Below are 288,358 nucleotides of genomic sequence, written 5' to 3'. Positions count from 1 at the left end.
TAGTACCATTTATTTGTTCTTTTGTTTCCCTCGCCCAAGGAGATATATCAGAAAAAAATGTTACTAAGAGCTATGTCAAGAGTTGACTGCCTATGTTTTTTTCTAGGAGTATTACAGTTTCAGGTCTTACATTTAAGTCTTTAATCCATTTTGAGTTAATTCTTGTATATGGCGTAAGAAGAAGAAGGTAGTCCAGCTTTTTTTTTTGCTCATTACTGTCCAGTTTTCCAAACACCTATTGAAGAGACTGTCTTTACCCCATTGTATATTCTTGCCTCCTTTGTCATAGATTAATTGACCACATCGCCATGGGTTTATTTCTGGGCTCTCTATTCTGTTCCATTGATCTCCATTTCTGTCTTTATGCCAGCACCATGCCGTTTCGGTTACTGTAGCCTTGTAGTACAGTGTGACATCAGGTAGTGTGATCCCTCCAACTTTGTTCTTCTTTCTCAAGATTGCCGTGGCTATTCAGGGACTTTTATGATTCCATATAAACTTTAGGATTATTTGTTCTAGTTCTGTAAAAAATATCATTGGCATTTTGACAGAGACTGCATATAATCTATAGATTGCTTTGGGTAGTATGAACATTTTAACGATGTTAATCCTACCTTTCCACGAGCATGGTATGTGCTTCCACTTATTTGTATCTCCTTCAATTTCTTTCTTTAGTGTCTTATAATTTTCTGAATACAGGTCTTTTGCTTCCTTGGTTAAATTTATTCCTAGATATTTTTTTGATGTAATTGTAAATGAGATTATTTTCTTAATTTCTTGCTTTGATAATTTGTTATTGGTGTATAAAAATGCACTTGATTTCTAAATATTAATTTGTATCCTACTACTTTATTAAATTCACTTATTGGTTCTAATAGTTTTTTGGTGGAATCTTCAGGGTTCTCTATATGTGGTATCATGTCACTTGCAAATAATGACAGTGTTCCTTTTTTCCTTTCCAATTTGGATGCCTTTAATTTTTTTTTCTTCTCTGATTGCTGTGGCTAGGACTTCCTTTACTACGTCAAATAAAAGTGATGAAAGTGGACATCCTTGTCTTGTTCCTGATGTTAAGAAAAACACTTTTAGCTGGGTGGGGGTAGGGCTCAACAAAGGAACAATGGCTTCTTCCAGCGCTTCTGTCTGGGAGGAAGCTGTCCCTCCAGCCCTCACCCTGAAGCCAGACAACTCAGTCCCTCCCTGTGTGCCCCTGGCGCCTTTGGAGCTGCTGCCCCAGTGCTGGAGCTCAGAGCAAGCGAGTCCATCTGTGAGTAAGTCCCTGCGTGGGCCCTTAAAGAGGAATGTCTGGGACTCCAGCTGTCCTCTATCCTACTTAGCTACAGTCTCCACTGATTTTCACAGCCAGAATTTATGGGGACTTCTCTTCCTGGCAGTGGAACCTTAAATGGGGAGTCGAATATGGGGCTGGGGCCTCTCGCTCCTCTAGGGGGAGCTCCACAGCCAAAATATCCCTCCTGATTCTCAACTGCCGCACGTGGATGTGAGGCCAGCCCTTTCCACGTTTCTGTCCCTCCTACCAGATCAGTGTGGAGTCTTCTGTGTGTCTTTAGTTATAGGACTTCTGTTCAGGACTACAGGCGGTTCTCAATGATGGTTGCTCTGTAGTTTGATGTGGTCATGAGGGGAGGCAAGCGCAGCATTTACCGACTTTGCCATCTTGACTAGATTCTCAAAGGCTTCACAGTCTTTGAATTCTTCAAAGTCAGTATTTGAATTTGACCCTAAGCCTAGCGATCTTAACCATGGTAATGTCTTACTACCCATTATAGTCCTGCTATGGAGAAACTCTAGCTCTTTTAGAATAAAGAATTCAGAAGACCATCAAACCATATCTCTCCTCTGATATTAATTTAATGAGTAGCTACATTGATAGGAAATTGATCTTTGCCTTATGAAAAAAGTAGTTATATGTACCTCCCATGCTGGGTGGAATCTCCTCACAGAGCCTGTGAGTTACTTCCGAACCAAGATAATAGTATTATTCCACCAGCATTCACCTGCACGGGTTTTGGTAGTTATCGCTTTGAGTACTTTAGTTTGGGTATCTCCTGAGAAGGTAATTTTGAACACAGGGCCATCACTCTCTTCTAATAAAAAAAGTAAAATATTAAGTACTTTATCAAGGGACAACACAGTAGATATGATTTGGCAGACAGAAGAGAGTCCTGTAAGAGTAATTAGAGGAGGGAAATACCTCCAGGTTAGCTATTCGGGGTGTGAACTGACTTTATATTAATCTCTCTTGCTGAGCCATTTTTCTATTGCCCATTTAAACATAAAATATAACAATTAACAAACATAAACTTTTTAAAAATAAATGCTCAAAAAGTATAGATTATGAAAGTAAAAAATCAGCCAGGCAAAAACTACTACACAGATACATGGAGTATTTCCTATAAATTTAAAACAAAACAAATAAAAAACAATCAAATTCAGTTTGGATGTATAGGCTAAGATTTTATGAAGGGACTATTTTTAAAGGGAGCTGCAGATAAAAGTTCCCTGGGGTAGCTATTTCCTGGGGTGCTCTTCCCCCACACAAAGTTCAACCAGACCTCTCCTCAACTGAAACCATCTCACTGGCTTACTTTCCCTTATCTTCATCCTTCAAACGTATACACTCTGGAAGATTCCCAATATTTCCTTACATCAAAATGAATAAAAATCTCCTCTAAGAGAAGAAAATATCTGTGTTATCTAAATTTGCCAAGTGTTTCCCAGCCTTAACTTTCTTCTTCCAAACTAGGGTAAGACCAGCTAATAATGTAAGGTCTACTTCAATCAAGATCACCTTGAACTTTATTACTTGAGAGCATTTAGAAATATTTCAAAACAATTCATCATAGCAAAACAATAATCATCCCAATAAAGGAGGAAATTAAGTCCTTCTTATAACTGTTCCCTCCAAAATTGAAAATTTTTCTAAGATTCTTTTCGGAATACAAAATGTTACATGCTGTGCATGCTATGGAACTGTAGAAGATTCATTCTGGCCTAAGGCTGCATATATTTTTTAAAAAAGTTGCGGCCACTTGGAGAATAAAATGTCCCAGCTAACTACAAAAATCTTTAGCTGCCTACTTTTAAAACTGCCTGTCAAATACTGCTTGTTTTTACTGTCTAAACATCTGTTTCACAGGCTGTAATATACCAGCACATTGTACTGCAGCTATAAAAAGAAACAACCACACACAGTCTGCAGTAGCTTTAAAATTAGGTCATGGCTTATAGGTAGTGTATTTTAAAATTCTACCTATGTGTTTTAACTTCCTACATACATCACCATGACATTTTCGACACACATGTCCAAGGAAACATGACACATAAAGTATTTCAGAATAACCCACCTTGAGACAAGAGGATAAACCATATGATCTCGAAGTCACCTCTAGCCAATGATTTATAATTTGGAAACTAAATGGAGTTCAAGTTTTAAAACTGCATACCAATTATGGCTTGAGTACACTCTTTTCACATTACCTTTTTCTAATTGGTACGTTATACACTCTCTTTTATACTGAATTGCACGTAAGCAAGGATACAGTTTAGGCTTTGTAGGCTAAAAGCATATGCATACTAAAGTGTGGTCATCAACAGAAAAAACTGTAAAGTTTCACAAAATCTATTTTCTAAGTTACAGCGAGATAGCTAGACATTTTTATACGTATGAAAAAATTACTAAATGATGTAGAAAGATAAGCCACGCCTTACCACTTTAATCTTTTGTTTCTGTTTATTATTTCTTTTCTAGGGAGAATTGCCCAGTGTTCGCTCTAAGTTCCATGTCCTTTTTCTCCTCTTTGTGGCCTGCATGTTTTTTGTCAGCCTTGTGGTTCTCTTTGGTTACCATTGTTGGCTTGTCAGCAGAAACAAAACCACCTTAGGTAAGACTGGAAAAGAAAACTGGGGGGAAACATATTACTGTATATCACAGTGACCTGCGCATCCTTCCCAAGGAAGAGAAAAGCTTCCAAACTGAGACATACATAAGCACATTTTACCAAACTGGAGAGCCACAGTGAATGAATCATACATAGTGAAGAGAGCATGAGTGAACGAAACAGCACACAAAACCAAAAATGACCATTTCTCTTTATAGTTCACATTGGGTTATAGCTCTTCAGATATACAGCTTGAAAGTTTTCTAAAAGGTGTTCCTGTGAGGAACCAAAAGAAAGAATCAGTACAGAAAGGAACACCAACAGAGGGAGGTAAAATCGATAAAGATAATTTATTGAATACATCCAAAAACACAGTCCTGGGAAAGAGTTCAAACCAACAAATCATCGAATATCTACAATCATAAAGGAGCTATCTAGGGACTGTGGGAATGGGATAAATACATTGAACAGGTGAGTCTCTAGAAAATGAGTACGAAAAACAAATTATTTTTTCTGTCCATTACTCTATATTTCTGATGGATTCCAGTGAAATATTTTTTTTCATCTATGGTGAAAGACATATTTACATTGTATGCAAATCAATGCATGAGGAGTGAGGAGAAAGTGTCAAAATGTTGAATGTTTTGCTAAAATAGACTTGAGGAAAGTTTAGTACAAAAGCCACTATACTTTTATAACAAATTTGCTAATAATAACAGCTAAGAAAGTATTTGCACTCATTTTATAAACCAAATATATATGTAGCACTTAGTTGCTAGGATGGCGGATTCGCACATTTGGTTTAGAGATCAGCTGCAAAGTAGAAAAGTACTAAAAGCTTCATGATAACTGAGTGTTAAAACAGAACGAATGGGAAATGGCTAGATGCAGCCAGACTCCAACAGTGAGTGTTTGCTTAATGGGATAAATGTGCGTCTAAAAATAATGTGTGCTAACATGGTCCAGTTCCTCATAGTCTTTAAGGTGGTTATATTTCACCGACTGACTTTTTTTCTGGCATAAAACTCAGTTCCTTACATTGTAGGCTTCGGTGTGAACATCTTCATTTCTGGAACATTCAAAACCAAGTCAATGTCATTACCATCCCTTGATGTGTTATTGATTTGGTCTCAGCTCTAAATATGGAGACCATTTGACTGTCATTGTCACTTTCAACTAAAGTGCTGTTAATTTTGTTCTTTACTCCTACATGCAGCACTGAAAAATGCATACCATGCTCAGGACTGCTTAATTATTTCTACCATCATGTGTCTCTTCTGCCTTTCTTTTTTTAAAAGAGTACTAATTCTTTGTATTTAATAACAAGCTTACTTTGTATTGAGTGATTAAATTGGTTTCACTAAGTAAATTAGCACTAACCGAGAATGAAGGGCCTATGCTACCACTGCAAAAAGGTATCATAGAACCAAGTCACATTCATGGAGAACTGTAAAATCATGGTGGTTCTGAAATTTGTCCCTTTATTGATCTCTTCCTCTTTTCTTCAACTTCCCTACCCTGCCTTAGAGGCCTTCTGTACTCCAGTGTTTACAAGCGGCCCAGAGAAAAATGGGTTTAACCTTGGCTTCATCAGAAATATCCAGCAAGTGTTTGGAGACAACAAGAAGTTCTGGTTAATACCTATTGGGTCCAGGTAGGTAATTATCACCTGAAGGGAGTTATTGCTGGACCATACCTTGAAGTAGCAGATTCAGTTTTGACTATAGGATGCAGAGGGCATTAATCAGTCCAATGTAAAACTCTATCCCCTAAGTTTTTCATTTCTAAATAAAGAAAAATTAGGAGCTGAATGCATGATAACACAGATATTCTCATGCTTTCTGGCAATGTAAACTAGTACCACTCTTTTATAAATGAATTTGGTAATATGTATCAAAAAAAACCCATAAGAATCCACATGCCTATTGTCCCAATAATTTTATTTCTGAAAACCTATTATAAAGACAGAGACAAACTAGTCACAAAAATGTTTATTACAGCATTATTCCCAACCAATAATTAGGAAAAAACCTAAACATCCTACAATATAGGAATATATATGTACACATACACACACATGCACACACACTATCACTACCACTAAGGGAGGTCTAAAATGAGTCTTCTCTGGAATAAATAACGAAAGAAAAAACTCAAAGCCCATTCCCTTATAATCAGTATACTCACGTCCTATGGAGAGAACTATTAAAATCTGTCAATTTTCAATTAACTACATTTGTGAACAGGAGACAAGGCACAGGTAATATCAAATGAGTAATCTAAAAGTCTCTCAGATAAAAATATAGAATGCATTCAGTTATATACTCAAATGTTCAAATTGTAGCCACTTTAGCCATGGCCAGCTCAGTGTCCTCCAATGCGTCCCATCTGTTAGAGATTAATAAGGGAAGTGGCTCTAGGTCATCGCAGATCTCCATGAAGTGGGCGTGCATGCGACCAGCGGCCTCCAGAACCTGCACTGTCACCAATTCTCAGCAGTTTATCTGTACTGTAGTCAATGATTCTGAATCTGCTAATTTTTCTTGAATATTTAGAACCAAATCAATAATGGGATAGCAATTGGGATCACCATCATTAAATGATATTTACAAAGCTCGTTATGCACACATAGGATGTTTGTGAGCACCTCGTTAACTTGTTTCTCACAATGCCTAGTAACCCCAATGCAGACGAACAAACAGGATATAGAAACTGAGGTTGTAAGATCTTATTCCACTATGGCTTTAGTATACAAGTTAAATGGTTTAAATCATTATAAGAACCCCGTTCCTCTCTGTAGTGGGGTTATTAATTTCATAGAGTCTATGTCAGCTGCAAGAGCTCACTGCTTTTCTGTCCCCACCAGCCCAGGTGATGGACACTCCTTCCCTATGAGGTCTATGAATGAGTCACAGAACCCACTTCTAGCAAATGAAGAGACCTGGGAAGACAATGACGACGACAACCGAGGTAAGAAGGCTCATAAGGAATTCTTTTCTCCACCCAGCAGACCAAGCACTAATAAAGTGCATGTTAACACAACCAGTGCAGTGTCATGGGAAGATAGTGTCTAGAAACATTATACAACATGTCAGCCTCATAAGGCCCTTTGGATGGAGAAGAGCAACTGTGGTCACATTTGCTTAACTAATGCAGATGGCTTAGGTAGGATAAGATGGCAGCTTGGAAGGTTCATTACCAGCTTTGTGATACCAGTCAGATCAATCAGAAAATATAATAAACGGAACTGTGCATTTCTGTAAACAATTCTGTCAGTTGGTCATCCATCATCCTTTTGCTTGAGTTAATTCAATCAACAAGCACCAGCTTACCCTTCTCTACTGTGATTCATGCACACTGGTTAAATTTTCTCTAAAATCTCATTCCCATTCCCATTCTACTTTAGAATGCTTTAGATACATGCAAAAATAAAACATGGTGTATGCAGGCCAGCCTGCCATGCATGTAGTCTCCTTTCCCAAAAGGCAGGAGGGCCAAAGACAAATCAGGAAGCAGAACTTTGCCCTTCCGCCTTTCTCCCACCAGATCACCGGGTCATCTTGAGATTTCTTTGTGAAGTATCTGCATTTTTTCAATTTAGTCCTCACCAGATGATGACTCTACCCTTGCAGCCTTAGCTTAATCTCCCCTAGGAGTGAAACCAAGAAGGAAGTTGATAATTGGGTTCAATGTCTGCAGACCTGATTTTAATTCAGATAATTGCTGGGAGGAAGTGTTCTGTGCAAAACAGGATTACTGTGGTACAAAGTAAAAGAAACCTATTTAGCAGAATACTAGAAGCCAGTTTCTGAAATGGTGCATTGCCATTCTTTATCTACAAAACTCCAAGACAGCCAACCATCAGCAAGGAGCAGCAAGGCGCACAGTGCATTGCACCTCCAGAATTGCCTTTCACGGTTTATCAACCACCTTCTAGGTGAGATGAGACGTGTGCTTCAGCACTTGCTGCTTTCTGTTCAGACCCTGAGTCTAGGATTCCAGACAAGACAGAATCTGTGCGCACCAGGAAACCATGATTCCCAGACGTTCTCAGAGCCACTTTGGCTTTTCCACTTTTCCTGGAAGAAAGCAGCCTTGTCTCTGGAGTCTGCCTGCTTAAGTCAGTGGCATGAGAGTTTGAAAGCCTGATAAGGGAAGGGCAAACTCCCCTGGCTGGCCTCTATCTTCTGAATCCAAACCTCGCACTTATGGGAGCACTCTGAATGGCACGTTGATTTCATAAAGGAGAATGTACTAAGCAGAAAGTGTAAGGGACAACCACTGTCGACTTTTTTAAATCTCAAAATGCCAAGTACATGATTGTGTAGGGAGCATAAAGAAAGTGACTGTCTGTACATTAAACAAGTTGATTCAGAATGTGCTTTGCTCACCGGAAAGGCTGGGAGTCGGAAACAGAAACATTTATACTGTGAATGATGTTGCTTGTTAATTCCAAAGCCTTGTTTTCTGGATGCCTCATTCCTTTTCAGAAATACACCAACACCTAAAGTAGTGTAATAGCTACCTCAGTTATGTCCAGTAGAATAACAGCAAAGCAGGGTAATTTTGTGAGTAGCAAGAGCCAAAACATTCCATTTAAAGCTACATGATACTGAGTTGTCACCACAGCTTTTTAAAGTCTAATACCAGCCAGTATTATAGATCAGATAATGCTAGTGAATAAAATAATCATCGTTCCTAGTACCGCAGGCTGACCGCTCTTGGAATGTGAATGCCTGGACTGGTTACAAATGCTTCAGTATAGCAGCCATGAGGTCTTAGAGATTTGTAGATGTCTGCTGCCTCCATGGATTAGAAAAGGAGATACACCAGTGACACAATACCCACCCATACAATAGAAAGGGACATTTGATCACCTTTACTTTTCAACCTTACAGATTATCCAGAAGGTTCATCCTCTCTTGCGGTGGAAACAGAAACGTAGCAGTATTCGCATTTCCTGCATCTCTGAGACAGGTCAGTATTCTGGGGGAGACATATAGGGTGCCACCTGGACTTCTAAGAGGCAGTCTTGTCGGGAATACTTGAAGGGGAATCCGTTCTCACCCTGGCGAATACGATGTTCAAATTTCACTCTTGCGCTAGTCACACAAGCAGAAGTTCTATACCTAATTTTCTTGTGTAATGTACTTAAAAAGATGCCTTTAGTCCCTGTGAACTCACACGATTCACTTGGGCGAAAAGACCCCCCAGAGCAACCAGACATCCCGGTCAGGTTATGTGCTTTCATACTATGAATTATAAACCTCGTCCTGGTGCCTTTCGGGCCTCTGAAACAATACAGGTTATGAACAGGTTCTTTTTGCCTGACTTTATTATGTCAGTTAATGAGCCACTCTTACCCACTCACAGGCAAAAAGCACCATCCCTGCACTCCAGTCCTCCCATAATGCTACTAATTTGTTCATCATTGGCCGTCAGCCATACTCATGCGATTCTCCTTGACCTAGTGTAAAGCTAAACGGACTTCCCTTGGCAACATTCACAGTGTAATTCCGTATTAAAAGGAGAATTTTAGTAATAGAAATACCATGGTGTTCAAAGTTCTGATCTGATAAGCCTTCTACTTTTATTCCCATGAAAAAGCCAGCAATTATCCAGAAGCCTGTCGATCTGTTTACGTGCTCTCAGGCCTTCACGTTTGCCGTTAGAAAACCGTGCCGTGCACTTGATGTGTTATCTCATTTAATCCTCACGGCAACTCTGTGAGGAGAATGTTATCATTCCCCTGTACTTAGGAGAAAACCGAAGTCCGGAGAGGTTAAGCCACCCATCCAGCCAGTAAGCAAACACCCTAAATTGCAACCCAGGTCTGTCTGACCTCAGAGCATGCTCTTACCCACTATGGCTCTCCATTCAACAACCTGACTTAGACTACTTACCGTGCACTTTCACTTAAAATCAAAGGTTAAAATGAGGGAAGATTTAAACGCGTCTTCTTTTCCAAAGCTCTGATTAAATATTTGATGTTCAGGTGAGACAATTGGTACAATACTAGCATCTGGATTTCCGTTATCCATGGTGTTTGCCATTTTCATTTTCTTATCTCAGCATTTTACTGAGTATTCTGTGAAATACTAGTACTTCGATATGTCAACAGATGTTAAAGGGGAAAAACTTCCCTGGTGAAGTAAACGTAGGAAACTCTGTATAAGCAAAATTAAAGAGTTGTCTTCACCACAGGAGCTCTCAAGTCTTTCACTACACAGACGAGTTTCGTGACTCCGAGCGGAGGATGTGGTGTCCTCTGAACTTATTTGGCTGAGCTTATTTTCTTTTGTGTAGATCACAGAACCCTCCCTGTCTTTAGTATAGTATTTATCGGGACTTATAATATACTGAGGCATTTTGTGAATCTCCAAAAATGGAATAAGTTTTTCCCAAACTTGCAAGACCATACACTCCCTTTTTTCAGAATATCTCAAGTAAATGTTAAATCATAAAATATATTTTGATATGATTTCCTAGATAAGCAAAATTGCTTATAAGCCAGCTTTTCCCAGGGTACTCTGTTAAAATAAAGTAACTGATTAATTTTGTTAGAACTGCAGACTTGTTCTGATAATAATAGAAAACTGTTTGGGAAGAATAATTAATAAGGTTATGTGAAAAATCTGTATGAGTGTACTTTAATTTTAAAAGTACATTTTACCAGCTTTATTGAGATATAACTCACCATATACTTCAACCACTTAAAGTGTACAATTCAGTGGATTTTCAGGATATTCACAAAGTTGTGCCACTATCAGCATAATCAATTTTAGAATATTTTCTTTACCCCCAAAAGAAACCTCATTCTCAGTTCCTCCACTCTCACCTCTACGCAACCACCAATCTAATTTTGTCTCTATAGATTTGCTTATTTTAGGTATTCTGTATAATCCATGATTCCACGGAATGACACAATATGTTGTCTTTTGGGAGAAAATATTTGCAAATCTAGTATCTCATAAGTGACTTGTATGCAGAATATAAAAAGAAGTCTGATTTTATAATAAAAAGAAAATTCAGATTTTTAAATGGGCAAAGGATATGAATAGACATTTCTCCATATACAAATGATCAATAAGCACATGAAAAGATGCTTAACATCATTAGCCATTACAGCAGCATTCCCCAAGCTTTTTGGCACTAGGGACCGGGGCTCCTATGAGAATCTACTGCCTGCTGATCTGAGGCGGAGCTGAGGCGGTGATGCCGGCGCTGGGGAGCGGCTGCAGATACAGATGACACTTCGCTCACACACCCACTGCTCACCGCTCACATCCTGCCGTGCGGCCCGGTTCCTCACAGGCCACGGACTGGTACTGGTCCACGGCCTGCAGCCTGGGGACCCCTGCATTAAGGGAATACGAATCAAAACCAGAAGATGCCACTTAACGTCCACTAGGCTGGCTACAATTCAAAAGGCAGATAATAAGCAGTGGCCAGGATGTAGAGAAATCAGAACCCTCACGCACTGCTGGTGGGAGTGTAAATGAGGCACTCACTGTGGACGACAGTTTGGCAGTCCCTCCAAATGTGAAACAGGGTTACCAGATGACCCGGCAGCTCTACCCCTAGGCATATAAACCAGAAGAAATATAAACATATATCTACAGAAACACTGCTACATGAATGTTCACAGCATCATTGTTCATAACAGGCAAAAGTGAAAACAACTGTAATGTTCACCTACTCATGAACAGATAAATAAAATGTATATCCATACAAAGGAATACTATATGGCAACCAAAAGAATAATGCTACAACATGGACGAGGCATGAAAACATTATAAAATTATATTTTATTTTAATTTAAAACTTTTAAGTATTAAAATATATCTATATATGTAGAAAGAAAATCACGGAAAAGAAATATACCAAAAATGTAAGTCAAAAAGAAATGTTTACATGGGTTCCTTCCTTTGCTATCCAGCCTCGACACTTCGGCCTCTCTCTTGCCGTATTCCTATCCCCTCAACGCCTTTGCCTCTGCCAGGAAAACCGGGACTTCACATTCAACCCAGCTGTCTGCCTTCTCCACCTCTACACTCAGGCCGCTGAGAACTACTACAGAAATAACACAACTGATTATAAATACTGATGCACCTGATCACAAATACTACAACTGAGATTAAACTTTTGTAGTCTCCATCCCAGACCAGCCTGACAAGTCTTCGCTACTTACCTATTTCCCAGTAGTTCTTTCCTCTGTTAAGCACAACTTCGTACGGTCTCATGTCTCTCCTATCCCGCATCATAACGAAAGTCCTAACACATGCGATAGGGCTAGAAAAAGAAATGAAATACGTTCTGATTGTAAAAGAAGAAATAAAACCATCCCTATTTGCAGATGACATAATTGTCTACGTAGATAATCCAAAGAATCTACAGAAACTCCTGGAACTAAGAAGTGAGTTAAGCAAGTTCAGAGCACACGAGACCAACACACAAACATCCACGGTGTTTCTAAATACTAGCAATGCATAATTGGGAAACCAAAATTAAAAACACAATACCACTTACAATAAGTCTAAAAAGTTAAACAGCTATATATAAATCCAGTAAATAATATATAAGATTTGTATGCTAAAACCTACAAAGCACTGGTGAAAAAGACCAACAAAACTAAATAAATGTAGAGACATGCTATGCTTATGAGCCAGAATACTCAATGTAGCTGTTAATGCTCATTCACCTGTCTTGTTCTTAGGTCTCACATATAGATGAAATCATACAGCATTTGTCTTTCTCTGTCTGACCTATCTTACTCAGTCCATCTATGTTGTTGCGAATGTCGATTTTATTTTTCTTTATAACAGATATTTTTCTTTATAATTTGTATGTATGTGTATACACACACACATATATATACGCCTATATATGTGTGTACATATATACATATATAGAAATAAAGTCTTATTTATCCATTCATCTATTGATGGACACATAGGTTGCTCCCATATCTTAGCTATGGTAAATAATGCTGCAGTGAATACAGGGGTGCATATGTTTTTTTGAATTAATATTTTCAGTTTCTTCACATAAATACCCAGAAGTGGTGGGATTGCTGGGTCATATGGTAGTTCTATTTTTGAATTTTTGAGAAATCTCCATAATATTTTCCATAGTGGCTGCACCAATTTATAATTCTGCCTATGGTGTATGAGGGTTTCTTTTTCTTCACTTTCTTGCCTACACTTATTCTTTGTTGTGTTTTTGATAATAAATATTTTGACAGCAGTGAGATGGTATCTCATTGTGGTTTTGATTTGCATTTCTCTGATGATTACTGATGTTGAACATCTTTTCATCTGTTTGTTGGCCATCTGTATGTCTTTTTTGGGAAAATGTCTATTCGGATCCTCTGCCCATTCTTTAATCATATGTTTTGATGTTGAGTTGTATGAGTATCCTATATATTTTGGATATTAATCCTTTATCAGATATATCAGAGATCTTCAGACAGACACAGACTCTTAGGTCCAGAGAGCAAACTGATTGCCAGAGGGGAGGGAGGGATAGGTGAGAAAGGTGAAGGGAAGAAGAGGCGCAAACTTCTGGTTATAAAACAAATAAGCCACAGGGATGTAGTGTACAGTAACTAACACAATAACTTTCTCTAGCATGGCACCCAATCTGTTCCTTTCACGGTACTAACACAGTTTGTCCTTGTTGGCTTTTCTTGTCTGTCTCTCCCCACTTAAGGATCAGTTCCAAGTGAGGACTTTGTCTCTCACCCTGAGTTATTGCTGGTGCCTGACACACAGTATCCGGCACATAGTAGGTTTGAATAACCAAATCAATGGTTTGGCTGTGCAGTGTGACTTGAGGAGCATTGTGCTTGAACGTACAATATTGTCCCCGTGTTAAAGTAGGGATTGACACCCCCAGAGTAGAGATGAAGACACTGGGTTCGCTTTTATAGACTTAAAGATGTGTCACATTAAAGTTCACACACAAAAACAAAACAAACGCCATAATTTTAAAAATGGGCAAAAGGTTTGAGTGCACACTTTCCAAAGAAGTGGAAATAAGCTGAAAAAAGATGCTTGACATCACTAGCTGTTAGGAAAATGCAAATTAAAGCCACAAGGAGATTCCTTTACATCCATACTAAAATGGATAAAACTTTTTTAAAATAGAGATAACCCCAAGTCCTAGCAAAGATGCAGAACAATTGGAATCCTCATACATTTCCGGTGGGAATGCAAAATAGCACAGGAACTGTGGAAAACACTTTGGCAGGGATAAATTTTCTGATAAAATTAAACATACACTTACTATATGACCCAGTAATCCCAGTCCTGAATATTTCCCTTAAAAGTTAAAACTTGTGTTCACACAAAAATTTAAATGTTTGTAGCAGCCTTATTCCTAATAGCCCCAGGAGAACAAATGTCCTTCAATGGTTGAATGGGTAAAGCAACTACATTGCTCCAGAGTCAAAAGGAATGAACAGTCAATACTTGCAGCAACATAGATGAAGCTAAAATGCATTATACTAAGTGGAAAAAACCCAATCTCAAAAGGCTGTGTACTGTCTGCTTCTATTTGTATGACATTCTATGGTATTTGTATGTGTATTCTATTCTGCTGTATGACATTTTGGAGGAGACAAAAAGGTAGGAGAGAAAACCGATCAGTGCCCAGGGTAAAGGCGCAGGGGATGTCCTGCATTCCGAGATAGTGCTCACAAGGATGTATGAGTGTGCAAAAGCTCACAGAACTGTACATCAAGTCAAAGCGAATTTGGCTGTATGTAAATTTAATCATGGTTTTAATAAGCAAAGTTTAAAAGCCTCTCATGTTTCTCACTTCCTACCCTAACACTAGGTCTCCTCTTTTCTGTGCTTTAGACCTGAATAACCAAGTGCCTTTCGACTTTACTCACCCAAAAATCTATTTCCTGTTTTGGTCCCTGTAACCCCCGACTCACATTTAATTCATCACCAAGGGGTGTTGGTTGTACTTCCTAAGTATCTGGAGAAGCTAGCCTGATAATAGGATAGAATCTTAATATTGGACAGCAGCGAATTGATTAAATAAACAATAAAACCTTGATATAATGGGAAGTTACTTCTGGCATTACTGAAAAATGCAGAATTCAAAACAATATAATGTACTCTCAGTGTTTAAAGAATATATTCATAGGAAATATCGGCGAGGATACAACAAAAATGTTAACATGAGTTATCTTTCAGCAGTGCAATTATGGGTGATTTTAATTTTCTTCATAGTTTTTTCTCTATTATGTTTAATATATTTTCAAAATGATTCTAATGTGACTTTTTCATTTATAATCATTTTCTTAGAATTCTAGAATCAAAATTACTGGTATGAACTTGTTAAAGACACTTAATACATATGCCAAATTGTTTTCCAAAAAGTCGATACTAATAATAGCTACCTGAGTGCCTACTAGATACTAAATGTTGTTTTAGGTATATTTTATTATGTTTATTGTATGGATGAAGAAACTAAAGTATATTGATGTTATTTGTGCAGAGCAGCAAACCTTGAATTCAAATTCAGAATTGCCCAGTTTCAAAGCTCATGCTATTTCTATGTGATTTTTTAAAATAATTAAAGTTTTATTATCAAATTATCATATATTTACTGGAGAGAATGTGAAAAATACAAGTAGGAAATGAAAATAAATGACCCATGAACCCACCACTTACAACAGTTTAGTGTATTTCCTCAGGCTTTTGTTCCAGATACAACTTCTGATTTAAAAATAATTGCAACTAATTATATATATATATATAATTTTGCATCCTGCTTTTATTACTTAATATATTTTAATGCTGACTCTTTATAAATGTAATTTTCATACTTGCATATTATTGTCAATGAATGTTAACATGTAGATATTTACAGTTGTTCAGCTCACATGTGAATTTCTTCTTTTTATTTCCAGGACCCTCTATCTCCCATGAAGCTGACAGAGTTCAATGTTGGGAACCATTTTAATCTTCAAAATAAGTCACCATGGCAGATTGAAAGCTTCAAACTTTGAAAGCATTCCATCAAATACTTGCTATGCAGGTTGATGTTTCAGGACTTTACAAGTCATTTAAAGTATTCATCGTATGTATGGGGACTCTGTGGTATTGCGCGGAATCAGACTGCAGACCACATTTGCTGCTGTGGTATGAAAATCTGGTTAAAAAAATCTGAGGTTTTTATTCAGTCATGGTTCTTCCCTAAATAGCAATTTAAATATATGCTGAGCTGTGAACATCATGCCTGTATCAGGTACCTAAAATTCAAGAGAGTCAACACATTGTGATCAAGGTGCTCAGACTGCGACTGAACAACAATGAAATGTAAAACCTGTTCTCTGTCATGGAAGTGTGCTGTTCCTGAAACTGTCGCAGCTAATAGGGAAGATCAGATCAGATCAGATTTCTACTTTATTAAACATAACTGGTGTTTGAAATGGCAGCCTATGGTAAAATCCTCTAATTACTTCCTTCTTTTCTCTGCTACCTAGCTTTCTTTTAGTCCTTATGAATTACTGTTATGATGCAAGAAAACCTGTAAGCCTGAGTTATGGAGTTATGGACCACAGATGTTATTTAAGAATTTAAGGGTGATATTCAGGTTTAATCACAGTGTCATTCGTAAGGGTAAAGTTTCAGTGTTGAAATTAGCCCAGAGATTAGCATGAAAGTCCTGTGTTTTCACAGCAGGGGTTAGTATACAGATAGTGATATGTCGCCCAATAGTAATATGTCAATCCTTTCTCTTTTTTTTGGTTTCAGTGGTAGCTTAGCCATTAAGATAATTTACATCCATTTCTCCATTTGTTTGTAATCAGTCTTTCTTTTAGTCCTAGTGCCTGAATCAATAAGTATGAACACTAATGCTGCTTTTTAATAACAATGATACCTAGGAGTATTGATGGTTTTCATTTCTCAGCCAGTGCTGTAGTGTCCAGCTGTCAACAATTTCCAGAGGTTGGTGAGAGTTCGAGATATCTTACAGCTATCAAGTAGTTGAGCTACCAGAGGGAGGTTCAGGTTACAGATTATTCCCCCTAAAACCTTTTGGAGCAGAAAAGAATTGCCTGCCATAAACAATGCAGCGTTTGGGCCCCCGTGGAGCTGAGAAAGTGAGGAATCCAGCTACTTAAAGGAACGAAACACCTGTTCATTGGGCTCCTCTAGGTAATTTTGGTGAAGGGAAGACTTTTAGTATAAATTAAATGGATTGTGGCCAGCATTTCATTTGAGAGAACACTAGCATGACTAAATCTTTCAGTGCTAGGGACTGTTTCTGAAACTCAGATACTACGAAGCAGCCGAAAAGACTATGCATACCGGGTTTCACAATGAAAATGTATATGTTCCGATGGAAAGTTTTCCCCTTCCTCTCTCCATCCAAAATACTCTCATTTAGGTTTCTCTTGAAAGCTTATTTGGCTATTCATGTGGTTTTATACGGACAAGACTGGCCTTCTATGCACACAGAAATGCACCTTTCCCCAAAGGCAGGGCCATTACTGACTCCACAGTCAGTGGACCTCAAAGCAGTCTTTCCCCTACCCACCTGTCATCTTCTGCCAAGGGTTTCGGCACAGTAGCTACCAAGTATAATTCAAAGTCAGAAAGGAATCGAGAACTTCTTTTTGACGCAGGGAGCGGAACCAGCACTCAGCACTCAGAGACACGGGCTCATAAAAGACAGTGTCATCAGGACAGTACAGGGAAGTTCCAGAAGGGTCAGGGTCAGGAGCACTGTAACGTGACGCTGAGTGTTTAATGTCCTACAGACTCACACTGTCTTCAAAAGGCCAAATAAATCAGTGTTTTAGCCAGGGGCTTGGTTCAAAACACATCCTGTGTCTGTCAGAGGCATAGAAGGCATCCAGCAAGATACTTCGACCCTTCCACAAGTCTCATGTTCTTAGAAGATTCCTGAGCTCCATCGCAGCAACAGACAACTGTGTTTCATTAACCGTAGCCGGAATGTGCCATGTTAAATGGCAGTATTTTGCACGCAGGTGTCATGTAATGTAATAATGAACTGGTGGGTGGCTCCTAATGGCATGCAACCCGGGACTGCTGACTTCCCCAAAAGGGCTAGGGCCTGTCCGGCAGTGTGCAAAACTGTTAAATGTGTTCTTTGTAGTAGCCTTGCATATGGCCATCAGCAAAATGAGTTAAAACAGACAATGAATGCAACATATCAGGAAACAGATTCTTAGTAGGGCATGGCATGAAAGTAAAAAACAGAACAAAACAATAAGATGCATTCGAGAGACACTTGCTGTGACCCTGCTGGCTAAATTGGCGAAGAGACCGTAGAAAAGCTGGTACTGGGTCTTGGTAACATACAATATGTACTGGAGAGCCGGAGAAAGAAAGGCACTCATGACCTCAGCTTAAAATTAAGCTCAAGTTGCCAATTTGCTACGAATCCTTTTTTCCCCACCAACTGTTCAAAGTGATTATACATAGTATTCTTAAAACCATACCTCTTGCTATAGAAATACTCCAGGTACTGACCAACTTTATCTTCCTATGTCCTTTATTAAAAGCATATGCACAAAGTTCTTGTTTCCTTTATATATTATAGTTTTGTTATACAATGTTGGCAAAGCCTAAAGTTTCAGACCACTCTGATGAAAGTTTCTATATATCTCATTTCGTGGGCGTCTGGTGGGCTTTATTCACTCCTTGGTTAATTGGTATTTTAGGTACAAAGACTCCTGTGTAACATCTCCTCTTCCAAACACTTCTCCCCTTCCTGTGCTCAGTATTTCTCTTATATTCCAACATGGATATGAGTTGAGAAATTAGCCACCAATGGCTTTTTGAGAAAAAGCTGACTAGTTTAATGGCACTTAATCCTGTGCAGTCTCTGTTCAGCCTCATACATCTTTTGCCTTTATCTCTGTAAAGTTATGAGTTATCACACTATCACCTTTTGCTTTTATTGACTGTGATAAGTAAAAAAGAAAGAACTTATATATCTAAGGGTGATATGGATTCTAGTTCGTTTTTTTGTACACTTAAGACTATGTTTATTTTTCTCCAAATGTATGTCACCTGGAAAAAACACAATGATTCTGAAAAAAGAGCACAGTGGTCCACTTGCTCCTAAAGTATATATTACCCTCTGAGAAATATTACGTAAGCCCCATACAGGAGTCCCCTCAATAGATGTATCATTTACACGAAAGTCCCTTTCAGATAAAATGGAGCAAATCCCCTTCGATTAACCAACAAAAAGGCAGAAGTTGAGAATGCACAGCACTGAAGGCCAAAGTTTGGAAAAGTCATTGTAGATGGTGACTAAGTAATAATGGAGAACTTGAATCACTATGGAGAGATCTAACCCATACAGGTCAGGCTTAACACAAAACCAGAAAGAAGTCTTTTATTCCAGTTAAGCTTATAAAAAAGTACTTACTTTGTCCTAGGTAAAGATCTCAAACATCTCTTCTGAAAATCCCAATTCATTTATTCCAATGCATCACCTACAAATAGCTTGAATTTGCATCACAAACGCAATGTAAAAATTCAATACAAGAAACAAAAGGCAACTGATTTTTTTCTAGATAAAAAAGGGCATACAAGAAGAGAACTTTATACATTTGACCTTAGGCAAAAGGCCAAGAAGCGAAGAGAAGAGACCTTTATAAAAGAATAGAGTAGAGGTTACTAAGGAAATTCAAGGCATAGATATTTAAAAGGAAACTTTACAGCTATAGCTATACATACACTGGTTTATACAGTAATGTGTAAACATGTTGACATGCCTTTCCTTCATGTTAAAAACAGCAAAATTTTCAAATTTTCTAATCATGTGCCAGGACATTGAAAAAGTTGTCAGTTTCTTCTTGGAATATTAAAATATTTATTCCCACCCCGTAGCATAATATTTCAATATTTAGACTTCCAACTCTACAGGGGTGGAAAATTTATGATAGTAAAAAGCACATTTTAAGCAAACTTCTTAAAAAGTATTTGAATATATTTATGGTTTTAAAAGAAAATTTCCTCATAAACCTTAACTGGAATATTTAAATTTTGCAAATTAGCACAGTATGAAACTCAAAACTTCACAATGTTGGCAAACTCTAAACTGGCTGTAGCGTATAAGAATTTCAATGACATTTGTGACAACACGGATGGACCTGAAGGATATTATGCTAAGTCAGAGAGAGAAAGACAAATATCATATGACCTAATTATGTGTTATCGATAAAACAAAATTAAAAAAAAAACAGAAACAGACTCATAGAAACAAAAAACACTTGACGGTTGCCAGAGGCAGGGGTGGAGGGATGGGTGAAAAAGGTAAAAGGGAATATAGCCAATAATAATGTGATAACTTTTCATGGTGACAGGTGGTCGCTAGACTTAGTGTGGTGACCGCATCATAAAATATAGAAATGTTGAATCGTAATGTCGTACACCTGCAACTAATATAATATTGTAGGTCAACTATACTTAAATTAAAAAAGCAAATGACAACTCTAAAAAATAATATCAATGAAAATAACATACGATTCACTGTACAAGAAAGCAAAACTTTTGTTCTTGGAAAAGTAAAGAATGTACGTTATTAATTAGTCAAAAATTGTCATTAAGTTATACTCACCAATTCATTGTCATACCACACATAAATTACCTTGGACGAGTAGAAAGCACTTATTAAATATGGTTCAGAGGGACTGAATACAAATGAAATCTGAAGTTGCTTCTGAATCACAAGTCTGTGTCGGAACTACTGGGTGCTGAGGGTTGCAAGTTCTGTGAGACGTAAAATATCAAAGGGGGACCCTGAGGGAGATAAGCCAAGATGAGACAGGAAACGTTAACATTTAATCCCCTTTGCACTTGATTATTATTTCCTTTAAACTTTGAGGCTTTCCATTTTCAATCTATTAAATCTGTAATGTTGTTGAGGGTAAAATTAATTTACCTCTTCTAGGTCTGGCCTTTCAGCTGACTGATCCAGAAACAACTTCAGTTTGCATTTCTGTCACTGCCTCTAATTATCTAAACAGAAACACCTGGAGCATCTATTTTTTTTTTATTAAAAATTATTGAGGTGACATTGATCAACAAAATCCAGTAAATCCCGAGTGTACAATGGAGCATCTTTTTCTCAACATTATTTTTAAATATTTTCATGTCATGAACTTATGAAGTTTTCTTTTTATTCACCTAAAGGTTTTGAATAATCTCAGTTCAACCAGTCATCAGATTTATATGACTACTGTCAGAGGGTGTAGACACTATGATCCCAGTTGATGAATAAAACAACGTATTTGGGCAGGCTATGCCTTTATGTCTCTTGGGTGCATACCTAGGAGTGGCATTATTGGATCACATCACTTTATGTTAAACCATTTGAGGAAATGCCAAACTGTTTTCTAAAGCAAATGCTTCATTCTACATTCCCACCAGCAGTATATGAGGGTTCATTTCTTTTCACATTCTTGCAAAAATTTCTTAATTATTTGTCTTTTTTATTATAGCCATCCTAATGGATATGAAGAGGTATCTCTTTGTGTTTATTAAAAGTATAGTTGGCATACAATAGTATATTAGTTACAAGTGTACGACATAGTGATTAGACATTTATATATCTTATGAAGTGATCACCCTGATAACTGTAGTAACCATGTGTCACTATGCAAAACTATCACACTATTACTGACTATACTCCCCTTGAAATCTTTCTGTTGCTACCTAATCCAGCTTTTAAATCTACTTCTTCGTGATCTCACTGCCATGATCTCTCACTTTGTAAACATTATTGACAAAAAAGAAAAGGGGGGATCGATAGGAAGGAAGGGAGAGAGCGAAGTTGTTTGAACTTATTAGAGGTTGGTTTAAACCAGGAACCCTAAACTTTATTTTGGTCATGCACGCATTTGAAAATCTAAAGATAACCATGGACACTCTCCACATAAAAATACATACACACAGAGATAAAGTTTTACAATTTCAGAGGGTTTCCAGAGACTCTGAAATACATTCACATACCCTGGTTCAAACCTTAAATCGTGTCCCATCTTTATAGAATCATCAAGTCAAATAAGTGAACCTATATGTGATAGTGTGTTACATTATCAAACTGGGCTACAGGTTATCAATTATGTGAAGTCCATTACTGAGCTTATTATATTTTCAGAATTTGCTATTTGCACAATCCTCTATCCTATTACCTGAGGCTTTGGAGCAGTTGGGTATGCAGCAGAATGATTGTTGCTAAGGATATCGGAGAGATCGGCAGTGTACACAGCAGGTAGTGTCTAGAATCCTCTCTTCAGACAACAGGAAACCAGATGTTTCTCATCAATTTAAAGAAGTTTTAAGATGACAGCTGTTCAGATATTTAGCTCATGTCAGTGTTATTTTTAGTATCATTGACATTGGTTTTTAAATGTCAGAAATGAGTTTTAAAGAGAATTTTCTATTATAACTATGATGCTCCTTTTTATTCTAAAAACCTCCCGTCATTTATTGGATCTTGTAAGTTGTGTGCCTAAAGTTTTAATAGCTCTTTTAATAAATGAATGCTATATGTCAGTGGCTCTTAAAGTGGAGCCCCTAAACCATCAAAAAGGAACACAAGAAATGATGTTTGGATTTCTGGGCCAGAAACAATTCATTTTGCCTATAGCCAGAGTAGAAAAGATTGGTAATTCATAGATTATGGGCTAGAGTGCTCACAGGGTTTAATATGGTGAGTAGGGGGAAAAATTATGCCCAGACTAAAGGGTGCTCTGGACCTAATCAGCAAAGCTTAAAAATACACCTAATAATGATTGGACTGTTCACAGCAACTTTACTATGTCCCAGGACAAAACTCAAGAATATTAATCACAAAATGAGGAAATTTACTGTACCTGGCATTCAATAAAAAACTACCAAGCATTCAAAGGAGCAGTAAAATAAAACCAATAAAGGAAAGAAAAATTAGTGGTTAAAAAAGGTCTGGAAGTGACAGACATAATCGAATTTGTAAGGAAAAATGTTAAAAGTTATTATATCTAGATTTCGTAGGTTTAAAAAGGTGGAAGAAAATATATGCATGTTAAGGAGAAACATGAAAAATGATAGAGATGACAAATGTGCTGAAATCACAGAAATGAACTTGATCACAGAGCAAGTTTAGTTTAGGAACTATTTAAAATTAAATAGAAGAAAAAAGACTGAAATAGAAAGAATAGATAAGCTGCGAGCTGTGGGACAACTTTAAGCTGCTTAATATAAGTGTAATTATTAGTCCCAGAAGGAAGGGGGCAGAAAAACATTTTGAAGAAATAATGGTCAAAGGAGATAAAATTCCAGAATAGTGGTGTGAGGAGCACCATAGACACTATCCCCAGTAAAATAACCATAACTGGTAAAAATTATTTTTTTAAAAGGCATTTGAAGCGAATGGAAGTTGTCCTAAGCACACAGCAAATGAAGAAACGATGATTCAAGAATATTTATGAACTGTCATGATTAACATTTGAAAAACTTGCTCCCTCCATTTACTCTCCTCTCCAGCTCAGCATGTTGCAAGCTCTACCCAAATCAGGTACAGCTAAGAACACAGGGCTCCCTCTCCCCGCTAACCATTTCTCACCCATCCTCCAGTTCCATGTGCCAGAAACTCTATCCCAGGAAACAGTGGTTCAGAATTTGGGGACTCTATATAACAGTCCACAACTGTGAGACAGAAGTTCTACCCCAGGCAAGGCAGGCTGAGAATACCAGTGCCCTGATCACCCTCACTCAGACTTGCTCATTCAACAAGGAGAGTCCAAGAAGACAGCTTGAGGAGAGGTAAGCTAAGAAGACCATAGGTTACTAGCCCAAACAGTGCCCTGCTCATAAAGCAGGAGGTTTCACTCTGAGAGACATGGACCATTTTCCATGCCAACTGTCCTAGAGCAGTGGCGTAGAGATTTTACCCAAGGACAAGAGGCAGGATAAAGAACAGATACCTCAATGTTCTCCCCAAGGGAACATGATTTATTTGGAACACAATGTAGAGTAATTAAAACCTGAGGGTGCTCTTAAAAGCAATGGAGATATTCATGGCAAGCAATTAAGAGGCTATAGCTTCATTAGAGAAACAAGCTAAGTCACAGGACAGGTAGATGTTTAACAGGGAAAATCATGGAAAGAGAGCAAACAAGAGCCTTCCTCGTGGTAGGAATAAATCTTAAAGACTGGCTTCAAAGACTACTGTTGTAAAAAATCCCAAAATTTAGTTCGATCAGACTCTAGAGCAGTTCATGACTCAGGCCACTGTTTTAAAAAACAGAGCAATCAGTTACCAAAAAGAACAATCCTTTTGGTATTATTTACTTGATTTTTCTTAAATTTATACAATGTAGAATAAATGGACTTTCTAAAAATGTAGTATGTCTTTACATTTGTTCAGATAATCTTTTGTATCCCTTAGAAGAATTTTAAAGTTTTATTCATAAATATATTGCATGAATCTTGCTAAATTTATTCCTAGTTGTTTCAAAAAAGGAGTAATCAACCAGAAATTAGTAGAGACTAATATATGGGAGAGGGGGGAATCTAGTAACAGAAACTTCCTTTGAGAGGGCCCGGATGTCATACTTAGCAAAGATTTCAATGTAGCTACAACAAATATGTTGAAAGAACGAAAAGAAACCATGATTAAAGCCATAAAGGTATAATGACACTTAACAAAGAAAATCAATAGATGAAAATTTACCAGAAAGCAGGAAATTCTGTAACTGAAAACTACAATTGAAATGAAAAATTCACTGAGGTGACCAACAGGAGATTAGAGCTAGAAGATGGAAGAATCAGCAAACATAAAGACAGATGATGGAGATGATTATGCAATCCAAAGAACAGAGAGAAAAAAAATGAAGAAATATAAACAAAGAATCCAATAAATGTGTGACATCATTAAGTATATCAACATACGTGTAATGAAAGTACAAGGAGAGAACACAGGGAAAGTAGCACAAAAATTATCTAAAGAAATAATGGCTAAAAACTTGCCAAATTTAATGAAAAACAGTAAGTTAGGTATCTGACCATTCAATAAACTCTGAGTAAGATAAATGCAGAGATACACACCCAGATAAAGTAAAAATTAGGAAATGAAAAGATGAAGAGAAAATTTAGAAAGTAGCAAGAGAATAATGACTCATCGTGTATAAGACAATCTCAATACCAGTAACAGTTTATGTCCATGTAGGCCGAAGGATAGAAGTATGACATATTTGAAAGGCTGAGAGAAAAAAATTTTCAAACAAGAATTTCGAATCTAGAAAATCTATCTTTTGAAAATGAGAAAAACATCAGCAAAGTGCAGAATAAGCAACTGTAAGCTTTTGTCCTTATAGAAACATTAAAAAAATAAGAAACTATTAGGATTAACTTTCTCCTAAATTTGGATGACAGTCAGTCTTGACAGCAACCAAGTGAACATTGACTCATGAAAGGAAATTCAAAAATGCTAGGAAGCTTCATGGCGTTGTACTTGCCCTTGCCACGCGTCCACCCTCCTGGGTGCAGTGGCAGTCTTGAAGTGCTGGAAGACAACGTTTCCACTGCAGAATCCTGGTCTCTAGTTCCAGAGGGAGCAGAGCAGAATTTCTTCTTCTAACCTGCCTGGGGGCAGCCCAAAAGATTGATTCAAGGCATTAGTCTCAGATTTTCCAAACTTGGAACTCAGTCTGGAAGAGTAGTGGGCATTGCTGGAAAACTGGGGAGAAGAGAAAACCCACAAATGCTTGCAGAAAAGATATGGTTCTGACAATATACCACTTAAAGCCTGAGAGGAAAAGCCGAGATGTTTTGGAAAATTAGGACATAAAAAACACCCATGGATACAGGGGAATTTAGAAACCTATGTACGTGTCCAGGGGAAGGCGCATGCTCAGAAAAGACCTGAGAAGGTCTAAGCTTTCATCCTGGGCTTATCCTTGGGTCAGCGCAAGTGTCATAAGTGTTAAAAGAGTGCCCCAGCCCACAGCCGATATGCAAACACTGGAAGAGATGTTTGTTGGGGGGTGATTTTGTTTTTCATTTATATTTCTTTTGTTTTCCCCGACTTTATCTTTAGCTCCTGGCATTCAAGAAAATCTCTGTTAAAACATTAGATGAACATGAGTAAAAGTGAAAAACTTCACTGAGCACACACAAGAAGGAATACAGTCTATACCAAATAGTTTGTAAAAGTCACTAAACAACATATAGTGAAAATTTATTAAATAATTAAAATATAACAGTGGAAAAGAGAAAGGAAAATACAGGAGGCACATAGAAAGTAAAAAGTAAAATGGCATCATAAATCCAACCGTTATCATTTTTTAATAAAAAGTCACTAAACAAATGGACTACTACAGCCTTCAAAAACAAAACAAACAATGCCAGCAAACCACAATGCTACGAACTGAATTGTGCCCACTCAAGATCATAGGCGGGGGCCTTAGTCCCTAGTTTAATGGTATTTTTTCATACTATATAGACATAATTTTTTTAACAGTTTATTTTATTTTATTTTCCCCCTCTCCCCTTCTCCCTCCCTTCTGGTAAGCAAGGCTGTCATTTAAAATAGAAGGACAGATAATGAGCTTCCCAGATTAAAAAAAAAAACCTAAAGGAGTTCATCATCAGCAAGCCATATTACAGGAAATGTTAGAGGGACTTCTTCAAAAAGAAGAAAAAAGATCGAAAATATGAATAATAAAATGGCAATAACTACATTTCTATGAAGTTACTTCAAATGTAAAAGAATTAAATGCTCCAAACCAAAAACAGGGTGGCTTAATAGATAAGAAAACAAGACCCTTGCACATGCTGCCTAGGAGAGCCGCACTTCATTGAAATATACACACAGACTGAAAGTAAAAGGATGGAAAAGGATATTTCACGAAAATGGAAACAACAATACCAAAAAGCTGGGGTAGCAATACTTTTTCCAGACAAAATAGACTTTAAAACGAAGGCTGTAACAAGAAACAAAGAAGGACCCACTTATCCCACTTCTGGGCATGTATTTTAAGAAACCCGAAACTTTAAAGGGACACGTGCATCCATATTGTTCACTGCAGCGCCATTTACAGTAGCCAAGATATGGAAGCAACCGTGGTGTCCATCAATGGATGACTGGATAAAGAAGAGGTAGTACACACGCACACACACACACGACCATTACTCAGCCATATAAAAGAATAAAATACTGCCATCTGTAGCAACATGGGTGGACACAGGTATTGTGCTTAGCGGAGTGAGTCAGACGGAAAAAGCGAACGTCCTATGTGGAATCTAGAGAACAGGATAAACAAACAACAGAAACAAGCTCATGGATGCAGAGAGCATTTTGATGGTCGTCAGACTGTGGACTAGGGGGACATGTGAAGGGGGAGGGGATTAATAGGCATACATTTGTAGTTACAAAATAGCATGGGGAAGTAGAGTATAGCATGGGGAATAGAGTCAGTAGTATTTTAATAACTGGTGTATGTGTCAGATGGGTAATGGCTTTATCGGGGTGATCACTTCGTAAGTTACATAAATGTCTAATCACTGTGTTGTACACCTGAAACTAATATAATACTGTATGTCAACTATAACTGAAATATCTAAAAAAAAATTTAAAAACATAAAAAATAACAAAAGGACAGATGTAAATCCTATTTTATCTGTAATCAAATGTAAATGGATTAATAGCAGCAGACTTATCAGAAACACACAAGAAAAAGAGTGAAGTAAAGTCCTTATAGTACAGAAAGAAAAAATGCTGCCGACCTAGAATTCTATACTGGTGAATTGTCTTTCGAAAGAGGAGGTGAAAGAGAGACTTCGCTAACGCGAAAGCTGAAAGAATCCATCCCTAGCAGACCCGCACTGTAAGAAATGGTAAACGAAGTGACATGGGCAGAAGGAAAATAATACCCGATGGAAATGTGGATTTACACAAAGAAATAGTGCTAAAAATGGATAAATAAAAGTTACTTTTTTCTTATTTCTTTTGACATCATTTTACGTCTCTTTAATAGCACGTAAAAGGCTGTGGCAGGTTGGGGTGGAAGTATATTGTTTAAGCTCTTACACATGCAACTGACTGTGATTAAGCTAAAGAAACCACTAAAAATCAAATTATTATGCCTAATAAGCAATTAAAAGAGATAAAGTGGAATTGTAAATAATAATTAATCTAAAAGAAGGCAGAAAAAGAGGAAAATATGAATAAAGAAAAAATGGGCCTAATAAAAGGCAAACAGCAAGATGGTAGATTTAAAACCAAACAATAATCACAGTAAATTAAACATCCCAATTAAAAAGCAGACTGTCAAACTGAATACAAAAGCAAGATACAACTCTATAGGGTGCCTACCAGAAACCCAGATTAAATATGAAAAAAAATGAAAGAACAAAATTATTAAAAACAGGAATGAGAGAGCCAGTATCATTAGATATTCTAAAGCTATTAAACAGCTCACTCAGGATAAAACAGAGTACCTGAAGAGTCCTAGGTAGATATATAATTACAGTCATATATTTTTATTGCCTTCACTAGTAATTAAACTTAGAAATCACCCATGTACAGTTTATTTTCAACACATATTTCAGTACATTTGTAAAAAAAATGAAAACACAAATAGGTTAAAAGTAAAAGGGTGAAAAAAGATATCTATCAAAATAAAAGCTGAAATGTTTATGTTAATAACAGCCAAAGTAGATATCAGAACAAAGAATATTACGAGGGATAAACGGAGACATTTCATAATGATAAAGGCTCAATCTATCAAGAAGACCTCCTAACAACAGAGCTTTACAACACTTGAAACAAAGCTAGAACTGAAATGAGAAACAGACAAACCAAAAATTTTAGTCAGAGATTTCAATACTCCTGTTTAATAATAGAATAAAAGGACAGAAAATCTCTAAAGAAATAGAAAACTTGCTGATAGTGAACAAACTATCAACCAACTTAACCCAATTAACATTTATAGAGCAGTCCACCCAACAACAGTAGGATACACATACTTTTCCAAAGTACAGGGAAGATTTTCCAAGAAAGGCTATATTCTGGACCATAATACAACTCTCAATAAAATTAAAAGGATTCAAATCATATGAAGTATATTCTCCTAATTAAATTAGGAATCGATACCAAAAAAGAATCTACAAAGCCTATAAATATTTGGAAATTAAACAACACTTCTAAATAACTCTAGATAAGAGAAATCAAAAGAGAAACAAGAAAGCATTTTGGCACAAGTGGACATGACAGCAACATATTAGAATCTGTTGGATACAGCTAAATCAGTATTTGCCGGGAAATTTGTATCATTGAATCCTTATCGTATAAAAGAAGAAATGTCTGAAGTCAAAGCGTGGCCACCAGACCGGCAACATCAGCATCAACTGGGAACTCAGAAATGCACATCCTCTGACCCTACTGTAGACCTGCCGAATCAGATCCACATTCAACTTTTGAGAAACATTTCCGTATACTGTTTGAGTGTCATTTTTATTATGTTAATGTTTCTTTCTTCAATAAGGAATCTACATAGCTGATACTGCCCTGCCATTCATGTCATTAAAAGGAATCTTGTTAAGAATAGTCTTTTATTTTGTGTGTCATTTACAGAATTTCTTGGGCCCAAAGAGTCCCGCAAGATAGTAACCTTACAAATAATGACTCATGTGCTAAAAAGATCCAAATTTCAGAAGACACAGTTAACATTTTTCTTGAAATCTACAAGGGGATAGTGGACAGACACCAGAGGGAATGTGACCCAACTGAAATTTCCAGTGTTTACTGTAGAAATTCCCTCCACGTGGAAACCAAACGCAGTCAACTCCCCATCAAGTTAAGTGATGAAAAGGAACAGAGACACATTAAATCCAAACGGCAGATAGTATGAAAATAATTCACTCAAAATATGGTTTTATACCTACACTTGAACATGAATCTGTGTGATGTTCTAGAAAGTCACTTCCAACAAGAGGTTGAAGCCCAAACATAAGCACTAAGTCAGAAGCACTGATTCCTACAGTGGTAAACCATCACCTTTCCAACTAATTCAACGTAGCAATGAGAAGCGGACCCTGTCTCCGTCTCATTTGCTGGCTGCCATCTTTCCTGGGACAAGGAGATGAAGATTTGGGCTTTCATGGGCTTCGGTTACAAGCTTCGCTATCAGGAATAAACAAAATCCACATTGTACGAAAGAGACTTAACTGACAAGTAGAGATGGTAATTTCAATAAGGACACGAAAGCAACATTTGCCGTGGGAGAATTATAATATGAGTAATCTGTCAATTAATCTCACTTCATTATGCGAGTCCTCAAACAGAAAGGGAAAGACACAGTGAAGTCCTTCTAGCACTCCCGGGCTGCGGCGGGAGACGCGGCCCCTCCCGTCACACAGCCCCTCTCCTTCCTCGGGCCCTCTGCTGTCCCCAGCTCTGGCTCCTTCTAACACGCCACCTTCTGCTCTCTTTCTTGTTCTGAAACAGACGCCCACGGCGGTGGCCTACGGGGCTCTGAGAGGAGAATGCATCAAGTCGTCAGCCAGCAGCCAGTTCGAGTGTTTTAGTATCAACATAAAATGAGATCAGGGTTTGACGCGCAAGTTGTAGAACAGAAACTGTGATTTCTAAAATGATTTATCTTCCTTTTAGAAGCCGAAATACGAACACATAGATTTTAGGGACTTAAAAAAATATATCATGGTATTTTTCCCATTTAACTATATCTACAGTTGACAAACATGCAAAATAATTTCCGAATCAAAGGCCTCTAGCAGAAACATTCAAATTAAAAACCAAGCATTTTAATCTAATTATTAGCCATAAAACTCTCCTTCCCCCAGAAACACCACCACCAGTTCCTTGCTGGGACACGGATGGCATTAACAGTGCTCAGCCCTCCCTTGTCAGCATCCGGGCATCTCCGGGTCAATCTAAGCAGGTAAATGTTACAGTTTCCCTTGCAGGAAATGACCCGACTTCTACTTGGCAAGGCACCGACCAGAAATACAGAGGGTAGGAAATGAGCCAGGAGAACATAATGGCTTGACTGAAAGGCTAACTAGATATCCAGTTGAGTGAGGATACTAAGGAAATGTAAAATTCCGGGAGAAAATGCTTTTCATCCTCTCCGAGTTACCAGCATGTATAGTAGAGGGAAGTAAAGAGTTGAGGAAGGTCAAACAGAACTGAACCTACATAAATGAGACTCCCTAGAACTAAAAACTAACAGAATAGTGGGCCAAAGAGGTGACTCCCATTTGAGTTTTATTTGTGGCTGCAAGCAACCTCCGAACTGAGAGGCTCATAAACTAGGGAACAGCTTCAATGCACTGAGGGATCAGCAATTTGCATAAAGAATATTATCAAAATATTTGCTAAGAGTTGTGTGTGTGTCATTGCTGAATTTGGTGTCAACAGTCAAGAAATAACCAAATATAATAAATAAGCCTCAAATATTTCCTTTTAACTATACCCACTTCTAAAAATTACAAAACATCTTTAACACAATCTTCTCTGCCATTCCTCAGATAGAAACTCAAAGACAGATAGAAACTCAAAACATCACTGTAATATTATACAAGATAATGAATTTTCCTTCAATGACTTAGTCTGTTCCAAAGTATTTCTGTCCAAAATGTGTTGGTGCAACAGGATGAACTTCAGTAGTTAAAATCGTGATGTCTGGAAACTCTTGAATGATTGATTTGGCACCTTCGAAAAATAAGAGGAAAAAAATTGTCATTGCAGGACTTTTTGGTAACATTGCAGTTCAAGAATGTTATAGTCAGTCTCTAGGTCTCATATTGACTAAAGACAGAGAGCAACGACCTTTGGATACCTGACCAGACTTGGATAATCTCGTATTAGCTTTTTTTTAATGTCTGATATCCGAAAAGCTTTGATAGTAGTCAGACTACATTCCCACCCACTCATCCATCAATCAATTCTTAAATCAAATTGTTTTCTATCCCAGATTTGAAAAATATACTCAGCTATAGCCACCTTTCCCCTGAAGAGTCTCTTTTGTTTTACTTGAAAGGCAACGGGAATAGAGAGGATACAGTTCTTTCTGAAAACAGGATCAAACATAAGATGGCTTTTCAACTGGAACACAGGTGCAAGGACTTCTTTCGTAGGTCAGAGCGAGCTTGCTTTGCAGGAGTTAGGACTCCAGACTTGGCAGGGCAGGGCAGGGACTAACTTAGTATCCCACTCAAACTAAAAAGCCATAGCTAGGCTGCCACAGAACGTGACTTTTTCATCTCTAATGTCAAGCAATAGTATACTCTTGTAATGTATACGATTAGACCCAATACACTTACTTTTCTACTCCCAAAGGCAGAAAACCCAATAATTATTTGATTATCTCAATGTTTGCAGTGGATGACCAAGCAAATCACCCTTTGTCACCAGCGACATTTGATCTACGGGTAATTTTTTAAAAATTATGAAACAGGAAAATAACCAATGGCCCACTGAGCGCAGGCCTCCCCAAGTGGACACACTGTAGCCTCTTCAGGGCTGGCCAAGGCTTGGGGCCTTTGGAAATGAGACCCCGTCCTAACTGGAAGCCACGTGTTTCTTTCTTTTCAATCATAAAACAAATGCAAATTCATTGTAGAACATTTGAAAAACAAAAAAAAAGCTTGAAAATAAAACAAATCACTTAGAACCCTACCATGTTGAGATAACCACTATGGTGTATTTCAGAATGAAAATTGAAACGACACTGTGCGTCTGTCTAGTCTCTCATGCTGGGACAGATTTATTAGGTTCCTTAAGTCCAAGTCTGACTTTAGTGGTTATAATAGTCACGGCTTGTGTTAGTCATCTCTCAACTGGCTGATGACACTCAACACTACTCTAATACTGCTATTTTTTTATTCTGCTCTTATATATTTACCGCATAGTTTTTTGATGTCATTAAATATTTTTAAAAATGATTTAAGTTAAATAATGTTACATCCTTTGAATATATATTTGTTTAACCATTTCATTATGGTAACTCGTTTACATACTTTCGAATTTTTTCTTACATAAATGCAAAGGAAAATCCTAAAAGCTGAATTTCTATGTGCATCTATGATTACTAGGATACTTTTGCAATTGTCCTAGATTGTATGGCAAAAAAGTAGGGTCTTAAATTAGGCTCACCTCCCTCAGGAAGTGAAAGAATATACAGTTCTATCACAGACCCTTTGAGCACTGCAAAGTTGACTTCAGTAAGACCACGGGGCCTGCTAGAACCTCGCCTTTGGGAGCAGCTGTCAGGCTCAGATGGAGAGCCAGGAGGAGGGACCGTTTGGCTATTTGCAGGCTCTACCCAAACAGGGCCACCAGGAAAACGAGCACGATCCCCTTCGTTGGGGTTAGTTCAGACTGTCCTATTTGTATCTAGACAACATCAGAATGGTGTAAAATATTATCAATAAGCTTAGAGATGACAAACGCACATCATAACTACTAAAACTAGACTCGGATTTACTGTGGATGCAAATAAACTTCATCAGGAGAAGAGGCTCGACAGATGCATACTCACCCACCCGGGGACCGTCCCCGGCCCCCATTACCGCCTCGCGCTGAACTTACCATGAGGTGTGGAGAACAGACTGAGCAGGATGATAACACTGGGCTGGACTCCATGTTCTAGAAGAACCTTTACAGCTTCAATTACAGTATTTCCAGTGCCTAAAATCAAACGACAAACAAATGCATCACCGACTTTAACATCTGTCTCAAAATGTCTTTGATGTTTCTTGAAGTAAAGGCAGTGTAGTGATCTGACAAAAGATGCCACTAGGGAAAGCTTCATTTGAAGGCACCTGTTCTTCACCAAGGACGTTATTTTCAACAATGAACACGACACGTACGCTTTTCAGTTTTCTAATGCACAAGCCCTAAATTCATCCAGTATTTGAGATGTCAAATTTAACACATGGCTTCCACCCCCAACCCCAGGAGATCATGCCGTGTGTGGATGTGACTAAGCTTTGGACACAGAACAGAAGAAGAGAAAATGTATCATCTGCAGAGGGGACAAATCCTTGAGAAAATGAGGCTGTAGCTCATTGGGCAGAGAGGGGATATATTTCAATATATTTTCAGTTTTACATGTTTTGCCTCATTAGATCCTTTGCTTCTATGTGTTCATTTTCAGAGAGAGGCGCTTTGGCACTAATAGAGCTTGGCTGATGTACACTCTGTTATCACAAAGTAAAAATCTCCAGTGAAGTGCCCAGGGCGACTCCAAATCTAAGTGACAAAAAACACATTTGGAAACAGTTTTTGCCTTCACTCAAGCCACTCACTGAGAATTGGATACATCAGAAGGACTTTTCTCCTGTAAATGTCTGGAGGGAACTTGGCATAATATACTTTTGCTCTCTGTGTCTCCTCATCACTCTGAATCAGGATCTTCCCAATCCGTATGGATCGACAGCAATCCCGTAGACCCTGCTCCATCGCCTCACCTTGAAGAAAGAAATAAAAAAGGCAAAAAGGGTGAGGGGGTGATCAAGTGAAAGAAAGCCCAAGAACAGGCCAAAGGACATTGTTGAGATGGAAGGAATTCTTACACTAACAGGTTTCCTTTTGAAATGTTCATATTTCATACTTCATGCAGGTCAACGAAGCTAGGTTACAGGCTGGGCAATGAAACTCTAGGATAAGCCAGTTTTATTGCTGGCCGTCACGCTTCCATAATTACAGGAAATTCAGTGTTTTGTTAAGCTGAGCTTTTACTCGTATTATTTTAAGAGAGCCTTCAAACCCAATAAACCTGTTACTTTCATCTGCAAAAATATAAAGGGTTATGGAAGAATGGGGCTACAGGCCGAAGGACCTCCTGTCAGACGCAGGCGGCGTCAGGGGACAGTGCTGAGCCCCAGCGTGGCTTCGGTGGCAGAGGCCTCACGGGCAAACAGTGAGAAACTACCACATTGTTCCCTCTCCCCGCAGAGGACATGGCCAGCAGCACCACCCCGAACCCGGTTTCTGAACACGGAAGTACTTTGGAGTGTGAGTTCTAAGGAAGTGTTGGCCAAAGGTCCTCAGGCCATATCAGAATTCTACTTGTACGATTATTTACTTAATAGTTTTCTTTAAATTGTTTATTTAGGGCAGGAACTGGACTAGAACAGAAGAAACTGTGCCTTAAAGGCTATCTACTTTGTCTTTATCAGCTTTAAAAGGTTGAACAACATCATCCTAAAAATCCCATCGCTGTTGAAGAGCTACAGTCTAATACAAAGGGTGCTTAGAGCTCCTGTTTGTTCACGAACTTCATAGTCAGAGGAAAAGAGGGAATGCTTATGTTTTAAAAAATACTCCATCTGTTTCCAGTGCAAGCAGTGGGGCTTCCACTGTACCGTGGATCCTGTGCAAAAAAAAGAATTAATTCATCAAGTAGCTGAATGGACATAATCGTCCCCATGTAACAGGTATGGCTCCTAATTACAGCCCCGTGGTTTTGCTGCACAGAGGCCGGTTGAGAAGGGTGGTCGGTTGCACTCAAACACAAATCTGGCATTTATAAGACCAGTAGTTGGAAATGACCGGGAGTGCTTTTGATACACGATTACATACTCCCCAAATATATTGAACAAGCCATTCAGTCCAGTTCCTGAGACGGCAGGACTGTTCAGCGCACATGCATGCGCATGAACACGCACGCGCGTGCACACACGGACACACAGACACACACAGAGCAGATATTCCCTCCAGACACGCATTCCCAGTCCTGCAGGTCTGAGTTGTGCCACAGTCCCTCGCCCTTCGAGCTGCTCTGTTCTCCCCGAGACAGCGCCTCCTCATCCTCCTATGCCCTCACTGCCCCCTGAATCTCTTTGAATGCTGGCTTGCCCATGGGGACAGGCACCAGGAAAGATGCTCTGTGGGCAAAATCAGCCAAACTCAGCAGCACACAGCCATGATTTCGAGGCACCACGAGAACAGACAAGACAGACGGTGAGATTCAAGCTAAGGATGGCTGTGAGCACGACAAACGAGACCGCCTCCCTCCGGGACAACAGCGACAGCTTCTACGCAGACAGACAGTCACGCCCTCGCGGACCTACCGCTTCTCATTATGCTGACACCGCAATTCCCCTTCTCAAATTTCACTCCTTCGTACTTGTACCCTGTTGAGGAAGAAAACCAAAGAACTTGTCTTTCATCACTGGCCAACTTGCTTATTTGATAATGTGCCTATGGTTTCACGCGGACGGGCACTGGGCGGCCCATGTCCGGAAACACCGTGTGACGTCTCAGGTTCCCTGTGAAAACACACAGACGCGTCAAGGTTTTCCATAGCTATTTCTTAATTCTTCATAAGAAACCCGTGGAGATAATTGATACATGTGGACTTCATCAAGCAGGAATAGGACACGTGGTAGTATGATCTTCACAAACACATTCATCAAACTGAACTCAGAGGAGAATGCTCTAAACCGCATAGCTTCGAACCGGCACCCTGCTGCGAGCCCCTCCCTCCATTCACGAACCTCCATTCTGCCTTAAAAAGCAGAAAAGAGACAGTGAAGTAGTTACCAAGATATATTCAACCCTTGGTTTCATCCTGAGCTTGTATTGGTTATGACGGTTATGACGCAGCAAGCTCAGCCCCCAATTTCCGTGAAGTGGACCTTTGAAAAGCACAGTTTCCATCGTTACTTAAAAAAACAAATCAGAATTTCGAATCCCTGCAATACGGATCTTTGGCTGCTTTCTATTTGAGCAAAACAAAGCAATTCTCCAGTTCTCATCGTTTGCGGTGGTTTTTCTTTGTTCTCATCCTTGTACCTGGAGTTTCAGGGCGGCCCACCCATTTGTTAATGCCTGTAGCTTCCCCACAGAGGGGGAGAGAAGCTGCCAGCAGTTCTTAACTCCATCCCGATGGGACCAGAAAGGCAACACCTGCATGCTGAAGAATACTGATTGACCTTTAACTTGAATCGACAAGCAAGCCATCAAGAAAAAGTCATTTACGTGAATTTCTTTACTAAACGTCTCTGGGTTTATTAAGTTGCTTAAAAGAACAGCTCCAACTAGACTCCTCAGCGTGCATACTGACTTACTGCTTTCTTTCCAGCCCCCCTCCAATTCTACCTGATTTTTTATGATGAAAATATAAGAGTAACAGCCCTGGTTACCTGTGGGGGTGGTGACCGTGCATTCTTTATATGGTAGCTGATTTAATCCCTCTTCCACAACAAGTCTGATCTAGAAAGTCAAAGAAAGAATAAGTTGAAAATCTGCGAAGAGTCTCCTGTTACCTGTTAGCCTCAGGAGCTGAATACGAGGCAAAACTAAGTAACCACCAGGCAAAGATTTAGCGTGTGGAGTAGGAAGGGGGCTCCGTCACGTGTCAGATTCAGAGACAGATCCAAATGCCGGGCTGCTTGCTGCTAGGTGTGCGGACTTGGTCAGAGACATGACTGCCAACAACAGGCTCAACCACCCCTTCTGATTCTCAGTCAGTCCAGGACAAGCACAGCGAGTGACAAGAGTCATGGTGACACCTCGGAAGTAATGCGCTCCTGATTACCCTGGAAACAGTGCCCAAAGGGCACTACTCTGCCTTGCCTAGTACTTTGGAATTGTTAACTTTGATTCTTTTTAACAAGGCCCATGATAATGCAAAGAAAGCCTGAAGCTCCTTAGGAGGAACTAAATGAAGAGATGAGGTCGAACCCATTTCCTGAGTTTGAATGCACTGGGGCATCTCAGCTGAAAACAGAACAAAAGGTTCCTCATGAGCTCAATGTGCGCTAGATAGAGAGGAAAGAACCCAGCAGACCTTCCAGAAACAGGCTCCAGAAACCAGGTGTGATGTTCCTTCCTCTGAACACCTGGACCCCGTTACGAAAATGGCGGTGCTGAGCTGGCCGTGCGCACGCTCTCCAGTCAATATGACATTATTGACTGAGAATCGGGATCAGCAGGGAGAAACGCCAGGCCCCACACTCCGGTATCACAACTCGATACCCTGTTCCATTAAGATGATCGATGCGCGATGGGCCAGCACTTTGTCAGCCCGCAGCGCTGCAGAGCGTCCAGGCCCCTCACGGATACTGTGCTTGTGAGTGTGCACGCGCACTCGCCTCTAACCACCACCTTCTGTGGACGTGACTGTTTCTGATGAGCAAATGACAAGGGAAGAAGAGGATCCTTTTCTTGAGAGAGCCTAGGTCCCCCCTAGTGACAGTCTTGTAGAGCGTCTTACCTCCTGCCCACCTTCTGCAACCCTGGGAAAGAAATCTGCATGTCTAAGCCTTATAGGACAATGTAAAACCATCAGGAGGGTGGCTAAATAGAGGACAGAGGGGCCCCAAGTATCCCCTCTGGTGACTTATGTCCTCGTCCTTATGATCTCATTTGACTCAGATATAGTGCCTGTCCTTTCAAGGGAGCATTTCACAACAACCACGATCCTAACCCCTACTTTCCATAGAAAAAGGGCATAAGGAAATCAGTGGAAAGAAAAGGGAACCATGTGCCGCCAGTGGACACCAAGGCCTCTGTCCTCACCGCAGCAGCCACTGACGCAAGCTCCTTCCTCCTGGAACTTGTTCCTTTGCTTTGATAGAAGCTTCACGAGAGAATGACCTATCACTCCGGGAATGTCAGTTACATTGATTTTGATGCAATCCAACAATTACTGCCCTTGCAAACTGAAATAATGTAAATAGAAGTGGCCCCTGAATCAGGAATACTTAAAGTTAAAAGTAGAATAGGAGTCGTGTACATTCTTTTGAAATACAGATTTTTCTCAGGGAAAATCTAAATGAACATTAATAAGCCACTTTTCTCTCCTTCCCAAACTAAATACTGACAATAGTATTTAGACAAACTCCACAAGGGAGGGGCCACGTCTGTATTCTGTATTCTGTATTCTATCTCCTCACCCTGCAATGCTGCCTGGTACAGTGCCTGACTTACAAGAATTCGACATGTATTTCGTACATGGATGAATGCTAACGACCACAGCAGAAAATGTGTCGACCTCATTCCAAGCACTGAGCACACTTAGATATGAACACAAGAATGAAACACAGTGCTTACCCTGAAGACAAGCCAATTTGCCCTGAGATCCTTTCAGATCACACTGGCTAAGCAGAATTGAGCTTGGTCAATCCTTAACAGAAAGTCCCTGAGAAAAGCATAGATAGTCCAACTTAATATTTCACGTGAGGAGGGTACAAGACAGTTATCTGTTTTTGTGCATTAGATGAATGTCATTCAGTACCTACTAGGTCTCCTTACATGTTTGGTTTTCTTTTAATGTACTTCACATTTGAGGGTTGCCCATGACCAGGTTAGAGGCAGTGGCACCTGAGAACTACAGAGAATGAGGTCACAGGCAACGCTCTGAGGTGAAAGGGATTGAGACAAACGCTTCAATGCAAGAATGGAAATAACGCGTCAGAAGTCTAGCCACATGATGGTTACTTGGCACAATCTCTCTCTCACCCCTAGAATGCTCTAAATCAAAAAGTCCCTTTGCCTGCAATGTCTCTATCACTAGGAACAGTAACAAAATGAAAATGAAAAGCCTCCACCTACCAAACGATCCGCAGAAAACATGAAGTCACCTCTACTGGCTGTCCTAAAAAAAAAAAAAGGAGTACAAGTTTTAGTGTAGATTCGAGCCTTAAGGTAAAATATCACTTAATGCACATAAATAGACTGATATTAAGACGTATCATATACTAAAAGCTTAAAACTTTACATGTACAGACTCTTACTGAGGCAAGACATTTTTCACTAGGATACAGGAACCTAAATGGAATGACTCAGTAAATATTATTGAAAATACTCATTTGATGTCGATATTCGAGATATCAATCTCAGTCTCCTCTGAGCTGCCGGAGCAAGCCCCTGACTCCATGTAAGAGCAAAACTTTGCAGTAAGAAAGTTGGTTTCTCCCTCCGTTTCACCAAGAGAAGTAACCCATCGACTTGGTCTCTAATCCTTTTTGGAATTGTTGTGGTGCGGTTAAATTTGAGACCCACGGATCCAACTGAGATTAATTATGAGCCTTTATTAGCTGGCTGGCGACTGACTCTCCCCACAAGAGAATCAGCCTCGAGCATCTAGAAGGAATAGCTTAAAAAGCCTGAAAACCCCCTCCAGCAAGCAAGCAGGTTTACAGAAGCAGAGGCTGGCCATTAACATATCTTAACGCAGGATAAGGACACCCTTAACAGTAGCATATCTTTGCACAGAATATCTCCTAGAACTGCACCCTGTTTAACATTAAACAATGGAAGCAGAAGTTGGCCATTTGAAAATTTTCTACCCTTAACAGATTGAGAATGGTACACGCCAATAAGTCCCATGCCACTGCTTTTAAGAGTTGATAACCCAATTTCTAAGACCTCTTTCCCAAAATATTGACTGATAATTTGTTCCTTTTGCCTGTTTTTCAATCAAATCTTTTGTTCCCTAGATCTTTCTGCTACTTTCCCATATATTCCTTTCTGATCAATACTTTCATATCCTGAGGAACCCAAGTGACTACAATCTGGGGTTGCACCTACCCACAAGTTGTTAAGCAGCCAAAAAGGGAGTGTTAATGCTGACTTTTTTCTTTTACATAAAAATCTTTCTCCAGTTAGAGTGAAGTGATTCACCCGAACAGGCTAATGTACCTAACAATCCCCATCTGCCTCTCCGCAGCCGACCAAAGGCAGACCCAAGAGCATCCAGGTGGCACGTGCAAGGATATGGCATCGCAGTACACCCTTCATCATGGCTTTTTTTTTCAAGCTGCATTTACTTTCTTTGACAAGGAAAAACAATGAAATCTTCCGGATATAAATGGCATTAGGGCTCTTAGAGTGACCAGTCCTGTCATATTACGGATATTCATGAAACCCAGGGCAAACCATAACAGACTACATATGTTTGAGCGTAGCTTTTAGTTGAAAGTTTTCCATTAGCCCTCCTTAGGAGTCAGAGCTGCACAGGAGTTACCGGAGGGAGGAGGCAAGAGAATTCAAATGTTAATCAAGCCGCAATCAGAGGCTGCGCCTGCTGACCAGTCCTGCAGCTCGGGGGACCCTGCGGAACAAAGGGCGGTTCTGCAGGGGTTGCCGACAGCCCACCCCCACACCTGTGCAGGGGAACAGGAACCACGAGCCGCTCCCAGTGGCTAAAACCCCGGGGAAGCTGAGGATTGAGGCTGGGGGCTGCAGCAGGCCACAGCCCCGCCTTGTCACAGCATGTGCTCTTCCCCTTCGTCACTGTGTCCAGATCGCGGAGATGGGGAACGAAGGCTTTATACGATCCCCGAACGCTCAGCCCCCTACTCGCCCTCTTTCCACGTCTCTCTCAGTCCCTCTCACTGTCTCTCTGACTGTCCCTGTCACTCCCTGCGTCTGAGCGGAGACCACGCTCTGTGGACTGTTTCCCTTTTTCTAACAAACCTTCCCTTTGACTCTAACTTTGGTGCCTGTGTTTCGCTGCAGGGCTGGGTCTACCCCCAACGCTCGGGGACATTTGCCTGTCCCTGTCCTGTAGAGCAGGTTTTACAATGCAGACTCTGCTGAAGATAATGGAGGAATGTAGCCTGTTAAGCATCAGATACAGAGCTCTGCTCTTTTCTCTCTGCTTTGGGGATGAGTCCCCCTCTCACAGTCCCAAGCTGTCTCAGACCTCTCTTTCTGTTCCTGACCACCTGGCCATCATCACGCAGATCCGGCCACTATGCCACCAGAAGGTGAACAAGTCAGATTCCTGGAGCTCGCCCAAAAGCTGACCCTCAGCATGGCCCACAGCCCCGAACGCCTTACACATGAATATGGTCATTTTTGCCCTTAAAAGCCCTGAATTTGAAGTCACTGGGGAGTCCGGGCCCATCTGCCTGGCTTAGTGCTTGCAAATAAAGCAGTTCCAAGTTCCCCAGAGCTGAGCCGTCGCCCCGGGGCGTGGGGGTGCAGGTGGGGGTGGGGGAGGCCGGGCTCTTCCTGCTCGGCACCAGCGCCCTTTACCTCCGCCAAAGAATCTACAACGTACTTGTCAAGGAAGAAAAAGTCGGCGGACTGCAAAAAATAAAAATGCTGGCGCCTACTGCCGCACCAGTAAAGAAAAGTCTGAATTTATCTTAAAAAATATCCAGTAACGTATCTTGGGAACGACATCTGAAATATTTGTTTTTGATTTCTGGACAGTTATACATAAATTTGTCATGTAGAAAAGTTATGTTAGGTTATGTGATTAGAGTTGACAAGATCTGTTGTTTTATTTTTGGAATCGGACATTTTTAACACCTTTCACACATTCACCCAAAATATTAGCTTCAGGTAACTTTTGCATAATAAGCACCTGCTCTACATTCCAAAAAAGATACACACTCTGAGAACCTAATATGAACTGTCATCTTTTGATAGCTTATTTGATTTCCAATGAAAGCATTCGCTGCTCCAAGTCACCCCACTACAAACAGTAATTACTAACCTATCTCCTGCTGTTTCAGACACACTTCAGATCCATACTGTTTACTTCAAATCGGTTTCGAAATTAAATACAGCTAGATTACAATAATTTGGTCGCGTTTTTGAAAAAGCAACAGCGGTCTTCACTATCCACATCGAAATCCATAACACTGTTCACACTAGCGTTTCCTAAAGCAGGTATTTACTTGATAGATCAATCGAGTTCCACATATTCTCTGAGCCCTTCCTTTAGGCCCACCATTGGACTAAATTTTTTGTTAAGAAAGGTGTTTGAATGTAAACCAGGCCCTGGGTTTTATTCATGCCACACGCTGTTGCAAATCATAACTCTATTCTCTTGTCTCAAAATAACTGTTAAAAAAAAAGTCTCTCATACTAGGAACAAAGTTCTGAAAGGCATTTTAATCATCCCACATAAAATCTCATGCAAAATTATTAAAAAGCAATAAATACACTGGTACATATCCCTGGAATATTCTAAAACATATCCAAGGGTCCAAATATCAAATATTTAAACAGTGAGATCCAGGCACTCATAATTCAGAACACGGACATCTAATTAATGGTAAGCTGGGCATCTTTTGAATTGTACAACCTCCAAACAGGATTAACAATGCAGACCTAACCATATCCGAGAATATACTTTTCTCCACAGTCCCCACAAATATGTCACATTTCTGTAGCAACGAAATGAAAGCCCAAGGTAGCCATTTTTAAAAATGACCTTCACACTTTAACAACAAAAAAATGAGGATCATACAAAAGCTAAGTCATCATTTTAGTGTGGACTTGGTAAACCTAAGTTCGTACAGGTCTAGCAAACAGAGCAATAGGCTCAGGTTTGTTTGTTTGTTTGTTTGTTTTTGTCATTCGCTGACTTTCCCCATACTTAGGACAGTCTGTAAACCATTTTAAAATTCCCAGAGAGCCTTGAGCAATATTTAAAAACATAGCAACCCCAAACCATGATGAAAATTTGACTCTCACTGATCTTTCTTTCAAAAAGCTAACAGGTATTTACTTATCACCCACACGATATAGAAATATGAGGAAAGCTTTATACTGTTAAAAAATTTAGAGTTTGACTAAAGATCCTTCTTACTAGGCCTCAGCGTTGCTGCGGCTGCTACAGGGATTCCCTAGTTCTGAGAAGATACTGTTGGCTTTAAATAGCCAAATATTTCTCCACCAAAATGGGTTTATTGGGAACAACAAACAATTGCAATTTGGAACATGCTGAGTAAGGGTGAACCACGGCAAGTCCAGAGAACAAAGAGGAGGAACTTTTATTTTTAGAAAAAGGGGGAGTTCAGAGGGGCTGTTATAAACAAAAAGTCTATGGGTGGAATTGGGAATTCAAAGTGTAGTGACTTTTCCGTGGCTGAGTTGTGACCAGAGAGAATAGTCCTCCCTAACGGAGTAGTAGACTAGAGAACATCTTCCTGTTTGGGGTAACTGAGGACAAGGGCGGGCGGGAGAGCCCGCTACAGACTGTCCCAACTCCAACATAAATGGGGCTTGTCTATTAATCCTCACAACATCCTCCCCTGGGACAATTACAACTTCAGTTTCCACAGCAGAAACTTCCATTTGATCACTCTGCTTCTTCTCTCTATTAAGAATAAACTTGACAACCCCCCCTTGTTTTTTTTTACAAATATCATTTATTTTAACAACTCTATGTGTATGTGTATGTGTGTGTGTGCACGCACACACACCAAGTGTACAAAGATTTATTTTTTTTCCTAAAGAGATCTGAAAGTTCCAGCAGGTGGCTAATATTGTACATACGTTACCACCTTCTTTCCCAATGGTCACCGTTCATTAAAAGTCCACTCGGTGCCAAGTATTTAGCACTTTTGGTGCATGACTTCATGTAATCCTCACAGAATCCTAAGAGGAAGATTCCATCATTACCACGACTTAACTGATGAAAATGGGGAGGCTCACAGAGGTGAAGTCTTTCAAGTTTCTTCCCAGCCTGCAGCTCTTGTTCCAAGTCCCTGAGTAAAGCCTTTATTTATTTTGCTTCAATAAGGGAATGTTTACGAAAAGGTAATCAGGTTTTCGATATGTTTTTATAATTTTTCTCTCCCTGCGAATCATCATGGCATGTACATACAATGCAAATGATAAAATAAAGAGCCTGGCAGGCACATAAAACATCAGAAAATGATTAAATCTCAACCTCTGCCCCATAACTTAACCCAATTTAATGTAATCACGTCCCAGTAGCACTGAATTAGCTGTCTCTTCGAAGGATGAGGATTATACACAAGGACTGTTTTCAGCATTTGGTGTCGGAGAAGTCAGGGCCGGGCACAGGGTTGCCAGATTTAGCAAATAAAAATACAGGACACCTAGTTAAATTTGTATTTCAGAAATGCGTCCCATGCAATGTTTAGGATATAGTTATATGAGAAAAGTATATTTGAATTCGTGTTTAACTGGGTGTCCTGTATTTTACCTGTTGACCTAAGGAAAGGAGAAAGAACTGGATGGACTCAAATTCAGCTCTAAATTGTTTTTACTTGTTTCTTTTTTTTCAAGCAACAAGATAAAGGAAAATGGATCATAAAAGCTTTTCTAGCAGGTTTAAAGCAAAGAAATGTTTCATTTAAAGTTAATGTTTAGTGAAAACTCTGAACACATAATAAACTTTCCACAGCTACTTTGTTCTTATGTGATCAGAAATAATAAATAGCTCCATGGCTGGTCATGGTATGTAGAAGATTTATAAATGGTTTTCCTTCTTCCTTCCCACTCAGAAAAACAAATGCCCAATGAAGTACCTGGAGCAAACCTAAGCTGAAGTGAAAGTTGAATAAAATAGCTTTTACTACCTGCCAGATGCAAGTCGACAATGCTGCGGCTCTCTAGTTCCGTCTTTAAAAGCTCATAAAATAGTGTCATTAATTATTTACTAGCACCTCAGAGCAGAGCTCAATGCAAACATTCAAAGTCAGGTAGAAAAAGAAGCGAAAGTATCATTTTCCCTTAGAACCCAGGTCTCAGTCATTCTGAAGTTTATCTATTTGCTTTTTATAATGATCGCAACAGTAATGCCACTACGTGTCAGGTACTGTGACAGGCCAGACATTATTTTTGTCTTCCTGGAGTCCAGATGAGTTGGCGACACATCACTCGAATCAAGATTCTAGCAGGAGTGCGACTTCCTCGCCTTGGCTTGAGAGTCAGTTTGAAAATAAATTCACGTGGAAACCGCAGGGAACCAAAAACGTGCTCGCTGTTTTAAGCAACTTGCAGCTGACAGACTGTCCTGTGGGGCACGTTTTGCTTTTGTACATTTGAAGGGAAAGTTCCGAGACCTGTCCGGTCTCGGGCAGTACCAGGCCAGGCTCTCTAGGGGCTGCGATAGGGGCATGTGGTCCCTGGCTCGGCCCACTCACCGGGCCTGAAGGCAGTTGATTCCCACTGCAGGGGGCAGTGGCCCGAGTGCAGCATGACCACCAAGGTGTTTGTCAAGCGACAAAGGTGCTCAGGCTCCATCCAAGGGACGACAGGACCGAAACTGAGAAGAGAAAGACTCCCCAAGCGATTCGGATGCACGGCAAAAACATCGTGTCACCTAGTCAGATGAGCCAAATCCCACTAGCTGCACTCATGGGGGGGGGCCGCGGGGATGTTCATGCATCCTGGGGTTTATTTTCTCCCCTCCAGGGAACTAAGAAAAGGTCACAAGACTAAATGTGCTCTTTCTTCAGTGCTACTTCATGGATGAAAATAGCTAAGATTCCTCAACTCTCACCCAAGTTTCGTCCTGAGACCACATCTTTAAGAAAATATGCCAGACACATGCACATGTTCCGCAGCTCATGAAACAGCTTTCCTTCAATGTTTCTGGAAAAAAACCAAAAACCTGGGAAAGGAAGATGATCTTTTAAATCCACTGCATTGCCTTAAATATGAGGGTCATGAATCATGTTGAAGGGAAAAGTACATTACACTCAGATGTCGCTGGGTTTAGAATGTAGAGGAGGCAGGAAGGGGTGCGTGTGTGGTTTCATCCACTGCGACGACAGAACCTGGAAAGGAACGACGTCATTTCTCTTCTGGAATTCATCAGTGACCCCTGTGTGACTGAGTCAATCACGTGACCAGGGACGTTTTTAGATTACTGCACTCTCAATGAGAAAACTGTCTCCTGAAATTCCAATCATATAACCAACATATCATGTTGCAAATACTGTACATTTCAAAAACTAAAGACATCTGACAGCAGTCCGATGTTCTTGATCTTGCTTTATACGGTCACAGGAACACGCAGCCCTGCCGGCCCAAAGCCCTGAGTAAGATGGGGTGCGATCAAGGGGTGGTTCCTCCACGACCAGACCTACGGAGACGTCATTCCGCTCACCAGAGGTGCCCTATGCGAGACCCCTAAATGAGATGCAGCAGGTCTTGTTTGTGCAAGGGGATGCCAACTTTCAAAGATAAAAGCAAAAGAGGCCTCTGCTGACAGATTCAATGAACAAAAACAAAATTAAAACAGTCTCCAGTCTAAATAACTAAATTGTCAAAATTTGTAGCGAATCCTTCCATACTATTTGGTAGCAGGACAAAAATTACCTAGAATCTCTCAGCGTTGCATTTTAAAATAAGAGAGTTGTATGTACAGTTTAATTCCTTTTACTGTCTCCCGAAAGCTCAAGAAACCAGCACTTATGGGTACCATCAGAACCATCCACACACGAAGGCTTGAAACGCTGTAAGTGTGCATAGCTGTTCACCGTTTATAACAAATGTTCAGACAGTAAAGTATCTTGTTGTAGCCTCGGCCCAGAGCTCTATGAGACGCTACCAACGTCCTCAGTTTACAAATGATAAAGTTGAAGCACAGAGAAGCTAAACATCTTCCTAAAATCACTGTAGATCCCGCTGTCTCCCTCCAAACTTGGGGGGAAAAATATTTCACTTACACCCAGGTGTACTATACAACCTAGGCTTTTCTGATTAACACAGTAGAATCAGGTACTGGTCTTTCCATATATGAATACTGAATGCCATGCCCTCGCCAAGTTCTACAGCGATGGTTCCCACTTACATGGTCATGAAGACCCTTCTGTACATCCTAATGAAATCTAAGGAATCCTCACCCCATAAAAAAAGAACACACACAAATGTTCACAGCAGCATTATTCATAATAGCCAGAGTAGAAACCACCCAAATGTCCACCACCTGAATGTCATTCAGTCAAAAAAGGCATGGTGTACTGATGGAATGTGGAGGACCCGCAAAAACATGTTAAATGAAAAAAGAAACACATCACAAGAAACCACATGTTGTACAAGTCCCTTTATACGAAATGTCCAGAATAGGCAAATCTATAGAGACAGGGAGTAGATTAGTGGTTGTCTGGGGCTTTGGGTGGGTTGGGGGCAAATGGGAATGACTGCTCATGAGTATGGGGTTTCTTGTTGGGGTGATGAAAATGTTCCAAAATGGATTGTAGCGATGCTTGCACACTTAGGAACATACCTAAAACCCACTGAATTGTACCCTTTAAACAGTGTATTGTATGCTTTGTGAATTATATGTCAGTGAAGATGTTATTTTAAAAACAAGCATTAAAAAATGCACATAAAAAAATAACATTTGCCAGCTAATTTCTGAAGGTTCATGAAAGCCCATTACACGTGCGGTGGGGTCCAAGACTCAAGGTCAATAACTCCTGCTCTAGAGAAACAAGAATCATCATCCTGTTTTCTTTGTTTTACAGATAAGTTTTATTTCAGCTCACCCCACCACTGCTACCAGGCCTATACCGCCCACGTTTGAAGATCACATGATTACGGTGGTTTTCAATATAGAGTCCTTAAAAACAGTTAAATAGTATAGTTTCATGACAATAACTTTTGCGAGCTTTAAAAAGGATCTTGAGTAACTATTATTTGTAAGGCATGGCTGGAATTCAAAATGTAAAAGATACAGTTTCTGTTCTCAAGGAGCTTAAAATCTAATGGTTGGCGAAAGATAGAAAGATCGACACAAATACCAACATACAAAATAAAAGGTGAATCTTGCATTGAAAAGGCCAAGAAAAATGGCAGAAACGGAAGAGTGATCAAAGGAAAGCTTCTTGGCAGAGGTGGACATCTAATGCTGGCTTTCACCTTGAGGAATAGGTGCGATTCGAACACGCAGAGGAGTAAAGAGAATTCCAGATGGGATAAGGAGCAGGCGGCCCTTCCAAATCGTTCCTGGGAACCGCGAGGAGGGTCCTGGTTGTGACGCTAAGGGTCCTGGCCTCGGTTTGGGGCCCTGCGAAGCCACGGCAAGCTGCCGGTCAGAGTGGTGTGCTAATAGGGTTGTGGCTGCAAGTGGGAGAGAGGAAACTTGGAGCAGGGACACAAATCGGGGACCTAGTACAACGGTGTGAAGAAAAAGTTACTAGTCTGATTTCGCCAGTGGTGTCGTGACCCAGTAGCTATTTAGAAGGATCGAGGCACCCACTGGAAAGTTAGAAGCCACTCATTTAAAGTCCTGCCAATGGAGAAGGCGGCCGTAGCTCATCGTGGTACACACGTGCCTTGAAAAACGCCATGTACAGCATGAGCTTTGAGATTTTAATTTAGCGTTTAAGGTGAAGGTCTGGCTACGCTGGCTTGTGGGATGGGGAGGGGCGCCGAACGCCGTGTTAAAGCGCAGCGGACGCCGCTGACAGTGACGTTCTCCGGGTGACAGCGAACAGTGCTGAGGAGTTGGACGGTGAACGTGCACGTGACTAAGTCAACCTACGCTCGCAACCTCAGACACTGCAGACGAAATGACACGCCCGCGACAGCGAGCACGGCGGGGTCGGATGCGCTGCTGGGCCCATTTTGTCGCCACCGCTCTATTTGTTTGTGGCCTGAGGTGCCTGGACGTGGCGTGTAACCTTGGGCGGCAACCGCGCCTGGGCCACGGGTCCAGCGTGGCGCGTGCGCCCCCGGGGACAGCGTTCCTCGCCGCTCCGGGGGGCCGAGAGGAAGCGGGACGCTACCGAGAGGGTGCGTCGCGAGCACAAAGCGACCGTCAGCGCGGGGTCGGGGAAGGACGGCTGGCGGGGCGGGCCACGTGCCACTCCCCTTCCCAGACCAGGCCCGACGGGCCACGGCCCTCGCGCCCCGCGGGGACCTCCGGCCCCCCGCCCGCCCGCGGCCCCGCTCACTTGTCGCGGATGATGGTCTGCAGCTCCCGGATCTGCTCGTTCATGGGCAGCAGCTTGAGCTGAGCGCCGATCTGCCAGGACACCTCGCAGTCCCCGAGGCTGCTGTCTGCGCTGCGGCCGGCGGCGCCGCAGGCCTGAGGGGCGCCCTCGGCGGCCGCGTCGCCGTGGGCGTGCCCCGGGAGGAGGCTGGGCTTGGTCCCCGAGGCGCCGCCGCCGCCGGCATGATCCGCGATCTCGTCGCCAGGTCGCGGCGGCTCGGCGCTCGGGGTCGAGGCAGAGTTTACTTTCTGGTTGTGACAGGGCATGGAGTCCGCGCAGCGCAACCCCGTGGCCATGCGCCGGACGCCGGCTGTCCCCGCAGCTACGGACCCCACGGACAAAGGACAGCAGGGACCGCTGCTCGCGTGCCGTCCCGCGGAACCTCCGACCCGCGCTGCCCTCTCACCCCGAGGTCCTGGGCGGCTCCGTGTCACCGCCGCCGCCCGCCCCGCCCCCGGGCCCCGGCCCCGCCCACGCACCCCATTGGCTCCCGCCCCTGCCACTCCGCCGCGCGCGGCTCCTTAACCCGTTCGCGCCCCGCGTGGCGGGACCGTCTTCCGGGACAGCGCGCGTGCGGAGCCGGGAAAGGCTGGGGTGCACGCTGCGACCTGACCGACTGCGCACGGAGCACCCCGCCTTTCCCACTTCTGTCCGCGTCCCTGGGTTCCATCTCACACGTCGCGAACAGGAACCTGAAACGCAGGCCGTGGGAACCGGCCCTTGAGCCAGCTCGACAGCGCTTCCGTACACGCCGATGTCGAAAAGTCCTGCCTGCACGCGCTTCGCTCGAGCTTTTGTACTGAGTCCGTACAGTAACAAACAAAAGTGCCTTTCTAACTCTTTAAAAGAAATCAAGGGGCAGAGGATGTGAAATGCCGTCGGCATCGCCATGGTAACCGCACGGCGTCGGGCCCAGCCCATAGACAGAAGAGAAGGCGTAGCGGTCAAGCACACCTGGGAAGGCGCGGCCGGCGCGGCGTAGTTTAAGTTCCTCATTTGGTCACACGGACAAACTGAAGCTGCTATTACTGCAAATAACGGCAGCAACAAACCCACTGCATGTATCAATAGAAATCCTTCACATTCATCTGCATAGTGTCTTTGCCAAACACTTTTATGCCGGTTATCTCATTCAGCATGGTGAAGTGCTTAAGCCCAGTATGATAATTCCTGTTCCACGGTGAGAAAATCGAGACCTATGAATCCAATTCACAGTTACATCACAAGTAGTAGAGTCGAGGGGAGGCAAAAGACAATATTAATATTCCACTCTTTTTCTTACGGTACGTTTTAGTTATCTCAAGTAAGCCTTTTGACAATCTTAGGTGGTAGTGTGACAGCAGGGATTTGAACCTAAGTGCGGTCGGAACGATTCGACTGTTTTTGTAACCCAGGTCCTCAGATTAGTCCAGCTCATATTCCTCTACTGTATGCCACATATTGTGCTTGTACTAGATCGTAGTACACCTGCAGAACCAGAGTTATGCTATAACCCCCAAATTGTACTATGTGACTGAGCTGGAAAGTCCTGATATGATTTTAGACTAATACTTAGTCCTCCAATGAACTCCTTGACCATCGCTTTATGCCCCAAACTCCAAGAATTTCTTAATTTAAGTTGACTTTGGTGGTGCTTAAGCCATTGCATTGTAATTTTGCATTCCTATGAACAAAAAATCCATTAATTAAAAGATAGCCGTTGTTCTGAACAAATACTGGGATTCACTTTTTCCCAAATGAATAACTGTATCGCCTTTCAGATGTATACCTTACCTAGGTTCTGGGGAGGCTGGAGGAGGAAAGAGACTTTACTAAAACAGTTCAGCCAGTCTCTTAACAAAGAAGCAAATAACAATAACAAGTCGAGGAGGAGGTGGCAGTACCCAGAGTTGATACACTATATTTTCTAAAATATGCAGTTTCCAGCAAAAAATTACAAGTCATGCAAAAAAAAACACACACACACACACACAGGGAACTATGACCTCTTCACTGGGTTAAAAAAAACAGGCAACAAAAATTTCCCATGAGAGAGACCACACATTAGATTCAATAAAAAAGATTTTGAAGTAGTTATTGTAAATATAGTCACAGAACTAGAACTTGATTAAATAAGTAAAGGAGTATATGAGGACAATGTTGCACCAAATAGTTTATCAATAAATAAGTAGAAACATTTTAAGAGAACCCAAGGGAAATTCCAAGGTTGAAAAGTACAATAACTGAAAATTTGAAAAAATATTATGGAGGCTCAACAGTAGGTTTGAACTTTCATAAAAATAATTAAGGAATTTGAAGAGATATTAATGAGATCCTGCATGCCGAACAACAAAGAGAAAAAAATTAAAATGAAAAGAGCCTCAGCAGGGGGTGGGGTATCATTAAGCACACGAACATGTGCCTAATGGGGCAAGAAAGAGAAGAAAAAAGAGGAGAAAAAATCTGAAGAAAGAAAAGCTGAAAATTCAAACTTACTGAAAAAAATCTACATGTACAGGAAACTCAACAAAGGTAAACCAAGCGGACCTATCAGACATCTGTAGAACACTCCAGGTTATACAGGTTTTTCAAGCACTCAAGAAACATTCCTGAGGATAGATCATATGCTAGGCCATAAAACAAATCTCAATAAATTTAAAAGGGTAGAAATATTACAAAACATGGTCTCTAACCATAATGGAATGAAATTAGAAATCAATAAAAGTGAAAATATGGCAAAACCCATAAATATGTGGAAAATAAATAACACTCCTAAACAACAAACAGACCAAAGAAGAGATCAAAAAGTAAATCAGAAAATATTTTCAGATGAATGAAAAAAAAGACACAACATGGCAAAACCTATAGAATGCAGCTAAAAGAATGCTTAAAGGAAAATTTATGGCGGTAAATACCTATAAGGACAGACAAGGAAAAACTCGAGTCAATAACCTAACTATCCACATGGTTGGAGTGATTTTAAGAAAGAATTGTGGGAGAAATTTTAGACAATTTTAGATATGTAGTTTTAGTTTTGCCATGGCAAATAGGTAAGGAAAAAGGTAAACAGTATTTTTTTAATATGAGAAAAACAGTATAAGAGGTGAGGGAAGGGAATCACATACATGAAGAAGGGTGACCTAACTCAATAACAACGAACAAACAATGCAATCAAAAAATAGGCAGAGTAGCTGAACAGACACTTATCCCGAGAGGACATACAAATGGTCAACAGATATATGAAGAGATGCTCAACATTGCTACCTCTTAGGGAAATGCAAATCGAAAACCACAATAAGATACCATCTCACACCTGTTAGAATGGTTATAATCAACAGGACAATTAATAAGAGATGTTGGAGAAGATGCAGAGAAAAAGGAACCCTCATACACTGCTGGTGGGACTGCAAATTGGTACAGCCACTATGGAAAGCAGTATGGAGTTTCCTCAGAAAACTAAGAATTGATCTACCATATGATCCAGCAATCCCTCTACTGGGTATTTACCCCAAAGACTTGAAAACCTATATCCGAAAAGATATTTGCACATCGATGTTCATAGCAGCATTATTCACAGTGGCCAGGACATGGAAGCAACCGAAGTGTCCTACAATAGATGATTGGCTAAAGAAGCTGTGGTACATAGATGCAATGGCATATTACTCAGCCACAAGAAGAGATGAAATACTCCTATTTGCGACAACATGGATGGACCTCGAGATAATCGTGCTAAGCGAAATAGCCCAGACAGAAAATGTTGAAAATCACATGATGTCACTTATATGTGGGATATGAAACAAAATTATATTTTTCAACAAATGGCGAGGGGACAGCTGGCTATCTATGTGGAAGAAATGAACTGTAATCTCTACCTCATATCATGCAGAAAAATCAATTTGAGGTGGATCATAAACCTACACGTAAAAGCTAGAACTATAAACGCCCTAGAAGAGACCATAGAAGAATATCTTTGCAACCTAAGGGTTGGCAAAGTTTTCTTAGGACAAAAAAAATAAGTAAATAAAAAATAAAAAAATAGAAAAATAAAAGACCTGATAAATAAGGCTTTATCACGATTTAAACCTTCTCTTTAAAAAAAGACACCATTAAGAGAGACCAACACTCTCTCCATATGTACAGACACACACACACACACACACACGTAAAACTTGTTTTGAGACTATATAAAGACTTAGAGATCAATAATAGAAAGATAAATAATACAACACAAAATGAGCAAAAGAGAGATGCTTCCAGTTCTGCCCAAAAAGGAGTGAATTTGTTTTTTTGCCCTTCTTCCAACTAAGAACAAGGCAAAAACCATGGATGCTAGATCTAAAACAAACATAAAACTAAAATGTGGGGGAAAGACAGAATGGCTAAAGATACCAAAACCCAAGGAATGACATGGTGGTGAGTGCTCAGGGTTTTGTTTTCACCTCATGTATCCTGGATTAGGTGCTAGAGAGGTTAATAAGCCAGAAATGCCAACAAGTGTGGACCAAATAAAAGCCCTAATAAAAGTCTACTCTCTCTTGCCAAAGAACAAGAAAGAAGGAAGCCGAGCAAGACAGAAAACTTTTACACAATAATCTCAAAAATCATGAAAATAAACTGGGGCTCCACTGCTGTCAGCAAAGGCTGAGTCCAGAGCCAAGACTACTACCCTCACTTGGCCACAATTACCGGTCCCCTAGTCAAGATGTCAGAGGAGGCCACGGGGGCGGGGGGGCCAGGACTCTCCTTCTTAAGATTTCTAAATGGTGTTTAATTATTGAAGTAAAACATATTATTGTCTGATTTCCTTCACAGCATATGTAGAACAAATATTTAAGACAATTATTAACAGGGGAATATAAAACATTACAAGGAGACAAGCCTTCGGCACGCCACTCGAACTGGTGAAATGTTGACACTGGTGGACCGTGATAAGTTATGCATATATAATGTAATTCCTAGGGCAACCACAAAATAACTTCTAAACAATCTACGGGTCAAAGGGGACATCTCGAGGGAAAGTTAAAAAGTACACAGATGGAAACAACTCAAATGTCCATCAACCGATGACTGGATAAACAAAACTTGGTACATCCACTTAGAGGAGTATCATTCAATGATGAAAGGGGATGAAGGAGGGATTGAAAACATCATGCTGCATGGCGGGCCTACACGCCACGCACATCTTCACTGTCTAGTGGGATTTCATGCTAGAGTAAAGCCATGGAGCTATGAAACCAGAAGCTAATTAGATCTTCAGGAAACTTGAAAGCAGGGCACACCTAGCAATGTTTCTAAAGGAGCCACTTATTAAACTTCTGAACATTGGTATGCATGGTGCTCAGAAAGAGATGATTCCTATGGTCTCGTCTGGGGTCCCACCGTCCCGCAGAAATTCCCATGAGATCATTCTTTGCCAAGAAAAAGCTTGGATGCTGCATTATAGTATATGGGGTTGCCTACACTGTTAGGGAGCACAGGCAGGTTTGGTACGCTCCTGAAGCTGACATGCATCAACAAACACGTGAGGAAGCAGCATGGTGTAGGTCGGCAGCAGACTTTGGGGTCAGGCTTAGGTCTGAGTTCTGGCTCTACTGCTTACCAGGTAAGTAAGTAATCTAGGGCAAGTCCTTAACCCCGGCAAGTCTCAATCTCCCTCAGCAGAAAAAAATTATTATGTGATTATAATTTTAATATTACCTACCTCATACATTTGGGAAGATTATGTGAACTCATATGTAAAGCATGTAGCAAGCCTCTATGACAAATTAAATGCTCAATAATTAATAGCTGTTATTATTACACACGAGGATTAAGATATGATGATTTTGTATAACACTTGAATGAAACAACTTATTTATAAGTTGGCAAAATAGTTTTCCACCTGAAAGTAAAGCGATAAAGCTGACATAAATTTGTCAACTTTTATTAGGTTAAAAAATAACTAAAACTTTGCATGAGTTTTGCAAATGTTTTAAGACAAACAACTATGACTAAAATGCTCTGTGGAATAATGATGGGAGCACGGGCTTTGCAGTCATTCTCTCCAGATTTGGAGGTCAGCTCTACCGCTTCCAACCTCTGCATCCTTGGGCAAGCCCTACGCTGTCTTTCCTTTATTAGAAAAGTGGGGGTTATAATGTAACATAATCTACATGGGTTTTTGAGAGGATGAAATTAGATGACTCCAGTTAAATTATTCAGTGCGGTGCTTAGAAGGCGCTAAATGTTTCCCTCAAGAAAGAGGGAAAAGGGATAAACAGAACTTTAAAACATCACCTATGTATTTTGTACTGTGCTCTTTTGAAATCCTAACAGTAATAAAAACAGATATGTATGCATGTGTATACACATACATATACACATGTGTCTATGTGTGTACACACGTGTTCATATATTTGTGTCCTGCTTTACTAAACGTTATTCATATATAATCTTCCATATACCAATACAAGTCCATATAATTTTCATGTAATTGTTGCTGAGGCTTTTCATTAAACTGCTTTTGGAAGATTTAGAATTGTTTTCAAAAGCTGCTGTTATGAACACCACTAGTATGAACATCTATATGCAATTTCTCTTATTTTTGGGCTGTATTTCCTTAAAGTACAAATATCAGGTCAGGAGGAATGCCGTGGAGTCGACGGAATTAACTGATGAGGTGTGAGATGTGCTCCCTTCTACACGCCAAATAAGTAGAGAAGTTGGATAAACATTACAACACCACTCCAGGTTTTAAAAATGCATAGTTGAGTTTGAAAGCAAACAAAGAAACTCTCTGGGGGGAAGACACCAGGGGGAAGCCAAAAGACCCATGTAAGACAAAGTCTGGGGTATTTTTTTCTTTTCTTTTTAAAATTAAGATATAAAGGAAAATTCATCCGTTATTGTACATTTCTGCAAGTTTTTTTTCTCAGACTTTGTTGTCATAAATTTTATAATTTTTTTAAATTTAAGTATAGGTGGTACACAATCGTATATTGGTTATATTAGTTTCAGGTGTATAATATAGTGTGAGTTTTAATACATGCATATAGTAGCCCAACAACTACCACAATCAAGATATGAAACAGTCCTATCATTCCTCAAAACTCTTCTGTGTCCTTTGTAGTCAAACTGTTTCTCCAAACCCATGTGGCTGGAGTTTTAATGCCCTGCTGAATGGTTGAAAAGCCACAGACCCGATGGGTGGGTAGTGAGCTGGAATCGACCTTTCTGCAATAAAAAGTCCTACTAAAACTATGACCCTTGGCCTACAAATGCGGGTTTGTAAGCAGAAAGTCCATTCTCAGCTGTGGGTCCTCCACAAAAACTCTGCACTGTGTGTGGGCGTGGGGTCCATATACATACTACATATGGTGTGAAAAACAAATGCTAAAAAAAAAGAGTAAAAACTGGTCCCAAATTGGTAAATTTTATAAGGACACTGCAAAAGGAAAGACAAAACTGTCCCATTAGTGACACCTCTACAATCTGGTGTACATGTAGAATACTTAGGGAAGACAACTCTCTCTAAAAAAGAGATTCTAACAAAAAATTATAAAGCCTTCAGAGAATCTTACCACTAGAAAAGAAAATCAGAATAGGTAATAGGAAAATTTAGGCCCAAGAAAATCTAATGGAGTAATTATCAACGTAGAATGTGATAATCACTTGCACTATTAAGCAAAAGTAAGGATGAAATAAAAATATTTTCAGGTGCCCCAAGACTCAGTTTACTGCATACAGAACTTCAGTAAAAGAACTACCAAAGGATGCATTCCAGCACGACTAAAATTGAAACTGGAAGTAAGGAGTGTGACATAATTGATGTTAGGCAAAGAAATCAGTAAATCATGTTGAAAAATCCAAGTAAGTACTGACTGTAAAAAATCATGATAAAAATTAATTTAAAGAGGTTTATAGAATTATAATTTAAACACTTTAACATGGACGATAAAAGGGGAAAGTTGAGAGTTCTAAGATTCTTCTCTTTTTTTACGAGAAGGGTAGGAACATTAACTGACTTCATAATCTTTTATCAGCCACTACAAAGATATAACAATCATGAACTTGTATGTACCTCATAACATCATTTAATATACAAACCAATGGTTGACCAAATTACAAGGAAAAAATCAAGAAATTCACATTCATAGTAGGACATTTTAACACCAACAGAACAAAGCACACAAACGAGTAAGAAAGGTATAGAATATTTGGACAAGTTAAAAATTTTTTATATGCCCTATGGGGTACTTTTTATTTTGTGTTGACCTTCTGCTTAGCAACCTTGATTAACTCTCTTGTTTTTTTTTATTCATTTATCTATAGATTATCTTTGTTATCTGGAAAATGATATAATATACAAATTACTACTATTTTCTCTCTTTCAGTCCTTATACCTTGGTTTTTATTCCTTCTCTTATTGCATCGACCACTACTTTTATCCAATGCAACATTGAATAGTAGTTGGGTAAGTGAGCATTGTTGGCATAGTCCCATCTTTAAGCAAACACTACTAAAAGTGTCATCATTCAGTAAAATGCTTGAAAGAGATTTTTTTTTTATGGTAGGAGAGAAGATCTTTTCTATTCTGAGTTAACCAAGAGTTTCAAAATCTTGAATAAGTGTTAAATTTTATTGAAAATCTTTTCTATATTATATGTGTTTGTTTATATTTATTCTCTAAAATTTGTCTATCGTATGGACAATTTTCGACTTCAATGTAACGGACATATAGGTAAATTACTCCCCAAAACTATATGGAGCTTCTTTGCATTTCTGGGATAAAGCATACTTGGTCTTGATGTATTTTTTTATACAATGTTGGATTGAGTTTACTATTTTATTTTTCTAGTTTTTCATTTTTGTTCGTAAGAGTGAAATAACATTTTCTTGTAAAATCCTTGTCCACATTTGGTATTAAGTTTATGCTAGCCTCATAAAATATGTGGGACATCCAGGTAACCATGGTGGCTTTTAATCAAATCTATTCATTTCTTCCCGAAATCCACATAAGGGAATAAAATAGGGATAAACCTATGAGGATGAAAAGGCTCGGGTTAGAGAGGGGCAACACAGGGGTCTTCGCTAAATTATTATTTTTAAGATCTAAAGCAAATATAATAAAACGTTACCATATGACTAAGCAGGGTTGCAGGTATCTGGGTGTCTGTTATCTTTCCTTCATAATTTTCAGTTATAATGAAATACTTCTTAATATTTAAAAATATTTAGTTTTTCTTAAAAATGCACAAAAAAGAAACAAGTTACTTTCAGAAAGTGATATATGCTCTAAAACTGCTTCTCAAATTGTAACGTGCATACAGATGATGCAGGGAATTTTTAACAGAATGCAGATTCTGAACTCGTAGGTCCCGAGTGGGGCCTGAGAATCTACATTTCTTATAAGCTCCCAGGTGACGCCAGTGCTAAGGGTCCAGAGCCCACACTTTAAATAGCGAGATTTTAAGAGAAATCAAACAAGGCAATGTGATAGTGTGCCAGGGGCGGGGAGGAGGTGCTTCTTTAGATAAGGTGTAGTACGAAAGCTTCTCTAAGCAGGTGATGGCTGAGTCATTAAGGAGTCTCCAGAAAGGATGCCCCAGGTAGAGCGGAAAGCAAGTGCAAACGCACGTAGGTAGAAATAAGTTCTGGCATTTTCTAGAAATAGGAAAGACCACTGTGGCCTTCATGAAGTACTCAAGAATTTCTTCCACATTTCAGGTGTAATTAAGTGAAAAGAGCACTGTATTTGGAGTTGTGAAACCTAGGTTTGGTCTTCATCCAATTATTTTTTGACCTCTGTCAAGTTACAACCTATCTCAGCCTGTTTCCTCATAAATATGGGACTATTAATAAATAATACCTAATCTCCAATGTTGCCGGATTAAATAAGGTATGAAGAAGCACTTTGTGAAATGGTATATGCATATATAATCATCGTATTAGTAAAGTACCGTCCTGCGGTCTGTATCTGCAACATCTGTGGACAGTGGCCGTTACTGTGCGCTCCTCTGTCTCTTTATTTCAGACACTTATCTGTAGGCCGGGTTGGTCCGTCTGCTGCTGTAGCTCTCCAGCAATGCATGACTCTCGCTATGCTTCATGTTCTATTTCTGGGTGCCCTGATTTTCTTTGAGTTATTTGGCTCACATTTGCCCACTTAGGCTTGTCACAGAGTAACTACTCGGGTATTCCGATGTTATTCGCATTACTTCATCAAAGGACTTGGCTTACGATGAGAACTGCTTCAGTGAAAATATGTTGACTCTACTGAAAGATCTCACAACTGTTATTCACGCAAATACTGCCTGTAGGAGATTCTAATGAAACTCCTCAAGAATTCTGAGAAATTATCTGTAGGGCTGCATGTTTCGGAATTCTGAGGTCTTGCCTGATTTAAAATGCTATGATTCTACATGGCCTCTAGAGACTTTGCATTAAATCTTGTGTGTGTTTGTAGGCAACACATTTAGTGTAAAGGACAGTGGAAGAACAGCAGGAATAGTGTGGTTCTAGTTCTGACTCATTGCCACGTGGCCCTGGTCTTCTTTATCTAACGGGAATGAGGATGTCCCCCAAAAACTGTTATTAAGATCCAGTAAGATAATCTGTATGAGAGTTTCTGAAAGATATTATTTTGTTATGTTGTATCTGACGATCTCTCACAAAATATGTATTGTGTAGGTTCCTACATTTTAAAAAAGTTAGAGCATTATTGGACAATGCCTTACCTGGGTAAACAGATTCAGTGGCAATATTCAGCCCTCACAGAAATTACTGGAAGTGTCTAGGGTTTCTCTAGTGTAGAGCATTGCTCTGTAACAGAACGGATGCTGGATACATATTTACCGATGATGGTACAGGTGTGAATAAAGGAGGCCATTACTGATCTATAAACAAGACAATAATGAGTCAGAGGCATCTAACTAGTCACTAAGTCCTACCAATTACATGTGCGTAATATCTCAGGAATTGATGTACTGCCGCTGCCAGGTTAAGGCCTTTATTTTATGACAACTATTGTATTAAAGTCATGACTCCAATCCGAACTCTCTCCAGTCCAAGCTTCCCAGTTAAGCCGTGGACACACAAATGCAATCACGTTACTCTCCCTTCACTGGCTACAGGATCAAGTGTTAACTTCTTAGAATGAAATACAAGGCCTTTCGCCATGAGGCCTCTGCTCACCCAGGTTCATCTCCTACTACTCTGCCAAACACACCCTAGATTCTTGAACTTGAAAAAGTTTTCTTATGCCTTCTAGCTTTTAGCAAGCCATTCCATTCATGTGTTCACTTCAAGTGGTACAACTGGAAACTTTATTCTTATTGAAATAAGTCCTGTCAAGCATCCACTTTTCAGGAAAGCTGGAGTGTAATATGAGTTTTGAGAGAAAGCAGAGCTAAGTGCCTGGGCCGTGTGCACATTCTTTGTCTTCATCAGATTTGTCTTTAGTCCAGGGAGCCTCGACATGAATTCGTAATTATTTGCCTGCCTTGTGTGGCGGGTTGGCGAAGGCAGCAACGAACAGAAAATTGCACCGCATTACTGTCTTCAAGGTTTCGGGTGACATTTACACCTGAAATGCAGTTTTTTGAAGCAGCATATCCCAAGATCATTTCGTTTGATAATAGTGGTGACAAAAGAGTATAAACCTGTCTTTAAACATGGCCTTTACCTACATTTTCACTTTAATGTCTCTTGGCAGATCTAGGTGTTTTGAAATAATTAGGGACGCTGCAGAAACCAAAGGGAAGAGTTCAGAGAGGCAAATTAGCAGAGTACAGCTGTGTGTGTGTGTGTGTGTGTGTGAGAGAGAGACTGTCCCCACGAGCCACAGATCAAAGGAAAACTGCCCCAAGGTGTGTGCGAGAGCGAACATCAGCCTAACGACAGCGCTGACAGGTGAGAGAGGCAGTGGATGTGTCGCCGGGGCGAGCGGTCCTTTGCAGTCGGCTTTGGCGTCCGCGTTAGTGCACAGGTGTCGAGACAGGGACAGTGCAGGGGGCGCGTGGCAGCGTGGCGGCGCCGTGAGATGAGGGTGGGGGGCCGAGCGCGTGCAACGTGTAAGACACACTTATGCTCCGAACGATGCACGGTTTACCTGCGGCTCCGACCGCACGCGCCCTGCACGTTCTACGGCCAGTCCAGGAGGACGGAGAGCGACTGCGCGGGCCCGATGTTCCCGGCCGGGCGACAACGGCACTCGGCGGCCCGCGCCGGAGGCGCAGCGCCGCGGCGGCAGAGCCAGAGCGCCCGACGCTGGCGAGCGGCTCGCGGCGGCGCCGGCCCGGCCCGCGGGGGCGGCGGGCGGGGGGGGGGGGAGCGGCGCCGCCGGCGGCCCACAATGCCCCGCGCGGCCTCGTCCTCGCTCAACATGGCGCTGCTCCTCATACGCTCCTGGCGCTGGGCTGCGGCGGCCGCCGCTTTCGAAAGGCGTGTGCGCGTCGCGCTGCTGATCCGGCCGCTGGTGTCCGTGAGCGCGGCGCGCCGGCAGGGGCGGCCCCGGCCGCTCGGCGTCCCGGCGGCCGCTCGAAGACGCCAGGTGAGGTGCAGCGGGGTCCGGCGCGCTGAAGGACAAGGGGACCTGTCGGGGAGACGTTGCGCTCATGACCTCGGGGCGGGGTGGCGCGCAGAACAAAGGTGCGGGGGGCCGCCTGGGCGCGGCCGCGCGTGAGGCGGGGGCGACGGAGACCTTTGGGGGTGCGGCCGGCGGGTGCCTGGCGCCGGGCGCCCCGCTCCCCGCAGGACTGGCAGGATCGCTTAGCGCAAGAGCGGGGCCGGCCTCCATCCCCAGACTGCCACCTGTGCAGATGCCAGGCTCCCTGGGCGCCTTTCCAGCGCCGGCACCGGAACGAGGGGCCGAGTCGCCTGCGCTTCGGGTTTCGCTCGCTCGCGATGCGGGGCGAGCTGTCTGGAAACCCGCGAACCCCGCCGCCCGCAGGGCGCCCGGCCCCACCGATCCGTCACCCCAAAACGGACCCTCCCGAATTCGTATGCGAGCGCGATAGTCCTTCGACCCGAAACCAGCGTTGTGTGTACACGGCTCTCTTTGGAAGCCATCGGGCTACTTAGCTCTATCTCGTGAATGTAGCTATGTTTAAAGTGCCTCTTAATATTTGTGTCCATTATTATCTCTCAGGAACAGTTTCCCTTATCTGGACTGTCTCTACTTCAGTGTATCTTTTCGCGTCCCCTACATGGACAAGACGTTTAACCGCCCGCCCTTTTCATCAGTGTTACTAAAGCGGTGTCAGCTTCGTATAAGAAGCAACCTCTTAGAATTTTGTTTCTTCAACAAATATTTAAGGTCTACTACGTACGTCGCACTGTGCTACATAATGGGGTACCAAGAGAAACACAGACACCAATGCCTTCAAAATTGCTCAGTTTAGTTAAGGGGATTGGGTCTGTGCACTATGGGAGTGACTAGAAAAACAAGGTACGTCGCATATCAGATGAATAGTGCGAACAATAAGGGCCGTAGGCATCCGGATGAAATAGTGATAATTAAGGACTGGATTATAGAGAATCTGGTGGCAGCGGTAGAACTGCGGAGAACGATCCAAGCAGAGAGAATACGGAATGACATTAGGCACATGGAATGCGGTTGTTCACTCCCTAAGTAATGAACACCATTATGGCAGTGAACAGAACAAAATCTAGCCCTGTCCTTAAAGTGTTTAAAACCTAGTAGCAGAAATAGATTTAACAGGCAGTTATAACACAGTGGTGCAGTGACGGGGGAGGTCAGAAGTACTGGAAGAATATACAGGTGGGGCACCAAGTCTAATCTTGAGGTGGGGAAGATTGCCTGGCGTGACTGATATCTTAGCCACCACCTGAAACATGAGGAGAAGTTAGTGAGTTAAAGAGTGACCAGCATGTGCAAAGGCCCAGAGGTAAGACGGAGCAGGGACCTTTCGTAGAACTCCATCTGGCTTAGACTAGTGAGTTCAAGATAGGAAGTGACATTAGACTAGAGAAGCAAATCCAGATCATTTTATTAAGGTTTTTAAAACACCCTATAGTTGAAAGTTTGTAACACGTGATCCCATGCGAACTATTCTTGTTCTGTAGTCCTCTGATGAGCCAAATTAAGATAAAATTTATAAGACTTTGTCAGGCTTGAAGAATGAGGGGGAAGAGAAGTCTTCGGGAGTTTCAGAGAAGATTGTGGCGGTAAAAAGTTATCTTCCTCTTTTCGTGAACTCTGTCCCCACAACTTCCTTCCTCCACTCTCTGCTCTACATCCTACTGTTTCCTTTGGTGACCATTTCCTTACTGTGAAAAACAAGGGAAAGATCTTACCTTTGTTTTCTACTTCTTGAAGGCATGCAACTCTTGCCATCTTTTTAAAAAATATTTGGATTTAACAGGGAGACGAAGGAATGATTATAACACTTTTAAAGTAGAACCTGATATAATGTGAGACACATTCAAATTAATTGGTGACTTGCGATTAAGATTACAAAATAAATATGAATGCATACTTTCAGGACAATCGGTATATAGCATAATATTTTAGAGCATTGGTAGCGCATTGTTAGGAAATCACGCTAGTGGGCTGGAGCAGCACTTTTTCAAACATGAAATTCAGTCCAATAGGAAAGAAAATAGCAGTGCTTTATACACATTAAGGGAAGTATTGTTTTATGCACTTTTATTTTACACATGTACACATGCACTCCCACGTGCATATGATTACCAGGATGCATTGTAAAATGTGTTTTCCACACAGGATGGTGCCCTAGATTTATGCTGTGCAGTATGGTGCTCACTAGTTTCATGTGGCTGACTAAATTTAAATTAAATTAAAAATGTAATTCTTCAGTTTGCATTAGCCACATGTTAAGAGCTGAATAGCCACATAGATATAGAGCATGTCCATCATTGCAGAAAGTTCTGTTGAACTGCGCTGCTCCAGAGAATATCATATCTGGCCCTTCTAATTTTGCAGGTGAGGAAACTAAGTCCTAGTATAGTTAAATGACAGTCTTTAAGGCCATTCATTCACTTATTGCCTTCTTTGTGTCAGATATTTATATAAGGGTGAATAAGACTGGCAGATACTGGGCACACAATAAATGTTGAATTGTAAAGATACTTGTCTCATAATTACTAGAGCACTATTAATAGAGGGAAATACCTTAAACATGAAAATTTTTCTTAAAATTGGAAGATCGTTTGTGATAAGATTTAAATGATCATGATTTATTATTACAGTTCCCTCTCTACAACATTGATTAATATCAAAAGGACTTAGAATTTTGAAAGATAGAATTTTGAGTTTATTTCATTAATATTTAAATAGTAGAAACTGAGGCAGTATATGGTTAATCCATAGCACCTTTCAGCTAAGTTTAAAGAGTCCTTGACTCTTCTTGATCCTGTCATTGATCATAAACTTTCTTCATTTTGTTTTGTTATGCCAAAATGTCTTTCTTGTCTTTTAAAGTATTTTTACTAAAATACTTTATCACAATATGCTATCACAACATTATTGACTGAATGCCCTATACCGTAACCTCATCCCCATGACTTATTTATTTTATTCCTGGAAATTTGAACCTCTTATTCCTCTTTACCATTTTCATCCCCTTAAAAATATTTTTCAATTACAGCTGACATTCGGTATTATCTTATATCGGTTTCAGGTGGACAGCACAGTGGTTAGGTTAGTCCCCATACATGTCCATCACCTGGCACATCCATAGTTATTACAGTATGGATGGCTGTCTTATTCCTGTATCTTTACATGGTGGAATGGCTCAGGGATCTCGCTGTGGTCTCTATTATAAGGGCAATAATCTCATTAATGAGGCCGTATCTTTGTGGCATAATCACTTATCAAAGGCTGTACCTCCAAATACAATTGCACTGTGGAGTAGTTTCAACATATGAATTTTCGGGGAGACACATTTAATTTATTACAGGGATCTTGTTTTTCAGTGTAGGTGTTTATCACTATAAACTTTTATTTTGTTATGTCCCATAAATTTTGACGTGTTGTGTTTACCTATTCATTTATCGTAAGATAATTTTTAAATTCCCTTTTGTTTTCCTCTTTGACCTAGTGGTTCAAGATCGTGTTTAGTTTCCAAGTCTTTGTAACTTTTTTCGTTTTGTGGCTGTTACTGTTTTTCTAGTTTTATTCCATTGTGATTGGAAAATATACATGGAATGATTTCCATCTTAAATTCATTAAGACTTGTTTTGTGACCTAACATGTGATCTGTCCTGGAGAATATTCTGTGAGTGTATTCTTCTGCCGTTGAGTGGAAAAGTTCTGTATATGTCTGTTAAGTATATGTGCTCTATCGTGTTGTTCAAGTCAACTGTATTGATTTTCTGTCTCAGGTTCTGTCCATTATTATAAGGAGAGCATTAAAGTCCTCCATTGCCCTTGCATTTGTTAATATTTGCTTCGTATATTTACATGCTCTGATGTTGGGTGTGTATATATTCATAGTTTTATATCTTCCTGTTGAATTAACCCTTTTATTGTTATACAATGACTTTTTTGTTGTTTCTAGAGACAGGTTTAGACTTAAAGTCTATTTTGTCTGATATAATTATGACCATCCTTACCCTCTTTTGGTTGCCAATTGTGTGAACTATTTTTTCCATTCCTTCATTTTTAGCTCATGTTTGTCTTTTTTATTTTTAGTTTTTGCTGAGTAATCACTCCTTGGAGACTGGGACCACAGGGCCTAGCACCTGCTGGGTCCTAGTAGATGGTCTGGTTACAACAGCTGAGATGAGAGAATGGGTCGAAGCACATGTGTGGGCCCAGGCTCCCTTAGTTCTCTCTCTCTATAAAGGCATCTGTCCAAGCACACGAATTCATGGCAGCCCCAAGATGGCAGTGGGTCCGAGGGTTTGAGGAACAGAAAGAAGCTGACACGGCCACAGGAGCCTAACAGGCAGTGAGACGTGGCCAAAAGATGGGCCAACGCCCGTCAGTCAGGGCCTTGAGGGACATGGAGAAGCATTTGGGTTTGTCTCGACAAATGAGAAGCCATTGCAACTTTGACACAGAGTGTCACATTCATGTGGTTCCCATGTCACCACGTTTTGCTGTCTGTTTTCTGTGCTGCTAGACTGATAGCCCCTTAAAGACAGCCCCTTACTGTTCATGGGTGATTCCAGGCCTTGGCTCTGAGTGACATACAGAGCCATTTAATGAATTCGTTGGCTACTTTTCATCAATCAATGAAAGGTGAAAGGTAAGCCAGGGTGAAATTGGATTAATATTTTACAAATGTCTGTGTCTATCTCAGTAAACACATCATTCATCCCCGTTGGAATTCACGACAAATCTGAGTGAACACAGGGCTGAGCGTTTTACCTTTGTACAGTACAAAGAAACTTTTGCTGAGTAAATTAATAGTGCAAATGAGACTGGAAAAGAAAGCTTAAATTATATATGCAAACTAATATATTTTAGTAAAGCCAGTTTAAATTTAAAAATTCATACTTGAATTCTCTACTGCTTGTTTTACAATATTCCATGATTCCCACCCATACCCACAAAAAATATTGGTTTGAATTAATAATAAATAGATGGTTCTAATTAAATTATCTGAGTGCTCAATTGATGGGTCTATAACATTTGGTGGTTAGTGAGACTGACCCCAGTAACCACTGACTGCACACGTGCGCACTGCCACACAAACATGGCAACACTGGTTCTAGCGTTGAGTTGACCGTTAACCTCATGCAGCCCTATACCTGAGCCTAACTTTATTTTCCGTCTTCTGTTGTGCTGTAATCGACATACAACACTGTGTTATTTTAAAGTGTACAACACAATGATTTGATATATATCTGTATTGTGAAATGACTACCACAATATGTTTACTTAATATGCATCGCCTCAGTTATAACTTTTGGTTTTTCTGTGATGAGAATTTTTAAGATTTACTCTCAGCGACATTCGAATATACAACACAGTATTGTTAACTATCCTGACTGCCATTTATTACGTTCCCAGGGTGCACTTATCTCATAAATGGAAATCTACACCTTTCGATCACCTCCAGCCCTTTCCCCCACCTCCCAGCATCGGCAGCCACCAGTCGGCTCTGTTTCTACGGGTTTGGCTTTTTAGATCCCATGTATAAGTGGGGGGCGGTCATAGAGTATTTGTCTTTTCTCTGTTTGACTTTTTCCTGTAGCATAATGCCCTCAGGTTCTATCTGCTGCTATGATACCCTCTGGTATGGAGATTTGACTTTGTCAGGGATGATAAGGAAGGCTTCTCTTGGATAGTAATGCCTGAGCTGACATCTGAAGGAGGAGCAGTAGCCACCTAGGCCTAGAAGAAGAGAGTGTCCCAGGCCAAGGGAAACACACATTCAGAGGCTCTGTGATGATCGTGAGTGTACGCTGTAGGATAAAGCTGGAGAGGTAGGTGGAAGCCTACGTACACAGCACCTTCTGGGTTAGGTTACAAAACCAATAATTGTAATAATCAGAGCAACTTATTCTTAGGTACTTATGAGGAAGTCTTTGTTTCGAGGAATGTTGTCTTGTGGCAGGATCAGAGGGAGAATGTATTCATTCATTAAAAACTCAAGAGATTCTGATAATATCTGGACAAATGTCTACATATAAGATCTTAACCTGTAAGTGTCTGATTGTAGACCGGTACAACAGCTCTACATATCTTCGAGCATTGTGAAGATGCTCTTAGTTTATATAATGGTGCTGGAGAGGACTCTCACAACAGTACAGGGACACGTTAGGGGTAAATTAATATAGACTATTTAAGACCCTTGTGGCCAAAGCTAGTCATCATTACTGAAGATCATAAAAGAAACTGAATGAATGGAGAAAATACTAGAATGTTCAATCTTATACTGTTATCGATTCTCCCCAAATTAGTTAATAGCTTTAACAGAATTCCAGTCGAAATCCCTAGAGGAAACCTTCGTATAATTATCTTAATATCTTCTCCGGAAGAATAAACTGGTGAGAAAAGCCAAGAAGATTTTGGAGAAAAAGTGCACTACATGTGTTTTTGGAGAGGAAAGCTTATTCTACTAGATAGTAGACTGTGTATAAATTAAAAAGCATGGTACTGGCATACGAATACACAGGGAGATTAATGGGACCAAATAGCAAATGTTGGCACAGACCTAAATAGAAATTTAGTGTTTGACACGTTTTTTTCCCAAGGAGATGTGTCTTGGCAGAATTGATTTTATCGAGTGCTTTTCTAAGGAACAGAACCCAAAGAGACTGGCTTTCATGAATTTTGGTTAAGAGTTTCCTGAGGGCTCGGATAAGGTTTTCACATCTTGGTTTCCTTCACCTTCACTCCCATTCCAAGAGAGTCTAGAACCTAGTTTTGGCTAATTGTGGGTTTTTCCAATAATTGTCAGATCTTGAAAAGTCATATACTCTTTTTTTGATCTTCACGTATTTGCTTATTCACTTGTTCAATGAACAAGTCTTTATTGTTCACTTATTTTTACCAGGTAATCTTCATTTTGTAAAAAGGAAGAAGGTTCAGGTAGAATTAAGTTTTCTTTAAGGCCAACTGTTAAAATTATATGAATTTATTGTGAGATTTAGGGCTTTGGCAGATAGTGTTTTTGAACCTAAGACATTTAGGATTTTATTTTTTAAATTAATTTATTTAAAAATACTTTATTAATTTCTACCAGGCATAGTGCCTTGGAGGTCCATCCATGTTGTTACAAATGACAAGATTTCATTCTTTTTTTTAATGGCTGAATAGTATTTTATTATATATATGTTTATATTCATTTATCCATCCATGAGCACTTAGGTTGTTTCCATATCTTTAAAATTCGTTAAATCTTTAAATTTCAAATCAGTAGAAGAAAAAAGACTTACATATTTACTTAGTACTATATACAAAAATAAACTGAATGAACTAATGATTACGTATATAATTAAACCTTAAATCAATGAAAACAAGTGATATGACCATTTATCTATTCCCAGAGTAAGAATGGATTTTCCAAGTATAAGAGCAAATAAATAAACTGGATAAATTTAATGATGTAAAAGTATATATTTCCTTTTCAAAGATGACATAAAAAGGATCAATTTTTGTAATGTAAAAATTGATAGCCATAATATATAATGAGTCATTCAGATGAGTTTTTTAAGACCCAAATCCCAATTGAAAGATAAAGAGGTTACTAGGACATTAATAGAAAAAGAAATATTGGATGAATAGTCAATAAGTGTTTGAAAAGATGTTAAAATTCCATGAAAAGAACAAAGAAATTGGAGTTCTAAACAGTAGTCAAATCTTTTACATTCTATTCAGTTGACAATAGTAAACACACACACACACACACACACACACTCACTCTCTCTCTCTCTCTCTCTCTCTCTCTCTCTCTCTCTCTCTCTCTCATGACACAGACACCAGTGTTCCTGTAATGAAATGATTCTTATGCAGTGCTATTGGGCATATAACTTGGCAAAGCATTTCTAGAGGGCAATTTACCACATGGAAGAATAACCTTAAAAAATGTTCATGCCCCAGGAGATGTCAAACAAATGATGGAGTAGGTGATACCAGCTTTCTACTCCCCACAAAAATTAACAGTTAGCAGCTACCAGTGGAAAAAAAATAGCCCTGGGGAGGCAGAGTTCAATTAAAAACTACAGCAACACAGTGAGCAAAACAAAATTAAACAAACAAAAAAACCAATAACCACACACAAAGAGTTGCTGGGGAGAAGGACACAGCTGCAGTGATGTCTGGGGGACGAGGAACAAACAGGTGCGGGAGCTGTCAGATCAGCCATCGGAGGGTGACACCGGGGTCTCCAGTGGTCTGCTCTGTGGAGGACCCCAGCAGTCTTTGCTGCTGAGGACCTCAGCAGCCCTTGCGACATCCATGGCCTCGCTGCAGCTTTCACAGCTGAGGACCCTGCAGTGGTTCACCAGGGAGACCCTAGCGGCCTTGTCCCCTGAAGACACCAGCAACTTTTGCCACTGAAGTAACCAACAGCCCTCACCATCATGGACCCCCCCAGCCCAGAGAGAGGGACACTGCTGCCCCCACGAGGAGGAGTTGTTGCACTGCCACCTCCCTGACTGCGCACACATGCCCTGGACCTGAGAATAGTGACCATCTGGCACATGTCTGTGCTCCAGACCCTGGCGCTTTGGCTGCAAATTAATGAAAGTGACGGACCACATTAACAGAATGAAGGCTAAAAATCATATTATGTCCATACATGCAGAAAACGCATTTGACAAAATTCAGTGTTCTTCCATGATAAAAACCCCACATTTTCAAAATATTAAGTATGGAAATAATAGACCTCAAAATAATAAAGGCATGTGTGACAAGCCCACTGCTGATACATTCAACAATGAAAAGCCGCAAGCTTTTCCTACGATCAGGAAGAAGACAAGGGGCGCCCTCTCTCACTGCTGTTCAGTGTGGGGCTAGATGTCCTGGCCACAGCAGACTTGCAAAATAATGAAGTAAGACGTATACAAGTCAGAAAGGAATAAGTAAAATTGTCTCTGTGTGCAAATGACATGATCTTATATGTAGAAAACCCTTTACGCCACCAAAGAAACTTAAAACTAACAAATGAATTAGTACAGCTGGAGGATTCAAAATCAACATAACAAAGTCAGTTTTGTTTTTATACACTAAGAGTGAACTGTTTGAAAAGGAAAACAGTCCCTTTTACAGTAGCATCAAAATGAATAAAATATTAAGAAAGACATTTAACCAAGGAGGTAAGGATCTATACACTGAAAACTGTTAATCATTGATGAAGAAATCAAGGAAGGCACAAATAGATATCTCAGATTCATGGATTGGAAGAATTAATATTGTTAAAATATCCATACGGCCCAAAGTGATTAGCAAATTCAATGCAATACCTTTCAAAATTCCAATGGTATTTTTCACAGAAACAGAAAGAAAAATTCTAAAATTCATACGGAATCACAGAAGACCCCGAATAGCAGAAGCAATTTTGAACAAGAACTACGCTATGCTAGAGGGATCATACTTTCTGCTTTCAAATTGTACTACAAAGTTATAATAATCGAAACAGTGTAATATCGGCATAAAAACAGACATACAGACCAATGTAACAGAAAGGAGAGCCCAGCAATAAACCAGGCAGATATGGTCAACTACTCTTCAGAGCTACCAAAAATGCACAGTAGAGAGAGGACAATCTCTTTAATAAATGGTGTTGGGAAAACTGGATGTCCACACGGAAAAGAAACAAATTGGACCCTTACCTTTTACCATACGTGGAAGTCTACTCAAAATGTCCTGAAGACACGCTCAGGGTGGCATGGCCGTAGAGAGGACCGCATTGTCTTAATTATTGTACTTTTGTAGTAAGTTTTGAAGTCGAGAACTGTACTTATAATTTTCTTCAGGTACATTCATTATTCATATGCTGGGTCTCGTTTTCCTATCTTTTTGTCTCTTTCTCTTGAATCCTTTTTTGTCTCATTTATTTTTGATTATTAGCATTTTTTTCTTCTGCTTTTCAAGACATTATATGTTGAGTTTATTTGCCCTTGTTTATTACCTCTTGTTTTTTCTAATTTGGGCTTTATTTCTAAAGTATTTATTTCTCGATTTCTTCATCTTATTTCTGAGTCTACCCTATTTAAATTTGCTGTTTCATATATTTTTCTGAAAATGTTTAGCTTATTTTGGTGGTTTTACGAGCATGTCTTTCTGTTGTGCTTTCCCTGTCATTCTGTTTGTTATTTCGTATTTTCATACTAAGTTTGCATGGGGTTTGAACATGATCATTTTCTGTTCCTCATTTTTCCATGAAACTGCCTGAGCTTTTAGAAGGAGGCCTGGTTCAGCTACCTTTCCTGACTTCGCAGAGCTCCCTTTTGTTTTCACATTGTTTTCTGCGATTTCCTGTCTCTTCCTCTCACTTTTGTCTGGCCCTTCTTTTCCTTTGTTTCTGTTGTCCTTGTCCTGCCTAATTTTAATTCCACTTCCAGCATTCTCTCCTCGTGGTGTCTCGAGAGGGAGCTTTGTTGGTCAGTGTTAGAGTTCGCGGGGCTCCTTCAGAGCGTGTCATCCCAGACCCCTTGCGTTCGCCCCGACTGGGATGGACGCACAGAACCCTTCCGTTTTCAGCTCCTGTTCCTAATTTGGCCACTGAGTTTGACAGCGAATGCCACGTGCGTGTTCTCTTGGTCTCAGGTCTGTCACCGTGACAGATCGTGTGGCCATTGCTGGTTTCCGTCCTCGCGCTTGTATTTTCAGATTCAAGGGGAGTTCTTGGGTCCTAATTTTGTGGTAAATATTCACAAGTTCTGTTCTTATTCTTCTACAGTTATTCTGTTTGTCATGTGGGAATTCTGGAAGATGAAAATATTATGCTACCACTGCCCTAACATCTCCTCCATCACGTTTTCTGTAGTGTGGTAGAAATCACATAATATGAGATCTGCTCTCTTAACAAATTGAACAGCAACTTGCCATTCCCTCTTCCATTCCACCCCTGTCAACTACCATGCCGCTTTCTGCTTCTGCGATATTCACTACTTTAGATGTTTCATATAAGTGGAATGATACTGTATATGTCCTTCTGGGACTGGCTTATTTCACTTGGCATGACATCCTCTAGGTTCATCCTTGTTGCCACATATGACAGGATTTCATTTTTATAGCCGAAAAATATTCCAATGTATGTATGTACATATTCTTCATCCATTGGTGCACATTTAGGTTGCTTCCACATTTTAGCTCTTGTGAATCATGCTACGATGAGTATGGGAGTGCAAATGTCTCTTCGAGATCCCGATGTTAGTTCTTTTGGATAAATGCCCAGGTCTCGGATTGGTGGATCACATGTTCGTTTTCATTACCATTTTTCATAGCTTTCCTATCAACAGTGCACAGAATTCCACTTTTTTCACATCTTCACCAACAGTTGTCATTTTTTCCCCCATAATGGCCATCCTACCAGGTGTGAAGTGATATCTCACTGGTTTTCATTTGTAGTTCCCTTCTGCTAGTAATTTCTAGTTTGATTCTATCTTGGGAGGAAAAGATACTTTGCACGATTTCAGTCTTCTTAAGTTGGTAAAGATTTGTTTTGTGACCTGATATGTGATTTTTCCTGGAGAATGTTCTGTGCGCACTTGAGAAGAATGTATATTCTGCTGCCGTTACGTGGAATGTTTGCATCGGTCTGTTAGGTCCATTGGTCTATACTGTTGTCCAAGTTCTCTGATTCCTTTTTGATCTTTTGTCTGTACTTATTTCCATTATTGAAAGTGTGGTATTAAAGTTTCCTACTATTATTGTGTTGCTCTGCATTTTCTCCCTTCATTTCTGTCAAAGTGTGCTTTGTATATTTAGGTGCTCTGTAGCTGGGGGCAGATATATTTGTATTTGATATGTCTTCCTGATAAATTGAAACTTTTATCATTATATAATGCCCTTCTTTGTCTCTTGTGACAGTTTTTGAGTTAGTCTATTTGGTCTGATGTGGTTACCATTTCTATGGAATATCTTTTTCTATTCTTTTGCTTTCAGCCTGTTTGTCCTTAAGTCTAAAGTGAGTCTCTTGTAGACAGTGTAATTGGATCTTGTTTTTTTTAATCCATTCAGCCCTTGATGTCTGTCAATTGGATAACTTATCCTTTAAAGTAATTATCGATAGATAAGGACTCAACTATTGGTGTTTTTGTTGTGTTCTGTCTTGTAGCTTTGTCCTGCTTTTCCTTTCATGCTTCCTTCGTGTTTTATTGATTTTTTTTGCAGTGATGTTATTAGACTTTTTTTTTTTCATTTTCTTTAGTATATCTTCTAATTGGTTCTTTTCTTTGTGGTTCTCATAGGGCTTTCATAAAACATCTTCCAAGTTATAACAATATATTTTATGCTATTAACAACTGAACTTAGATAATTTATAAAACTACACTTTTACTCTCCCCCACATGCCTTATATTATTGATGTCACAATTATATCTTTTTATAGTGTATGTCAATTAAATATTTCTGGTTATTGTTAATGCTTTTTATTTTTAACTGCTGTACTAAGAAGTGATTGTGGCACCGCTTTGACATTGTCCCGGTGTTCTTTGTTTGTCTGTCTACTTACCTTCACCAGCTTCGTGTTTTCATGTGCTTCTATGTTGCTGTTTAGCGCCACTTCACTTCAACTCAAAGAACTCCTTTATCATGTCTCGGAAGGGCAGGTCTAGCACTGACAAATGCCCTCAGCTTTTGTTTATCTGAACTTCTTTATCTGTCCATTTTTTGAAGGACATTTTTGCTGGATATAGTATTCTTCGTTGACACTTGTTTCTTTAATTGCTTTGAATATATCATCTCGTTCCCTTCTCTTCTGCAAAGTTTCTGAGAAGTCCATTACTAGTCTTATTAGGGCTTCCTGTATGTGACGAGCCACTTTTCTCTTTCTGCTTTCAAATCTCTCTCTTTGTTCTTGAGTTTTGACAATTTAATTATAATATGTCTCAGTTATGGAATTCTTTAGATTCTTTTTTTTCGTTCATTTTGGCTTCTTGATACTGGTTATCCATTTCTGTCCTCAGATTTGGGAAGTTTTCAGCTATTTAATTTTTATGCACCTTTCTCTCCTCATTTTGAGATTCCCATCATATGGAGACTGATTCATATTATGGTGTCCATTAGGTCTCTTTGGGTTACTTACTCTTTTTCATTCTTTTTCCTTTTTTTACTCTTCTGATTGGATAATTTCACGTGACCTTTGTTCAAGTTGGCCGTTTCTTTGTTCTCTTTGATCGAGTCTGCTATTGAACCCAGCTATTGAACTTTTCAGTTCAGGTTTTTGTATTATTTAGCTCCAAAGTGTGTTTCTTTTTATTTATTTTTCATCTCTCTCTTGATATTGTCATTTCAGTTGTGCACCATTTTCCCAAGCTCGTTGAGCTACTCTATGACAGGTGATGTAAAATTTTGTCAGGTTATTTTTATATACCTTCATTTCTTTAGTATCAGTTTCTGCAACTTCATTCTTTCCCTTTTTTCATGAACCTTTTAGCTTTGTGTTGGTACTGCACATTTGAAGAAATAGTCATATCTCAGTCTTCACGTACTGGCTCTGACTGGAAAAGACCTTCACTGATCATTCCAGCTAGAGATGTTGGGGGCCTGCGAATGTATCTCCCCTGAATTTGTGTGTATAGATTTGTAGATAGAGGGATTTTTGGTCGTTTCTTCAGGGCCTCATATTCTCTTGCTCTCTTGTGTCTCTGAAACAGTAGCACGTCACTAAGGTACTTTTTTGTGTTCTCAGCTGCCACGTGCAACTATAATATGCCAGGTTTAATCAGTGCTCGGAGTTAGGCAAGACAAACCGTTCCCTTGGGCGGTGCCCTGAAAAGCTAGGATGTTGGATGCATGTTTCACTTCCTTTTTCCCTCCTAAGGTGGAAGCCTCAAGTTAACCCACCTTCTCCTGATGCTGAGTGTGCCTCCCACAGACAGCCACTCACTCTGGTACATTGGTGTCAGCTTCCTCCAGGCATCCAAGCTACGCTTGTTCTGTCAGAGCCTCACGCGAGGCCAGACAGAAACCAGCTCCTCAGGTAGCACTCTGAAGGGCTGGAATAGTGGATCCAGGTTCCACTCCACTCCCTCACTATCAGGAGGGAAGCCTCAAGTTGTGCGCCTTCTCCCTGCTGTGCAAAGCTTTGTTAACTGCAGCATCGCACCTGGGGGAGAAGAAAAGTTGCAGGATGGGATGGATGATCTGTTTTGGCACTCAATTCTGCTGCCTTGGGGGAGGGGCTCCTATCAATAAAGTGAAATCGGTCCTTTTACTTTTTTCAGTACAGCTGTTCTAGACTTTGTCCTTGTCTAGGGCACTGCAGCATCTTAACTGGAATGTAGAATTCCCATAAAAGTAGTTTGGTCCACATATTATAGTTAAATTGATGTTTCCATGGTGGGGAAAGTTCTGGGATTTCCTCTTCTGACATCTTGTGATGTCATACCTTTAACTCTTCAAGTATGATACATTGCAGAAAAATGCAAATATCATACGTATACAGCTTGATGACTTCTCAGAAACTGAACAGACCCATGTAAATCTGTGCCCATAGTGCCATCATATTACAAAGACAATTTAGTTGTACATAAAACTCTAGGTTTGACATTCTTTTCCTTCAGTGTTTTGAAAATCCTACTCCATTGTCTTTTTACATCTAGTCTAACTTGTTGAAAAGTCTGGTGTCCATCTGGTTCTTTTTCCTTTGCTACTTATTCTTTCTAGACTCCTGTAGAATATATTCTTTGATATTTCTAAATTTCATTGTGAATATATCTAGATGATAGTTTAGTTATTTTGTTATTTCTCCTCTTTGCAGTCTGTGTGTTCTTCCAATATGGGATTATTCAAGTTTAATTTTAGGATATTTAATCTCTTATTTTTGTAAATATTTTTCTAATTTTTAATATTTCTTGGCATCATATCGAATGGCCGTTAATACATAGTTTTGTATTTTTTATTAGAATTTTGTTACTTTTAAAATTAATATTGCAACTTGCTTTTCAAAGCCCTTATTCTCCATGTATCTCCTTTCCCAGACAATTCCTTTTTATTCTGCCCCCCGCTTGCCTTCTGTTATCCCCTGCCTCACATGCGTTAACGTACTTAAGAGCCAGTATGTGCCTTTACATGCTTCCAACGAATAACACCGAAGGCTGCTCCAACCCAAAGGCAGTTCTCATGGGGGCAAAACAAGGTAGGCCAGGTGTTCAGGGAGGTGGCACACAAGTCAAAACACACAGCCACCATTCTTTGAGAACAAGGCCCATCTTTCCCCCTCTGACACCAGGCGTGAGAGATGCCATTCATCCCCGTGGCTGCCTCTGGGTCTGTGGGATGGCAGATGGTAGGTGAACATGCACAAAAGTCCTAACGCCCTCTGAGGAAATTTGGCAATATCTTTCTTCGTGATATCTCCCTGATTGTTATACACTTAGGTTCCAGAGTTCTAATTCCAGAAACAACAGAAAGTTGTTTCTGTGGGTTGACAGCTTAGTCGTTGCTTTAGCGGAGGCACAGATTTCTGAAGTCCCTTACTCTGCAACTTTCGAGTGATGTCTCTTTATTTTTAATATCACAGTTTCATGGATGCTTTTACCAAAATTCAAACATCGCGTGTGCCTCGTTAACAACAGCAAAGGTAACCTAGGCGTTCAAGGTTGTCAATCAGGAAGATGATGGTAAACTCACTAGGCCCCATAATGTTAGTGATATTGTTAATACCGACAATGGTAGGAATGTGCATCTCCATTCCACTGCTTACTGGATGTGTGAACTTGAGCAAGGCAGCCTCTCTCTCTGAGACTCAGTATCTAGTCTGTAAAATCGGAATAAAGATGATGATGATCGTCTGTAAAAATGAGAATGAGGATGATGATGATGATGATGATGATGATGATGATAAATACCTCATAGCACGTACTGAGAATGAAATGAGATAAGGTAGAATTGGGCAGAAGACCAGCCAAACAGCACTTAGTGAATGGTTCTTACTAAAAATAATTATAGTGTAACTGTTTCTAATCTCAATGGGAAAACACCTTAGCAATCCGAGCTCACAATGAAAATATGAAAATTGGGTGAAATACTAACTAACTTGGCTGTCAGTGAATCTGCTATTTTGTTCTGGGCTAAGCATCTCCAGGGATGAATTAAAGTCGAAGGGCTTTTTTCTAGGTGGATGAGGGTGGGAAGGCAGGCGAGATATATCTCACCCTCATTATATTTATCGTGCTGTGATATTTATGCCTGCATCTGTCAGTTTTAAATCATAAAGCATAAGGATCATATATTTAAATTTTTTGTCATGTACAGTGTGTAAGATAAAAACCTTTTTATATTGCAGCTGTGACTCCAATTTAAGAAGCCTGATATGGCAATTTAGAGCAAGGTTTGTTTACTCTTGAAATGTTGCAAAGCGACTTTAAGGCTCTAGATGCTTCTCTTCACGGCATTTAGAAAAAAAATCCAGCTCTTAAAAACACTTCTAACAGAGCTGTCAGTTTTCTTTCTGATGTTATGTGAAAATAACTATTCGAGCCATCGTATGAGTTATGGTTATCTTATGGAATTTTCAAAGTGCTGTCGAAAAGAAGAGTCCATGTTTAAAAAAAAAGTGAAGTTTTCAGGGCTCAAATGAATAAATGAGGTAAATGAGAAGCAGTAAAATTAGACTTTTTTGTGTGTATGTATGTTTGAAAGGGTGCAATATCTTTTGAAAATGTAATTCAATTGTTTTGGGCAATAATTATATAACCAGAAATCCCCAGCTGCATTCTCTATCATGTCTCTGATCAGTTAGACCATGTGGAGATTATGGAGTAGAGGTTAGTGACCTTCTCAGGTTTGAGTGCTATTAGTGGAATAAATGAACAATTAAAAATAGGCAGGTAGAGGAGGGAGAAATCTACCAACACACAAAAAAAGAGAAACAAAAAGCAAGGATCGTCAGGTTGCTATCGGCCTCAAATGCCATGTTACCTACCTCTGTAATAGAAATTTACTTTCAGCATGCTAGAAAGAGACTAAATATAGATGGATAAGCCAGAAGGAATTTAAAATTCACAAAACCAGATACAGGCACAGCTCATTTAACGGCACTTCACTTTATTGCACTTTGCAGATATTGTGTTTTCATTGACATTGAGGCAGGACCCTCCCTCCATCAGCAAAGAAATTATGACTCGCTGAAGGCTCGGATGATGCTTAGCATTTTTAGCAGTATTTTTAATTAAAGTGCGTGCATCATTTTTGTAGACAGTATTATTGCATACTTAATAGATTACAGTATAGTGTAAACGTAACTTTTATGTGCCCTGTGACTGACTTTATTGTGATATTGGCTTCGTTGCAGTGGTCTGAGCCGAAGCCACACTCTCTCTGAGGTCTGCTCATGCCTTCTTTGGAAGACCTTTTCCCCTAGTGCTTAGCAGGAGCTCGTTAGACATCACTTATGTGCCCCAGAGTTGGCTTTGCGTTGCCATCAGTATTCTCTTAGTCCGCGTCTCTGTTATAAGCAAAGGTTGGGTCACATTTCGTACCAAAGGACTGCCTGTCATCAGACTTTGCTGGAATGTTCATAAAGAAAACCAAGGTATTTTGGCTATGACCTGCAGAATGAGCCTTGCGGAGGCCGTCACTGTTCATGGAGGGCCTCTGTCCTTCTGAAATACTGCCCGCTTGTGACTGGCTGCAGCAAGGGCGTGTGTCCTGACTACGCGGCATCTCTGTCCCTCCTACCCATCTCAAGCTGTCTTATACCTCAGTTGCAGAAAATCTGTCCTGCCGGTCTTCAGATCTTTCTCAGCGACTGTTTTCCTGTATGTGGTTGTAGTTTTGGCGTGTCCACTGGAAGAAGTGAGTTGAGGATCTCACTACTCCACCACCTTGAACCATGCTCACTACCTCCCATATGTTAAGTGAAAGATTAACCCCCAAGGGTGTTCAAAGTAGACACAGTCCTTGACTGAGAAACGCATCATGTTTCCGAAGTGTGTGTAAGTCTCCTTTCGAGGACTCAGAACATTTTTCCCTACGAAAAAAGAATTTTAAATAGTGCCAGAACTAGCTCTCCAAAGGAGTTAACCCATTGTGTGACTGGTGTTTTTCCTTTAGATAATCAATGCGGATTCTCTCTTAAGGAGGAGACGACATTGCAGAGGAACATTTTGGGGGCTTTCTTTTTATGTTATTTATTAGGCCGGATAGCGAGTACATATGTGTTCATTATATTGTTTTTGGAACTTTTCATATGTCTGAAATAGTTTATAATTGTAACAATGCTATTTTAGTTCTGGACGTTTATTTTGAATATGAACATTTAAAAAACATTGACCTTGACTCTTGATAATTATGGGAGATAATGGTTCTATTTGAAAAAGATAGAGAGCTCGAAATTCTGAAGGGGTTTTATGAATATTTCCAATGGCATAGATTTGATGGTAATGATCTTCATTTTGACTAATATCACTTCAGAATGTATGTTTTTGCTGTTAAGTGTATCACCTACATTTACCTATTGACCACATATATAGGCGTGGTTTTGAGAGAGAAGGTGCATAGTCATTCACTTGAGAAAGTTGGCAGATTTCGAAAGGCCAAGAAGATGAAATTGCATGTGCATGCACAGACATGTGCAGGATCGTCTTGACGTACAGTTACTTGAAGTCGGCACTTACGAAAAACAGGAAAATGAGGGAGTAAAGCTTGTGTGTGATCTTAGTATGGAGAAAGGCAGTGAGTAAAATAGTTGAGTTAAGCATCACAAAGGGATCCCCAACAGTGGGTGGCGTGTGGAGGTTTGAGGTACATGGAGTCGTGTAGGAGCTTGGCTTCGGCCAAACAGTGTGCAGACAACCATTAGGATTTTTGAAATCTGTATAATTCATGGAATGCCTTATATGTTTACAAATATATAAAAGAAATCAGCTACTCATTACATTTTAGCTAACAGCTGAGCTAATTTTTAAAATAATTTGGTTAGCTTTTAGTGTATGGAGGTTGTTTCTTGGTGTATTTGATTTTTTGCTGTATTGCACTGTACAACATTAACTTTTATATTCAGACATTAATCCATTTGTAAAACTGATTTCTGGTTCAGTAAAGCCTAAGTATCACCTGCCTTTTGGGAGAGACTAAGAAGCAAATTTTTCTTCACTAAATTCATGGTGCATTTGTTCAGTATGTGTGTCCATTTTACAGATGCCTGTCTGGCGTTGCCATGGAGAGGTTCTTTATACTGCCTTCTTTCAGCTCCACTTTTGGAACATTATCAAGACAGAAAATTGGCCCAAGGAATCTTTCTTTGAAGTCCCTCGTCTGGTTATACAGAAGTATTTGGCAAAACTCATCTTGTGACCAGTATCTAAATTTAGCAGTTAGAGTAAGACTAAAGAGGGAACAGATACAACGGAGAACACAATAAAATATGACAAATGCAGTTAAGTGAATGGAGGAGTTTTTCTTTAAAAGAGTATGCTAGCCATTTAAGAGAGCAGTGGGTGTGAAGACTCAAGAGTCTTTAAGTAACACAGAGAAACTCAGAGAGGAAGAGGGCAAAAATAAAATACAATTCGACACTTTTAATGAGTGATATAATTTACTTTATATTGGACCACACATTTTGTTTTTTATCTTTTTAGGCACATGTGGAAAGCATAACTATCTCTGTGGTTTTATTTTATGTATGTTTATACACAGTAAAGGATACCTTTCCAACTGTTTGCCCTGAAACTTCTTCCTCTCTTTTTCCTCTTCTGCAGATCCCAGAGTCCTTGAGACATCACGCATGGCAGAGACCGGTGTTAGATGCTTTAAGGGTAAGATTAAGCACACACTTCTACATACAGCTAGGGAAAGTGTATGAGCCCTGGGAGCATGTTTCAGTTTATACTACATATTTTGTATTTCCCAAAGAATTTCCCTTTTCATTTTTTCCCCTAAATACTGGCTAGATGGAATAAGAAGGTATGTTTCTGCTACTGGAAATGGAGAAAGAAATCTTGATAACATTTCTGCTCTGGGAGAAATCTGAATCTCTTGAGATCAGTGCCAGCTAGAGTAACATTTTCAGAAAGCTGTTAGAAATGTAATGGCAGCTTGTATGGTCCTGTTAATTTGTATCTGTTATATAGAATGCTGCAAGTTTTCAGGTGAATAAAGTTTCTTTACCCTAGAAGATGTTCAGATAACAGAATTTCAAGGGACTCTAAGCTTAATTAGAATCTGTTTGGTAAGTGATGCTGAGTTCAACGTTGTTGAGGGTTATTTTTCATTGCTAATGTAAATGAAAGACACCTTAAAAAATCTCAGTGCTTTAGAACAAGACAAATCTCTAAAATAGAAAAAGGCTAGGAAGTTAGAAGATGGTGGAAATCCTGGATACTTCCTTTATTTTCTTTTCTGATTAACAGTTTTTCACCATTAAGGTACAGGGCATTGTTCTAATTTATGTAGAGGCTGCAGAAAAAAATTAGATTTTCCATGATTAAATTAAAGTTTTAAGTTAAGGGAGAATGTGCTCAATCTTCTCATTGTTCATGACACCGCTGAGTTTATATTTTAATCTTTTGCTCTGTCGAAGACCTCATCGTCATGTGTGATATTCACTAGACCCCTCGATGTAACATGCTGCTCACTCTTTTAGAGGGAAAAAAAGGTCACAAAGAGACATTATCACACTAAAAATTACCTTTTGGTGTTTTCCCTTTAAAACTGCTTTAAGCCTGTCAATCTAAAAGTCAATAACCCATTTATGACAATTTTGCTTTTTGTTTCTCAGCTGGTGAGAACAAGGAGGCACTTCTTTGCTTTTTGGAATTTCCTTTTTGCAGCTTGACCCAAAGCCGATACTATTATGCTTTGGTATTGATACACGTTTGTGTTAATGAAGAACTTGCCCTTATTAATTAGTTATTATTATGACTGTTGAAGCATTATTGTATCATATTTCCTTAAGTATTTTTACTTGCTGAAGGAGATATTAGCAAGCCTAAAATTTTAAGCCTAATTTTTACTCTCTTGTTAACTATTAGATTTTCTCAAAGTATTTAAAATCGGTTTCTCTAACCTGAGCAGGAATCTTAAGGCCTTTTAAAGAAATTATAATAAGATGTTTGCATGTTTTCAAGGCTAGTTGGAAGATTTGTAGATAGCTCTGTTTTACAAGCTACTCCAACAAGCATTGAAATCCACTACCCTACCTGTGCGCATGACACTGGTATGTGCCATGGGAGATGCAAGGAAAGGGACTGTACCTAATCTTAAGAAATGGACCGTGTAATAGGAAAGACAAACCTGGGCAGATTCCCGTAACGAACGGTAGCCTGTCAAATATTGAAACATTCTTTGTTTCTAAATGTATGTATGTGAGCCAGAATAATAAGAAAAATAATCAGTTGTGTGAAATCAACTATTAAATTGTAAGGCAAAAACGTATACACGGAAAGCAAGTGGGACTTGATTAATTGACTGTATGATATACTTTGCTTGCCTATGATACGGTACCAGATTGCACAGGACTGTAGTAGCAAATGTCAGTAAGAAAGCCAATACACTAAGTTAGATCCTGGATGATCTGAATTTCTGGAATGGCTAATGGACAGCCTGCTATCATTTTTAACTAGGCTCAGCAGACATGGCCACTGATAGAAAAGAGGACGTGTTGGCATGGTCATGCAGGAGGGGGACTGCACACGGACCCGAAGGAAGGGGTAAGAGCCGATCGCAAGTAACTGGGAGTTCGTACAGATGGCTGTGCTTGCGTGGAAGGTATTTCAAAGATGCTCATGCTCCAGAATATTTTAATCGACTCATGTAACTGCAGGTTTTCTAATACAAAACCATGTGAATTGACCATGGTTATATAGATGAGATTTTCTCAGGCTTAAAACAATCAAAATTCATGATCGACTAAACCAGAAGAAAAGTTATCAACCTAAACATTTTCATTCTTTATTTAAAATAGCAGTGGTCGAGGTTTTTTATTGTACAGTTCAGCCTTATAAATAAATAGGTAAATTAGATTTAGCGCTTACAAGTAATTTGGGTGTGTGTATGTTTTAAGGTTAATGTTTTCACTTTTGTACACTTAGTCTGGGAAGATCCTAGAATGTCCCCTAGCTTCATGGTAAATCTTCTATCTACCTGATCCATTTATTTAATTATCCATATTTTTTATCGTTATTATCATCATACAGACAAGCTAATAAGTAGGCCACTGAAATCAAAAGATTTAATTGTATTATACCTTTTCTGAGTGAGCGAAAATGTCACTGGAACACTGTTCCACAGGTCCCCATCTGGCCCTCTTTCTCCGAGCTTGCCTTTATTTCCTCCTCCGATTTGACAAAATAGCTTAGGTGTGGTATCTCTAAGTAGAAAAGGTATTTTTAGTGTTATTCACAAGTGAACAGATTTATGTAAAAGTGCTCTCTAAACTGTAGAGAGCTAAATATTAGTTATTTTATTGGTAGGAGGCCGACGGTAAGCAAACCTTTCCAGTATTTTTCTCCCTGTTTCTTTGATCCTCAAAATAGCTGCTTTCTTTCACAGAAGTCAAAACACATCACTATCACATTTCTGTCCCATTTTTGTATATTACTGCTCTTTGTGGCTGTCTTTACAAACAGCAAAATAAGAAATCGAATTTAAGAAAATGAATACAAATACTGAGAATTATTTATTCATGTATTATTCTTGGCATGTTATTTGCCAGTTTTCAGGACTGTTTGTCACCAAGGCCTCTTAAGGATAGTTGCAAACAATGTTCAAAACACACTAAAAATATGTTGACTAATAAAAGAAGAGCAGTCACTTCTCATTGGCTCCAGCATTACAACCTTCAAGACAGTTTCTTTGAAAGGTTAAAGAAGTACAAGTTCGGAGTCGATAGTGGTCATGGGGGTGGGGAGCTCGGCATAGGGAACGCAGGCAGCAGTAACATAATGGCTGTGTGTAGAGCCAGAGAGGGAAAGAGCATAGGGGGATCGTTTATAAACTGTTTAAACGTCTAACCAGTGTACTGTGTACTTGAAACTAATAAAAAAACTTTTTAAAAAAGGTATTTTCTTTGTTCGCCAGTAAAAGTAGAGCAAAAAATCATCATAATACTTTATATCTGGTGTCCTCTTTACCCCTTTTTTCCCTGCCATCTTTGTGTTACTTTCACCTCATCAGCTAAAAGGGACTGTAGGATAACAGAGCTTGAAGGCCGCCCCAGGGAAGAGGTGGTACAGGGCTCTAGTGCAGAGCCTGAGTGCTGAGCCAGACTGCCTAGATTCGGATCTTGGCTCCACCTCTTCCTAGTAGAATGACCTTGAACACATTACTTAATCTCTGTGTATCAGTTTCTTCATCTGTAAAATGAGGATGCCCATCATACAAAAGGGGGTTTAGAGAAGTTAACTCCTCACACCAGGTAAGGATCTTAAATAGTGCCTGGTGTATAGTTAAATGTTCAGTAAGCATTAGCTGCAGTTACTGTGAGGCGATACTGTAAATCCTATCCTGTCGTGATCCATTCATTTAAAAAGGATGTATTGAACATCTGAATTAGCATAACTCTGTGCTAAGTACTGTAGCTACAGAGCTACAGTGATGAACGTGACAAGTCCTGCTGTCCAGAAACTTAACAGTTTAGATGGTGATCGTTTTTCAGGATCTGAATCGAGGCCTTCAGGCTTATTTTACTCTAGTGCATTAGGAATAAATTGATTTAAAAATTAAACAAATATATGCCTCCACCTCTGAAATGCCTCTTTGATTTGGCATTATTTTTCAAACTTCATAATTTATCTGAACTATAACCAAAGTCATGTACTTTACAGCTTAATGGGCTCATAATGCATGATTACACAACTTCAGAACCCATTTTGTTAAATGAAGTGGTGACATTTTATGCACTGTTGAGCCAACTAGAATGATTTTTTGCCCTTAGCTATAACTTCTCTGTGTCCTTATTGAAAAAAATTGGGGTCGTGTCATGGGTTTTGACGGGAGAGATCTGTGGAACCAGGCTCTTTTTGCCATTCCGTCAAGAGAAATAAAAGACAGAACTTGTGAAATGGGAAAGTGGTTGAAATCCCCCAGTTGGTGTTATCATGTATTAAATTATCTTTATTTACTAATAATTTGATTGGAAAAGTGAATTTTAAAATTACAGCCTTATTCCATTTTGAAAAATACCTTACCAGTTAGGAGAGCACGTGCGAGTACGTGTGTATTAAATCATTAAGAACTGGACTTGGAGCACTTCATGTTTGTGCTGCCTTACATATTTAAAGCAGCTTGGGATGGTGGTCCTGTTTCCAGGACAACACGAACACAATTCTGTTACTCTTTCTTATATGTTGACAGTTCCCATCCCCCCTTCCTTGCTGTGCACATCAACTTGAAATCATGTAACTTTCCCTCCTCAAAATGAATTAACATTTTTTTGTTGTTATATGTGAGCTGCAGAAAATAAAAGCAAGCAAAAAAAGGAAAAAATTATCAGCGATTTCATCTTCTCATAGCTACTGATGTTAACACTTTTGGGGGTATTGCTTTCTAGAAACATTTGCATGCACGTGCAAACTCAAACATCACATTTTTTTACATGAAAAATTACTTTTTTTACTCTGCTTTTTTCACTTAGTATGTGCTCTGTCACTACATATATTTCTGAAAGGCTGGATTTTGTTGTTTGCATTCACTTTAATTTGTTTACATGGTTCTCTAAATATTAACTATTTAGGCTGTTTCCAATTTTTTTTCTATTAAAACAGCATGGGACTAAATAGTCTTATGGCAACATTTTTCATCTCTTTATTCGATAAATATTTGTTGAATACCTAATGTATGTTAGCCACTATATTTGGTATTGGGCTACAACAGTGAGCATGAAACACAAAGTTACTACTCACGTGGAATTTAAATTCTAGCAGGAGAACATATGTTAATCAAATAATCATGTTGCTGTATGTGTTTGTTTATAACGAGAATGGATACTCCAAAAGAAAGGGCTACTGTTCTGGAGAAAATACAGCCAAGGACCCTTCCCGGGGTGCGGGACGAGCAGACTGGAGGTTATTGCACTGGTCTGGGTAAGAGGTGACAGCTCAGATAAGGCCGGTGGCGGACATAGAAGTCAACAGAGCCGGAGATCTTTAGAAGGTCGACTCGATTCCACTTGGAACTTGTTCTTAAGAATTTTTTAAAGCATAGATTTCCAGAAATGGAATTCTCCAGACACAGGGCCGAATTATTTCAAAAGCTTCTGGTAGATATCAAATTGCTTTCCAGAGAGAGTATGTTCGTGTACTCACCCATAAGCAGAGTATTAGGGTGCTCATTTCCATACACCTTCATCAACAGTGAGCATTAACATTTTTGATTTTTTTTAATACTTTTTCCACAAATCGAGTAAATACTTCAGTTTTTCAAATGGGGATGATTTTACCACGTATAATGCCATGGCAGTTTTGGAAAGCAAGAGTCCTCTATCTATAGTTTCGGTCTCTGTGGTTTCCATTCCGTGTGGTCAGCCGTGGTCCGAAAATATTAAATGGAAAATGCCAGAAAGAAACAATTCATAACTTTTGCATTGTGGGACGTTCTGAGTAGTGTGATGAAGTATCACAGCCTTCAGCCCAAGGCGCGAGTCGCCCCTCTGTCCCACGTGTCCGCGCTCCCCGTGCTGCCAGCCGTCAGTCACTTAGCAGCTGTCTTGGTTCTCGGCATCAAGCGCTGTTGTCAAGTGACCCTTGTTTATTACGTTGTTATAACTGCTCCGTTGTATTATTGTTCATCTCTCAGTGTGCCTAAGTAATGAATTAAACTTCATCGTAAGTATGTACGGGGTTCGCGCGTGTCCATGGTTTCGGCGTTCACCGGGGGCCTTGGAGCACGTCCCCCGTGGAGAAGGGCGGATGGCTGCGAGTATGTGTGCATCTACTTTACAAAGACTGGTTTTGATCCTTAATATTACGCCTCTAAAAGCTGACACTAAAACAAAAAGAATTTAATGAGGATGTTGCCTTGGGAACATGGGTAGACACATACAAGACAGATTTACACCAATTAAGCAGGACTGGAAGATGACGTTTTTTGTTGAAATTTGTAGTAAACCAACCTGTGTTCTGTGTAGTCCATGCCGAGACTCCTACTTTCCTAAATACTGTAACTCTTCTACCAGGAGTTTGGACTCAGGGCTTCAAATTATTTTAAATAAATATACCGATAAAGGGCCCAAAAGTATATAAAGATTTTGACCACAAAGATGGAAATTTAGAAATTTTTTGAAGTTTTATGTAACATTTGATTGCTTAATAAATAAATGTATAGTACATTTTTAACAATGTAGGGTTGGCTATAGCTGTAAGTAAGAAATTAAGAGGAATGAGTAGCTTTTAAAAAGCAATTGAAATCCTTTCTTTTTCTCCAAAATAATTAGCGCTTGAAAGGTATTGACCTTAGATTTAGAATAAAAGCTATGTTTGTCATACTGTTATATATTTTTTCAAATAGGCACATAATTCTGCATTATTGAAACGTCATTACATTTGAAATGACACGTTACTCACTGCTTTGTTTTCCCTCAACAGTTAAAAGATGTCGATACTCAGAAAATCATAAAAGCAATGCTCGCTTACGTGTGGCCCAGAGACAGGCCTGATCTGCGAGCCAGGGTTGCCATTTCCCTCGGATTTCTGGGTGGTGCAAAGGTAAGAATGAGAGGAGCTGTGTGTATTCGTTGGTTTAAGGAATGCTGTGACATTTCCTACTAATGACACTTGGGCTGATGTAGGCCACTTTTGGGGAAGCATTGTCAACTTTTAGAACCCGTGTTTATGTGACTCATGCAGTCAGCACAGATTTGACGGTGATTCTCAGTTTGTCTGGGGTTCAGACTTGTAACAGCCTCAGCTTAACGGACCGTGCTCCGGAAACCAGCGTAAGGCGCAGGGTCTTTTGCTGCAACAAAGCCTCATGACTCTACACAAAACTCCTCAGAGCCCTGTTGCCTCCTGAGTCTGGTAGGCTCGGTTCTCAGTTCCCAGTAAATTGAGGAGGATGAACACATTTTAGGCACAGCGATAGTCTCAAGTGGTAAACAGCAGAGTAAGATCAAGGGATAAAAAGAGGGAAAACAGCCCAGCCACCAAGGCTGGGCATGTTGGTGCCATTCAGTACAGGGGCTGTGTACATCTTGGCAGCCTCCTCCATTCGTCACTGTACCCTAGCACCTTTTAATCAGGCAAACTTATCATGAATGACTGAGCTTTCAAGAACAATCCCTTATTTTCAATTTTTTCAAATATTTTTGAAGCCGGCGAAGTATACGTTTAGGTACAATACATAGCTCCGGTACATACGTAAGCTGTGAAGTCAGATTTTCTGGGCTCTGCCGCTTGCCAACTTTATAACCTTGGGCCAACTGCTTTGTCTCTTTGCCTCAGTTTCCCAATTTATAAAATAAAGTAAAATACAGTTGTTACAAGGATTATGTAAATTAACATATAAAAGGCTTAGAACAGTGCCTGGCACATAGTAAAATATCATGTACACATTGAAATAAAAATAAGTTCAGATTTGTATAGGAAATATGGTTAAAAAAAGTCTACTCAAAAGTATAAATGAAGTTTGCCTATAATTTGGTTACTGCTGTTACATCGGTGTTAACATCGTTTTAGAACACAGGTCTTATCATCTGCTTCTTCTCTATGTCATATATATTCCCTTTTATTTACTTTTTTTCCCTATTCTAAAAATATTTATTGAGAATTTATCATACCAAGTATTGTCGTTGGCACTGCAGGGTATTCAAATACAAATAAAGCACCTTCTCAAATCACAGAGGATGAGACGAGCTTTATTTTATTGCCACAATACAAAGCAGGTCTTAAAACGCTTTCGAGGAAGTTCTGGGGCTTTCAGAGGGAAGAAGCACTCTGCGAGGAAGGTTTCGCAGACGGAGGTGATGTCTGACACAGGCCCGGATGGATAAGGAGGGTTCTCAGGGTGGGCTCGGGCGCCGGGAGGCCTGGGGGGGGGACGCCATTCGCTGCGTTGTTCAGCGCATCTTTGCTGGCCAGTTAGGGGGCTGCCGTGACCCACGGGGAGAGAAGCAGTAGTTAGTACTGGAGTGCTGGCGTCGATGGCATCGTGGATGGGAAAATACCAGACACATTGAGCAGAGGACGCAGAGGCAGCAGGACTCAGCAACAGATCGAGAGGAAGAGGAGTCAAAGATGACACCCAGGCCGAGAGGTGGTAACGCCGTTAACTCAGGCAGGTCGGCCGTCAAGAGGTCTTGTTTGGGACGGTGAAAATTTTGCTTTTGCTCATGTTAGGTTTGAGATGCTAGCAAAACATCGAGACAGAGAATTAGTTCACCCAGGAAAAGGAGAAATAGAAGATGGCTACGGACAGAACCTGTAGTGAAGTAAACACTGGTAGGAACACGGACTGAGACGTTAGGTGGGTGAGGTAAGGGCACTGATTGCGTTGATGAGGGCTCCGCCCGCATGACCTAGGCCCCTCCTAAAGGCCCCCATCCTAACACCGGAGGCCCAGGGCTGGACATCAACAAACGAGTGAGGCGGGGGGAGCAGGGGCAGCACACAGACATTTACGCCAAAGCAAAATGCACCGAGCAAACATTTCTTAAGTGAACCTTAGGTACAAGGTGCTGAGCCAGGCAGCTGGGAACACAAACATGAATAAAATGTGGGCCTCGCCCTTCTGGATGGCAGTGGGTCGAAGGAGAAAAATAGACAGAGAATGATTAAAAAATATAGGTACAGTATAATGAAAACAGCCAAAGTGAGTCACAAATTAAGCAATATGGGTGTTTCAACAATCAGGCATTAGGGAAAGCTTCATGGAGGGCCTAGAGTTTTTCAGTAACTGCTGTCTTGATGTTTGTAATTTCAAAAGATTCCTGTACTTCTTGCTTAACTTTGATTCTTTAAAATTTTATGAAAAATACTTTTAAAAATGAAACTGCTACCTGAAGCTTTTAGAGACCTTTTAGGCTTAGAGAAAAATTAAGCAGCAAGTACAGAAAAGTTCTTGTGTACCCATCCCCCTAAAACACTCAATTTCTTCTATTATTAACGTCTTGCCTTAGTATACTAAATTTGTCACAATTGATGAACCAATTATAAAAAAAAAATACATTATTATTAACTGGAACTGTAGTTTACATTAGGATTCACTCCTCGCGTTGTAGTTTATATGGGTTTGGGGAAATCCATAATGTCACATAGCCACCGCTGAAGTATCATACAGAATAATTTTCACTGCCCCAAAAATCCCACGCGTTCCACCCGCTCACCTCTCCCTCCATCCACCCACATCCCTGGCGACCAGTGGTCATTTTACTGTCTCTTTAGTTTTGCCTTTTCCAGAATGTCATAAGGTTGAAATCAGACTGGCTTCTTTCACTTGACAGTGTGCATTTCAGAGTCATTCATGTCTTTTTGTGATTCGATTCTTGTTACCGCTGAAAAACCTGCCATTGTATGGATGCACTGTGGCGTGTTTATCCATGTACCTGTTAAAGGACATCTTGGTTGCTTCTAGATTTTGGCAATTCTTAAAAAACTGCAAAAAAAACCCCAGAATTTTGTGTGACATAAAATTTCGTCTTATGTGGGTAAGTACCGAGGAGTGCAGTTGTTAGGTTATACGGTGGGAGTATGTTTGGCTTTGTTATACAGTCTTCCAGAGTAGCCGTGCCATCCTGCGTCCCACCAGGAACGAAGGAGCACCCTGTGCTTACACGTCTTCGTCCATGTTCTGGATTTTAGCCATTCTGGTGATACACGGATAGTGGCATCTTAGTTTTGTTCTACTTTGACATTGCCTAATGTGGCCTACAACTTTTCATATACTTTTGGCCATCTATCTATATTCTTTAGTGACATCTCTGTCAGGTCATTTGCTCATTTTTCAGTTGGGTCATTCCTATTCTATTTTTGAATTTTGACAGTTCTTTGTGTTACATTTTGGACACCGCTCCTTTATCAGATGTTTTGAAAATATTTTCACTCAGTCTGTGGCTTGTATCTTCCTTCTCTGAACAGTATCTTTCACAGAACAAAAGTTTTAAATTTTAATGAAGTCCAACTTATTAGTGTTTTATGGATTGTGCCTTTAGTGTTGCTCTATGGTCATTGCCAAATCACAGGTTCCCTGGATGTTCGTTTATGTTACCTTCTAGAAGTTTAATAGTGTCCAGATTATTATTTTTTTTAACATTTGTTCCAACACCATTTTTTGACATTTTCCCACTGGGCCGTCTTTGCTTTGTCGAATATCAGTTGACTGTAATTTTGTATATTTCCGTATTTCTGGACTCACCGTTCTGTTCTGTTGGTTCGTCCATTATTTGGCAGTCCCAAACTTTCGATTACTGTAGTTTTATGGTAACTCTTGAAGTCAACTAGTTGTCAGTCCTCTGATGTTGTTCTCATCTTCAATATTGTGTTGGATAGTTTGGGTCTTTTTCTTTTCTATATAAAATTTAAAATCGGTTTTTCCATATGTACCAAATTACTTGCTGGGCTTTTTATTAGGATTGTATTGATTATATAGATCAAGTTTGGGAAGAACTGACATTTTGACAATATTGAGTAATCCTATCCACGAACATAGAATATTGCTCCATTCATTTAGTTTTTCGTTGTTTGTAGTTTTTTAGTTTTCCTCATAGATCTTGTACGTTTTGTTAGATTTATACCTAATTACTTCATTTTCGATACTCATTTAAATGGTGTGATATTTTTAACTTCAAATCGTGTGTTCATTGGAGGTATATAGGAAAGCGATTGACTTTTTATATTAACTATGTTTCTTGCAATCTTGCTGGAGTTGCTTATTAATTTTAGGAGTTCTTTTGTTAATTCTTTTGGAATTTTCTACATAGATAATCATATCATCTGCAAAATGGTTTTTTATTTCTTTCTTCCTAAAATGCATAGTTTTTATTTGCTTTTCTCAACTTCTTGAATTAACTACAGCTTCCCGTGCCATGTTGAACAGGGCGGTAAGACGGGGCATCCTTGCCTTGTTCCCGATCGTAGGCGGTGAACCATCTAGTTTCCCACCGTTCCGTCTGTGGTTAGCTCTAGGGATTTTTTTGTAGATGTTCTCAGACAAGCCGGGGAAATTCCCCTCTGTTCCCAGCTTGCTGAAAGTTTTTATCCTGGGCAGGTGTTGGATTTTGTCTCGTACTTTTTTGGCATCTGTCGATATAAAATATATTTTCTTTGGCCTTTTGATGTGATGAATTACATTATCGTCGCTTAAAGATGAGGGTGTGTTCTGAGAAATGCTTCCTTACGTGATTTTGTCATTGTGCAAATATCACAGAGGGCACCTTCACGAACCTAGGTGGAATTGCTCAGCACACGCCGAGGCGGGAAGGGGCAGCGCGCGGCTGGGTCCGGGGCCGGCGGCCTGGCCGGCGCGTGACCGCGCTGAGCGCCGCGGGCCGTGTCCGCGCCCCCAGCGCGTGCGCACGTGCAGCAGGTGCCAGCAGGTGCCAGCAGGTGCGGTGCGGCGAGGACCCCGCGGCAAAGGCGCAGACGGCGGCCGGGTGCGGGGCCCGGGCCTGCGGGGCGGAAGCTGCTCCGCGGGGGGCGCGCGACGAGGGCCCAGGACAGTGCTGCGCCCCGACGCTCGGGCTCCGCGCGGTTTATTTTAAGAAATGTTTCTTCAAAATTAGGGTGATCATTTTTAAAACTATATAAAAGTCTAACCAATGTACTATATACTTGAAACTAATTTAAAAAATCACACACACAAAAAAACAAAAGATGTTTTCGAGGTCTAGCCCACTTCGGAGTGGGCTTCTGAGCAATGGCATCCTGTTTTGGGCCGACCATGTGGAGAGATGTTTGAGTTATGTAACATTACTAAACTCTGCTTTGGACTTTTAAATAACCTAAGTCTACTCTGTAAAGTAAAATGCCTTGCTTTTAAAGGTATGAAATCAAAAAGAAAAATAAATTGACTTTAGCTTAATAGAACTTTTTTACTTTATAAACTTTTATTTGTTTAAACCTTTGACTCTTGTAATAACACTTAAACACAGACACATTGGGGTGACAAGCATCATGGCAGAGTGAGCAGACCCTTGTTTCTCCTCTTAAAATTACAAGTGGGACAGCATCACTCACAAAAGGGGGCCCCTGCTCGACACAAACACACCTGAACGATCCCCACGTTGGAGCACCCGGAGGTCGTATTGGAATGAGCAGGGGAGGCGGGACAGAGGGAGGACAGGGACGGTAGCCACACACATAGTTCGGTGCTCACCGTGGCTCCAGAGAGTGTGGTAGCAATGGAGAAATTGGCGACAGCACTCACACTGTGTCCTGGAGTGTAAGAGAAACAGAAACAGTTGTCCCCCGAGAATAGACATTCTCCCCTCCACATCGCATCAGACCCGGGCAGGGGTAGCGAGGAACCTTGAAACAACACAGCCAGCAGCCATTACTGAAAGGGGTGGAGGAGCTGCGGACACACACTTGCCTCCCTAGCCCCACCCATCCTGGCAGAGCCCGCTGGAAGCAGCGGAGACACCTCCCCAAGCAGAGCTGGGCCAGTGGCCATCAGTAAAAAGGAAGCAGTGCTGGCAATTCGCAACATCTGCTCTCCACCACTCGCCACATTCCCCCACCACGGCGGTGGTGCCCTGGAACTGACGTGACCCCGTCACAGGGGGCTCCCACAGTCCCAGTGGATATGCACCATTTTCCTTAACCTGGCTGATGCTTCCCCATCACCATCCCAGAGGCGCAAATAGTGCCATTACGAGAAAACCAAAGCTAGCACTGTAGCGCCATCTACTGGAAAACAAAGCATCACACCCATCAACCTGCTGAATTGTTGAGGGCCAAACTTCTAAATAAGAAAAGAGTTGACTACCTTAAATGTGCAGTCAGAGTAACAGTCTATCAAATACTCTGAACAACCAAGGTAACATAGGAACCCGGAAAGAAAGGAAAAGTCTATCAAAACCGATTCAAAGTGACTTAAATATCAGAATTTAAGATTGCAGTAATAACCCTCAACAAAATACAAGAGAACCCAGAAAGATGTGCACTGAGCTCAGAAATAAAATTAATGAACAAAATGAGTACTGAACAGATTAAAACTAAAAAAAAAAATTCTGGAGCTCTAGAGCTCAATAAATGAGATGAGGAATACATAAGAGAGGATTGGAAAGAGAGCACACCAGATGGAAGAGAGAATTAGTGAGCTCTAAGAAACCTAGACATGACCCTGGAGGATGAAGAGCGGGAGCTAAGAGAACAAATGAAAGACCTTTACAAGATCTGTCTGACTCCGTTAGGAAGTGCAACATAAGGACAGAGGTGTGCTAGGAGGGAACAGAGAGCTTACTCAAAGAAATAATAAGAACTCAGATCCAAGGAGCTAACAGAACGCCTAATTATGTCAATTCAAAAAGACCATATTCAAGAACATTATATTAAAACCGTCAAGTATTAACAGCATAAAAATTTCTAAAGACAGCCAAGGAAAAAAGACTGTAAACACACAGGAAACTATTAAGATAACGAGATTTTTTTTTTCATCAGAAACCTTGCAATCCAGGAGAGAGTAGAATGAAATATTCAAAATATTGAAAGAGAAACCACTAGTGAAGTCTACTGTATCCTTCAGATATAAAGGAGAAATAAAGGCTGTCCTAAACAGAGGAGAGCTGAGGGAATTGTCCACCACAATACCTGCATTACAAGCGGCGTCGAAAGGGTCTTCTACCTGAAACAAAAACACAAAAGTATATGAAACTTGAGTAAGATGACAGCTAGACAAGGAGGAGAATGCAACTGTTTTCAGGGTATTGAATACTTAACAAAGGTTAAAGGGGAAAAAGGCATTTAAAAAAAGACCACAACTTCTGCAATTTGGAAATAAATGCACAGTATAAAAAGGGATAATTTGTCACAACAAAAATATAAAAGGGGAAGCAGAAAAAGAACTTGCACAGGTGAATGAAGATAAGGTGAAAGCAGAAGAAAAAGGACTATTCTTTGTATGAAATGTTTTTTTTTCTTTTTTAAGGTGAGCAACCCTTGGTTAACCTCACAGATTGCAAGGACCTTATCAGTTTACCATCCCTTATTTTTTAAGCCTACAGCACCTGATCTTCCCAGGGGGTCCCCCATCCAAGTATTAACCAGGCCCGAACCTGCTTAGCTTCCGAGAGCAGACGGGATCAGGCATATTCAGGGTGGCGTGGCCATAGACTGAAATATTTTTTTTTTAATATAAACTTGACGGGACTCACAAAATCAGAATCTAGAGCTAAGACATGTAACACACATAAAAAAGAGGAAATAGAGGGAAAAAAATCATAGAAAACCTAAATAGACCAATCACTAGCAAGGAAACTGAAACAGTAATGAAAAGCCTCCCCCAAACCAAAAGTTCAGGACCAGATTGCTTTACTGTTCAGTTCTACCAAACATTTAAAGATTTAACACCAGCCCTTCTCAGACCCTTCTAAAACATTGAAAAGGGAGGAGGGAATACTTTTTAACTCAGTTCGTGAGACCAACGCTATCCTTATACTAAACCCAGACAAGGACGACGCGAGAAGTTTACAGGCCAGTACCTCGGATAAACATAGATGCTAGAATCCTAAACAAAATACTGGCAAATCAAGTACAACAGTACATTAAAAGGATCACACCACGATCAAGGGGAGTTCATTCCAGGCGTGCAGTGTTCATCATGTGAAAATCAGTCAATACGATACACCCCATTAATAAATATGTGAAAACCAGGATAGATGCAGTGAAAGCATTTGACAAAATACAACATCCATTTATGATTAAAAGGTCATATATGACACTCAGCCAGTGTCATACCCAATAGTGATAAACTGAAAGCTTTTCTCTGGAGCAAGACAAGGATGTCCACTACGGCCACTATTCAACAGAGTACTGGAAGTCCTAGTCAGATCAGGCAGGCAAGAAAAAAAAATAAAAAAGCATCTGAACTGGGAATGAAGAAGTAAAATGGCCACTCTTTGCAGATGACGTGATTCTGTGTCTGGAAAACCCTAAAGATTATTAGAAACGATAAACAAATGCAGAAAAGTTTCAGGATACCAAATCAACATACAAAAATATGTTGGATTCTTCTACACTAACAAGGAAACATCAGAAAGAGACGTGAAGAAAACATTCCTATGGACAGTTGAAGAGTAACTTAACAATGGAAGTGAAGAACTTGTACACTGAAAAATGTAAGACATTGTTGTAAGAAATTGAAGACACAAGGAAATGGAAAGGTATTCTGTCTTCATGGATTGGAAGAATTAACATAGTTATGATGTCCGTATTACCTAAAGCAACATGAAGATTTAATGCAATCTCCATTAAAATCTCAAAGGAATTTTTCACAGAAATAGAACAAAAAAATTCTCAAATTTGTATGGAACCACGAAAGATCCAAATAGCCAAATCAATCCTGAAAAAAAAGAACAAAGCTGGAGGTATTATACTCCATGACTTTAAAGTATACTACAAAGCCACAAAATCTAAACAGTATGATATTGGCAGAAAAACAACTATTCGTTCTAGGCAATGTTATCTCACACAACTCAGACCAGTAAAACACAATTGAGAGCCCAAACATATTTAGACATACAAGTGGCCGACAGATGAATGAAAAGACGCTCAACATAAGGGGAATGCAAATCGAAACCACAATGAGAGACCACCTTACCCATGTTAGAAATAACAAGTGTTGGCGAGGTTGTGGAAAAAGGAACCCTCATACGTTGCCGGTGGGTGTGGAAATTGGTGCACGTGAAAAGATGTTCAACGTCATTGCCATTAGGGAAACACAGACTGAAACAACAGTGAAATATAACTGTACACCTATTAAAACGGTTTTAAAACTTAAAAATAGTGATGATGCCAAATGCGGGTGAGGATGCGGAGGAACTGGGTCAGTCACACTTAAGCGATGGGAACGTTAAACGGAACAGCCACTGTGAAAGAGCATGGCAGCTTCTTAAAAAGGTCAGTGGAGACTTGCCATATGACTTAGCAATTGCTCTCTTGGGCGTTTATGCCTAAAGAAATGAAAACTTAGGACCACCTGTATGCAAACGTTCATAACACCTTTATTTGTAATGGCCCCAAACTGGAAACAACCAAAATGCCCTTCAGGGGCGGATGGTTGAAAAAGTCTCCTACGTCCATGGGCTAGTCCATGGGCTAGTCCTCAGCGATAGAAGGGGACGAGCTGCTGATGCGTGCGTGACCCTCGAGGGACCCCAAGGGCGTCATTCTGAGGGAAAAAGCCCGTGTTACATGCGTATGACCTCATGCGCATAATATTCTGAAAATGGATTGTGCTGCAGCTGTACGAGATGGCATCGTTAGGAGGCCCCGGGCGAGGGGCTCTGCGTCTCTTTATACTACTTTTGCAACTTTCTGTGAGTCTGTAATTACTTCAAAATCAAAAAAAAATTCACAACTTCACGTTTATCTGGGATGGTTTAAGCCTAGTTCCGCTGAAGGCAGAATATTAGGGAAAAGCGATATTTGCTGAGCCCCACCCCTCAAATCTCACAAGGCCAACGAAACCCACACATGGCACTGATAAAATATCGATGCGTAACATAGCGCTTTCTATTTCTTTCGTGTTTTTTTCCCTTTCCTTTTTAAAATTACTTTTACGGGACGGCTGACAGGCATCGGCAGTGGTTATCGGACGCGGTGCCCTTGCATCCTCAGCGCCGCGCTGACTGCCCTTCTCCTGCCAATATAAACACGGGAGAGATGACAGTCACACTCTTGAAAAACTCGAGGGACGTCCCTGAATGTGACCGAACCCAAATGCCGCTTACCAGACGCGAGCTTCCTCAGTCGTGGGATGCTCCCCGTGTCATAGAGTCATTTTGTTCGCCTCATTCAGCCGTCTGTGAAAGGCGCCTAGCAGCACGTCCGACTCAGATGGCTGCAGTTCACAAAATGTTTGTTTTTCCAGAGTTTCACTGACTGAGACCGCAGCATATTCATGCACGTGCACCTACACAGTGAATGCTAAATATATAAAACAAAATTCTAAATACTGAGGTATAAACTACAAAAAAGAGGAGTTGGAAAATGCAAAGTGCCGAATGGGCTGTGGCCTTCAGGGACGGCATCGTGATGGGCTTGGGATTCAGAGTGGGTTGTGAGGCGAGTCGGGCGGGTGCCATGCTGAGCAGAGGCGAGAGCCCAAGGTGGTCTGCTTACTCGCTCAGTGCGACGACAGTGCGACTTGAAACCTGCTTTTCTATTAGATTGTGTTGTAGAAGTTACACATCTTAAAAGCTTTAAGCAATTTATCCCATAGTGCTACGTTCTTAAACGTATCCCCACATCTGCTGTGTGTTTTAATGATGCTGCTGGCCGGCTAGGGCACATATCCCTTACTTTGAAGTCTTGGTTTATAGACCTCCTGTCAGCCGTGGTAACCTCAGGCTTGTTGCAATCAGTTCTTTATGTCGAACAAAGGTGAAGGACATAATCATGGAACATTAACAAGAGCTGGGATTACAGCGTTTTCGTTAAGCCTCGTGCACTTGTTTTCACATGTTATTAATGTGTATGAATTTAATTTCTTCAAGGAAAACTTTGGCAGTCTAACCAACTTCCTGTTCCTAAATGATGGTTGGTGTTTTTGATGCTATAGCTTTGCAGAGAAATGTGATTAGATATTTGTCTTGCATCTATAAAAGCATTGTATCCATAATTTTCATATTTTCAGGAGTATTCTCCTGGAGAAATAGGTTGGTTTTTGCACTTAATATTAGCTAAAAGGCCTAGCGGTGATTAGGTTGGTTTTTGAAAGTTAGTTTGCTATTCAGTGAGTTTTATTTTGTGTGGTATTAGAAAAAGTAATCTTTTTGTGGGGCAAATAGAGCTATCAGTGTTTGTTTTCCCAAAGGTGAGTCAGCCACAGATACTTTTAATTTATTCACTTTTGAGGTCTTTTTGGGTATATGATTTCAGTTTTACCCTTATTTTGGTGAAGGAATACTTTTCCATACATTTAGTGAATCCCTGTTACATACACAGCATTGAACTCAACATGCGTAGGACAGAAGGAGGAATATGGTGCAGACTATCGAGGACCTAGTAGGAAAGAAAAATACAGACACAGGTAACTGTGATGTAAGGCAGTTCGCCATAAGTGCCGCGAGCTCTGTAGGATGGCAGGTAATGGGGAAAGCTTTTTCTGAGTGGATGATCGGGGATGATTTCATGAAGGCAGGAGCATTTGACTAATGCTTGTGAATGAATATTAACATGGCAGCCGGAGGGAGATAGGAATCCTGAAATGACAGCTCTCCCAATGCTAAAGATTTTATTTTTATGAACTGGGAAAAGCATTCTGATACTAGTACATGGTTAATAGCTAAACATTCCCATAAATACTAATTTAAGGTAAATATTTGTACTTTAATAAAGAAATCTTTTTTGTATGACGGGTAATTGCCTGTTTTGTGTTTTCAGGCCATGAATATTGTGGTTCCCTTCATGTTTAAATATGCTGTAGACAGCCTCAACCAGATGTCTGGAAACATGCTGAACCTGACTGATGCACCAAATACAGTTGCAACCATGGCAACGGCAGTTCTGATTGGCTGTACGTGTGATTCTTTAATCTGCCTACAGGTGTTGACTTTCTTCAGGGTTTCATCATATTTGAACAGATGACCTTTGCACCACAAACACAACTTAGGATTTTGGATATTTACTGTTTGATGAGAGGTTTTTTTTGATATGTGGTTTTAAAATATTCTTTGTATGGTATACTTTCCAAAAATCCTGTTAATAACAGTCTCATTTCCAAGTTCTGGAAAACAACATGAAATAAGACATTCAATTTATAACAACCACTTCTACTAGTTAGGCTCCTTCTAAGATACCTTTTCAGTACAGGTAGTTATTTTCCTGCTGTTGTTGTTAGCTGTTAAATAGGAAATAGCTCAACGATGATATTTGTGCATTAATGCTTTATTAAATTATATTAAATAGCTGTGACATAAATCTGCAGTGTGTAAATTAGAGAATGTGATGCTTTGTGTCCTCATGCATTAGAAAGGACACTTTATGAGACACAGGGGTATACTAAAGTATACAGGGGTATACTTTAGTCAATGCACTTGATTTTCAGGATCTCAGTTTTATCATTTGTTTTTAGGGAGAATTGAATTAGATCAAAAAAACTTTGACAGTGTACACGTATGCACAATAAGGCCATACGGGCCATTATTGAGTAAAAATATCTAGTCGGACAGAATCAGTGATGCAGTCGTTCATCGTACACTTTCTGTCCCCGGACCATTTTTACGCTTGTATGATATAACGTTTTAACGCCCCCTTTTTTCTTTTGCATGTATCGTTAGATGGTGTATCGAGAGCCGGAGCTGCCTTTTTTAATGAAGTCCGAAATGCAGTATTTGGCAAGGTAGCCCAAAATTCAATTAGAAGAATAGCCAAAAATGTCTTTCTCCATCTTCACAACCTGGATCTGGCTTTCCACCTGAGCAGACAGACAGGAGCTTTATCAAAGGCCATTGACAGAGGGACGAGGGGTATCAGTTTTGTCCTGAGTGCTTTAGTGTTTAATCTTCTGCCCATTATGTTTGAGGTGGCTCTTGTCAGCGGCGTTTTGGTGAGTAAAACATTTTTCATAACATGCTTTTATCTTACATTGTCATTAGAAGCTATTCTGGTATTTCATGCTCGTGGTTTCAAAGCAAAATTCTGTGGTGCCAGAAGGATTATGCAGTTTGTTTGATTATTTTGCCATAAGCTCCAAGGGACTGTCCAAAATCTTTATCATGTTGTTATTATAAAGAGGTATTCAGTTCTACACATAGATCAGTTGTTTACCCAGGCCTTCCAATTTTTTTGTCAGCAGAGATTTTTTGTATAGGACTTTGGACTGTCATGCTCTCATTATCTAGTATTCTCTTCACCACTCGTAACATTTGAGGCAGTTTCATATTTTATAATTAAAAGTGTATCTATCTACCTATCCGCATCTGTATATTTACATATCTGTATATATTGTTCATCTTGTGGCTCTTTGCACTGTCGTTATCAGCATTTGACAGTAGCAGCAATGCGACAAGTTCGGTTTGGCTTTGTTCCTTTGATATCTAAAGTAGGTTTTGTAAGATTCGATTTCTCGCCCAATTGATTATTCACTTATTCACCAACATATTTTTATTAAAATCTTTCGACTGAGATGTGCTGTTGTATATTATCAGTTATTTGACAAGAACAATGACTGTTCCTTGTTTCTTCTTTCGCCCCCCTCCAGTATTACAGATGTGGTGCCCAGTTTGCTTTGGTGACCCTTGGGACACTTGGAGCATACACAGCATTCACGGTTGCTGTCACACGGTGGAGGTAAGGTGCTCCCCAGAGGCCAGTCAGGGTTCAAAATTAGTTCCGCTTTTACAGCAAACGTTTCATCCTGTGCAAATCTTTGTGTTGCAGAACTAGGTTTAGAATAGAAATGAACAAGGCGGATAATGATGCAGGTAACGCTGCCATCGACTCGCTGCTGAATTATGAAACCGTGAAGGTAATATGTTTATACTTTCCTCTGCGCTCCACACTGCCGCCTAATAGGTGATGTAAGTTAGAGCCTGCGATTCAGATGGTATCTGTAGGTGCGATAGTCCTACACTATAGTCCTTTATTTTCCTTTCGTTTAGAAATTGCTATTTCCACCATTTTTTGTGGTATCAGAATTGTACGTCCTCAGTTAATTTGTATGCAGCAAGAGTTCAGTGAGCATTCCGGAGCAGGGTGAACGCGAAGCTAATGAAGTTGGCACTAAGCTCTTGGCTCTGCCCCTCCGAGTGCGTAGCATAGTGCGTTCTCCCCGTTTATTCGTTGTTTTCCATTTGCCACACGTTTCCGATGCCTCTTGTGCACCGAGGCGCGGGCTGAGGCCTGCGATGGCGCAGGGCGCTGTCTAACCCCCGCCCTCCCGGTTCGCTGATGTGCTGGGACAGTGAGCGCTGTGGACGCGGCGTCCCGGGGTTCGGGCGGTTTCGTGAAGGAAGCGCCATCGATCGCGTTTCGAAGCTGTGGGTTTAATGAACTCAGCGTTCGGTAACGTTTGCGGGGTGAATTTTCTGGACTTGCCCGCGCTGCGGCGTGCGGGGCGCCCGTGTCCAGGGTGCAGTGCACGCTGCAGAGTGGCGGTCATCACAGGAGACTGGTTTCTAATTATACTTATATGTGGGTGCTCTTTTGTGTGTTTTTGTAGTATTTTAATAATGAAAACTACGAAGCACAGAGATACGACGGGTTTCTGCAGACGTACGAGGCCGCGTCACTGAAAAGCACGTCCACCCTGGCGATGCTGAACTTCGGGCAGAGCGCTATTTTCAGTGTTGGGTTAACGGCCATCATGGTGCTCGCCAGCCAGGGGATCGTGGCCGGTAAGGAGTCCGCGCTTCCCCGTTCGTAGGTGTTTCACTAACCTCGAGAAGCAAAGGTTCATGGGGGCCGCGCACGTTAGCCGTCTTCGGCAAGCACGCTGGACCACGTGCCCTAGGATCCTTGGAGTACTTTGCTTTCTGCATCGGAACGCGTCCTCCTGATTGTGCCATCACATTTGTCACTTCCTTCTGTTGAACACAAGTGCAGCACCGGCTCAAAGTTGTCGGGGTTACTGGTTTCACGTTTTGTGGGGCTGCAGTCCGATTCTTCAGGAGTAACTTTTTTTTTTTTACCATCTAGTATTTACAATTTCTCCTGTACGCCTGAAAAGCAGTGTAATGGATTTAGTGTTTACTCCAGAGGACTAAGACTCAAGCATTCTTTTTTTAGAATTATGAGTCATCTTTTAATGTTTCTATTAGTTTTTCAGTTGCAAAACATTTAAAAAATAAATACTGTCTGTACCCCTTTTTCGTTATCTGCCCCGCTCAGTTAGGAGTAATTTATTCACTGTGACCATAATACATGGTTTACCATTTTCAATCGTAAATGCCCATTTGCTCCAATTTTTTAATATGTACTTTTAAATTTGTATTTCACATTACAAAGAAGCGAGTTAATGCCTAACGAAGAAAGCAAAGATTTTTAGTGTTCTATTTCTAGCCTCCCTTAAAGCATTCTATTTTTGTATATGTTCTAAATAGGGTCTGGGCGGCCATTTCCCATCTACTTAGCGCGTATCAAGTGCCCTACGTCCCTAACTCACGGGTTAAGATGCTTTGAAGTTTAAGTAGACCTAAGACTTGCTGATTTTGTACATTTGGACTGTATTCCAGAGCCATAGACTATAAAACTTCTCTATCTTAAACCGGAAAAGTGCATAACATCTAAATATCCTCTGCTTCTTCTGCCAACTGCATATTAAGGAACCCTCACGGTCGGAGACCTAGTCATGGTGAATGGACTGCTTTTTCAGCTTTCATTACCCCTGAACTTCCTGGGAACTGTATATAGAGAAACTAGACAAGCACTCATAGATATGAACACCTTGTTTACCCTACTCAAGGTAGACACCCGAATAAAAGTAAGTAATTTATTTAGTACCTTTTTAAAACCACGTGAGCTTCATCCATGAATAGGGTTATTCCAGGGGAATATTTTACATCACCATGTTAGCAAGGCAGTTCTTTTTGTAGGAATTGGAACTGTAATGTGTATTAAGAGTTCTTCATAGCTTTCACTTCTTTGTTTAGAAAGCTTATGCCATTAGAAAGAATACTATACCTAGAAGCTAAATTTTGTTACCTTGAATTCTTTGTCCTTGCACTTGATTTACTTTTGCTAATGATGATATAAATTGTGTGATTTTTTTTCTCCACACATCCTCGACCTCCTTACTCCCCTGTCGACCATCCCTCTCTCTACCCGCCCCCTCCCCAACAATGCTCAGAAATCGAAGCATGGAAAGCATGCTTGGGAGCGGTCTAACCACTTAAAACCTCCTCCTTCCTTATATTTCCTTCTTTCTCTCTGTGGCTTAGAAAATTGTCTGCATAGCTGCACTCTAGGCGACGTGTCAACTGACCGTTCTTTCCTCTTCTGTGCTAGGACAAAGAGATGGCGCCTCACCTTCAGATCACACCGCAGACAGCTACGGTGGCCTTTGATAATGTGCATTTTGAATACATCGAGGGGCAGAAAGTTCTTAGCGGAGTGTCTTTTGAAGTCCCTGCGGGAAAGAAAGTGGCCATTGTAGGAGGTAGTGGGTCAGGGTGGGTAATTTAGTCATTTATAAAATTCTGCATAATCGATTCGTGATTTCCCATGTACTGTTTTTTTCTCTATCATAGTAAAGTTACTACTGCAGTTTAACATGGGTTCCCTGACGCCGGTAGGTGCTAAATAACCTTTCTTCATTTCCCATTTCAGGAAAAGCACGATCGTGAGGCTGTTATTTCGCTTCTATGAGCCTCAGAAGGGTAACATTTACCTTGCTGGACAAAATATCCAAGACGTGAGTCTTGAGAGCCTTCGGAAGGCAGTGGGAGTAGTGCCTCAGGTATTTAAGTGAAAGACAAAACCTACTTCCGGGAACATTCATTGGGTTGCTGGATCTTTTATTAGAGTAATTTGAATCCAAAGAGTCAGTATATGCTGCTTCAAAAGCAGTAGGCCCTACAGGTCAAATCCTGTTACCAAAAAGACTGTCAAAAAGTAAATGGAAAGTCTGCATGATGGAAAGATTTTTTAAGTCTTAGAAAGGTCGCATAATATGGAGGAAAGACCCAGACTGGAGTCGGACAGCTCTAACCCTTATAGGTTCTGTGGCCTTGGGCCTCAGTTTCCTCATCTGGAAAATAATGGTACTGTTTCTCTTATGGAATTATTATGGGTTAGAGGTCATATATGTAAGCCACCAAGCACAGTGTTCATCACAAAATCATTCAGTAAATGAAAACTATTGTCATTGTGAACAGTTTTTGACATAGCAAATTTATAAAACTTACAAAGCAGTTTGGCTGGCAAATGCAACTGCGTGTACCTTGTTACAGTTCCTGACCCATAGAAAGCATGTAACAAGTGTTCGCTGAAGGACTTTCTGGGGAAAAGTAAATTCAGAATGAGAGCTGAGAAGCCAAGAAGCAGATGACTTTGTAGGACATGAGCTTTTCTTATGGGACACCTGGAATTAGCCTGGAATCGGAATCAGATGCCCAGAACTGTGAAAAGGGTCAGACAGGGATGTGAAGCTTGTAAAAGTTCGCCAAGTGATCTGAGACTCCCAAATGTTAGTGTGCACGAGTCACCCAGGGAGATTATTGAAATCCCAGCTCTCTTTCACACACCTTAGTCTGGTCAGGAGGGCAGTATGGGTCCCAGAAACCTTCATTTTTGAAAATGCCACCTGAGTGATTCTGATACAGATGATTCGTAGACTATGTGTTGAGAAACACTGATCTCAATGGTCTATCAAGTGAAGTGAATTCTGGGCTTTGTCTGGGCTCAGTGTCCTCATCCACACAATTAGGTGTAACTACATTCCTGCCATTCTCTTGTGAAAAATAAAACATTTTGTTCACTAAGAAAATATATATATGGTCACTAAAGGAAAGAAAATATGCTCATCGTCATCAGAGGTCTTAGCAATATCAACCGAATCAACAATGGGATACCGTTTTCCCTTTATCAGATTGGGAAGGATTTAAAAATTCACAACATCGAGCTTGGGTAGGGCCATGTAAAATGGCCAATTCGTGTTTTTGTTTGTTTGTTTGTTTTTGCTGTTAGAAGTAGACAGCTTTCTTGATGAACAAATTGGTAATATGTTCAAGAGTTTGAAAAATATTTATATTCTTTATTCTAATAATTCTGCCTCTAGGAAGTTTTAGTAAGGAAATAAACAGATGTGAACAGATTTTTATATGCAAAGATGTTCATTACAGCAGTATTTATAATAGCAGAAGTTGGAAACAATATAAATGTCCAACAAATAAGTAGATAGATAGTAAATTATCATTATAGTATCAAATGTCATATAGCCATTTGTAAATACAGTGTTCATAAAGAATATTGAATGTTTTGTAAAAATACTCGAGTACAAAGTTTTTTGAAAAAGAGGATACCAAAATGAAACATAATATCTCAATTTTATAATATTAAATGAATGCATGTCAATAGACAAAAAAGATAAGAGAAACATTTTGGTTAATAGTAGTTATTGCTAGGTAGTAGAATTATGGATTATTCACTGAACTTTTATCTTATTTTGAAAGTTTCCAGTTAGTATTTGTTTACTTTTTTTTCTGATTATAAGAGATTTAAAAATAAGCATTTTCTCTTTATAGAACTTTAAGTTCTTTGGGTTTAAGTACCATCTGAATTAAAGAAATTCTATATTAATAGTAGGTATGTAAATGGTTAAAATATTACTTGAAATAATATCCGAAACTCTGGGACTGATTATGATGCTAAAGAAGTCCTAGGTAATTGAGTATCCTGGTTAAGGTGGACTAATGGAGTCATTTTATTTCATCTCACTATTTCCTTCCGACCATTTGGAGACTGAAAGATGCTCACTTTAAGAAAATTAGCTTCTGCATGCCATGTCAGAATAAGTTGAAATATCAAATGAATGGTTGCAGTGAACTTTCTCTAAAAAAATCCACAGTATATAAGTTTTTGTTATCTCTGTTTTAAATCTAATTTAGAAGCTTCTGAGAAACATATGAAGACATATTCAAACTCATTGGTAGTTAGTTAGGGAAATGCTAATTTAAACAAAAAGTACATCTTAACTGTAAAGTAGCAACAACTAAAACTCACTCATATCCAGGGCTGCCGAGGATACGGAGACCTGGCACCCTCATACTAATGGTTGGATTATTTACTTTGCAGAACATTTTCGTAAGGCAGTTGGGCAGTGCTATCGATGGGTAAATGTGATCACCTTTGCACTCATCAATGTGCTTACAGGAATTCTTACGGAAACACACGGGTGCACAAAGTCATATTCACAATGCTATTTTATTCAAACATTCTTTGTTGTAGCAAAGATTTGGAAACTAATGTCAGTCAGTAGAGAAATGGAGAAATAAATTATGAAATGTCCTTGGTATCATACAACGGTGAAAAAGAACAAGGTAGGTTTCTGTTACTGACATGTACAGTCTCGAGGATATGATAAGTCAAAAAAAGAAAAACAAATTGCAAAATAACATATACAGCATAGCCCCACTTGTGTTGAAAAAAGTATACGTTTAGGCATGGAAATGCCTTGAAACAAGTCAGGAAGGCCACACGACGCGTCGTCCGCGGTGATTGCCTCTGGGCAGGGAACTGGGGTCGCAGGGAGGGGGTTGTCGCGCGTGGCTCCTCAGGCCTCTGTGTCTCGGCTCTTGCTTTCGTTTTTATAACGCACACGTGCGCCCGTGTCACTCTGCTGCAGGATGCCGTCCTCTTCCACAACACTGTCTACTACAACCTGCTGTACGGAAACATCAGCGCGTCCCCTGAGCAGGTGCACGCCGTGGCGAAGTTGGCCGGGCTCCATGACGCGATCCTGCGAATGCCGCGCGGATATGACACCCAGGTCGGGGAAAGAGGCCTCAAGCTCTCAGGTGATTAGAGGCTCTGGGACCCCCGCCCGTGTCCATGTGCTCCCTTCAAGCTCCATTAGAGGCATTTTCTAGAAAATGTGCTTGGTAGTGACTTGCGGATCTGTGCTTCGATCGGCGCTGATTCGTTCTCTGTTCTTGATGTTAAAGGAAAACCAAGAGCATTATGTAGCTGAGGAAGAACTAAGAGAGAAGTAATTTGACAATAAATGGTGTATCTTATCAGATTTTCCAAGTCATTATGGGATGTTTGCAATACTTTAGTAGACCTTGTACTTGACGTACTTAACTGCTCTACTTTCTTTTTTTGTAACTTATTTTTCAATTACAGTCGACATAGGCTATTATATTAGTCCCAGATGTACAACATAGGGGTTGGACATCTGTATGACTTCTGAAGCGATCCCCACATTAGTCTGGTCCCCACCCGGTGCCACGTGTTTAGCTGTCAGTTCAATGGCCAAGTAAATTTGGGGGCTTGTGCATTTCTATTCAAGTGTTTAGTTATGAGTTTGATAGGTGTAATGATGAATTGTCCTCAAATGACTGACTTTTTTGGAGGCTCCATAAATATGTTTCTTTGCCCCAAATTATTTGAATTCCAAAGGATGACGATATCTCATGCCTGAAAGTATGAACGCGACTCAGACAAACGTACTGCATCCTGTACATTTACTCTTCATTCCGTGTTACTTTAGGGGGAAAATGTGTAGATGAGGGATGGGGTAAGGCAGAGAGCTGATGAGGAGTACGATGTGTGAATTTTAATGAATCCGCTTTTCTCTTTGTTGCAAATCGCCTTCAGTTTTTATTTCTCTCAGGGGCTCTCGGAGTGCGCTCGGAGGAGCTGCTCCAGCATTTTCCAAAGTTCAGCAAAGCGAAGCAGGACGCGCATGGCCGAGCCCGCGCTCCCGGCCCTCGTTCCGTGCACGCCCCATGGCCGCGGGCCTGCAGGCCTCCCCCCCCCCCGCCCCCGCCCCGGAGGAAGGCGGCTTTATTTCCCCTGGAGCGTGTTCAGGGCTCGGTGTGGGCTTGCATCCTGTGATGGCGGGAGCGCTGGACTTGGCCACATTCCCTTGGAGCGTGCACTGTGACCTCGACCAAAGCACTCAGTGTTTCCTTTCCGTTTTAAGATTCTGATATGTTCGTGACCCAGTAGCAAATAACTAAGGTGAAATGAGGGGTATTATCTAGTACATACCCTTAACTTTGAAGAATACTGTGAAAATCATAGCTTTTGTCAAAAAGTCCTTGAGAATCCTGGCTGAATGGTACCTTTTGTGTTGAGATCAATTTAGATATTTAGAGTCTCATGCCTTTAGGTTTTCAGGCCTCAGGTGTTGAATTTGTTCTCGGCTTTGTTGATTGTCTAATACTGAAATGTTTCCATCTCAGATCCCTGTTCATTGGGAAGTAACACAAGGTACACATACGGTAACACAGATAATAAGGCGAAGTCAGAATCTTGAATGACATTTATGTTTCAAAGAATGTAGTTGGTCGAAAAATATATGAATTTTGGCTCCTAAGCAGAGTAAAATGAACAGTGATCGGGAGCACAGGAGCCTGTTGGAGGCTTTACTTGCTGGTGATATTCAGTGGAAATGCTAGAAATGTAAAATACGTCTTTATGCTCTGCTTTGCTTCCTTACACTAAAGTTTTTCTCTCACCAGGAGGAGAAAAGCAAAGAGTAGCAATTGCACGAGCCATTTTGAAGGACCCCCCAGTCATTCTCTATGATGAAGCCACTTCGTCTTTAGACTCAATTACTGAAGAGGTAAATGATGGCGAATGTACAAATGTCTTTACTTCTCAATGTTTCATTTTCCTTCTTGGAAATTTGTGGAAAATAGCTTTCTTCTTTTGTATTTTGAATGAACTTCAATAGGAAGTGCGATAGAGTGAAATGCGTAGCCCGTTTTCCCCACATAGCAGGTGTGGACGAGCAGGAATGCCAGGTCGCATTGAATTGTCATATAGTCGTCAGTTTGCAGACACGTCTCCTCTCGGAACCGTGTGGCACCTTGTGTTACCCTCGCATCTCACAGAGCTGTAGGGGTTGCCTGATTTGACAGAAGAGGGAGGTTTTAGTCTTTCTGCTGTTGCCATTTAACAGTTATTAAAACAAGTCATGGAAACGATCGTTTAAGAACAGTTGCATTTCGGAGTGAATCATTTGGTAAGGATTCGTTAGGGTCGAAGGGCCCGTAAGCAGGGCCGGGCCCCGTTCGCGGGCAGCAGACGAATCGGCGTCCAAGAGCTTGACACCTGAAAACGGTCATTGTGTTTACTACAAATTAAGTCCCAACAGTCATCATTCGAGTCACACGACTTTATCTCACAAAGCACAACCCAGTGAGATGTCGCACACCCCCAAGATAACGAGTCACCAGCAGCTTTGGTGAATTTTAATGGCCCTTTTTAATAGGTCCAGAGCACTCGATAGTAAGTCAGAGTTTAATTCTTGAGGATAACGAAAAGAAGTCCCCAGAAACATCACAGATTTTCCTAGATTTGGCCCGACACTCGTGAAATACAGGGTCTTCTTTTCCTGGGTAGGCACCTGCTCTTCATAAAGTTATTTCTTCAATAATCACAACGTTTAGAAGTACCTATGGGCAGCTACTGGGCAGGTACCCATGGCCCTTTCCACCTCTGCCCTTCCACCTGGCCATCTGTGCTCGCACCCAGAGCTCCAGGGGCAGCTCTCTTACACTTTCCGGGCGGTAAACAAAAATGTATTTCCCAGAATGCACTAAGGAGTCAAATGCTTTTGAAAAAGAAGTTTTCTCAAGTTACGCATATGCAATCGTCTTTGTTGTCTTTTCTGTCCTCTGAGTGTGAACTAAGGACAAGCAAATGTTCCTGTGCCCTTCGTCTCGTAGCTTTGTCTTGACCGTTTGCAGTTCCCTTGCAGTCCACCATTTGCAAAATGAGGAGGGGCTCAAATGGTGGGCTGCAAGGGAACTGCAAACTGTCACTCATTCACCATTGTGGTTTATTTCTTTGTTTTGAAGTACAGAAAATATCCACCTTCTCCTATGACTTTGTAATTTAAAGAAATGTTGCCTATCTTAAAAGACAGTTTTCCCGTGATAATATGGTCAGTCATATTTGCCTTTCCATTTTGGTTGATTTCTCCCCTCTTTTTAGTAATTGTTACATTAGTTCATGATATAAAGTTTATATGATACAAAATTAATTGGCATTTTATACATTACTTTAAGGAATGTATGATTATTTCAGTTAACTTTACCTAACAGGTAGATCTTTTTTCCCCTCCTCTTCTTCTTGTGAAACCTGCAGACCATTCTTGGCGCCATGAGGGACGTGGTCAAACACAGAACTTCAATTTTCATTGCACACAGATTGTCAACAGTGGTTGATGCAGATGAAATCATTGTCTTGGACCAGGTAAGAGATTTAAGTTTAAAGTTTAGTGTTTGAAGAGCATTCATGGTTGTTACAGACACAAGCAACTTACGTATCGTTTCTAAACCAATATACAGAATTCGTGTTCTTTGAATGAGATGGAATGTGGGAGCGTTCTGTTTTTATTTTCTTCCGATAGGATATAATGCACGCCATATCCAAGAAGGAGTAAATCGGATGAACTCACTCTTTATTAAAGTACTAAAAACCAAGTTAGACCACAAAATCATTACATCTTCATATCATAGAAGCAGGTTTTACAGGATGTGTATGCGTGTGTGTGTGTGTGTGTTTAATAATTTTTCTGCATTCATTTTTGCTCTGTACAGGATCTTTGCTCAGTGTATTTTATACTTTCATTTTCTTGATATTGGCGCATATTCTTATGTCTGAAAGAAAATGATCATAAAGTGGTCATTTTCAAACATGGCCACTTTTCATTTTATCGTTTTCCTCCCGGGGAAAGGAAGACGGGGGGCAGCCCGCTTTATCTCTCCTGAGCGAATCGCCGTAAGAGTTCTGTGTAAGTGTCCTGAACGAGTCAGTGACATGCCGTGACTGGTAGATTTGGAAATTGCAATAGTTTTCCTTTCCTCCTTTCTGTAAGGAGTTCTCCCCACCCCCACCAAGACACATTATCATGAAAGTTCAGAATTTAGGATAAAGACAAGAACCTAAAAGTGAGAGGAATCGACCCTGGAAGGGGAACGGGCTGAATCGAACTAAGATCACCTAATATAGTCGAGTATGAGAAGAGTGGTATTTAGTCAGGTTTTATAATTCTGGAATAAAGTTTAGAGAGATTTACCAATAGCGACACAGAAAAGTAAGCAAATGAAAAAAAAGTGGCGGTGACTAAGACCAGGAAGAATGAAAAATTATGTGGGAAAATATGTAAAATCCTAGCGCCTACGTGGCTCACGAGGTGCACGCGTAGTTGTGATGAGGTGGCGCCGAATGTGAACTTGCAGAACGTTTGCGCTCGCACGTATGGGTGATTTAAATATTTACCGGTCACCCGAAATAGCACCTTGAATTTTTTTTCCTTTTCTGCCCTTCAAAACGAAAAATTAAACATGAAGGTTTTCTCGCTTTCAGTGACGTGGTTTACAGCACATGGAGCTGTGTAGCGTTTTGTTCACTGGTGCCGAAGAGCCCTGAGTTAGAATGTAGTCTGTATCTCAGTTATTTTGCCAGTCATGTGACCTTTCTCTTTCTCTTGTTTTTGCGTGTTAGGGCAAGGTGGCCGAACGTGGCACCCACCACGCTTTGCTCGCGCAGCCTGGCAGTATCTATTCGGAAATGTGGCACACGCAGAGCAGCCACGTGCAGGGCCTTGGTAACCCCAAGTGGCAGGCAAAGAAAGAGAGCATGTCCAAGGAGGAGGAGAGGAAGAAACTGCAGGAAGAAATCGTCAACAGTGTGAAAGGCTGTGGAAACTGTTCCTGCTAAGTCGCATGAAACCTTTTCTTTTCTTTTTTTTGACTACATGTTTGCACTGAAGCAGAATTGTTTTATTAAAAAAATCATACATTCCCATTATCTATACTCCTTTTATAAAATTTATTTGAAGAGGGGATTTGAGCTTTATATCTTTCACAATCTATTTAATGTATCTATATTTTTCCCCAAATGATTTTCTTGGTACTGCCTTGGTTCTGCTCAAATCATAATTTTTGTTACTATTTGACTGTACCCGTTTCCAGTTTTTGAGGGCTGATAGCCATTTGATATCCATAATGAGATGCATCAGATTGGTTTCCAAATTTTTGCAGTTTTTCAAACCTCCTTTATGCTGATAATCTAGACGAAAACTGTTTCTTTAAATTAAAAAGAAAAGAGGACGATGAGAGATACCTATACTCACATTCGACTAAGTATTTGCCACTATATACCTTTTTGAGGAAAAACCCTTAATTCTCATGTTAGTTATATAGATTGTTCTTCATCATCAGCCAGCATTATAACTATCATCTAGTGGTGGGAATTTTATTTTTACACCAAACGAGGTATTGCTTTTGTTTTGGGCAAAAATTTCTATATTTCTCTTTAAAGACTTCCAGACTCTGATGTCATTTGAGAGTTGCCATGCTGGCTGCGATCTGGAAAGGTTGAGAAGTCTGTGGCATTTTCCGTTTCCATCTTAAATGCAGAGAAAGAACTAAATGAGATGGTCATGCACATGTGTGCGTGCACGTGCTCACGTGTACAAAGCCACATGAACTTACAATTTATTAATGACCTTTCGGTAAATAGGAGAGGATTAGATGATCAGAACTCTAATCTGTATGGACATTTCAGAATTGCTTCATTGCAAGGTCCTCTTTTTCTTTTTCAATAGTTATATGAGTTCCTTTAAGCTCGCTGTGACAAGGAGGAGCCCGAATGAAATAAGCAAGTTTTGCCTGCTGGAAGTAATTAATAAAATGTTAATATATGTTCACTTAGACAGTGCCCCTCTTTTATAATTCGAATTTGCCTTAATTTGTTTGGTATAATCATCCAGTTTGAAAAACTGTATCTCATGACCAACCACATGACTGTCTATAATGAGATTTTATTTCTCAGAAAAGGCCGTTCAATATTTATTTTATCAGTTTATGGTTTTAATGTGTTTTAAATGATAAATTGGTATGGGTGAGACTAATCGTTTTTTCTGTTTTGTATTATCATTGGTAGGTAGATTCTAAACTCATTGGACTTGTGTGTTCAGTTTCGTTGTATAAAGGTGATTTGAGAAGTAGCTTGAAACCAGTATCTCACAGTTAGCGTGTTAATGCTGAGACACATGATCAACTGCAAACTGGGGTGGGCTTTTTTTTGAAAAAGCAAAAACAAAAAACTTTCTTACTCTGAAGTCACAGACACTACTGCTCTTCTGAAGGAAAGAGAAGCATTTCCTTCGCCTAAATCAGCTGTTACTAGAAATGTGGTTACTCTAGACAGAAGTGTTGCTTCTGTTAATTCCTCCTATACATTTCCAGTGATGCTGATGGAAAAGATTGAGCTTCGTTATCTTAACATGCAAGACTGAAGTAACCTTTAGTAATATCCATTTTGAGTGTGAACAGTGGTATTCAGATTAAGTGATTCTACAGTGTGGGAAACATTTAGTCAAAGAAGGGTTGGCATGTCTGTAGGGTGGGTCATTTCCCCACTAAGAGATTTGAAGCTCTTCTCTTTTCATATGATCGGAGGTGTTTTCTAGACTATTGTGAAATTCTGGTCGTTAACCAATAGTTTTTATAAGGGCCATAACTAAGACTTAATTTTTTTCTCTACTTCCATCATATTAAGGTAGTTCCATGCAGTGAAATAATAAGATGAATTAAAATGAAAGAAAAGCTTTCTAGGATGAGTAACTCAGAAGAAATGGTGAGAAAAGGGGCATTTATTCTAATTACAATATTACATACGCAAAAGGATAAGATGTATACATTTCTATACAGTGCTGCAACATAAATTTTTACATGTGAGATGAATAAGCTGCAGTTTTGGAATATAATATGGGCTCTGAAGATGGAGCAAGATGGTAGGGTTTTATTCCTTATATCTTGTTATTGTACAGATCAAGAAATTTACTTTCTTCCTGAGGGAATCCCAATTTACAAAAATTAAATCGAAACCAAGGTAATTTGGGATCATGAAAACTGGGCCAGATGCCTTCCTGAGGTTTTTAACATAGAAATATCTCAGTGAGCAGATGGGCTCATTTGGAAATTGAGGGTCATTTCTGAGAATCGGAAGGAAGCCTTAGCATTTGGATAAACTCAAAATGTGCATTTGCTTTTCCTCTGCATGGATTTTACATACGTTAAGGTAAATATTTTGCCTTTTCCATTGGATATTGACAAAGCTCAGTTTGTGAAGATGGCTGGTTTAAAATTTCGTTTTGGCATTAAAGACAAGATATTCAAAGATGATGTGATTCCTTGTTTCTGGATCACTTTTCCCACACCGCCAGCTCGCTCCCGTTTTTCCTAATTGCTCGACATGTCAGAGAGGAGCAACTTTGCCAGGGAACGTTTGTAATTCTCTTACCCTGCAGTTTTATCATAGGCCATTCTGTTGTGGATCAGTCGTGAAAACACTTAAATATATTTGTCATGACAACTTCCTGAAATTATAGCAAGACCCCTTCTCTCCTCACTTTGAATATATAGATTTTGAATGTAAATGGTATATTGAGTGACAATATTAAGTCAAATAAGCTGGTTAAAACTGATTAGTTAAGACAAAATGACTCAGCAAGATAGGCCCTTTATGACAGTTTTATTGTTATGGCAATCTGTGCAGATAATCAGTACTAAATAAACAATACATCTTTGTGACTAGCAATGAGTGTCCCATTGAAGCAAGTCTTTTCTTGCAGTGCGTACGGAGAACTGACACTTTGTCATTCACACACTCAGACACTCTGAGAGTGTGGCCTTGGAGCTTTAAGCACAAGGTGAACACTTGGAATTGTCTCAGAGAGAAAGTAATCGCTTGCAGAGCTTAAAATATGGATAAAATGGTAGCAGATTATACTGCTTTCACTTAGCATTCAGCCGTCGTATTTTGGATGGCCAGTCAGTGAAAGGCAACTTTCTGTTGCCCCTGGTTTTTCATTTCTAATGATTGGGAAGGAAATCGTTGCAGTGGAGAAATGTCTTGACTGCGAACTGTGCATTAAACTTGCATTTTGACTGGCCGGAGGGAGTTGGAAATGAAGTACCTGTTCTAATTCCAAACAGGTCAGGTCAGTTTTGGGTTTAAAGTGGCAGCGGATTTCCATGTTTCATGATCTCACACAGCTATGGCAGGACATTTCACCGATGGCTTTCTGTTCAACTTAGACTTCATAAAATAGGATTTTAGAATTAAGAGGAATTTAGAAGTCCTGTGATACCATTTTGTCATTCTCCAAATGCGGACGCTGAACGTCAGAGGAAGTCACTGAGGCCAGGTTGGCAGGAAAGCCCTGCTTCCTGGCGCACTGCGCGTTTCTCAGTTTGCTGGACCATATTCCCGCTCGGAAGTTACATTCAGGACACACCGCTGACCCTCGAACAGCACGATCGGGTGTAAGGTGATGCACAGTGTTCGAACCGGTGTTGTTCAGGGGTCAGCTGTGTATCGGAGAGTGAGGCTCCCAGACTGGTGAACTCAGAGCTCCGTGATCCCCTGTGCAACAAAAGAGCAGCTTAAGTCTAAAAGTTAGCTGTTTAAAAACAATCATTTAGTCTCTAGAAATTGTGGCTTACTGAAGGTTGAAGTTTTCAGTTGAGGAGAAAACTGAAAATGCCAGGGGCTGCCAGCACGCCGCGCCCACCCTGCAGCGCCACGTCCCTGGTGCAGACTCTAGGGGTGACGCTGTGCGATGAGGACAGAGTCCCACAGCTCTGCCTAGGGACTGACTTCGTTTGGAACAGACCGTGGCCAACCCCATCTCTAAGGACATCGTCGAAAACAGTGGAGACCTTGGCAGAGAGCAGTTAGGAGTCACAGAGAGGCACCGGGAGGCAGCCTGAAGGAGCCCTCATGGGGGCTCTGTCATCTCCGGAGTCTGAAAAGCCACTTCGCACAGTCAGAGCAGAACGTGCGACAGGCTTAAGAGCGTTTCCCAATTCATGCGCACCCATCAACACAGGGCACAGGTTCGGCTAGCAAGAGAAACTTGGCCGAACACTGGGCAATAAGTGGTTCTGACCCAAAGGCGACTGACTCCTGGAAACACAGGCTTTAAATTAAAGTTGGCCATCTGGACAACGATGCGTCTGTCTAAGGCTATGTCCTCTCAGAACATAGAAGTAACCTCCAAGCAACTGGTCCCTGGCTGAACGTCAGTCAAATGGAAACTCCCCGAACTATGTTAGCAGCATCCAAGCACAGGCATCCAATGGCAAAGAGTAAAATAAAAATCTTACTGACCAATAAGCACCTTATGCTGACCCAGGGTAGGCAGCTAGAATAAGAGACATCATCAGGCTTCACACTTGAGGAGAAATAAACAACCAAGGAAACAATGACCCCCAGAAGATGAGGATCATTATCCAAAGTTGTTACAAGATTCCACGTAGTGTCCAGTTTAGAACAAAAAATTATAAGACATCCCAAGAAACATGAAAGTGTTACGCATACACAGGCCCCCAGTGGTAGATGTAGCAGAGAAAGATTTATCATTAAGAAATAGAAATTATTTTTAAGAGAACCAAATGGAAATTCTGGAGTTGAGAAGTATCATAACTGAAATGAGAAATTTACTAGAGGAGCTTAATAGTATACTTCAGCTAGCTGAAGAATCAGTGAACTCGAAGATAGTTCAATAGAGATTATGTAGTCCGGAGAAGAGAGAAAAATAAAAACAACCTCAGAAGAATGTGGGACATCATTTAGGATACCACCATATATATAATGGGAGTACCAGAGAAGAGGAAACGAGCAGGAAAAAAAAACAGATGGACAGAAACATCTAAATTTGATGAAAAACATTAATCTACATATCAAAAAACCTCAGCAAACACCAAATAGGTTCGACACAGAGCTCACATCCAGACACATCGTAGTCAAATTTTAAAAGTTAAAGATGAGAAAATCACGAAAGCAACAGGAAAAAAATGACTCGTCACATACAGTGAAACCCCAATATGATTTACAGGTAGTTTCGTCAGGAATGATGAGAGCTAGAAAACAGAAGGATGATATCTTCAAATTGCTGAAATTAAAACAAAAAACAAGAAACAAAAAAGCTGTCAACTAAGAATATTAGATTCAAAAGTATTATTTAGAAATGTAGGAGAAATAACGGTGTTACCAGATAACAAAAAGAAAATTAATTGCTAGTAGGCCTGTATTATAAGAAATACAAAGGAAATTCTTCAGGCAGAAAGCAAGTGACACTAGACAGTAATTCAGATTCATATGAAAAAACGGCACCCATAAAGCACTCATGTAGGTACTTATAAAAGACAGTATAATTGCATGTTTCTTCTTTTTCTCTTAGGGGACTTAAGAACCTAAAAACTTCTCAAGTTGACTGAGAAAGCAACCACATGAAACAATATGTGTATTATTCTTTTGTCAGGGGTAGCAACACAGGTGTCTTGTAGTAAGGAAATTATACCAGATATCTAGAATCTACAAGAAGTAAAAAGAGCCAGAAATGGTATATAAGATGGTTAATATAACAAACTACAAATACACACCCGCTCTCTTGGAGGTTTTAAACAATATAAGATCATATAAGCTAATAATTATAGCTATACTGTATATTGTTGAGTTAATAACATGTAATATGTATAATGATAGTACAAAGAGGTGGGATGGGAAGGAGCGATATAGAAGTAAAGTTTCTGTATTTCACTGGAACTAATAAGTGTAAATACGAAGTAAATTCTAATAAGTTTGGATATATATTGTAAGCCCTGGAACAATCATTAAGAAAATAACTAAAAATTATACTTCAAACATTAAAGAGATCAAGTGTTACACTGGAACCTACCTACGTAATAGAAAAGAAGGCAATAAAGGAGAAAGAGAAAAAAAGACGTGAGGTATAGAAAAAAATTGGAAGATCTATACCCAGTGATATCAATAATATCATTAAATGCTAAATTATAAAATGTTAAAAGGCAGAGATTGTCACATTGAATTAAAAAGATCAAGATCCATCAGATAGTGCTATCTGTAGGAGTACTTCATATTCAAAGATACAAGTATGTTGAAAATAAAAGGATGGGGAAAATTACACACACACACACACACACACACACACACACACACACCATGCAAGTACCAATCAGAAAAGAGTTGGAGTACGTATGCTAATATAACAAAATTAAAACAAATGTTACAAAAGAGAAAAAGGGACATTTCATAATGGTTAAAGATTCAATCTGTCAGGAGGATGTAACAATTTTAAACATGCAAATAAGAACCAGTCAAAATAGATGAAACGAAAACCGACAGAACCGAAGGGGAAAATAAGCAATTCAGCAGTAATGGTGGGAGATTTCAAGGACCCACATTCAATAATGGATAGAACAATGAGGCAGGGTAGACCGTATGCTGAGTCATAAAAGAAGTCTCAATAAATTTTAAAAGACTGAAATCATACAAAGAATATCCTCTGACCACAATAACAATATCATAAATCAGTAGAGGAGGAAAAGTTGGGGACATAAGAAGGAAATTAAAAAACACACTTTAAATATGGGCCAAAGAAGAGAAACTAGAAAATACTTTGAGACAAATGTATGAGATGCAGCTAAAGTTGTCAATAGAGGGGAGTTTACAGCTCTAAATGCCTAAATTTCCAAAGAAGGGACATTTCAAATCAAAAACCTCACCTGCCTTGACAAAATAGAAAAAGAAAAGCAAAAGGAAAGAAAGCCTAAATTAGTGAAGTAGAGAATATAAAATCAACAGAGAAAATTGACAAAACCAGAAGTTGGTTCTTTGGAAAGATGAATAAAATCTTAACCAGGGTGACCACTAACAAAACAGTAAAGACTTAAATTAGTAAAGTCAAGAATGAAAGAGAGGATATCACTACCAATCTTACAGAAGTAATAAAGACTGTAAAAGACTATGAAAAACTGTATGCCAACAATTTGGATAACTTAGGTGAAATGGACAAATTCTTAGGAAGATACAAACTACCAAAACTGACTTAAATAGGAAACCTAAATTCCAGTCCTGGCTCTGATATTTGTTGTTGAGGGACCTTGGAGGGATGACTTCGCTGCACACTCGGGGTAATGTCTCTCCCTGTACCTCACAGGAATCATGTAAGAGAGTAAGAATGTATGTGAAAACATACTGAGTTCCTTAACATAAAAAGTCGAGCACCATAGCTAGACGTAAGAAGAAAGTTATCTGTTTTCTGATCCAAAGTGCCCCATTTCCATACCACACATTTTGAGAGCTGTTAAAGTGTAATGTTTAATGCATGTTACAAGCTATGGACCCTGCCAAAAAAATCAGGTGGTCCAACGTAAAAACAAATGTGGGTTATTTCTTACCTCTACTAAGGCACCAGCCACCCTTCCAGTTGGTTACTCAGGCTTCTCTCCTGTTCTTTTTCTAATCTCCTGGACAGCGGAGAGCATTTTGTCCACCTTTGTAACTCCCACAACATCTAATAAGGCCCTTGCTTATGGCTCAGTAAATGTGTATTAAAATACACTCATTGCGACATTGGCATAGAGTTCCTCACCTTTTAATTCTTGTAATAGCCTTGCGAGTGGCCTCTTTACGTCCAATGAACAAATAAGGCTCTGAATTAGTTTTCCATTCCTGTGCTTCTCTTCCCAGCTTGTTCTCCCTATTCCTCTGCACATTTAGGAGGTCATCAGACTTTATTATCATATATTAAACTGAGAAGCTGTTGTAAAACATTTGGCCTTTGTAGCAAAAAAGAAAAGTCTTCTGTGTGCAGATGTGAGATGTAAGTTTCAAGGGAAACTCCCAAAGCAGCATTTTGTATCAGATATATGAATGATTCACAAAACTCCTTACTTTATTTTGTTTAAAGTCAGATGTGTCTCTCCAGTCTCTTACAGATGTCTTCAGAATCCCTCCAAAAACAGTATTTTGTTCAAATTTTATTACTTTACCCTGGCTCATTCATTCAAACAACAGATATTTGCTCCTAGAATATCTCCCGTGGTCTTCATCCTCTTGCTCTTATTACCTTACCTAAAACACCCACCCCCATTCGTTATTTTCAAATGGAGGTTTCGATGTCCTAAGGGGTCTGTACCTTTACCTTTATCTTCCTTCCAGGCCATTAATCTCCCATACCCCAATGCTATCAGCATTATCTTCCTAAAACATGTCTAAACTTGATGTGACCTCTTCATGAAATCCTAATTCCTCAGGCTTACGTTAAAAACCCTCCACATTTTTTACTTTTCCCTGTTGCCCTTGTTGAAGTTATTCTTGGCGTGCTCTAGTCCCTTGTCTCACGAGGGTTTATCCATTCTTCATAGAAGGCCCTTAAAATCATCCTTCAAAAAACTTACTGATCGGCCGGAGGAGACGAGAATGAGGGTGAGATGGAGCCAAAGCGAAGTATGCAACAGGCTTTATTAGGATCCGCGGGCGAGGTTCTCTGGTCCCGCGGGAAGGGGCCAGGGAAGTCACGCGTGCCTGGGGTATAGGCGCGGTTTTTAAAGGTTTTGGCCCAGGATGTCGGAGGGGTCACAGGGCGGGGACTTCTCTGTTTGACTGATCCCGCCCCCCGGGAAGCCTCTGCTGTAACTTTGGTCGAGAGCCGTCGGCCATCTAAGGTATTGAGCCACCTTCCCGCTGGCGTAATGGCGCCGTGAGCAACCGAACATTCCCGACTCCTTAAGATAGGAAAAGGGACGTCGGTGTCATCTGGCTGCTTCCTGCCGAGGAGGGTCGGCGTAGGTGGGGCATCTTAAGGAGCCGGGGTGTCTGCGTCACCCGGTTGGGGAACAGGCTGGCAGGGGCCAAGTGGCTGGAGCAGCATTTGGTGGACAGTGACTCTGATATCGCACGAAACCGCGTCGTTAGGAACTCTATAAAACATGGAGCTAAGAGGAGAAGGATGCAGATCCTTAGCAGAGGGCCCAGGAAGGGGGCGAGGAGGGAGAACATAGAAGAGCGCCACCACGAGGTGGCGTCCTTAGCAGATTTTTGTTGAAGTTCTGCGCTCAGTTTGTGCAGGGCAGCTACCCGGGCTTCAACTACGCCTGATTCGTTGACATAGTAGCAGCACTCTTCCTTGAGGAACAGGCAGGTCCCCCCTTTTTCGGCCGTGAGGAGGTCTAGGGCCCGGCGGTTTTGGAGAGTTACCTGGGCAAGTGAGGTGATCTGTCTCTGGAGAGAGGCAAGGGATTCTGCAGAGGCACCTATAGCGAGCTGGAGGCGGTGGGTGAGGTCTCAGGTTTGGGTTATGGACTTAGCAAGGGCCCTGGCACTGAGGCCCGTGGCAACGAGTGAAGCCATTAGGGACATTCCAGCAATAACGGGTAAGAAGACGGCGCGCTTCCGTCGGGAGGGTGTGATAGAGGTTTCTTCAGGTGGAAAAGACGATCCATGAATGGCAAGGAGCTGTAGCTCGGCTGGGGAGTAAATAGTAAGCTGTGGTATGGGGGTCACCGGGAGGCAGAGTGGGGTTGGTAAGGGAGTGGATTTTTAGAGATGGTCCCATTACAGCAGACATAAGTTCCAGGGGGGCTGTAGAAGGGCTTATCGGGGGTATGGGAGACGTAGAGCCGCACTGGACGGAGGACATGTAGTTGAAAAAGCAAACAGGGGTGGTGTCTAGGTGTTGCGTGTAAAGGTCTCCCCCCTCCGTAGGAAGGGGGAGAGATTCCGGTCTGCAGGAACTGCCGGGAAGCTGGCGGAGCGGCGCAGTGGTGAGCGCGGCGGGGTGTCCGCGGGCCGCGCAGACGGAGCAGGTGGTAAGGTCGGAATGCCAGGAGAAGGCTCGGGAAGGCGGTAGGGCGGAGGAGAGCCGAGGAGTTCGGGGAGGTCGTGTTCCAAGGAGGGATCAATAGGCGGCTTGGGAGATGGGGATGAAGAGGAGGCAGTGGGGGGTGTGGGACTTGGGAAACAGGGGGAGCAGTTGGGGGAGCGGGCCAGGAGGATTTGGAGGGTGGAACAGGGGGAGCAAAGGTCTGGACGGGAGCGCAGATCCCAAAAAGCCTGTACATACGGAACTTGGGAATCTTTCGAGTTCAATTTACAGAAATTTTCTAGGTTGTTAAGGACCTGGTAGTCAAATGTGCCCGTGGGAGGCCAGTGGGAGCTATTGGGCAGGTTCTATTGTGGCCAGGCCACTCGGGACAGAAAGAGCAGTTTTTTCTTTTTTAAGGCGGACAAAGTTGGCCAGGAGGCACCCCAGGGGTGTCTTAGGGTCTGGTTTAGAGTCGGCATTGCTCATGGTCAGTCCCTCCCTTTGTCAGAATTAAAAGGGATCTAGCCTCGCCCTTGGAGTTGGGGGGCTGGGAGGACCGTCCCCGTCCCAACCCAAGACCCGGCGGTGGGGGCGGCGCTAGGCGCGGCCACGGCCAGGGCTAGGCCCCCCGAGGAGGAAGGGGAGGCAGAGGGCAGACAGGGAAGAGAACTTACTCACGGGCAGCCGAGCAACTGGGGTCCAGAGAGAACTAGTCGAGACTGGTCCGGGGCAGGGTAGCCGCCCATCAGACAGGCGGCTAAAAACCCCTCCCAGGTTTCGGCACCAAATGATCGGCCGGAGGAGACGAGAATGAGGGTGAGATGGAGCCAAAGCGAAGTATAAAACAGGCTTTATTAGGATCCGCGGGCGAAGTTCACCAGTCCCAAGGGAAGGAGCCAGGGAAGTCGCATGTGCCGGGGTATAAGTGCGGTTTTTAAAGGCCTTGGCCCAGGATGTCGCTGGGGTCATGGGGCGGGGACTTTTCCGTTTGGCTGATCTCGGGATGTCCGAGGGGTCACAGGGTGGGGACTTCTCTGTTTGGCTGATCCCGCCCCCCCCCCAAGCCTCAGCTGTAACTTTGGGCGAGAGCCGTCGGCCATCTAAGGCATTGAGCCACCTTCCCGCTGGCGTAATGGCGCCGCGAGCAACCGAACACTTACGTTTCTATGTTCAGTTTAATTTCTTCTCTTCTTACCCCATACTCCCTTCACACTTAGGACTTGTTGTGGATGTATTTGTGTTATACCCCTCTTTATTAAGCTTCTTAAGAAATGTCCTCGTTTCTGATTCGTCCACAGCACCACTCAGCACAATACTTTGCACCTAATATAAGTGCTATCATTCAGTAAATGTCGAATAAAATTTGGATGAAGGATAAGTTTGTACTACCAGTCTAGTAGGTCTCGGTCATTAATACTGAGTTTTTCTTGCTGAAAATGATTCTCTGCTAAGCAGATGGATAACACTTGCTGTCCCTCCCCCTTTTGGGAAGGTGAAAGGGCATAAAATATTCTGAGAGAGAATTATTAAAGTCATTAGGTTCCCGGACAAGAAAAAGCTAAAGCAGTTCATTAGCACAAAACCAGTATTACAGGAAATGTTGGAGGGCCTTCTTTAAGAAAGAGAACAAATTAAAAGTACAAATAATAAAATGGCAATAATATACTGGTAGAGCCAGCCAGCTAAAGTCGATCAGCACCTGAAAGAGGGGGGCGAAGCCTAAGAAAAAAGAAGACAGGAAAGAACTTTCGGGAGGGCATACAGTCACTGCTGCAGCCCCGAGTTTACGCTTCCTTGAACCATTGTTAAGCAGTCTCAGCAGCTGCTCCATGGCTATCAGCTACGTGACTTCTTCAGTGTCTCTTAATGGCTCCCATCATGTCTCAAAATGGCTCCCAACAATATACCTATCAATAATTTCTTTAAATGAATTAAATGCTTCAATCAAAAGTCACAGGGCGGCTGAATGGGTAAGAAAACAAGATCGTTACACATGCTGCCTACATGAGACTCTTCAGATCAGAAGATACATAGACTGAAAGGAAAGGGATGAAAAAAGACATTTCGTGAAAATAGAAATGGAAAAAAAGCTGGGGTAGCGATGCTTAGACCAGACAAAATAGAATTTAAAACAAAGGCTATAAGGAGACAAAGACATTTTGTATACAATAAGATATGGGAATAACCTAAGTGTCCGCCAACAGATGATTGCATAAAGAAGCTGTGGTAAATATATACAGTGGAATATTACTCTGCCATAAGAGAGTGAAGTCTTTACCTCTGTAACGACACGTATAGACCCAGAGGGTATTATGCTAAGTGAAATGAGTTAGAGAAGGACAAGTACTGTATAATCTCATTTTATATGTGGAATCTAAACAGCAAAATCAACAAAACTTATAGATACAGAGAGGTCATCAGATGGGAGGGCGAAGGGGGCTGGGTGAAAGGGGGGAGGGATTAAGAAGTGCAAATTGGTCACAGCGCAGGGAGTATAGTCAATAACATTGTAATAACTACGTGTGGCGTCAGCTGTATACTGGACTTATCGGGGTGATCATAAGATACATGAATGTCTAATCACTGTTGTACACCTGAAACTAATATAATATTGTGTGTCATCTGGGATTGAAAAAAAATGTAGAAGTCATTACGCATATATGGGACTCTAAAGAGTCAGTGTTTTGTTTATTACTAAAGTATAGAATTTTAACAATATCTCGTCAGTGTTTCCTGGTCCTAGCAAATGTGTCGTGATATGCTGAGCTGTGCTTTATCCATATCTCCAGTTATTCTCACAGACAGGAATAAGCTTATTTATGGACTTTGCAGGATTAACTTCTTATCACCTTATCACTCAGCATTTCAATTTCCTCAGCAGGAAGGTGCCCAGTTCCTACTTACTTCACCTGAGTTATTATTCTAAAAGTTTACATTCATGGACTTCTTTTCCCTCTCTTCTAGAATCAAGCAGCCCATCGGCAAGCACCCATGACTGGATAACACTGCAAGTTTAGAAACATACATTCAATGGGTATCAATTAAGTACTTATGAAATGTCCATTCCCACTGTAGGTAATGGGAGATTACAGTGCTGGATAAGATAGACATAACTTCTGCCCTCATGAAGTTTACATTCACGATCAAGGTGGCAGTGTAGGTAAAGGCTGTGCTCACCTCCCACAACCATGTCAAAATTACAACTAAACTACAGAACAGCCAACACTGAGAATGGCCTGAAGTCTAGCTGAACAGAAGTCCTTTAAGTCAGGATATAAAGAAGCAGCCATGTTGAGACAGGTAGGAGGGGCAGAGACATGAAACTGGCAGTTCCCACACCTGTGGTGCAGTGATTAAGAAATGGAAGGGATATTGTATATAACATTGCAGTGAACACTTTTCAAATTAGTGCTTTGGATTTCTTCAGATACATACCCAGAAGTGGAATTGCTGGGTCATGAGGTGCTTCTACTTTTAATTTTTGAGGACCCTTCAAACTTTTCCATGGTGGTCATACCAATTTTCAATCCCACCAACAGTGTATGGAGGTTCCCTTTTCTCTGCATCCTTGCCAACACTGCTGTTTGCTGATTCATTGATGATAGCCATTCTGACAGGTGTGAGGTGATATCTCTTTGTGGCCCTAATTTGTGTTTCTCCAAGGATTAGGGATGTTGAGCATCTTTTCTTATATCTATTGATGGTTTCCTTTGCTGTGCAGAAGCTTTTTAGTTTGATGGAGTCCCATTTGTTTTTTTTTCTTCTGCTTCCCTTGCTTGAGAGTTAGCTGCCTATGTTTCCCTCTAGGAGTTTTATTGTTTTAGGCCTTATGTGTAAGTCTTTAATCCATTCTGAGTTAATTTTTGCATATGGTGTAAGAGAAGGGTCCCGTTCCATTTTTTTTTTTTTGCATGTGTGTGTCCAGTTTTCCCAACACGACAGGTTGAAGAGAATGTCGTTACTCCAGTGTATATTTTTACCTCGTTTCTCATAGATTAGTGGGCCATATAAGCGAGGGTTTACTTTTGGACATAGCACTTGGCAAAAACAGGCACTTGGAAAATATTTGTCAATAATCAGTCCATCAATAAGATAGTCTGGCTATTGACGTTTTCAGCAAAGTCACATTGGCAAATGCATAGGAATTTATAATCACCTGGATTCAGATGCTCACAGTGATGGAACTAGGTTTTAATTATCAGAAAGCTTCTTATACAGATAAAGAGGAATTATTTTCTTCTGTTAGACAAATTCATTTTTGAGAAGAATTTTGAAAAATATTAAAAAATTAATCGTTCACGTATATAAACATAGGAAGTTAAAGATGAAAACTGAATTCTTTACATAAAATACTTTGTTTTTTTATGAAAAGAGACTTCATTTTTTAAAAAAATTGTGGTTAACTACACATACACATAACACTAAGTAAAAAATTTGAGAGTTCATATATGTCTTGTTAAAATAATTAAGCATGTTTTGGCAAAGGAAAAAATTCTCGAATAAGTTGGTTGTTTCTGTTTAAAATTAAACACCTCAATGATCTTTTTAAATACAGTCTGGCAAAAAATAAACCCACCAATATTCATGATTAACCTGCTGAATAGTAAGTAACTTGCCTCCCAGTGACCTCACAATGTATCTACTTCAATTAGCTTCGGCAAATGAAAAATCCATTATTTAGTTTCCTTATGTGGATGTAAAATCAATCTGAAAAGAGTAGAAAGATGAGTCATTGCTTTAAAGTATGTTAGTGTGTACTTTCTAAAATGAAGCCTACATCTACTGCTGAGTTAAAACACCTGCATTAAGGCTATAGCAAACAACAGGAAAGCACTTTTCCAAGAAAAATGTCAGGGATATTTAATAACCTGATTCATGAGTCAGTTAGAGGGTTGCTCTCAGTGACCTCTAATTTCCCTTCCTAAGCCAATATTTTGTGGTTGTATGAAATCAAGTCTAACCTGTGATTTAAATATATTTACTTTAAATAAATCTGCCTTATCACAAAGCACATTTGCAAATCAAAATCACACTTTCAGTGCCTTTCATTGCAAAACCAGAGACGGGCTTCCATAATAGGAAGTATTGGGACCAAGTGATAACTTTAAAAGTACACACTCAAGAATGCAAGAACTCTTTTAAAATAACAGGTAAAGGGGGGGGGGTCATTTTTGGATAAAGTATTAATAACAATTCTCAATAGAAATTTAAAAAGTCCGACTAGTACCCTGCATTGGAAAAATGAGAATAAGATCAGAAACTACCTATCTCTATGCTCAACATCACTAATCATCAGAGAAATGCAAATTAAAACCACAAGGAACTATTACCTCACACCTGTCAGAAGGGGCAGCATCAATAAGTCAGCAAACAGCAAGTATTGGCAAGGATGTGGAGAAAAGGGAACCCTTGTGCACTGTTGGTGGGGTCAAAAATTCGTGCAGCCGCAATGGAAAACGGTTTGGAGGTTCCTCAAAAATTAAATCAGAACTACCTTATAACCCAGCAATCCTAGTTCTGGCTATTTATCCAAAGAAATCCAAAACACTAATTGGAAAAGATATATGCAGCCCTATACTCACTGCAGTGCTATTTACAATAGCCAAAATATGGAAGCCACCTAAGTGCCCATCAACAGACAACTGGATGAAGAAGAGGTGGTGTATATGTGCAATGATGCGGATGGCTAGAGGACATTAGGCTGAGTGAAATATACAATGGAATATTACTTGACCATAAAAAAGTTGGAAATTTTTCTATTTGAGACAACATGAATGGGTCTTAAGAGTATTATGGTAAGTGAAATAAGTCAGACAGAAAACAAGTCCATTTCTAATACCATCAAAAATAATAAGATACTTAAAATAAATTTAACAAAGTAAGTACAAACATTCTGAAAACTATAAACCATTGTTATAAGAAATTAAAGAATACCTACAAAAAGGCACCCCATAGAGCAGTTGAAGCTAGGTGGTCCCTGGTGATTACAGGAGAGTGAATATTTTAGAGTCTGCAAAGTAAATTCTAGAAAGTAAATTCCTGGGCCGAGGTTAGAATATTATAACGTAAGTATGTCCAAGCACAGTTGTCACAGCTGAAGCTTATCTTCCGCCACCGGTGCCTTATTTTCTGCATCGTGGATTTTGAGCCAGAAATGCCTCCAGTTTTCAGACTACATTTTTCAAGAAAGCTCCCAAAGCAGGGATGTCTCATATTTCTTATATCTGCTCCGTTTTTGGCAAAAGAGCTGTCACTGTTTTTACTCCTGTCACACTCTTTTTAAAACTCTGGCTTGAGTGCCCCGAGATCTGGGCCAAAGAACAAGCTAAGTGGTAGACATGGTAACCAGCGCTCTATTCAGCTCCACCTTTCTCACGCTATTGATCCAGCCTCGTGGGCCTCCATTCTTTTTTTTTCTTGGTCTGAGTTCTTTCCCAGAAGACTTCTCAATCTGTTGCCTAAACAGAAACCATTCCATCAGTTCTCTACACAAGTCTCAATTCTGTTAAACAGTATGTGCTTAAGCTGAGACCACCTACTCCATCCCATAACTGAGAGAATTTTTATCCAGTCATTAATTAATACCTTATTTACCAAACATCTATGATGTGTCAGGCCCTATTCTAGACACTCAGGAGTTAAAGGTGAACATAGTGCGATTCCTGCGCCCAGGGAGCCTCTGTCTTGAGGGGAACAAATAAGATGTTATAGTAGTTGTTATTTCATTGCAATTGAGCTCCACAAGAAAATTACAGGCTGCTGGGAGATGATTTAATAGGAGGAGCCAACCAACCAACAAACAAAATTTGTGTTCTCATATTGCTTACATTCTAATGGGACAGGAGCCAAAAATAAAACAACCAAAATATGTAAAACATTGGTATGTTAGATGGTAAGTGCTAAGGAAATCCCAAAGCAGCAAAGCACCATAAAGGGGGCCGATGAGAGGTGCTGCGGATGGGGGCGGAGTGCAGCTTGCACCTCCAACTTTTCAGAAGTCAGAAGTAGGTAAGCATAGCTGTGGGGCCAGGAGTGGATGCTTGCACTGTTGTGACTACGAGCACTGTGTCTTCTATTTATGTAGCGCTTTGTTTTAACGTATGTCATTTCGCACGCTGCCAAGTCTTGCCCAGGCTTTGCCAACACAGTGTATTTGACTTTCTGCACCACAGGCTTTAGATTCAGCTCGTAGGGTCAGTTTCCATGGGAATATATCTTCGACTTTATAATGGACGTCAATTGAGAATTAGAGAAATAGAGTTCTCTTTACATCGAAGTGCTTTTAGCCAACTTTGCTGGGTTACAAATGTGTTTGTGGAAATTAATATTTTAGAGCTTTAAATTCGAGCTGACTAGGCCAGATGAAAGTGGAAGCGTATTGGCAGGATGACCAAATGTGCAAAGGGAGAGAATTATGACTTCCAGGGAAGGCGATGCTCAATGAATTCTGCGAAGCAGACGAGGTGAGATGTAGCTGAACGTCCAGAAGTCATGTTCAATCCCATCTTCATGTTTTTAGAGAATGAGTCTACACTGCATTTCCAGAACGAGTTCCTGACACAACTAACACATCGCGTGGCATTCAAGGAAAAGCACTGAGAAATAGTGTAGGTATCTGCGTTGAAAGTGGAGAAGAGGGAGACATTACAGCTGCAGAGCAAACAGCTTTTAATCTGTCACTTGCTGCCTATATGAAGTGGAACAAATCTAAGCCTCACTTTCCTCACCTGTAACATGAGAATGGCAATATGCCTTTTACGGGAGATAGTGAAAAATAAATGACATGATGAGCATGGAAAGCATTTTAGAGTAACAATAGCTAATTTTACTGAGATCTTAGGATCTGCCAGAAACAGTTTTAAGCATTTGATATAAATTAACTCATTTAGTTCTCACACGATAGGAAATTGGTACTATAATTATTCTTCCTACCGTAAGGATGGGGAAGCGAGCCCAGAAACGTTAGGTAATTTTCTCAAGATTACATAGTAAACCAGGATTAAAACTCCAGAGGCCATGCTCCTAACTCATACACACTGCCCACGTAGCAATTCGAAGGATGACATAGTTAATTTCTCAGAAGAAGGATATAAAATCTAATTAGGAAATAGCAGAAATAGGCTTTAAACTGTGGTGTGTCTCCAAAGTCTGTGCTTTTTTCACTGTCCACCCTCCCGACGGCACTTAATAATAGTAGCTATCGTTTGCCGACTGCCTATTTACCGAACGCTTTCTATACAGTTATCACTAATCTTCATAAGGTAGATAACCTTACAAGGTGGATGTTCTCTTCATCTGACAGATGAAGAAAATGAGCCTCAGGGACTCGTTCTTTGCCCAAAGCCACACGGCTCAGGACTTGACTCCACATCTGCCTCACACCAGAGCCTTTGTGAACCGTACATTGCTATCCTTCTTGCAGAGTGTAAAGGGCACAGGGAACTCAATTGATATTATTTTACATGGTGCCAGTTAGCTAACTCCTGCAGTGTTCATCATCTGAATTAAGGTAGCACATATCACTATTTCCAGTATCCCTCCCTTCTAGTGCTTTCTCTCCCTCTCATCTCTCTCTCCTTGTCTCTTTTTTCTATTTCCTCTCTCCTCTTCTTTTTTCTCTTCCTGTTTCCTCCTCCAGCCTCCTCTTCAGCACTAGGGCCATGTGAGTTTGGACAGAAAGATATGAGGGCATCTTCTGACGGGTTGTATTCAGGGAAGTAGCCACACATTGTTTGGGGAGCATAGGAAGAGTCGGGGAGGGCTTCGGTGTGGAGGTGGCCTTTGTGAGCAGCGGCTCGCCAGAGAAGGAGGGAAGGACATAGCAGGCAGAACCAAGAACTTGTGCCAGGTCATGGAAGCCTCTGGGAATACCAGATGGGTTAGTGTCTCTGGTAAAGATCCAACTCCATCACTTACCAACTATGTGACTGAGCCAAGTCGCTTGTCCGTCTTGGCTTGCTTCCTGCTCTGTTAAATGGTAAGTATAATGACAATAATGATCACTTTATTTATACTGTGTATCTCACTAAGACTATGTAAGAAGCAAATGAGCCAGCCAGAGCTTGTTTCCTTCCTAAAATTGTCTTCTCTCCCTCTCTTTTTACCTATATTATTTGTTCCGTGGTCCAAGCCAGTTATGACTGGAACCATCATCACCATCATTATCAACATTAGCAGTAGGAGCTCGCCCTGCTTTGCTGACCTCGGAAGAATAAAGTACACTCTGAGGTACTGGGCTTTATCTGAAGGAAAGTTCTTTAAGATCTTTTCCTTACAAAGAGTTATCCATGTCCGAGAAGTCCTGGACCAGAAGTTTCTAGGGCTGGTCGACCTCCCTGCGGATGGGTCTCCTGACTCAGGGGCTAGTATTAAACCCAGGAAAGCACATTGGACTTTCCAACCGTGTGCATTTTGGCGAAACTAAGCCCTCCCACCCCGAATGCAGCCTGCGACTGTGTGCCTGACTGTGAGCACGCGTTGAGCAGAGTGCTCTGGTGCTGCCCGACCCAGAGACTCCCCAAACCCGCATTGCACATTCCGTACACTGTGCGCCCTGGGCCCAAGATGGAGGGCCGCGTTTCCCCGTGGGATCTGCTTGAAGATGCGTGCTGATCTCTGTCCATGGTCCTGCCCTGAGTCTGGACACACTGCCTCACCACCCACACCCCTGCTCCTACCTTGCTCACGCCCTCCTCAGTGCTGCCAGGCTACAAGCATTTGGCCCGTGGCTCCATCCGGGACTTCTTCAATGTCCTTTGGCAACTGAGGATGCAAAAGGTTTTTTCCAGACCCCAGTTCCTGACACTGGCGTCACTCAGCCTGTCCCAGTGTGTTTCAAAGGCCCACCCTGAGAGGGAAAATGCTCAGTGGCAGAAGTTGTCTATGCCTGGCCTAGCTTTGAACACAGCAGCCAGGGCACTGAGCATGCTGGGCAAACTCAGCTCTGCCTTCGTAGGACAATAAGCTCAGCCAACAGGTGTTGTTGGCTTCGAGGAGGGAAATGTGGCAGTGGGGCATTTTTTTTGAGTTGATTATCATGAACAAATGGCACAATGCAGCAGTGATGAGCATTTATGACGGCTTTGCGCATGCATCTAGCAGGTGGCCATAGCCTTTATTTTCCATGTTTATGAAGAGTGAGAATTTAAAGGTAAAACATGATAGGGTTCCAAAGCCCCGCTGCCCCAGGTCTCGCTCCCTTCACCCATCCAGATTTGGCTCACACTCTGGAGCGAACCCTGGCTCCAGCCACATCAACAATGTCACTGGCTCCCAAATCCAGTGCTCACCATCCCACCTCGGCACCTCCTCAGTTCGTGCTTTTCCCATGCTCAGCATACTCTTCTGCTCGCTGCCAAGTCCAACCCTACCCCCCAGGGACTCCGCACGTCTGCCAGCCCCTGACCAGAGAGGCCCCGGCTTCCGTTTGCCTCTCACGCAGCCGGCATTCTGCACTGCCTGAGTTCTGTTTTCCTTTATTTCCATCCCTAGGCTAATAGACTATTGGCTTCTTGGAGTTAAAGGCTATGGCTTTAATTGTCTCTGTTTTCCCTTGAGACCTAACACAGGGACCTAGCCAAACATGAGCTGAATAGCTCATAGAATGAGGTTCCCCTTACCCCTCCCAGGGATGCTGAAAGGGGAAAAAAAGGAACATCTGTCTGTGGTCAGGAGGGAGAAAGGTATTATTTTCTGATGCTGTTTATGACAAGGAAGGGAAGTATTGATGCGGTGTCTCAGTCCCATCATATTTAACGGGGTCCCTCAACGTGCTCAGTGCTGCCCCTCGAACAAGAGGGACAACCAACATTGGTTTCAATTTACCGACTTCTCAGATCTAGACCCGCTCAGTTCTTTTGGGCCATCCTCTGGAATTCACCAGGGAAAGGTGCCATAAACTTTTATAGTCTCTGGGTACAATAGTGGTAAATTATATAAAAAAATAATATGGTGGTTTCCTACGTTCTATATGCATATGATACTGTGATAATGTTATTCTGTCATTCACCTTATTTTACCCCGTCTAGATTAAGGCAGAACATAAATTTGAGCTAAAAAGTATCCTGTGTCTGTCCTCAGCATGATGGAAAGAAACTTTGAGTTTCTAGCAACAGCATGGCAGTGGTAACTCTTGTGCCCCCCTAAATCCGAGACACTATATCTCCCTTCACTGAGAACAGGCCATTTTGGGACTGTTAGGGAGCATGGCATGCTGAACACCATAACCTCCTTGGCACATGGGCTGCATCTGAAAGTCTGTGGCCATTTTGGAAAACCAGTTCCAGAGGCTAAGCATCCCTGAGGCATGTAGCATGGAAGTAATGGAGGAGTTAAATGTTTTTCGTCAAAGAGAAACTCCAATGAACTCACTTTTAATCTTTGTCATCAAGCTCTATTAGCCAGTGAATAAAGAGATTATGCTCTCTACTTCCCACTGGGAAAAACTGAGGGTCAAAGAGGTTCGGCGATTTTCTGAACATCACACAATTTGTCAATGGCAAAATGAAGGTCAACACTCAAGATTCCAGGCCCTAATCTCATACTCCTTCATTATCCCACTTTGCTCTCATGGACACGCTACAATTGACTGTTGAATAGCGGTGGCCGGTTTTCCCCAACTGGCACCTTATCGCATTGAAATCTCAAAGTATTCCTTTCCTTTATATCTACCTTACAGGGGGAATGACTATGTAAGAGAGCCTTTGTTACTTTTTTAGTCGATGAAACGCCAGGGAAAGGGATGATGTGAGCTAAGACAGCTGCCTTGACCCAAGTTCCATCCTAAACAAGCAAAGAATGTGGTCAAAATCTGATCAATGCTTTTATATTTTAAATGCCTTTTTAAATAATGTGTCATTATTTACACCTACAGCACCTGGTCTTCCTAGGTGGTCTCCCATCCAAGTACTAGCCAGGCCCGACCCTGCTTAGCTTCCGAGATCAGACAACGGGCTTGTTCAGGGTGGCATGGCCATAGAGTATAGACTATGGCTCCACTGAGGCACAAATCCAGGACCTCCTGCCCATAAAGCAAACGTCATAACCGCGACACTATGGCACCAGGTCCTTGAGTGCCTCTGTTGTGCTAGGCGCTGTGGTCAGGTATGGGCACCAAAGTCAAAAGTACCTGCTTTCACGTGAAACTGTTATTTTGAAGATGATGTATCTGGACTCCTGTGCCCATTGCGCCATTATTCGCAATAGCCAAGATATGGAAACAGTGTATCTGTCAATAGATGAATAAAGAAAATATCACACACACACATACACACAAATATTATTCAGCCTTAAAAGGAGATTCTGCCGTTTGTGACAACATGGATGAACCCCCAGGGACATTATGCTAAGTGAAATAAGGCAGATACAGAAAGACGAATACTACGCAATTTCACTTATATGCGGAATCTCAAAAAGTTGAACTTGTTAACACAGAATAGAATGGTGGCTGCTAGGGGCTGTGGGTGGCGAGACCGGGAGCTGTTGGTCAAAGGGCATTAACTTTCAGTTCTGCAGGACGAGTAAATTCTGGAGACCTAATGTACAGTACGGTAATGCTAATTATTTTTACTTGTAATCGGCTAAGAAAGTTGATCTTAAGTGTTTTCACCACACCAAAAAAAAAGCATAAGTATGTGAATGATAGATGTGTTAATTAGCTTGATGGTAATCATTTCAAAATGTATATGTATATCAAAACATCACATTGTACACATTAAATAAATAGAAATTTTATTTGTAGATGTGAAAAAAAAATTATGTTTTCCTCTCTGTAAGTGAAGAGTCTAGAAGGGGAAGGACACATAAGCAGACAGAATCAGCGTCACGTGCCGAGTATCACGATTAAGGTAAACACAGCTGCCACGGGAGCGCAGAGCACAGCAGGCTGGCCCACAGGTAGGGCTGGGGTCTCAGAAGTTGCCCTGGAGCGACCACAGCTAACAGTGCCCTGCCCACGGAGATGTCTTCGGAAAATTAGGTAGTATTACTATGGCAATAGACATCATCCCCGCCCTCAAGGCGCTCACAGTCTAGCAGGGAGAAGGCACAAATACGGAACTGTAATGGTATGCAGTTCATGCTAAACTGTCTGTTAGAGAAGACAGAGATGGAGACTCGTCCACAGTCAATGAAAGCTGCCTACGGGCCGAGCACTGTTCTAACGTTATATATGTACATACATTCCTCCGTTTCGTGCCCACAGTAATCCTATGTTTAATTCTATTTCCCTCAATTTTTGGTGAGGAGGCTGAGGCACGAAGAAGTAAAATAACTTACCCAAGGCCAACTTAGTTCCAACTGATGAATCGTGTCAACTAGTCACGTGAGGAAGAAAACGCGGCAGCCCCCAACACCTGGAAGCTGGCCTGGCACTCGCTGTTGGGCCACGCTGTTCTCTCATTGGACATAATCTCACAAAATACTGACAGCAGACAAGGTTGCTCTGAGAACACGATAAAGTGGTCAAAACAGTGCCACGGAGTTTAGTCTAAGCACGGACAAAAGATCACCGTGCCGCCCACAAAAGCTGTATCCCCCCTTTAGTCTGCTCTTCCTATAGATAAGATTAAAATGCCCGTAGACTTGCCCCTGTTCTCTGACAGCATTCAATACACAATGAATCGCCACTGTCCTGGATTCTCCCCCAGATCGCCCGACCCAAGCCCAAGCCCTGTAGTAAGTCCTTCCTAGCACCCTGTTACTGAGACACCCCATGGCTTTACATAGTATTCATCTGTCAGGGCCGCCATAACAAAATAGCCAAGACTGAGTGGCTGCAACAACAGAAATTTATTTTTTCACAGTTCTGGAGGGTAGAAGTCCAAGATCAAGGTGTCAGCACATTGGGTTTCTCGTGAGGATTTTCTCCTTAGCACCGGGTCGTTTCTCCTGTTATGAAGACACCAGCCACTGGAACGTAATCATCCCTTTAAAGGCCCTATCTGGAGATACGTTCACACTCTGAGTTCTCAGGGTGACGACCTCGACAGATGAGTTCGGGAGTGGACGCAGTGCAGCCCATCACGTCCGCGGCGTGCGTTCTTCCTCAGAGTAGCAAGTGATAAGGCCAACTTGTTCATACAGGTGCGTTCCTGGTGGCGTTTCGGTGGAAGGCAGTGACGCACACGTGAACCGGTAACTAACGAGAGATGGCCTTTAAAGGGGACGAGCAGCGAATGTGGGCCGTGCGGGCGAAAGCAGTAAAAGGGTGGCGTGTCACTGCGTTTTGTTTGTTTGAAGGCAGAAGGCAAATCCTGTTTTCCTCCATATTCGCCCCAATATCTGGAGGATCCGAGCGTACCGGCACAGCGCCTGGGAGGTGCAGGATCCAGGCCGCATTGTTCCTGTGCGGCAGGTACGTACATGTAAGTTCTTCGCGGCTCAACTTTCTCAGCTGTGAAATGGGAGCAGCAAACTTCAGTTTGTGGGGAGGATTAAGTGACATCATTCACGCGAGTTGCTCGGCGCGGCGCGTGGCACCCAGTGAGGTCTCAGTAAGTGTCCAGTGCTTAAGGACGCTGTGCGTAGGGCCGAGCTGCATCGGCATGGAGCGGGCGGCGGAGAGGCCCCGCGCGTTCCGGCCAGCGGCGCGGCGATGCGGGGCCGTGCGGGGGCCGCGGAGAGCGGCCCGCACTCGGTAAGGCGCGGCGGGGGCCGCTGTGTGCCGACCTCGCCAGGGAAGAGGAAACGGCCCCGTGGAGCGTGTCGTTTCTCGGGAGGAGCGTGTGCAGACCATGGAGTCTGCGGGGGGCGACGGGCAGAAGATGCACACGGCCCGTGTCGCGGTCCCTGGCCTGGCCGCGAAATCGGGTTGCGGCTGCGGCGGCAGCGAACCCCGAAACGCGGCCCTACCTGGCGGGGGCCGCCGCGCCGGGCCCCGGGCCGCTGGGGCAGGCGCCCGCCAGGTGGCTCGGCGTCCGTCCCCGCGGGCCGTCCTCAGGTGCTGTCGGCCCCCGCCGCGCGCTGGGGCGGGGGGCCCGGGCGCTGCGGGGGGCGCGGCTCCCGGGGGCTCCGCGCGTCGGCGGGCGGCCGGGGGCGTCTGCGCCGGGCCCCGCAGGCCCGTTTCGCTGCGGAGTTCCGGAAGGCAGCGGGCGCCGTCCTCCGGGGGCCGCGCCCCGGCCCGGCCTCCCGGGGCCTGCGGCGCCGCGGCGCGGGCGGCGGCGGCGGGGGGCGCGCGGCGCCGCTGCCCGAAGTTGCGGGCGGCCCGGCGGGCGCGCGCGGGGTCCGGCCGCGTGGCGGCCGGGAGGGCGGCGCGGCGCTCGGCGGCCCGGCCGGCCGCGGGGCTGCGAGCGGGGGTGCGGCGGGGGCGGGGACGGGGTGCGCGCCCTTTATGACAGGTGGCTGCGCAGTGCGCGCTCCCGGGAGCCCGAGGGGCGGGAGGGACAGACGGACAGCGCGGGGGGCGCGTCGGGAGGGCCCGGGGACGGCGCGCGGGGGCGGGGCGCGCGGGGGGGGGCCGCGGCCGGCGGGCGCCGCGGCGGCGGCGGAGACAATGGCAGGGGCGGCGGCGCTGCTGGCGGCCGCGGCGGCCCGGCCCGGGCGCCGCGCTGAGGGGGCCGCGCAGCCCGGGGGAGCAGGCGGCGCCCGCGGCGGCTCGGAGCGCGGCGGCGGCGGCGGCGGCGGCGGCGGCGGGGCGGGGCCGGCAGGGGGAGCGCCGGGCAGGGCAGGCGGTGGCAGCAGCAGCAGCAGCCGCCGCCGCCGCCGCAGTGGCAGCAGTTAGCGGTAGCGCTCGCGGCGCGGTGACAGCAGCAGCGTCCCTCCTCCGTCCCCCTCCCGCGGGCGGCCGCAGCCAGCGCGCGGAGCGGGCTCCGGCGCCGCGCGCGCGGCCGGCTGGCGAGGTGGCCCCGGGCCGAGCTGCCGCTGGTGCCCGCCCAGCGCGGACCCGGGAGCGGCGGCCGCCAGCGAGGCGCCGAGCGCCAGCCTCCCTGCTCGCGGCGCGGCGTTGGCGGCGGCGGAGCGAGCGACGCGCGTCCACCCGGCGGCCCGGCGCATGGGGCTGAGGCGGCGGCGGCGGCGGCAGTAGCGGCGGCAGCGGCTCGCGAGCCACGGCGGTGACGGCCGCGCCCGCGCCCGCTGCCGGAGCCCGCCGGCGCCGTTGCGCCCGGACCCGACCCGCAAGTGAGCTGAGCTCGGCCGCCGGGGCCGCGGGGCGCGGCGGGGCGGGGGGCCCGCCGGGGGGCGCGCGCGCGCGACGGGGGGCCAGGCCGCCGTGGCCAACGGCGCGCGCCGTCGCGGCCGGCGCGGGGGGGAGGGGGCCGGGGCCGCGCGCCTCGCGGGCGGGGGAAAAGACCACGCGGGCGGCCCCGCCAGCGGGGCCCGGGCCGCGGGCCGCGACGTGCGAAAGCCGCCCCAGCGCCCCGACTGCGCGCGCCCGCCCGGCCGTCGCCCCGCGGCCCCGGGGCGCCCGGCCGCTGCCCGCCGGGTCCCCGCCGCGCCAGAGGCCGCGGAGGGCCGCGCCGGGCGCGGGCGGCCGCCGGCCACGGGGTGCCGACAGCGCAGCCGCAGCGCCGAGGCATCCGGCGCCGTCGGCCCGCGGCCGCCCGCTCCGGCTGCAGCTCCCGGCGTGGCCCGCGGCGCCCCGCGCCCCCCGAGGTCACGGCGCCGGCGCCGCCGCGCGCTCGGCCCGCGCCGCGGAGCGGCCCGCGCCCCGTGTCGCGTGCGCTGCGGGCCCGGCGCGCGCCGAGCCCCGCGCCCGGCGCCGCGCGGAGCGCCGTGGCCCGGCCCGGCCTCTCCATTTTCTACGCCGTCGTCTGCGACGCGCGGCCGCCGGGGCCGCGGCGCCGAAGCCCCCGACGCGCTCGGCGGGGAACTCGAGCGGCTCCTCGGCCGCCTTTGTCGGGCGGGCGCCGCGCGCCGAGCCGCTGGCCGGTCCCGCTCGCCGGCGACGGGCGCCCCAGACGTCCCCTCCGAACCGGGGACACCATTTGCGGTTCCGGCCGCGCATCCCCTCGACATCCCTCACACACACGACAACATGGGACCGAACGCTGTGTGCACAGCAGCGACGTTCTCGTGGCTGAGGGAAATTGACACTTTCTTAAAAAATATTTTTAGAAGGGAACAAAAAAGCCCTAACTAACTGCCATTCTACATATTAACTGGAAACCCGGCTAATCAAATAAAACTGGCTGAGTGTCTGAAACTCTATCCCAGTGAAATATGTGGCTGTGAATATAATTAACCATCTGTCCACTGAGCGATTGAAATTTGGGCTGCTACATTCTCATTACACGGTCTAACTTCCGGAGGACTCGTACATTTCCCCAGCAGCAGCAACAAAAACATATTTGCTGAGTGGGTCAGAGGTCCCCCTGTGTGGCGGTGGGATTCCCCTGCGCCGCCTCCCACCCCATCTTTTCTAGGCCTCGCACCTCTTGACCCGGGAGGTCAAAATGAAGCTCTTGCTCTTGCAAGTGCCATATTTGCAATACAGGGTCTCGAACTAATCATGGCAGCCAGTAATTAGACATTCTGTCCCTTCCCTGGAAATACCTTCCAATATTTTACCTCCCACAGAACCTAGATAGATTGCATTCATTCGAGTTGAGAAAAATATACTTTGTTTTTGGTGCACATTTGTTCAGATACAGTAGGGTGATTCAACAAATTGAAGACTTGAGATTTCACTGTGTTTACTTTCTCTTATTCCACCTGGCTGTCCCCTAAGCTGTGCCAGCCTCCCTTCCACATCCCAGAGGCACACGCCCATGCACACACACAACCGGACCCTTTTGTCCTTGCGGCCAGATTTTCAGATTTTTACGTTAACACTCACATCTCTGATTTTAACACTATGTCGAGAAACTGCTTTTACTTTGTAAACCAAAAGTGTTAGATACTGTGACGTGAAAGGGCATTGTGCATATTTAAATTTTTTTTTCTGCACAATGCAGTTCTCGACCAGAAATTTATCACTAGGAGGAAAAAAAGACTAGATTTTGGCTGGAGATTAAATGACCCTGGAAAGATTAGATTTCACAGGCCTCTACCAAATAGCTGTTGTTAACATGGCATTACAGAACAGAACAGAACGTATTAAAGTGAACCGTGGCTTGATTCTGGAGTAGGCTACAGAAAGTCATTTAAATGAAAATACTTTTAAAACAAATATTTGGCTACATAACAGCTCTGATAGACGGGTAGCAATTATTGTAAACACATGGTAAATTTGACATGTGCCAAATCTGTTAAATAAATCAACCTGTTCAATGAATAAATCTTCAATGCATCAATGCTTTTTAAAACATACACACAGGCCCACATGCACGCGTGTGTGTACACACACACACACACCCCTGCAGCGCCCTGTTGCCAAAGTGCAACTGCAGAACTCTGCCGCTGTCACTGTTTTACTCAGTTTGTCTCCCTCGCTTTTCCCCTACAATCTTCTAATTACCTGGAAACTACCCAGTGAGTGTCTAGGACAGATGAGAAGAGCAGAAAGTGCTGGATTCAAAACATTCGAAGATATGCTCATGGGTTTCCGACATGCTCACAGCGGAGGTCCCGGTCTCATGCAAGTATTTGCTTGGGAGACAGATTCGCCTTCCCAAAGACACGTTGACTGCACTTGCTTCTTTCCTGAGTCCGTGTCCAGTGAATACCTTTTTCCCCTCCAAATCCCTTAGGGGAGAAGAGGAGACGTCAGTTGCCCCTTGAGCCTGTGACGCTCCCTTTGAACTGATCTATCTAGTGGTGCTTGTGCGGTGTAAGCGTCCCAGGGAGCAGGCGTGAAGGGCCAGAGTGGATGATAGGGACGGGGACGTCATCTAGGGTCCTGCTTTACCCACCTTTGCTTGCGTTGGGAAAGCAGGTTTGGACATTGTAAATTTTTTCTTGATTTTTCCCCCCTTTTATCTCCTCTGAAGAGTTGCTGCCAGCTCCCTAACAGACAGTATCTCCACCAAAAAGCACCTTTTCAAACCCAAAGTCATAGAGTTAGACTCAAAGAATTTGTCAGGCTGTTCGTGCCACTTCTCCAGATCTGCTTGAAAACTAAACAAAGGGCGCGGGACAAGACCGCGTCACGTGGGCACCTTTTCCTTCAGATCTTTTCTCTCCCACAGAAAATTTTGTTTGAGGCAGAGGTGAACATTCCTCTTTTCTCAAAACAACACTGGCCTTGTGCAACAGTAAGCACGTGCTAACCTTGGGGAAATCTGGTCTAGGGTGGGATCAGCCAAGAGAGTGGAGAGCGGGGCGTTTGCCTTTTAGTGATGTTGAGGAGTGAGGACCCTCTATGTCTCTCTTGCTATTGGTCCCTAATTGCCCACAATGCTTTGCAGGCCTCTGCTGGGGAATGCGCACCTTGTGGTCTCTTCTCTTTTTCTGTAGGTAAGCACAATGACCCGGTGTCTTTCCCTCCCTTGTTCTCTGCTGGAGAAAGGGCTGAAGTCTTCAGGACCATATAATATGCACATAATTTTTTATCTTTTTAAAAGGCACTTCAGTAGGTCATCTTATCCATCCATAGTAAGATGATTTTGATGTAAACAAGTATCTCCTATTTTCCAAAAGACCTTCCAAAGTCCATTTAAAAAGTTCTACCTCTCTCCCTCAGTAGCTCATTTCAAGTATCACACCACTACCTGAACCGCGAAGCTGCTCCTGATGTTTAATTTGAGGGGTGGAGAGATTAGGGACCACCAAGATGATGTCTTGGGCCCCAGCCATTCTCTGTCTAGAACACGCATAGATTTCCATTTTGTTTGGGGGAAGTTACAGCATTTCCTATATGGAGAACCATAAGTATAAGGGTCGTGGTTTACACATGTTGTCCCAGGATATTTATTTCACCCTTAAAAATAAGCCAGTTTAGACAAAAAAAAAATTTATGGTCACCCTAACTATAAGCCAACTTTAAGTTGTGCTTCTTGATTTGGGGAGAGGGTTATATTTGTCAAACTTGGGGAAGGGCTGAATAATGAGCTTCGAAGATGCTATAGTCCCTTATCTGGCTCCATAATTGACTTATTGGGTTTAAAGACACCCCTCCAACGTGTGTGTGTGCACGCACGCGCACACGTACACATGCTGTCTGCATGCTGGAGAGTGCTGCTTTACCTTTCATGGGAAAGTGGTAATAGGTAATGAGCTTAAGGCATATCAGGAGGCATTCAGGTTTAGAAAGACCATCCTCATCATGTTAGTTGTAAAAGAAGGTGGTACTAGTGGAAGTGTGAATTTTTTTTAGAATACCTCTTTAGAGAGGTAAATCCCTCTCTCTGTCCAGAATAATTTGCATGTGGTCTTGTCAAATATACATATATTATATATATATGTATTATATATATCTATATAGATATATATATATACACATACATATGTGTATATATTTCTCCATTTAATTTTCTGTAATGGACAAGATAACCTTTTAAACTGTCTTCCAGTCCTAAGTACCAGTGATTGGCTTTCATTGACCTAGGGCAGGGGTCAAAAGAAACTATGGCCCACAGGCCAAACCTAGCCTGCTATGGAAAAAGAAATCATGCAGGCAAGAAGAAAATGTGGAGCCATTTAGAGCAGCTTTTGCAAATGTTTTCAAGCTTCCCATTCGTAATTGAGCTCTACTTAGGCCAATGTTAAAACGAGTCCACATTTCCTGAGCACATACCTATCAGCTGCTATCTACAGTTTGGGAGATTGTCCAGTACCTGGGGTAATGGTGTGGGGAACACCCAAAAAGTGAAATCCACATGTGAATTTGTTTGAGTAAAAATGTCAAGAGTGTTCTTTCCTTTCTTGCCTTTTGCAGTAACCAAAATTCCGTGGTGCTACTAAATTATTTCTGCCCTACTTTCCAGTATTTGCCATGTTATCCTAGGCAGGCATGTGGTTTATTAACCCAGAGATCAGGTCTCAGCACCTTGCTGGAACAGACACCTGCTGTCTCTTTAGTTACTAAATAACTGGAACACTTTCTGATAATGTGCTTTACTGAGTAGGGAGTAGATAAAGTGGGCCATCGCCATCTTGCTTGGTGGCTCCTAACATTTTTTTGGCATGGACTCCTGTGAAAATTCAATGAATGCCAAGGATACTCTGTTCAGAAAAGTGCACATTTCCATATATGACACTTATATACATTTTCAGGAAGTCCAGCCATGTACTGTGAGTTAAAAACCTCTGCAGTAGCCTTTGCCCAGTTCTTAGAAGAATTGCTGTTATGTGGCTGTCATGGTCACGGTAGCTTGAAATGGAAGCTATGAAAATGAGTCTCAAAAAAGCCTGTTATCACTATGCCTGTGGGCCACAGCTCTCAGCTACTGTTGCCAGCATTTTTCTGATTAGCCTTCATGGGCATTTTTTTTAATTATGAAAAAGAATCACTTAGCAGTCACTTTGACATTTCTCACCAAGAACAAGTCAAGGCTAGTTCTCCCAAATCCTGGACTTCTCAACTTTCAGATTCTTAAAAATGTCTGTTCAGCACTCACCCTCCACAAGTTCATTATTAATCCATAAGGTATATTCTGTAAAAGCTCACTCGTGCTCACCTGCTCCCATCTCTCTCACGTGCTTTTTCATCTAGCTCCCGATTTCTACATATTTCTTTTAGCCAATGGCCTTGACAAAAATAGGGAACACTTGCCAGCACCAGATACCTTCATGAGGACCCTTGGGACTCCTGGGCCATTTGGAGTATTAGCTATTGTGGAGATCTCACATCCTATATTAAAGGCAAAATTCCTTAAGCTCCGCTAACACAAATATATGCCCTATCTATGCTTTGCGATTGGGGAGGTGGGTATAAGTGGTGTTCCCATCCATGAATAAATGGTTATTGCCTGTCTCTTTGCTTCTTGTCTTAGCAGTTTGGAGCATGGCAGAGTATGAGGGCTAACAGAATATCCTAAATCTGGAAGGGTCCATTAATGATCATTTCTTATTCAATTCAGCAAACATTTATTGAGAATCTACTGTGCGCTAAGCACTGGGATACTGGGGATGGAGAAAAGAATAAAACGTATTCTCCTCTTACAGGAAATTGCCTGGGCCCTTTTACCATCTGTATTAATTTCCCCACTCTTTTCCTAATTCGATGCATTTTTCTATTATTTCTATATTCTTCCCATTAGAAAATAAGTATAGAAGCCCTGCTTTCCCAACACAGTAGGAAATTCCTCGACGAACAGGTGTTTCTAGCTAAAACAAGATTTCCAGCGTCCATGGCACAAATGCTTCTGTGTTCTTATTTCTGCATTGTTTAGCAGGCCCCATTTAATAGAGGGTGATATGGTTCTTTTCCTGCAATTTTGAGACAAGATTTCCATCATCGGCAATGTGGAATTGTAAATACCATTAGCCATGATGTATCAGCCATTGACTTAAGCTTGCCATACAGAGTTATTGACTTCTGACTAATGAATTGAATGTATTCTGCAAAAAGCCAGTTGTCCATCTTTGAGTGGATTAGTTTTTAAGCCCTAGTTGGTGGTCGTATTAGTTTTCTATTGCTGCTGTAAAAAGTTAGCAAATACTTAGTGGTTTAAAACAACATAAATTTATTATCCTGCAGTTCCAGAGGTCGAGAATCTGAAATAGGCCTCACTACATTAAAATCAAGGTGTGGTCAGGGCTGCATTCCTCTCTGGAGGTTCTAGGAGAAACTCCATTTCCTTGCCTTTTCCAGCTTCTAGAGCTGCCCACGTTTCTTGGCTCATGGCCCTGCTACACCCGTAAAGTCAGCAATGGCGAGTCGATTCCTTATATGGTGTCACTTCAATCTGACCTCCATTTTCACAACTCCTCTGATTCCCACTCTTCTGCTTCCCTCTTCCACTTTTAAAGACCTCTGTAATTACATGGGGTCTACCTAGATGAATAATACGAGGTAATATCCCCATCTCAAAGTTAGTTGATTTGCAAACTGAATTCCATCTATAACCTTACTTCCCCTTGTGCCATAAAATATTCACAGGTTCTAGGAGTAGTAGGTCACGGATTACTTTGAAGGATCATTACTCTGCCTGCTACAGTGGCTTGATTTTTAAAATTTTGAAATAGAGATTCATGGGAGGTTGAAAGGGTGGAGAGGTTCTGTGTACCCTTCGCCCAGCTCCCTGAATGGTTACATCTTACATAACTATAGTATAAGGTCAAAACCATGAACTTGATGTTGGAACAATGGATGTTTTTAGTTTTGTCATTTTACCCCAGGTGTAGATTCGTATAACCACCACCACAACCAGTTTTCTTGTGCCAGCCTATTATTGTCTTCATAGTCACATCGACCCCCCCAACTCTGACTATCTCAAGTCTCTATCAACCACTAATCTTTTCCCCAAATTGATACTTTTACATTTCAAACATGTTATGTAAATGGAGTCATAGAGCATGTGACCTTTTAAGGTCAGCTTTTTTTCACTCAGCATAATGCCCTTGAGAGCCATCCAAGTTGTTTTGTGTAGAAATTGTACACTCCTTTTTACTGTCGAACGGTATTCCATGGAATGAATCTGTCACAGTTTGTTTAATCATTTACCTATTGAGGGACATTTGGTTGTCTCCAGTTTTTGGCTATTACAAATAAAACTGTTCAGATCAGTGCACAGATTTCTGTGTGGACATGTTTTCATTTCTTTGAGAGAATGCCCAGGAGTGTGACTACTCAGGCATACAGTAAGTGTACGTTTATTTTTTAAAGAAACTTCAAAACTGTTTTCTAGAGTGCCTGTGCATAAATTATCATAGTCTACTAATAGCAACATTTTACCTGTTTGAGTAAACCTTGCCTCTCTTTAAGTCTTTTTATCCTCCCTCATTGATAATATAATTGTCTTAAATATTTCCTGTGCATATATTTAGAAGCACATCAGACACTGTTATAATTTTTGCTTCAAATTTTAAACATTTAGAATGCACAACAGGAGAAGCAGACTCTATTGCATGTACCCATAATTTTACTCTTTTCATTGTTGTTTCTTCCTTCTTGATGTTGCCTATGTGTATCCAGTTTTCCCAACACTATTTGTTGAAGAGACTGTCATTACCCCATTGTATATTCTTGCCTCCTTTGTCATAGATTAAATGACTACATAGGCATGGGTTTATTTCTGGGCTCTCTATTCTGTTCCATTGATCTGTGTCTGTTTTTATTCTGGTACCATGCTGCTTTGATGACTATAGCCTTGTAGGACAGTTCGATTTGTTCTTCTTTCTCAAGATTGCCACGTCTACTAGGGATCTCTTGTGGTTGCATATAAATTTTGAGAGTATTTGTTCTAGTTCTGTGAAAAATGCCATTGATGTTTTGATAGGGATTGCATTGACTCTATAGATTGCTTTGGGTAGTATGGACATTTTCATAATGTTGATTCTTCCTATCCATGAGCACGTTATATGCTTCCATTTATTTGTGTCTTCTTCAATTTCCTTCTTAAATGTCTTGTAATTTTCTGAGTAGAAGTCTTTTACTGCCTTGGTTCAATTTATTCCTAGGTATTTTATTCTTTTTGATACAATTGTAAATGGGATTGTTTTCTTAATTTCTCTTTCTGATAGTTTGTTATTGGTGTATAAACATGCAACCAATTTCTGAATATTAACTTTGTATCCTGCTACTTTACTGAGTTCATTTATCGGTTCTAATAGTTTTGTTGGTGGAGTCTTTAGGGTAGATCTTTCTTTTTAATGTCTTTAGTTTTCAGAAGTTTGGCTATGATATATGGCTATGATATGGATTTCTTTGGGTTCATCCAGTTTGGAATACCCTCAGCTTCTTGAATTTGTGGGTTTATGTCTTTTACCACTTTGGGGAAGTTTTCAGCCATTATTTCTTTGAATGCATTTGCCATCAAACCTTTCTTATCTTATTGTTCCGGCCTCCTCCGGTGACAGATATTTTTCAAAGTCCCACAAGTCTCTGAGACCTTGTTCATTTTTTCAGTCTATTTTTGTCTATTGTTCAGATTGGATAATTTTTATTTATCTTCAAGTTACTTGATTCTTTCCTTAGTCCTCTCCATTCTGCTATAGAGTCAATTTGTTGATTTCTTTTTTTTTTCAATTTCGGTCACTGTATTTTTCATTTCTAAAATTTCTACTTGGTTCTTTGTATCTTCTATTTGTTTTCCTAGACTTCCTATTTTTTCATTTGCTTCAAGAGAGTTTGTAATTGCTTAGTGAAGCATTTTTATCATGGCTGCTTTAAAAATTTTTGCCAATAATTCTAACATCCCTGCCATATTAGCTTTGGCATCTATCGATTGCCCTTTTCCATTTAGTTGGAGGTATTTCTCATTCTTGGTTTGATGAGTGATTTTTGACAGAAACCTGGATGACTTTGTAGTATGTTATGAGACTTTGGGTCTTACTTAAAACTTCCGTTTTAGTTAACTTTCTCTGATACTGCTTCAGCAGGGGAAAGCAGTATGCTGCCTTGTTGCTTCTAGGTGGAAGTAGAAGTCCGAGTTCCCCATTCAGCCTCTGTTGATGCTTGGATGACAGGGCTTCTCATTACTACTGGGTATAGAATATTTCCATCACTATTCTAGGAAGACTGGGCATTCAGAAGGGAGCTTGGTCCTATAAGAATTAAAGTTTGGGGTTAGATACTGTGGCACAGGTAGAATAAGACAAGGACTTAGTTATTGGATCTGAGGTTTATGGCCGGGTTTGGTTCCAAAACATGAAGTGCTTCAAGTACAAGAAAGAGATGCACTGGGAGAAGTCAACTGGGCAGCGTGGACCCAGTAGAGTTGATAGGAAATATATACGCCATAGTATTAACTAGTTTCTTCTTTTCAACCTTTCTAACAGGTGGAGTAACATGCCACAGATTCTCGTACCACTCTCATTTAGTTAACGAGAAAGTCTTCCCTGTTGGGGAGAAGTTAGTTTGTTTATCCATAGCAATAAACTCTACCTCTGTGACTGAAGTAATTATTGAATGAGGAAATATTAACAGAAAAGAGTAGGATGTGAAAAGGATATTCATTCAGTTTATAGAATCTTGAGTTGATTTGGCATCTTGGTGTCCCCAGTGCTCTGATCCTTGAGGCTTCTAGCATGCCCAACAAGATGGGGCATTTTTGAAAGAGCTGTGCCCTTCACAAAGATTCATGTTGACTCGCTGGCACTTTTTGTCCAAGGCCCAGAGAGTGAGTAGTCCTGTTACACAGCTTCTTTGTGCATTGGCACAACAGTTGTCATCTCAAATCTCTCTTTGCTTAGATTTGTAGAGGTATCCTCAGTGTAAGTTCACTGTTCTCAATCTCCCCTTGGGGGCAGTTCAATAACGTTTCCCCTTACTGGCTCTCCGTATTTGTGTATGCATCTCCGTGTGCTTGTTTTTATGGGCTGCCTTGCACTGTACCACTTGGCAAGGGAAGAGATCTGCTCATTGCCTATCAAAATGTGTGTTCTGTGTGTATGATATATAAGCCACATCGTCTTTTCCCACAGCAAATCCTATATGTGCGAAGCTGTAGCCTTGATATGTTTCATAAGATGTTTCATAAATGACATAGTCATATCCATTTGGCTAAATAGGGTAAAAGGAGGGGAATGGTGCCAGTGCCATAGTGAGTTTTCAGATATATGTGGTTTGACTTAAAGCTAAACAAAAACACGTGCTCATCTGAGAAAGAAACAGTTAGGAAGTTAGGCTGTAAAGAGAGAGAGAGGCAGTCTTTATAAGTCAAGGCCAAGGTGTTGGTTGTTAAATCCTACACCATGACTCACCTAGCTCCTTGCATATGTGTATTTGTAGGGAATAGGTGAGTGTGCCTGGTTTGTTACTCAGTGATGTGGAGATGATGTAGTGGGGGGGAGCCAAAATCCCAGCTTAATTTTGAAGACAGTGGTTACCAGTTAATCAGAGGGGCCAAAGGATCAGGATTTATTGTCTAGATAAGGTGGTGATGTCATGATGTTGCTGACCCCGACGATTCATGAATCAAGGCCAAGTCACTTCTAGCCAAACACTGAAAGACTCTGAAAAGATTTTGATTTTTGCCTCCACCATTCAACCCTGAGGTATCACTTTGGTATCTTCCAGCACTAAGTACCATGAGAGGCCCAAAGTGGACGCAGCTAATGCCAGGAATGGGCTTCCCTTATTTTCTGAGAATCTCATTTAGTAGACTGAAAAATCCACAGGCCTGCTTCAGTCAGCCGGGTCACATACTAAATGAGAGCATCCTCAAATCACTCTTTTAAATGAAAAGCCATTTTGGCATGATATGCACCGAAAGGAAAAGCGTCGTCCAAGATATGCTCTTTATTTTGCACTCTGTCCTTTTAGACTCCCTCAGCCTTTCTCTGATCTGTGTGATTCTGACCCCAACTGTCCCCGTAGCCCTCCAGGAGGCTCTTTGTAATGAACTTCTCCCTGCTCGATTGCATCTACTTATGGCACTGAAATGTTGAGTGTCACACTGTGTGAGGCAGCATCGGCCCAGAGCAAAAGGTTGGGGGACCTGCTGTTTCCATACCCTTAGGTAGGAGGACTGGGAGAGGCAGCAGCGGACAACAGGGCACAGAGCTGCTGTCTGGGTTTCCTGGGTTTGCTGCTGCGATGGCCAGGCGAGGGAGACAGCTGTGTGTCCAGTGGTCTTGAGGAAATAAGAAGTCGGATTGGTATGTCTTCCTTCAGGAGACAGGGTTATGTTAAGGGACCATAGGCAATGAGGCTGCCAGGAATAACACCTTGTAATTCCATAGCCTCTCACTTCTACAGGATTCAGAGGACTCATACGTTCTATTTCATTTGGCTTCACAAACAAGCTCATGGACTTAAGAAAGGTAAATATTGGACCACATAGTACAACTTGCTCCCCCTCCCTGGGCCTCAGAGTTTTCAAACTGTGAAATGAGGGCTTGGACTAGGGCTGATCTCTAAGGTCTTTTCCCACAGTAACAGTTTCCACGATGGTAATGTTTTCCAGATGGGGGATTTGAGTCTCAGATACTTTAAAGTGAGTTGCCCAAAGCCACACTGGAAATCAGGGACAGAGTGATAATTACAGGCGAAGCCCTGATCCCTTCCCTTAGATTGTCCTATCAGTGGTCTCTCTGAACAGTGAGGTAACTTCATGCTTCTGAACACATGAAGCCTGTGTTTATCTGTTTCATTTAACACTCTCCCTTGCCTGACTGTCTTCCCGACTTACCCCTGTCGCTTATCAACAGGGCCTTCAACCTTTCTCTTGATGTTGTCCGGGATCCATATCTTGTTTGACTGCAGCTGTTTTCCTGGCTGAATACAAGGTCATTGCTACCCTTAGAGAGCAAACTCTGGAGCCGGTGCTTCAGTTGCATTAGCCAGGAGAGGCTATGGCTCTTGTGTGTGGCAGAGAGTCAGGGCAGGAAGAGCCATTCAAAAACATCATATTGTGAGGTGCCCACAAAAAGCAAGGAGGCTGGAGGGAAAGGACTAACAAAAGGGGCCATGGGGGGAAAGCGAGAGCCAGCGAGTCGATAAAAGCAAATGGATTCAATTGTCAATCACTATGCAGCAGAGAGCCAAGATGACTGGGATTTCTTCAGAGTTGGGGGATAAAATGGCATTTCTGACTGTGACAGGGATTTAACTTGGGGGAAGGCAGTAAGGGGAAAAATGAAAAGCTTTATCTTCAGCAGGATCAGCTTTTGTAGTAAGACATTTAGTTTAACAAATGTTGTAAGCTGAGTACTGTGAGGAAATAAATTCAGAGAACCATATTCCTCATATGATTCCTGGAAACCAGTAGGAATTTGGCTCAAGAAGGAATGGCAGAAGGTGATTTGTGGTGTTATAACAGCCACCTTGGAAACCGAGATGGAAAATTTGTCCCTGAAAGGCTAGGCAGTTGGAGGAGACTCACTGGAAGTTTCTGTCTGGAGAAATCAGTGCAACAGAGTGGGGTTTTAAATACATATGGTGGGGGATGGAACACCCAGGAGCCTCCATCTTGTAATAGGTCCATTTGTTAAATCTTTGGCTTAAGTTCTAGAACAGGAATTTATTAATTACTTTTGGTCAAGAAGTTCCTGAGATTCCCAGAGCCTCTCTGTCATGTTCTAGTGAGTCTCTCTTTCATTTTTCTTTGACCTGTTATTTTTTCTCTTTTTCATTTTCCTAGTTTTGAGATTAAATTCATTTATCACCTCAAAATAACCCATGAACATTTCACAGATTTTGAAAAAAATCAACATTTCGCTTTTAAAAATGATTAATCTTTTTGAGAATGTAGAAAAATACTAGAAAACACTAAGAATCAATAATGTAACACGCACACCAGATCTCTACTCAGAATTGGTAAACATCTTTCATTGTAACAAGAACACTTAATGTATCCGCCCACTTAACCAATTTTTAAATGTATAATAAGGTATTGTTAACTACGGGCACTATGTTGTATAGCAGATCTCTAGGACTTATTCATGTTTCATAACAACTGTTACCATTTTTTAACATAAAATTTGCATTACATTTTTTCCTAGTGGGAGAAATAAAACATTACGGACAAGTTCATTTCTGTCCCCTATTTTCGGCCCCATTGCTCTCCATACATCACTAGAGGCAAAGATGAATTCGGTTATGTATTCCGTTGCATTTTTGTACTTTTAGATATGTGTATATATGTGTATTTATGTGTTTTTCTTAATTTACACAGGTAATATCCTAATGTATATGTGTCATTCTGCCACTATTTTTTTCCTTCATTCGACATCTTGTTTGGGGATGTATTCCATTTTCCTATTTATATTCTACTTTTCCACTTTAACTTTGCCCTAGAGCCAGTAACATGTACATTACTTTCTTATATTTCTATAAAACAATCTATAATCACATTACAGGTAAAGCCAATGAATTGAGAGCTCTTAGGACAAGAGAGCTCAAAGTCCTACTGTAGATTTCAATTTGCAAGGCTCTAGGCAGCTCGGCCAGGCCAGTGATTTTGGCTATAAAACATTGGAAAGCGTAATACTTCCTTGTTTCTTACCCCATTTTATGAAGAAGTAACAGAGGCCCAAAGAAGGAAGAACACTTAGCAAGGGCACATATCCATTGAACATTTTACTAAAAGCTCCCGTCTGCCTGTCCTGTATGTGAAACCGTTCCATGGCAAAATAATAATAATAATAATAAAAAGAAAAAGAAAAAAGAAAGAATAAACTTAAAACACAGGAATTCTAGTTTGAGGCCTGCTGAAGAAGGAAAATTTATTCACTACAAACAGCTCAATTGTGATACAACACAACTGGAACAGCTTGAAAGTGTTATAGCACAATTAAGAAGCAGCACAGTTGTGACATGGCAGGGCTGGGAAGCAGTCCTCGGGTGCCAGTCCATTCCACTCAGATGCAGTGAGAGATATTTGGAGCCAGAGAAGCACAATATTCCACCTTCACTGGAAAGAGAAAGTGCACTCCCAGAACCACTAAGAGCTGACTTATATAGACAGAAGCACCCACCCCGGCCCCTGATTGGTCCCTCCTCATGCAAATGAGGACTCCAAATCCTTGAAGTTTGATTGGTCCAAAAGGTCATAATGGAGCTGCTCTGATTGGTTAGTGAAGATGCTGATGGTGATATAGTTGCACACCTCCGATTGGACAGGGAAAGCCTCAGTCCCATTGGTTGAAATACTATTCCAGTAACACCTTTGTAAGGGCTGGCTCAGCAGGCAGGAACATAGTGCAGGCCGCGGGTCCGGTGCAGGCTTCTCCCTGAAGTGAGGTTTGTGTGAGAGGCGCCTGCGTAGAAATGGCTGCTAAGCTCTGCTTTCAAATTTGAGCCCAGTTGACCACCAGGAGCCCTTCTTGGTAGGTGTCTTCTCAGGGTTCACAGCCATTAAAATAGCATAGGCAGGGATTTGTGTAGAGAAGGAAACAGGACCATGATATATTCCCCCAGCAAGTTTGATCCTGCCTTTTGATCAGATCTTGTACTTGTAAAAACCAAAACAACAAAACCTAGATATACATTTCCAGGATTTCTGCTCCTAAGGTTATCATTTAGAACAGGTAGATAATACTCTGAAATGATTTGGGGTGTGACCAAAGGATGCCCTGATAGACTCCTCCAGCTCCAAACCAAGGGTAAAGAGGAGCCAGTCCTGGGGCTGGCAGCTCAGAGAAACTGATGCTGAGGAAAAGAGTGGTCGTTTCCCCGTTCTGTGGGGGTAGGGCGCGCAATTCTTCCAGAGCCGGAGCACAAGGAGGATGTTTTTAAAACTTCCTTTAAAACTTCTTCAGCATTTACTATGAGGGAAAAAGAGACACCCACGCACATATACATAATTAGAATTATTGAGTACAATTTTGGGTGTGATAATTGTAATACATGCGTTCTGTCAAGACCTTCTGGGTCAAAGAGAGGTTGTGGCTTACAATGTGTTTGAAACAACGAAGCACGGAGAGATTGAGCTACTTGCTTAAGGTCACAGCAAAAAAACCAGATGCTGATATTAAAAAAACAAAATTAAAATAAAAAAGAAAGTGCTGGTATTCTTGATTTTGGGTCTTGGAAAGCCAGATCTTAGCCTGCTGAAGCTCACCACACTTCTGCCTTAATCGGTTTAATTCATTGCCAGCTTGCCCTTGCCACCTTTAATTCTCTTTGTGTCCACCAAATGTCAATTTGCAGAAGTAGTTGACAGTTTCAATTTTTTAGTTGTGGGCTCTGTTCTTTCACACAGAGCTGGATGGAAAGTTAGGAGTCATGCTAGAGCCTGGCTGCTTGTCTCCCCTAAGCTCATTCAGGGCTGGAGTGTGTGTGGGAAAGAGTGTCATGCATGCGTGTACGCCTCCAAATTGGTGAAGACTGCAGGATCAGGAATGTTCACATTTTAAATTAAAATAATTAAATCCGTCTAAAAAGAAGCCTCTCCCCTGCCAAACATTTTATTTTTAAAGCTACTTTGCAGTTGATCGAGGTTTAGAAATAGGCGAGATGAGGCTCAGCGAACATGCGTTTTGCTGGGACACAGAGTGCTCTTGTTTCCAGGTCATAGAAGCCAGTGTTGGAACAAGTCCCAGCTGTGTTTACCTCAAGGTTCAAGTTTCAGTTCAAGGGAGCTTCTTTCCACACCCCATACTCCTCCTCCTCGGCTCAGGCTGCTGAGCTAAAACCGCCTTTAACCAGGAGTAGCTTTAGTTACTGAGTAGCATTTCCCCTTCAGACTGGGCAGACAACTTCTCTGTGGGAGTCTGAACCTGCCACGCCTATCAAAGGCTTTGGGAAATGTGAAGTGACACTTAACTACATCTAAACTCCAAAGCACTTGCCTGCATGCTGACCAGCTAGGCTGTGGGAAACCTTGCAATTTACTTATTTATTTTTTGCCTGTCACAAGGCCTTCACTCACTCAGTACTGAATGCATGGGTAGAGAGAGAACGGACAGCTGCAGTAAGCTCACAGATGTCCTCAGACTCGAGGAGGGTGGCAGACCAGGAAGTCCATTATTCATCTGTGTCCAGTGTCTCAGGTAAACGAAGATTACAGTCCTCACTGGGAAAGGCGAGAGGCAAGTAGGTGTCGGAACCTGTAAGAGTTGCAAGGGATCTCAGCTATAAATCAACTAGATCAGGGCTTCCCAGTGTTATAACCCCCAAACCCTTCTGGTATCTTTTTTCATAAGGCCCAATGCTTCAATGAGTTTTTTTTCCTCCTGAAAAAAAGCTGTGCTTATTAAATAATAGCTTCTCCGTGTTCATACACACGTGTGCATGTGCATCAGAGCTTTCGATCAGCATAGATGGCCAGTTATTATGCTTGGTTGCTGTAATTCCAGTGGAAAGCCAAGAAACTTGACATTTAGATAACTGGGCCAGCTGTATGATCAAAGGCTCTATTTTCCTTCAAGTTCTGAAATATTGAAAACTACTTGAAAATCCCAACGATTACCTCTGTGGTCTGTTAAGGTGTCCAGGAACCGAAGGCTGGGAGCCACTGATCTAGCTAAGTCCCCTCCCCCATTTTTAAGTCAGCAAGTATGGCTCTTGGCCAAATGGAACATTAATCTTTGAGCTGAGATTGAAACTTACCTATTAGGGGCCAGTTTGCATTTTTTAAAATTTGGTTTCCCCTCTAACAGTTCTGGCCTATAACTCTGACTCAATCTATGATCAGATTTTGTAAATGTCATGAAAGGGACTTGTGGTCAAAATCTGTGTTAGCCAGGATTCTCCAGAGATACAGAACCAATATGATTAGATAGAGATGGATGGATAGATAGATAGATAGATAGATAGATGATTGATAGATAGATAGATAGATAGATAGATAGATAGATAGATAGATATAGCTGTAGATGTAATTGGCTCAAGTGGCTGTGAAGGCTGACAAGTCCCAGGAGATGTGGCCTGCACGCTGGAGACAGGTGAGCTGGCAGCGTAGTTCCCGTCTGCATCCGAAGTTCTGCAGACCAGACTGGGACAGCTGGTTGTGTAAGTTCAGCTCTAGAGCAGGAGACTAATGAACCAGCTCTGCAGTTAGGCGGGTAGACTCCAATATACATTAAAGGCACTCAGGGAGGTTGGAAGTACATTGAGATTTGAGACAGGCCTTCAGTTTCTTTGGCTTGTAGTCCAATACTTTATTTATTTTGTTTCTGAAATTGTTAAAGCTTTGGCCATCAGGAGCTTTTTCAGTTGGCTCCTGTGTCCCTTTGACATAGTTCCATGGTTGTGGGTTACTTTTTTTCTTTTTGGCATGGTTGATTTTTGTTCTGCCTCCTGCCATGAAAAAACTTAATGTGTTTTGCATGCGAGAGCCCTTCAGATTTATGAAAGCAGCCATCGTTACCCTCTCTAGTCTTCTCTAGACTAAACACTTCCCACCCATTCCTTCAGACGTTCCTTGTGTGACAATTCTATTGACTCCTTTCTCTCTTAGTTGCTTTCTTCTGGAAACGTTTGTTTTTGTCAGTTACTTGAACTACCTCTCACTGTCCTTACCCTCCACAACATCGTATTATAAAATTTGTGAGGAATCAAGAGTAGTTCCACTTCCGGAAACAAGAGCACACAGGCTTCATCAATGAATGAATAGATGATCCTGTATTACAATGCTTCTGCTTTGTGCATAGCTTAATATTTTTCAGAGCCATTTAGGAACTCATTTCTTTGACCCTTCTCACCCTTTGTAAGGCAGTGGTATACCCAGAAAATGAAGGCTCAGAGAGGATGTCTTGTCCAAAGTTGCCACGTGAGTTAGATGGTACTGGGTTCTGCTGACTCTTACTCCAGTAACATTTACATTTTGTTTAAACTTTGTGTATGCTAACATTTGTTTGTCAGACCTTCATCCTTAATTAGAATTGCCAGTACATTTGCATGTGGGCTGAACTGAACCTCCTGATATAAAATTATATAAGATAGGTAAGTTTGAAATGCCAATGCTTATGAAATATTTTTAAAAATAAAAATCATTTTGTATGCTGCTAGATATGAATTGGGTGGTCAAGGCAGCGCCTAGAAAGCCTGTGGTTCTTTGGGAATAGAACTGTGAATGGAACAAAAATGAATGTTTTCTAATTGCCCTTACATGCTGTGGGTATCAGACAGCTAGCTTTGTCTCTTTTTCACCACTTAGCAAATTCTAATGGAAAGGTGCTGAGCCGCAGCTAATTCCGAAAAGTGCATAATCCCCAAATAATTGTTACAGTAATATTTTGTAACACACACACACTTGGGTGTCCAGTCCCTGCTATTCTATTTTGGAAGTTGCAGAGACTGCCCTGGGAGACTTGGCAAATGGCACCAACTTTTATTGCTGGGCCGTCTCTGCTCATTCATAACCAGAGCAAGAAGATAATGAGAGCCTTGTCGTATGGGCTAGTGCTGACATGAGGAGGGGAAAAAAAGCTAGAAAACATTTCTCTTTTTCTACATGATCACTCAATCTTAAAACCAGTTTGTACAAAGAAGAGATTGTTGTGCGTACAGAATATTTCAGATCGCAACTCTCCTGTATAAATGGTTGCCATACCCAAAGAGTCCGCGGCCTTGTCAGTAGAAAAGAAACAGCTAGCTATCTGTGGCGCCACCTGCTGTCCTGGGTGGGATGGAGAAAGTAATTTATTTAGAAGGAGATGATCAGATGATCTGAGGTTTGGCTGGTGAATGGGAAGGGCTGAATTTCAGGGTTGAGGGAAAAGGAGTATCCAGAGAATGAGGATGGCAGCAAAGCAACTGAGAGCTTCAACTCTGGTGACAAAGGATGAGGAGAGGTAAATAACTATAGACACACATCTCTACTCAAGAGTGGAGGTTGGTGAGTAAGATACCTTAGCCTTGCTGTTTTATGGATCGTTGAAATGGGTTGATACAGGAAGCTGGGAAGCATGGCTAAGCAGGTGACTCTGCTATAGAGAAGGGGATATGGGACACGATTTTCATTATTTGAACCTATGAATTGTATTTCTTTGCTACCTGAAAGAGATTCTGAGATAAATTGAGTGAGGAATCTGAATTCTGCTGATATGATTCTTTTTACTGGAGGAAAACCTAAGTCCTTTGTAAACTTGAACCTTTTAATCCTCCTTAACCTCCAGAAGTATTAGTTATTGTAAATATGGTCAGCACGTTCCTTCCCTAGATACTCCTTAGATACTCCTTAGATAGGAGTACCTAAGTTAATGGCAGAGGCAGGTAATGAGTCCAGGTCCAAGTGGCCCTGACTTGGGCCTACCTCAGCCTGGTAGTCGGGCAGGTCTGAATAAATTTAGGACCCAAGAATCTCTGCAAAGGGTCTGATGAGCCTAGAATGAGACTTTGTGGAAAAGCTTCCACACCATCTATAAACATTTTCTGATGGTGTATAAATGGGTGTTGAATATTTTAAAAATCTTCCAGTTTACCGGAACCAAGTCTTCCCATCTTTATCTTTGGTGCTGTATCTCCTCATTCCATTGTGTCTGTTGAATGTGCAAGATTAAGTGTAATAATGTTGCACACAAAATGAAATGGCTTGCTTACCTGTGACTTTAAGGAAAGTCATAAGATAGTTTATACAGGTCTTAGGTCTCTCATCGGATGAATTAACCATCATCAGATGCACCCTTTAAGTCTTTTTTTAAAAAAGTGAGGGTGAAAAACAAGAAAACTTTTAGATTTTCATTCTTCCATTTGCTGTGCAGCCTGAGGACTTGAAACTAGCTGGTAAACGAATACTAAACTTAAAAAAAAGGCCAAGTCTCTGTTCCTCCTCGTACTTTAGCTTCTTCAATGATAAAATGAGACACATTCACTTTTCTGTTATCTGAAGTCATCTGCTTGGTGAATCGTGTGGACTCCTGTTTCTTCCTCCTTCAGCTAAACATGTGTTTGTTCCTTGTTCTACCAGAAGAGCAGTGGCTTAGGCATGTAGGGGAAACAGAAAAATGTGGGGGCAACAATGAATGCATTTTCTAGTGCTTTCACTCCTTCACACCTAAGTCAGCGTCTGTAAAAAAGAACCGTCTAGCTCCTCCTTCCCGATCAGCCCCGCACCCATCCACACACATTATCTCCCTCTCCATCTCCCTCCGTCCTCCGCAAGTCTGGTGGACTGACTAGTCTGACGCCTCAGAAATACTCTTAATTCTAAGAAACTAAATTCTGCCTCTGACATTCTATTTCCCCTGCAGTTTTAATTAGGTGTAAATTCTCCTTGCTTTGAAACGGGCCTCAGGATCTTAGGGAGATGGTAGGCACATGGGGCATTAGTGCAGGATGCCGTTTCTCACTTCACTGGTGCCCATGCAACATTTATTGTCACTAAAATAGTGTCATTCAGATGAGGTGGCTGATGTTGCGAAATGAATGCAAAGTTGATCAGTGTGTGGATCTGAGCTTCGATGAAGAAAGTGAATTAGAGACAGCACTTCAACTCTGCTTCTGCGAAATGTGTCTGTTCCTGAACAGGGAAACCGTGGAGACTCTGACAAGGGGACAGAGAGCCTCTAAGGCTACATCATGGTGCTGGGGATAAAAGTACGTGCCTCTTCCTTACCAGGCTGTGGGGAGCATGAGGAATATATTATTTGCGCAGTGGTCCGAGTACCGAGATGTTTTATTAGCCCTGTGGATGACCCTCTGTTCCTTCCCCAGGGCCCTGTAGAGTCCTGGAAGCCCTGTAAGTGATTTCTCTTTCCCTCCTCAGGCTTTTCTTTCCTTCTGGAGTGCAGGTTAAAGAAAAAAAATGATTCCTTTTATTCCTCTGCATTAATGCTTTGCATTTAGAAAACCTCTTTGGGTCCGTACAGTTGTCCACTAGTGGTTAGGTTTAAACATTAAACAAATTCACAGAACTAATTAGGTTTTTTTGGCCTCTGGCCAAGTGAACTAGCTTTGTTCTGTAGAACTTCTGACAGAATATATATATATATATATATATATATATATATATATATATTTAGCACTTGGTAGAATAGACGGAATCAAATGCCCAAAGAACACAGCCTAATTCGTTCCGAACTGAGGCCCGGGCCTCCGCAGTCTCATGGGCACAGCCATAGTTTCTCCTTGGCCAGAGATCCTACTGTTGCCTGCGCAGATTCGTCAAGTCAGACTTGAGTAGTTTCAGATTTTTCTTCATCATCCCCGGTTTTATGTTAAGCTTAGAAATGACAGCCATTAAATAGTAAAACAGACAAACACACAACAACCACGGCATGAAAGTTCACGAAGGCTTTGGCCGCAGGCTGCCACTTCGGCTTTATTTATTGTTTGTAGCCGAAGCACAACATTTGTACCTATTAAACCTTTTAGTTTCCTTTCAGCTTTTTCTGAGTAAAAGTGGAACTGTACCATCATGGCTAAAGCGTTCTCAAGGCCAAAAAACCTCCCGCATATTGTTTGTGTTCCCGGTTACAGAGGCGAGTATCGAGGTGGGGCTGCTCTGCCTGCTGTGATTCATGTCAAGAGGACTGTGTGTGCGTGTGCGTGTGCGTGTGTGTGTGTGTGTGTGTGTGTGTCTGTCTGTCTACCGACCTGTCATGCAGCAGGGGGTAGTGAGTAGAGCAAGAGTTTTAAGGAAGGAGGGGCCTGGAACGAAAAATAACTTTTAATGAATTGCAACTAAATAATGAAAAGATCCTGAAATTTAATTGCAAAACTGGCTGTGTTTTTTCTCTCACCTCCTCCTCTCTCCCTTTTTCTACTCTCCACTCTCTCGAAAAGCACTGAAGTAAAATGAGACTGTCAGATCGAAGCCACACACCCACTCTGGGTCTGTTTTGAGATGGGGATTTTTTCCTCTCCTCATTTGCTTTGTGGCGATACCAAGATGCAGCTGGAGCGCGCACTTCTTCCTTCGCCTTCTGCTCTCCAGGCCGGCGCGCAGGATCAAAGCTTTGAAGGCTTTCTCTGGCTCCCATGCTCACCATCTCTTGTAGTTTCACACTTGGCCATTCAGTATTCAGTCACTGTCCCTCTGACATGAAGAGTTGGGTTTTTTCTTTTTAATTTATATTTTTTCTAGGACTCTTTACAGTGCCTGTACCTGATTCCCTTAATGTCTTTTAAAAGCTACTCGCCAATTTCCAACTGCTCTAAAATGTGTCTTTTGATGTTCTTAGTCCCTCTTGGTTTCTATCCTCTTCTAGTTTCTGTTTTCTCCTCAAAATAAAATTGTATCTAATTAATAACAGTAGATGGGTATTCACTTTTAATACTGTCCACAAAAGCCAGTCTCCTACACCTGCTCTGCTACGAATGTATTTTTTTTGTGTGCAACACACCCGTCTTTGGTACTTAGTTGAGTGAGACGCATAGGTATAGGATCGAAGTTCTAGAATAGGGTTCTGATCATTGGAAATGAAACGAATATGGGGACAGAGATCCATGGCGCAAAAGCTGCGGGAAGGAGGAAGAATGTGTAAGTTTGGTGGAGGGAGAGAGAAGTTGGGAAGGATCTGCCGCGGGCAGGCGGAGGGAAGGCGACACTCCAGAGCAGTCTGTGTTCGGTTAAGGCTGTTCAAATGGACACTTTTTATTGCTCTCTGTTCTCATCAACTTCTCTATCAGATGTACACAATGTACATCTTTCAACCAGTTCCTTTAATGAAATTTACCACTTTCATGGTCTTTCAGTTCTCTCTAATTCAGGTTTTTGGGAGCCCAGAACTAGATGTGCCACCTCAGGAAAAATTTAATCAGTGCTCTCGGAAGATGGATCTACCATCTCGGCTTAGATCTCTATACATGCAACCACCTGTATATTCAGCAATCATCTATTGATTCATTTTCTTTGCATCTGGAAATCCTGTATGTTACATACTTCAATCCTAACACAGGTTAAAATAAATAACCGAATAGGGTTCTCAGGTCAAATACGTTTACGAAATAGTGAATTGAACAAAATAAAACAATTTATTTACTGCATGTTTTTCACGAGTCTTTCTGTTAATATATATTGCAACTCCCATAAGATGCAGCTTCCCCAAATTCATTCCCTGCTACCTAATAGCAATATTTTGAGAAACACTTGTGTTACAAGGCATACAGTGTGAGAAACATTGTTTTATAAATTTAGAGGACTTGAAGCTTTTAAATCAAATGGCATTTCCTTTATCATTTTTGGTTCCCATGTTGATTTGGGATGTTAGTATTCGACATCCATCCATCTCACCATGGTTTTCATTTTCAAAGCTTAACAAGTTGCTTTCTCATCCCATTCTATTCTTTTCTACTTTTCCACTTTGGCCCTAGGAATTAAAATATCCCATCCTGCCCCTCACAGCTTTTTTCCCCTTTTAGTTTTGCAGACCTGGACATTCGTGGAAATAATAAGCACCTTATAATTGTAGAATACTTTATATTTTCAAGATACTTTCACATCCATTATCTCATTTGATTCTCTCCACACCTCAGTAGGTAAGCAGAGCATGGACTGTTACCCCTTTCTTGCTCAAGGCCATATAGCTAACTAAAGATAGAGAAAATAGGATTTTTAGATGAATAAGTTGCACTACACTTAATCCACCAGCAGTTCCTCAGCCTAATTCCTTTCCTGCTATTTTTTGAAACACACACACACACACACACACACACGTATTTGCTGAGAGAGAAATTGTGGAAAATTGTTTTGCAGGAGGGTCCCAACTAGGTGACTTGTCGCTTGAACACTATGTGGGAAATGATGTCAGAAAGGAAGCCAGGACAATCTGACATGAGGCTGTCACAGGGAAAACTAATTAATAGGTGGCAGGGGCCCTTTACTATTGCTGAGACGGACTTCTGATCATAAAAATCTAACCTCTTCCCTGACTATGTATTACAGAACCAACTAGTTAATCTTTCATCTATTTTTGTAATATGGCTATTTGCATGCTGATTGGACCCACACTGGGGGAAACTTTTTGGTCTAAGGCAGGTGTCTTCAAGGGGGAATTAGGAAATTTTTGCCATTTGGAACATTTCGCAATGTCTGGAGACACTTTTGGTCACAACTGAGAGGAGCAGAAACAAGAGATGCTTCTAAACCTTCAACAGTTCATAAAGGAGCACCCCGCCAACACACACACAACAAAAAATTATCTGAGCCACAATGTCAATAGTGCCCAGATTGACAAACTGATCTAAGTGAAGAGCTTGGGTAACATAGAAGTGGTTTCGATTTGGTCTTTTTTTTTCTCCTGTTTTTTCTCTCTCTCTCTCATTCTCTCTCTCTCTCCCTCCCCCCTCTCTCCTCCCCCCTCCACATGTGTATGCTGGGGGTTATCTATTTAAGTAATCATAGGAAAGGTTCTCAGAGTACCTGAATACTCTTACTGTGTTATGAAGAAATGAGTGTGCATCATGGTGAACTTGAGTGAAGATTCACTTGGGGTACTGGGCTCCTCTGAGATTGTAGATACAGTGCAAACACCCTAGGATACGGATTCGTCTGCCAACACTCTCCTGGGTGTGTTTCTTTGTTTATCTAACTTCTGACTAGCGATTCCCAGGCATCATAAGCCTAAATTCCTACTTGTGGAGCAGGCATCAGGGGCTGTTGTCAGCTTTAGGAGACAAATCTGGCCAGAAGTGCCTGGGAGCTGTCTGAAGAGGTGCTCTTGGGGTTTGAGGATGGATTGGGTTCTTTCCCTTAGGATGAGCTTAGAGGAAAATTGGGGCGGTGCTTTTGACTGTTGCCTAGGATTTTCTCCAACAGTTTTATGCGGATATCGTGATGAGCACAGCCGCTGCGTTCGTGAATAGGCAGGATCTGAGGAGAGAGCAGTGCATGTGGGGGGACGGGTGCAGCCGCTCCGTGCGCGGAAGCGATGCCTGAGCATCTCAGTGTCTGTGGTTTTGTATTTGGGCTTCAATTCAAAGCCCCTTCATTCGTAGGATAAATAATTTCCTATCTGCTTCTAATTTCATTCACGAATGCTGGTTACCCTTTTCAATTTTAACATTATAGATAATAAATGAGGCATATTCCTTTAGGCTTTACCAGAGTGCTGGTGTTTGAGTAGAAAAGGGGCTGGGATAAAATAAGGTGATGTGTAAATGACATAGTCCTCTACTTGTATTCTGCCTTCCATAAAAACTTTGAAATAGATGCATTCAAGTTCCTAAAAGTCAAGAGTTGTGGTTGAGCCCGGCAGCCATTAGCAAATACAATTCAGTGGTGAGTACTCATGAATTTATACATGCATACATGATGTTGGAGATATTTCATTGGTATGTTAGAGTGTGCATTTGAATATCAGTATATGATCATTTCTCCATTTTCCACAATGGAGAAAAGCAGTGGTACAAATAATCCCAAGCATCAAGCGATCTAATTTTTTGTTGTTGTTAAATGAGTATATTATTATGATTTTTTAAAGTGAGCTTCACCAACATGTGTCAAGAGACTATGGGAAATCAGAATGGGATTAAAAATAAAATATCAGATAATCCACAAGGGGAATTATGTAGTCTATAGATATTATGTAGCTTTCCTGAAATTTATTTCCCTGGCGTTTTCACATATTAAATACTACAGCCCTGATCTTTAAATGATAAATAATTGTCTAAATATCTTAACTCCCCACCTTTATTTTATCTTCAATTTCTTCTCATTAGCCTATTTATTTTCTCCTAATTTTGTATCATCGTCTAAATAAAATAACTCCTGATTAATGTATAATAGATATATGATGTGTCTGGGTATAGATCTCTCTGAGTCTATCTTAGAATTTGTTCAACTTTTTGGATGTGCTGATTAATTTTTCTTATCAAATTTGGAAATATTTTGGCTATTGTTTCTTCAAATATTTTTCTGCCCCTTTTTTTCTTCTCTCCTTATGGGGCTTCTATCATGTGTAAGGCTCTGTCTCATTTTTTTCACTCTTTCTCTTTCTTCTCAGACTTATTGATGTGAATTTATCTATTTTCCAGTTCACTGATTTTTCTTCTGCCTGCTCAAATGTGCAGTTTTGCGCTTCTAGTGAATTTTCCCTTCAGTTTTATACTTTTGAATTCCAGAATTTCTATTCGGTTCATTTTTATAATTTCTGTGTCTTTTTTTAATATTCTCTATTAGGTGAGACATTGTTCTCATACTCTCCTTTAGTTCCTTAGATATGATTTCCTTTAGTTTATGAAACTATTTACAATAGCTGATTTAAAGTCTAGTAAGTTTAAATTAGCGAAATGATCACATTGTTAGGTATAAAAATTTTGAATCACTATATGGTACACCTGAAACTAATATAACCAATATAAGATTATATACCAACAATATTTAAATTTAAAAATTAATTTAAAAAATAAAGTTTAGTAAATTCAACATTTGGGCTGCCTCAGGGACAGTTTCTATTGATTGTTTTTTTTTCCCCTTGTGTATGGGCCATATTTGCTTTGCATTTTACAAACCTGGTAATGTTTTTCATTAAAAACTGGATATATTTAAAAAACTAGAGTCTCTCTTACTTCCCTGGGGTTTGTATTATTGCTTATTTTCTGAAATAATTCTGTAGAGTCAGTGTTCTTTGTTGTATATGACCACTGAAGTCTTGCTTGGCTAGCTTAATGGGTAGCTAATGACTGGACAGAGGTTTCCTTAAACACCTGGAACCAATAAATCTCACATTCGAAGGGGCTCAGTGTGCATCTTGGAGATATATCTTCAGCACTCAGGCAGGTAGCTGACAACTTAACCTTCGCTTTCACTTTGTGCTTGTGAAGAGACTCAGTCAGCAAGGGGCTGAGAGCTCAGAACCTTCTCAGTTATTTCCTGAACATGCAAATAGGGCTTTGAAGGAGCTCTAACCCAGCTCTGCCCCCTCTAGTGACTGCTGGTTTTCACTGTGATTGTGGGCTATTGGTTTTCAAGGCTACTTCGGAGTTGGAGAGGGGAGATGTAGTATGGAAAGTTCTTACTGAGATACGACCATTTTTCCCCCCAAATAAATGCTCCTTGGATTGCTGCAAGCCGTTGGCTAAATTACAGAGTTCTAAAAATCATAATTCTAACAGTGTTTACCTAAATTCACCTAATATTTTGCCTCTTTTGATTTTTCATTTGTATATATACACTTTTTCTTTTAATAACTTTTAGTTTTCAATTATAGCTGAATATAATATAGTTATTAAAATATTATTGACTATATTCCCTATGCTGTACTTCATATCCTTGAGACTATTTTGTAACTACCAATTTTTATTTAATTCCTTTATTTTTTTTCTCCCAGCCCCCAGACCCCTTCCCATATGGCAATTATTAGCTTGTTTCCTGTATCTATGGGTCTGTTTCCACTTTGTTTATTTTGTTTTTTAGATTGCATATATAAGTGAGATCATGTGGTATTTGTCTTTATTTAGCATATGTTTCATTTAGCATAATATTCTTTAGGCCAATCCATGTCATGGCAAATGGAAAAATTTCATTCTTGTTTATGGCTGAGTAATATTTCATTGTACATATCTTGGCTATTGTAAAAAATGCTGCAATGAACATAGGGGTAGATATGTCCTTTTTAAAAAATGTTTTGTGTTTTTTGGACAAATACCTAGCAATTCCATTGCTGGGTTCATCTTTGTCTCTTATTATACCCTTTGTTGAAAGTCTGTTTTGTCTGGTATAAATGTAGCTACCCAGTTTTTTTTTTTGTTTCCATTTTCATGAAATATCTTTTTCTATCCCTTTTCTTTCAGTCTGTGTAAATCTCTTGTAGGCAGTATATGTAGGGGCCTTGTTTTCCTATCCATTCGGCCACCCTATGTCTTTTGATTGGAGCATTTCATCTATTTATATTTAAAGTAATTGTCGATAGATATGTAGTGATTGCTATTTATTATTTGTATTTTTTTAATCTTTTTTTCTTCTTCTTAAGGAAGTCCTTTTAATGTTTCTTATAATACGATTTGGTGGTGATGAACCCCTTTAGCTTTTTCTTGTCTGGGAAGCTCTTTATCTGTCCTTCAACTCTAAATGATAATTTTGTTGTGTTGTTGCTGTTCTGATTGGGTGTTTTCTGTTACTTTATCTTTCAAATAGCTGATTCGATCCTTTGCTTCATCTAATCTATTGATTCCCTCCAATGTATTCTTCATTTCATTAATCGTTTTCTTCGTTTCTGACTGGTTCTTTTTTATGCTTTCTATCTCCATTTTTGATGTTTACTGTCTCTTTGTTGAAGTTCTCACTGACATCATTGAACATTCTTATTACCAGTGTTTTGAACTCTTAATCTGGTAGATTGCTTGTCTCCATTTTGTTGAGTTCTTTTTCTGGAGTTTTGTTCTGTACTTTCATGTGGGACATGTTTCTTTGTCTCCTCATTTTGGCCACTTCTCTGTGTTTATTTCTGTGTATTAGGTAGGGCTGTTATGTCTCCTGGTCTTAGCAGAGTGCCCTTATGTAGTAGGTGTTCTGTGGGGCTCAGTGGTGCAGTCTCCCTGGTCACCTGAGCTGGGTGCTCCAGGTGTGTCCCTTGTGTGGGGTGTGTCTGCTCAGTTCGGTCTTGGTTGCTGCTTGCACGTCAGTGGGTGGGACTGGCCCTCAGGCTGCATGGCTGTGAGGACCGGCCGTGACTATGGTGGAGGAGCTGCTGTGCAGGGGTCGAGCCTATGGAGTATGGATGCTTGTTGAGTCTGCCCTTTGGGTGTGTCATTTGTGGAATTGTTTGAGTGGTACTATGGTGTGGTCTAAGGTGGCCACCGGAAGCATTGGTTCTGGGGCCTCTTGGGATGGGCTGTGGTGTAGGCCAAGGCCAACTGCTGCCCTGCCTGGGCCATTTGGTATGAGCTACAAAGTGATATGCAGGTGGTAGCCACCTGTGCTGGGCTTGGAGGCACCTGGGAGAGGCTAAGCTGTGAACTGAGGCTGGCTGCCACTAGTGCCAGGCTTGGGGTTGTTAAGCAAGAGGTATGGGGCATGCCGAGGCCAGTTGGGGCTTGTTTGGGGTTTGTGAACCTTTGAGAGATTTTAGGAAAGTCTGCAGCAGGAACCAAGACAGGCCATTTGTATAGAAAAGCAACTGGAAGCGTGTGGGTGGACCCACAGGTTGGGTGGGGAGAGGTCCCAGGTAATCACCAGGGCAGGACAAATAGAGTTAGCAAGGTTGATGGAGACTCAGGTATGGCGCCCAGCGCTTCTGTCTGGAGAAAGCCGCCCCTCCAGCCCTCTCCCCGAAGCCAGACAACTCAGTCCCTCCCCGTGCATCCCGGCACCTTTCACACTAGGTGTGGGGCCAGCCTATTCCGTGTCTTCACCCCTCCTACAGGTCTCAGTGTGGTTTCTTCTAGATAGCCTTACTCATAGGGCTTCTGTTCAGCCAGACTCCAGGCGGTTCGCAATGATGGTTTTTCTGTAGCTTAGTTGGGATTTTGATGTCGTCATGAGAGGAGGTGAGCACATTGTTTACCCAGTCTGCCATCTTGAGTTCAACTCTATAGTCTTTTTCCTGAGCCGTTTGAGAATAGGCCGCATGTATCATGGCCCTTTGAGCTAAATACTTTAGTGTATGTTTCCAAAGAACAGAAAATTCTTTTAATTAATTTCAGTACAGATATCAAATTTAGCATATTTAACGTTGAGTATTTCTATTTTGTCAATTAACCCAGTAAAGTCCATAGCACTTTCCCTCCAATTCAGCATCCGTTCTAGGATCATGTACTACGTTCACTAGTCATGTCTCTTTAGTTTCCTAAATGGATCCCCCTGTGTTCCTGCAAGTTCACAAGAGAGAAGAGCCATAGTAATGTTTCTGAGAATAAGATTTCAAAAGATCGACTTAAATAGTGGCTTAGGAAACTGTCTTCATTTCTCTTTCATTCCAAAACCTCCAACCCTAGGTCTTAAAACAGTTATCAGGTTAGCAAAAATGGGGAGATATGTAGCCCTCTGAATTCAGATGTATTCTGAGAGTCCTCCTAGGCCCCGGCATTCTCCTGCCTCATTTAATGTTTCAAAGCCATTTCCTTTCCCTTCTTTCTTTTATCCCTCCGGTACCCAACTTGTGACAGATAGATTTGCTTGGGTTTAATTTGTCACAGCATACCTGAGTAAGGAGCATTGCAAGAGTGCTAGGAATCACAGGGAGCTTTCCTTCCAGGAGACCTTGTTAATTGAATTTTGTACGAAGGAGCCCAGGCACAACGGCAAAGATCTTTTTTTTTCCAAGACAGAATGTCGCAGGCGTTTCCCAAAGAGACCTCATCCATGCATTTCTCTGTGAAAATCAATTAGTGTTATGAATATGTGATAGTTTTCCTTTAAAAATTGTCACGACGGGAAAGTCTACCCCTTAACATTGAGAGAAATGTTTGTGCCTTCACTCTTCGCCCCTCAATTCTTTTCTCGAAGATTCTGTGCCACTAGTCCCCAAATATTAATTTGAAATGGTGATTTTCCAGTAAACAGCACATCCCCCTTTTCAGTGCTGCGTAACCTTACAACACTTATAAATGGATAAATGTCAGGTATTCTGCTTTTGCATGACTTGTTCTTCATTGACCTTTTTTTTTTTTGCTTTTTTTATTCTTTTCCCCAACTCTGTGCTCTTTCATCCACCTGTGGACTACTCATCTTCCATCTCTGCCTATTGAAATCTTTACGTTTTATCCTAGTTAACCTAATTATTCACTCTAAAAAGACAAAGACCTTGTTTTGTTCATTTTGAAAACTTACATACCACTAAGCAATAGTGCCTTGATAACAGTAGATGCTAAATATTGAGTGCCTGAATATTGAAAAACAGAATTATGTTGAACAACTGAGTCATGTTTCCATGAAGCATTTCTTGGCAGTGCAGACAATACTGTTCTTGTTTGTCTAAACTTCTTTGGCCTTTTTATCTCTCATTGAAACTCCGTACTTTTATAAACTTATGTTTATTGTTTTAAACTTAGTGATACTGTAAGTTGTACTATCTTTATAGGCAGATGTGGCTGAAATGATGAAATTTGTGCCCATTTATGTTTAGATAATTTCTCTATTGTCTCGGTAAATATATTAACAATTGCTGCTATCTCTTAAATGTTCAGTTTGTATTTTTACTGAGACCTCCTTATTAGTTTTTCAAATCTTCTGAAAATTTTGGGAGATGTTAATAATTTCCTTTAGTTTTTAAGCATTGGTTATTGGGCTGAATGGTAGCCCTCAAAAGGTACTATACAGTGAAGGGTATGCTTATTACTTCTTCTGTCTACTAGGAGAAAGAGGTTTGTTTTAAGGGGTGGGGGAAGATAGTAGTAGATAAAATGAAAATGGTTTCACTCTTTAAAATTGGACCCTTTAGCTAGCAGCTGTAATAGTTGAGGGTGGCTGGGAAGAGAATCAATGGTTTCTGGCAAAGTGGAGCTTCTAGCTTTGGAAAAGAAGATGCTAATTACAATGGGTGCTAATTGTTTCTATTTGAAAATTCTTGTAGCAGGTTTTCTGAAAACACTTACATTAAGTAAGAGTTAGGTGGGTAACTAAATCACTGCTGGTGAGGAATCTTGTCTCCAACTTGTGCAGAAAGACTCAGTTGCAGAACGAAATGGGCTCGGTATCCTACTACACTGTTCTCGGGAGCTGATAATTGGAAGGGTTTGGGGAGATAAAGTTATAATTAGGGTTAAGGGGGTTTGGTGTATAGTGTTTTTTTTCCTTTTGGATTTTTATTGTTTACTTTTAAGGCAAATCATGACTCACTTTCAGGAGGAAAGACTCAGTTTTTGCAAGTGGTCAAATACATTGCCCACTTGAATTATTGAATATACATCACAAATGAGTTTGTACAATGTTGTTTGACTGGCCAGAGGCCCATGCACTTAGCATCTTCACTTTTCCTTCCTCTCTTGCTCATTGCCTCCTTTGTTCCTCACCCCTTCTCCACAATATATCGCAAGCTCTTGATCTGTATCTGCAGTACACCGACATGCTTGACACTCTTGATTGGAGTTTCCAGCCCTCACGCCAAATGATAACATAGAATGTGAACATTTGAACAGTGTCTTACTTTAAACCTTGTCTGTGTTTTTGGAAACAACACTTTTCTTTTTGTTTATTTTTGATCCGTGTGTATCTTCACAGGAGACTGTTCAATTCCTGAAGTGGGGAAACAAGGCATAGCATGTTAGTGGGAGACCAAAGGGTCTTATACCATAGGGGAAGTAATGATTCAATAATCCTTATTTATCATGGTTTTTATTTCTCTTTGTAACTTCTGTCCCTCAGCACCAATTACCAAGTCATGCACATGGTAGATGCTCAAATAAGACCTAATTAGGGGATCCTATTTCCTGTAGCCAGAGAATACTTAAGCAATAAACAGTTGATAGGTGGTGTGTGTAGATGACCATTAATTCTCTTTACAGATAGCTACCCTGGTGAGGTTTACGGTAGTATGTTCATTTTTGTTAGCTGCCCCCATTGCTATATCTGCTAATCACTCCGATTAGATCAAGCCCTGGTCCATTTAAAGCATTCATGTCTAGCTGGTTTGCTGAAAGGAAAATGGTGGTAGATGTATTATTAGATGCAATTAAAGCGAAATCCTTGTTTCTTGTGTTTGTGCTTCTTCCTATCTCACCTTGTCCGTAGGAGATATTCCAAAAAATGTTTGTTGAATTATGTAGTAGAATCAGAGATTTAATAAGTACCGCAGCATCAGCAGCACCTCTTCCAAAATGTCGTGAAGGTATGATGTAGTTGCAGCCAAAAGCATAGAAAGGAAGCACCTGTTATTTTGGTAGACAAGTAACCAAGGCTCATGAGCTCCCTTAAAGACAAATCAGACAAGTCATCTGTGGACTAGGAATCTCCTCAGTCTCTCCTCTCTAGCCCCCCTGTATTAGATGTTCATGAGGCTCGCCAGGGGAGTTGAGGAGGTTTACTGCAAGCAACTACTCTTTGTTCTCTTGAGGTAAGTGGTTTGAGGACAAAGGAGACTTAGGAGATGGGGAAAAATATTGAAAACCCAAAACAGGACCTATTCCTTTTTGGAGCTTTCATGAATGATAATAATTTAAAATTTCAGATTGAGCAGTTAAAAACGCTCCAGAGTTAGAAGGCTCCCCCAGTGGTACAGCTCAAAGAGAATCTGGAGCTGGGATGGTTCTCTCAGATTTCTAGGAGAGGACCCAAAGGGTCATTTTTAAGTAAGCATTGAATACCTACCATTTTCCAGGATAATTATTTGTAATGACAAATGATCTTATTTTATAGTGACAGACTGCTGTCCTTTGAGAAAAAGATCGTTATTTATATCCTAAGTAAGGATTGAGCAGGTTACTAGAATTTTACCACAAAAATATACAAAAGATTTTAAATTATAGGTTTGCAGGTTTTCATTAGACTTTTGCCATTCCATTTTCTCTTTATGCAATAATGATATGTGAGGATGCTAGTAAATGATGTATGAGAACCCTGTTTTCTTTATAACTAGGTATAATGGGATGCAGTTTGGTGAGGAGAACTCAGCATGACTGAGAATTTAAGGCAGAACCTTAAAAACCCAACAGTTTAGTGGAAAGTAAGGATACTGGAGCAGAGCAAAAGCTGTATACACTGTCTGGAGCTTTCAGAGGACACCTGTGTGTCATTGCTACGCATTGTTAAGAGCACCTGTTCAAGGAACAGCCCATGGACAAACTGGCTGATGGAGGTGACCAGTCCAGATATAGAGGAATTTTCATTGGGAGCATAATAAAATGTTAATCAAAAGATACTTCATGTTTTGAAAACTTGCTCTGAAAAATAAATTTAATGTAAAATTACTCCACTTTGATTCTATCGTTCTAAACTAATTTTCTATTCAACTTAATATCTAGTACCATAAGAAATTTTCATTTTAAAAAGCCATCTTCAGATATTTTTAAATTAAAAAATGAGGGTGCTATAAGCCATTGCTTTCCCCATGTTTAATCTGGTTAGGGTTGTCTCCCAGATTGCGGGAATCAGGTTTATTCATATACAGGATTTAGCACATCGTGCATGCACATGCATCTACATCAAAACATTACGATTTTCTGGGTTCTAGTTTGTATTCTTTTACTTAAAATTTACACTTACTCAGATTCCAGTTTATCCTGGCCTGAAACTAATTTTTCTTGCACGTCCAAGGCTTGTAAGTCCATCGTATTTGCTATTTGAGATGTGTTTTGATTACTTCTTCCATCTACAATGGTTACCACTCTTTTTTTCAGCAGTTATTTGGAAAACACACAAATATACATAGTTATAAACAGATACCTATGTATTATGCCATTTAAATAAGAAATTGCTATGTCTTTCTCATGAGCTCATGGCTTATTTCGCTGTCAATGTCTCATTCATTCATTCCTCTTATAAGCACCTGAGCAAATAGTTACATGTAATCGTCATCCTCTGGTAGTCTGACCCTTTCTTTTACAGACTTGTTTTCTTCACCGTGGTCTGCGCAGCCTCTCTCTGGTGTTTGCATTTCTGCCTCTGTAGATGAAAAACTACCTTTGAACGAATGTAGAGGTGGCAGGAAGAAAGAGAGGTAGGTCAGGACAATGAAGAAATTCTTCTCTCCATTCCCCTTCTGTTGGATTGGCTGAAATGTAGGATGTGACAAAAGCAGGAAACAAAATTATAAGTATATACTGTAGTCGGTTTCCTTTAGGAGATAATTATTATGTACTTCCCTCTTAAGTAACCAAAAAAAGAGCATTTGGTCACTTTAAGGGAGATAGATAGAAAAAGACAGTTCTTGTTTTTGCTGGTATATTGGACTATTGGGATGTGTAGAAGATAGGGGGAAATTAATTTCTGTCTCGTCTAGACCTATCATGTGTCGCCTTTCCTGGATAATTGTACAATATGGATTCTCAGCATGTGCAGGTCTCATAAATCATGTGCTGTTTTAATTTTAGATGCATAAGAGAAAATATGGTCCTTAATCGGATTGTTGACTGCTGACTCCATAGTAAAGATAAGGAAAGAAGATTAGATGGGGAAGATTTCAGGTACTGCAATAAGATGAGACTTTCTGTTCCTTTTTAGGGCTAGTGTGACAAAAACCTCAAAGTAACACTGCTTTCATATAGTGGTTTGTTGCTCTAAGTGACTTCAGCTTAATTTTCACAGTTGCCCGGTAGGCACGAGGACCAGTAAAATCAGAAACAATCATAAGCCATTTCCACTGTGAGATAGAAGACGTTATTATTATTTAAAGTCTGCTATTTTTTGAAAAGAAATCAGTTACTAAGAAGCAAGAGACTGACCTGAAATTACACAGGATGTTGGTAGCATTTATTTTATGACAATACCAAACTAGATTTCCACTTCCTTTCCTACTCTTGAAATCCTCAAGTGGATTGGTTATTTGAGTAGTCATTTATATGGTAATAAGCAGGACTTTTAACTTCAGCTGGATACCTGTAGCACAGCAACAGGATACAGTAGTTGGAACTTCATATGGTGTATAGTCCTACAACGATTTTTTCATCTATTCCAACACAGTACTGCAAATAACTTCCACTGAAGAAAAAAGCCTTATTTTCTTTTTCTATCCTCATTGGAGATTATTACCTAGTCACATTCTTCTGCCTCCTTCTCCTGTCTTATCCAAAACAGGTTAAAAACCTTTCCTATTAAAGAATGCTTTTTCTTTCTCCAAATCAACCCACTTTCTTTCTTTACTCCAGAACCTTCTCTTTTATATACTGAAACATCTAAGTAACTTAAAACCTGTCTCTAACCCTGTTTTTATCATTGTCTTGGTGGTTTTCTTTCTGTATTTTAACTCTTTGCTGCAGATGTGGTACTGGACATAATATTTTCTGCACTATATAATTAAGAAACTATATTCACCAATTGGAGTACCTTTTTGTTTCAATCTGTCTCCTATGCTGTCTACCCATGAAGGCAATAAGACAAAATACCTTGGAAATAGATTCCCCACCCCCCGGGAGTGGAGTGAAGTAGAGGATCTGTTCTGATTTATTTCTTGCTTGTATCCAGTGGGTTTTTGGAGGTGCCTTGAACCAGCTCTTGACAAACCAATTGTTAACATCGTTTCCCAACTCCAAGCTCATGTTCAGTTTTTGGTAGCTTGAAATTAGCCACAGTGGGAATATTTACCTCATGGAAATCAACAAAAGCAACAAATCATGCTTCCCCACCCCTCAAACTGATTGTTAAACATTTACCAGCATATGACTTATGCTGTTTCATAATCATTCTTTTTTCCCCCCAGCTTTATTGAAGTATAGACAATTACTTGCTCATGTTTGCATCGTACAATTCAGAGGGTTTTTTTCCAATTTTCCATACTATAATATATTCATTTCAGTTGTACAGCATAATGATAAGAGATCTATATAACTCACAAAGTGATCATCCCACTAAATCTAGTACCCCTCTTCCTCCTTACATATTTATTACAATATTATTAATTATTTTCCTTATCTTACGCTTTATATCTCCATCACTATTTTGTATCTATCCATTTGTACCTCTTAATCCCTTTGCCCTTTTTCGCTTAGCACCCCCAACCTCTCTCCCATGTAGTAGTCCTCAAAATATTCTGTGTATCTATGTTTGTTTCCATTTTTTGTTGCTTATTTTGTTCTTTAGATTCCCCATGTATGTGAAATCATGTGATATTTGTGTCTATCTGACTTATTTCATTCAGCGCAGTGCCCTCTAGGAAAAATGGAGTCAAGCGATATCTTTCTCCATATCCTTCCTTTTAGTCTGTGTGTGTCTTTTAATCTGAAGTGAGTCTCTTATAGGCAGTACATGTAGGGGTCTTGTTTTCTTATCCATTCAGCCACTGTATATTTTGGTTGGAGCACTTAATTCTTTTCCTTTTGAGGTACTTGTTGATAGGAATGTAGTTGTTACCATTCTTTATTCCTGTTTTTGATACATGTGTTTTTTGGTCTTGAAGTCCCTCCAACATTTCCTGTAATACTGGCTTGGTGATGATACATTCTTCATGGTTATTTTTGGCTGGGAAGCTCTTTATCTTCCTTCAACTCTGAATGATAGCTTTGCTGGATAAAGTGTTCTTGGTTGTAGATCCAGGGTTTTCAACACGTTGAATACTTTGTGTCTCACCCTTCTATCTTGCAAAGTTTCTTTTGAGAACTCAGCTGCCAGTCTTATGGGTGCTCTCTTACAGCTAACTAATGGCTTTTCCATTGCTGCTTTTTAAGATTTTCTCTTTGTATTTAACTTTTGGCATTTTAATTATGATGCATCTTGGTGTGGGCCTCTTTGGGTTCATCTTTTTGGGGACTCTCTGAGTTTCCTGGGCTTGTACGTCTATTTTCTTCACCAGGGTAGAGAAGTTTTCCATCATTATTTCTTCAAATGTATTTCAACTTCTTGTTCTCTCTCTTCAGATACCCCTATGACATGAATGCTATTACCCTTAATTTTGTCCCTTAGGCTCCTTAAATTATTATTATAGTCTTGGCTTCTTTTTTCTTGCCATTCTGATTGGGTGTCCTTGGCCTTCCCATCTATATCAGTGGTTCTATCCTCTTCTTTATTCACTCTGTTTATCCCATTTAATATACTCTTCACCTAGGATGACGTGTTCTTCATTTCTGATTGGTTCTCTTTTATAATTTCCAATTACATTTTTATGTTTTTTATCTCTTTGTCAAAGTTCTCACTGAGTTCATTTACTCTTCTCCTAAGCTTACTGAGCATCTTTATAACCAGTGTTTTGAACTCTGCATCTGTCAGATTGCTTGACTCCATTATTCCTCGACCTCTGTTCTGTTCTCTCATGTGGTTTCTGCTTCTCTGTCTTCCCATTTCGGCTGCCTTTCCGTGTCTGTTTCTATGTCCTAAGCAAAGCTCCTGAGTCTTCTGGTCTTATAAGTGTGGCCTTGTGTAGTAGCTGTCTAGTGGCACAGTCCTGAGAGGGGGTCAGTTGCAGGCCAAATTTAGCCCCAGCCTCTGCCCCTCTGGGGCCACCTGTTAAGATGTAGCAAGCCATCCACAGATGCTGTGCTTATAGTTGCCTTAAAAGGCCACGCCAGAAGCCAAGGTCAGCTGCCATCCATGTGAGTCCAGTCGCTGCTCAGCAAGTGGCACAGGATTTATGGAGGACACCACTGGATGTGGCTCAGGTGGGGCCATGAGTTAGGAGAGGCGGAGTCTCAGGGAGTCCTCTGGGCGGAGCGACCTCTGTGATCCAGTTCGGTGACATCTCAGCCATGGCAGTGCTGCGTCTCGCACTGGGAGTGGGGAGGGCTCAGCAGAGGAACGATGGATACAGCTGCCACTTCCGACAGGCAGAGAGCCTCACCTCCAGCCCTCAGTCCAACAACTCAGTGTCACCCTGGAAGTCTCTGTTGTCCCCAAGCAGCTGACCCAGTGCTGGCACTCAGAGTGAGCAAGTCCATCGCAAGTCTGCTCATGGACACGGCCCCTTAAGATGCGTCTGGTGCTGCTGCAGCCTCCGTCGCCCTCAGCCGCTGGTGCACGGTGATGTCTTATTTCTCTCCCTAGTTGTAGGGCTTCTGTTCCTCTAGACCCCAGGTGACTTTACTTGCCATTTGCTCTGTGTTTCTGTCACAGGTTTGATGTGATTGTAAGAGGAGATGAGCAAAGCTTCTATCATCTACACCGTTTTGCCCAGCCTCCCATAAACATTCTTGATTAGAAAGTTTATCTGAGTACCTAGCTGCTTCTAGTACATGGTCGAATATGCATATGTGTGTGTGTATGTCTATTTGCATATTTGAGTCTGGAAGATGTAAAACTAGGCCTAAGAAATCAGGCCAGTGCAAATTATAATGTAAGAGGATAGGGTCATATACAACTTTGACACTGTATCCTTAAAACTCTATTAGTAGTTTCAACGGACCAAGGATAGCTGCTGTTTAATTGAGCAGATACTGAGAACGAGTTAGATATTTATAAGAGCTTTTTTTTTAAAGGTAAATGAGCCATGCGAAATGCTACATATTGGGACACAAAGGGTAATAATATTGGGAGGAACGAACCTGATTCTATTTTGACAGCACTTCTCTTCAAACTGCAGATTACGTATGACAGGCAACATGGCCAGAACACGTCCTCATTCTGATGTTTGTGTTCTTCTGTCTCGCACACTCCTATAAACAGCTCCTCTGCAAATGATTTCAGGTTGCTATAGTACTCTCCAGAGCACATCACTTATAATGATCTTTATCTATGCATTAGAAATAAAGCTGGAATGAGAAGAATATTGAACAGTGACTGCGCTGGTGATTCGGGGTTCTGAGCTGCAGCTCGGTGAAATTCCTCATGTATCTCCATGCTAAACTCCCAGCGGAAAGACTTCGGTTTCTGGCAGTACTTGATCCTCTCTTTGCCTAGCGCTATCTCAGCAGTTGCAATGTTTGTTGACCTGAATCACTCCCTTTGACAGCCTAGCAACCAACTTCATCAACTGGGGTGATTCACATGTTGATTCGGCCAGACTGAGATGACCAGAATCCTGACACAATTCAGATTCATGAAATGGATTGGCAAGGTTAAGTAGAGAATGGGGTCGACAAAGGTGGTAATCTGTAAGGAGATAACAAGTAGTGAGAACCCACACATAGGAATTAGGAAGATTCAGAGATAGGACCTCTTAGCTCCTAGCATTAACTTAGTTGCTAGCTTCTGGTAGAACCAAGCAGAACCTCAGCCGTGAAGGAACCGAGGTATTGGATAGGAATTTAGCCATTGGATGTGGGACATAAAACAGACGTTGGGTTGCAATGGGCTCGGTTAAAACATAGTTGCCTGAACTAGGATGTCATGGCAGAAAAACAATGTAGCTGATTTGGATCTGTGCTTCTAAGTGATGGATCTAGGAAGATTTACTCTACTTAGGGGATGAACTGATTCAATACTTTGAATAGATGGGGCTTAGCTTTAGTTGTGAGAGTTCGAGGGTGGAGCGAGGCAGAAATCAGGATTGACTGCTCCCTCCAGATCCTCTTGTTGCATATTTCAGGCCTTTTTCTCTTGTTGATTCATCAAGCAGCCTGGCTGGTGCCGAGAGTTGGTAATTTGACCCTTCATAGGATGGGACATGCATGAAACAGGCAAACTAGCATTTTATGCTAGCTTTAGTGCTGGTAGACGTGGCATCTTTTAACTTGTCTGGGCCTCAACTTGTTCTTATCAGTGAAAAGGGACAGAGTGGACATTAATTTGAATTTGTGGCTTATACTCAGTGCGGTAGGTAAATGGAAAGTACAGGGCATAGTGGCAAAAATGTGACAGCTTTTGTAGCAAACAAGTCCGTGGAGGTCAGGGCCCACATTTTTTATTAATTTTACAGTATACCATGTTTGGAGAGGCACTTGTTAAGGGTATCTTATTAGGAATAGATCCCCCACAGCAATACTTTTAATATTGGACACACAACATTTCAAAACTGACAGGAACCTTTAGAAATTCATCTAGTCTAGATCAGTTTCTGGGCAGCTCTATGGCTGATGCAGCCAAGACCTGGGCTACGGCAGGACAGAAGATGCACCAGTCTGAGTTCAGTCCTAGGCCAGGATCTTGTGTTGTCCACATTGGTGGTCACCAGGGGGTTCCTTCTAGGGTCTTCATTTTCGCTGCAGCCTCCAGCACCAGTTTATGGCTCCAGCTGCTTTTGCTCCCTGAAGTTGAAAATGGCCCTTTGGCTGCTATGTCAGGTCTCTAATGGGAAGTGTCACAGTTTAATATTTCTCTTACAGATGACTTTTTATATCTGCAACCTGAACTCAAGGTTCAATTCAAGTATTAGAATTACAGTTCAAAGCAAATAAAACTGATGATGATGGAGGCAACATAAAATTCTCTTCTTTTCTGAATTGAGTATGATTCTTAATGAATGTGATCAGGAGTTGAGAGACTTGGGGTATCAGAAGCTTGTCTTCCATACACTTATTAATAAGCACTTGGGCTGCCATAGAGATGTGCCAGATACAAGGGATGCGGCATATAAAACACAAGTCTTGTCCAACAGGCCTGCCAGCCCCTAGTGTCATTATTTCTTTCTGCAATGAAGTCTTGTCTGCTTTGCTCCAGACCGTGCACATTGTCCTAGATAACACACCAGCCTAGACTCTTCATGAAGTCATCCTCGTGTACAATGACAGTGACTTCGATGATTTGAAAGGAGAACTAGATGAGTGTGTCCAAAAATACCTTCCTGAGAAAATTAAAGTAATAAGAAATAGAAAGCATGAGGGATTAATTCGAGGAAGAATGATCAGAGCAGCTCACACAATAGAAGTCCTGGTGTTCCTGGACAGCCACGGTGAAGTGAACGTAGCGTGGCTGCAGCCCTTCCTGGCTGTCACCTGGGAAGAGCAGCAGACGGTAGTGTGCCAGGTGGTCAGCGTCATCAGTGCAGGCACGCTCACCTACAGCTGATCCCCTGTGATGAGAGGAGGGTTCAACTGGGGGCTGCACCTCAAATGGGATCTTGTACCCTTCTTGAGCTCAGAGGACTAGAAGGAGCTACTGCATCAGATCAAGTCACCTACAGTGGCTGGAGAATTTTTTTGCCATGGATAGAAACTACTTCAATGAAGTGGAGCAGTATGACAAGTGGCATGGATATCTGGGGAGGAGAAAATTTAGAAATAGCATTTTGCATTTGGATGGGCATCCCTTGCTCCAGAGTCAGACACATTTTCTGAAAAAGGTCATCACATAGTTCTCCTAAAGGCCAGGACACCTTGCCAAACAATTCCTTGAGGCTGGTACCTGTTTGGCTGGATGAATATAAAAAGCAGTATTTTTCCTTAAGACCTGATCTGAGAACAAGAAGCTATGGAAATATCAGTGAGCATGTTGAATTGAGGAAGAAGTTGGGTTGTAAGTTATTTAAATGGTATTTGGATAATATTTACCCAGAAATGCACATATGAGCCCAATATCAAACCCTAGCAAACCATTTTTATCAATAGAGGGCCAAAATGTCCCCAAAGTCCTTCAACATGTTAGGATCTATTATTTCCGGACCAACAAGTGTCTGGTGGCCAAGTCAGAAGGGAGAGCTAGTAGTGCTTAAGGCGTGTAACTATAGTGACCCAAGTCAGGTCTGGATTTATAACGAAGAGCGTGAATTGGTTTTAACTAATTTCCTTTTTCTGGATATATCAAAAACTGGCTTATCAGACCCACCATGACTCATGAAATATCATGGGACAAAAGGGTCACATCAATGGACCTTTGGGAAAAATAGGCAGCTGTGCCAGGTGTCAGCTGGACAGTGCCTGAGAATACTTGATTCACTGAGTCACAAAGGCTATGTTGCTATAGCAATCTGTGATGTCTCCTCTTCACAGCAGTGGCATTTGGGGAGTTGAGTGGATACCATGCCTGTGAAGATTAGCAGAGCTGAGACAACAGATACACTAGAGATGGAAGCATTGAGTGACCATCAGGAGGTAAATAAGTGTTTCACCAAGACATTAAGGTCGTTTCTGAGCTGCTGTTAAGGAATTTTTTGCTTATGGTAGGAATCCAGAATACAATTTTAATATAAAGTGTAAGATTTATACAGAAGGACAACACCCAGGAAGTTGACATGCCTATCCAAACTTATTTATGCTTCTGTCTTATTTTATTAAATTTATTGTGGTGACATTTGTTAATAAGGCTATGTAAGTTTCAAGTACACTGTTCTATAATACATCATCTGTATGTTGCATTGTGTGCTCACCACCCAAAGTCTAGTCTCCTTCCATCATCATATATTTGACCCCCTTTTCCCTCTTCCACCTCCCCCAAACCCTTCTCCTCTCATAACCACGATATTGTTGTCTGTATCGAGTTTGTTTGATGTGTTTGCTCCTTTGTTGATTTGTTGATTTTTGTTTTATATCACATATGAGTGTAATCATACAGCCTTTGTCCTTTTCCATTTGACTTATTTTGCTTAGCATGATACTCTCAAGATGCATCCATGTTGTCGCAAATGGCAGTATTTCATTCTTATGGCTGAGTAATATTCTGTCGTATGTATGTACCACAGCTTCTTTATCCATCAAAATACACTTAGGTTGTTTCCATGTTTTGGTCACTGTGAGTAATACTACAATGAACACGAGGGGACGTGTATCTTTAGGAATAAATGTTTTCAAATTTGGGAGTAGATACCCAGAAGAAGGATTGCTGAGTTGAATGGTAGCTTTATTCTTATTTTTATTTTCCTTTGTGGATTTGGATCTTTACTCCCTTCTATTTTCTGTTTTTGCTGTCTCAAATTAGTCCTATTTATGCTGTATGTTCATTTATTTCTAGGTTTCAGTCACTGTTGTCATCTTCTCTTTCTAGAGTGTTTTTTTGCCTTTACCCATTATGTAATATTTAAGTTTATAATAACCTGTTCTTAATAAGGGTTCACTTTCCTACTTCTGTCTGCCTGTTAGTCATCTAACTCATAGTTATGTATTTGTCCTTTCGTTTTTGGTAGAATGACTCCCTTCAGTATCTCCTGTAATGCAGGCATTGTGGTGGAAAATTTTTCAGCTTTTGTATGTTTGGAAAGGTCTTTATTTATCCTTCATATCTAAAGGGGAGCTTTGCTGGATGCATTATTCTTGGCTGGTAATTTCTTTCAATCATTTAAATATTTGATTCTAATACTTCCTTGCTTATAAGATTTGTGCTGAAAACTCCAATAATAGTCCAATGGGGTTCCCTTTATAAGTTATTGTTTTCTTTTCTCTGACCGCCTTGAGAATTCTTTCTTAATCATTAGTTTTTGACAATTGTAATATAATGTGTCTTGAAGAAGGGCTTTTTGGGTTGATGTAATTGGGGATTTCTATTTGCTTCTTTCCATAGGTTTGGGAAATTCTCAACTATTTGAATATGTTCTCCGTTCCCCTCTGTCTCTCTTCTCCTTCTAGTATATTCATTATACTCATCTTGCTTTTTCTGATGGTGTCAGATAGTTCTTGTAGAGTTTCACTTTTCTTTTTTCATTCTCAGGTCTCTCTTCCTTCTGTATCATTTCCAAATTTCTTGTCTTTGACATCACTAATTTTTTCCTCCATCTGGTCAGCTCTATTTCCTAAGCTTGCTATTTTATTCTTCATCTGTTTTAATGTGCTCTTCATCTCCAGAAGTTCAATTTGGCTCTCTTTTAAGGTTTCAATCTCCATGATGAATTATTCCTGTTGTTCATTCATTTTGTTTATGGTCTCTTTGAGCCATCAGTCAGAATTTTCTTGCATCTCATTGAGTTTTTTCAGAAGTGTGATCTTGAATTCACTGTCATTTAAATCGCATATTTCTATGTCTTTAATTTTATTTTCCAGAGATTTTTCCCTCTTTCCGAGCTGCTTTGTCCCTTTGATTGTTCATGGTGTTTGATGGACTATTTCGTCACCTACGCATTAATGGGAGTGTACTCTGCTTTTTTTTTCAATAGAAAATTTATCGTATAGTGATCTCTCTTTAGCAGATTGATAAGGGGATTTTTCTTTTTTTATTTCCAGTAGGTGGCGTCCAAGACTCTTGAGTCTCTGCTCTGAGGCTAAAAATTCCCTTTCCTCTCTGGTGGGCTGTGTGCATCCTCTACCACCATCCCAGGGCTCTATCCCCATGGGAGGATGCAATGGACAATGAGGGTTCAAGTCTCTGAAGAGGCCCAGAAGTCCTATTACTGCCCCAACAGTCAGATGCAATGTTCCACTGTTTCTTTCTGAATCAGCCCGACTGGGTAGGGATGGAGTTGATTAGGAAAGGCCCACGGTGTGTGGCCATGTCCCTTCCCAGAGTGCTGTCTCCCAGGTTTCAGCTGTTTTGCTTCAGCACTGGTTGCACAAATTCTCCTGGGGCTTGTGGTGGGGGTAGGGCATCCTGTGGGCTGGTGGTGCGAGGATGTTGCCAGGCTCTGTGACTCAGCCTACCACTGCAGAATGGCAGTTGCTACGGCACAGCTGTTGTCACTCCACACTCAGTCTCTGCCCTCATTTCTGCCTTGATCCTTGGGCTCTGCTGCATGGAATATGCTGATCACTCAGGCACCACTGCTCAGGGCTTCCAAGGGCCAAGACTCTGCCCTGAAATCTGCCCTCCCCCTCCTCCTGCAGGAAGCTCCAGCTGCATGTTGCAGCTCTGTTGTTTCTGTGTCCTGATCTGCCTCCCAGACTTGGTACAATTTGCCCTCCTTTCGATGCTCCAATGCACAGATGTCGCAGATGTGCTTGCACACAGGTTGGGTGTTATTTCTTGAATTGTAGATGTTCACATTGTTGTTATTTCAAGGGGAGAGATCCAGGGAGATCCTTCATGTTGCCATGCTTCTGACATCCTCTGGACATTGTTTTCTTATTCAGTCTTTCATCATTGTGACATTAAGTATGAAATTTTTGTAGGTGCCCTTTGTCAAGTTGAAGAAGTTCCTTCCTATTCCTAATTTGTTGAATGCTTTAATGGCAAATGGGTGTTAGATTTTCTCAGGTACTTTTTATGAATCTGTTGAGAAGATCATTTGGTTTTGAACTTTCTCCTGTTGGTATGGTATACTACATTGGTTTGTTTCTGGGGGTTAAACTAACCTTGCATTTGTAGGATAAATGCCACGTGGTCTGGCTGACATCCATTTGCTAGTATCCTCATTAGTTTGTTGAAGATTTTTGTGTCTATCTTTGTAAAAGATACTCAGACCGATTATTTTTTTTTAATGTTTCTCAGTTTGGGTTTGTCCCATGTTTTCTAGTTGAGATACAGATTCTGTATTTTTGCCAAGAATACCACATCAGTGAGATTGTGTCCTTCTCAGTGTTTCATAGACATCACAAGATTCATAATACAGATTTGTCTTATTGCTAGTGATATTAATTTTGATAGTGTAAGTGTTTCTAAAACAGGTTCCTTGGAATTTTACCTGAGGTAAGCAATATTTAAAGGTCAGAACAGTAGAAATATAGCTGCATAAATAAGGTTTAGACAACCACTGTTTGATCATGTCGAATTGCTTTGGAAGAGTCATGATGATCATACCAACTCTCTGGAGTCCTGGATATATCATTGGGTAATATAGCATAAAGAATGAGACGTATGGGATCTGGTTATCTGAGTTCAAATTTTAGCTCTGCAGTTTGCAATTGTGAGATAAGAGCTAAATTACTTAACCTCACTAAGACTCAGTCTTCTGACCAGTGAGAGAGACTAATTACCGCATGGACCTCATACAGATTTGATGAGGAATAAATGAAATAATGTTCAGTATTTGACTTGTAATAAACATTCAAATGGGAGCCGTTGATGACACAGGTAAATTTATGGCATCTGGCCCACATGCCAATAAAGATATACCCATTCTATGTTAAAAATAAATTTTATTGATTTCTGAACCCCTCCTTGCCCTGAGTCTTTCAGTTTCCTTTTCTCTCAGGCATTTTCTTATGTTCTGATAGTAAGGATATCTATCTTTTATAAGGTACCTTTAGAAAGAAGCAGCTAGAATTTAAAGAGGTTAAACATTTTAAGCCTACAAGATGATACATAATCAGGCACAAAGATGACTTGCGACCAATTTCCAGTCCTTTTAACACCTCCACAAAGGAAGGAGTGAGGCCGAAGGAAAAGGGTTAAAATCAATCAATCAATCTTGCTACTTTGGTAATAGGGAGAAAGGAAGAAGATTGAAAACTAGTGAGTAAAATGAGGTTTTGATATAGTTTTCATCATTAATTTTCTCTCCGTACCCTGGTGTCTTAGGATATTGAGAGTTGGTTGTCTCTAGGAGCATTGGAAAACTAGGTAGTGCTAAAGAAATATCCCATGGCAGAGGCAAAGTACTTTTCCCTTTTCAGGAAATAACTGACCCAAAATTCAGAGATCATATAGAAGTAAAAAAGCAACCTATTTTACTTATAGCTTTTTTTCTAGATATATCGAGGTATAATTGACATATAACATTGTGTATTTTGGTGCACGACATGATTTTATACATCTATTGCAAAATGATTGCTATAATAAGGTTAAAGTAACATCCCTCACCTTATGTAATTAACATTTCTTTTTTTGTGGTGGGAACATTTAAGATACATCCTCTTAGCAACTTTCAAATGTATAATACAATATCGTTAACTATAATCCCCATGCTGTACATTAGATCCCCTAGAACTTATTCACCCTATAATACTGTTTGTAACTTTGACCAACATATTTCAATTTACCCCTTCCTCCAGCCCCAGCCCTGGCAACCACCATTCTACTCTGTTTCTATGAGTTGGGCTTTTTTAGATTCTACCTATAAGTGCCTGATAACACACACAGACAAACTCAACTGATTATAATCCGTTAGAATAGAAGTCGAAGTAAATATCACAATTTAAATGTTCACTTTTATATCATGGCCAGTTAAAATGTAGAGAAGAAGAAAAGGAGAGGAAAGACAGAAGATGTTGGGAAAGGAATGGAAGAGGTACAGAAAGAGAAGGCAGAAGAGGGTCCTTCTTAAAAGAAACAAATGGTTGTTTTCTATCGAAGCATGGAAATTGAAGATTAATATATCTACTGTGTAAGATCACCTAGGAGTAAAGATATTAAGGCCATTATTAGGAAAATGGAGTTGTAGAAGAAATGAAAGAAGTAGGGTTGTTTACTCTAAAAAAGAGAAAACTGGGAAAGAGGTAGGGTGATTTCTGTTATATGTCTTAAAGACATAAAAGGAATTAGACTTCTATTATATGGCAGAAGCTACAGAGAATGAAAGTTTGTCTCAACATAATATTTCCAAAAGGTAGTGAGTGTATTCTTCACTGGAAGGACTTCAGCATCATGGAGCTTTAGTTTAGGTGACTTGTAAGGTTTTCCTGACCTTGTGGTACATGGACTGTTAACGAATTCTTATGTATTTTCTTTCACTATTCCTAAAAGATGGTATGGAAAGCTTTTGTTGTCTTGCTTTAATCTTCTGGAAGGAGTACCATGATGTCATATGAACTGTGCAGTGGGGGGGTTCTTTAGTAGGAACTGACATTTTAAGACGGGCCACAGCATTAATGTTATAGTAACCTTCCATTCTTGTGATTCTATTTGTAATGGCTAAAGAGCAAGAATAGAAACAGCAAGTTCATGCATTGAATTTCCATTTAGCCTTCTATTCCCAATACTATATGTTTCGTGGAGGGCTTTTGCCTAGATTAGAAGCCTGACTAAATAAAACATCTCTGAATTTTTGAAGTTCTTTTATTTCACACCAGTGAATGAAGTTCACTTTCATATTTTAATGGTACAAATGGAAATAGAATAGGGTGAATAAGAATTGATAATTTAAATGATGACATCAGATTTCAAATTGGATCTTAAAGTATATTAAAATGCATTGTGTAAGAAATCTGTATAAAATATGTTTTAATATGTTAATACTTATAGATTTCATTATATTATCATTTATGCTTTTCAAAGAGTTTATTTTTCCCCCTTTCCACCTCAAAGAGTTTAATAAGTCACAGGAGATGCTATACTACTTCAGACCCATTTTCTCGCCAAGTCTTCTACTATTGGAGAAAAGGAGTTACTTATGATATGGATATTTTGTTGTCATCCTTCATATAAAAGTAAGAAATTTCAGTGTTAAGGATAACTCATTTAGGAATCTGTGTTTACTGATGAGGTTTTAAGGAAAGTCTTACCAAGTAAAGGGTGATGCACTTAAGAAGGAGGATTATAAAAATCATTAAAATGCTAATCTAGCTTTTAAAAGCTATTATTTTTTCTCTAAGTGTAAAGAGGTTGTTTGCTTATTCATTATCTATTCATGCTAAATAGGATAAAACATTTGAGAATTAAAAAGGAAGTGGTTGAATAAATTAGCTACGAAATCCAATATTTTAGTTTCTTTTTATATTTACTGGGCTTGAATTTCTTTTAAAAAAACTTACCTTAGATTCATAAGATTCAAACATATGTTCATTTGACACATAGATAATTTTTCTCTAAATAAAAATAGCACAGATGTTCATTGTTTTTATTGGGAAACAATCAATATTAAAAGGTAACCTACAGAATGGTAGAAAATATTTGCATATCATATTTCTGAAAAGGGGTTAAGATCCAAATTATATAAGGAACACACACAATTCAATGGCAAAAATAATCCAATTAAAAATGGATGGATGAACTGAGTAGACATTTTTCCAAAGACATACAAATGGCCAATAGGTACGTGAAAAGGTATTCAACATCACTAATAATCAAGGAAATGGAAATCAAAACCACAATGAGATATCACCTCACACCTGTTAGGATGGCTCACATCAAAAAGACCAATGATAACAAGTGCTGGAGAGGATGCGGAGAAAAGGAAACCCTCATACACTGCTGGTGGGACTGCGAATTGGCACAGCCACTATGGAAAACAGTATGGAGGTTCCTCAAAAATTAAAAATAGAACTACCCTATGATCCAGCAATCCCACTCTGGGTAAATATACAAAGGAAATGAAATCAGTGTCTTGAAGAGATATCTGCATTCCCATCTTCATTGCAGCAGTATTCATAACATCCAAGATGTGGAAACAAACTAAGTTTCAACAAATGAATGGATAAAGAAGTTGTGATATATATATATACACACACATATATATATATTTATATTTATATTTCAGTCATTAGAAAGAAGGAAATACTACCATTTGCCACAATATGGGTGGACCTTGAGGGCATTTTGCTAAGTGAAATAAGTCAAAGACAAATACTGCATGTCACTTATGTCACTTATATGTGGAATCTAAAAAAGCCAAAGTCATAGAAATGGAGGGTAACAATGGTGGTTGCCAGAGACTGGACTGGGGTGTTGGGGTATGGGGTGATGTTGATCAAAGGGCACAAACTTCCAGTTATCAGGTGAATAAGTTCTGGGGATGTAATGTACAATATGGTGATTATAGTTAATACTGTATATACTTGAGTTGTTAAGAAAGTAGATCTTACATGTTCTTACCACAGAAAAAGAAATGGTAGTTAATGTGAGGCGATGTAAGTATTAGCTAACACTACTGTGGTAATCATTTTGCAGCATATGAGTGCATCAGATCAACACCTTTATATGCCCTAAACTTACACGATATTATATGTCAATTACACCTCAAAGCTAGGAAAAAATTTAAATAAATTTAAAAAGGAAGAGAGAGGTCATCGGGAACTAGGGTAGTTGAAAACTTTTTCAAATATGTAGGGTTGAACAGGATTGTGAAGTAAAAGTAGAATTTAAGGAAAAGAATGGAATTCCCTATGTGGTTAATGAATGGTGTTAAGGCACGGAGACAGAAATGGAAATCCTGGCTATGGGGGTGGGCAGTAAGTGCAACAGTTCGTTCAATTAGGGGGCAAGAATTCTTATTAAGTAGTGGTAGTTGATGTTGAAATTCATTAGATTCGGATAATAAAGTGCTTAACACCAGGGTAAGGATCCACTTTGAGCAGTGAGGAACCACCGATGGCTTCTGAGGTTAGGGAGATGAGGACATGTGCAAAGGGATATTTTTCAAGAGAGCGTTTTGCTAGCAGCATAGCTCTTGTTTGAACCCAGTCATGAGACAGTGAGGGCACAACATAGGGTAGGTACTTTTAACGTTGCAAAAAGATCTAATACAGATGAGATTTGGTGAGTGGTAGGTTTACAGAACAGGAATGGCTTCCAGTCTCAGATCTGAAACCTTGAAGTGATTGTACCTTTGACCATTTTGAGTACTGGACTTAATTCTATACATTTCCCAGTGTGACTCATGGTCATTGATGCCACTTCAACAGCAACAGGAATCCTCAATTTGGGGTGCAGAGAAGGAAACTTTAATCAGTGCAAACGGTTCAATTTTTAAGCAGCATGGCTATGCCTGGCTGTGAGTAGGCCCTGGGGTCAGGTGGCCCCATGGCAGATTCCTTCCCTAGCTACCCCATTCTGCTCTGCTATACCTGTTCCTATACGGTCCCCTTGGTGAGATACCTTTGGTGTTTCAACTCCAGCCATGGAAAATACAACCTTCAATCTTTAGTGGAAAAGGGAAATGCACTCCCTAAGCCAGAGGGGAGCTGACTTATATAGACAGAAGTCCGCACCCAGGCCCCTGATTGGTCCCTCCTCATGCAAATGAGGACTCCAAATCCTTGAAGTTTGATTGGTCCAAAAGGTCATAATGGAGCTGCTCTGATTGGTTAGTGAAGATGCTGATGGTGATATAGTTGCACACCTCCGATTGGACAGGGAAAGCCTCAGTCCCATTGGTTGAAATACTATTCCAGTAACACCTTTGTAAGGGCTGGCTCAGCAGGCAGGAACATAGTGCAGGCCGCGGGTCCGGTGCAGGCTTCTCCCTGAAGTGAGGTTTGTGTGAGAGGCGCCTGCGTAGAAACGGCTGCTAAGCTCTGCTTTCAAATTTGAGCCCAGTTGACCACCAGAAGCCCTTCTTGGTAGGTGTCTTCTCAGGGTTCACACCAGTGATCCTGAAAGGTTTTATTTCAGTTAGTTTTGATATATAAAGTAAAAAATTTGTTATTCAGTTTCATGATGAAGTTGAAATTAATCTTAAAAATGTAAAATGTAAATACTACTTTAATTGTATACCTACATACCTTCTAAAAATAAATCCTGCATCTGTCTGAGTTGTAAAGACTATGTATTAAGGTTAAATCAAACAGGTATGCATTCTTTATAAAAATATTGATTAAATTGACTCTTCCTGATTAGTGATTTAAATTAACATGATTTATTCTGTTAATTCAAGGATTCTGTGCCCTTGGGGGTCTCTCTGGAAGGGCAGGGCAGCTCACTGACAGTAGGGACTGGAACATTGCCAGGCAGTCCCAGAGATCAGCCCACTTTGTCTAAAAATTAAAGCCAGTAGAAAGGCCTGGGAGGCTTAATGACAACCCAAGAATGTATGCATGTCAATTATGAACCAACATGCACTTAAAAAGCAGGAAGTCAATTATATATTCGGTCTCACATTTTCTGTAATTGCCCCGTGTCAGTTATATACTCAGTCATGTATTGATGGCTGATAGGTTTGTGTCAATGATACGTTCTTCCTTATAATACTGTCGCATTGTTCACTTCACTGTACACCAGACATGGCATTACTCAGTAAACTGGAAGCTCCCTTAGGACAGGGACTATGATTCTTTTTTGTCCCCCACCACCACCCCCTGCGAATAGCATGAGACCTGGCACATGGCTGTATTGAGGTATTTACAAATATTTGAGTCTGGACCACTAGTACTTTTGTGAACCTTTACAGCACTTCTGATTCCACAACAGTACTGTAAATGCGGATGTACACAAGCAAGATAACTTTATATTCCTATTAGAGTTGTTCTCAGAGATACCGTTCGTATACAAGCATTCAGGATACAAACTAGAAAGTAGAAATATATACTTACCTGTAAAACGAGAAGAACTACTTAATCAATGGCCTATTCTTGGCTTTTACTTGGGTCTCCTAGTTAAACTCACCAACCTCAGAGTTTCCTTACCTGCAAAATAGGAAAATAATTTGTACTGTGGCAATTGGTTGTGATGATTAAATATAATCACATGTCAATACCATGGCAGTACCAGTTCCTTGGTACTGGTATAGTCCATTTTGTTGAGATGCGCCGCAGGGATAACCATAAACCTCTCTTTCTGACAAATCTAGTCACAAAATCTGGTTCTGAGTAGCAGTATCCATGACTAATACTAAGATACTGTTAAACTCTGAAATACTGTGATTATAATTTTCATGATCCCTTTTCATGTGTTTTGGCATTTACAGTAAACAAAATGTTTTATAACTCTTATCTCATTTGACCCTCACAATGGAAATGAATGCATTAAAAGCATTAATTTCTTTATTGAGCCCATAATACATGCCAAATGAATACACGTGCTCAATAAAACCACCGAGTACCGATGATGAAATACACATGCTACAGATGGAAATTTCTGCTCTCATGGAGCTCACATTCTGGAGGGCTGAACTCTGAAAAGAATCCTGACATCTAGTTGTGATGTAGCTACTAGCTTACTAGTTGATATTGATGTTTGCAAGTGTTCTTACCTAGATGCTTTCAGAAGACGTTTATTTTCTCAAATGAACCATTGCCTTGAATGGAATACTCATTTAATTCCTCCTATTGTCAAATTTTAAAAAACTTTCCTTTAGAATTCACAGAATTGCACTGGTCTCTGGTGGAACCTGTGGGTAGCACTTGGTAAAGCTCCTTGCCTCAAGGAGAGACTTGGGAACAATTATTTACAGTGTGTGTTTTTTTTCAACATGTTATCTTGCTTTTTATTTTGTTTAAATTTTGAATTTCATGCGTAGTGATGTGGAGCCTCTGAATTGTTTGCTTTCTGAGTTTTTGTTTACTTAAGGCCATGCCATCTAATTATTGCATCTCCTTAAAGAATCTCAGTTGAATGAAATAATCATTTTCTAAGTGTTTTCTCATTGCTCCTCTTTAGCCTTACATTCTCCCTGGGAATTTTGGGCCTGTTATTATGATTGCTGTTTGACGGCAGGAGGAACTAAGGTATGAAGAAAGTAAATAGCTAGGCCAATATTCTCCAGGATTAAAAAGCAGTAAGCGTCACTCTTAGACTTCTGCTTTCTACTCTACTGTACTGCAAGTTTTCCCAGTAAGAAAAAGCTGAGAAAAAGAGAGAAAGCTGCAGTTGCACTGAACTTAGCATCAAAAGACTTTGCCTCTGGTCCTAATTCTGCCAGTTTTATGACCTTAGACAAGCAATTAAGCTCTCCAGGTTTCTGTAAAAAGAGATAAATGATAAGCTTTTTTTTGAAACTCTCCTCTTTAAATCTCTCTCCCTTATCTCATCTCCATTCCTCTGATTTTCTTTTACTCTTGGCTTGTCTTTCTCCTAATTTCTTGTCCTCCTGAGATTTGCAGTGTCTCTCGTAGCCCTGACTCCAATCTCTTTCAGCCTGCCACTCCTTCTCTTGGTACCATATTGTTCTAAGTCATATTTAGCTGATCTGTTTCTTGCATCATCCTTGAATGAAGAGAGCCTGATTTGACATCTTTACAAAGGATATAATATCTTAATTCATTACTCGTAAAAAATATGAAATATTAAACACAATGAAGATCGAAGATCCTAAATAACTTGGTAAAGATCTATTTTGTTTTAAGGATCTAACAAAGAAATGTATTTAAATACATTTTTAAAAGAGGCTATTGAGCTAAGGAAACTATATATTAATTTGATGTAGGAGGATGCATGTATGTGTGTTTAATTTTAATTAAGTTTAGATGTCGTTCGGACCTGATGTATAAAGTGTATGTACCAAATGAGTTATTGTAAATAATTAGTAGGGAATAGAATAGCTTCTGAGTTGTGTTAATTATTGTTTATTGAGGCTGAATGCTACAAATACCGATAGCAAATATTGATACCTCCTAATTACTCCCAGAGTTCAATTCTGCCTTCTATCTAAACTTCACTAAATCTTACCAGCATATTTTTCAACAAATTATGACTTAGATATCTTGTTGGAAGGAGAGGGATTCATTGAACCACATAAATGTTCTCTTTGAAGCTAGATTTATCCTCCTCTTATTTTCAGATGGGAACTTATCACGTTCACCCCTTCCTCTTGCGTACAGATTTTTCTTGATGCCTGGGAGGCAAGGGCAAGGAGCGCAGAGGCTTTCTTCTTGCATCACTGCGGAGTTTAGTGCCCTCATATCCTGTGAGGGATAAGGGAACCCTATCACTGGGCCGTGCGGAAGCCATGAAAGTGAGAAGCCGGATGTATGATGCTGCTGTTCTCCTCCCTAAGTTTGGGGGTTGGAGGCGGGTTCAAAGAATCTCACAGGCTACAGGCTTAGAGAGATGGCTAGGTAACATCACCTTGCTTACGGATGACTTTGCTGACAGCATGTGAACTCAGTCTTACCCCAGACTGTTAGGCTCCTCAATCTAGGCCGTGTGACAGCTGCTACTGGCTAAGAAATGAGCCAGTAAGTGAATACCTGAAGTTAGCGAAGGGTTTGAATGTCAATAAGGTTATATACCATGTGAATTGCAGGTTTTAATACCTGACATAAGGGAATGCTTTAAACAATGAGACAGTAAAATGGAGACAGCTTCGTATGCACCTCTTATGGGATGGAGCCATTCCCGTGGCACATGGCCCACAGATGGTACATGGAAGGAAAGGGGAAATGAAAGTGGAAATCATACTGGGATGCGATATTGGAAAGGTAAACAAATGTATACCTATTCTGGGAAATCCCTGAATGTCAGGCCGAGGGATCTAAAATTGATTCTTTATATACACAGTTAGAGCAAGTCTTGTTGTGATCTTGACTATAAAGGGGCAGAAGAGTGTAGCCTTAGGTCGAAACAAACCTGGATTGAATTCCTATTCCTGATATTTATAACGAGACCTTGGCTGTATTGCTGCTGCTTTCATGTGCCTCATTTTTCTCCTTTGTAGAATATATAATAGTAATTTCTCTTGCATAGTTGTTAATACTAAATGTTGTAACTATTAAGTGAGATAATGTACATAATGTTCAGTGCCTGGAATATTGTAGATAAAAAATCGTAGCGCTATTAATTGAAGTTTAGCTATTATGTCACTTCCAATTTGTAGAGCAGTTGATAGTTAATCTGTGTTACTTTACTTGAGATTCACAGTGACCCTTCAAAGTCCTTAAGATCATTTTACACATCAGAAAACTGAGACCTGGTGGAGCAATGGATTGCCTGAGGTAGCATAATAATGTCAGAGCCGGGACTAGAACCCAGGGCTCCTAATGCTCAAGTCAATGTTATTTTCATTGCACCATATTCTCCCAAACTGAAGTTTAGGTTACTTATGCTTTATTTCTGCCAAGGCTACAGTAGACCATATTGGGTACCTTTTAAAGTCGGAGCTATATGAATAGCACAAGATGAAGCAAGAATGGTAATTTACATACTAATGTATGTTATTTATGGTAAACCCACTATGAAGTACCTACCCCTACATCTCTCCCCATTTTATCCTTGAAGTCTAGCATTTATTAAAAATTAAAATAAACAAAAAGGCCTCTTATCCTTGAGACAAGCTTTCTATGGTTGTAATTTTCTTTAAAACAAATCCTAATTACAAGGAAATGCAGCTTTCAAGTAGTACAAGAATGATTCACTTTATAACTTGTAATTATTATCTTACTCTGTCTAGAGAAGAAAACACATTGAAATTTCCTTTTCAAAAATTTCAAAGCAATGTTGATATATTTTCTTTCTTCCTTTTGATAGACCTTACTCTCATGGAATTATTTTATAATCCTGTTTAAAAGCTAATTTCACCAATAACTAACTTTGAATTTCCTGATTCTAGTATTTATTACTCAGCTCTTTTATTTCTGCTCTTTCACATGCAGTAAACCAAACACCTTCATCATTCAACCAAATAATGAGTACCTACTGTGTGCCGCACACTGTATGAGATGTAAATATGATTCATAGTAGAAAGTCTTGAAACCTAGCACTGCGGGTATGGACGTCTGCGGCGGCGCGGGGGCCGGGGTCGGCACAGCAATAGCCGTGTGTTATAGAAAGAACAGTAGATTTGGCATCAGCAAACCTGGGTTCAAGCTTTAGTATGTCATACGAGTCAGTTTCCTTATCTTCTAAATGAGGCTACTGAACTAATTTTCTGCTTAGCGTTCTTCGATCCAGTGTTGGCCCCAATTTCTTGGTTGGGTGCATCAGGATATTTCTACCTTTTGGCTACTGTGAAGAGTACTGATATGGATATTTGTGTGCAAGTTTTGTTTGAACACTGGCTTTTGATTCTTTGGGGGTATATGCCTAGGAGTAGAATTGTGGGATCATATGTTACTTCCATGTTTTACTTATTGAGGAACCACCAAACTGTTTTCTACAGTGGCTGCATTTTACATTCCCACAAGCAGTGCGTCAGTATTCCAGTTTTTCTGCATACTCACTGACACTTATTATTTTTCTTTTTTTTAAATTATAACCATCCTGGTAGGTGTGAAGTAATATCTCATTGTGGTTTTGATTTGCGTTTCCCTGATGACTCATGACATGGAGCATCCTTTTGTGTGCTTCTTGACGTTTGCATGTCTTCTTTGGAGAAAAGTGTATTAAGCCCTTTGCCTAAGGTTATTTGTCTTTTCATTGTTTAGCTTTTAGAGTTCTTTATGGATTCTGGATACCAGACCCGATATACGACTTGCGGATATTTCCTCACATTTTGCGGATTGTGGTTTCACAAAAGTTTTTTATTTTGATAAAATCCAATTTATTTTTCTTATTTGTTGGTTTCTATTTCTTCCTTCTACTTTCAGTGTCATATCTAAGAAGTTATTATCAAATCCAAGGTCATTAGACTCACCCCCATGGTTTTGATCTAAGAGTTTTATAGTTTTAGCTTTTACAGGTAAGTTTTTAGTCCATTTCCAGTAGAATTTTCTATATCACTCTTTTGCATGTGGCTATCCAGTTGTCTCAGCTTCATTTGTTGAAGAGACTGTTCTCACCCCATCGAATGTCCTCAGCACCCCTTTAGAACTCAAATAACCATAGATATATGGGTTTATTTCTAGAGTCTCAATTCTGTTGATCTATATTTTTATCCCCATTCCAGTATCACACTATTTTGTTTACAGTAGCGTTGCGGTAAGTTTAGAACTTGGGAATTGTGAGTCTTCCAAATTTCTTTTTCAAGATTGTTTGGGCTATTTTGAGTCCCTTTCAGTTCCATATGAATTTTTGGATTAGAAAAGGCTACTGGGATTTCAATAGGGATTGAGTTGAATCTGTAGATCACTTTGGGAGGATTGCCATCTTAATATTAAATCTTCTTCTGCAGGAACACAGGATATCTTTTTATTTACTTACGTCGTATTTCATTTCAACAATGTTTTGTCATTTTCAGTGTATAAGTCTTGCACCTCCTCAGTTAAATTTATCCATAAATATTTTATTCTTTTTAAGGTTATTATAAATGAAAATGTTTCTTTTTATTATCACAGCACTCTTCATTTTAAAAATTGAAAACAAGTTGATCGTTCTGTTATGGACAGAATTATTTTTTCTACATAATAACAAGAGAGAAAGCTCTTGAGATATCCATGAGTGAAAATTTTTAGGTACACTAAAATAACAATTTAAAAATGCATGTATCCATTCAACAAATAAAATTACACATGAAATTCTTTCTTAATTTCCTTTTAAGATTGCTCATTGCCAGTGTATAGGAATACAACTGATTTTGGTATGTTGATTTTGTATCCTGCTTTTGGAAGAATTTGAGGATAATTGGTGTTAATTCTTCTTTAAATGTTTGATAATTACTAGCTCTAATAGTGGTTTTAAGGATTTTTAAGGATTTTCTATACAAAGGGTCATGCCATCTGTCAGTAGGGATAGTTTTACTTTTTTCTTACCAATTTAGATGCCTTTTCTTTCTATTTCTTGCTTAATTTCTCTGGCTATAACTTTCAGAACATTGTTGAATAGAAGTTGTGAAATTGGGCATCCTTTTTTCCCCGTGATCGTAGGGGGAAAGCTTTCACTCTCTCACCATTGAGTTTGATGTTAGCTGTGGGTTTTTCATAAATGCCCTTTATCATGTCGAAGAAATTCTCTTCTAATCCTATTTTGTTGAGTATTTTATTATAAAACGTTGGATTTTGCCAAATGATATTTTAACATCAATTGTCCTTCATTCTATTAATGTGGCATATTACACTGATAGATTTTAGTATGTTGAACAACCTTTTCATTTCTTGGATAAATCCCACTTGGTCAAGGAGTATAGTTCTTTATAATATACTGCTGGTTTCTGTTCGCTGGTGTTTTGTTGAAAATTTTTACATCTACATTCATAAAAGATATTGTTCTATAATTTTCTTTTCTTGTGATGTCTTTGTCTGGCTTTGGTATCAGGGTAATGCTGACCTCATAGAATAAAATTACAAAATATTTTTGGAAGAATTTGAGGATAATTGGTGTTAATTCTTCTTTAAATGTTTGATAGAATTTACCAGTGAAGCTATCTGGTCCTGGACTTTTCTTTGTTAGGAAGGTTTTGATTACTGATTCAATCTCTTGTTATAGGTACATTCAGATTTTCTGCTTCTGCTTAAGTCAATTTTGGTAGCTTGTATTTCTAGGAATTTGTCCATTTTATTTTGTTCATCTACTTTGTTGACATACAGTTGTTTATAATATTCTCTTAAAATCCTTTTTATTTCTGTAAGATCAGTAGTTATGTCTTCACTTTCATTTCTGATTTTAATAATTTGAGTCTTCTTTTTTCCTAATTAGTCTAGCCAATGGTTTGTAAATGTTGTTGATGTTTTTGAAGAACCAAGTTATAATTTCGTTGATTCTCTCCATCGTTGTTATTGTTTTCATCTCCAAGTATTTTCTAATTTCCCTTGTGATTTCTTCTTTGACTCAGTGATTGTTTAAGAGTGTGTTATTTATTTTCCACATGGCTGGGAGATTCTAGTTTTCAAGTTTTGATTTATAGTTTAGAAAAGATACTTTGTATGAATTTGAGCTTTTTGAGTTTATTGAGATTTCTTTTATGGCCTAATATATGATCTATCCTGCAGAATGTTCCATATGCATTTGAGAAGAATGTATGTTCTGCTGTTGTTGGGTCTAGTGTTCTCTATATTTGTGTTAGGTCTTGTTGTTAAAATTGATCTTCTGTTTAGTTGTTTTATCCATTATTGAAAGTGGGATATTGAAGTCTCCAGCTATTATTATAGAACGGTCCGTTTTTCCCTTCAACCTGTCGGTTTTTGCTTCATGTATTTTGGAGCTCCTAGGTGTGTATGTGTTTATAATTGTTACGTCTTCTTGGCGAATCAACTCTTTTGTTATTATGTAACTTTTTTACTGGGTTTTGAGAGTTTGCTATTGTTTTAGGTCAGCTAAATCCTCTGATTTGAGGAAGTGTGTGTGTGTGTGTGTGTGTGTGTGTGTGTGTGTATGCACACACTCGCATATGTGCTACTAGCCTGTGGGGTACATAGCGAGGGGAAAAGGGGTTACTTGATATTTTATTCCATGGGAGGTCAGAGCATTTTTTTTTGCTGTCAGCTCTGAAATCAGCACAAATCTGGATTATTAACTCCCTATTCTGATAAGGTCCTATACTGGGTTGAGAATGAGTCAGTAGACTCATTGGGAAAGAGAAGCAGGCCTTCATTGAGGCCTTTGTGAAAATCTCCCTCTACACACAGGTAGCAGTTGGAATCCAATCTATTCTACACTCAGCAACAAATATTCTTAGGGCTACAGTATCACTACTCAAAATTAAAAAGCAGTGACCACTTGAGGCTTTTCTTCATTGCTTTCTTATTTTAGTACATCTCTTTTCCTTTACCTGTTTTTCTCCCTCTGTTTTTCTCCAGCAGCTTTATATTTCCTCTTTTCTTTCCATCTTTTTTCCTTCTCCACTTCCCCTTTTCTTTGCTCTTCTCTCCCATGCATCTTCCTCCCTGATGTCTCCTTTTCTCTGTTATTCCATTTACCCTGTGACTGTTGCAATATTGCACACTGACCATGAGACTAAATATTTTAAGTTAGCATCAATAGGGATATTAATAGAAGGAATAACCAGAATTTTGTTCCCTCGTGGGAAAAATGTATACAGATTAAGATAAAAAACCTATACTCTATCACCATCTAACTGGAGCTTCTGTGTTGACAGCAAACATACTGGGAAAAAAAGGTTAAAATTTATTTTTCAAGGACTTGGGCCCAAATATCCACCTTTTCTCTTTATGAAAATTATCTAAATACAAAGATGGAAGTAATTCTCTTCCCTAAGAAATACTTTCTGTAGAAAAGTCCTTTGGCTTCAAAGCCATAAACAACCAGAGTTTCTCAAGTTGTCTGTCACATTGACAGTTGGGGCTATTCAAAGTCCTGATCGAGGGAATAATGAAATCTAAATGTAGCTAAACATGATGGTGGCAGTAATAGCCTTATGTTCCTTGCTGAATGAGGCACTCCTTAATTCTCTAGCAAGTTGAGAAGATTTGGAAATCTTCAGTGAATTTCATGTTTATTTCCTACCACTATTATTTTATGCTTCCCGTAGGCTTTAGGCAGGCTGGAATGGGCTATGAAGACTTTTGGCAGTTTAAACTTTTTACAAGATGGTGATCTAGCCCTTTAGTTTTGAGGTTGGTGTACTGTGTGTGAGTATATATACATTTATCACACACAGTCACTATCTTCGAAAGTGAGGGTGCACATCTTTCTCAGCCATCTCTGCCTTATAAAGCCATTGAAGTAATGTCAAGGTCTGAAGCTAGCACATTCTGGTTCTAAGGAGTTAAGGGTCATTCCCCCGAAGGATTTGGCCTGATAAATGACCTTCAAGAGTAGGGAGTAATAATAATGTGATTGTCCTGAGTGGCCCTAACTCTCCTCTGGGAGTTAGGCATAACTTGCTCTCAAGTAGTACCTTCCCATATGTGGTGAACAGAAAGAGCGTTATACTGAAGGCACTGTGGCTTGCTGCCAGTGTGTCTTTGCTTAGCCAGTGTGTTTGAGCAGCCATGGCTCAGCAAGAAGCAACATGTATCTTAACCAGAAAAATACAAGTTTTTTTGGTTAAACTCCACGTAAGAACGACTTTCACATTGACCTCATTTCTTGAAGGACATGGAACTCTTCCCGGAAAGATAGCTTATAACATGCACAGTTCCACCCTGCTTCATACTGAGCCCATCTCTCTGGGATTACTGGCGATTAGAATTCACATGGAACATTCTGCTTTGAGCTTTTGTTGGTAAAGCAGCTGGTATTGTTAAGCAAACCTAAGAGAAACTTTTGGGCTCTCTTCCTGCCTCCCACATAGCTAAAAAGGAACCCAGGCTGGGTAGATCTGAAAGGGCCTTTGGAGACCATCTGGTTCAACCTTTCATAGTACAGATGGAAAATTCGAGCCCAGAGTTGAAAAAAGGAACTTGCTCAAGGTTACACAGTGAGATAATGGTGGACCTCTGCCTTCAGAAGACTGTTCTTCTTCCCTAGTTTTATTTTAAGGAGGAATCCAACAGACATATCTGTTCAAACTAATTGTGTGTGCATGTGTTTGTCAGCATTTTCCCATATTCCACATGGTTTAACTTTTTTAAAGAAAAAACTTTATTTGGATTAATTTTTTTATTTATATAAAAGTTACAAAAATAGTACATAGAGTTCTCATACACTCTTCACCCAGTTTTCCCTGATGTTACTATGGTACATTTATCAAAACTAAGAAAACAACATCAGTATATTATTATTAACAAAACTCCAAATTTTATTCAGATGTCACGGGTTTTTCCATTTTTGTAGAGTGCTAGTCAGATTTTTTACAGAATGTCTCTTAATTTTTGTTAGTCTGATGTTTTTCTCATGATTACGCTTGGGTTATTGGTTTCGGAGAAGAATACCACAGAGGCAAAGTGCTATTTTCATCACATTATATCAATAGATAAATAGTATCAACAAGACTTATCACTTAGTAACTATTACTACTTAATTTTGATCACTTGCTCAATGTAATGTTTGCCATGTTTATCCATTATAAAGTCACTATTTTTTGCCTTTCCATTTTCTGTTTTTGGAAGTAAGTCACTAACTTGTCCCCTTGGAAGGGGCAGTATCTACATATGTTATTTGGAATTATTGTAGGAAAAATATCTGTTGCTTTGTTTAGTCGGTCATTTATATGTGTACGGACTCACATGTACAGTCAAGCGCTGCGTAGAGATGTTCCAGTCCATGAGGGACCACGTATTCCTACTGTCCGGTGATGTCGTATGTGTCATGACGTCCTATTGCAGCTGAGTTACTAAGTCTGTAGTGCTGCTAGTGTAACCTACTGCGCTACCAGTCGTACAAAAGTATGGCACGCAGTTATGCGCGGCGCACGGCACGCGACAGGCAATGACCGTCACTGGTTTCTGCCCGTGTCGATTTCATCTCGTGGTGTTGCGTGAACCGCGCGGAGCCCAGCGTCGGGGCGCAGCGCTGTCCTGGGCCCTCGTCACGCGCCCCCCGCGGAGCAGCTTCCGCCCCGCACGCCCGGGCCCCGCACCCGGCCGCCGTCTGCGCCTTTGCCGCGGGGTCCTCGCCGCACCGCACCTGCTGGCACCTGCTGCACGTGGGCACGCGCTGGGGGCGCGGACACGGCCCGCGGCGCGCAGCGCGGTCACGCGCCGGCCAGGCCGCCGGCCCCGGACCCAGCCCCGCGCTGCCCCTTCCCGCCTCGGCGTGGAGCGGCCTCCGCCGGCCAGGTGTGCGTGAGCGCGCGCTGCGCTGGCCACGCAGGGACGACGCTGCCTCCCAGCGCGCGTCTGACAATGTGTCCCCGTCACTCGGCGGCACGTGACTTTCTTTTATACCGTAAGTTGTGATCTACCTCGTTAATTTCGTTGCTCACGTTGTTTCAGCTTGGCCCTTGCATCCCTTTGAAATGCTCTCTTCCTTCTAGTTTTTTTAGTCCTTATTTTCTGTTAGTACAAGATACTGTAGATTCACCTGGTATTTCCCCAGTCCTAGAATCTGCCGTTTTTTCCAAGGAACCCTGGCTCCTTTTATTGGAGAATTATATTTAGAAAGCAAAATCTGGAAGTGGTCATTGTTAATGACCTGTCGTTGCTTCTGGGCTTTCTTAATGGACACAATTAAGTAATATGTTTGTATACTAATCCATGTGAACATTTATATCTATAACTGTTTCTGTATCCTCTCTCTATCCATTTGTATGTGTATTAACCTAAACATGAGTGAATACTTGTGTCTCCAATTCTAATCCAGTATTACAGGCTTCAGTCTAGCCTCCCTTTCTTGTTTATCTGTAACGTTTCTCTCTAACAGGGAGCAACCTGGCTTTTACTATCTACTGCCCATTTATTTATTTGTTCACACCAGCGCACATGCAAAGTAGTTTTGGAATTGTTCACATTGCAGTACTTTCCAGACAAAACACAAATTTTTAAAGTTAAGTCGACTCTGTACCCACATCCAGTGCAGTTTTTAAATCCAGTTAGATCCATTTATCATAGTCTGCACTCCATCCTGGACCCCTCGATATCCTGGTTGATTTTTTAATGTGCATACATTGAGACTCGTTCTCTGTGAATTATAGCTCTGTAGGTCTTGAAAAATGCATAATATGTGGTCGCCTCTCTGGTAGGTACAGTACAGAAGAGTTTTATCACCCTCAAAATTCCTGTGTATTCCCTTTGTTATTAACCAGCTCCTTTCCCCCAACACCTGGAAATTAGTGACGGGTAGTCTATCCCTGGGCTTTTTTTTCCAGGGTGTCTTATGAATAGAATCATACAATATGTAGCCTTTTGTGTATGGCTTCTGTCTCTTAGCAAAATGTACGTAAGACTTATTCATGATATTGTGTGAATCAGTAGCTCTTTCAAAGTTCCTTTTTTATCACTGAATAATATTCCATTGTAAAGATGTTTACCCATTCTCCTGCTGAAGGACATGTTGATTGTTTATAGCTTTTGAAAGTTATAAATAAAGGTGCTATAAACACCTACATTCAGGTTTTTGTGTGGACATAAGCTTTCAGCTCACTTGGGTGTATGCATAGAAGTGACCTAGCAGGATTGTATGGTGCATCTGTGTTTAAATTAGTAACTTAACATAATCCCTTTCCAAGAAGTCTGGTCTGAGGACGTGTGTATGGTGCCGTAGGGCATCTGCCGCTGAGCTCAATTGGAATATTCCATATGGATGGAAAATGGAACATCCACAGGATGTTTCCTCACAAGGGTACCAGGAAGATGAAATTTCTGAAAATGACCACTAGATGCAGGGGGTATTTGCTGGCACCCAGGCGGTTGGAAATCTTTGAAAGATTCTGGGAGACTTAAAATTTTATCACTGTCCCCTCTTCTCTTTTCTTAGCAAAGGGATATTTGCGCCACTGTCAGGAAATAGAATACAAGATTTCTGGCTGCTAGCATTTACCTCCCTGCTGATCCAGGAAGTTAGCCTTAGGTTTCGTGTTGGCAAACATTCCAACAGATAAAGTTGTCTAATGATAAACTTTGGGTTAGATAACAAGCTTTAACCTGGACTGGAGTATGCAACATCATGTCATGTTTGTGTCCCTTGCTGACCTCACTGCGAAATACAGGCTTGGAACCTTGATGCCTGGATTCCAATGCAAGCTGTCTAATTCTCAACCTCTGTTGAATAGGGATAATAACACCTCTCTGCGCACACTCACAGGGCAGGGATCGAAATTAGATAAATAGTATGGAATATAGTAAAGTGCTTTATAAATTTAACGTTATGTAAATGTGAGTCATTAATTATTAATGATCAAATCTGACAGAATATAAAATGCTATACATGTTAGGTGGTATCATGCATTTAAACATCAGTCTTGAAGATACAATTTGTTTTCTCATCAGGAAAAGTAGCTGTTTAATTCTTAAAATGACCCAGTGTTTCTCTGAGAACTTAGTGGGTGGGTAACTTTTTCTTTTGGTTCTAGCAGTTGTACAAAATACAACAGCTTGATTTCAGATGAAGCTGATTTTATAGGGTAATTCCTTGCCCTCACAAAGTCCACATTATTTCAGTTTACCAAGTAAACACTGGTGTATTCAGTAGATGTTAGTATTTTGGGTTCCAGTGTGATTTTTGATTGATTTTGTGCTCTGGGCCCAGCTTACTCCCTTACCTTTGGTATGTACCAGGGCCCAGCATACCCCAGCTTCGCCTTACCCTAGAAATCATTTGTAGATTCTTGCACTCACAGCACAAAGAAAGATTTAGCTTCTAAGGAGGAGTAGTGTACTCTTTCTCTTCACAGCAGTAAAGAAACAAATAGTCATCAAAACACTGTCAGCATAAATGTGGTCAGATTCTTTTAGACCTTGCCATTGTTGCTCAGTATCCCTTTTTCCCTAAAAAGACAAACTGGAGGAAGAACACCTACTCATCGTTATCTCAGGTCAGTGACCTGAATTTGAGAAAGCCCTGACTCTCTGGGCTTACCTGTCTTTCTGAGCTGAAAAGAATAGCTTCACATATATGTGTGGGTCTGCATATAAGAAATAAGGCTTGAAAGCATCTTTAAAATCTGTCTTGTGGCGTGTGCAACTGTTTGTAATAGTCAAGCAACCATAGTAGGATATTAGCTAACTTGGGAGGTCCAGTTCTGTCTTTTCATTTTACAATTGGGGAAACTGAGACCCAGACCTAAAAATAAAAGCTCCAATTTTCTAGATAGCTATCACTTTATTACTGGTCATGTTATTCCTGAATCTAACCAGAGCCAAAGTAGGCTCCTGTCAGAACTACTGAGTAAATTTGTGGGTTTTGGTTGTTTAGAAATGAATACAAAATTAAAGTCTCTCCTTAGTTTAAGACTGTTGTGTGCTCATCTGGCTAGGTGTTTATTATGGTTGTGTATGTAGGCGGGTGCTGAGTTCAGGATAGCAATCGTTTCTCAAAACCGGAGGTTTTTAATAAAAGTAAATGGTCTATTTTTTGTCTTGTAGAGCTGTTTTATTAACAAATATTAGAGGCTGTGTGCTAGTCTGTGCCTGAAAATATCTTTAGTAATTGAACTTTCTCTTCTTCTTTTTCCCCAACACACCCTTCTGTGTATGATTTTTTAAAAAAATCATATGTTTAGCTGTCCTTCAGCACTTTCTCAGAGTTTTTTTCTATCTCTGGACAAGCTAAATTCTATGCCCCCGTGTTGTACAACCAACCCAGCATTCTCTGCACAGACACGCAAGCTTCTTTTCTGGCTGAAAGAAATGTGTGAAAACCCTCACACATTGTAGTGAAACTGGACTTGCTGATGCCAAACTCACAGTAAAAGCATCCTTTATGCTCACTGGAAAATGTTGCCTAGCACAGCAAGGAAAATCTCAGTCCAAAGCCTCAAAACTAACCCAATGATATTTGAATACTGGGGATAAAACCAAGGCTGCAGTCTAATTCATTCATTTGCTTTAGTGTTATATTTAAAACATATACAATTGATTTCATAAGTTTTATCTATTATCCTACCTAGACACAATCTCCTCCACCACCATTTGCTGAGCACATAGCTTAGTTAGTGAGACAGACTATGAGTGGCATTAAGTGACAAAGCCAGTCCTTTGGAAGTTTAGAGCCAGGCTAAAACTTTCCCTTCCATTCTTACCCTGATATTGACGTTGAACAAACCCAACCAGGATCTTTGTCAAATTCATGTGCACAGTTTTATTTGTCAAGGTCTAGGCAGAATACCTGGGGGAAAGCATAATACATAATACAACCAGTTATTCTTTAAACTGCCAGTAGAGCCTTGGACAACCAAGGATAAAAGGGGGAAATAGGGAGAGGTGACCTGAATAAACATTGCAATTTTTAATTATACTTCCTCCTTTTATTATTTTTATGGGGTTTCAGGACATACAGATATGGACTGTCAGAGCTGAAAGAGACCTCTGATACCATTTTATCTACCCCTCCAAATTCAACAGTATTTACAGAAGGAGCCATTGATCTCCCTGAAACTCAGTTACCTTATATGTAAAATGGGAGTTAGAAGTCATAATCAGGGTGTAGTTTATTTCAACAAAAGGATAAAAAACAGGACCAATAAAGGGAAAAGGCACATGAAGCAGAGGCTGAAGGATACCCCATGCCAGCTTAATTCCCCAGCAATGGCCTGCAAAAAGAAGTGAACTTGAGCCTAAAAGTACAGTTACGGAAACTCCAGACCCCACAGAAAGAAAGCAAGTGTTCACCATAAATCACATTTTTTACACAGAGTATCTTGACAAACTGGTACAGTGTGATTCAAGGTTTCAAGCATATCCAGTGCCCTTATCGGTTACTAGCATAGGGAACATCGTAAGACCTCAGTTTCCAGGAGCTGGTCAAAGGCAAGCCATATAAACAGGCCCTCCTGAGAATGGACAAGATTTGAGCAACTCAGGCCTGCTGGGTTAACTCTTTTCTGCACACATATAAGTATTAAATTATTGTGAATTTAATGTACTGCTTCATCATATATATATGTGTATGTATATAAACACAGATATATACATAGCATATATATGAATATATACATATACATATGTATCTATATGTGATAAAGCAGTACATTAAATGTATTACATTTTTCTTAAATGTGTGTATATATATATATCACAAAGATCATATGCTATATCATACATATGCTAAGCAGTACTTTAAATATGAAGGGTTATTATGATTACAAATGATTAATGAGGGCTGGAGATATTCTAGGGTGTGACTGACTGCACTAAGAATAGAAATTTGTAAGGAAACTCCTCAGAGCAGTGAATGGGAGCTGTGAAAAAATCCCACAGAGGATTTTGTTTCTCTGTGACACAGAGAATTTTGTCACTAGAACCATTCTGTGTCTCTCCAGTCTAACAATGTACTTTCTTATGGGTAGATTAAAGATACTGAATTGAATTAAAATGAACTTATTTGAACTTGAATACTGTTGGAATATCATCTTGAACTCAATACTGGGCTAGATGCTCAGCCAAATCCTGATCTTTAAAAAAAAAATTGTCCTCTAAGGGTGAGGAGAAAGATTATGGAAAGGAAGCTTGACATCGTGCACGAGGATGCTTTCCTTGTGTGCGGAACAAGGAGAGTTGTCCTAAGGAGGCACCCATGCTCGTACCTAATACCGCTGGAAGCATTTATAAGTGGCTGGTCGGTAGTATCTAACTGAGGCAGCCAGTAGACTGGAGGAGAGCTTAGAGGAGGGTGTGCTTTATAGACGGACAAGTCCCCTGAGGTAACTTTGGCGACGAAGGTGCGTGGTGAGAGTGTTTTAGCTGCCGTCAGCATCTTCCTCTGCTTCATACTTGCGTAGCTGCTGTAGCCCCCTCCCCGCCACCACCCAGGAGTGGGACCTCATGCAGTTGCCCCTATCGTTCACATAAGCTAAAACTTGCTCACATGCCTTGCTGGTATATTCTCTTTAACCTTTACTTTAGAGGTACGTGAGCTACGTCAGTGGTTCTCTTCAAATCGGCCCTCTGCTGCCTAACTTACTAAGCATTTTCCAAAGCTCTTTCTGAGCCCCATTTCACAGGCGAGCTGGCCCTGCCATCAAGGGAGTCCATCACTTCTTCAGAAATAAAGTATTTGACACTTCTTGCCCCACTATCTCGTTTCTTAGACCAGCTCTTCCTACCCCTCACCCCAGTTAAAATACTAGTCCTTGAATGTGTATGGCGTTTTATACTTTTCTAATACTTTACATTATTTGATCCTTGGAATATTTTTGTTCATACTTCAAAGCCAAGTTCAAATGCTATTTTCTACAAAGGGAAATTTAATTTTAACATCTTCTGACCTTTCGAGGAACTTTCTGTGATTCTCTCTTGCTATTTAACTACTCTTCGTACTTAACTAATCTTCCTATTTAACTACTCTTCCTATTTTTATTCTAATTATATGTATATCCCATTTATTAAGCTACAAAATCCTCGGTGGCAAAATCTTGATAGGATTTGTTTCACCTTACATAAAAGAGAAGTAATACCTGCTTCATAGTTTTACTGCAGAGATCAAATAAAGTAACAGATATGAAATGTTAATACCGTTATTATTGGACGTCATGGAGTGATAGGTCAGCTTAGTGGTAGGGCTTGCTCGAATTCATGGAAAGGCAGCAAAAGTTTTCCCCAGATTACTGTGTAGGTTATTGCTAACGTGTAGAATTTCACCCAGTCTCATCAGCAGATGCTTAAATAGAAGCCCGGGTCTCAGGTAACATAACTGCTTACAACTGCATTGGAGTTATGTTAGTGGAAGAGGTCAACAGCTAGTAACTCAAATGTATAACTTGTCCTGGGGAAACACTATATTTTAAATTTAAAAAGTTGACTTATTTATTGTAATGCAAGGTAATCCTACTCTATAGTGCAGCTTCGCTTAGCAGAATGCAAGAGAATGAAAGATGCTGTATGAGGATGTTGACGGTGAGAGCTGTTTATTACCGTTCGGCTGCACGCTTCGTCTGTGCCACCCACCCATGCATACCAGACACAAGAACACTCTCTGTTTACCTGCATACGTTTGAAGAAATAGCCCTTCCGCATTCAACAAAACCAGGAATTTCCCTAAGGGAGTACAAAGGCCACCAGGCCTTTTCCAGATAAAGTGCTTTGTATATTTTGATCCCTTGCCCTGGATCACTTTTATGGATTAATTAATTAAAATGTGTTTTTAGATAAATGGCTCTTACAGAAAATACCAAAGAAATCACTTAGCTACAATTAAATGTTTAGAAATTACTGGCTCTAAGGTACCACATAATTCTTGACAGTAATTTAGCAGATAATATAATGCTAAGTGTATTGTGGCCACTTCATTGAAATGGATTCAAATCGCAATATTGCCTTATTACTCCAAGCTTCTTGGTGAAAACTGGGTGACCGCAGAGATTTTACATAGTGTCAACAGCTAGAGTTACCACCCTGAGATGACAGGATTGAGTCCTAGTACATTCAAGGCAGAGGCAGAAGAAAGAAATAGCAATAGACTTTGTCAAGTTAACGCCACCCCCCGCTAAAAATTTTCAACTCTCTCTACTCATTGATGGGAAAACTCCAGATCCTTAGTCTAGTTTCTTCATAGTCCACGTACCCAAGAATCCCTCTCTAGCTGAGTGAGCTCAGTAATGAGCAAGGCATTAGCAACATGACAGGCTCTAAACTGTTTCTGTGATGTGTTTGCAAATGGCAAGGTGCCTTTTAATAGGTCTCAGTAGGGGTTCTGAATTGTTAATTACTTGGTCACATTTGGGAGGCTGTCTTTATAATACTGGCTTTCACTTTTTCAAGGCCTGGCATCCCGGCAAAACTATAATTCAAATAAATCGTGGGGTGGGGTGGGGTGGGTGTGCCCAATCAAAATATGCTACAATTATTTCAGACCTATTGTAAATATATTGCAACATTTTGTGGGCAGAAGAAATGAATAATAGCACGAAACGCCTTGAGATGAGAAAACGGGAAAAATAGTTAGCAAGAATTAAAAGGGGGGGCAGGAAGAAGAGAATAAAAAAAATCATAGGTTAAGAAGAATCTCCTTTCTCCCCCAAGATGATGCTGCTTGCCCATGCTTCGGACCTAATAGTGGATCCATTTGATCTAAGTATATAATACAATTTTTATCTAGATATATGATGTGAACTAATTAAGCTATCTCTGACACTGGGAAAAAATCAAAATGTGAATGCCTTCATGCTTGTATCTTGGCCTTTAAATGAGGCTCCTTCCTTTTCCTTAATGGTGATACTTAAAGTTCAGAGGAAAGTTGGGTTAGGTAAAGAGGTGGCCAGATAAGAAAAGAGTCAGCAATTGCATCACATTCATATTATTCTTAACTAATTCAAGAAAAGTATCTAAAGTATCCAAAAGCTATGGAGCATATTTTCAGGTGAGCTATTGTCTTATTTCTTCACTAAGAATGTTTTAGTAAGTTTGAAGTGAGAATACATCAAATACATGCTAACTCTTGATTTCAGATGTTCCTCAGGAACCTACTACAACCTCTTCTCTCTTTTCCTTCTTTTCTTTCAAGGGATGTTTTCTATGTAAAGAGTTCAGCTTGATTATTTAGAGTAATATGTTGCTCAATAGAAGATGCCGTATTAGTCTCGTAGTGAGTCAGTCTACTTGTATGGACCATGAGCTTTGGAGTAATTCAGTACTACTGATTCCCCTTCTGCTACATAGGTGGGCCCGAAACGGTTACTTAATTCTTTCTGAGTCTCAATTTCCTTATCTATTAGAGGAGAAAATAATGCATACTTCATAAGATTATTATTTGAATTAAAGTAATAAATATATTTAAAACACGTAGTAGGATATCAATAAATGTTAGTCTCCTTCCTTCCCCATACTCTGGACATCAAGGACAACTAGGTGACCTTGTGGATGGAGCAGTGTACCGTACTCCTGGAGGGAGCCCTTCTGACGACATATCTTAGGAATAGGGAGGGTTGCCAGCCTCATATCTGAATACGAACCCCAGCATTATTATAGATACACATGCACAGCACAGACATCATCTTTTACAGCTATATTTAGTTGACTTACAGATTTAGGAAGTGCAGACTGTAATCTATGTTTTCTCCTGAGATTTCATCACCATGTGATTTATATTTTTCTGGCTAAAAAGCGTGATTGTAGCTTGATTCCTCCCCCTTCCCCCCAATCACCCACCACAAACATCCCAGCCATCCTCCCAAGAACTACCTGCCTTTTTAAAATCTGAATAAGAATCTGGATAAGCATTTGGAAAGCGTGAGGACAGTGCATACCTGAAGAACCAAGGAATTGAGTACTTTGAAAACTTTAATGATTTTTTCTCAGAAAGTCCTGTCTCCTTTATGTCTGCAGGGGACAGATGACTCTAGATATTCCATCAAAGCTTGCTTCCTCCTTGTTGCAATAGCTGGGCAAAGCAACCATCAATATGGAAACTTATAGTAAAAGAGGCCAAACAGAGCAGGTAGTGGAAATACAGGGGTTTTCTCTTCCCCCAAGGAGGAGCAGGAAGGGAAAGGCAGCAGAGGCTTTTGTCATCAACTTTGTGGGGACAGACACCACTGGCATCTTTCCCCTCTCTTCTCCCTCTGTATCTAAAATCCCAAATGGATGCTGGATTTTACCTTGGGATGTTTTGAGATTTGACAGCATAAAGTTGTCTGGATGTGGGAAAAGGACAAGCTCACCAAGATAGCTTTAATGAAGAGGGGCTAGAAGGTGGAGGAATAAAAGATGGGGTTAGACGAGGGCCATGTAAAGCCATCCCGTCTGCAGCCGAGGGGAACTTGGCTACATGGCAGAAGGCAAAGTTTTTCAATGTATTTTAAACCCTGTCCTGTCATATTCTGCAGCCACCAAATCACCCATTCCACTCAGCAGTAAAAGGTAACCAGGTGAGCTTGGCACCAAATACATTGTAAGAACTTTAGTATTACCATCACGTTGATACCTCAAAATACCATGGAGATCAGCAGGAAGGACGAAGGAGGGACCAGACTAGCCCATTCAGGTAGTTCTCTCCCAAACTGTTGAATTGCTTTGAATGCTTGTTTCTATGATCCCTGCCTTGAACTGTCCCAAGATCCTGAGGATTCCACCTCTAATTTTAGAGTATTATGTCAAGAATTTTTTAAATGGTGCCCTGGGGCGAGGAGGGAGAACATGAGAACTACCACTTTTGAGGATCCACTATGAGCCAGGTATTTATGTTTATATATTTATATATTTACATATTTACATATTTATATATACACACATGCATACACACACACATATATACATACACACATACCAGTTAACTCTCATAGTAACCCTATGAGGTAACTATTTCTTTTGTTTGACAGATGAGGAAACTGGAGCTCAGAGAGTTTAACTGATGTTCCTGGTATCACATAGCTACTTAGTATCAGAGCTGGGCCTAGAAGCTAGTCTGCGGACTTTCTTCGAAACTGATTAATTTATGTTTCCCCGCCCCTACTTCTACTTACCTCCAAAGGAAGATAGCACTGTTTAAGTATTAGCTGTTAGCACTGTCACTGTTATTATGATGTCACGTACCACTTGCCTCTTGAACTGAAGCAGGTGTGGAGAGAAAAAGGGAGAAAAAGAAATGAAACTGATATTTACTAAGCCCTGCACTGGGCAATGAGGCGACAGGTAACCATAGCAGGCAGCTTTTGGACTGTATCCCTAAGGTCGATTTGAGATCTTTGATTCTATAACCCAGATATTTTGAAATAAATCTGATACGTGAAATCAAAGATTTCAGATGAACCAATTCTAATGCTACAACCACCACCACTATCGGGCCGGAGCCATTCCCTAAGCCACAAAGCGTCTCGTGTCCTGTCGGCACACAGGTGACACCTGAAGATTGTAAACAGTCATGACTTACTGGGTGGCTGGGGCAAAGTACACTTGTCTTGCAAACCCAAAGTAGCCATGAGCCACTAAATAACATTTATGAGATCAACATTAAGATGTTTTTATTACAGATGCGTGCGAGCATAAACAATTTGATACACAGTATGCGGACGCGGGAGCTCATGGAATATTACATGATAGGACCGGGGCTGCGTTTTTCTCTCTGCCTTTGTTTCTTCGTTTCTGAGGAAGCTGCTAGTTTCTTTTCACAGTGCTGGCATTTGATTTTCATTTTAATTTTCAGGGTATGTTTGCACTTAATTGGTACGGTGGCAGTTTTACTGCATGTTGTTTGCCTTCTGCCAACCTTGATTATAATCAAGTCTGGGCTACAAGGAAAATTGAAAAGTACAGCAGGCAATAAAATGCAGCCAAGTGGAGTGTCATGTCATAAGGCTTTCAGACTCTGGGCAGAGTCCTGTAGAAAACTCGCTTTTTGTTTCTTTGGTTGTTGTTGTTGTTGTTATTGTTTACATTGGGGGGAGTAGTGTCAAGGTTCTAAAAGCAAGATCCCTTATCTACTTGGGTCAATTAATGCTATCTTAGTTGCTTTGGAAAAACTGTCATGTCTTTGGCTGAGAAAAAAAAACTGTAGAATGGTTCTTCAGATATTTTTTTTTGAAATACAGCATTCCTCCAGTGCCTAAAGCCCCTTGTTCTCGAAAGAATCTCTCTGTCCTTTGTAAAAACGTGCCTCAGTATGGCTTGAGTCCATGGGTAGGCCATGCTCCTTGTTGCTGTGGGCCCACGTCCAAGGTGGTGCTTGATGTCTGAGTGTGGAAATGTCTTCTATTATTGTCTTTCTCACACACATGTCTGGGTAGCTTGAGTGGGACCCAATTTTATTAACTTTGCTGTATTTTCTTTTATGCCTTTTCAAAAGCTCCTGTAATTCATTTCAGATTTATACAACTGATTATCTTACTATCGCCTTTAATTATAAAGCATGAGTTAGAGTCACCTACTCCGGCTTCTCCATCCAGTGCTTAAATCTGTTCTTTAATATTGCTGAGCTGTTGCCCAGCCTCTGCTTGAACAGCGCTAGCGACAGGGAGCTGTTTTTTCTCTCTGTGCCCCTCTCCCCAGCACCTGTTTCATCTTCGGAGATCCCTGTTGGTCCATATGTTGAGCTGCCATCTTCTGCCCTCAAGTTACTTTCCATTGTGATCTGACTAAACAGTCTTAGTTTCACTTTTTTTTTGGTGTGTATGTGTGCTAGCTCTTAGGGCATTTAAAGAAAGACAAAGCATTTCTGAGTTTAACATCAGCTTTTCCTGGACTTTTTCCAAATTGTATATATCCTTATCAAAGTTGATTAGAACATATATTTGTTCACTTTCTGCCACCTTAATGATATCTAGTGTCCCCCCCCATTAAATTCCTTCGTTGTATCTCTGTAGATTATTTTTTCAATGTTACGTCATTAGCATTGACAGATGATTTTAATTAAAACACATACCTTCGACCTCTCCTTCCCATGAACCCTCTTCCCTCCCCAGAACACCAACATTCTAACTTGGCGTGACATTATCTGGCCTAACGTGGCCTAGCATGTGAAGTGCCTAAAAGGTCATCTTCCATTGTTTTTGCCTTCTGGAGTCATTGAATTAAGTTCAAACTCAGGATGTTTTTGAAATCTTAAATCTCTCTAGGGATGTTTTTCATAACATCTTCAAACCAGATAACACTATAATAAATGAAGTCTGCTGCGCCGGATTAAAAGGTTATTTGCCCGGTGTGTCAAGCTAACAGAGAACGTGAAACCTCCCATTAAGGCCCTGGACATCTCTGGCTGTCTGTGCAGCAACCTGGTCTCCATTAGGTTCCTGACGATCACTGCTCAGTGAAACTTTAACCAGGAAACTACCCATTGAACTGAATCTTGAGTGACAGCAAGACAAAGAAAAGGAGCTATAAGAAGAGTCAGAAATACACAGAAGAGATAAGGGACTTTTACAAGCTAATAATCTGAGTCCAGGTAATTAGAGCCACAGACCGATGGAAAAACCATTATTTGAAATTAAAAATAGTGAAGAAACCTCATACAAGACCAGAGCCAACCTAAACATGAACAATGACCAATAACAGGCAAACAGTAATACCAGTAAGTTAGACTATTGAAGGATTGGACAAGAGTCTATATTGCGGATACTCACAATTAAAAGCAAAGTCATATACTCAAATTATAAGTACTTTTGTTTATGATTTTCTTTGAAGATTTTCCGTGAAGCCAGGAACTTCTTCCAAGAGTTCTATGAAGTGCTAGGCCAGGCATCCTGGGTGTCTGTCATAAAGAGAATAGGTGTGCAAATGTCTTTTCAGATATGGGTTTTCAAGTCTTTGGAGTAAATACCCAGTAGAGGGATTGCTGGATCATATGGTAGATCAAGTCTTAGTTTTTTGAGGAACCTCCATGCTGTTTTCCATAGTGGCTGTACCAATTCGCAGTCCCACCGGAAGCGTATGAGGGTTCCTTTTTCTCCGCATCCTCTCCAGCATTTGTTATTACTTGTCCTGTTGATTATAGCTATTCTAACAGGTGTGAGATGGTATCTCATTGTGGTTTTTATATATATTTCCCTGATAGCTAGTGATGTTGAGCATCTTTTCAAATATTTGTTGGCCATTTGTATGTCCTCTAGGGAGAAGTGTCTGTTCAGGTCCTCTGCCCATTTTTTGATTGGATCATTTGCTTTTAGTCGTTATGGAGTTGTATGAGTTCTTTGTATATTTTGGGTATTAGGCCCTTATCGGAGGAGTTGCCTGCAAATATATTTTTCCATTTGGCTGGTTGTCTCTTTACCTTGTTGATGATTACTTTTGCTGAGCAGAAGCTTTTTAGTTTGATATAGTCCCATTCATTTATTTTAGCTTTTACTTTCCTTGCCTTTGAGGTCAAATTCATAAAATCCTCTTTAAGTCCAAGGTCCTTGAGTTTAGTTCCTATGTTTTCTTCTATGTATTTTATTGTTTCAGGTTTTATATTCAGGTCCTTAATCCATTTTGAGTAAATTTTTCTTATTTTTTCTTTTTTTTAAAGAAGTCTCTCTAACATTTCTTGTAATACTAGCTTGGTATTGATGAACTCCTTTAGCTTTTTCTTGTCTGGTAATCTCTATCTGTCCTTTGATTCTAAATGATAGCTTTGCTGGGCACAGCAGTCCTAGTTACAGATCGTTGCTTTCCATCACTTTGAACATTTTGTGCTAGTCCCTTCTAGCCTGCAAAGTTTCTGTTGAGAAATCAGCTGACTGTTTTATGGGAGCTCCTTGTAGGTAACTAACTGCTTTTCTCTTGCTGCTATAAGAATCTCTCTTTGTCTTCAACTTTTAGCATTTTTAATTATGATGGGTCTTGGTGTGGGTCTTGGATTCATTTGTTTGGGACTCTCTGTGCTTTCTAGGACTGTAGGTCTATTTCCTTTGGCAGGTTATGGTAATTTTCCATCATTGTTTCTTGAAACAGGTTTTCAATTTCTTGCTCTATCTCTTCTCCCTCCAGTATCCCTATGATGAGAATGTTGGTATGCTTGCTGTTTTCCCAGAAGAGGCTCCTTAAACTATCCTCGTTTTTGTTTTTTTTTTTTGATTCTTTTTTCTTGTTGCTGTTCTGATTGGGTGTTGTTGTTTTTTTTCTTCTTTTTCTTTCTTTCTTTCTTTTTTTTGCTACCTTATCTTCTAAATTGCTGATTTGATCCTCTCCATCTAATCTACTACTGATTCCTCCTAAGGTATTCTTCATTTCAGTTATTGTAGTCTTTATTTCTGACTGGTTCTTTTTTATGTTTCCATTTCTATTTTATGTTTTCTATCTCTTTGTTGAAGTTCTCACTGAATTCATCTACTCATCCCCTACGTTCATTGAGCATCTTTATAACTAGTGTTTTGAACTCTGCATCTGGTAGATTGCTTGCCTCCATTTTGTTCTGTTTTTTTTTTTTTTCTTGCAGGACACGTTTCTTTGTCTTCCCATTTTGGCTGCCTACTTGTATTTGTTTCTGTTTATTAGGCAGAGCTGCTATGTCTCCTGGGCTGGGTAGTGTGGCCTTATGTAGTAGATGTTCTATGGGGCCCAGTGGCAGTCTCTCTGGTCACCTGAGCCAGGTGCTGCAGGTGCGTCCCCTGTTGTAGTTGGGCCTTGGTTGCTGTTTGCGTGTCAATGTGAGAGATTGACCCTTGGGCTGACTGGCTGTGAGTTCTGGCTGTGACTACAGTAGAGGAGCTGTTGTGCAGGGGCTGACCCCACAGGGCAGGATTTGCTTTAGCAGGGCTCTGGTGCCTGCTGAATCTGCCCTCTGGGTGAATCATACTTGGATGTGGCCCCAAGTGATGCTCCAACTTCATCTGAAGCCAGCTACCAGGTGTGCCAGACCTGGGTTGTTTTGGGAGAGCCCCCACCACAGGTCAAGTTCAGCTACAGCCCGTGCCCTTCCCAGGGCCAGCTGGCATGATAGACCAAGCAATCTGCAGATGGCCACCTACACTAGGCTTAGAGGTGCCTCGAGAGGCCAAGCCACAGACCAAGGCCAGCTGCTGCTAGTGCCTGGCTTGGAGCTATTTAGCAAGAGGTACACAATATGTTGAGGCTATATGCTGCTTGTTTGGGGTTTGTGAGCCTTTGAGAGATTTTAGGAAAGTCTGCAGCATGATCCAAGACAGGCCATTTGTGTGGAAAAGCCACTGGAAGTGGCTCGGGTGAGTCCACATGTTGGGAGGGGCAGGGTCTCAGGGAATCACCAGGGTGGGACAAATGGTGTTAGCCAAGTTGATGGAGAGTCATATATGGTGGCCACCTGCATCTGTATGCTGGGTAGAGTAAGGCTCAATAAAGGAACCATGCAACAATGGCTTCTGTCAGCATTTTTATCTGGGAGAAAGCTGCCCCTCCAGTCCTCACCCTGAAGGCAGACAACTCAGTTCCTCTCTGTCTGTCCCTGGTGCCTTTCAAGATGCTGCCCCAGTGCTGAAGATCAGAGCGAGTCCATCAGTGAGTAAGTCCCTGCGTGGGCCCTTTAAAAGGAATACCTGGGACTCCTGCTGCCTTCTGTCTCATTGAGCCACAACCTCCACTTGTTTTCACAGCCAGGAGTTGTTGGAACCCAATGTGGGGCTGGGACCCCTCACTCATCTTGGGGGTGCTTCTGCAGCCTAGATATCCCTCCTGATTTTTAACTGCCCCACATGGGTATGGTGACCAGCCCATTCTGTGTCTCTGTGCCTCCTACCAGTCTCAAGGTGACCTCTTCGGAATGTCTTTAGTTATAGAGCTTCTGTTCAGCCAGAACTCAGGCAACTCCCAGTGACAGGTGTTCTGTAGTGTAGCTGTAATTTTGTGTGGTTGTGAGAGGATGCAAGCACAGTGTTTACCCACTCTGCTACCTTGACTGCAATTCTTAATTTTATTTAATTTTAATTAATTTATATTTAAATTTAAATAGCATCACGTGCCTGGTGGCTCCTGTATTAGGCAGTGCAGGTTAGAAGTTGCATGAGAACACAGATATTGGCACAGAAAAGGTAAATAGATGCTGTAGCTGCAGGCAATACTCTTAAGAAACACTTGGACCTACCAGTTGATGAGAAGATAGCAAAGGAGCCTAAGAAAACCAGGATCACTAGGAAAGAACAGCACTCTCCTTGCCTTCTCCAGGACTTGTTTTGCCCATCAGCAGGTGAATCGCCAGAAGTCTGGCCTGAGAAATTCTTCCTTATTATGGACTTGGCTGCTGGAATTGGGAAGGGTTTTGCAGAGCCAACTGCTGCCGTTCAAGAAATGTGGGCTTTGGAACTGAACATGCAATGGGTGTTTCCTGCATAGACTTTAATGAGCTCAGGGCCCCAGAATGCCATCTGTATGGCTTTAGGAATCTGCCAAGATTGGCTTGAGCTGGGTATTAGAGAAGATACCCCAGGGAGCTCTTTCGGAGACTCTAGAGTCTAGAGGCTGGAACAGCAGTGTCTCCTTCCCACATGGATTCAGGGTTTTGCTTTTTCTTCACTTCTTTCCACTTCCCCTATTGGGATAAGCAAGGACATTTTTCTTATTTGTGACACTCTTTGCTCCAGTAAAGACAAACAAATAGTCAGTAGCCCTCTGGTTAGTGGTTATTTTTGATATGTAACTTGATGCCATGGGGATATTTCCAAGGATGTGCATGCATTACCAACTCACTGTGTGATATTTGGCAAGTAGTTTCCCTTTCTTGGACTTGGTTACGCAGTTGTAAAATGGGGGATTTGGCAGTAGACTATCTTCTAAGATCCTTCTAGCCCTTTGGTTCAGTGATTATATTTCTGAAAATAATTTAATAACACTTTTAAAGTGCAATTGAAAGGACAGATTAGTAGTAATAAAAGAGATTAGAAATTCATCCTTACCAGGTGCCAGGCCACAGCGGCATGGTCTTTCCTAGGACTCACCATCCTCGGCACATCAGTGAGTGCTCCAGGTCGTTCTCTCCATGCTTAATGTTCCACTATACTGGCCATGTAATGGTCTGGTGACAAGAAAAGAGGGACTCTTTTTGTAAAGAAGTACCCCATTCTTTACCTGGCAAACAGTGATTGAACTTCTCTACCATTTATTTGTTCCTTGGACTTGAAAGAGAAAGCAGGCTGGAGAAGTCCTGAAAAGAAAATTCTTTTTGTAGAGATGAAGGGCCTCCGAGATGTGCCAGTGAAGTTGTGCTGCCTATGGTCTAAAAGTTTAGAAATGAAGATTAATAGCAAGGCCGTCTATTCCAGACTTGAGCCCCTGAGTGCCTCTGCTTATTTCTTTCTACTCCTAATTCAGGTCTTATTGAATAGTAGGTTTTCTGGCATTTGTCTAGTGCTTTAGCATAGACATTGCATTTTTGACATATTTTTCATTTACTTATGGTCTTCTGTACTTGCTCTTTTTGGAAATCTCTTTAGGGTGGTGTCACAAAGGGTGGTGCAGATAGGAACAGTGCGGAAGAAGAAGGGATACCCACATGTAGAGCCGCTGAGCTAGACGAAAATGCAGCCATTATAGCTGCTGCCCCGGAGAGTGACAGATAGCTCGAAACTAGAAAAGCCCTTAGATATAATCTAGTTCAACTCCCTTCTTATATAGCAAATAAAACTTAGGACCAGAGAGGGGAAAGAACTTGCCTGAGAACACACAACTAGTTGGTGGTCTATGATATCACCTCTTCTATGTGAGTTTTTATACATATCTTTTGAATTTTGGAATCTTTATCATGAGAGATGAAATGGATTCATACTGTACTTTTGAGATAGATAGAATCCTTTAGTTTAACTCTAATCATCTCTTTTTGATGCTTCTCTCACCCTTAATATTTTTAAACTTATATGGCTCCTCACATAAGCATGTGTTCTGTACAATAGACTCAGTGTACCTTGAGAACATGTACTTAAAAGCATCACATCTCCACATTTCTAACCTGGTATCTTGAAATCCTGGTAGGTATTAGAAAACAGAATTAGCCAAGCAGTATTATAGATAAGAATGTGCTCTCTTACTACTTCTGATTCTGTCATCTGTCATACCTACTGGAGTTGAACTGGGAAGAACCAGACTAGACAGAGCTTGGCTAGGTTAGCCTGGGAATCTTTCGTGGACCTGTTTGCTACAACAGTCCATCTGCTTACCCCATGTCAGCCTCTAACCAAACCTGTAGCATCCCCATCTGTAACAGCTTGCTGGTAAGTTACCTCTTTCCAATATGACAGCTTAAGATCCTTGTCAGCTTCATTATACATGTTGGACCTGATGATTGAGCTTGTTATTCACCTTGCTTTAATCTCATGAAAATTCTGGTACCCGTATTTCTGAGGCTAGTCTGGCCTGGAATCTAACCTCCCCCAAAGCCCCTTTTACAATCATCTATTAACTGCATGACTTCTCTCTTCTCTCTATATGCTGACTCCTGCTCTCTCACTTGCTACATCTAAATCATTTTCCAAGTCTATGCAGTACATCTCTGCACTTTTACTCAAATCTAACTTCTCCTTTCCATTCCTGTTTTCTCCTCCCTAAATCTAATCTTGACCTCCCACACCCGAGCATTGTCTCTTAAGCCATTTCCCTACCTCTGATTCTTTTACTCTCAACGGTCCTAATGTTCTAATCATAGCATTCCTCTGCTCGAAATTCTTCAGTGTCTTTCTGAATTAAGGTCTGGGCGGCCTCCACAGTGCAGCTCTTGTTTTTCTCACCCATATCTTCTCGTGTGTACTTGATATTTTAGCCATGTGCTTACCATTCCCTGAATTCTCCCCCATGTTTTCCTACCATTCAACATCATCGTCTAATCAACTTTTACAGAATACATACCATGTTCTATGCACTCTGTGAGCTAGGCCGTTTGGAGGTGGAGGGTGGCTAGTATTCTGAGGGTATCAGCTATAAAGAAGTAATGTTTACATAAGGTGATAAACAGAGGAGATCAAAGTCCTTTGGGAACACAGAGAAGGGAAGAGGCTGCTTTTGTCTGAGGTGGAGAGAATCAAGGGCACAGGAGAGGGAAGTGAAAGGGAGGCTGGAAAGAGGGAACAAGAAGGAATAGAGGTAAGGGAGAAGGTTGGGGGAGGCATTCCAGGCAGAGAGAATATCAAGTTCAAGACGCCTGAAAGTTAAAAATGATTTAGCATATTAAGGGAACAAAGAAAGTTAGAATATTTGGGAGTAAAGGGTAGGTGGACAGAATGAATGGAACTGGAGCAGTTGAGGAGTGATTGAGAAAGGTGTTACATCCAAAGCAGAACAGAAATGTTAAAGGCAAGTAGTCAGGCCGATGGTTCTGTAGCAGCTGTTTAGAGGACAGACTGGAGCAGGGAGAGACTCATGGCATCTCATGAAGTGCCTCTCTCTCCTGAAAGACCATCCTTCAAGGTCCATCTCAAATTTTGCTACTGCTCATGAAGCCTTCCCTGATTTTTCTCTTCTCTAGAAATGGGATGATTTCTCTTCATTTGGAACTCCCACAGATAGGTTTTGCCTCTCTTTCACTGTATTTTACATTTATTAGAATTTGTCCATGGCTTGCTTTCCCCAATAGACTCTGAGCACCTTGAGAACATGGATCTGGTAAACAATCGTAACCACAAGTGGTACCTGGTCAATTGTCGAATTGATTTAAACTGGTGACCCAGAGATCAGTATTACTCAAACCCCAAAGGCTATGTCGTCCCAGGCCCAAAGGCAGAAATACAATTTACTTTCATGCCTTGCTTTTTTTCCCAATTGGAAAAGGCCAAGGGCGGCCCCCAGCACAAATTTTGGTGTGGGCCATCTAGACTCTGAAACCTGAGGCTTGAAGCCTTTTGGAAAGAGCATAGCAGCCTACAGGGACAAGATCTATGAGCTCTTCTCAGGCCCAACCAAGGAGAACGACAGGCAGGATGTGTTCCTGTTCTGGTTTAACTGAGAATTTCCTGGCTTCAAAATACCTGTCTCCATGCTAATGTTATTTCATTTCCATTACACTGCATGATTTACCTTGATCAGCGAAGCAATTTGTTGTGCATTATTCAAAAAGTGCTAATCATCTTTAGCTCAAGATAGATTTTAAAAACTCCACAGAATTTGTCCTGAAATGCAATCGGTGGCAAAAAGCTAAAGCAAGCTCAGAGCTGTTTGTACTGTAGCAATAAAAAATTATAATCCCTGTCCCAAATCATTTTTATAAGCAGCCAAGTCATAAATAAATAAAAATGTGGGAAAACATATACCTTTCAGTTGTCTCGTTTAGAACTGAAAATTGAAAAGTCATAGGAAAGAACTAAAGGATTGTCTGCTTATAGTTTAGCCTTCTAATTCTGCAGAACAGAGACCCAAATAATTGATTAGCACCAAGTTAATATCTATGATACTCGGTTTTCCCTTTTGGGGAAAAAAAGGAACCCAGTAAAGCCAAGCCTACGGGGTGATTTTAAGTACAAAATCAGATAGTTTCCGTGAACGTATACAGCCTACCATCTAGTGGGCATATTCATTCCCTTTCTCCCCTTCCCAAATCAAGCTCTCATGCCCCCTCCAGCTCTTCTCTTGCCAAAGGGTATTTCCTCTATTCTCTACCCTGTAAGATTCCCTTAACTTCAGAGCCATAAATCCTGGGTGCTTGATCAGATTTTCCTATTAGAGGAAATTTATGTTCTTAGGGAAATAACGTAAAGTAACAATGGCACTAACATATCCCCTGACATAGTGTTCCTGTCCTGTCTGACAAGATTGGATAATTCTTGATGCTTAAGTGTATTGCTCATATATATTTTATGGTATGTTAATTTTTACTAATAATCAATACTTGTCTGAGGCAGCTGTTCTTTATTTCATTACTCGAAAAGGGGTGGAAGTATAAATCAATAACATGTAGAAATTTGTATTTCCACAGGATTTTGGGGGCCAGAGGTTGGAAATGGAAGGAATTATAAAGTATTTTGTGTTTTTAGAAAAAAAAAACACCTAGTTTCTTGGTCAGAAGACTTGAGTTCCTTTTATAGATCTGTCATTATGTTATTTTGTGACCTTATTTTATTTATTTATTTATTTTTTGTGACTTGATCTTCCTGGTGATTAAAATGGACTTCCTTGTAGCTAGCTTTAGTCATAAGCGACAAGAAGACACTAAACTATTGAAATCTACAAATAATTTATCCCTTAGCAAGTCCTTGCCAAGATGGAATTAGTGGAGGAGTTAAAGAGGGGTAAAATCCTACCCAAAGTTCTGTTGAGTTCCTTAAAAAGAAAGATGCACAGAGCAATCCATGATGGTAGTATGATCCCACCTGACCCATAGGGTCCTCTCTGAAGCAGAGGCTCAGCCATCTGATCTGCTCACTCAGTTTCACCACAAATGATGTCTCCAAGGGAAGGGAACTTTGACATTGCTGGCAGTCCTTTCTGCCTTTTAGAAATCGCCAGCCCTTCTTTCTGTGTAAATACAACAAGCATCTCTTTTTTCCCCGGCACCTGTGGTTTATTGGCTACTCTCAAGTCGGGCCTCCTATAAAATGAGAAGAAAATTTGGCAATTCTCATATATAAATGCTAGAGGATACCCGGGATCATTTAACATTTTTTAAACTGGATGATTGCCTAATATAGACTTCTTATTTTACAGATAAGGAAATAAGCCTAATTAGGTAAAATATCACATAGGTTGAATGTAAAACTGTATCTTCTTAGTGTTTCTTGTTTCCTCAGTGCTTGGACCTACCTTTTATAGTATATGCACGTATTTGGATAAGTGAGTATGCAGTTGAGATTCTTGTAATAGCTGCTTGGCTACCAGTAGTCTATGCTTCTTAATAAAGAAATGGGTACTTGGCTGAGGAGAAGGTCTAGAGTGGCCTTGTCACCTATCATTTTGCATAAACCTACCACCCAGGTAGGTAATCAGGAGATGAGAGGCTATAGGTATGTGTTCTATGCCCTAAAAATAACAGATGATGCTCAGACTTTTTCATACATTCCAGATATTCTTTCTAGTCATTTTAAAATCCTGCTGTGGGCTTGGAGTAATACTTGTCAATACCAGAGTTAAGATCATGAAAGTCGAGAAACCAAGGGATGAATTCTCTAGTTCTTTCAACCTTAGCAGTAAAATTTTAAGGCACACAGAGAGAATATCTAAGTGTGATGTATATGTGAGTGTCTGTGAAGCTTCAGATCATCTGAAGTAGAAATGAGGTGAAGAGAAATAAAATTAATCTCCAGAAGCACACACCCCTTAACCCCAGGTTACACTGGACGCCACTTTGCATCCTTCCTAATTGGATGGCCATGATTTAGTTAAATGTGTTACCCTCTGGAGGGGATAGAAGCATCTAGGATGTATGAATGGAGTGTCAGATTCCAAATTAAGTTACATGGTAGGGACGAACCATGAAACAAAACCAATAACAGAAATGAAACCAGTCTGGAAACAGGCAAATATAGCCTTAAAACAGAGAGGAAAAAAACAGCTTTAATGACCAATGTTATATATTTGAAATGTGCAGGTTGGACAGCATTTGGACTTGGAATGAAACAATAAGAGGTTACATTCATGGATAACCAACAAGATAAGGCTGTTGTTGCCTCAGCCAACGGAGAAAACACTCTGCTTAATGGGGTCAAAGAAAATGGTAAGTGAATTTAATTACAGTAAATAAAAATAGTCCTTTGTTATTAAAGAATTTTAGTAGCTACTGAGTTCGAACATGTAAAGTCTAGGATGCCTCTAAAATTGATGTTAATCCTAAACTTGATTCCAGCAAATCTCTCTAACTGGGCCAGCAGGGTCTCTAAGATGTATGTAGCCCGACCCCTTTGCTCCCTCAAATCATCTCTGTCAGTTGAGCAGAGGTGTGAAGGGTAAGGCTGAGCCTCATAGCTCAGAACTGTGAATATGTATGTCATCTGAGCATTTTCTTACCCTGAAAGCCTTCACTTTCCAATTGATCAAGCAGTCCAGTTCCTTCCTCATTTCTGAGGAAAATCTGTGTCTGAAGAAAAAACTGAAGCTGAAGAAATAATATTTTTCACTCACATGAATGTTCTATATAAAATCAGGGTTGTTCTTGAACTTTGTAATTTCAAATTCTAAAGCTAGAGAACCTGAAGCTTCACTTATATAATAAAATCAAGTACCAGAAAGTGATCAAGGGAAAGAGAGTTAATAAGTTAGGTCTAAGATCTTTAACTTTACTCCTGTCATTGTTTCCTATTGTTTAGACTCGGAGGACCAGGAAATGGCAATGAAATCATTTACAGCACTAGAGGCTGCGGCACCAATCCAGCCAGTCCCAGTGGCTCAAAAAGAGACTGTGATGTATCCCAGGGGTCTCCTGCCTCTCCCCTCCAAGAAGCCTTGTATGCAGAGCCCCTCCTCTCCTTTGGGCCTGATCGAAGCACCTGAACATGCTGCTAACAGCGCTTCTGTGAACGCCATCTCCCTCACATCTGGCGTTGCAAAAGGCCTAAACACATGGTCGCTACCCAACGAGTGTGAGAAAGCTCCGTTTGCCATAATGGAGCCTGCAGGCATGTCAGCTCTGAATGGGGACTGCCTCATGCAGCCAAGCCGGACTTGCTTGGGCTGCTTCATGGAATCCAAGGATGCAGTAGATCCTGAGCCAGGCATCAGTCTCAAAGTCGGCGATCTACACAGGGATTATGAAACCTGTGCGGTCTCTGACATAGGGATTCAGTGTATTAATGCTGGAGAAAACATGAAATATGGAGAGCAGCTGCTCTCAGACCAGCTCCTCGGCTTCCCCCTACAAAAATCAAGGGCAGGAGATAGACGAGAGGTCGAGAAAGCTGACATTGACTTGGAGGATCCAGCTCAGAAAAGTTATTACGAGGCGTTACTGTTAGATAAGTGCAATACAGAGGAGGCTTTGCTGGCGAACTCCAATCAGGATTGGGGTTACTTTGAGACTTTCATTAGTGAGAGTAAGATTGAACTGCTTGATCTCTGTTCCAAGAACGAGCTGTCTGTCAACCTCTTCTCTGAGGAAGATGTGGATAACTACATGTTCGATGATGATGAGTCAACACTGGGCAGTGACGTCTGCTCCCTGAAAATCCGATATGAGTCCTTCCAGGACAACGTTCGAGACAAGACCACCCTTCTGATGCAGGAGGATGCCCAATTCAACTTTTTCCCCAGTGTCTTTACTACCTGCCCAAAGCGGGAGTCTAAGAGTGGGGCCCTGAGGCAGAACAGTGACCTTTCACAATTCAAGGTCCCTGATGTGAGCATCATCTGGGGGGAGGAAGATAAACACCTGGACAAGAAGAAAGGCAAAGAGGAAGGACAGGAAGACAAAGGTGTAGAGAAAAAAGATGAAAAGGATAATGGAGAAAAATCTGCCTTAAATAAACCATGCAGTGGGACTGAGGGAGGGCAATTTAAGAATCCAAAGCAGGACCATCTTGCCAATTCCTTAGAGGCATTAGGAAATTTCGGTGAAGACAGCTCCTTCATTGAGGTTTCTTATGATGCCATGGGGGAGATCAAAGACTGTGGCCGCTATATGGCTCGGGACACTAATTCTGGCAGCTCCTCCTCCCAGCAGAACTATGGGCTACGAGCCAAGAGAAAAGTCAGATACAGTGAAGATTATCTATATGATGTTGACTCACTGGAGGGTGAAAAAGTAAATGAGAGGAAGGAATGGCTGCCAGGTGGTTCTAAAGAGGAAGATGATGACGAATGGCATCCCAAAAAAAGAAGAAAAGTAACCCGCAAAGAGCCCCCTGTCATTATCAAGTATATCATCATCAATCGCTTCAAAGGTGAGAAGAACATGCTGGTGAAGCTGGGCAGAGTAGATGCCAGTGAGACCACAGTGAATCTGAGTGAGAATCAGCTGGACAAGTATTCCAAGCTGGCCCCCTTGAAGGGCTTCTGGCAGACGAAGAAGCAGAGAAACAGCAGCGCAGACGCCAGCAAGGCACACTTATGCCCAAAGCAGAACTTTGAACCAGGTAGCTTTGAGGTGTCCTTCCTACCACCTGCTCGCAAACGAAAATCGAAACTTGGCAACAGGCACAGGATTCAAAGAATTTCATCCGTGGAAACTCCGGCAAGTGGGAAGCAGGTTTCATTCTGCAGCGATCAGAAGCAAGCTAGCAGTCGCAAAGAAGATGGGAGTCTGAAAAGTATGCTGAAATCGGCGCCCCTGGCCGCCCCCAGCTGTGCAAGTGGATCACCTTCAAATGGCATTGCAGGCCCTGACTTAGTGAAAGTCAAAGGCCAAGATGCAGAATTTAAGGGGCCAGAGAGGAAGGTGCTCAATAAAATCAAATTCAGAAGTGAAGCCAGATTAAAATCTAAGAAAATCAGAGCTGGGCAAGAAAGCAAGCCAGTTGTTCAGATGAGCCCCCTTTTGGAAGACAGATCCTCCAAGGCTGATCTAAAGAATGAAGCTATTCCTGAGACCTCCAACAGTTCCCATCCATCTGAATTTCATGAAGCTAAAGTTGCTAAGAATTCTACTTTCCTACCAACAACCTGCTCTTCTGAAATACCTCTATCATCTGCTAATGTCGCTACCAATATACCTGTTATTCCTGGAGGATATCTGCAGACGTTGCTAGATGCTTCCGACTTGTCAAATAATGCTGGTATCTCATACTTCACTCACCAGTCTCCAGAGCAAAGTGCAGGCAGCCTCACTCAAACAGAAAAGTCGTTTGTACCTCTCCAGCCTGCCCAGGACTGTGTGGATTCCTCACCCTCTGAATCTGAGCTGCAGCGGTCACCCGAAAACTTCAAAATAGAATCAAGCAGCTATGGAAGTGTGTGGCCCAACAAGCCTACTTCCGGTCCCCGGGAATTCATGGCTGAAGTCTCAAGAGAAACAGCTCCAACCCAATCCAGTGAATTTGGAGTCTCCCAAGTAGAGTCCATGGAAAGTAATGCCACGGCTACAACATACAATCCGATCTGCCCGAATAGTGGTGGCGGTGGTTGCAACAAGGCCCTGTACGCCTCTGTGCAAGATACCCAAGTCCCGCCCGATGACTCTTATCAGTTATGCCACTTTAATAATGGAGGGGTCTGCTTCCCTTTTCAGCAGGGCCTAGTCAATGTGGATGATGGCCGACTCTTTAGCTTTGATTCCATGGCCCCACTTTCTGTCAACTCAAACAATTATTGCTCCTTAAGCTTAAAGTCCTGTGAAAAGGATGGTGACGAGGATATCACTGATGACTTCTTGGCCCATTGCAGCCCCAAGCTGGTGATCCAGCAGAGCGTTGATGAAATAGCGCCGCTAAAGGAATCCAGTGACCTGTTAGATATTTCCAACTTCACTCCTGACAAATTCCGCCACTCCTCCCTCTCAGAGATGTCCCCACCTGACACCCCCAGTCTCTCCCCTCAAATTACCAGATGTGAGAGTATCAAGACACTGGGAACACTGAAGGAGTTCCAAGAGGGTGTCCCAGGACCACTGGGCAATATGGACAAGGTCAAGTGGGACTGCAGTACCCTTTCACGACAAGTCCAAGTGGAGGATGGATTCGCTTTAAATAACCATCAGTTTCAGTTTCATATGTTCAATGATGAGGATTCTGTCAGTCTGCTCCAAAAAAGCCCTTGCTTATCAACGTTTAATGATCCATCTGGTCAAATGAATACCAACAACAAAGTGTCAAAATCAAGAAAGAAAAGTTCACCCAGCAAGAGTGGGACTGTGAACCAGAGTTCTCAGAAAAACACTAGGAAAAAATCCCCCAAAGCCACCAACAAAGGGATTGAAAAGCCATCTGGTAAAACCTCCCGCCAGGTCTCTAAGTCAACAAAGAAAGGGAAATATGTGGCTGCAATCAATGGAGAGAAAATGCAAATCGGCGTTGGCCGTGGGGGAGGTCAGGTCAACAGCATATCCTCCACAGGGAAGACGTTGGCCGAATGTCCCCAGCATGGCGGCACTGGAGCCTCTACGAAGATGCCAAGTCAGAAGGGACTTCCTGGAGATTGGGCTTTGGGGAAGGAGCGCAGCCCCGGCTGGAGTGACATGAGCATGGGCACCAACACCAACAGCCTCCTGGATGATGACCAGCGGGAATTTCAGGAGCCTTCCTATATCCTGTCCAACATCGCCTCCGGTATGGCAGACGTGCAGAGATTCATGATGGCCTCCATAGAGCCCCTTTGGGAACCCGTGGAGCACCACAGGGATCCCAATGTTTTCTATTCCCCCGAGTCCAATAGCCTCAAGTTAAAAACCCTCAAAATATTGGCAGGGACACCACAGGAATGTAAGAAGAAGGTCACCAGCGGGTCGCCAGGAGCCACTAAGAACCACAGGTCCATCAAGGGCGTGAGTAAAAGCAATGGCAAAGCAGCAGTAGGCGAATCCAGTCATGTAAACGCGCCTGCTCATAATGAGGACTCTCGCTCCACCTTCTTTGATAAAAAGTATAACAATCTGAGCACTTTAGGCAATAACGGCCCGCCGCACAAAAAGTTATATCGTCACAAATCCAGCTCCAAGGCCCTGAGAGATGAGAAGTGTAAGGGAAAGCGTGCGGAGCGAGAACAGGTCCACAAGGACGAGGCTGGGCCGGCTTCTTTTGAAAAACTGAGGTAATACTGCACCAAAATGGCTTTCCTGCTACCTGCTGAGCCCGCAGTCCACCACGTGTTCCCTCTCGAAAGCAAGAGTTTGCATGAAATGAACTTTCCCATTCCCTCTCTCGAATTACAAAGAAAAGATAAACGTGCATGAAAATCCCTGTATCTTTAAGCCACCCAAAAGATTGGGCACTTTGGTTGTGGCTTGACTAGGGATAAGCTGCAACGAGGCTACTTTTTCTGCTATTCGGCATTGGTTTTTACTGACTGAGAAAACAGAACTAAATAAAACATGCTCTTGAATGATTTTGGGAAGGGAAGGGCTTTGCAAAAAAGACAAATGTTCAATGGAATTAAAAAGTTATACAGACAAAAAGCCAAGATCATTTAATGAAAAAGAGCATAATTTGGGCAACAGGATCTCATTGCGCAGCAATTAGGAGTGCTTTCTAGTGCCCCTGCTTATTTGTATCTCTCTCTGCATCATATGGCATCTAGTATGATGTAAACACGTTTCAATCGTATGATCCCTTTGTGGGACATGCACTAAAGCTAACTAAGATGGCGTAAATTGTTTGGTTTTTCTGCAGGGGTTCCGACTACAATCACCTAAAAGCAGAAACAGCATTTGGGGTTTTACCTGTGTTTGAAGAAGAGGCTCGCATTTTCCAGAAAGACATTTGATGTTTGTATTTTATATCTTTCAAACTATGCCTTGTGGTATGTATGTTGACATGTAAGTGCTTAAAGAAATGAATTTTAAAGTGTGGGAATAAGTCTTTGGAAGCAAACTTTAATCTGATGTTCTATGTAAAAGACTTTAAAAGTCACACAGTTGCACACGTAGTTTATGCGGTATTTACCCAAGGGGGAAAAAAAGGAAAACATTGTGCCAAACTACAAACAAGTGACTCTATTGTATATATTTTTACTTCTATATCAACATTTGGTTGTGAGTATTTGGGGAGCTTGTCCCTGTTGATTTACTAGAAACATTCCAGTGATTCTCGCTATTGACAACCCCACTTATGTGGATAGCACCTATAGATCACAGTGGAAAAACATGTTGTGCTACACAATTTACCAAAACTTAAAGGATACGGTTTGAGACGTGCCAAATTTCCTTACTTCATCTCACAGATTCACCCCAGTTTAAAGCTCTTTAATGATTTTCTAAACATATATATATACGTGTGTGTGTGCGCGCGTGTGTGTGTGTGTGCATACATAATTTAAAATTTTAAACTCTACTGTCCTGTGTGGAAACATGAAGAATTAAACATCGCACAATAAAGGTTTGTTTGTTCCATTGTCTAAAGGTTAACGTGTTGGAAAAGTCTGGAAGTCACAACAGCTTAGTCCATCAAGGACCCAAGTATATACATTTACAGAACCTTTTACAAAGAGACAAAACAGCTGCTTTAAAGTTTGTTTTCTAAAAGCAAAATCTGTAGCTGAGAATTATTTAAAGTGCAAAGTTATATTGCTGATACTTTATATCTCAGTTTTATATATTTTATAATAGTCTGGGATAAATTATAAAATAGCTATAAAATCAACACTACTGATAGATGAAGTACAAAGATTGCTTTTATTTAAGTAGTTTCCTAAATGTTTTGTTCCGGTTTTGTCAAGTGCATTCATATCACGCCTTTAGTGTTCTTCACGTGTCGAATCTTGCAATGCTAATGTAATTTCAAGAAAATGTTAAGGCATCTCAGTTCGACTCCTGTGAGTTATGTACATGTATCAGATAAGCTGAACAATTTGTGGTAACAACTAATTCGGGCCATTTATACTTAGTCTGAGGATGACTAGTACTCGATGCCACACACTAAATTTATATTTCGATTTTTATGTAAATTTCTGAAGTCATACTTTTATTCAGTCCCACCCCCCTCTTTTAAATTTCACAGCTCCGACATCCCTCACTACTAGCTTTTTCTTCCTCTTTGTTTACCACTTGACTTCTACCATTTGGTCTATTTTCCTTGCACAGTTGAAGGCCTATGTGTCTGCTGACTGATGCATTATGGCACAGATGAGATAATGGATGCGAAAGCGCTTTGTAGATCGTAAAGTGCTATACAGATATAGGGGATTAATATTATTAATGTTGTTGGTTGTTGTTGTTGTTAATCTTACTATTCTTACTAATATTGTTACTAACCTATTAACTTGTGAATATATAGGCTGTGGGAGGGAGGGTGGAGAATAAGTGGGTGGGGAAAGTGGGTTTTAAAAAAGGGAAGATGTTTCAAAAGGAAAAATTTAAGCAAAATATGAACCTACCTAGTTATTGCCACCTAAATATATTCACAAACAGACAAGCAACATTTGAGAGTAGTCAGAGAGAAACGGAAGGTAGCCAGCCTGCTCCGCTACTTACAGCTAGGTAGTAAAAAGAACAAGCCTGTGTTCTTGACGGTGTGACTGTGCGCATGTGAGGAGCACTTTGGGAAGCTGCTTCAGACCTGTTCCTAGGCTTTGATGCTCCCTGTGTGATGAGTCCTGGAAAATCACTGGAAAGGCACCAGGTGATACACGTCTCCTGCTCTACAGCTGCCACCCAAAAGGGAAAATAATCAAACTGGAACGCTCTCTTCTTTTTCTCCACTCTGCTAGCTAGCTGTTTGTACTAAATTCTGCGGCTGGCTCCTAGGAACTGGTCTCTGTTTTTTTGTTTGTTATGATTTGCAGCTGAATTTTGGTTTGGAATCACCAACTCTGCCTATACTGGGATCCCCAAGACTCCAGACTTCAATGTCACCTGCTGGTAATTAAAGAAGAAACAAAGGAAATTTTCCATGAATATGAAGTGTTTTATAAAAAGTAGATACGGGATCGGTTGTCCCAGTCTTTGTCAGTATCACTTCAGCTTTGGAGAAGGGGGTGGGGTAGAGTAGAAGGGCAGCCTGGAACTGTTGGAAACAATTTCCTTGTCAGAGCTTGCTGTCATTAATCTTTTGGAACAGATACTCTTTTAGTTCCTCCGTGGAGCTCATTTGGGGCCAATTCTAGGGAATGGTTCACCCCTTTTTCCAAAGAGAATTGCCATTTTAAAGCACCCTTTTCATTGGCCTACAGTACGTTACGTGTTTTTAACATATAAATGAGCAATCATTTTGTATTAAAATATAAAGAGAAACGGAGTTTGAGAGATGAGCAATAGGATAAGGCAGAAGATGCTTATTCTCTTCATCATACTTAACATCCCCCTCAGTACGTGATGTTCTGAGCTCTTCAGTTTTCAGGCTTTGTTGGTCCTGTCTCTGTTCTCACAATTCTTTTTCTTTGTGTCACAGCATAGTAGGCCTGACTTTGGGGAGATCCCTCATTCAACCAGCTGCCTTAGTGGAGTGAGGACCAATGATACAAAAATAGCGTTTCGCCCTAACACTGATATCTGTAGTCAGATATGTGACATTTCCCTTGGTCTAAAATTCCTGATTCCCACTACCTACAAACCTCTGCTCTCTGAGCAGCTGCTTCCTATTAACGCCTCCCTAGAAGAATTTCATTTAATCTTTCCTTTCCTGGAAATGGTAGTCTCCCTTGTTCTTCTCACTTCATCTCAGTGCTTGCTCTTCACATTTTCTTCTTTTATGATCTCACATTCCACCTCCCCACAGTGCCAGAATATAAGGCCCTTAGCTGTTTTCTTGTGGAAGTTCAGAGAGGAATGTTCTCACTCTAAATCGGCTTCAATCGCCGTGGCCACTTTCGAATCCACTTTCAAACGTGCGCGCACACAGAAGTAGATCACGTGACTGAGGAAAGTCGGAAACTCCTTTGCCTTGAAAGTCTGTGCGACTAGATCTGACCTCTGTTCTCCCCCGCGCTATGTGGAGCGGAGTGTTGAAACAGTGACCTTGACCACGGCTCCCTCACGTGTGCCGCTTCCAATCTGCTTTCTCTCCTGCCTTCTTGTCATTCTGTGCAACTACGTGTCAAGGCCTTACCTTTCCCGAAATGTTTCCATACCTCCTGCACTACACTGACCCTTACTTCTTTAGCCATGTCCCTGAGTCCTTGGTGCTAGGTGGGCTTTCGTGACAGCCTTCGTCTTCTCTGAACTTTTTCCTTGCTGGCTTGCATCTGTGTGTGTGGCAGGGGGAGGGGGTAAATCTGTGTGTAACAGAGAAGCGTAAAGGATGCGTCACAAGGTGTAAACGACTCTGGCTGGCGTCCTATATTCTGTTGTGTGAGGTTCCACGGTTTTAGTGAATTTCCATTTTAGTGGGTTGTAATCAGCATTTACTGCCTAAAGGAGAAAAACCATATCCAAGGACCTCTTAACCAAGCTTGCTCTTACCAAGCTGAACCAGTCTGATGCAAATCTGCCACATCTTCAATTTACAGATGCTCTCACGAAACTTCCAAGAGTGCTCAGACAGAGAGCTAAGTTTCTACGCTGAAGAGAACAGAGCAGTCGCTAGTTCCAACTAGTGCTAGAACTAGGAAGGTTTGTTTTCTCCTGTATTTTTGAAAAATTATCTAACTTAAGGAGTTTTGTTTTCATGTAGGATTTTTAAAAATGACTGCCCATCACTTTAGGAATATGTCTTTTTTTATGAAGTAAAACTAATATGAGATTTGTTTTCTAATCACAAAATTCACTAAGCAAATCATTATGTTTAGATTTAGTACCAAAATCAAACATTTTAGTAACACAAAGAGATCTTGTCAACACAATGTAGGCCAGGGATTTTGTGAAGGTTTCTCAAGTTCCTGAATAAAAGAGAAGAAAAATTAGCTGGGCTGTTTAAACTTGAGAAACACTGTCTGTCATCTGCTCGAGGGTCCTCAGCCAGTATGGCATTATTTCGATGGCAGTACTCAGGCTATCCTTTAAGGCACATTTTTTACTCAGAGCTCCCATTACAGCTAACTACATGATACTTGAGATATACTCTTGGTTTCAGAATCATAACTAAGAGGTAAAACATTAGAGAGGGACAATGTAAAAGAGAGAGGCTTAGTACAAAGTTGAAGGTATAAATGAAACCTTTAAAATCAGTATTCGGTGAGTAGATACTAAAGAAACACTCCTCAACCTGAGGTAGGAAGGATATATGTCCATCTAACAGGCTCACTGGTTTCTGAGTCTTAGAAAGACATTCCCTTCAAAAAGGAGAAAGGAGACTTTAATTTGCCTCTTTGAGAGATGCCTAGTTTTACAGCACAAAAGACAAGACTTAGAATGAAAACCAGAAGAGGCCTTTTGTTTTTAACTCCCAGTGAGGAGGGTAGAAAGCTTAAGATGCTCTACGGGGGTACCTGTAGCACTGACAAGAGTTTGCTGCCTGCAGAGTTTTGAATGTACTAGTCCTTAATTTAATTTCCGTAAAACTGAATGCACCTCTTTAGTAAATTGCTGACTTATGGTGCTAAAGAAAATTATTATTCCCATTTTCTCCTCTCCTAAGCCCCTTAAATATTTAAGAAAATTTAAAATAAAAGCATTAGAGGCCCTTTTTATGAATGTAACCTAAGTTTCTGTTTCATATATGACACTCCAACTTTAAAATGTTAGGAAATTATTTGCCTTTTTTCTTTTAGAGTTAAGTTTTATAAATAATCTGTAGAGTCAATTGAAGTATAAAGCTTAAGGATCACTCTTAAGACGCCTACAAAATCTTGTATATTTTTAAGTGTGCCAATTTGTAACATATTTTGTAAGTGTATATTTTTCTTAGAAAAGTGCTGTGAAGTGTCTGTATGTGAGAGTTTTCCTTTTCTGCACCACTAGGTGCTAATAAAAGGATATTTACTTCAAAGTTTCTGGTTTTAGAAACCACAATACAAAGAAAAAAATACACTTTTGTTGGGAATTTTGTAACACAAAACATGTTGTGAAAGAGTGTAGTGATCTTGTGCAAAAGAAAATGAACATTTGTGAGCTTCTTGCTGTTTTATAGATTTTCTTGTAAATTATTCTTGTAACACCTCTGGTTTTGTTGTTCTTGTTGCAAAAGTTTTAAATATTTGTGACTGAGTGTATGGTGAACCTGTCATAATGTTACCTAGCTGAGTTTTGTTATTGTTTATGGAATAAATAAAAAGAAAAGTTTAAAATACTGCTTTAGAATCATGTGTAACAGAAATCAAACCATTTCTAATTAAATTATATGTCCCAAATAAAGAGCTCTTTGTTGTCTAGAGCAGTGTTTCTCAAACCATCTGTGGTGAGGAACCATTTTTTTCTCGAATCCGCCACAGACTGATACTATCATAAAACACAATAAAAATGAATTAAGTGTAAAGGAAAAAAGATATGCAAAATAAGAGCCCTAACGTATTCAATTTAAAATGTAAAATTACATGTTAACACAAGTATAACATAGGAAAAAAGAAAAGAATTACAAAAATTTGGTACCCTTTTTGAAAAGTCCACTGATCAATGTCAAGTTGCCATGGACTAGTAGCATTATCATCATCTGGGAGCTTGTTAGGAATGATGACCTCTGGGCCTTAAACCATTTCTCCTAAATCAGAATCTGAATTTTAACAAGATTCCTAGTCGATGTATGTGCTGATAAAGTTTGAGAAGCACTGGGCTAGAGTTTTGTGTAGGGGATTTTTCTGCCCCTCTAACTGAGGCATCATTTTCTAGTATGTCCAGTTTTCAAAGATCTTTGAACAAAAGATATCCTTGTCTTGTGGTCCAGGTAGATTCTTCAGAGATGCGGTCCTCTCACAGTATTAAAGCTATTTATTGAAAGTAATAAATGGTAATTTGCCTGGTACCCCCCAAAAATGTCAGATTTTTCATAATTCCCCACTGTTCTTATGTCATTTTACTTATCCATGGACTGTTTCCTTTAATCAGGAGTTTACCAAACTATTTCCACTGTGTTCAGTATTTTAACATTGGCTATGTCTAGAAAAAGTCAACTTTGCTTCCAAGTATCCAGACCACAGGAAGGTCATTATGATGCATACAAAGCTAATAACCATTTCCTTACTTTCAAATATTATCACTCAAATGTAAAGGTGTGTATGAGAGAGTGGCCCCCTGTTCTCACTGGATGATCTAATTTACTTCCACCACTTCAACTACCACCTGTATTCCTACAAATCTCTCCTGAGTTCCTAGCCTATATTTTCAGTTATAAGCTGCCTATCTCTGCTTAGACATTCTGCAAGTTCCTTAAACTTATTTATTTATTATCAATTCATAATCTTTTTACCTTCTCAGTGTGCTCTAGCTCTGTGAATGGTGCCGCCATTTATCCATGTCAGAGAGCAATATTTACTAGCAACTATTTTCTCTTCCATCTTCACATCCAGTTGGCCACTCTCAATTCTACTGTTTATCCATCTCCATTGGCACTGCTTTAGCTGAAGTTTTCATGCTACTTCTTCACCTGGACTCTTGCAACATTGTCCTAATTCAGTGATTTCCAGACTTGGATGTCACACCTGAAAATTTTTAAATAGGGGAAAAGAAATGGAGAGGAGAGTCTCTGTAGAGTCGCCAACTTTTTATTTTGCTAAGTAAAGACATTTAAAAATAAAACTGTTATCAATTCACAGAAGATTATTTTAACACCAAAAGATAATCAGACAATCCTTTATTAAAGATGCACGACATTGTCTTTTTCTCTTCACCATGAACTGAAAATAAGCTCTCAACCCATTATGTTAGAGTAAAAGTTTTCAGTTTCAGGGGTGAAGAGACTGAGCGGCAGAGCAGTTAAAGGAACCCCCCCCCCCCGCCCCAGGATTGGACTCCTCTAATGTTCTGAAGCTTTATGTATCCAATTTCTATGAGTTTACTATGTGATGGAGATTATAAATGTATAGTCTTTTCCCTGTGCAGGATTCAGAGGTATATTCTGGTGAATATGGCTTTAAAGAAAGATTCATAAACTAAATTAATGGTAGGTTTTGAGTGAGTGAGTAGTCTCATTCTTTTCCCAGTGGTTTCACATCCATTTTTTTTTCTCCCTTGGTCAAAGTTGGGATAGTATCAGCACTTAGGGGGAAGATGGCAGGTCCTTTATCTAGAGACATTTGATGTGTCTTGGAGTTGAGCTTTTGAGAGTGTTAGTCTAGGTGGGGGAGTGATTATGACACTTTTAATACAGTATTCTATCTGAAGTAATTAAAGTTGTGGTTATTAAACTTCTCAGCCCACATACCAGTTTAAGAATCTAATAAAATCAATGGGCCTTCACCCCAGAAAAAAGTGAACATACTCAGAAATTTTCATCGAATTTCGGAGGATTCCCCAAATTAGGAACTTCTATATTAAGGGCATGAATTCTTCAAAACATCTTCCCCACATCACAGTGGAGATTCTTAGTCGATCTCCTTTCTACTGACCCAAGATAATAAGTATTTATTTATTGTCTATTATGTGCTAGGACATTACATGCATTATCATTTCTCACAACAACCCTCCAAGGGAGGCATATTCCCTATTTTACGTTTAAGAAAATTGGGACACACTGAAGTGAAGTAAATTTCCTCAGAATCACACAACTAAGAGTCTTCAAATGGCTATTTGATTCTGTCAAGTAGTAAACTAGATGTTGGAGCCCACAGATGAAGCAGAAAGGTACAATTTAATAATTTAAATAGAAAAAATACCCACTGGTTGGTTTAAATTGAATAATCACTTGGAAAGTAACTAATGATTTGCCAGTCCTTAGGCACCTGAGAAGAAAAAATGGATAGAGGGATCCATTGTCATGGAGGAACTAATGTCACAAAATGCACCTTCAGTAACCAATACCTCTCCTTCCACCATTCCCCGTTTTGGAATCAGATGATAGTGAGCCTAGATCCACCACTTACTAGCTGTGTGATTTGGGACAAATTATTATCTCTGTATCCCGGAGTCCCTGCCGCCCCCCTAAAAGTGTAACAAGACTATCACTCCCACTGACTTATGGACTGAAAGTGACGCTTGTGAAGTCTTGGCACCAAGCGGGTAGTCAGGTAACACTTGCCACTTGCTGTTGTTTAACAGATGTGTGCAAGTGTTTTCCTACTAGTCTTTATTCTGACTGCTTAGAACTCACTCCAGCTCCCTATCCCAAAGTATTTGTCTTTTTATTAGGCTACAAAACTAAGAAAAGTAGGAAACTCCTGGATCAAAGAGACTTTGATATTTGTTTGGAGAAAAACACCATTTTAAAGATAAAATTTAAAGAGTCAGTTGCATATAATAATAACAGTTCTATTATTAGAGTTAATGAACTATCAGTGGCAGAGTGAGATAGTTAAAAGTTACAAATTATTAATTAAGATGCCTGGGTTCTATTCCTGGCTTTGCCACTAAATTGATTGGAAGAGTTTGGATAAGTTTTCCCTTCTGGGCTTCAATTTTACCATCTGGAAAATGAGGCAGTTGGGCTAGATAGCTTAGCATTTAAGAGCATGGAGTATGAAGTAGACTGCCTGGGATTGAATCCAAGCTTCACCTCTTGCTAACAATGAGACTTACCTCAATTTCTCCATCAATAAAGTGGGAATAATTACGGTGCCTATATCACAGGATCTGGGGGAGAATAAAATGATATAATGCATATAATTAGACTTTAAATTTTCAATTAGAGTTGACATTCAATCTTATATTAGTTTCAGGTGTACAGTATAGTGGTTAGGCATTTATATAACTTAAGAAGTGACCCCACCCCCAATTAGTCTAGTACCAACCTGGAACCATACAGTTATTACAATATTATTGACTATATATTTCTTTGTCTCCCCATTTTGGCTGCCTATTTGTGTTTGTTTTTATGTATGAAGTAGATCTGCTAGGTAGTCTTGGCAGGGTGGCCTTATGTGGTAGGTGTCATATGGGGCCCAGTGGCCCAGTCTCCCTGGTTACCTGAGCTGGGTGCTGCAGGTGCGCCCCTTGTGTGAGGTGTGCACGGGCCCTTTAAGTGGCCCCTCGAGTTTCTGCCACCCTCCGTCTCCACCGAGGGTCAGAGTAAGGGCTGGTTGTAACAGCCAGATGCAGGGGCTGCGCTTTCCGGCTCAGATGCCCCAGGCCGGGGACCCCTTGCTCTTGGGGGTGGCCACCTACACAGCCAAAATAGCCCTCCTGATGCTCGTGGGCACACGCAGGTGGGGGGGTGCTTGTTTCACGTCTCCACCCCTCCTACCAGCCTCAGCTGGTGTCCTTAGTCATAGGACTTCTGTCTGGGTGGTTCTTAATGATAGTTGTTCTATAATTTAGCTGTTATTCTGATGTGATTGTGGGAGGAAGTGAGTACAGAATTTACCTACTCCATCATCTTGACCAGAAGTCCTCCAGTGAATCACACTTATAATGTATGTGATAATGTGCACCTTTCTATACATTTCAACAAAAACTTATAAAATATGCAAAATAATGAAGCTATAAAAGAAAAGAGAAAATATTGATGAATTCTACTATATAAAATCATGTTTTCTCTACATGGGAAAATACTATAAATAAAATCAAAAGGCAAATGAGACATGGGGAAAGTTTGTAACGCATACAACAAAGAACTAATTTTTGTAATATGTATTTAGTTAGGGAAATGAGCAAAATTTTTAATAGAAAACACATGAGCTAGCACTCAGAGTAAACTATATATGAATGGTTTTCATAATAAATATAATTAAAAACTATCAAGCAGATTTTTTTCCTTTTAGATTTGCAGAGATTTTAAAAAATAACGAAAAACTATTGTCTGAGTATAGAGAAATCGGCACACTTGTGTATTGCCATCAAAAGCATAATCTTTATGGTGTTCAGTTTGTTAATATCTAACAAAATTTTAAGTGAAATATCCTGGAACCTGTCCTAAAGATCAATTCCAATGTGTTCACAAGAGATATGTATCAGATATTTATGTCGTCACTGTTAACAATGGCAAAAGATTGGAAACAATAAATTTTCATATGGTCATACTGTAGAGCACTACATAGCCATTAAAAATAATCAGACAGTACTTATACAGAAAGATCTCCATAAAAACATATTTATTTTTAAATGGTTTGGAACACTATGAATAGCATGGTGTCACCATTATACATTTCTAAGTCCTTAAGAGTAATATCATTAACATATTCCATCCAGAAAAAAAAATTAAGGAAAAGTTTTTCTTTACAGAAGAATGTCAGCTAATAAATGCAGAAGCATGATACAATCAGAAAATCATTATTTTGTAACCCCAATGTAATAATTGATTTAGATAAGAATCGTCAATGGTTGCTAAAATCATTGGATGAAATTTTAGAGAAAAAGATATACATAAAGTCTCAAGGTATCATCCTGCTGACAACTTACCAGTTACAAAGGGAGACTATATTTTTTTATCAATGGAGACATCTTAACTAAGTGTTCCAACTTCTTACTACTATTATTAGGAAAGCTGATATTATAATGTGCCTCCTGATGTGAAGCAACATAAAGTATACAACAGCACCTTTGAAATATTCTTGCCAGAAATGCTTAAACTAATTTTTGTTGTTGAACAGTATCTTATGTAAAAAACAAACAAACAAACAAACAAACAAAACACCACACAGTGTTTATCCGCTTCTCTGTTGATGAACATCTGGGTTGTTTCCAGTGTTTGACTATTATGAACAAATCTTCTATGTCTTTTTGTATACACAGCCCTTCTCTCTAAAACAATGGCATGATTTGGGATACCAACGTTTGTTTCCCATTTTTTCCATTCTGTTCCTCTGTCATGGCTACAGACTGAGCTTTGGTGGGTGAGAATTAGGGCTTTAAATGTTAATAAGTGGTATTAGCTGCCCATATTATGTTGCTTCTTACCTTATTCTGAATTACATTCATTGTAATAGGGTAAGGTAATGTAACTCACCTAGAGATGTGTGTGGCTTGTGTGCCATGTTTCTAAGGTCCACTTTCCCCTACCACAAGTTCTTCTGATTATCCCTGGTTGTGGATTTCAAAGACCCAAAGGGTGATAGACTTTATTCAAAACCAGATCAAGAACTGTTTGTGCCCTAATTACATGAAGAATATGGCAGCTTCCAGGACTGAGTTGGCATGGAAAAAAAACCCCAATGAAATAAATGACCACAAATCCAGAGGAAAAAAAAAAACAGAACAAAAAAACAACATGCTAAAAAAAGACTGTGGCATTAATGCCTTGGCCTTGAGAATCCGGTTGGCACAGCAACAGCTTAAGGACCTTGGCAGCAAGCAGAGCAACTACAGCGTGTTTTAAATGAACAGAGAAACACAGCCCAGGAGACCATTTTAGTTTTAGAAATGCCAGAAGGCAAACCAGGGGATTGTCAGGAAATGAAAGTCGAGAAGGCTTAAATCTTAGAGGTCAAATTTGGCCTGCATGAAAAAGAAAAGAAGTATGTACCCCCAAAGATGTCCCCATGCTTAAAAGCTTTTTGATATGGTCTAAGAAAGAAGAGGGTATATTTTCTCTTATTAGATTAAGGAAGATAACTCAGATCAGAGATTGAACAGAAAATGAAAACTTATGAGAGTAAATTGAAATGACCTCCCATTACCCAATTTCATCCCGCAAGGTAGCTCAGATTCAGAAAACTATTGAGGTGCCCTCTGAAAACTGCACACAGAGTGTAGGGTACTTCAGGCATTATTTAGTGAATTTCAGTTGGCACAGTGCTTGTCATTGGGGAAGTACCCATGGCACTTAGGCAGTTAGGTCTCTAAGGGAAGGGGAGAAAAGATAAAATCAGTACTGTAGGATTTTAATATATACGGGTCTGGTCTGGGTTAAATAATGATGGAAAGATAGCTCCAGGAAGAAATTCCCCTATGCAGGTGTGTGAAGATTGGTAAGGAGGTTTTATTTAACAGTGAGTGTTTTCTGTACAGCCCAAACTTCTTTTCTGTCTAGCTCTCACTATGGGAGGGATCCCATAAGGCAAAACCTGAACAAGTATGTTAGGAAAACAAATGTCAAGACCACAAAATGAAGAGGAAAAGGAATTTTAAAAAGACACCATTATTTAGCAAATAGTGTTAGCCTTAGACGTGGTAGAGAAGACATAGAACCTTAAGAAATAAATGGGGGTGGGGGGAAACAGAAGGAAATGGAACTCAAGGGCTACGCCACGATTGCAGGGCATAGGGGGAGGAAGACAGCTGAAAGAATGTTGTATGACAGGTTACACAAGACCTAGAAATTAAAAGCCCAAGGGAAGGCAAGGCTTTGGGAAAGAAGGCATAATGTTACTCACTGAGTAACACAGCCTTCGGAAGCATCAATGACAGCTTCGGTTCGGGGATTTGTTGAGGGTGCTTTCCTCGTTAAGCCATGTGTGAGAACAAGGGATAAACCTATAAAAGGCAGCTTTTATAGTCCTAACAACAGCCACTGTGGCACAGAACCAAACCTTTGGAGTCTTGCTGGGGACACAGACGTAATAGATGAGCAGGAGATTGAGACCCGAGGACTGGTAGGCCAGGAACTTCGCTTGAAGAGCTACCTGTTATAAATGCGAGGCGCCTTCCCATAAGAAGGAGTAGATTAGATTGGCTAGAAAACAAGAGTAAAAGAGAAATGAAAATTAAAATATTTTCAATATGTGGGATGGACAATGAAGGGGAAGAGGAGGACCTCGGTAAGGATTAAGGGACTAGCGGGACTACTACGACAAATGTCTAAATACTGTTGCCTTTTCTAACCATGTCTACTGTTCCTTGTGGCCCCTTGCTGAAGGGCGATTTTTTTTCTTTATATATACTTTTCTGTACTTCTCAAGTTTTTTCTAACGTGTACTTACCACTTTGATAATCAAGAAAAGCTCAAAAGAAAGAGAAGAAAGAAAGAAAACTCCATAAATTTAAGGGATTGGAGACAAAGGACAGAGAAAGATACCCCTTTACAGTGTGGTCTTAGAAATCAAAATTATAACCCTCAGGGGAGAATGACTGATATTGAAATTTTATTATGAAGAATGATGTCCATCATAATAAATGGTAAATAATATACTATTTGCATGTTTAATTCACATTTTTAGCTCATCATATCCCTAAATTGCTTTTTATTCCTTCTAAAACAATCAGTTGCTACTCAAAGAGTAAACACTCTCTAAAAAACAAAGCTAGTTATTGGATTCTATCTCAGTATCATTCGGTCTTGATTGCCCTTTCTACAGGTGGCTGGGTTAGGAAAGTTATTTTTAATCATCCTGTATGCTTTTAAAACAAAACATGATCCTTAAAAGTTTGATGAACTATCCCAGATACTGGTAAGGTATAGGGCCCTAATAATGTAAGGGTGTAAAACAGAAATAATAACATCTTCCCATAACAGAGCAAGACTGGGTCATATTAAAAAAAAAAAAAACTTTGACATCCAGGAGTACAAAATTGTGTTTATTATTGTTTTTTTTTCTATGCATGGGGCAAACTGCAACTTTAGCTGTTATCAGAATAAACAATGCTCAATCTAAATTTGGGGGACCATGTTATCATGGGTAACGAATGAGTTAGCCTATATTGCACCTTTAGAAGACAGAGTATCTGGGATGGCCTTAAAAATCTGCAACTGAGCTTTTGTCTTTTACCAAGTAGAGATGAAGCAGCCCTAGTTCTCAGCATTGAAGGCAAGATGGGCTCTCTGGTTTTCATGGGGGCCTGTGACATAGGACCTCCAGCCTACTTTTAAAATAAACTTAAATTTTTAATTTTATGTCTACGGTTCAATGGGCATTGAGAAATATATACACCCATGTAAGTGCCACCCCAATCAAGATATATGATATTCCTATTACTCAGAACATTGCTTCACACCCCATGGTAGTCAATCTTCTTCCCTGAATCCCAGCTCCAGGAAGCCACTGATCTGTTTTTTTTCCACTGTTGGTTAGTTTTATCTTTTCTAGAATTTCGGGAAGTGGAATCCTACAGTATACAATGTTTTATGTGTGGCTTCTTTAACTCAGCATAAAGCTTTTGAGATTCATCCAGGTTGTTACATGTATCAGTATTTATGCCTTTTTAAAAAACTTTATGAGAGTATTATTTACATACCGTGAAATAAGTACACTGTGGTATATCCAGCCAATGGAATAATATATAGCGATAAAAAGGAATAAACTGGGAGGAGAATATAACTAACTTATATTGCTGCACATTTTATCTTTGTATGTGTATGGTGTGAGGTAGAGGTCATGATTTGCTTTTTTCCCCAGAATTGTTCCAGTACTACTTATTGAAAACACTATCAGTTCTCTGTTGAATTGCCTGCGTACTTTTGCCAAAAATCAATTGAGAGAAAATATTTGCAAATAACATATCCAAAATAGAATATACAAAGAACTTTGTAAACTCAATAGTAAGAAAACATCCCATTTTTTTTAAATGAGCAAGACTTGAATAGGTGTTTCACCAAGGAAGACATACAATTGGCAAATGAACACCTAAAAAATGTTCAACATCGCATAGCTATTATTAAAATGCAAATTAAGATCACAAAAATTATACAAATAAGAAAAAAGCACATACAAAAATTTTCATTATCATTAGTTATCAGGGAAATGCAAATAAAACCAGTACACACCTACTAGAATGACTAAAATAAAAAATACTAATAATGTCAAATGCTGGTGAGGATGCATCGCCTTGGCATCTCTCCTGCACTGATGATGGGAATGTAAAATGATATGACCACTCTGAAAAAATAGTCTTACAGTTTTCTAGAATATTAAACAGAGAGAAATTCAAGCCAAAGGGTGCTCTTCAAACGCTGCAGATTTGGTGGTAAACAATTAAAAAGAGGCTGGTAGCTTTCTGAGAACAACAAGCTAAACTAACTACAAGCCAATTTACTAGAAAGGTTGAGGGGAAGAGACAGCCAATAAAAGCCCTCCTGGAATCGGAACAAAATTCAAAGAATGGCTTCAAAAATTGCCTCTGCAAAGAGGACCAAGTTTAATTGGATCAGACTAAGTCGAAATTTATGCCACAGGGCACTGTTGAAAACAGTAGGGCAATTAGCCAGAAATTAGTGGTGCCTAAATAGCTCTGTGTGTTACCAAGAGAGGAAGACAGCTTAACAAAGAGATCAGGGAAAGACACAAAAAGAACTCTGATAAAACCATTGTCATCTCAGAGTGACTACATGCATGCCAAAGCTGTGCCTTCTAAGGCAAGACATTAGGGTCAACACATTGCAGGGGAAATAGACTTCACTAAAATAGTCCATCTATATCACTAAACAAATAAGCAAGCAAACAACAATAATAAACTCAGAGGGAGGATCAGTGTCTAGGGGTGCTACGATATATTATCTAACACACACATATATATACATATATATCTAACATATATATGTATATATATGTGAATATAATAATTAAAAAAAAAACAGGGAAATGTGACACATACAGGAAAAACAGCAGAAACTAAAACCGCCAGCGAGAAGGCCTTGCTTAATGAATTAAAGGAAGGTACGATGACAACGTCTCAATTAAAAGAACATGAATAAAAAGATGTAAATTATTTGTTTAAAAGCTAAAATGCTGGAGCTGAAATGTATAATAATAAAAATGAAAAATTCACTAGAGTTGCTCTAGTAGATTTGAAAGAATATATTTGAACTGACAGGAGAAAGAACTAGTGAATTTGAAGATAGATCAATAGAGATTATACATCCTTAAGAATAAAGAGAAAAAGATGAAGAACTGTGAACAATATTAAGTGTACCAACATATGCGTAAAGGGAGAACTGGAAGCAGAGGAGGGAGAAAGAAGCAGAAAAAATATGGAAATAAATCATGGCTGAATATTTCTGAGATTTGATGGAAAACTTTAATCTACAAATATAAGAAACTCAAAGAACAGCGGGTAGGATAAATGCAAAGATCCACCCAAGACACATCGTAGTAAAAATATTGAAAGACAAAGAAAGGTTTTCTGAGCCACGCTTCTCTTGCTCAGGCCCGCTTCCACATCCGGAAGTGGACTTTCCCTGCTAAGCTTTTCTTTTCTATTGTAAAAAAAAATACGCACACACACACACACACACATATGCATGTCTTTATATATATATATATATATATATATATACACACATATATATATATATAAAGACAAAGAGAAAATTTTGAAAGCAGCAGCAGCAAGAGAAAAATGACTCATCACACACAGTGAACCCCAGTAAGATTAACAGTTGACTTCTAATCAGAAACCATGGAGAGCAGAAGGGTAATACACTCAAAGTGCTGGAAGAAAAAACTCTGTTGACCAATAATCATACACCCAGCAAAGCTATCTTATTAGAATAAAGGCAAATTAAAGACATTCCCATATAAGCTATATATATATATATATATATATGTCTTAAATATATATGTCTTAAATATATATGTCTTAAATATATATGTCTTAAATATATATGTCTTAAATATATATATATATATATATATATATATATATATATATATATATATATGACACTTCTTCAGGCTGGAACCAAGTGACTCCAGACAAAATTAACTGATCTGACTATCTCTTGTGAACATAGATACAAAAATGCCCAAGAAGTAATTAGCAACCTGAATCCAGCAATATATTAAAAGGATTATATACCACAACCAAGAGGAACTTAGCCCAAGAGTGCAAACTGGTTTTAAATATGAAAGTCAATCAATATAATACAGTCCCTGACTTATGATGACTCAACTTATGATTTTTTTATTTTGCAATGGTGAAAAAGCAATATGTATCCAGTAAAAATTCAAAATTTCGATTTCGATCTTTTCCCAAGCTCGTGATATGTAGTATGATACTGTCTCCTGACACTGGGCAGCAGCATCGAGCTGCAGCACCATCGAGCCACACGATCACAAGGGCAAACAACTAATACTCTACAGCATAGCGTGGTGCCAGCATTTGGGGCGCCAGTATTGTGTTTTGTGTTTTTGTATCCCATCATGTCTAAAAAGCATCCATTTGTGTCTTCTGCTTCAGGTGAGAAGAGGAAGGCAGTGACTCTTGAGATGAAACTTAAGACAATGGCCCAACTGTGGGCTGATGAAAGTGTTCTGAGCACTTTTAAGGTCGGCCAGCCAAAGCTGTGCTATGTTGTAGTTTAGGTATATTAAAAGATGAAATACCTACTAAGTCAGCTAGTTTGGTGAACTCAATCCTGGTGATAGATGGAGTGACTAATCACACAGCAAGATTGCCTTCACATTCCTTTGGTTCCAGGTATAATTGCACCTGTAGTATGGATCGTGCCACTTCAAACCTTATGCCGATGACCACTGGCATCTCATACTCCAGGTCACTTGGGAGTTGCAGCTAGGAAACCATGGCAGGAGTGGCAAGAGTCACAATTACAGAGATTAGAGGATGTGGGTGCTAGAGATGAATGCAAGAGAAGCTTAGGTCTCTTTAGTTCATGAGGAGTCCTTTACCAGTCTCAGTGGAATGTGGCTTTTTATTTAAATATTTCCAGTAGAGTGCCTGGGCAGTCTAATTAGTACAACCTTAGAAGATTTGAACTAGACCTAATATCACCCAAACAGAGATAGTACAAGAAAATAATTGCATGCACTAAAATTAACAAACTTGACTGGTACGACCCCCGAATCTTTAATGCTCACTTTGTACTCTTAGCCTTGGCAGGTACTTTCCTATCCCGACATACAGCGAAAGGCCAGTACACTTATATTGAACTTTTCAAAAACCTCCCTGTCAGTTTTTTTCTCATTACTGATGAGAAACAGGTTGGCATATTTAGATATGCATGCCCATATAGGTACACAGGCTTATTTGTATGCACACGCATGGATGCAGGTAGTCAACGTTTATTGAATAAAAAGTACCTGAGGAAATTTAAAAAACACCTAATCTCTGCCCACATGATAGTTCCAGTCTAATGGACAATTTGCGATGCACAGAAAGATGAACAAAAAATTGATTAGAGATAATAACCTATTTTTCTTCTGCAACATTTACTTTCTTTTTCTTCTGAGTACAAAAGTAATGCACATCTCTTGTAAAAACTGTGAAGAAAAACCACCTGTAATGCTGGTACTCAGAAATAGATATATGAACATTAAATATACATCCTTACAGACTTGCTTTTCCTTTGCTTATAAAATACGTCTTTCAAACAAAATCATCTTTTTCCCCCTTCTTTAATCCCCCCCATTTCCACCCCTGACCTTTGGATGTTGCCATTTCCCCTTAAGATCTGGATCTCTGAAGGTGGGGCGTCCCCTCCCACACACTCCACATGCTGCCGGGCGGTATGGTCCGTGGCTCCACCTGGGGCTGCACCCCAGGACCTTCTGCGTTATGCATATCATCTCATAAACTGATTTTTCTCACTTGACAATATGTCATAAACATTTTCCATGTCATTACACTAAAATAAACCATTTAATGGTGGTTTCATATTCTATCATAAAGTATGCCATAATTTATTAACAGATACTCTAATTCACAACGGTGTGAATATACTTAACACTACTGAACTGTACACTTAAAAATAGTCTACATGGTTTTTAAAAAACGTTTAAAAACAAACCCGAAGTACTCTAATTGTTAAAGAGAGGGTATTTTAATTTTTTGCTATTATAAACAATTCACAATAAACAATGTTTGAATGTTATTTTTGTACATGTGCACATCTCCGATTCTTTAGGGAAAATTCCTAGAACTGGTACTGTTAAGCTAAAGGATATAATCAAAAACAAAAATATCTTTATTGCTTTTCATTATTTTAAATACAATTCATGCTTTTAAACTTTTTCAGAAAATGTCAAAAACTATAAAAAAGAAAATGAAAATTAGCTTTAATCCACCATCCAGAGATAAATACTATTAATATTTTTGTGACTATCCATCCAGACTTTTTTGTATATATTATCATACATATTTAAAAAGGAGCATATGACATTTGGTAACCTGCATTTTCATATTAGAACATATCATAAATATCTTTCCATATTAATAAATATTGGCAGACATAATCATATTTCACTTCTGAAATACATTTCACTGCACTAGTGTGCCATAAGTTATACAAGCAATAATATATTCCTGAATATTTGCATTGTTTCTAGTTTTGCATTACTATTAACAATGTTTCAATGACCAATCTTATATATTTTCTTTTGTGCACTTATGTATTTATTTCCTCAACATAAATTCCTAAATGTAGAATTGCTAAGTAAAAGGGCATGCACATTTTTAAGGCTTTTAGGATATAATGCCTAATTTTGCTTCAAAAAGGTTGGGCCAATATACACTTTCACCAATTGCAGGAGCTTCACTTTTATACATATAAAATGGTTTTTTTTATCGGTATGGATATTATTTTTGTACTTTTTTTGTTCAAAGTTAACTAATTGTCTCAACATCACTGATTTAAAAGTAATATATGGTTCAATTGATTTGAAATGCCGTTTTTATCAGATATTCCCTCTTTATTGGAATAGTTGTGCATGATTTGGGCTTCCTGTTTCTCCCTATACACAAGCTATCCATTTTTGTATTTAGCACTACTTCTTTGAAATTGTCATAAAATAATAAGATACCTTGTTTGCTCCCAATTAAATTTTTCTTTAGGTATTTAAGCCTACAGAATGAACCTTTCCTGTAGTAACTGCCTACAGTATGATTTGACAAATGCCATTAAGCACTCCTACCTGAAAATATCCTTCCTAGAAATCTGCTATGACTCCCCTAAAAGACCTTTGATAACCATATCAAAGTTCCCAAACAGGTTGCACGTTCAAATTACTTAGGGTGGTTTGTTTTTGTTTTTAAATGCAAATGTCTGGACCCCACTTCAGTCCTACTGAATCAGATTTACCAGTGATTTTGGAGGTTTAGAGATCACTAATTTCAAGAAAACAGAGTACAATTCTCTCAAAAAGGCAAGAGCTGAAATATATATGTATTATCTGGAGAGAATTTCTTTCAGCCCTTTCTCCTATGCTGGAAATTAGCTTATTCACTTTGAACTAATTATCAGTTTGGAATAGGCCATCAAGGAGGCTTGAACCCTAAGGGGAAAAACTATAGAACTGGCTAAATTTGGAAGGGAAGGAAAGAACATAATGCAGTCATACCTGGACAGCGCTGGGTTCAGGGCCAGGAAGACCAATCAGCAAACAATGTGTAGTCGGCATGATCTTAGGTGACATGCAGATGTATGATCTGTATTTTACTAATTACATATTGATTTTTATGATTATCCTTCACTTATGGCAAGCAATATTGGTTTTCTGTTTACAATAGTGATGGCAAATATCCTTTTCAATACATATATTTACATTTTAAGAGATGAGTCCATTTAAAGGGAAAAATCACTTACAGCAAGTGGATATAACAAAATTTTTAAATAGGGTTACGAATAACTAAAGTTAGCTAAATGCTGGCAGTGTGATTCCTGATGCACATGCTTGGCAGTCTAGTTGGAGGAGGAATTCCGTGTCAGAGCTAATACCAACTACACTGGTGTCTCTTAGATTCCTCACTGCGTCTCGTGTTGGCTTTTACTTCATTTATGCAACAGTCAGTCAAACTGCAAGATTTCAACCTTAATGGAAAGCGACCAGTCCAGCTACACTGTTGCCTATCTTATGTTCTATTTGTGACTTTAGGCTTCTTGCTGAATAAAATTCTGAGTCAAAGAAGAAAGTAGGAAATGTGTCTTTCTTGCTATAATAATGTTTGTGTTTCTCTGCATCTTTTTGTAGATTTTTTTCCCCCAAAAGATGAAACAGTAACCCAAGACTCCGGCATCTAGAATCAGAAAAGTGAAGGTTTCTTACTTTTTGTACTTCAGGAAATCAGCTTACCTCTGTCAAGAATGAGGGTTTGTCGGCACCTATAATCAGGCAGATTCAGGCAGGAATCCTTCTGCCAAACATGCAAGTGCGCCTTCCAATACGGTAGCAGCTGAGAAACCATGACGGAGAATGAAAAGGAGAATGAGCTATTTCCTTCTCTCTGCTCAATGCTCAAACTCTGAGGGGGGTGGGAACTTTGTATTTGAGAAATGGACACATCTGATGGCCCAGTGCTCCACGGAGAAAACAAAAGCATCTCAAAATAAAAATACTCTCTTCCACTGTGTCTGCCGAATCATGTGTGTGTCTCTTTAATAACATACTTGTAGTTCTTTTTCTCAGTTACTAGCTGTATTGCTTGATAGAATTTATTTAAACTTTAATTTTCTCACCTTTCATATGAGTATAATCATACCTATGTCACAGGCTTATTGTGAGCCTTAAAAAAGAGGACTGCTTAGCATTAGTACAGAGCCTGGGACATTTTAGTGCGTGATAAATATTTCTTTTATTATCTACTTCTGTATATAGGTAGTAAGTCATATTTTTAAACAGCATTCTAGTTCTCCTTGAAACATAGAGTTATGGCAGATTGATCGTCTTTTTCTCCTAGTTGAGTGCTTGGAAGTAGGTGAGCACTGCCCAGGCTTTCCTGAAGTCAGAGACTACATCCATTTCTAGGTATTTCCAAGTGCTTTTGTCACGCCCAAGAAATAAGTGACTTTAGCAGATTTCTTCAATGAAGAGAGAGAAAGAGGAAGGCAGGTAGCAAAAGAGAGGGAGAGAGAACTTATATTTGAAAAGGCCATGCCCACTCAAGTACTGTGGTCCTGTAAGATACACAGAACTTCCAAGGAGGACAGTTTCCACCAGAGCCAGGTTTTCTGTCTTTTCAGTCATCCCTAAGAAAATCTTATTCTAATGTATTATTTACTTGAGCCCTGGTTTTGTTAGATGCAGCACGCACTTTGAGTACAAACTTCTCCCCACTAATTACTAGTTGTGTGCTCTCATGCAAGTCTTGGTTTTGCTGCTTTGAGCTTCATTTTGCTCAAGTGTCAAATGCTCATATATTTGAAGTTTTTTGGCAAGTGTTAAATGAGATAATGCGCATAATGTTCTTGGCACAGAGCGCGGACATGTTACAGGGTAACTCTCCTTGTTCTAACTGAAGTCCCTCTTTCCAACACTTTTCTGCAGATAACCTTCATCTATACCTTCTGAAGAGTTTATTTAAAATGAGGATTTTTGAGCTCTTACCTTAAAACAGCTGAACCCAAATCCTAGCGTGAGGCCTGGGACTCTGCGCTTTACTTGGGCGCCCCTCCCATCTCTTCTGGGTTTGAGATATGTATGCTTTGCAGGAAAGAAAATGTCTGAACTTGGGGTTCCTTCCTCAGTGAGTCTTGCAGTCGGGGAGGTCTTTTAGAAGTTGAGGAGAGACCTTGGTACTGAAAGACTGAGGAAGCAGGGAAGTGTGTTAGCACTGAGTACACGGTCGCAGAGCGCTCAGTGGAAAGTGTCGAGTGCAGGTAGAGATGGAAGTGGGTTTATAGGTGACCCCTACAGAGGGGAAAGTTTACGTGGATGTGGGACCAGTTTGGCTTGAGGCTTTTATGGCGACTGGGGATGGAGATAAAAAAGCAGGCATAGAGTCATTCTGTCTCCAAAGAGAAACTTATTATAAATTTGTTTGATGCCAGACACAGTGCCTAGTCGACCTAGTCTATTTGAAATGTTTGATTCTTTATAGTTTAAATAATTAAATGACTACCAATCTGTTAAAATAAAATTACGAATTTGAGATATAGCATGGGTAATTCTTCTCCAAATCCACCCCTTCTATCCTCTCCCCACTATATTACACTTAAGTTGTCACGGGAAGATTGCTTTCTGGTTGCTTTGGCATGAGTCGGCAAACCGCCCTGCACTTTCTAAACCACAGCATCTAAAACCTTTGTGTTTGGATACGTAAGGTGTGCGACATGGCTTCATTAGGCTGGCCATTTTTTTATTCCTGGGAAGCACAGAACAGAAAGAGAAAGCTCTCTCGCTGTTGCTGTAACAGCGGGAAAAAGGCACGAGAGTTGATCTACCGAGTTCCCTTATCAGTAATGTAATTAACCGGGCATAAGAACGTATTTTATCAGTACATATTGTACATCTGAATATTTGCAATAATACTTCCTATTTCTAGGGTTTAATTTACCAGAGAACAATCCCACTTAATTAACTTACAGAGCATTTGTGGGATGAACAATACACATCACTATATACCGTTTTCAAAGAGGCGATTAACTGAGTCCTAGAGCAATTACGTTTTCAATAACGATGCTAATGTAAACATGGCATTGTGCTGCTAAGAATGAAAGTAATTATAATCTTTTCTACCAGCCTACGGTCAATATCCAAGATGCCTTTTTTAAAGCTTTTGGTAAAAATACCTTCTACAGATGGTGAGGAAAAGAAGGGTTTTACTCTTACACCTCATGTGCTTCGCTCTCTAAACTGACACTTATTTTTAAGATGTCTGACATTCAATGAACACAGATTTGTGGGTGATTTCCTTGAAAGTGTTGCCTGGGCCCCTACAGTGGAACCGACATGTCAGCTTCGGCTTCCACGAATCTAACACCCGGATTGGAAACGGCTTCCTCCCAGGGCGCCTCTCCTTTTCTGGACTGTGAACTTCCTTGGGGACAAACGCTACATCTTTCACACCTGCAGCCCTGAGGCCTAACGCAGCGCCACAGCGCACAGTAAATGCTGTTGAATGAATGACTTAAGACTTCCTTTCCCTTGACTCTCCCCATCCCACTATCCCCTTCCTCAGGGCGGACTGAAGAAAACATTTCTCATTTATTCGTATCTCGAGTGTTATTCTGAACTCCTGAAGGAGTGAACTGAGGCAAAATGGAAGGAGCTAAGAGGGAGTCATTTGTTTTCCCTTTAAACTGATTTGGCCAGTGATGATACTTATTCAAAAGATTAAAAAACCTCCTTAGACATTAGAGGCGATATCTAAACTAAATAGATATTTAATGGGTGTTAGTTTTTTAATGGGTGTTAGTTTTTGAAACAAAGCCAATCGAATTTCTTAAAGATAAAGGACTTTGGAGTCTTAGTAAGTATAAGTATATGTGCTATGAAGAAAATGCAGTCTCCGACACATAGTGGCCAGAAAGATCTTTTAAAAAAACTTTCATCAAGTCATTTTTAAATAATGTCTTTTTTAAACGCTTCAAAAAGTTCCCGTGGTTCTTAGGATAAGATCCAAAATGCCAATGTGACTACAAGCTAATTCGTTGATTCAGAAAATGTTGACTGTCTGTCTATTCCACGTTTTAGGCCCAGAAAATACGGTGGTGAAGGGGTGGGACAAAGCCCCAGTTCCCGCGGGACTTCACACTGGGCAAGCCAGCGGAAGAGCGACAGACTGGAAACACGACCGTCAATAAGCGACATAAACACACGGACAAGATAAATTCCAGTGCGCTAAGTACTGTGAAGGAAATAAAGCGGAAGGGTCTCCTGGAGGAAACGAGCTGTCCTTTCAGTTCCCCAAGCTCCGGTTCTCACCCCTGGGAATTCGCACGGGTCATTCCCTCTCCCAGGGCCCCTCCCGCCTCTGCCCTCCCTCCTTAGCCGTCGTTTTTCCTTAGGCTCAGGTCTCAGCTAAAAATGGCAGCTCCTCTAGGTTTAATGTTCTTTTTATATACCTGTCCGATTGTACCCATGTGTCACCTTTATAAGAACTTGTTCCACATCTGTCTTGCCACACCAGCAGGGTCTTCTCATCCGTGGTCTACTGATCTATTCCCAGTAACCAGCACATAGGGGATGATCAATACATTTTGCTGAATAAATGAACAGAAGGACAATTAGGAATTTCTTTGACATTTTCCCTGGTAAAAGGACATTTAACCAGGAAGGCATAAAAGTCATTTGAATGTTCCGCAGGTGTGAAAAGTGCATGGGAGACAAATGCAATCAGGCCGAAAGAAAACTGAGTGAGAACTATTCAGTGGTTGCTTCCTTGGGTTCTAGGTGGCATTGAATGCTTCATGGGATAAATTGTTTTGGGACGTCATTTCCTAGATATTGGAAGTAAGCAGCTCCTTGATTATAAATGAGCATGAAAGAAGATATAAAAGAAAAAAAAAGAAAGGAAATAAATAAAGGGATGGAGGGAGGGAAGAAGGAAGCGAGGAAGGAAGAATAGAAGGAAGGAAGGAAAGAAGGAAGGAAGGGTTTACTTGATTGAAGCATCGAGGGAATAAATGGATAGAGTCTCTTTGTCAAAGTCAGACAGTTTTCTTTAAAAATGAAAACGACCCTTCCTCCTGACACCAAGTAATCCATGCACATGTAACATATTCAAGACAATGCAGGAGTAAAGAAAGTTAAAATAACTAATAATGTCTTCACATTTTATTTGCATATATTCATCTTGACTTTTTTCTATGCACATTTATACATCTTTTAATATAAAAATAGAATCATACATGTCATTTTCTAAATAGCTTTTTCAATTAGCAATATACCCGAACATATTTAGATCAAGCTACTCAGTTTTAATGGCTATGTAGGAGTCTATTATGTAGATGTACTGTAAAGTATTTAATTATTGTCAGTTATTTTTCTGATTTTTCAGAATTTCAGTGATTAACGTCTTCGTACATTCGTTATAGACATCTTTGCAAATTTGTGCACTTCTTTTCCTTAAGATACATTTCTGTAGGTGGACTCCTTGGTCGAACAATATGGATACATTGAGACTTTTGATATGCAGTGCCAAATTGCCTAAAAATGTTATATTAACTTGTACTAGTAGCGTACAAGTGTGTCCATTTTATAGGCTCTTCATCAACCCTTGATATTATCAAATTTTTAATCTTTGACATTCCAAGGGACTAAAAAGAAAAATCACTGGTTTTATTTTCATTTCTGATCACTAATGAAGTTGAACATATTATCATATGCTTATCGGCCAAATATTTTCTCCTTATTTGAATTACCTACTCACGTCCTTTGCATATTTTTAATTAGGATATTTATCTATTAAAAATCAATTTATAATAGCTCTTTTTGGATTGGTGGCATTAGCCATATATGTTTATCCATTTATATAGGATTCTTGTCAATTTGTCATGTCTTTGAATTTTATGATAAACTTCTGTTACTCCTTAGCTGTCACATAACATGTTGAAATTTTTTTTCAGTTTGTCATTTGTCTTTCAACTTTACCAAACTTGCGTTTTGACATTCAGAAGCTTTACTTTTATTGATGATGTCATATTTAACAGTATTTCCTTTTATGGGTTTTTGTGTCATGTTGAGCAAGCCCTTCCACATCTCCAAGGCTATAGACGTATTCGGTTACATTTTTTTTCTTCTTTTATGATTTTATATTTTATGTTAAGCCACGTTTGCCCTAAAATGTTAAGGTGTGGCTACTGTTAATTAGCATAAGCTCAATAACAGGCCGAATGGCATTGCGAGTCAGTGAAGAATTCGTTTTGCAGGTAAAAGTTCTAGTACATGATTACATAAGACAAAAACTGAATAGCGACAGCAAGTCATCTACACATACTGTCACAACGACAGGATCAGCGTGCTGAGAAGCTGAGTGGCGACGTGCGCATGAGGGGTACGGGGTGAACGCTTGGAGCGAAATCCTGATATTCCGGGCTGACGAGAGGCCATCACGCTGAGGGGGACATTCCCTCGCAAAATATTTGAGCTGGCTGGGGCTCTGACAGTGGACAAAGAGGGTTACTGCTTTTACGGGGTGGAGTAAGCAAATGAATGACATCTTTTCAGATTAAGTGGCGTAAAGAAAGGAAAGCGGGTCAGGGCACGGGGCAGCTGCCCCTCGGGGGAGGTTAGGGACGTCCTCTCTGGGGAGGCGGCAGTTGAGAAGTGGCTCGTGTGACGAGAGGGCAAACGGGAAGGGTCAGCTCTACAGCCTCCGTCAAGTGGAGGGGACAACGGGCCGGGCTTGTGGGGTCGGAAGAAGCCAATGTCGTCGGGGTGTTCCGTGAGAACACGGACAACAGGAAATCGGGACAGGAAACAGGGCAACACCGTGGGAACTTGGGCAGGGTCGTGCAAGCGTGACAGCGGGCGCGGGGAGGTGCGACATCGCCCGTGTCCCGCAGGCACTGCCGTGCACGCGAGGCCCCCGCGGCGGCCGCGTCGCCCCCTTTTCTGTGGCCGCCGCCCTCCCTGGTGGGAGAGGCCGCCCGTGAGCGGCCCGGAAGGTCGCAAGTGTGGTCCCCAGCCGGCACGTCGCACGCCCTCCCGCCCCCCGCTTTCCCGCTTTATTTTTCGCCATGGAATTTACCGCCCAGTCAACCGTCCTGCTCCCGTTCCCTCCTTCCGTGTGTCTCTCTGTGCACACGCGGTCACACACGGTAACACGCAGCCACAGACGCACACGCGCCGACACGTCTTCCCACATAACGACCACGACACGGGCATCGCGGCCTGCTTTAATGTCTGCCGAGTCCGCAACGTCTACGAGTGCGAGTCCGCGAGCGCGGCGGCCGCGGTGGGGGCGCCTCCCTCGGCTCGCGGGCGCGTCGCGTCTCCAGCTGCCTGGGAAGGGCCGGCAGCTGTCAGAGGTGACGTCCTTCAGCTTTCGGAACGCGAAGGCGAAGGTTCCCACAATCCTCGGAACGCGAGCCCGTCGCCACCACTCAAAATGGCGCAGGAAGGTGGGGCCTGTCACATGGGGGGCGTCGCCGTGGCTTCCCGTTCCCGGAGCGCGGCCCGAGGCCACGCCCCCGGCGGCCGAGCTCCGGGCCGCGATTGGCCAGCGCGTCGGGGGCCGCGCGCCGCGCCGCGGCGTCATCACTTCCTGTTGTGGGCAGCCGCTTCCGGTCGCTGCTTGGTAACAATGGGGGAGATAATGGCTGCCTGAGCAACGTCTCGGAGCGGGCGCTGGGCTAGAGGCGGGTCTCACCCGGCGACTCATCGGAGGCGGGCTTCCGCGCGGCGGCAGGGGAGGCGCGCAGGACCCTCGGCGGCGGCGGCCGGCGCGACCGAGTCGGATCCCGACACCAGAGCGGGTGAGCGAGGCTGCGGGGACCCTCTGAGGAGCGGGTGGGAGCGAAGGGGACGCCGCGGCAGCCGCGTTCCCTCAAGATGGCCCGAGCGGCCGTCGCGCCGGAGGCCCCGCGCGGCCTCCGGACCCCGGGCGCCGGCTGCCGTGGGGGGCCCCGTGGCGCAGTCGCCGCTGCCATTTTAATTGGCCGTGAGGGCGACGGGCTCTGAGGAGAAAGGGACGGCGCCGGGAGCGACTTCCTCCGCGCGGCCTCCGGACGGCGCGGGCGGGCGGGCGCCGGCCCGGGGCGTGGGAACCTCCGCCCCCCGGCCGTCCGCCCGCGCCTCGGGCCCGCCGACCCCCCGCGCTTCGCGGAGCCCCATTTTGGGCGCCGCTGCTCCCCGCCGCGAGCGCGTACGCGCCCCCGGGGGCCGCGGCGACGTCGTCCCGGGGGAGCCGAGGCAGATGCGCGGGACTCGCTCGCTCAGGTGACCCCGGCGCTCCCTTCGCCCCGCGTCGCCGCGCGGGCCGCGGCAGGGAGGGGGCCGCCGTCGCCCGCTCGCGCTCTCGTGGGAAGGGTGGGAGTTGGGCCAGACGATCCCCAAGTTCCCGTCCGTTCGGTCAGCGCCAGCCCGGCCCCCCGCCCCGAAAAGGCCGAGGGTCGCGGCCCCCCGGGCGCTCCCTGCCACGTACGCCGCGGCTCGGCGGCTGGTAGCAACCGGTTGGGCTTCTGCTTCCTGAACACTCGGTCCCCTTTTCCCTTATGCTGATTAATTTCAAGATGGAGGAGACAGCCACGTTCCTTCCCTAGACAGTTTCCCCACGCTCATTCCACAGGTTAGCCCGGGGCCCGCGGCCTGGCAGCCTTCTCATTCGGGTCGCCCTTTCGTTCGCGGGCCGGAGGAAGCGTTGCGATCAGCTTGTCATCCACCCTTCGCAAGGCCCCACGTAATTTTGGGGGGGGGGGGCTGGAAACGAGGAGCCCGCGTTTCCTCAATCAGAATTCACCGCAGTGGGCTTTGGGCGATTGAACGGAGGAAGAAGTAAACGCGCCCCTACTAATCGTTTCTTTGGTTCTCCGTGATTGCAGGCTAAATAACTCGTCCTGTCACCCCATCGGGTACATCGTGTCCGTCCTGCATGACTCGAGAGCAGGCAGGCACAGTTGTAGCCCTCCCCCCGCACCCCACCCCCCAAAAAACCAGTTTTCTAAATCGTTAAAATAAAGGGCCCAGGAAGACCATTCTACACACTTTAAAATGTGATTTTGGGACTCTTTTACTGAAAACTGTTTCGTTCTTTAGCCTAAGATGTCATGGTCTTTCATACTTTTTAGTTCCCACCGCTGCCTCGGACTTGTTTTACAGAGGTAACTGAAATGTGCCAGGAAAGTCCTTGAAAGTGAGGAGCAAAGCCTCTGAAAATCATTACTTGTCTGATGAGGTGGGCCTGTTTTAAGCAAACTTATAGTAACAGGGAGGTTTGCTCTCGACCTTTAAAGAAAATCTTACATCTGACTTGGAAGATTATTGGTTCCCTCTGACCTTCTCAGTCTCCCCAAATATCAGTACTGATAATTGAACTAAGTTTCGTAACGGGGTATGTGAGTGTGTTTGTGTGACTAAAATATGTAGGGTGTGTATTTTTTTTAGGATGTGTCTATTTCAAAGAAAATGTCTATCTTTTAAAAGAGAAAGAATAATGCATTCTTTTTTTTCTAGAGCAGAGAGCGAAGAAAACTAAAATCCAGTTTATTGTATTACAATACTATGTCATAACAGTCAGGTAATTTATTTTTTGTTGCGTCTCCTGATGGTTTACATGTAGACTGCATGTTTTAAAGTACTGTTTTGTAGCCCTGTAATTGGATGGGCCCATCTGATATATGTGAGTTGGTGTTGGGCATACTTCATGAAGAGAATGGGTATTTTCCACTGGTAATTCAAAGCGTAGTGTTTCTGAGTACCTGGAACTTACTGCTGCTTTATTTGTGAATTTTTCCTCTTTTAAAATGTCTGAAGTTCACCAGTTCCTGTATAGAACAGAAAGAATAGGAATTTGCTACCTTAAATCATTGTTGGAATGGGGCGGGTATAATTTGTGTTTAAATGTTCATCGAATAACAAAATAAAATATCAGTAGAGTGTCTTTCAGGAATATAATCTTACACGATTTTCTATGTTCTATTTTTTTCCCTCGAGGTGTAAAAATTATATAATCGATAAATAATAGTCTGATTGGTATTAACTCTTTAAATCATCACCATTAAGGTAACCACATAATTTATTGCCCTAGCCAGGATGCTTTCAAGAGTGAGCAGAAGGGACATATAATTATGCTTGGACAACAAGCAAACGATTGTCCCGGGCAAACTGGGATAGGTAGTTAGCCTAAATTCATAACTAATTTGTATTAGATACTTATCTGCTAGGTTCTCTGCATCACATGCATGATTTTATAATCATTACAGCAAAGCTTCGTGAGGATGTCAACTGTTTTACAGAGGTAACTGACACTCCGAGAAGAGGTTATTAAGTCGTTTGTCCTCAATTAAATGGCTAAGAAGTGGTAGTGCCCCCATTTTAACCCTGGTCGTGTGAAGTCTGAAGTCACTAAACTTTTATGCCTCTGGACTTGATTGCTCTCTAATTAGATTAGAAGCGCAAAGGAAAAGAAAGATGTGGTAAAAAAAATCTATAGGTTGTGTTGCATCAAAAACTCTTGGAATCTACTTTATGAATTAGGTGAAAATTATTTAGCAGTTTCCCCTCTTTATTTTGGTCTGTCACGGTGCTCATTTCAGCTATAACTACTTGTGATATAATAATTTAAAATCAATGATTTTTATGAAATAGCTCAATAATGAAATGATATCTAGAAAAGTTAGGCCAACTGGATATATTCTTCCATGTTGGCGAACGTGTACTGAGGCCTTAAATAGCACAATATGTCACACGGGGCATCCGCATTCGTGGAATTCTCATGTGTATATTTCTCTTTCCATAGCCCCAGTGGACTGGGAGATAGCTTGACCCGCCTCCTGCTCCCTTAGTTTACCATAGTGTGGGCAACAGATTACAATGTGAGAAGTCCAAGGCAGACCAATGAGGTGCTAGAATTTTGGGCCACTGCCTAGGGTTGGGACATGTTTTTCACTTGTAGGTCTTAAATTCTTAACTTTTCTGTATAACAGATTTCCAAAAACGTATGGCCCGTTAATTTCAAAAAAAAAAAAAAAAAGCCAGTTACATAATCCCTGGAGTTTTGATAATTAGTGTAAGAAAGCAATAGTACTTCTGTGTCTTATTTTTTCTCAGCCTTGAATGTGGAAGTTTCCCCGAAAATCAAGCAGTTCATTTTCCCTTTTGTCAGTTAATTATTTTTAGATTTAAAAATCTTGGCAGTTTTGAACAGTTTGGGAATATATTAATGAACTTGCACTTTTGTCCATGATATATGTATATATATTATTTTTTTGATATTTTTGTTGTAGATTTTCTTGTATTTTAGTGTTCTAAGATTTTAATTTCATCAGACATAATAGAACCTATGTGTGTTGAGACATCTACAGTGTGTGTCGTGTGTAAAGATTCATGGACCTCTCAAGGTAATTTCACAACTACAGTTTGGGCTTCTGTTACAATGTTTGTATGATGAACTTTCTGTGGGGGAAGGAGGTATTTGTGTTCAGTGATTTTTAGTTTTTTCCGGAATGAAACTAAAAAGTTGCTTCTCCGCTTGACTATAGGAAGAAAGGAGTTAACTTTTAACTACAGTTTTCATTTTTCATTGACCAAAGTTCCCTTTAGTGTCTACATCTAAGGTAACTGTATCATTTGTCCAAACTGGGACGAGTTTTTTTTTTTAATTAAGTTTATTGTTGCAGACTGGGACAGTTTTGAGAGTGAAAGAGGGCCGGATCAAGTACTCCAGGACAACAGATGTAGACTGCTACATTTCTGTACAGATGGGGGATATGTGGTCAGCTTTGTCATCCTTTCTGCTTGGAAACACTGGTTCAGGAAGCACAGTTTTGAGTTAGCATGCTTAGTTCTGTAACACAAAATTGATTTCCTTAAGTAATTTTATAGTCATTTGTGTAGATATTTTTTTTGTCGAGTGATTTTAATTTTAAAATGTGGCTTCACTCTTTTTTAAAAAGTTAATTTGTAATGGAAACCTCATGCTCTTAAAAATAGTATTTTACCAATTAACAGTGAAATTGCCAGCAATCCGTGATTTTACATTAATACCTTTTTATAAACACGTGGACTTTCTGGGGTTTGAGTCCTTTTTTGAATTAGAATTTAGTGACGTTGCTCAAAAATAACATGAAATGGGTGATCGAAGATTAAATTCGCTGTTTAAAGTACATAAGGTAATTGAAATGCCATCATAATGGTTTCTTTTTTTAAATGACTTGATCTTGTGAATTGGCAGCATTTTGCTTGGTCTCTATCCTTTCATTTGACGTTCTTTCTATTGAAATGTTTTAGAAGGTCCTAGTAGTCAAAATTGTGAGCTGCAAGTCAATAGACTTTCTGTCAAGAGATTAGACACATGTCAGACTTTTCCAGGTCCTGTCGTCGTCGTTATCCTTTTCAAGTAGTAAAAATGGAAGACTATAGGCAAGGATGTTTTATAATCTCATATTGCTGTGGTGTTGGCAGTGGCGGAGCCCTCCGCAGCATCCGCGGATAGGCCAGTCTTAGAAATAAGCAACAAATTGTGTGGGCGGCAAGGAGTATTGTGCAATAAGTGAAGTCAGTGAAACATCAATCCTGCCCTGCTTTTAAAAGAGGCGTGTTTTATATTTCTTTTCAAAAAGGGAGATAGACGTGCATGAGTGAGAGGCAGTGAGAAAAAGCACAGCTTCTAAGCATGTGTCCTAGTCGTTCATGTTGTTTCTTAAGCTTTATTTTTCTCACTTAGTACTGGAATGTGGCTTCGGTTATTATATCTTATTCATAGTCACAGATTCCTAGACCTGGAAGGTGGTCTTCATCTAACTTGTAGGTAGTTGAATCCAGTACTCTCATACTGATGGAGATCCTGAGGCCTGAGAGGTTAAATGAATCGGCCAGGTTTACATAGCCAATTAGTGTTATAGCCGAGACAGGAATGTGGTCGCTCCTGTTTTGGGGGTTCCCCCCCCTTTTCACAGAGCTGAATACCACCTTGCTGCTCATAGAATTGAAAAAGCTGTCTGGTTGTTTTCAACATTCTATTTGTTACAAATGCAATAAAATCTTAGTTAAACATTGTATATGTGTAGACTTCCCAACACTTTTGGTAACTGCATATATATGGTAACTTGTGTTGTGACCTCAAATTCAGCAGCTCTGTGTGACTTCATTTTTAACTATATTAAGTATTTTTCATTTTGGCGATGGTGTTATTGAGCTACCATTTTCTTTATTGAAAGGTTCACATCATTAACTCATATCTACTCTATGAGGTTCCTAATGAAACAAACAGAATAATGCCCTTGTGTTTTCCGCATCATTTTTATGTTGACCCCTTTTTTTAGATCACGTTCTGCTTTAGAATGCTGTTGAGTTAGGAGCTTGTGTGAACACATGCAAAAGGCGAAAATGCTCAAGATACTTTAGCAGTTGGTTGATATTAGGTTACCTTGATTCCTCCTCCCCACTATACCTTTTTGTTCTTAAAAAGATGTCATTTCTTCCAGACTTAATAGGTGCGGCTTAGTTTTCAGTTGATATTCAAGCAAGCATTTGAATTTCAGAATTCGGTTTCTGTTAACAGTCTGTTTCGGTGCCTTGGGTCTCCTCAATCAGGTGCTGTGAAGCCGTGTGTCCATTGACTTTAATGTGTGTGCGCTCAAACTTGGCGCTTAAACTTGGCGCCAGGCTTCTGACTCATTAGTACTGATCACTATGGGTTTTTTCCCATCTAAGGTCCCTGTGCAGTATGTTTTATGTTACTTTTTGCACTAACATCATAAATTTTTAAACATTGGTGTACATGGATTAGGAGAGTTAGATGAAATACTTTTTCTTTTTACAGTAGAAAAGGAAAGGTTCGTTGGAAGAGAAAGTCCACTTCCAGACGTGGAAGCGGGCCTGAGCAAGAGAAGCGTGGCTCGGAAGGCCCAGATGAAATCCTCGCAGCAGTGGTCAGAAACATAGGAGTCCGCACCATTCTTATTAACATGACAGTGACTGCAGAAGTGGAGACCACTAACCCTGCTTTAAATTCTCAAGATGAACACGATTTATTTTAAATTACTGAGGCACAGTTAGTAAACCTCAGGTTAGCTTTTCTTTATGACTTTTCCTTCTCGGAATGAAATTTACCTGACAGTCGTATATTCATTGACCAAAGGAGTAGTTTTTGAAATGACTGGGCAAAATTTCTAACCTGGCTGTTTGTTCCCAGGAATGGATTTTTGTGTATGGGCACACAGAATGCTGAGAGATAAAGTTAAGAAAGTGCTCTTTATCCAAGGGGTAACTTTATTTAAAGCAAATATACTAAAAATTGACTTACTTAAAAATAAGTCCCGCTGGGTTTATACTGCTTATAAATGTCATTTTGAAAGTTTTTATAGCAGACGCTAACCTAGTATAAAAAGCTTATACTGAATTCGAATACTTTCAACATGCGTGTGGGGTTGAAGGAACGTATTTTAAAGTGTATAGTCTTGGGAAGTGTTGGGGACACTTGTCCATTGCGTGGAAAGTTGCCTGGTTTGGAATCAGGAGACCCGGATTTGACTACGTGGCTCCTTCCACGGACTAGCCACATGGCCTCTGCTAAATCACTTCCCCTCTCTGTGCTTCTGTCTCTTTCTAAAATAGAGGTGATTTCTGCTGCAGAGCACTGTCGTGGGGGTGAAGGGTCTGCGTGACTACAGGCCGGAGGGTGTTGCTTACAAGTGGGGGGAGAGCCCAGTGATTCAAGAACAGTTCCGTGTTTTTTTCTTAAATTGTTCGATGGGGAAGCTCTTCACAGAGATGTTTAAGTTTAAAACTGGCTAACGCCAACTGTGTGCTCAAGCCGAAATTTCTGACTTCCGCACGTGACTGTTGTAACTGAGATAATAAGTAGACTTAAGATGCGCCCCCAGGGCACGAGGGGATTCTTGTTTCCTCTCACTAGTGAAGCTGGGAACATACCCCAGTCTTGTTGACCACGGAGTAGTCTCGGGAGACCCGTTTCATTAACACAATTCTTCACTAACATTTTCACGCGCAGAGGGAGAGTGGTCTGTAGTGAGCATTTGGACTGTGGTCGCCCTGCGTCTTCGGCGTGGTGCTTCCTTAACCTTTAAGATGTTCATCTTTACCCAGCAAACATCAGTGACATCACATCTGCCAGGAGCTGAACCTGTGGTTTAGATTTATGGCGTTTTCCTTTAGATGCCACGTAAGCGAGGCCAGGCTCCTTGGGTGTGTGTAAGGTGGTCTGACAAGGCATTCGAGGGACAGCCTTTTCTCTCAAAATGTAATTACCTCCTGTCCTGCAAACCCCTGCGGGTGTCACTGCCCCTTAACCCACCTCTTCCTGTCCCTTGGAGGTAGAGGTGTCCTTGACGCCCACTCCCAGCCCAGGGGAAATGCGGAATGAGGCGGAGAGGGTGGAGGCTTTGGCGAAGGTAGGGAAGCAAGTCAGGGCTTTCTCTCCATCCCCTAATGAGCGACAAGAAGCAGACTTTCTGCAGTGGGAACCTGTACCTTAGTAAAACATTGTATGTATTGTTCAGTGAAGCCTTGGCGGGTTGCTTGCAGTTTTGAAACAAAAAATAAGTGTGTCAGAGATGTCACGTGGGGAAAACACTTGCCTGGATTTTCTCTGGCTCGGGTATGGGACGGTCAGGGGAGCAGAGCAGCGCACTGCCGCGGAAGGAAGAGTCATTTGCATTTGTTCACATGTTGCTTTGTGAGTGTGTCTTATTGTTAAAATTTCAAATCAAAAAATAAAGCAAAATATAAAAATCCCTCTTGCATGGAATAAACTAAACCTCACCAGACATGAGCTGTTTAGGATTGAACTGTCTCTGAAGTCATCGTCCAGAGGGTTTTGAATAGAGGTATAATGTCTCGACTCTAGTTTCCAGATAGGAAATGATAGAAACTTGAAAAGGTCAAGAGTGAAGATTTGCGAGCACAGGAAAGAACCGTGTCTCCCGTGCGTGTTTGTATTCTTTCTTTATTTTGGAGAAGTCTGAATACTGGGTTTATAGAACCTGAGCAATATATTGGGAACACTTTGAAATTCTTTTAGAGTGTGGAATTTCTCTACATTACAAACAAATTCTTTAAAGCTGTGCCGTCCAGCATGGTGGCCAGTAAGCACATGCGGCTCCTGGACACTTGAAATGTCGCTAGTGTACCTGTGGGACAGAACTTACAGTTTTCTTTAATTTTAATTAAGTAAAAACCTGAAGTGTAGAACATTTTTCCATTAAAAACAGCTCTGTTGTTTTGATAGGACTATGTTTTACTTTAACCGTTGCAAATTTAGCATCCAGTTTGACGTGTGCTGTAAGTACAAAATACCAGATTTAGGAGATTCGCTAGGAAAAAGAGTGTGAAACGTCACGAGTTTTTGTATTGATAACATATTGAAACGACATTTGGTTATGTTGAGGAAACAAGACCGATTAATAAAATGAATATTTCAAGGACATAAAAGACTGTAAAGCACAGAGCTCCACTCTGGGGGCACAAACTGTGCGCAGAGGTGAGTGGAAACATGGCGAGGTGAGGAAGCCAGGGCCAGCGTCTCGGGACCGGAGCAGTGGGGGGGCGGGGGGCACATTAGAGGACAGGAACGGGGCGACAGGTGGAGGGGTCCCCTCAAGAAAGTGTTGTGACACAGTTGTGTCACTGGAGTATGTAGCCCGACGTGGTCCGCAGGCCCAGAATAGAAAGCCGAGGGACTGAGCACGCCGAGTGCCATCCTCGTCCAGACGGCCTTTTGAAATCGGTCTGTTCAGACCCCCGCCTCCGGCGAGCCCCCTCTTGAACAGCCTCTGCTCGAATGTTCCCGTTGCGGGAGGCGGGCGCAGCTCCGCTCCGGGGTCCCTTCCATCGTTCGCTGTCGCGCAGGAAGAAAGACTTGCACGCTCCACGTGTCTTCAGCCGCTGGCCCCAGTTCGAGCCGTGGCTCCGCGCGCTCGCACGTTGTCACTGGATAATCGAGACTTTCGGTCTCGTGCTCAGGCTCCCCGCCGGTGGGCGCTTGCGCCCCGGAGTTCCCGGCCGGGTCTGTGCAGAGCTGCTCCCCGGTCCTGCCCGCGGAGCGCGGGGCCGTGCGGTGTCTCGCGCCGACGGGCTTTGATTTCGCCTTCGTTTACCAAAAAGTTCGGGTCTTCAGGTGAACTGCCGTGGGTCCACCCCGACTGCTCGCGCTAGTCATGCCAGCCCGGTGTCGCGGCCAGTGGCCCCGGGGGCAGGCTCTCCAGCTTCCTCGCGGCAGTCCCGGGTGACCGTCATTGCCTGCGGAGCTCGAGAACCTCGTAGAGCGGGTGAGCTGTCCGTTGGGCGGCCAGCGCCCCTTCCAGCCCGCAGCGTATCTGAGAGGCTGGTGCAGAATGTTCCGCTGGGTCATCGTCACGTTTCGCTCTGCTGCAGTTTATAGACTTCACTTTCTTTGAAGATTCGCCTATTTGAAAGTCCAGTGTCAAGGCGCTCTGCCGTTCCCTGGTAGAGGTTGCCTTGAGCAGCTCTGCGGTTCGGGCGCGTCCTTCTCTCTTTGAGAAGTCTGTTTTCTCCACTGTCTCCAGTTGGAAGGCGATCCTCCTCGTTGAACAAAATAGAAGTTGAGTCCCTCTGCCTTCCATCTTCTGTTGACACCAGCTCCCCCATGCGCTCAGTACAAAAGCCCTGGATTCCGACGCCATTTTGCAAAGCCGTTTAAAAAATCTCTCCCACATTTCTGCAAGTTTCTGTTATAGGCTTCAGCCTCCCTGATGCCATTCCTGTAGCACTGCTTGGTATGTGAGTTTTTCTGTTATCTTTGATTCATGCCCTTCAAATTTCAAAATTTATCCGATGTTTTTGCCTTACTTGAAAGATTTATATCTTTAAAGCCTTTCAATCCTACTGAGTTGCACTATTTATAAGTTCACTTCAGAAATATTTACTGATCGTTCACAAGTGGACTTCATCCTAACTTTCTGTTATTAGCGTTCCAAATATTAACTGCTTGAGTACACTAGCCAGATGTTACTGTGGTTTTCTTCGGTTTGAGGAATTGTGGCTGAAGTTTCTTCTTTTGTGTTTTTCCATATAGTTTTTAAATTAGCTGCTTACTATTACCACTACCAAATCATGTTAACTCCGTGTAGAAAAATGCGGTTTCTTTTTGTTAATTTTTTTTTCTATTGGCTGGCCCATGTTAACTTTTTCAGTGTTTTTTTAAAGCTGTTGATTTCCCGTCTTCTGAAAGTGTTAGGTTAGTATAAAAACATCTTTCAGAAATTTCTGCAGTTTAGTCTTACCAAAATAAAGGACTCTCAGTCATGAGATTAGGAAGCTCTTTCCAAAATATTAAGGTTTCCCTCCCCTGCCCCTTCCTGAACACGTCCATTTTATTTGTTTAAACGATGATGATAGTTCTGAGAATAATGATCTAAGGGAAACAATGGGGATATAGACGTGCCCATGTCTAGACTCCAGTTTATTTAGGCTCAGCAGACAGGTAGAGGCTTTTTTGGCTTTTATATCTGAAAGAGGGTTTGTTTTTATTTTTCTCTTTAGTATTGATTTGTAAACATCCAGATACTTCATATGTTGTGCGTGGGATTAAATCCTAGTACTAGTATAGATTACCTCTTTTCGACAAATCAGATTTTCATATGTTCGTGGAATTAACTTTTATTTTGTCCCTGTGAACTTAAATAAGATCATTCTGAAGTTGGAAGGGAAAGAATTAGAGAACGAAATTTTTTGTTTGCAGTCTTCCCTTATTTTAGATTCTTTACTACCATCGTTTTCCATTAGAGCAGTTAATTGAGAGAGTGTGGAAATCTGCCAACATAGCCACTTCCGAAGGCCATTTAAGTAGTGAATGATAATTAAGAATTTTTGGCTAGTTTTGTGTACTCTTGGGAGCAGGGGTTGGCAAACTTTTTCTGTAAAAGGCTAGATAGTGATTTTCTTTGCTTTGCTAACCAAAAAGCAAAACTGAACATATTACATAGTTACTTGATAAAACTCAAAATGTAACAATTGAGTAGTGTTTTGTAATACAGGTCTACAAATGGGAAGAGTGGCATTCTTTGGAGGAGGATGACATTTTGCTTACTTGGGACTAACCATATTCCTTATCAGGATCATTTGGAGATGTTCATCTGGTGCTAGCTAGTAACTTGAAATGACACTTTCCATATTTGATCTTTAAAAATGCCTTTTCACACATAGAGGTACTGCCGTCTAATTAATCCACAGCACATAACTTCAAAGAAGCATATTCGTCCCTCCTTAGAAGGCATCTATAGATTCTGTTAAATTCTGCTCTTGACCTTGTACCTTTGGGCATATTATCACACTACAGGGTTATCGCTTTCCATTGCAAGTTAGGTGGAAGTACCCCAGTTGCACAGCTAACTGGATTTTGAAATGAGAGAATTTCCTTTGTATTTGCATTGAGGTCCGAGCAGAACTCCAGGTGCTGCTCAGGAGGTATACTTACCTGCTGCAGACTGGTGTGGGGACGTGGCCCTCGTTTCTGGGATCGGATGAGAAGCGCATAAAGCAGCTGGACGTCGTGATCCCAGCATGAGTGATTGTTGAAATGACTGTGCTGCAGCGCAAGTTTCCCATCCAAGCACTATTCTGCCTTATAATTTTAGATCGAAGTCTGCAGCGGAAGCTAATTTCCCAAGCCATTCATTGTTTGGTAATAGTAATTGAGCAATCCCATTCAGAAAAAAATTTACTCTTGCACCAGGGTACAACGAATCGCAATAAAACTTCACCAGTGCTAACTTGTCAAAATGAGCAAGTGGTAGAGTGAGTCAGGAAATTCAGTTTCTATTTCTGACAAAAATTCACAGAACTGATGATGGTTAAGTTCACCACTGACACTGCCGGTTCAGTAATATGATGGATTTAAATATTTTCTGCGAACTACGTGCTGATGGATGATGTAATGAATAACCGTAGGCTTTAAAACCCTTACATTTTCACAAGCTTTGTAAGTTTGTCCAGTTAGGTCTTTTTCTGCTTTCTGCATTCTTCCTGCCATTTTCGCTGCAGTAAGTGTTCGCGGATCCCACTTCCTGTTGTGCTGGATTGGTGTTTACTCAACTTCTTTGAAAGTATTGTCGCCTGGGGTTGTCCCATGCCGCTTCATAGAGGCTGCTGCTTCTGTAGTTCAGCCTCCTTGAATAATCAACATCTGAGTAGTATCTGTTACATTTATCAGCTCATCAGGAGGCAAGAAAAACACTCAGTCATGTTGCCCTGTTTTTCAATTGATTACTGACATCCCGGTATCCTCAACTTTTTGAGTAACTGTACTTACCAAAATGCTAAAAAGCTTTAAATTTATTTCCTGTGGGCACATTTCTCTAGCTTCTGCAGTCAAACACAATTTAACTCATCACCAATAAATGATTTTCCTCTCTTAGCCAACAGATGAGCCACTGGAATGTTACTTTGGTCGAAGCCTTATTTTTTGTTTTTTGACGAGGTATTTCATTTTAAATTTTTAAATTTTTAGACCGTAGCTTTCCTGTGTACGGGGAATATCGTGATGAGTGCTTAGTCCGATAATATCAATGAATATTTTCTCACTTCAGCACAGTCTTGCTTGGCGCCATTGCATAATAAACACAGGCTTTACCACCTATTCTGATGACAATAATCCACGCTGCGCCATGCCTTCAAGGATGACATTAGAAGCCCACTTTCTCTTGATTCGACATGACGAGTATGTACCTATAATTTTAAAAAATGTCACCGTGTGGTGACGACGTACATGGCACTTGAAATGCTGTCGTTATAGTTACATCACTGCAGCGGCTCACGGCGCACGGGTCACCCGGTGCAGAGCCGCGAGCCAGCCACATCCAGTCTCCGTGACAATGACTCATCTGTGCCTTTGCGGCGGGCAAGCGGCCGTGGGCCATGTGTGCGTGACCGCACGTGGCCATTCCGGTAAAACGATGAGTGTATTCTCTCCTTAAAAAAAAATATTTAAAAGTGTAAAAAAGCGTTCCTAGATCTCAAGGACTAAAAATAGGCCCCAGGGCTGAATTCGGCCCTTGGGCCAGTTCCTCGACCCTAACCTTGTCTTTTCTTTTCCGAGTCTAACAGGGCCCCTTGGGCATTTCCTACTGGTCCTTAAAAGCCACGTCTTGACCCGCATTCTGGATTTTCGCATAATTAAGCCTGTTCTGGAGAATACATACATTCTGTTTTCAAGGTTGATCTCCTTTCTTCTTTTAGATCATTTTCCACTTGTTCATCAAGATGGAAAGCTCAGATTCTAACGATAAAGGAAGTGGCGATCAGTCCGCAGCACAGCGCAGAAGTCAGATGGACCGGTTGGACCGGGAAGAGGCGTTCTATCAGTTTGTAAATAACCTGAGTGAAGAAGATTATAGGCTTATGAGGGATAACAATTTGCTAGGCACTCCAGGTATGCGATGTGTACTTTAAGAATTTCCATATGTAAATTGCCGGTCTTTTTAAAAATAGTCTGTTTTGAAAGTCTGTCGTTTTAGCCTTATGAAGTATGACTTTAATGCAAGGAGTATAGCACAGAGTGACATTTACTGCTGCACTCATCACCCACCTGGCCCTGATCACTCGTGTTTGCAATGATCCTGTTTCATATCTTTAGTTATCAATTCTATTCTGCATGTATAGTGAGCCGAATCGAAGAGAGTGGAGCCGAACAATTTTGTGTTAGTTGGCTTTACTTAAGAGACACGAGTCAGTGTGGCAGGGCCAGTGGGGACTTTAGTTCCTAGGACAGACTTTGTTTTGTCATTTCCGTTTCCCCGAATATGTCCCAGTCATCCTCCAGAGCTGGCCTTGGATAAAATTGTCAGTTATTCCAACTTTGTGCTCGGTTATTCTCTTTTGCTCAGTTAGGTCCCATTTGGTACTAGTTAAAATTCCCGATCTCCCTGCTCGCTTCTAGTTAGCTTTACTAGACTTTGCGTGCGTGCCTGCAGTGAGAAAGGCAGGGTGCCAGTGGGAAGGGGGCACACCTGGGGCCGGCAGTACCAGGCCTGAGGCAGAAGGCTTAAGTGGCCTTCTGGCCCTGCCGTTTATTTGCACATCAGCCTCTAACTCCATCTCAGTTCCTCTGTTTTAAAATACAGGTGATCATGTCTGCCTCCCAGAGTCGCACTTTTAAGGAGTGAGATGCTGCATGCAAAAGCATTTAGTAAACTAGGAAGAAATCTGCATGAATATGAGTTGCAACACCCTGCCCCCAAAGAAATGATTTTCCCCAGGTTCCCCGCTCGCTGGTGTGCGTCTCAGATGGGCAAGGGTCGTTGCTTTTCTGTTGTAACTTGGCAACCCTTTAAAAACTCTTTGCAGGTGAAAGTACTGAGGAAGAGTTGCTGAGAAGACTACAACAAATTAAAGAGGGCCCGCCGCCGCAGAGCTCAGATGAAAATCGAGGTACATTTTGCTTTGCAGGGGGTGGGTACAGGTCGGAATGGGTACAGAACTTCCAGAACTTCATGACAGTACATGTCAGCCAGAGATTATCCACAAGTGGCACAAGGTAACCTGGTGCTAAGTAACTGCTCGTAAAAAGAAGTGACATTTTCAAGACATTTGGTGAGAATGTCAACACGTTCTTTTTTTTTTTTTTTTTTTTTGGTGGTTCACCTTTGGGTTGTTTGCGTCAATGGGAACGTAGTGAGGAATGGCCTATTTAAATGTGATTTTTTTTTTTCTTGATTTTCCATATCCGTTGAAGTGTCCTTCTACATACTGAATTATTCCTTCCTTATAAACATGTGAGTTGCTCACCAGAAGAAAGAAACGCTGTATTCTGTAACGAGGTGGTTTTCAATTGGGTGTAATTTTGCCCCCTAGGGGACATTGGCAGTGTCTGGAGACATTCTGAGTTGTCACTACTTGGGGTTTGCTACTGGCATCTGGTGGCTGGAGACCAGGGATGCTGCCAGACGTGCTGACACCCTAACACGCCTGGCACAGACCCTGCAACAAAGAGTTACCCGGCTCGGAGTGCAGATGGTCCCGCCGCGGAGAAACCGCGCGCCTCCCTTCGGTCGGGCACTTCTCTCCCAGTGTGGAGTGGAGAATTAATCCCACTGTGAGCTGAGAGGCCGGCAGCAGTCCGACGCGTGAATATGCCGAGCCGGTTTGCCCTGTTCGCGTGGCCCCCTCTCCACTTTAATGTTAGTTTAAGGTCTTGGTGGCACGAAGGCTTCAGACACTGCCAGGCCTGTCAACCTCGTTTGCATTTTTGCAGCGGCTGCAGCGCTTTTCTTTTCTAAAATGCTCTGCTTTATCAGAGGCACTTCAAAGCCTAGTCGAAGTGTTTTAGACCGATGAAAATTTGGCGGGTGCAGTTGGAAGTCCCGCACGGCCCCCGAGGCACTCTCAGCTGCTGCTCGGATGAGCGCTCCCTTTCCAGAGAGAATCGGACTTTCCCTGCCTTTACTGGCAGACCTAAGCCAGATAGCTCCCAGAAATCCACGCGCGGGACGCCTTTGTTCTTCTACTCTGCAGTTTCAGAGCGCTGTTATGTGATCGTCCTAATCTTGGTAGTTCCTTTTTCTCCCTCTCTCCTCTCTTAAAACAGGCGGAGACCCTTCCGACGACGTGTCTAATGGCGACTCTATAATAGACTGGCTTAACTCTGTCAGACAAACCGGAAATACGACGAGAAGTGGGCAGAGAGGAAACCAGTCTTGGAGAGCAGTGAGCCGGACTAATCCCAGCAGTGGTGACTTCCGATTCAGCTTAGAGATCAATGTGAACCGTAATAACGGGGGTCCGAATCCAGAGGGTGAGCACGAGCCATCTGCGAGACGGTCCGCCGGCGAAAACATGGACGACGGCAGCCAGAGGCAGGCGGAGAACCCACGGTCGGAGTCAGCCTCCGCACGGCCGGCCAGGGCGGAACGGGGGTCGCCTGAGGCGTTACCTGGAGAAGTCCCAGCAACTAGAGGTCAGAGAAGGGCCAGAAGCAGGAGCCCAGACCATCGGAGAACCCGAGCGAGGGCGGAAAGAAGCAGGTCCCCTCTGCATCCCATGAGCGAAACCGCGCGGAGATCTCACCACAGCATCTCATCTCAGACTTTCGAGCATCCTTTGGTAAACGAGACCGAGGGCAGTTCTAGAACCCGGCACCACGTGACATTGAGACAGCAAATCAGTGGACCGGACTTGCTGAGCAGAGGTCTTTTTGCAGCTTCCGGAACAAGAAATGCCTCACAAGGAGCAGGTTCTTCAGACACAGCCGGTAACGGCGAATCTGCAGGCTCGGGACAGAGACCTCCCACCATAGTCCTTGACCTTCAAGTGAGAAGAGTCCGCCCTGGAGAGTACCGGCAGAGGGACAGCATAGCTAGCAGAACCCGGTCGCGGTCTCAGACGCCGAACAACACCGTCACTTACGAAAGCGAGCGAGGAGGTTTCAGGCGTACGTTCTCGCGTTCTGAACGCGCAGGCGTGAGAACCTACGTCAGCACCATCAGAATCCCGATTCGCAGAATCTTGAATACCGGTTTGAGCGAGACCACATCTGTTGCGATTCAGACCATGTTGAGGCAAATAATGACAGGTTTCGGTGAATTAAGCTACTTCATGTACAGTGATAGTGATTCAGAGCCTAGTGGGTCAGTCTCGAGTCCAAATGTGGAAAGGGCAGAGTCACGGAATGGAAGAGGGGGTTCTGGTGGCGGTAGCGGTTCCGGTTCCAGTCCTAGTTCCAGCTCCAGTGGAGAAAATTCAGAGCCGAGCTCAGAGGTGTTTGAAGGCGGTAACGAAGGAAGCTCGCCGTCCGGCCCCTCGGGCGCCAGGCGAGAGGGCCGACACCGGGCCCCGGTCACGTTTGATGAAAGTGGCTCTTTGCCCTTCCTTAGTCTGGCTCAGTTTTTCCTCTTAAATGAGGATGATGATGACCAGCCTAGAGGACTCACCAAAGAACAGATTGACAACTTGGCGATGCGAAGTTTTGGTGAAAATGATGCATTAAAAACCTGTAGCGTTTGCATTACAGAATATACAGAAGGCAACAAGCTCCGTAAACTGCCTTGTTCCCATGAGTACCATGTCCACTGCATCGATCGCTGGCTGTCTGAGAATTCAACCTGTCCGATTTGTCGCAGAGCAGTCTTAGCTTCTGGAAACAGAGAGAGTGTGGTGTAGTTGAGGTCGGGACTCCTGGCCGTGGTAGCTGGTATCGTGATGGGCAAACAGGAATCGCTTGCTCTATGTCCACTTTTTGAGTGGTGCTTAATGTAAAGTAGCAACCTGATCTAAGTCATTGCTTTTCAGATGAATCTGTCCCTTCTCCAATTTCTGTTCCAGAGTAAAAGGAAGTACTTAAAAAGCAACATTTTAGGACGTAAAAACCTGATTTCACTATCAGTAAGTGATGTTACTGATGACTTACCATATATACTTGTCAGTTTCTCCTTTGTTTTCTTCAAAGTTCTGCCTTAGCAATGGCTCTTACCTGTTTCACGTTGATCTTTCAAGTTTCCCACGCCGTAGGAGGGAGGGGCGAAGAAAGTTCCAGTTCAGCCTAAGTTACAGTCCATGCTTCAGAAGTGGTCGCTTAAAGCTGCACCATTCCCAGGTATCAGTTGGCACAAATTCAGCTACGTGCTGAATATCATTTGTTCACCTTTCAGACAGGGTGATATTAGACATGTCAGTGTAAATAACACTAAGGTTAGGATCTTCTAAGTATATAACTGTCTCCTAAGCCCATCACTGTGGCACACTGTAGAGTGAGCTTATAGTTTAATTGAGATATTTATCTTGTGGAAATATTAAAAAAAGCCTATGCTTGTGTAAGTGAAAAAAATCACATTCATTTGTTTAAAAATGTAAAGCTATTTTGTAGAGGCTCAGTACTTTTCCAATGCACTGTTGTAATAATGCATTAAAAATTGTAAAGTACCATGCTTAGAAATGAAAAAAAAACTGCTTTTCGTGAGCCAACCTAGTAAAAACACACCAGACAAAGTACCAGGCTGCTGTGGCAAGGGTGTGGACGTCAAGAGCAGAACATATCTGTAGGATTTCATGTTCGTGGGCAGCTACTGTGACACATGGGAAGGACGGTGCGGAGTCTGCGCTGAACACGGTGGGAACTGGGCATCTGCGCTTGGATTTAGGCAGGAAGTGAAAGGTGGAGGAATAAAGGGAACTACTCTGAAGAGTCTAAACTCGTCACGAGCGCAGTAATGCAGACGTTAACTGGTTCCGTGAGATGAGATCTTCGACGCAGTCTTCTCCTTAAGCAGATGCAGATCAGCAAATTTGGCAGCTTTGGTTTAAGGAAAACCTCCGCCACCTAGCACAAGTTACACTTGTTTTTACAAGTCTGCTCCTCAAAAGAAAAGAAAAAGCTGGAGGAAAGACTATAAACCACTTGTAGCGTAGGAATTGGTGCAGATGAGTGTACTCACAGGAAAGTCTCGAGTTGGCATTCTTTTCGAGATTCGTCACTTAAGGTGCCAGTACACATTCGTTAGTTAATGTTTTGTTACTGTCTCTAACACAGACCTGCATCTCATGTTTGAAGACCCGTAGATTAGGGATTTTTGCCTTTTGTTGAAAGTGAGCCGTGTTGGGTTATTTGAAGCTCACGTTTTCATTGTGCTGCCCATATGTGAAGGTGATGCTGCTGACTTGCGACCTATGGGATGTGCACTTTTTGTCGGTTCCTTAGTAGTGAGAATAGATTTGTGAAGAGCGCCAGCGCTCGGGCCCAGTTGCCCGTGGAAGCGCCGCGCGTGTTTCCGCGGCAGTGGCTGGGTCCAGAGAGGAACTGAGCACATCCTTAGCCTTTAACAGAGTCAGCTGCCTGCCCAGGCGCAGTCGGATGCTCTGCAAGATGCGTCTGCTTTAGGAGTTACCTGGTTACCTTAACTGTTAGCAACTTAGCTGTAAAGATTCTTTCAAAGTTCACACTTTCATGTTTTCCTCTGGCTTTCGGTCCTACCTAAGTGTCAAGGAAATTAACTTGTAAATATGGTAGTTTACTAAGGATATGTCCTGCTCTTGCAAGGAAATAATGTCCAAACAAAGCTTCACTTATTTTTTTTAATATAAGCAGAAAGTACTGTTTATGACGCTTCTATAATACATTTTATCTTTTAGAAAAATTGTCCATTTAAAAGTCAGGATTCCTTTATATTTGTGAGCCTCCTTGTCTCCTTCCCTCAAGGTGTAATCTACGGTTTTCAGACCTGCAGGGTAGTCCTGATTGGCTAAAAACAAACCCATTTTCCTCTTGGTATGAAATGTCCCATTACTATAGGGCTGTTCATTTTCTACAGTTTCAAAACAACCGCAGCTCATTCTGAGCGTAAAAGTTACTGACAAACAGGTACCTCCCTAACCTCCCAAGATGTATTACTCATTTGTGAAGTATTAAAGTAAGAAGTAACTCATGCAGAATCCTGGTTATGAATGTAGATATTAAACCTGTTCATGAACACTGGAAGTAGAATTTTAAGTTTTTAGCCTTCAGTAGAATGCACATATTGGACGCGTGCGTGTGGACACACCTTCTCGATAGCACTCATTAATTTCCATTGGATTGTGTAGAATGGATACAAATATTTTAGTGGAATTTCCTACTTTTCTTTTTTTTTGCAAGGTCCATGACTAATATATAATTACTCGTGTTGTGGACGCTGAAGACAAGGTCATTAGTAGGTGTCAGATGTACAATGGAAAACAAGGACCTTTTTTCCCACCAGTATCCAAACACCTATTCTCTCAAGGGAGCATTTTCCTGCAAAAGACTTTACATTTTGTTTTCGTTTTCATTTTGTATCTTTGCACTTTTTCTTTATTAAAGAAAGGTTCTGTCTTCAAGACCTAATTTGAACTTCATGCAGTCATAGGAATAAGGAAAAACAATGTTGGGAGTTGACGTTGTTCAAAGCATAGGGAAAAGTACTAAGAACTGAGTTTCCATGAGAATTGCAGATATTTTCCAAACTTCACGCACTAGTCTGAAACGTTTGAGGTGTCCTGTTGTTTGAGTCCAAGCTGCCGACAAGGTCGGGATTTAGTACTGAAAACAAAAGTGAACAAGTTAGGTTTAAAGTGTGCAGCACTAGAAGATGCCCCCTGCTGTTTGTGTGACTGGGAAAATGGCCGTACTGAGAACACGTTGGCTGCCCCCCGGTGGTGGAGGTGGCTAATGGCGGTGGGGGTTGAGGACAGTGTTCAGCTTAGTGTTGGAATGTAGGTCGTTGTACAGTTAACAACGTTTAGCACTGGGGTTTCATATACATGTGAAATCTCTAAACACATGATCATTGGAATTTATCCAAGCTTTAAGATTAGGAAACTGGTTATAACATAAGTGTTAACTCAAGTAACCACCCCCCCCAAAAAAAAATGTTCCTCCCGTGCCAAGTTTGCTCTTCTAGGGTCACTGTCTCAAATTACGTTCGTGAAGGGTTACCGCAATATGCTTTGTATTTAGCCACCCGCTTCCCGAATGTCCACAGTGTGAAATGGGTCAGGCATCAGCCAGGACATTGGGTCGGCTCCTGAAACACCCACGTGTGAGGGAGATGAACGTTGCAAAACAGTGCCATTTTCACAGCTTGCTAGGATACAGTGGCACCTTGTGCTTGTTGATACTTTCAAAGATGGAGGATGTTTTTTTACCCCGCCCCCTTTTCTTCTTTGTTCTTTTGTGAATGAAAAATATTTGTAATCTGCCTTATTTGAATTTTGATGTTTTATCTTACTGGCTTCTCTGTCAAATTTATTAACCAACGTTAAGTACTTAGAAGCCACGTTCGCAGGGCACTTTTATTCTTTTCCTTGTCTTCTAAGACTATGCTGATTGCTACTTTCTAAAGTATTCCGTACCTTCATGATGCAAGAGATTGATAAGTCACATCTTAAAGTGTCAGGCGTTTTTTTCTTTAGTATAACTCTTCAGTATGTTTAACATTCAGTAAGTGTTGTAATTCATTGAGCTAACTAGTAAATTGTATGCTTTTGAAAAAAACATTTGAAACTGTAAACATAACATGCTTTACTTGGAAAGTTGAAGTGCAAGGTCCGAAGAATGAGTATTTAACTTACTTTTAAATCAGATTTTTAATAAGCAACTAAGAAACAACTTTGAGTTCAGTACCTACCCTTTAAAAATTTTAGCATTCTGAAATTGAGGGTTTTTTTTTTGAAATTGAGATCTTAACTGGAACATTTCTAAAATATCTAATTTCCCAACAAGTGAGTGATCTCACACTTGATTTAATTAATCCGTTTTGTATCTAAAATACAGGATAGAATCGCACTATTATTGAAGTGTTGGAACTTTCAAGGGATAACAGCAGTTTCTTGGTTTTATGATTATTTTCATTTCTGTGCAGATGTTGTCATTCAAATTTCAAGGAAATGGGCACACCCTCTAACACTCAAATAAAATCGTAGCGAGGTATTTGTTCTTGATTCATATTTCTTTCCTAACGAGCCACGAGCTGCTCTGCAGTCACTCGGATTTGAGTGACCGGTGTCTCCCAAGACACGCAGGACAAGCGAAGCCCGCCATACCGCTGTGCCTAGTTACTTCAGGGCCCCTGTTGGGCCCTCCTCTTGCAGATTTTTCTCGATACTAAGGTGTGTTAGAACCAGCTGCCCAGCCTTAACTCTTCAGTGCCCCTCTGGTGACATTCTTTAACTGATTGACGTGTATGTGTTTTAACAGTCCAATGTTTGGAACTTACCTCTTGATAGCTCCGTTCGTTCGTCCCTGGTGCTGCTTTCACAGATGTAGGGCCACGTGATCAGGTCTCGAGTTCAGTAGGCGCGCGGCTGGCCTGGTTCCGTGTCTGCCCGCTTCCCCTTCTCTCGGGAAGAGCTGCTTTGGTGTAGATGTTGACTTGGGTTTGCCGGAAGAGCTGCGCAGTCTTGGAGCGCTTTCTGAGGTGTGCGAGAAGCCGAGAGGTTTGGAGGGCGTAGCAACGAAGGCTGCCTTTCTGTCTGAACACGAAGCACATCAATGTCTGTTCCGCCAAGACTCGCCGCTGCTTGTACCGGGGCTTCCCGACCTTGGGGAGACTCGCAGGAGAGCAGAAAGGAGCGCAGAGTGGAGAGGATGCGGTCGGCCCGCTTCATCTGGTTTCTCATTTTCTTTCCATTTAAACCCGAATGTGACACCTCCTCCAGCATCTGTCCAGCAGACTCCTGGTTGGGAAGCCCTGTGTTCAATTTTGAGAATGTACCCAGTTTCCTTTCTTTTTTTTTTTGTACAGTGCTTTACACCTGCTAAAATTTAACTTGTTTAATGCAAAACAAGACCTTGAAAGGTCGGTCATATTAAAGCTGGTTTGATTATTAATAGTTATCTTTTAGGAAGAAGCTTTTTCCCTATGTAAGATGTCATACTGCAGATTTAAAATATAGACTATCAATAAAATGCATGAAGTGATTATTTGTGCTTGATCATCTCGTTTTTTTTAAGAGGGAAATAAAGGTTCTGTCACTTCGAACCGACGTCGGATAGACTTCATTTGCAGAATCAAGTGGAGTCGCATACAATGCAGTACAGCCTTGATTTTGATTCCTCACTGCTGCGCGTGTGGGCAGGTGCCGGTTTATGGGGTACGACTTCTGTAGCTCAATGACTTAATCTCGGGTTGGTAAAATAAAAGGTTCGAGTGTATTCCGATACAAGAACCCCGGAAAGATTTGTGTAAACGACATTTTCACTGGGCACGTATCCGCTGCTTGCGGTACGTTCAGCTTCGCCCCGGCCCCTCCGTCGCTGGACCTCTGTGAACACAAACACGTGTCCGAGTGCGCATGTGCTCACACAGCTTGTGTCTCCCATCACCACCTTCGGCCTCTTACCCATGTGGGCCTAAGCCACTCACAAGTCCTCGTTTACAAACAAGGGCTGTCCCACTCTGATACCTGGGTGCGATTTCCCCTCGGTGTTGGTTTAGCCGAGGGCGACTTTGGTCATGGTTTTATTTCCTCTGGTTCCTGCAGAGCCCCGCCCGTCAGTTCCTTGGCAGTACTTTCGGCGCGGTCAGCTCTGCCTCACGACCTTCACGACCTTCACAGGGTGTTACTTCTAGTGTCATTTGGGGTTCTTTGGAACTCAAGTACACCACTGAAAAGTTGACATTCTAGACAATGGAGTAAGTCAGAGCACAGGCATCTCGTTGAAGGAAGTCAAGTAGAAAAGGACTGTTACCTAGAACTGAGGGGCGGGTACGTCAGAGCAGACTATGAGCTGTACCCTGAGTGGTCGTTTAAGAAAAAAAATTAAAACCAGGGTCCCGTTTCTTTGAGGCCTTCAAATTCAGGCAAGATTCAAATCTAAGGCCTTGCGCGGGGATCACTAATGGCCATGTTAGGAATAGCTAACTTTCTGATTACTATCAGGTGTCGTATAAAGCACTGTGAATGATTGGGTCCTCACAGTGACTCCGAGGTGCATTATGACCACCCCATTTTATGGGCGATGCTGCGGAGACACAGGATTTGGTCACTGGCGCGAGATCGCGCGGTAAGTGGAGAGCGTTTCCAGCCAGGTGTCTGAGTGCAGAGCTTGATTTCACAGTGCCCTCAACCCCATACTACGTGGTCCCCAGTTCTTAATATTTATCCTGAGCCCTAGATTAGACTACCTATGAGCTATGATTTTTTAGGATAAACATCAGTTTTGGCTAGTTTGCCAAGGAAAATATAAAGGGCAAATCTGAGGGGGACTGGAGGTTATGCATTGTAAATTGCAGTAAAGCGCTTTGGGCCTCTCCAGGTCCCCCCGAGAAGCATGTTTGTCACGGCATTAGACTTCTGAACCTTTGGGAGGAGGCCTGGACGTGCTCTCGGTCCCAAATTATGACTCGATTTCAAATGTGAAATGGCTAGAACAAATTGCAGCTTTTTTTTGTATGCCACCCAGTTCTTTGGCATCCAACTAAATGCCCTTTAAAGTTGCCTTGGGCAGCCATAGACATTCCAAGAATGTCGTCATTGCTGAGAAGATATTTGGAACTTGTTTAAAATTGCTTTCGGAAACAATTTTATGAGCAACTGAGAAAAAGCAATCCTCAGTTCATTTTATTTGCCAACCTTGGGATGAGTCTCGGCTGTTTCCAGGAGTTATCTTTCTGTCCGTGGATGGAGATCCCACTCTGAAACGTATTCAGAAGAACATACCATTCACTCCAAAGGCAGTTCCAAAGGAGGCATGTCCCGTAGTAGGTGCCGTGATGTTCAGGACGAGTACATGGCTGCTGAGTATTTTGAAAAAATCAAACCCCATTCATTTGAGTCAGAGAAAGATGTCATCCCTACTCCTGGGGAGCAGGTGCCAGTGGGGAGACGTAAACGGTTAATAAGGTGTAACAGGAACCTTACACATGCTAAGTCAGCCATCCCCATTCAACGGGGCAGGATGGACACCAGAAGCCTCCAAAACGTTGGCTTTCTCAGCAGTAATGTTGGTGACAGATCTACCTCACTTTAAAAAAGATTCACAATTGGTCACCTCTGTGCCCCAGATGTCACGTGCTGCAGGTCATGCAACTTAAGCTTTTCTAGCAGCCACATTCAAAAGGCAAAAGGATACAGGTGAAATTAAGTTTAATTGTATTTAATCCAATGCGGCCAAAATACAATCAATTTAAGGCTTATTAATGATATGTCATTTTTTCTTACATTGAGTCTTCGAAATCTCTTACTTTATACTTGGACGAGGCCCCTTCCAAATGCCTCATGGCAACAGGAGGCCAGTAGCGATGTTTTAAAACTTCACCTGCAGATAACGTTAGCACACCTTATCAGTCACGTGCAGCACCCTAGACCTGAGCAGCTATCATTCTTTTGTGTTTCAAAGCTGTGGCTTAGAATGTCTACCCCAGCTTACAAAACGACCATTAGTGTCTTCCCCTTCTCACGATAAAAGACTTCAAGGGGCCCCTACGAATGCTTGAAGGACCGTTAAGAATGAGCAAAGCCCCCACTGCTTCGCTGGCCGTGACGAGACGGCGGGGAGGCGCTCACGGCATGAAGAGCGGGTCGCGCACTAATTGCAGGAAACACCATTTTGTGTGGATTCTCTTAGTCGTGTGTTAATGTTGCACAAATGAGTGATTTCCGAGCGGCTGCTCTGTCACCTGAAGTCGCTGCGTTTGAATATTCCTGGCATTAGAAACAGCTGACCGAGACTTGCAATCTGTCCCTGCATCGTAGTCAGGGGTGAGTGTGGCACATCCTTGAACGGGTTTCCTGGGGGCCGAGGGCGACAATGTGCCGCCGACAGCGTGCGGCTTGGCTACGTGGAAGCCAGGTGTGACCCGGGCTGCCACCCAGTGCTAGTGGCTCAGTGCGGACACAGGTCTGGCGCGCTCGGCCTGCGACGACCCTTCCCAGCTGTCCCTGTGTTCATACGCAACTCAGTTCGTGCGATCATAGAAACACATGTAGCTACGTTATTCGAATCTGATTTGCACCACCCTATTCTGTCCTGAGAGGAGCGTCAGGTCAGGGGACCCAGTGCCACAAACCCAGTGGAGCAGGCTTGTGGCGCAGGAGCGGCCGGCGTCGCTGCCGCCCCGCGCTGCCGCCTGCAGGGGGCGAGGCTGCCCACACAATGAACCGAAGGGACAGCTGCTGACATCCTGGCGTCCGCTGCCTTCGGTGCACGCCTGAGTGGGTTTACTGACCGGCAGGTAAATGTAGCAAACTCACACGAGCGCAGTGAGTTTAGCACACACTGACGCATGAGGTCACGCGCCCTGGCACCCGGTCACCCGGCCCAGCCGCCGCCACCTAGGTAGATCTGTGTTCTGACCATCCTGCGACAGAGCTGCTAGCTGAGCAGCCGGACACTGCGGATCGAATGCCCCCAGCTACTGACCTCACCACAGGGACAGGGGCCCCAGCCTCTAGTTCACCCAGGTTTCCGAAAGCAGAGGACAGAGCCGAAGGAAAGAGGGTCCCACCGACTGCGGGCATGGCCATCATGGTTACTTCACAGCCACGCTCCTCGTGGACCTCGGCAAAGTCCAGGCGTTTACCGGCTGGAGGTGAGCGCACCCGGAGCCCGCCTTGTTGGCACAGGTTTGTTATCGGGCTGGAAAGAGGCCCTAGTTCGGTGGTGGGGAAAGAGCCGCTCATCCTAACCCTGCAGACGGCGTAGTGGACGCGGGCCCGACTCCTGTGTAAGACTCACCTACGAAAGGTAACTCCTGGTCGCTTTTTGCCCCTGAAACTTCCCTCCATTTCTTCTTGACAGTGATGAGTAACGATTCTCCAGAGCAGATGGCCCATGCGACAGGGAACTAAAGAACATAGGTTTAAGAGCCAGTCAGACTGAGATTCATGTGCCTCTTATAAGCTATGTGGTTTTTTAGATGACACTTCTCTTGAGTCTCAGTTTTCCTTTCTGCAAAGTGGGGATAACGATGCCTGCTTTGTTGAGAACCTTAGAGACCACGTAGGTGAGTTCCCAGCCCTCTAATGGCGGAGACAGTCTATCGAGAATAAGATAGAAAAGCACTGTTGCGCAGTGCAGCTGTGAAGTCTGTACATCTGATTTTGCGCGTTTCAAAAACACCGAATGTGTGGCCTGGGAGATCAGCTTCGGTAAAGATGAATGCATCTGCCCAATGTTCTAGAACAGGACAGGACCTGTCCCCTGTGAGACGGCAGAGACGGGGGGGGGGAAAGCTCATCTAACGGGTCCCTGCTTTAACAGGTGAACTAAGGTGACGCTCCTTGCCTGTGAAGCAGCAAATCAATGGCCGAAGGTTTGTTTCTGTGGCAGCTCCCCCCCCACACCGCCAGCATCTAGCCACTATCTGGAGGCTACGATAGGAGCTGGAGAGGCAAGTGATTACATATACCAGGCACAAAAAAAAAATTGAAAAACGCACAAAAATCTGCTGGTCAAAAAGGATAAGTGGCAAAGAAGCACGTTACGATGGTCCTTTTAAAACATGCGCGTGGCTCATCGAACACCACATATGCTGAGTGAGAGTAAAAGAGAAATTTGGATACGGTCAGAAAATACTGAGGAGAAGAAATGTGAAAAATGTGGGTCTCAGACTCAGGGAAAGTTCTTGTCAGAGGCCGGTGATTCCCAGAATCTCACCTAGAACTTTTGTCAAACGAACCCCGAGACCCTGCATCCCGAGGGAGCCTTTGCTGCATTCACCGACCCCTCACACAGCCCCGAGATCGTTCAGGGCTTTGACCGTCAGAGATCATAGGTCAGAGAAGCTCCACTAGACCCCGTGTTCTCCAGTTAACACGGTTGGCTTTGCCCGCCCCCGTGGGATTGCTTCGCTTCCATTACAGAAGACATGGCCTCATGGCTTCACCTGTTTTCCATACCCCAGTGACTCAGACCTCTGTCGCTATGCCTGACCTCTCCCTGGAACCTCAGACACTTGCTGTTCTTACCCTGTAGTTTCAGTAGGTGGCACCAAGTAGTGATCAACAATGGACTTCTAGGCCTCGTAATGAGAGGGCCGTTGCTCAGCAGAGGAGATGGAGAACTAGGCAGAGCTTCCGAAGTCTTAAACATGACTGAGCCCAAGCTAAGGACTTGGTGGAAAGAGGAGCGAAGGTTAGAAAATCCGCCTTGGCAGTGAGCATCTAAGTGTGTGGCTGCTGTACAAGGTTATGTCATCTGGAGGGGAAAAGCCAGTGGGGAGGAAGGCTCGGGAAATCTGACCAGCAAAGCCTAGAAGAGTTTCCCTACTTGTAAAACGAGGGATTTGAACTATTTTTTCCCAGCTAATTAAATTTAAAAAATCTTTTATAGCGAGAGAATTATAAATTCACCAGAAATTGGGAAGATAGTAGAGAGAGGTACTGTTTGGCCTTCACCCAGTTCCCCCCACGGACTACATCTTAGCTGACCATAGTGCAGTGTCAAAACTGGGAAATTTATATTGGCACCACGTGTGTGTGTGGCCCGATGCCATTTGATCACATATGGAGACTCACATAGCCACCACAACTAGCAAAAGACACACGAGCATCCCATCATCCCAAAGGTCTCCCTATGCTACCAACTTACAGCCACGCTCACGCCTGCTCCCCTCGCACCTGGAACCCCTGGCAAGCGTCGATCTCCTCCACATCTGGCTCTTACAAACGACGCGCTAATCAATTGTGCAGAACTTTCGTGTGGACGTAACTTTTCATTTCTCAGGGGTCAATACCCAGGAGTGCAATTGCTGAGTCTCATGGTAAATGTGTGATGAGCTTTTGAAAAAACGCCAACGTGTTTTCTAGAGTGCCTAGGACATTTAACTTTCCCACAGCAGAGTATGAGAGAGAATTTCTCCACGTCCTTCCCACGATTTGGTATCGCCACCATTTATTATTTTAGCTCTTCTCATAAATGTATAATGATGCTGCATCATGATCCTAGTTTGTATTTTCCTTATGCAAGTGATGGTGAACATCGTTGTGTGTAATTATCTGTCACTTCTATCCTCTTCGGTGAAATGTT

At 41.3% G+C, this 288,358-nt stretch overlaps 5 protein-coding genes, 1 long non-coding RNA gene and 3 pseudogenes across 11 annotated transcripts in view; 5 read left to right on the top strand and 4 right to left on the bottom strand.

Moving 5' to 3' along the window:
- The window catches only part of ZDHHC15 (zinc finger DHHC-type palmitoyltransferase 15), a 45,486-nt gene extending 26,603 nt beyond the window's left edge, over positions 1-18,883 (top strand). Inside the window, exons 8-12 of the mRNA XM_016130745.2 lie at positions 3,773-3,905; positions 5,430-5,556; positions 6,769-6,872; positions 8,801-8,879; positions 15,829-18,883. Of these exons, the coding sequence (XP_015986231.1) occupies positions 3,773-3,905; positions 5,430-5,556; positions 6,769-6,872; positions 8,801-8,847 (411 nt within the window). The 3' untranslated portion in view covers positions 8,848-8,879; positions 15,829-18,883. The remainder of the gene's footprint in view (positions 1-3,772; positions 3,906-5,429; positions 5,557-6,768; positions 6,873-8,800; positions 8,880-15,828) is intronic.
- On the bottom strand, positions 11,056-20,148 carry LOC118607793. 3 transcript variants are annotated; one of them, XR_004952831.1, is made up of 4 exons: positions 19,329-20,148; positions 11,817-12,194; positions 11,414-11,482; positions 11,056-11,259 (listed from the first exon to the last, which is right to left on the bottom strand). It is a non-coding gene; the product is annotated as an uncharacterized LOC118607793 (long non-coding RNA). The 3 variants fall into 3 exon arrangements; XR_004952830.1 differs by having other exon boundaries at positions 11,056-11,482; positions 11,817-11,975; positions 12,094-12,194; XR_004952829.1 differs by having other exon boundaries at positions 11,056-11,482.
- A 10,542-nt stretch (positions 20,149-30,690) lies between these two features.
- On the bottom strand, positions 30,691-50,013 carry UPRT (uracil phosphoribosyltransferase homolog). Its single transcript, XM_016130748.2, has 7 exons — positions 49,541-50,013; positions 39,474-39,516; positions 37,061-37,130; positions 35,987-36,049; positions 34,220-34,381; positions 33,501-33,599; positions 30,691-31,622 (listed from the first exon to the last, which is right to left on the bottom strand). Exons 1-7 carry the CDS (start codon positions 49,873-49,875, stop codon positions 31,516-31,518), a joined length of 879 nt encoding a protein of 292 aa, XP_015986234.1. The 5' UTR covers positions 49,876-50,013; the 3' UTR covers positions 30,691-31,515.
- An 11,894-nt stretch (positions 50,014-61,907) lies between these two features.
- Positions 61,908-113,656, top strand: ABCB7 (ATP binding cassette subfamily B member 7). Its single transcript, XM_016130737.2, has 16 exons — positions 61,908-62,087; positions 81,845-81,901; positions 83,708-83,794; positions 88,667-88,786; positions 100,619-100,751; positions 101,515-101,783; positions 102,438-102,526; positions 102,617-102,704; positions 103,398-103,572; positions 104,500-104,657; positions 105,182-105,345; positions 105,503-105,632; positions 108,519-108,690; positions 110,362-110,465; positions 111,995-112,102; positions 113,357-113,656. Exons 1-16 carry the CDS (start codon positions 61,920-61,922, stop codon positions 113,570-113,572), a joined length of 2,238 nt encoding a protein of 745 aa, XP_015986223.1. The 5' UTR covers positions 61,908-61,919; the 3' UTR covers positions 113,573-113,656.
- Positions 96,229-96,347, bottom strand: LOC118608183 (annotated as a pseudogene).
- Positions 113,657-135,396: 21,740 nt separating the features above from the next.
- On the bottom strand, positions 135,397-135,512 carry LOC118608592 (annotated as a pseudogene).
- An 8,361-nt stretch (positions 135,513-143,873) lies between these two features.
- NEXMIF (neurite extension and migration factor) lies at positions 143,874-233,079 on the top strand. 4 transcript variants are annotated; one of them, XM_016130741.2, is made up of 4 exons: positions 143,874-147,152; positions 225,812-225,937; positions 226,527-230,895; positions 231,474-233,079. In XM_016130741.2, exons 2-4 carry the CDS (start codon positions 225,859-225,861, stop codon positions 231,565-231,567), a joined length of 4,542 nt encoding a protein of 1,513 aa, XP_015986227.2. In that variant the 5' UTR covers positions 143,874-147,152; positions 225,812-225,858; the 3' UTR covers positions 231,568-233,079. The 4 variants fall into 4 exon arrangements, with proteins under 4 accessions (XP_015986227.2, XP_015986228.2, XP_015986229.2 ...); XM_016130742.2 differs by having other exon boundaries at positions 143,874-147,158; XM_016130743.2 differs by lacking the exon at positions 143,874-147,152 and adding an exon at positions 180,675-182,265.
- LOC107502972 lies at positions 180,654-182,216 on the top strand (annotated as a pseudogene).
- A 26,461-nt stretch (positions 233,080-259,540) lies between the features above and the next one.
- RLIM (ring finger protein, LIM domain interacting) lies at positions 259,541-282,310 on the top strand. Its single transcript, XM_016130746.2, has 4 exons — positions 259,541-259,721; positions 273,121-273,313; positions 274,228-274,311; positions 275,468-282,310. The coding sequence occupies exons 2-4, from the start codon at positions 273,145-273,147 to the stop codon at positions 277,036-277,038; spliced, it is 1,824 nt and encodes a 607-aa protein (XP_015986232.1). The 5' UTR covers positions 259,541-259,721; positions 273,121-273,144; the 3' UTR covers positions 277,039-282,310.
- Positions 282,311-288,358: the final 6,048 nt, after the last annotated feature.

This window comes from Rousettus aegyptiacus, unplaced genomic scaffold (genome assembly GCF_014176215.1).
Source record: "Rousettus aegyptiacus isolate mRouAeg1 unplaced genomic scaffold, mRouAeg1.p scaffold_m13_p_9, whole genome shotgun sequence".
NCBI classification, from domain to species: Eukaryota; Metazoa; Chordata; class Mammalia; order Chiroptera; family Pteropodidae; genus Rousettus; species Rousettus aegyptiacus.
This window is presented reverse-complemented; position numbering and strand designations above follow the sequence as displayed.

Coding starts and splice junctions, on each gene's coding strand:
- UPRT (XM_016130748.2), bottom strand. CDS start 49,875: ATGGCCACGGGGTTGCGCTGCGCGGACTCCATGCCCTGTCACAACCAG. Junction 36,050..37,060: donor CACGGTCACCACCCCCACAG/GTAACCAGGGCT, acceptor CTTCCTCAACAG/GGTACAAGTACGAAGGAGTG. Junction 31,623..33,500: donor TCTGTTCTCCACACCTCATG/GTAAGTTCAGCG, acceptor TATTTTTCGAAG/GTGCCAAATCAATCATTCAA.
- ABCB7 (XM_016130737.2), top strand. CDS start 61,920: ATGGCGCTGCTCCTCATACGCTCCTGGCGCTGGGCTGCGGCGGCCGCC. Junction 81,902..83,707: donor CGGTGTTAGATGCTTTAAGG/GTAAGATTAAGC, acceptor ATTTTTAACTAG/GCTCAGCAGACATGGCCACT. Junction 102,527..102,616: donor GTTGCTGTCACACGGTGGAG/GTAAGGTGCTCC, acceptor TTTGTGTTGCAG/AACTAGGTTTAGAATAGAAA.
- NEXMIF (XM_016130741.2), top strand. CDS start 225,859: ATGGATAACCAACAAGATAAGGCTGTTGTTGCCTCAGCCAACGGAGAA. Junction 225,938..226,526: donor TAATGGGGTCAAAGAAAATG/GTAAGTGAATTT, acceptor CCTATTGTTTAG/ACTCGGAGGACCAGGAAATG. Junction 230,896..231,473: donor GCTTCTTTTGAAAAACTGAG/GTAATACTGCAC, acceptor GTTTTTCTGCAG/GGGTTCCGACTACAATCACC.
- RLIM (XM_016130746.2), top strand. CDS start 273,145: ATGGAAAGCTCAGATTCTAACGATAAAGGAAGTGGCGATCAGTCCGCA. Junction 273,314..274,227: donor CAATTTGCTAGGCACTCCAG/GTATGCGATGTG, acceptor AACTCTTTGCAG/GTGAAAGTACTGAGGAAGAG. Junction 274,312..275,467: donor GAGCTCAGATGAAAATCGAG/GTACATTTTGCT, acceptor CTCTTAAAACAG/GCGGAGACCCTTCCGACGAC.